General features: G+C 42.9%; 2 protein-coding genes across 6 annotated transcripts; one reads left to right on the forward strand and one right to left on the reverse strand.

Annotated features, from left to right (window-relative positions):
* Positions 1-32008: 32008 nt before the first annotated feature.
* LOC142826457 (uncharacterized) lies at positions 32009-233206 on the reverse strand. Of its 3 annotated transcripts, XM_089775429.1 has the most exons (7): positions 231170-233206; positions 216166-216248; positions 212547-212584; positions 210360-210559; positions 150928-151017; positions 150697-150813; positions 32009-33156 (listed from the first exon to the last, which is right to left on the reverse strand). In XM_089775429.1, exons 2-6 carry the CDS (start codon positions 216206-216208, stop codon positions 150720-150722), a joined length of 465 nt encoding a protein of 154 aa, XP_089631555.1. In that variant the 5' UTR covers positions 216209-216248; positions 231170-233206; the 3' UTR covers positions 32009-33156; positions 150697-150719. The 3 variants fall into 3 exon arrangements, 2 of the variants coding, with proteins under 2 accessions (XP_089631555.1, XP_089631556.1); XM_089775430.1 differs by lacking the exon at positions 216166-216248; XR_016348431.1 differs by lacking the exons at positions 32009-33156; positions 150697-150813; positions 150928-151017; positions 216166-216248 and adding an exon at positions 207391-207932.
* Positions 233207-233521: 315 nt separating this feature from the next.
* Positions 233522-240075, forward strand: SPRY2 (sprouty RTK signaling antagonist 2). Of its 3 annotated transcripts, none has more exons than XM_006116457.5 (2): positions 233522-234276; positions 238305-240075. In XM_006116457.5, exon 2 carries the CDS (start codon positions 238356-238358, stop codon positions 239295-239297), a length of 942 nt encoding a protein of 313 aa, XP_006116519.1. In that variant the 5' UTR covers positions 233522-234276; positions 238305-238355; the 3' UTR covers positions 239298-240075. The 3 variants fall into 3 exon arrangements, with proteins under 3 accessions (XP_006116519.1, XP_075774946.1, XP_006116520.1); XM_075918831.2 differs by lacking the exon at positions 233522-234276 and adding an exon at positions 234844-235538; XM_006116458.5 differs by lacking the exon at positions 233522-234276 and adding an exon at positions 235603-236462.
* The last annotated feature ends 48283 nt before the right edge of the window (positions 240076-288358 follow it).

Here is a 288358-nt window from a genome sequence, read left to right on the forward strand (position 1 = left end):
CACAGGCAAACTGGATGCTCTCTTTCGAAAAAGCTTTGTTTGCGTTCAAGAATGCTTTTTTTCGAAAGAGCTCTTTCGAAAAAAGGCATTCTTCCTTGTAAAATGAGGTTTACTGTTGTCAAAAAAACTGCCGCATTCTTTCAATTTAATTTCAAAAGAATGCAGTGGCAGTCTAGACGTGAGTGAATTTTTTTCGAAAAAAGGCCACTTTTAAAAAAAAAAAAAAAAACCCTGTAGTCTAGACAAAGCCCCAGTGAGCTCAAAAAGCCAGGGGGAAAGTTGAATGGACTTTCCCATGTGGCCAGTGTTGCGAGCACATTTTGAGTGTGCAGCACCTCTTGGCACGTGGAAATAACTTCAAACAATCTAACCAACAGTACTATCAAGGCTTCTGCTCCCAGAGACTCCATTTCTTAGGGGTGCAGAAAAGAACCACTATGGAATGTCTAGGAATCCTGGACCTCATCAAGATATGAGGAGATGAAGCCATCCTCACCAAGCTCCAAACCAGCAAGTGGAAAGCTGACATTTATGGCAGGATCACAAGCTGCGTGGGGCTAAAGGCTATTCTGCCCAGAAATGCAGAGTGAAAATCAAGGAGCTGCACCAGTCCTACCATAAGATGAAGGAGAAGAGTGGACAGTCTGGTTCAGCATCTCACATGTGATGCCTCTACAATGAGCTGGATACAATTTGGGTGTGTGTGGCTTCCCCAGAATTGTTCTGGAGTGCAGCCAAGACATGTCTGGTGTCAGCCTGGAGAACAGCATAGTAGTGGGGGGAAGGAGGAGGAGGAGGAGGAGTATGGCCACCCAGCAATCCCCAAAAGCCAGGAGCTGTTCATGATGCTGGATCCAGTTCCCTCCTCCCAGGATGTCTCCTAGTCCAGCACTGACTCTGGAGAGGGCACTTCCAGTGAATTCACAAACTTTTTCTAACTGCAAATGGATTAAGGCAATGGGATGTGAAGTGAGGAGCACTCTGTGCCTACATGGCATGGAGGGCACAGAACAACTTGTTAATGTATTTACAGATGGAGTGAGAGTCTTTTCTGCACAGCTCCATGAAGCTCTCACATAGGAACTCTTTAATCCTTCTCACGAGGTTTTTTGGGAAGGCTAGCCATCCTCTCAGAAGGCCACCTTCTCTCGCTAAGCCACCAGTAGGTGGTCTGGCATTATTGAACCACAAAACAGTGTAGCATAATGCCAGGTTTATGGCCACATTCAGACAGCATCCATTCCTGATCACTCTGTGACAATCTGCAGGAGATTGGAGGGGAACGTATTAGCACTTTCCCCAGGAGGCCACATATGCCATACACATATCCATCCCCATTCCCCATGAGCAGGAAAAGAAACAGTGTCCCTGGGATCCCATGTGTGCTGGACCCAGCGTGTGCCAGACACAGTGGAAAGCTACCCTCTCCTGTCCCCCTCCCCGCCTCTTGCCTACAGGCCAGGCTGGCTCCTTACCATGACTGCCTACCTCTGGACTGAGTGTATCCCTGTGCTCCCCTGGGAATTCTGTGAACCTGTTGTAAAATACACACTTTAAAGCAAACATTTGGCCTTGCATGGAACATATCTCCTTTGTCTTTTCAGAGACCATTGGTGTAGGCAAACATATTAGGGTTAGTCTTAACACAATGTATCTGCTGTAAAGTCTGTCCTTGTAGCTTTTCTTTGCAGCTGGACCAGAAGCAAACTCGGTGCATTTCCCCTCCCCACCCAAGCATCTCCCTGCCTGGCTCAGATCTGCAGGTGAAAATGTACGAGAGAACAGAAGTTCCATGAACAGATGGACTGCATGAACTCACTCATGGCGGAGATGCAGGTAGAGTTCCTGGACCAGATCACAGAGTGGCAGGAGAGAAAAGCTGCCAGGAGCAGCAGGCGAGACAGCAGGAGACCATGTTTGCCTCCCTGTCCATAATGGAAAATGTGATGTCCTGTCTGGAGAGGGCCTCCTCTCAGAACACCATCCGCTTTGATGTCATTCCTGGTCCCCCCCCCAGCCCTATCGCTTCCACCCCCAGCATCCCCAAGAGTCACCAGGGCCCCAGGACACAGGGAGGTGAGAACTCAATGGGATCCGTGCCCTCCAGGTCCCAGGAGGCAGAAGGCAGTCCCATCGGCATTCCTGAGGGCCCCCCCCCTTCCCTTCCAGTTTCCACTTCATTCCTTTCCCTGCTGTTTTCCCAAACAGAAATTCCTGTTCTTTGACTAATGGTCTCTTTATTGGTTGAACTGCAGGGCTGGTGTGGGGGATTAAAGGGAAACACAGGGAATGCAGGTACAACTTGTGGAGAGCCATGTGGTGTTTCTGATTTACATTGCCCCTTGCTGTGCTCTCCTGATTGTGCTCCTGTCTGGAAAAAAAGTTCTGGCATGCATGGAAGAGGCATCATGAACCTTTTCTGACAATCCCAGGTTGATATCAATGAAATGGCCCTTGTGATCCACCAGCACCTGCAGCACTATGGAGAAGTACCCCTTGTGGTTCATGTACTCCAAGGCAAGGTGGTCGGAGGGCCAAGATGGAGATGTGCATCCATCTATGGCCCCACCTCAGTTAGGGAAGCCCATTGCGACAAAGCCATCCATTATGGTGTCCATGTTCACCAGAGCCACACCCCCTGTAGCAGAATGTTATTAATGGCTTTGGCTACTCGTATGAGAATAGCCTCCCACTATAGACTTCCCCACTCCAAAATGATTTCCAACTGACTGTTACCTATCTGGTGTTGGAAACTTCCATAAGTCAGTTGCCACACACTCCTCCTTGGTCAGAGCAGGTCTTGGCCGTGTATTCTGGCACCACAGGGCAGGAACAGGCCATTCACAAAATTCAAGGAATGTGGCCTTCTGCATTTGGAAGTTCTTCAGCGACTGCTTATGTCTGCAACACAATGCGGTCCCACCAGTCTGAGCTTCTTGTGCCGCCAGAACCGGTGTTGCACTGTGTCCAGGGGACTGATTGGCGGTCGCGCTAACATCAGCACCAGGCCTTGCATGAGCAGCAATTCCATGCCATATGCCAAGCTTCATCCTTGTCCTCTTCTTGGACGAGTGATATGCGTACGCTGTCGAAGTACTGTGCCACTAGTCATACCACGACACACATGAACATGACAATGCTTTCCTGCAAACCGGGTTCCATGCTTGTGCCGCCTTGGCATCTGCATAGCACAGGCAACCAGGACACCAAAAGGCATGATGTCATTCCTGGTCCCTCCTCCCCCCCATCTCCCCTTTATCTCATGCAAGGGGGAAGGACTAGATGAGTGCACTGTCGACTTGTGGACCCAGCGGGCACCGTAAGCATAGCTCAGAATGTGAAGCTACCCACAGTATCTCACTCTCTGAATCAATGCTAGGCTCCCTAATGGAGACACATTGTTTCCAGAGCCAGCCCAAGCTACAGGATGACTGGGCTACCACCCGGGGCACCCCATTGTAGGGGGCACCGCAAGGGGCTGCCGGACCAGGTGGGGGCAGGGCCATGCATGCACCACACTCCTGGCGGTAGTGCCGTGCTGCTGGGGCCTGGGGCGCAGGAATGGCTCAGGCCAGCCCTGATTGTTTCAGACTACATTCGATTCTTCCCTACAGCGAGGACACGGACCTTTGACTTCACAAAATCAAGTGGTAAGAAATTGACCATATTAGATTCAACCTTATCCCATATTGTAGACATGCCTTCAATGAGGTAGAAAACCTACACTCGTTGGGAAAAGCACTCTCATCAGTGTATATAGCATCTTCAATAAATACTATAGCATTACAGCTGCATCAGTATATCTATGCAGTCTGTGTAGACCTGTCACTTAGGAAAGATGATAGTGAAATATACAAATAGTGACATCATTCTGGTGGGAACATCCGTGTTACTTTTTGTGGATAAACCATAGATTTTAGTAACATTGTTGCATAACGAACCAAACATTGGATATGAAATAGGTCTGACAAATCTAGAAATGAAATGAACAATAAAGAGTGAGTTTTGCTTAATTCTTTCCACTCCCCCCTTACCTTGACACCTACATGCAATCAGCAGCATTCACAATTTCAAGATTTGGAGGACGAAGAAGGAAACTCATATGCAATTATCAGGAGAAAAAGACTGTTGAAATTCTGTAAACAATTCATAGAAATGTCGGAAAATATTGTTCATCTGTTGGAGTTGCTTCAGTTAGATTTATTAAACTAAATAATAAAGCTCCATTCAAAAGCTATGTCTACACTGCAGCACTTTTTGGTATCCCGGAAAAGCTCTGCCGTGTCCAAGGAACACGTCTGCTTTTCCCCAAAAAAATTCGGAAAAATTGACATGCTTTTTTAGCATCCCTGTAAATCTCGTTTTACGAGGAAGAAGGGATGTTCCAAAAGAGGGTTTTTTTCCAACATTTGGCCCCATATATATGGGCCAAATAATGGAAAAGCCTCTTTCAGAAGAGCCTAAGCCTTGCATGCTCCTTAAAAAATTTAAAATTCACAATATTTCTACATAAAAAATAGCACATTAAATTAATTAAACTGTTACTTCCAGAAACATAAACAGATGTTCCCAAATCATAATTTCCAATACCAATAAATCCTCAACTCTGATCCTGCCTCTTCCCCAAATGCCCAAGAAAACAGATGAACTTTGTAACCTGCTCAATTCTGACTTGAGAAAATATTTTGAAATCAATGAGCCAAATTCTCAGCTAATATAAAGCAGTACAGATCCAGGGGGTCAATGTTTCTTGGAGCTTTTTCTCTCCTATGCGCCGTAAGACCTGCTGTTTCATTTCCTACTTCTAACAAACAGCTATCGAGAGGCAGACCTAAGCATCCAATTCCAAAAAACTAGATCTATCTGTGGCAGTTCTCAACACTATTTGGAGAAATAGGCAAAGTCGTGCAGGAATTCTTTTCATTACTTCTGTTTTAGACTGTATGTAGGAGTAGGACTCACACAGCAACCTGTATCCGGGCACACAATACAGAGTACAAGTACTGAATCCTGACTTTCAGTCTCCCATGCTTTTCTAATAGTCCCCACTGCAGAAAATGCACTAAATAGGCATTCTCAGTAACTATATAAGTGAGCCAGATAAACACACCAGAAATTATACAGATACCACCTACTTTGATAATGGCATCCAAATAGCCAACCTGTTTATTTCTCTAATTTTTTCCCCTTCATGATGGAGAGATTTTGCAGTTTGACATATTTTAATGTGTGTTTTCCGGAAGCCAGGATAATCCAAAAGTGGATGTGTGTAGTGTGAACATGTTACTCAAGGTAATTGGTCCAGATTGCCTTACGATAAGAATACTTATGAATACTTTAACTTGCATGGCTTATTTGTTAGCCATGGGAGGTGTGTATTTTAGTCTGTCAAATATTTGTAAAACACCAAAAGCAATGCAACCTTTGACCTGGATCACTGAAATTGCACCCAGTTCCACTGATTTTTTTTAGTCACCCAGCCTGTTTCCTACATTTGTCCCAAGCCTTATGAAGCATGCAGACAGAGTATGATCTTTGACATCTAGCCACCTGTATCCCATACTTTTTGTGTTAAAGAAATAAATGACAGGTCTGGAGATTGAGACCAGCTCTCCCTTTCTTATTCAAGTGCACAGCCTGCTGAGCTGCAAGACCCATGGGTGCTTTAAGTTATATCTAATTTTTCCCTCCTGCTAAACTTGCTGCTAGGCATGTGTTATGCAGTTTTAAATGACAAACTACCTTAACATTTTGTGTAAATAGCCTCCCTCATTGGCTTCAATAGGAGCAGTTTCATGATGATGGTTTCATTCTTTCATAGTCTGTATCATAAACTAACTGTCTGAACTCTCTTTTTACATATTCCTCTTTCTAGCCTTAATTGTACATTGCATAGCTTCCGTATTAATGCAGACAGTTTCTTTCCCAACTCAACAGCTGTTCCACCTGGAAGAAGTTTCCAAACTTACCAAATACCACAATTGTGCAAGCTTTTTGTTTAATCTTTGCAGTGGTTTCTTGTGGCCTCTGAGTTTTAGTAAAGGGAGCAACTTCTCCAATGTAACATTGATAATACTTCTATTGATTTCAGGGTGAGTATTTGCTGAATAATGTTCCACTTAACATGAACATGGGTGGCAAAATCTAGTTCTTAACAAACTTAATAGGCTTTGAGGGACTGATTCTTATCTCAGGCCAGTTTTAAACTAGTATAACTCAGTTCACTGAAATATTAAACCAGTTTTTAAAAAGAGCAGAATCTGAGCATTTTTCCTCTGTACTGTGGCACCAATTACTACATCATTGATCCTGCTTAAAGTACTTACTGGCATCATTCTTCTATTTATTTATCATCAAGTCAAGTATATTAAAAGTAATTTTGGCATAGCTCATTTCTACAAAATCAAAATATTTTATAAAATGTAAACCATATATAATATTGAACCACCTGACTTATCCTTAATTTAACATTTCACTATGGGGCTATGTTTACACCATGGGTTTTTCCGGAATACCTCTAGTATCCCGGAAAAACCCCACCATGTCCAGAGAACGCATATGCTCTTCCGCTTTTCTTTGCAGAAGTGCAGAAGCGCTCTTTCAGAAGCCCTGTCTTCCTCCTCCCACAAGGAAGAAGGGCTCTTCCGAAAGAGGAGGCTTTTTTCAAATATGACCCGGTGTAAATGGGCCAAATTTTGGAAAAGCCTCTTCTGAAAAAACTATCGGAAAAGGATACGCAAAGTGCAGAGCGCAATTTGCATACCTTTTCCCAGTAGATCATTGCAGTGTAGACATATCCTGGGTGTGGTTCACTGTCCCATATAGTGGCACTTAGGCCAATTACAGAAAGAGAGACTGAGTGTGCTCTACAGTCTTAGCTGGGAGCCAGCTGGCTTTTAGCTCAAGTAGTAGAGACTCATGTACTAAACTCCAGGGCTACATCTAGACTGGCATGATTTTCCGCAAAAGCACTTTTTGTGGAAAAGCGTCCGTGCCAATCTAGACGCGGTTTTGCACAAGAAAGCCCCAATCGCCATTTTCGCGATCAGGGCTTTTTTGTGCAAAACAATACCACGTTGTCTACACTGGCCCTCTTGTGCAAAAGCATTTGCGCAAGAGGGCTTTTGCCCGAACAGGAGCAGCATAGTATTTCCGCAAGAAGCACTGATTTCAGACAGTAGGAAGTCAGTGTTCTTGCGGAAATTCAAGCGGCCAGTGTAGACAGCTGGCAAGTCTAGATGCAGCCCAGAAGTCCCAGGTTCGGTTCTGCCTGAAAATGTTACACTTGGATCACAGATACATTACCAATTCCTAATAAATACTCTATTTTCTGAGAGGAAGTAGAAGAAGCTTACTGGGGGGAAAAAACCAAAAAGCAGTTTTGACATGAAGTGACAATATAAATTACAACATAATTAATACTAGGTCTTTCATCTACCTAGAGCCACAAGAATAGAGGCAGTTAAATTTCTCAGCGCCAATGTATTGACCTTCTAAGTAAGAGGTCTACATTGTTGGAAAATAGGGATCCGTAAAAGCCCCCCTTAACTTGTTTTTGGAAAAACTCAATTTCTTTGAGTCTTTTTAACAAGAGGGAACCAAGGTGACATGTTTGTAATGGAAATAACTTCCATTTCTATTTGCTTTATTATTATCCACTAATCTCAACTTGATTAGAGATTTCATGTTTTAAAATTAAATCTGATCATTTCTAATTCTGAGAAGCCTACAGAATGCAAAGAATTTTGAATATACTGTACTCTAAACAGGGAAATTTACATGAAAAAGTCCTAATGAGCTGTTCCAGTAAGCACAGCTTTGACACATGTTGTGAATGCATACTATGAATGCGAAGCAAGCATTGATACTACATTATTGCACTAAGAAACCAAGAATCTTCCTGAGCATTTTGTTTCAAATCACTTCTCATCCAGTGGACTCATACCATCCCAAATTTATAAGCCACACAAAATTTGAGACTAGTATCAGAGGGGTAGCCGTGTTAGTCTGAATCTGCAAAAACAACGAGAAGTCCTGTGGCACCTTATAGACTAACAGATTTACTGAAGTATAAGCTTTCGTGGGCAAAGACCCATTTCATCAGATGCAAAGACCGACATCTGACGAAGTGAGTCTTTGCCCATGAAAGCTTATACTCCAATAAATCTGTTAGTCTTGAAGGTGCCATAGGACTTCTCGTTGTTTTTGCAAAATTTGAGACTATGACTTGGCCTCAAACAATCTAAGAGTTAGTACAATTAAATTGCTCTCATGAATCCAGGAAAAACATAACACAGATTGCATTGAATTTTAGACTTTCTCGTCTTTAAATGAATATGTTTATCCCACAACCCATTTTATGAGACCCAGATACCCAGGTAGTGGAAAGAACTAACTTGTTCAGTATATTGCCCATCAGTCCTCCATTTATTCAATATCCATCTTTGACTAAAAACAATTAGTTTAGTTTTGGGCTATGTCTAGACTGCAGGCTTCTTTCGAAAGATGCTCTTTCGAAAGCATCTTTTGAAAGAGCATCTTTCGAAAGATCGCGTCTAGACTGCACGCGGATCTTTCGAAAGAAAAATCAGCTTTTTCGAAAGAGAGCACCCAGCGAGTCTGGATGCTCTCTTTCGAAGACGGCCTCTTTACATTGAAGAACGCCTTCCTTCGAAAGAGGAACTTTCGTAGGAAGGCGTTCTTCCTCGTGAAACGAGGTTTACCGCCATCGAAAGAAAAGCCGCGTTCTTTCGAAATAATTTCGAAAGAACGCGGCTTGAGTCTGGACGCAGGGGAAGTTTTTTCGGGAAAAGGCTACTTTTCCCGAAAAAACCCCTGAGTCTGGACACGGCCTTGGAGTAATTTATCAAAAGATGTGCCTGGTGACAGAATAAATCAAGCACATTTCATCAACACTTCAATCCCGCTGATATTTGTGATAATTTTCAGATGACATGGCTCTATAAGAAGACAGACAGGATTATCCATTGCTTTAGGGGGGGAAATACTGATCTCTTTTTAATACTAAAACAATATAATCAGTATCAATGTTTAAAGGGGGATAATGGACAGCCCTCATTATTGATCATTTTAGACATATGCACAACCTAATAAATAAAAAAAAGTAAAATGGACTTTGTTTACAATGCTAAAAAAAAGACTTTCCCTGTATGCTTTGCAAATTAACCCCATAAATTCTAGAAAAATAAAACGAGTAGTATCGTTCTAGAATCAAAGGACCGTATATCAGACTGAAAACATCAGTTGTGAAAAGCAATGTCTGATATAATGCCACCTGGTGGTTGCTGAGAAGAAAACTTTCAGAGTCCAGAGAGCTCAATGCACTGAAGACCTCCACATTCCCTGTATGTCATCCTATGTAAAAATTATTATGGTAATATTGTAATTTATAACATAGCACTTCATTTCTTTCATAGTGAGATATGTAGTTGCCTCACTAAGCTTCACAACACCCATCTAGAGAAAGTGTTAGTATCATCATTCTACTGAAGAGCAAACAAGATAATAGCCACACACACAGCCCCAGAATGGAAAGACCCGACTTAGGATATTGTCATAAGAGGTCAAGGAATGGGATTGTGAGCTGCCTCTGACCCCGCTCCTAGTAATAAATACATGTTCTGTTGTTACTGAGCTTGCATTGGTGTCATCACAACCCTCTAGAAGAAGACTGTGAGGTCACACAACAGGCGTAGTCATAGAGGGTGCGTCTAGACAGGCAAGATTTTGTGCTTTTGCGCAAAATCTTGCCAGCTGTCTAAACTGGCTGCGAGAATTTGTGCAAGAACACTGACAATGTAATGTAAGATTGTCAGTGTTCTTGCGCAAGAACTCTGACTCTCCCGCTCAGGAAAAAGCCCTCCTGCACAAGTGTTCTTGCACAAGAGGGCCAGTGTAAACAGGGACAGGAATTTTTTGCGTAAGAAAGCCCCGATGGCAAAAATGGCCGCCGGAGCTTTCTTGCACAAAACCACTTCTATACTGGGCAGAGATGCTTTTGCGCAAAAGCAAATCTTTTGCGCAAAGGCACTTGACAATCTAGATGCTCTTTTGCGGAAGTTCTTTTAACGGAAAAACTTTTCCGTTAAAAGTATTTCCACAAAATCATGCCAGTCTAGACATAGCCAGAGTGTATAGAGTAGGCAAAACTCCAATGATGTCAGGGGATGAACTGAAAGGGTTGCAAGGATTGGAAAGAGTTGTGCACAAAAGCTTAGCAGTTAGTATCTCCTAACAGTGCTTCCTACCAGATGGCTTCACTTCCCTCTGACCTCAAATGCTGCTCTGATGGACACAGCTAATTAAAGGATATCTCGGACTCATTCCGTTTTGCCCACTCTTTCCCCTTAGTAATTATTCATTCCCTGGCCTGGAGTTGCAGAGAAAGGATTGCAAATCAGGACTTCTCCAGTGTCAGAGGCAAGCAAGCATACTTGCACCCCTGACCATTGGGTGCCTGTCATTTCTCTACCCCTGCAGCTTTGTGGCAGGGTTGCTGTCCCACTTGCCCTATCTTGGTTACATCCCTGCATCTCCATGTCCCAATTGGTTCTTCCCCTGCATCCACAGCTATTGAATCCCCCCTGCCTCAGCTCACCAGAAAAATGAGGAGTAAGGGTTATTTCGAGGGAAGGGTTTTATCTCAAAAGAACCCCATTTTTCTCTCAAAATAGTGCAATTGCAAAATAGTGCATAAAGCGATTATGCAAATGAAGTGTGGGATATTTAAATCCCCACTTCATTTGCAATTTTGGGTGTCTGCATTTGCATTCCGAGAGAGAGAGAGAGAGGAATGAAGTGTAGACATACCCTTAGTCCTTTCTCTCTCCTTCCCCTCATTTCTTCAGCTGTGAACTTCTCCATTTCCTCTCTCTTCTCATCAACTGCTTTAGCAAGCCTGCCCACCTCCCTATTATCAACATTTGTTGACTGAAAACCATGTAACTTTTTAAATTGCAGGGGTGCACTTCTGAGGGTATTTTTTCCTTAACTAGCCCTAATAAAGTTTAAAAATTATGACCATGACTGAATGAGTGATTCAGAACACCCTGTCCAGTCAGATCTTGCTATCTTTCATGGCTTATAAGATGTAAAAGAATTTTCAAATATTTTTCCTTCTCCTAAACTTAAAAAATTCCAAAACTACACTCAGATTTATAGTTTCAGGACTAGAACTCATAGATATTCTGTGGAATTTATGGGTTGGTGCCACAATTTGTATGTAAATTATTTCCAAGCTTGAAGGCACTCGGTTATTAAATTATTCAACTGTAAATCACTAAAGGTATGTTAAGCAATTATTAGGTTGTCTCCCTACTCCATCTATGAAAGTATTTGAACTTCTGTAACAAAATGTGTTTGATGTTAGCAGCCATGCTCTCTACTTACAGTTACATACAGGCAGTCCCCGGGTTACGTACAAGATAGGGACTGTAGGTTTGGTCTTAAGCTGAATCTGTATGTAAGTCGGAACTGGCGTCCAGATTCAACCGCTGCTAAAACTGACCAGCGGCTGACTACAGGAAGCCCGAGGCAGAGTTGCTCTGCCCTGGGCTTCCTGGAATCAGCCGCTGATCAGTTTCAACAGCGGCTGAATCGGGATGCCAGTTCTGACTTACATACAGATTCAACTTAAGAACCCCAGGCATCCCCAAGTCAGCTGCTGCTGAAACTGATCAGCGGCTGATTCCAGGAAGCCCAGAGCAGAGCCCCCAGCTGCTCTACCACAGGTGTCCCAAGAAAAGCTTGGTCTGCTGGGGGGGGGGGGGGCGCACTAGCTGCTCTCCCCACCCCAGCAGACCAGGGAAACGCGGGCGGCGGGACCAAGACGCACCGTGGTCCCGCCGCCCCAGTCCTCCGTGTCTCCCTGGTCTGCTGGGTCCCCCCCCCCCCCCGCCAGCAGACCAGGGAGAGGCGAAGCAAAGCCGCAGAGCAAAGCTGCGGAGGACCCGGGTGGGGTGACCGCCCAGACATGCCGCGGTCCTGCCGCCTGGGTCCTCCGCAGCTTTGCTCCGCGTCTCCCTGGTCTGCTGGGGGCGGCCCGCGTTCGTAAGTGTGGATCCAACATAAGTCGGATCCGCGTAACCCGGGGACTGCCTGTATTGTTAATTTCTTCATGCTGATTAAATATATCCAACATAAATTCTAACAGATCTTCCTACATAAATTGTCTTTAGTAAAAGTTCTGATGCTTTTGTGATTCCAATTTGTTAAGTTGTGTTTAGGAACTTAAGCCTGAACTAGAGAAGACAACACTGGAAAGATAGAAAATGGCAGGGATCTTTGTGTTTCCCTCCTTCCCCCAAAAAATCCATTGCTAAAGGACTCAACATTCAGTTTCAGGGATAATTGACTGAAGGATTTAAAGGCTTTTAAAGCCAGTTGTTTTTCTTATATATTTACTAACCTGGCCAGAATTTTCATGAGACCTCACAACATTGGATGTTGATCTCTTTTGAAAGTCAAGTGCCATAGTGGAGGCTATAGGATATTAAGCATAACCAACACATAATCAAGATCATAAACTCATTATGTTACGGAAGTAATCACAAGTGAGACTTTCAAAGACACTCAGCATTGGCCTAACTTCTAATAAAGTCAATGAGGGTTTGACTACTGAATTTAATGGGAGCAGTGTTAGGCCAATGTTAAGCTTTCAGTAGGACATTAAACAATGTGACTAACATCCACCAAATATTATGCCATCCACCAAATGTGGTTTATTCTCTTCTTTGTCCTTACGCCGGGAGGAGAATTGTGTGTGCAAAAAAGTGTTGTGTTTAGTAGAGACTTTTGGGGGGAGAGGCCTCTCTCTCACTCTCTCGCTCTCTCTCACTCTCTCTTTAATGTTCATGTTGTTATGTACTTATGTGAGGGTATGTCTACACTACCCCCCTAGTTCGAACTAGGGGGGTAATGTATGCATACCGAACTTGCTAATGAAGCCCGGGATTTGAATTTCCCGGGCTTCATTAGCATAAAGCCGGCGCCGCCATTTTTAAAAGCCGGCTAGTGCGAACCCCGTGCCGCGCGGCTACACGCGGCACGGGGTTCACACTGGCCGGCTTTTAAAAATGGTGGCGCCGGCTTTATGCTAATGAAGCCCAGGAAATTCAAATCCCGGGCTTCATTAGCAAGTTTGGTATGCATACATTACCCCCCTAGTTCGAACTAGGGGGGTAGTGTAGACATACCCTTAGAGAAGGCAGGTCAAAGAAATGCACCTTGCAAATTAGGAAATGATGAGGTTTCTGATGTTCCTTAAGTCCTTATGGGAGTTTATTACATAGACTAGGGCCAATCTCTGAGAAAGCTCTGTCCCCTGCATAGATAAGCTTTACCCTATGATAAAACAGTATGGATTTGTCAACTGCAGTCTCCAGTATATTAGGCTATGTTATGTGGAGTTTGTTGACAAGACCTTGACATGGAATCAATATTCCATGGGAAGCCACTGCAGAGAAAGGATGAATGTGCTTGATATGCTCATAATGGCGCATGCAGCTGAGGAGACACAATGAAGTAAGCTGTTGGTCCAACTAATGTTTATCAGGTTCTCCAGGTTTTACAATAAAATCCTTTTCTGGTCTTGTTTTGCTGAATAAATGATCATCCACCTAAATCACAAATACTTCATCACTCAAGTCACCAGGATTCCAGGCTGCACTGGTGCAGTTATGACAGATGTGATTTGCAACTGGTTGGCAGCAGCCTTTGGTTAGAATGTTTTTAATCTCTGAAGCACAGAAATGTGCTTCCCATCATTAACGGATGTATTACTGGCAAAAGGCAATGAAATAAACTCCAGATTCAATCTATCCTCCACAAGGATGTTCTTTATCATAAAAACAATTACTTCACTTGTTTCACTGCTGTCTTGATAAAAATCAAGGCCTGACTTGACCCCATGCTTTCAGACAAGTACTCACAACAAGTGGAATTGACTTCTTATTTCCTAACTTTGATCCATGAGAGTCAACCAACCATGAGGTCACAAGCATAGAGGTCACTTTAAATCACGTCCTGTGATTATGTGAATATTTTCCACAGTGCTGCATGCTTTTCTATGCCTTCAAGCTTTTCTTTGCTGACAATTTTTATGAGTCTGGGTGAAAGTTGTACAGCAACTTCTCGCTGCATTCTTCACTAAAGAATGGAGAGCAATTCTTTCACTGGAGTAAACTGGCACAGTTCCATTGAAGCTAACAGAGCTCTGCTGAATTACACCAATTGAGAACTGACTTTGGTAATATATGGCTCAGTGGTATCTGACTGTAACATTAGCACAACTGGTCATCTGTGCCTTAGTTGGAATCAGTTACAGACTTAATTTTAAAGATTCAGAATCATAAATATATTATAGCTCCTATACTCCAGGAGTGATGAAAAGAGTGTTTCTCTTTAGCAGTTATATATTTATACTCCGCCTGTTGTAAAATATTGTGGGTTAAATATATATAAAACTTTTCTGAAATTTTCTAACTTCGAGTGGTTAATATTATCTGAGTTATAGTTGTAAAAAAATAGTCACATTAACTAAACAAAAAACAGGACTATGTAGCACTTTAAAGACTAAAGCTCATCACCTAATAAACCATCTTGTTAGTCTTTAAAGTCCTGGTTTTTGTTTCAGCTACACCAGACTAACACGGCTACATTTCTATCACTGTTAAATAAATAGAATTTTAAAATTTAGAAATTCATCTGTGCTATATAATTCTTGGATTAGTAGTATAACCTTTCATGTCAGTGATTTTTTAAACAATCGTAGCTGCTGAGCGGAGACTAGAAAGCTGTAGAGAAACAAATAAGACAATTGTTTTGACTTTGTTGCTTATGGCTATTGACCTCTTAATGTTTTTCATTTTATACTTCATATTTTTCTTCTTCTTTTATATATCTCTTGTCCCAGCCACTAGACTATTTGTATATGGTCTTTGTTTTATTTGCTTTGGAATTTTGACCTTCATTCTAGGTCTTTACTCTTTCTACTCATGTACAGGTTGTACCTCCCTTAACTGGGACTCCCTGGTCTGGCAACATCTGAGGTTCACCACCAACTATGACGTTCCTGGACCACAGAGCTTAGTAACAGGGAGGTCTGGCAGTGGGGCAGCAGTGCTGGAGGGGCACCAGCAACTCAGTTGGAAGCCCAGTGGGGGTGAGAATGGGCAGCACAGTAGGGAGTTTGGACCCCAGCAGCATCTGTGGAGCGCCAGCCCCAGCGGCAGCCAGGGAACTCTGGCCCCGACCATGAAGCTCCAGTCCCAGCCCTCCTCCCCAGCTCTGGCTGCACAGCTCTGACCCCAGCTGCAGAACCAGGTGGCTGTGGAGCTTTGCCCCACCTATAGAGCTTCGGTCATGGCACTCTGGCCCCAGCAGCAGCGGGGCCAGCAGCAGATACAGAGCCCGAGGGAGGGGTTGGAGCAACAGCAGGGGTGGGCTGGAGCCCTAACTCAGTGACAGCACAGGTCAGAAGAGAAGGGGCCTCCCCTGGTCCAGCAAATTCCCTCGTTCGGGACCAGTCAGGCACCAAGGATGCCGGAAGAGCGAGATCCAACCTGTACTATAAGACAGAGGTAGTTGTTTAGCAAATGACTTTTGTTTTTTCCCTCGGGACTATTGAGAATTATCATGAGTGATGAAAATTTTAAGTTGGAAGATTAAGAATGGTCCAGGAACTAAGCTTTCTGGTAGTGATGAATTAACTACAAAGCATTTGAATAAGTAGGTTTGAATGTGGTTGCCTTACTGATCCTTGTGTGAATCACAGCAAATCCACAGAATTGAACTGGAAATATCTGAAGCATATATCTGCTTACAAGATTTATTAGCAGTAGGATAAATTTGTATTGCATTAGCACTTAATGTTTCCCAAAATATTTAGTTCTTATATAACACTGCTGCACTGCACGTACAGAATGAAAAGACAGATTGTTCTTGCCCCAAGAGCTTTGTGTCCAGGAAGCCCAGAATTTCTACTGATGCAGCAAAAGCAGGAGTATGTTTCTGAATTCCACTTCAGTTCCTTGTTGAAATTGAAAATACAGAGTGATAGGAAAATAAACAACAACCGTGATTAAAGTAACCCTCTTTGAGGCCTGGGTCAAGTTCTTTTTTCCCCAAAAAGGTTTGCTCACCCTTAATTTCTAGGCTGAGCTGTCTCAACCCAGATAGAGGAGGAACCAGTTCTGCACCTGCAGATCTTATTTACTTCTTATGACTATGAAGGGTATGGATCACCCAGGAATGCTTTGTTCCCTTTTGGTGATAGCTAACAATATTCAGAATGACTGTTAATGTCAACTTCTTTTTTTAATTTACTAAATGGTCTGCAAGAAACTAAATGACAGCTTACATTCATGGCTAAAATTCTGCTCTCTCCCTAAAGTCGAGGAACATTTTGCCATGGACTGGAGTTCCTGAGGGGTGCTTGACCCTTGCTCTGTCCCATGCCGCACCCTTACTCCCACCCACCCCCACCTCATTGCGTCATGTCCCATCCTGCCTCTGTGCCTTTCCATCCTATTCCACCCTCTCACCCTGCCTCTTCCTGGCCCAGTTCCTTCCCTTCCCCCACAGCACGACTTGAGCAGCTGATCACTGGTGGATGGGCAGGAGGCACTGGAGAGAAAGGGGGACTAGCCACCAGTGGATACTGAGCACCACTATTTTTTAAGTGGGTACTCTAGCCCCAAAGCACCCACAGAGGATTTAAATATCCCGGGTTTCATTTGCAACTTCGATTGCCTACATTAACCACCCTAGTTCGAACTAGGGTGGTAGTGTAGACATACCCTTGGTGCCTGTGACAATAACACTGTCCTCCCTAGTTGCTAAATGGAAGGATGTCCCAGATAATTGGGAGAAGATTTGCAGGGGTCCTAGAAAATGGGTTTGAGAAACACTATGAAAAATATAGAGAAACTGCAGAGCTACAATTCATTTGCAAATCTGACACCATCAATTTAGGATTAAACAAAGACTGTGAATGGTTAGCCAAGTACAAAAGCAGTTTCTCCTCCCTTGGTGTTCACATCACCTCCACATCAGCTGCTAGAAGTGGGCCACATCCTCCCTGACTGAACTGACCTCGCTATCTCTGGCCTTCCTCTTGATTGGTACTCCTTTCTTTTCATGTGCCTGTATATTTATACCTGCCTCTGGAAGTTCCACTACATGCATCTGATGAAGTGGGTCTTTGCCCATAAAAGCTTATGCTCCAATAAATCTGTTAGTCTACAAGGTGCCACCAGACCCTCTGATTCTTATCAGAATTATACTAACAGAATTTCTATGTAACTACAGTAGAGTCCCTATCATCCGACATAAACAGGACTGACACATGGTCGGATTACCGAATATGTCGGATGATAGGGACAGCTGCCGGGGAAGAAGCAGCCCTGGCAGGAGCCCCATCAGCTGATCCTAGAGAGCACAGGGACAGCTGCTGCTGCTGCCGCTGGGAAAGAAGCGGCCCCGGCAGGAGCTTCATCAGTGGCTCCAGGGCATGGGGCGGGAGAACGGCCCCACTCGCTGCCCCGTTGTCCCAGGCAGGAGCGGCAGCAGCTGCTCCAAGAGAGTGACGGGGCAGCAAGCGAGGCCATTGTCCCCGCCCACGCTGTATCCGACCCTGCAGCTCCTGGGGACAAAATCCCCGGGAGCTGCAGATTCAGATAAAGCGGAGTGTCGGATTACCGGGAGTCGGATAATCCGGACTCCACTGTATATGGGAGTTTCTTTTTTTTTTTAACACCTAAGATGTGAGTCTTCTATTAGTAGCATTTTGTTTGTTTAGATGGAATGTGGCCATTATACTGTCACCTGACATACCATCCCAGTGATGAATTACTATGGGGAAAAAAAGAGAAAACACCTGTAAAAGCTTTCAAGCAGCCCATTTTTCACACATGGTTTTACTACTTTTTTAACATTACTAAATTCCATTCACCAAAGATTTTGATCAAAATTTTCACTAGCAGTGCTGCAATCTGGTGGTAGCTACCAATGTTTCTTTCATATTATTCCTGAAGAGGGAAAAGGACTTCTAGGAATTATACAACAATGCCAATCTGTTTTGCCTTCATTGTGGGTGTCACCCCACTAGGATTTCACTAGGAATTAGTTTTGCCCTGTGATATTATCCCTGGAAAACTGCCCCTCAGAGGTTTTCCCAAGCATGGCAACTAAAATCATGGCACTCACTTATCACAACGTACCACCAGGAAAAAAACCCTAATATATCCATTGTTCTTCATATGCCCATTTAATCAGAGGTAATGCTAGTCACAGTGATAGATTATTTTTAAAAATTCACAAAGAAAGTTATACAGTTTAAGAACCTTACTATATTTTTCTTTTCTGAGCACAAAAGAAAGAAAACAGTAGATCTGAGAGTGATTTTAAATTGATTTTTTGGAAGAGCACATTGTCTCATACAAACATGTTGCTTTAATTATATCTTTTTCCCTCCTTAACTAAGGCCTCCCTTAGCTAGGCCTTGCCTTGACATTGGCAACAGTCATAGAACAAGTCTCTGATCCAACACAATCCCCAACATACTCACAATCATTTATTCATATTTTTTACAGTTACTTTTATTTTTTTTCTTGTTTCCCTTTTATTTTATGTTGTTGGCAGAGCCCTGTTCCCTTAGTCCATGTGCTGCACATCTGTTCTTGCTATGTGTGTTCATGGTAAGATAAAGGTCAGTTTGCCTTCCCAGAACTTGCCTTCTCCTGCTCTTGCCACCTGTCCTCTTTTAGAAACATTTGACTTTCATCTTTCATGTACTCCTTGAACTTCTGTTTTATATCATGTCAGCAATGCAAAGCACACTGGGAAATGTGTGCCTCCAAAATCATGCACATGAATGGATCCATAAACTACTCTGAATACTATGAGTGAAATTCTAGTCCTGCTGAAATCTGTGGCAAAACTTCCACTGCCTTTACTGGGGCAGGATTTAATCATAACTCAGGTGGGCAAAGTAACAACTTTTATTGACCAACTTTTGTTAGTGAGAGAAACATGCTTTCAAGCTTACACAGACACGCAGGGTACATTTCTCAGACCTGAACAAGAGATCTAGGTAAGTTCAAAAGCTTGTCTCTCTCACCAACAAACATAGCACTAATAAAAGATATTATCTCTCTCAATACTGAGACCAACGAAGCCACACCACTTCCACATACCTCACCACAGAGGCACTCAGGAGTACAGTAGTGGAAGAGTTTCAACCCTATAGTGACAAGATCACCTTGCCACTCTCCCAAGCTGAGGGAGCAGTGATACAAGATGTAGTGCTATCTCACTAGCTTTCTAAGCGCTTGGCCTTTTAAGATGAACTATCACAACAGAATGTTGGGGATACAGCTTCCCCTCACAAAATTTTATTGTTTCCAAAATCCTTTCTATTGACTTATTGTTTTAAGAATATATATTATTTGATAGATCCTGGATTACATTAAAACATCTACTTGAGGCTATGCACATTTTTCTTTCATCTCTTATTTTTGATACTTTCCTCTTACTCACAAAATTCCTGACTGTTCTTATGATCGTATTTTACATATCAAATGAGCTGTGCTTTGATCAAGTCACAGCTGGAGTTTAGCACACTAGACTTTCACCTCTGGAGACTTGTGTTCAGATGCTGATTTAGGCTACACACGGACATTTTTGGGGCATGTTCATTCAAGTCTCATTTTGGCCACACTGCAAAACCAACACATAATTTGGCACCAATGAGCATGATTGTCACTCTTTGCTCAAGAGGAGCCAAGACCTCGTACAGCACAGCAAAGAGATTTCAGGTCAGAACTGAATGCACTGGAAGAGCTGTACAGGGAACCTTGCACAGAGCCTGCCTGCTCTAATTTAGACAGTGCTTCAATCCTTCATTCTCTTTTAACGCTATCAGCACAAATTCACCCTAAAAAAACAACCTTCTTTGGAACCAGTCAATGTAATTAGCATAACTAAAAGGAAAACCTACGTTTATTCAGGGTTTTTAGTGCTTCTGAAAGATACTACACTGTTCCCTGGCGAACAAAGCTTTGTATTTAGCTACAGCACAGGCTGTGTACAAGCTTGTCTCACAACCCTGACATGGAGAGACCATCAAAAGGTGGACAGGAGACGTTCACCTTCTATGCTCATTCAGTCTTTATCCATCTGGTGAAACCACCATCAGGGGTGATAAGTCTCATCAATGCGGATATTTTTCCAGTAAGAACTGAGGCTAATTTTGTTTCAGACAGGCTCTTGGACAGATATCAGATGATAATGTCTTTCGGGCACTACTAACATGAGCTAAATTCAAAAAAGGCCTATAGTCCTATAGAAGATCATATCAATTTGCCAGTTCCCACTCCTATTAATTTGCCAATTATGACTAAAATCTATTTTAAACTGCCCAAATATAAAGATTATCATGCTTAAGCATAGAAGTTTTTAATAGAGAAACAGGAGGCTAGAGATGGGTGATCCACTTTGCTGATCCATCAAACTCCCACTTTATGATGGAGTTAATTTCCCCTGGCTATAGGAAGTTGTGCGTATGAAGAAGTGGCAAGCAATACGTCAGCTTTAAATAGAACAAACTGTTGTAGGAACATAATACACTGTAGGTACACAGCTGGTCTCAAAGTGCCTGCTAGCACCTTTCCCTTCCTGTTATAGCATGTAACATCTGTTTCTTAAGTGAAAGAGTGTGAGGAAAATGAGCACTAGTGGTGTGCACAGACACATGCAGGCAAAGGAAATGATTTATTATATTTCAAACAGAATGTTTCTGTTGCAAAAACAAAAGCAAAGTTTGAATGTGCCTTTGTATAGTGATTTGTGTATGATGCATTTTTTTCTTTGGAGGGGGTGAGAAGACTGTAATATTTTTTATTAAAGCACAGCACAAAAGTACAGGCCCAAGAAAAAGTTAATTAGCCCAGTGAATGAAAACAGGACCCTATAAAAATTAAGAAAGGAGCTCCTGTTCTTAACCCTGAGGCTGCTGCATTTTATAATTATTTTTGCCAAAATAATCCTTACCTCTCCTCAAATTCTTGCTGGTTGATGGCATGGTTTGTACAGTCTGAGGGGGAAAATACGAAAAAAAAGCAATAGAAACAAACCAGATGCAATGGACTGTTCCAAGTGCCTGTGCGCAGCCCAGGCACAACCACAGACACCACCAGAAGGGGCCTGCAATAGCTTGTCAATGACACATACTGGCCAAAAAGACCAATTAAAAATGCTGAGAGCTATTACTGTTACAGTAGTTGAAATCAATAGCACCACTCAGAGAGTTAAGACACTATTCAATATAAGCGAAGATAACAAACTTAGACCTTAAGTTTGCATAAAAATGAAATACAAATTAACTGTTAAAGAAACACAGTCAAAAAGCGCACGTACCCCAAACCAAAAAAAGGTTAAAGAAAGGCATTCTATTCACATTAGTAATATACATTAACAAGCTTTTGTTGAATGATCTGAGTCAGTCGATTGCAGGAGTCAAGCAGAATAGCATTTAGATACCTAAAGACTGGTAATAGACTTCAGGTCACACTTAACAAATCTGATTAACTTCTTTGAAAAAGTGACAATAAGAACTGCTAAGGGTGAAGTAGCAAATGTAATCTACAGCATTTGAACCTGACAAAAGCTTTTGATACAGTACCACATGAAAGGCTGGTGTAAAATTTTAGTTAATGTGATATTGATGGTGAAATTCTCCACTGGTTAAAAAAATTGCTTAGTAACTGAGACCATATGATAAATGGTTATAGACTGAACAGAGGAGCTGACAATTGAAGTGTTAAAAGAATCTGTTAGCAGTATATCTGCTGTTGTTCATAGGATAAACCAATGACTTAGGGGAAGAGGAATGTTTATCAAGGTGTTCAAATTTGCAAGAGACATGGAACATTTACAGAATTATTAGGAAAAGCAACTTAAAAGTGACCAAGTTACATCAGGGTTGAAAAAAATCAATTTTTATGTGGGAAAAAATTGGGGTGATAAGAACTAGATTAAAAAATGCCCAGGTGTTCATATCCTAGGGCCCTGATTGAGCAAGGTATTTGAAAATGTGCATCTCAGTGCTGCAACATCCTTTTCTCTGACCTTGATAAATGCAGTCTTACCCCTACTTGTGTCCATTGAAGTCAATAGGGCTACTCAGATGCTTACAGTTAGACATGTGTTTGAGGATCCTGCTGAACTGGGGACCAGTTGTTCACAAATTGTAAGACACTGATCAGAAAGGGAACCCCATGGGAAAGCCCAACATAGTTTCTAGACCAGGGTTTCCCAATCTATGGGTTGGGACCCAAATATGGGTCGCCATTACATTTCAAAAGGGTCACCAAGTGTCTCCCCAGGTGGTTCTGCCTCCCTCTTCCCCCGTTTTTGAATTGCCTTGGGTCACCGAGTCTTGCTGAATAGTCAAAATGAGTCCCCCTCTGGAAAAAGTTAGGAACCACTGTTCTAGACCAAAGGGTCAGATGAGTGGCCAATGCTTCTACAAACTGCTCCTCTACTTTTGCACTTTCCCCCCTCACTAACAGTTAATCTGTAGCTACTTAGACTAAGAAAAAAAACTCCATTCCTTACACATGAAGCAATTAGGAGGGAGAAGTGAATACACTATGTAAAACTCTGAGGGGAATAGAAAAGATGGATGCCAAAAAGCTGTTCAAGAGAGTAACAAGCTGAAAATAAAATGATTCCAAATAAGCTAACAAAAGACTGGATCTTAAGAGAGAAATTTCTTTATACAAATGCAATTAGTGTAGGAATAGATCAACACAGGTTTCATTAGAAGCTGCTGCAAACATACTCTACTTGCTTCAGTGATGGCATCTGCTGGTGTCCACTGCACTTACTCTCATCTCCTCCCTTACTCTTCTCCTTAACCTCTCACTCTCCTTTGATTTTCCTCGCCTCATAAGGCAAGTGTGCTGTCTCCCATTGTAACCACTCCCTGCCCCAAACTCACTGGTCTCTCCTTTCTTTGCTTCATCTCCCGTCTCTCTTTCATCTCTAAGCTCATTGAATAAGCTATCCACAATCACTCTTTGGAGTCCTTTTCTTTATGTTCACTCTAAATCCACTCCAATCCATCTTGTGCCTCTTGCAGTCCATTCAAATCCCTCTCACCAAAGTCTTTGATGACCTTCTCCTAGTCACAACTCAGAACCAGCACTCCAACTTCAGTCTCCTTTGCCCAATAGGTACCATTGACACACATGTCCATCCTCCCTTGGATGACCTGACTCTGTCTTTTCCTGGTTCTTCTGTCTCTCTAATAACTCCTTCAGCAAACTTCCTCATCCCCCTCCAAATTTCTGGAAGGAGGAACCATGGGCCACAAGCATTGGCCATTCATCTGACCCTTTGGTCTAGAACAGTGGTTCCTAACTTTTTCCTGGTCTAGAAACTATGTTGGGCTTTCCCATGGGGTTCCCTTTCTGATCAGTGTCTATCCTTGACCTTTTTCACTTCTCCCTTTACTGCCTAATGCTGAATAATCTTATACACAAACATACATGTAACTGCCATCTCTATGCTGATGACTCATATATATACTTATCTCCCCCAGAGCTGCCTCCTATCACAACCAAAATCTCAACCTATCTCTTTTAACATCTCTTTATGGATGTCTAGGTGTCAACTCAAGGTCAACCTGGCTAAAACAGAGCTCTTAATCTTCCCCTTAAATCCTCCCCTTTACTTGTCTCTTTTTTAGATCATAGAGACCTCTCTATAGGTCCTCAAATCCAAGCTTACATCTAAGTCTTGCAGATTCTCACTGCATAATATCTCTAAAATGGATATCTACTCACCTCAAATTCTTGCCCATGCTTGTATCACCTTGCATTTTAATTACTGCAACATGCATTGATAAAAGCAATCTTATCCTGCTCATATCCATTCTGAATACTTCTGCAAGAGTCATTTTTCTAGCCTGTTGCTTTGACTATGGATACATCAACACTGCACGCTTCTTTCGGTATGAGCTTTTCCGGAAGAGATGTTCCAGAAAACCTTATTTCAAAATAGCGCACCTACACACCAAAAGCGCAACAAAATAGAGATGTGCTATTTCAAAAGATAGTGTCCACCCTGATTGGACGCTATCTCACATTTAAGGCCATCTGGAATCAGTTCAGGCAGGGCATTAGGTCAGCTGTTGCTTTCGGGTGCTGCTGCCTGAGGGTATCTGAGATGCGTGCTGAAAGGGACCTCCCTGGAGATCCGTTTTCCAGGTTCTTCTGATTTCTTGCCTACCTCTCTGAAGGACAGCAAAGCATTTCCTCTGTATGCTCTGGTTGCCCTGCTTCAGGACATCACAGCACTCCTTGCAATGGAGCCAGAGTGGCCTCTGGGCACGTGATGGCCCCTCACTGCCGTGCTCCAGTTTCTGCAGCAGTTTTTGCAGGCTGCCTTCATAGCCCTGCATGAGCTCAACCCCAAGCTCATCGCTGAGAATCTCTGCCTGTATGTGGAAGCAACGCCCTTGCAACTACACCCCATCGTGGAGTGATGCTCCTGGAGGCTGGACACCAGTCCTGGAGCTGTGGGATGACCAGCAGTGGCTCCAACTTCTGCATGAGGTAGGAAACATTCATGTAACTGTGTCCCTGGCTCGCTCCTGGCTTCTGACAAGGGGACACCCAGATGCAACCCACCATCCCCCTGGAGAAGCAGGTCGCCATCGCCTTCTCAAGCTTGCCATGCCTGACTGTTATGGGTCCACAGGCAACCAGTTCAGCATGGGAAAATTGACTATCAGGGCCCCTCTTCATGCAGGTATAGCACTCTCGGGCTGCAATCCCTGGGGGTACATCTACACTGCATCCCTAGTTCGAACTAGGGATGCAAATGGAGACAACCGAAGTAGTTAATGAAGTTAATGAAGCGGGGATTTTTTGATTGGACGCTCCTCATTTTTTGATTGGACTCCTCAAAAAATGAGGAGTAACATTAGTTCGGACTAAGGGCTTTAGTCCGAATTAACGCATCCTGGCGCGCACTTCCTGGTTCGAATCAGCTGTGATTCGAACTAGCGCGCCGGCGAGATCATGTTAATGGAGCGCGGGATATTTAAATTCCCGCTTCATTAACTACTTCGGTTGTCTCCATTTGCATCCCTAGTTCGAACTAGGGATGCGGTGTAGACGTACCATGGGGGAGTACTAGAAAGGGGGACCCTAGGGAAAGGTGAGGTTAGATGGTGCGGAGGGTGGGCTGGGAGTGGGAAGCTCCGTCCCAAAGGGTTTCTGCAGTCCCACCCTCACCCTGCCCTGATGGCAGGTGCCTTCATAGGGAGTGGCTCCGAGGGTGTTTGTGGGGAGTGAGAGCTTGGGGACCTCCCAAGGGCTCTGGAACCCCCTTTGATTCTCTGTTTTGTGTTTATCTCTTTCTGCAGGTGGTGAGGGTCATAAATACCATCCTGCTGTGCCGGGTCATCCGCCTGGGAGACTTGGCCAATTTGCCACCCTGGATTTCCCCAAGTGCACGGTGGGGGATGCTATTGATGGAATCTAGATCCATATCCATGCCCCCAACCACTGGGTCATGCAGTATATAAATCAGAAGGGATACTTTTGATGGTCCTGCAGGCCCTGGACGACCACCACAGACAGTTCACGGACATTTTCATCAGCTGGTCAGGAAAGGGATCTTCTGCAACTCCAGTCTCTACCATAAGCTGGAGGATGGTAAATTCTTCCCTAAGTGCAACATCAGGGCTGGGGATGTTGAGATTCCGCATGCATTGTGGGGGACATGGCCTACCCCCTAATGCTGTGGCTGATGAAGCCCTACACCAGCCACCTGGACCCAAACAAGGACCAGTTCAATGGCCTCCTGGAAAGGGCCCATATCTAGTCTGAATGCATCTTTGGGCACTTGAAGGCACAGTTCAGATGCCTCCTGACGTGCCTCAGTGTAGGGGAGCACAACATCTCCCAGGTGATCTCCACGTGTTGTGTTCTCCACAAGATTGTGGAGAGGAAGGAGGAGGCCAGCTGGGAGGGATGGGCTTTGAGCAGCCATGCACAGCTGCCATCTGCTAGGCCCATAAGGAAGGAGTGAGCATCCAGGAGGCCCTGAGGGAGAGTTTCTCTGAAGGACCCCAGTAACTCTCCCCAGGGCCTCCCCACTAGGGACCTGTGACTTGCTCCTCTCTGACTTTCCCACAACAACTCCTCTCTTTCCCCCTACAACCCTCCTTACCTGCAGACTCAAAAAACACATATCTTTTGTTTTGAAAAAAAAAAAGAACTGGTTGGTTATTTATTTAAGATAGAAGTAACTAGGAAGGAGTGGGGCTGAGAACCTGGATATGGGGAGGGTGGTTGAGTACCTTGGAGGAGGGAGGAGAGGCTAGAGCTGAGGGGCTGAGATTGACGCGTGGCTCAGGTGCTTGTTCCGCCACATGTCCAGGGAGCTTGGTGACCTCGGGGATGGGAGAATCCTGGGAGAACGTGGTGTTAGGCAGGTGGTGGGGCTGGAGAAAGGTCAGGCATGATATGGGGGACAGGGGCTGCCATAAGAGGGGGAGTAGGGGCTGGAATGGGAGGAGCCAGGGGATGGCATAGGGTGGGCATTTGAGTACTGGAGCGGGGACTGGGACTGGTGTCGGGTAGCTCATCATCTCCTGGATGGTGGGACACATGTTGTGGTCCTACTGCAGCAGCTTGGTCCATATCTGGGCCCACCACTGTGCATTTCCTGGACCTTCTGGGACAGTGTCTGCTGCATGTCCCAGAGGATGGACATGTGCTCCCTCATGAGGTCCTCCTGGATCCTCTAATGCCTGAAGCTCCCCTGGGGTTGGGCAGCTGGCTTGACTGCTGGTGATTGCCCCACAGTCATGGCTGGTTCAGCTGTGGAGAATAAAGAAAGGTGTTCAGTCATCCTTGGAAACACTGTCCCTGAGGCCTTTCCCTCAACAGCGAGCTGAGAGCAACAGTCCCCAGGTTAGAGAATGATGATGTCCTGGGAGAAAGGTTATGTGTGGCCTGGACAGTGGAACCTGCCTCACAGGGGCCCAGAGGTCCTCAGGGGACCATGCTCCCTTTCTCCCTCATCCCACGAGCAAGCAGGGAAGGGAAATGGCCGGCCACACTGGGATCTCATGGGCAAAATAGGGGACTGAAGCTGCATGGGCTTCCATCAGAGCCACACACACACCTGCACCTGGTAGCACTGTCCCTGGGAGCAGGTGCTGCCTCAAGCATGCAGATATACACATGTGCCGTGTGCGGCACTCCAGAGTCTGAGTGCGGGTATGCGTTTGCCCTTGTCCCCAGCATCCTTCCAGATGTGGCTGATGGTGGGAGGACATGGTCGTCGTCCCCGCAGGGGTCTGGCCTCCCCAGAGCCTGTGAGCAGGAGTGCAGGGGTGCTCCAGTACTGCCTCCTGGGGCTGCATGGCACAGACTGGCGCTGCGCATAAACCCACATGCACAGACGGCCGCACGATGGCCAGGCCGAGAAGGCTGAGCGACAATCACATGACAGACCCTCAGCACCTACCCCCCACCCTGTGTATGTGAATAACTAAGAGCACGCCCCGGCCTCGGGTACCGGCAACGAAAGTCAAAGGGAGACATCCAGGCCCTGGGGTACCGGCATCAAAGTCAGTGTAGTGGCAGTGCTGGCCATTTGCTCCTCATCCTCCACATTGGCTGGGACCCCCCAGGTGGGCAACGACAGGCATTTCCAGCCCTGAGTCCACCACCAGGGGTGGAGAAGGGGCTGCACCGCCCCCCAAAATGCAGTGCAGCTCTTCATAATAGGGGCAGGAGTGGTGTCCTGCCCAGATCATGAGCCGCACTCCTTCACCCTGGCGTAGGCCTGCCGCAGCTCTTTAACTTTACTGTGAACCTGCTCCAGGCTCCTGTTGGTGCTCTTCATGGCCAGGCTTTCGACCATCCAGCCATATATGTCCACGTTACACTGTCTGGAGCAGAAGTCCTGGAGACTCTCCTTGTCACGCCATACCTCCAGGAAGGCCAGGATCTCCACCCCAGACAAAGATGGCACACACCTTTTGTGGCCCCTGGCAGGCTCCTGGGAGCTCTCTACATGCTCCGTGGTAGGGGCAGGGGACTCTTGGGGGTCTTCTGGCTGGGACCTGCTGGCCAGACGTGTGGCACTGTGAGCTGCATGGTGTCCGGAAGATCTCAGGATCAGCTTTCTGCCACAAGCCCTGTCCCTTGTGTCTGCATCTTTAAGAGCTGCTGGGAAACAGGAACTATAGAGTTCTGAGAAGTGTGGGCGGAGTGACCAGCAGGGCACCTGTGTTATTTCCTGGAGGCCTCTTATTTCAAAATAATTCACTCGTCCACATTCACACACACCTTTTTTCCAAAAAAGCTTTTCAGAAAAAGGCTTATTTTCTGTAGTGAGGTTTACCACTGTCGGAAAATGCCATACATTATTTTGACTTTCTGTGGATGCCAGCATTGTTTTTCTGGAATAACAGCCATCATTCTGGAAAAACGGTGCAGTATAGATGCATCCATTATGTCACCCTTGTCTGGGCTTCCTTCCATTGACTCCTTCTTCTCTTTCACAACAAGCACAAGCTTCTTGTCTTCACTTTTAAGGCCCACCCAAACTATTATCCGTCATTCACTATCAAGATATCAGCTCTTACTTCCACCATTCACTTGTTAAATTTTCAAACAAGCATCTTCATATTTATAGTCATGCTGCTCCTAATTCTTGGGAGAAGCTCTCTACAAACATCGATAAAGTTACCTCATTATCCTTCTTGAAAATCTTCCCTTACCGTGATGCCTACCAAAAGCATGGCAACCTCTGGGCTGCTCCTTATCATCCTGACTAATGTTATTTTTAATTGTTCCCTTGTAATCTCCATCTAGCTGTTGATTTCCATCTGTTGTGTCTTGCTTTAATCTTAAATTGTAAACTCTTTGGAAGCATCTTTTTGTTCTGTGTTTGTAAATGCCTAACAGAGTGGAATGGTAGTCCATCGCTGGGGCTCCTAGGTGTTATGACAGAAGTTTTCAAATTTTGGGTCGCAACTTGTGAAGGCAAGCCTCTAGCTGGACGTGCTTTTGCACAAGAAGTTTTGGCGCAAGAACTCTTCCGCAAAAGATTTCTTGCACAAAAACCCTGCAATGTAGATGTAGCCGGAGTGCTCAACAAAGTAATAAAGCATGTGCATAATTTTAAGCACATGATCAATCTATGTGCTTAAATACCGTGTAAATACCTTCCTAAATTAAGGCATCTAGCACCACTTAGGGATGTAAAAACACCCTAAAATGGCTAACCCATTAAACATTTTGTTTAACCAGTTAACTGCTGCAGGTGTGGAGCTGCTCCACAGGCAGGATCCAGGTGGCCAGGCCCACTGCAGGTGGGAGACTTCTCCAGCCTGCCATGCCACAGATGAGGTCGGCTGGCCAGGCTGATTACCTTGTAGCAGGCTAATAAGCTGCCTGCTTAGTGGGTAACCAGTTAACCTCTTACATCCCTAGCACCACTAGCAGCATTATCATTCTCTGGTCCTTGACTGGGCCTGTCCCTGAATGAGTGTGCATGGCAGGGAATGATTCTTTTCCCTGCTATTCTAGCATTCCCATACAGGGCCAGCTATGATCTGATGTTTCCATTTCAGAAAGGATTCCAAGTGCTATGATATGACTTTGTTCACATGCAACGCACTTATTATACATTTAAATCCTCGACCATGCTTCACCCACAAATGCAAGGAAGCTGTTTGCAAAAAAAATGTTTTTCCTTTTGGATCATCACAGATCTGGAATGTTTTCTTCTGTCGACACGCAGAAATAAGGCTATCGCCATCCCTCCCTTGGTAACACACACTTTAGATCTTAATCATCTGTTTATACAGACATTTCCTCTTTAAAAATAAATGTGGGGAAAAACAGAATAAATATTCATTTGAAATCAAGTGTTTATATTTTGGAAAATGCCTGTTTACCAGGAATTCTCCAAACAACATGATGTTCTCCAGCTGCAGGGAAAGGTTCCATTAAACTGCCTTTATAGTCATTGCACTCACTACTGTGGCAAATTGACTGTCTGTTGGGTAATGAGTAAGTTAGGGTTTTAGGTCACAACAAATCCTTCCTTCTATCTGTAACAGGAAGGCCATGGTGGTGTACATTAAGTGGTTAGCTGATGAAAGAGCATGATAACACCACAAGGAATGCAAAACCTGTTGATCTCCATATACAATGTAACGATAGATGTTTCCTTTAGGGAGAGATTTTTTTGTGTCTGTGATGAATAAGACTGTAACAGCCTGCAAGATAAGCCTAATTCTTTTGAGCTGATTTCTTAGACAGCAATCTGAAAAATAATACATTGAGTGCACAGTCTGACTGACAAAATTTTACTTTGATAACTCACATTGTAGGGTGTTTTGCATGACAGTTGTAGCTTCTAGTCTAACAGAAGCTTAGCTAGAAACAATTTTTCTCCATTTATAATGAAGGAGAGTAGCAAGTTGATTATCATCTCAGTAAATCTGTGGAGATGGATGAAGTCTAGACAGGCCCCAGATTCACTAGAGTGTTTTTGGCAACTTCCCTAAACTTACTTCATCTCCCTCCTTCAGTTCCATGATCTTCTTCCTAGTCTCTCTCAAATTGACTCTTTTCTTCCAGGACCCCACAACATCTCACCTGATGAACTCCTTGATCTTTCACTTGTCACATCCCAAATCAGTGTATGGTTTCTCACTGACACAGTGATCCATTTGGCCCCCGCATACTGCTTGTCCTGGACCTAGATCCTACTTTAATGTGTTGCTATGAAATCTACCAGATTTTAAGCAAACAGCCCATCATGATGCCAAGAGCTGGAAATTAATTTGGGGATTATTTTTGTTAGTGGCATTTTAGGAGTAAAATAGGGTTACCAGATGGTTTCAAATTACCAGACACACTTGACATTACATCACAATCTACATTACATCTTATTTCGAAAATACCGGACATTAATATTTTCTCATTTATATTTTCTCAATTTGTTCCCCAAACAGAAAGCTCAAATGCTGCACTATCTGGTTCAAAACTGGACACCTGGCAACCCTAGAGTAAAAGAATATATTGGCTATAGCCAGCACATTTCTCTGAAACATTATCTGCCCATTTGAAAGCATCCTTATTATTAACATTATTTTGTAATCCATAGATCAGTTTCACTCTTTATTCTCCTTTTTTGTGTATACTCAGATGTAGGGATTTAACTTGTGACATTTATCAGAAGAAGGCCTCACATTATGTTAGCTATTCCAATTAAAACCAAGATGCAGCTACTTGCTGGGGGTGAACAGCAGCGCAGATAATAAAACACAGGTACTTCTCTCTGGCACAGCTATAAAGATCTACCCCCACTGTGCTAGCAACTGCCCTAGAATTAACAAGTGATTTAGCTGCCCTTCACTCATGCCTAACTCAGATTGAATTACTGGAAGACTTCTCACAATACAAGTGAAGGTGCTTCGGCCTACTTGAAGTGTTATGGCTTAAACAGGCATGTAACAAACAAAAGTTGACCCAATAAAAGATGTTAAACTGGGGGTATGTCTACACTACCCCGCTAGTTCGAACTAGCGGGGTAATGTATGCATACCGCACTTGCAAATGAAGCCCGGGATTTGAATTTCCCGGGCTTCATTTGCATAAGCGGGGAGCCGCCATTTTTAAAACCCCGCTGGTTCGAACCCCGTGCAGCGCGGCTACATGGGGCTCGAACTAGGTAGTTCGGACTAGGCTTCCTATTCTGAACTACCGGTACACCTCGTGGAAGCCTAGTCCGAACTACCTAGTTCGAGCCCCGTGTAGCCGCGCTGCACGGGGTTCGAACCAGCGGGGTTTTAAAAATGGCGGCTCCCCGCTTATGCAAATGAAGCCCGGGAAATTCAAATCCCGGGCTTCATTTGCAAGTGCGGTATGCCTACATTACCCCACTAGTTCGAACTAGGAGGGTAGTGTAGACATACCCTGGATGAAGTATCTTCCTTATGTAACAATCAAGGCTGCCCAGAATGAAAACATCTTTGGTACCCTCTGATCAGGGAAGTAAATAGAACATGCACCTATAAAATACACAAGACTGCACACCATTAGGTTTGCTGTCACCAAAGACACAGTTCAGATACTTTTACTCAAATGAATAATAATTTAATCCACAAGTCTTTCTGATTTCAATAGGGACAACTCTCATAAATGATCCATAATCATCCCTTCTGGCCTTAAAATCTATTTAATGTAAGGATTACAGAATAAATACTCAGTGTATAAATAAATAATGGCCTAACATCTTTCTACTTATACTACAATATGATTTAGCCACAGAGCTGGGTGCTGGGGATTCCTAGTCGCCTATGGTGGCGCGATACCTAGGAAAACTGGCTATCCACGACAGCGCAAGACCAGTGCCAGGGCTGGAGAACCCTGCTGCCCATGGCAGCCTAAAGTTGAGGGGCAGCTGCAGTACGATGGACAGACTGGAAGGGGAGAGAATAGAGAGGGCCAGAGGCAGCAGGCCAGCTGGCTCCAGGCAGGTGACAGGGGACACCTCCTCTGGTATAACAAATTCTCTCATTTGGGACTGGTCAGGTCCCAACAGTGCTGGACCAGGGAGATCCAACCTGTACTTGAACTCATTTTGGGCAGGGCTGAATCATGGCATTGGAACCATGGATATATATGTTAAGCCCAACCTCCTGCTGTTCCTTCATTACTGTCAGTCTTAACTTTTTTTTTTAACAAAGCATCTCACTCTCAAGATTATAAAGATAATCCTGAAAGCTTTATTTAAAATATAAACCAATACAGTGAATACAAACCTGGCCTGAAACAACGGCTCTCAGAGGTGGGATCTGTCCCATTCATTTCAGTGAGTTAATTCTGAGACCCACCGCTTTGCCACGACACTCTCCAATAAATCATGGCCCTTCTGGTGTAGTGTTGGCATGGTCTTCAGCACAGAGGTCTGGGACAGAGTCCTTGTTCTTTCAGATAGTCCAAAGCTTCCCCAAAAAGGAGTGGGCATGAGCCTCTCACCAAGGCAACAGATTGCTCTTTGTGGGGGTCCTGTCATGCTTCAAGTGAAGGGCTAGAGCATGAAGACAAGATCATAGAGATACATTTAGGTCCCAAGATCACCTTTTATCTGAGCCAGTTTGGCAATACTTCTTGAAGGGGAGGAAGCTGACAGTGGTGTAGGATTGAGTAGTGACTGCCTATGTGGCAGCAGGATAGTGAGGAAAAAGTTACTGGAGAATCTAAGTGTCAAGAGTAAGCAGATGTAGCAGGAAACTAGTTTATTTTCTTTGCCTGGTTGCTTTATTTTCTGCCATCCACTCAGTAGTCTTCTTACATACCCCCAAGGCCTGCCTGAATGATAGTGCTGGCTATATTATGAAACCCGTCTTACGTGACCTTCTAAAAGACCAGCATATTTACCTATAAGGAATAATCTTTAAATTAAGGCAAGTCAAAATTATACTGGAAACTATAAAAAATCACTTTAAACTAATCGCTTAAAAACAAGCAAATCCAATGACACATTCATTGGACTACTACGTGTGACTTAGAGTTACAAAAATTAGCCAAGATTTGCAAGTGACTAGAGTTTTCGAAATATCCTAATGGGGCCTAGTATTCAGAAAGTGCTGTCACCCTCTTTCAGAAAAATCAGCCCTCCTTACAAATTGAGCAGTCAAAATCACTAATTATTTTGGAAATCTCAGTCAGCATGCATACTTCATATACTGGAATTAAGCAGAACTAATTCCTCATCTAGTAAATTTAAATTTTTAAAAATGTGGAAGTTCTTTACCGATTCCCATTCTGTATTCACATGTAAAATATACCACCCTGGCATCAGATTCTCAGCTAATATAATCAACAGGGTACCAGTAATTTCAGTGTAGCTACATCAGTTTACAGCAGCTGAGAATCTGGCCTCTATGTCTTGAATCCTTAGATCTGAAATATTGTTTAAAAATACAGTACAAAAATAACAGTGATGCAGAAGTCTGTTTTACCACAGCAGGTAAAAAAGGACGAGAGGCCTTTCAAGGAATTCAAGGATTTACTATATAATGCTTTACTGTTTAATGCTTTTTAGGAAACATTCATTTTATTATACTTTCGTTGTGTGCAGTGCACAGCAGGACAATGATCACCAGCTCCACAAAGAAAGAACCAAACACATCTCTGAATAGGTGAAGTCACCGTTAATGATTTGTGGGATTGAACTGTCAGAAGCAGCTCTTGTTACCTCTAATCAGGGAGCTGCCTGCCAAGTGCATGCTTCTTTGCTTATTGTGTATCTAGCTGCCTCCACCTTACCTACCAGAGGCTGTGTCTAGACTGCAGGGTTTTTTCGAAAAAAGTAGCCTTTTTTCAAAAAAACTTCACTTGCGTCTAGACTACAGCCGCGTTCTTTCAAAATTAAATCGAAAGAACGCGGCTTTTCTTTCGATGGTGGTACTCCTCATTTCACGAGGAAGAACGCCTTTTTTCGAAAGTGCTCTTTTGAAAAAAGGCGTTCTTGAATGCAAACAGGGCTTTTTCAAAAGCGGCTCGCTTTTTCAAAAGACGAGGTTGCAGTCTAGATGCTCTTTTTTGAAAGAAGCTTTTTCAAAAGTATCTTTTGAAAAAGCCTCTTTCGAAAGAGGCTTGCAGTCTAGACGTAGCCATAGAGTGTGGCAAGGTTTTTCAGCATCATTCACAGAGTCTGTACTTGTTGGGAGATGTCCTGCTGCTAGAAACAGATTTTCCCCGCCCCTCTCTAAACTCAAGAGGGTCTCTGAGTATGCCAAGTAATCTTTCTCCTGATTTCTGTGCCATGGGAGGAAGAGAGATTGGCACCATATCAGTACAGCTCCCCTTCAGTATCTGGTTAGCTATGATCAATAAGACATTGTGTTGTGTTTTCCTTGTGATTCCACTGAATGATAGAAGTATCTTTCAGGCTTTGTATTAACAGTTCTTGAAATGGGCAGCAGGTCCAGAGTGACTGGAGTTGTACCAAGAAGATTTTTTGCTATTCTACTCTTAAATATAAGGAGACAAAGTAAATCACTAAATCCCTAGCATTGCCTTGCTTTGAGTGAAGCACTGCAGAAGAGTACTATTGGGTTTCTATTTTAATTATTACATGGTGATCGGCCAGGCCTAATGTATTCAATGCTAATTGTTCAATTTGCTTTTTTTTCCCCCTAAAGCTTCTTCCTCTCCACCGTAATATATCTCATTCACTTTTGAACTAAAGCAAGAATTGGGAAGTCGGGTGCTTTTAGCAAGGCTTTGAGATCAATTACTTCTTTTACATTGTGCACATTTAGTTTAAGTACTTTACAGCACTGGACCAGAGAGAAGGCCAGCTCAGTTACTGTGGAGACCTAAATGCATGCAGGAAAGGGATTAAGCACTGATTGATACAGACAGTCAATTAGTACTTCAAAGGGAAGCTGACTCCTTGTTTTATACACACAGAACATGGGATAAAAGATTGTAGTTTGATGTCTTGTAATCTCTGTTGCTTCAGTGTTGACCAGGACAGCATGATGTTGGAAGGTTTCTCGGAAGTTAAAAGAGTCCCGCATTGGTTCCTAATGGAATGGAAGCATTAAGAGAAACAATGACATTGTGTGATGTGTACACACTAGCTTTTCTAAAGTATTTCAGTCTGAACTGACTCTCTGGGACTCTGTTTGTTCAAGTCAAAAGTGTTTGTAATCTCTGTGATGTGCTGATCAAACCTTGAACTGTCAGGTCAAATAATTTCCACAGGATCAGGTCTATTTATGATTAATTAAAATTTCTTCTTGATTGCATACAGTCCTTTTTAAATGTATAATCTCTTTATTGAATAGTGATTGCAAATATGGGCCCAATTCCTAAATATATTTAAAAATACTTATCAGAGTGTTACTCCCATGCTGGGCTGTACTAAATCCATCCATCTGATAAAGGAAACAAAAATAGGAAGACGTCAAACAAGCCAATACTATAAGGAAAGGGTTTTAGTTTCCTGGTTTCCTAAGAAAATGACATTCTGGACATTGGGAATGACACTTTTTTCCCACAAAAGAACTGACTGCATGTCAACAGTGGAATATATTCATGTTTCTGGCTGTAAAAGCAACCACTTCCCTTGTCTCTGTTCTTCATTCTCCTGAGAGCAACAAAACATCATGTTGTAACAAAAATAAGAACAGTGGCATCAAAACACCATTCCATTGTATTTAATTATGTCTTTATTTGGGTTTTTTTTTAAATAAGGAGTATAAATGGGAAATGAGAATGTTTAAGGACAAAGTTGTTGAGAAAGAACTGGGAAATGAAAAATAGCTCCTAGAAACTGTTTATATTTTATTTATGAAACTGTTTATTTCTTTAGTGCTCTGTATCTGTGGACGACTATACAAGCATTCCTCACTATAGTTATGTTAATTATTGATTAAATGCCAACTATGTGTTGGGGCCTTTTCATGACAAATACATGGCAGTCTCTATCCTAGAGTGAACATAATCTAAACAACAGCTTTGGGAAAACTAGAGAAAAGTGTTCCTTAAGAGAAATTATTAGTAGAATCTCTCATTTTATTTTATTTTGTAGTTCAGTCTATTTTGTGTTAACTAATCTATTTCATATTAACTACTCATTTGTCTGCAACAAGAACACAGAACCTGCCTCAGTGCCAAGTCATGTGCCAAGTGTCATGTCATCCATTTCTTTTGGAATGGACTTAACACCTTTGAGTCTAGTCTCAGTAGTAACAACAGAAGGACTTTTTGCTTTAGATTTCTCCTATTTTGTATGCTGAACACAAATTTTCAATAACTACTACGTTGTACACCAGTGATTACAACCACACCACTGATTAAATGTAGCTCATAGAATAAATAATTAAAATACAAAACCATAATTGTATGGAAATAGTAAATATCAGATCATCAAATGTATAACCTTGACATGAAAATCTGAAGAGTATTTTAAACAATATTCCACTCTGATAGTACCAAGCAGTACTGACTCTAACATGTTGTGAAGTAACGTGTGTTTCTATTAGCACTTCTTCTTTTTATGATACTATATCATAACAGTATTTCTTCCGGTAATGCTGCTTCATTCTCCCACCCACATCAGTGAAACAAATATTCAGTGTGACAACCAGACTGCTATCACTACAAAGATAAGCACTGTATCCTAGGACCATAACAAGTGCAAGATATTTTTGTCTGCTCTCTGATTTTCAATAGCAATGTCATATTGCTGGTGCATTATCTTACTGCTTTTTGTTCCTGGTGCTATGTCTAATTGCTCCCAAATCCTGCTGTCACATATATCTTTTGGCTGTCCTGCAAGTGCACTATGATAACATCTTCTAAAGGATAGACACAAATAAGCATATTATCATTGTTGGAAAACCAAAATGTACATCAGCATTCCACTTCTGATGCTGAAACCAAGCAACTCTGAGATCAGGTCTATGCTAGGGGAGAAAGTCAACCTAAGATATGCAACTCCAGCTATGTGAATAGCATAGCTGGAGTTGATATAACTTAGGTCAAGTTTCCACAGTATCTCCACTGTGGGAGGTTGATGTGAGAAACGGGAGAAATTTCGCTGTGTAGGAAAGATGGAAAATATGGCAAATCAGGAGATCTTGAAAGACCTAAAAATGAAAAAAGGAGTAATATAAAAAGTGGAAACAACGAAGGAATATAAGCAAACAATATGCAGGGTCAAGATTAGAAAGGCGTAGGCACAAAATGAGCTCAAACAAGCTAGAAACATAAAGAGTAACAAGAAGACATTCTATAAATATATTAGAAGCAAGAGGAAGACCAAGGACAGGGTAGGTCCATTGTTCAGTTAAGAGGAAGAAACAATAACAGGAAACTTGGAAATGGCAGAAGTGCTTAATGACTTTGTTTTGGTTTTCTCTAAGAAGTCTGATGATGAAGGAATGCCTTACATAGTGAAGGCCAGTGGAAATGGGGTAGGTTTAGAAGATAAAATAAAAAAGAACAAGATAAAAATTACTTGGAAAAGTTAGCTGTCTGCAAGTCACCAGGGCCTGATTAAATTCATCCTAGAATACTCAAGGGGCTGATAGAGAAGGTCTCTGAGTCTTTAGCTATCATCTTTGAAAAATCATGGAAGGCAGGAGAGATTCCAGAAGACTGGAAAAGGGCAAATATAGTGCTCATCTATAAAAAGGGAAATAAGAACAACCCAGGAAACTACAGACCAGTCAGTTTCACTTCTGTGCCAGAAAAGATAATGGAGCAAGAAATTAAGGAATTAATCTGCAAAAATCTGAAGGAAAATAAGGTGAAAGGCAACAGCCAGCATGGACTTGTAAAGAACAAATCATGTCAAACCAATCTGATAGCTTTTTTGATAGGATAATGAGTCTTGTGGATAAGGGAGAAGTGGTGGACATGGTATACCTAGACTTTAGTAAGGCATTTGATACAGTCTCGCATGATATTCTTATCAATAAACTAGGCAAATACAGCTTAGATGGGGCTACTATAAGGTGGGTGCATAACTGGCTGGATAACAATACTCAGAGAGTACTTATTAATGGTTCACAATCATGCTGAAAGGGCATAACAAGTAGGGTTCTGCAGGGGTCTTTTTAGGGACCGGTTCTGTTCAATATCTTCATCAACGATTTATATATTGGCATAGAGAGTACACTTATTAAGTTTTCAGAGGATAGCAAGCTGGGAGGAGTTGCAACTGCTTTGGAGGATAGGGTCATAATTCAAAATGTTCTGGACAAACTGGAGAAATGGTCTGAGGTAAATGGGATGAAGTTTAATAAGGACAAATGCAAAGTGCTCCACTTAGAAAGGAACAATCTGTTTCACACATACAGAATGAGAAGTGACTGTCTAGAAAGGAGTGCTGCAGAAAAGGATATAGGGTCAGAGTGGACCACAAGCTAAATATGAGTCAACAGTGTGACACTTACAAAACAAAAGCAAACATGATTCTGGGATGCATTAACAGGAGTGTTGTGAGCAAGACATAAGAAGTCATTCTTCCGCTCTACTCTGCACTGATTAGGCCTCTGTTGGAGTATTGTGTCCAGTTCTGGGCACCACATTTCAAGAAAGATGTGGAAAAATTAGAGACGGTCCACAGAAGAGCAACAAAAATTATTAAAGGTCTAGGAAATAAGACCTATAATGGAAGACTAAAAGAACTGGGTTTGTTTAGTTTGGAAAAGAGAAGACTGAGGAGGGACAAGATAGCAGCTTTCAAGTCCCTAAAAAGGTGTTACAAGGAGGAGGAAGAAAAATTATTCTCCTTAACTTCTGATGATTGGACAAGAAGCAATGGGCTTAAATTGCAGCTAGAGAGGTTTAGGTTGGACATTAGAAAAAACTTCCTGTCAGGGTGGTTAAGCACTGAAATAAATTGCCTAGGGAGGTTATGGAATCTCCATCACTGGAGATATTTAACAGCAGGCTAGATAGACATATGTCAGGGATAATCTAGATGGTGCTTAGTCCTACCGTGAGGGCATGGGATTGGACTTGATGACCTATCAAGGTCCCTTTTAGTTCTAGTATTCTATGGTTCATGATTACTCAATACAGCGCTATACATTTAAATAAATGTATATGGATATTTATATTAGCCCATTGTCAATATGGGAAAAAATAGTGTTTCAGCAAACACTTGTAACAATGCTTGTTTTGTTTGTTTTTTTTGACAAATTAACTCACAAGCTTTTTTCCCCCCTATGACAAAAAAAGTTTGGAATGCAAATTAAATTGTGACACATTTTAAATGTCTTGCACTAGATTTAAATACAGAACTCCTGCTTAATTCAGTGGGAGTTGTGTGGCTAAATCCTATGCAAGTACTTGAACATTAAGGGCTTGTTCATTAATTGAAAAAGAGTGCATTTTGGAACAACTTTGTATTAGCTACAAGCAACAAATCCTTTCAACCTAGCAACCAGCTCTTGGTGAAGCAGATGTTTGCTAAATAGGTCCTTTAAGAAGTTTTTCTCCTAATATTATAAAACCTCTAAAGATTTTAATACAGTGTTTCATATTTTTGTAAATGTGAACTACTAATGTGCATTTCTCACCATAAATTATGAGTCATAATCCCCCAGCAAACAACAGATGTATTGATTAAAAAGCCCCCAACAGTGCTTTCTTACCAGTATGTGTCTTTTTCTATGAAGATCAAAAAGTAAATAAATAGTGAGTTGGAAATGAGCCACTCTATTTAAGATCTTTTGCTTTCATTTTGGGGTCCTTCCCCTCACTCCCCCCAGGTCAAAATGTTGCCTCAGCAACCAAGGTTTTGCTATGAGGCAGAAGGCCGATTTCTTTGGTTCAATTATGATGCAAAGCTTAGAGAAGGAGAAGCATAACAGGCAATGAAAATTCACCATTTCATTATTTGAATGTATGAATTACCCTGAGCTGTAGCCAAGCCATGGGCCTTATCCACAGCATCCTTCAACACTCATTCAAGTCCTTCAGTGCTGCAATACTTCATTTCCATTAATTAAATAATTATACCAAATTCTGTCTGAAGATAACATTGAACTGAATTCATGCATTGCAAAACACTTATTCCATTTAGCTGCAGCTCATACTGAACAATAATTTGACAAAGATTTTGTTTCTTTCATTAACCAGAAACTAAAAAAAAACCACCTCTAAAATTACAGTGTAAATAATGGCATGCATAGTGAGAAAACTGGAATGTAAGATCCAAGACCTCAATGATTTCTTTAATCCCATGAACATGACTTCATGAGCTCGCACTTAATGTATCTCAAAGATGAAGCTCAGCAAAGTTGATTGCTCATTCTTACATAAGATGAAACACATTCTTATTAATGGAAAAAGCAAAATTATTAATATATCAGTGCCTGAATCTCTCTACCTTATGAGATTACATTTTAGCCTCTTTTCAAAAACTCAGTAAGGTTCATTTCTATGGTCCATCCTGGGTCACGAGAGACAATCAGTTGTATGGCTCATAAGGAGAGAAACAGAGCGATTAAAACAGAAGAGACAGCACAAAAGAGTTATGAAAAGTTGATAGGAAGAGAAAGGCCTCTAAAAATACAGAGGAGTAAATGAGGAATAAAAGGACTAGCCATTTATGTCATAATAGTAGTCATCATCCTGGCACCTCTGAAGAGTTAAATCTCCTAAACACACAGTCCAGGATGCAACTTCCATAATGCATTATGCTGATACTCACAGCATTATATTCTTCCAAGATGGAAGCCAGATCTGGACTGAGGACTGAGGACCCTATCTGCCTGAGATGGGCGGTGGGGTCTGAGAGCTGCCCCTGGCCTGTATTCCTACCCCACAGTGCCTCCTGCCCAAGGTAGATGGAGGGTTCATGGCTCTCCACAGTTGCTCACATGGCTTCTCCAACAGCTGGACCATGGCAAGAGCTGCTCAGGTAGCAGTGGGGAGTCTCAGACCCTCTATCTGTCCTGGGCAGTGCACACTGGGGGCAGGCACAAAGACTGGAGGTGCTCTTGGATCCCCTCACTCTGGGCAGCCAGGTTTCCCAGGCCAGACTCCAGCTTCTAGCCTGGCAAGGAGATGGGGCCTCATGGGGAAGAGGAGGAACAGGGGCCTGGCCTGTAACAAAGAGTGGATGGACCAGGCCTAGCCATTTTCAAAAGTCAGAGGATCTTGGGCCTTGGCCCCTGGCCTCCCCTTAGGAGACTCTGGATTTTTTCTCAGACTGTCAGGGTGGATGCAGCATGTGGAAGAGACTTCTTTTGCCAGCTAATCTGTGCCCACCACATGTTCAGCCCCTCCAATGTCCTCCTGGAAGACCCTTCACTCCAGCAGCAGGTGTTGAATCAAAGCATTGGTTTGCCAGGAGCAGGTTGGTCTGCACTTCTTAATGGGAAGATGAGGCTAAGCAGGGCAGCTATTGCTACTAGGAAAAGGAACAGGGAGCCTGGAAAAAAAGCAGCTTCAAATGTACTAGCCTTGTTTCACTTCAGTCATAATAAATGTACTGGCCTTGTTTCACTTCAGTCATAATAAATTCATATTTGTGCCACAGCATCGTGAGGTACAGTACATAAGAATTAACGTTTCCATCTTACATTTTATGGCTGCTCTAATCTGGGTTTATTATTTTAAAAATGTGTCCACTTTAACATGATAGCCATTCTGGGTACTCCACAGGCACTCAAGATATTAGAGTATTGTTCCCATATCCTTATTATCCTATATTTATTCCTTGTTTCCAGTCAAGTTATTTTCTTTTGTTTTGCTGAACTGCACATGAGATCTTTTTGAATGGTACTTTATAAACTTAATATATTGCTATATGCCATCTGCTAGTTCAGTCACTAAATAATGTAAATCTTTCAGAATTAGGGTTATTCTCTTCCTCATTGTTTGGTGTGTCTCCAATGTTAATTTATGTGTGTTATGAACTACAGAGATCTTAATTTCTCAAATCCATCGCTCATCACACCATCTTTCCATTATTAATGGCTCCTCTGTGGCCTCGCTTTTTTAATCAGTTTTCTTACCACCAATCTATTTACTATTTATTAATCATTGGTGCTTTTTTGAAAATCTAGGTCTCTCCAAAGCACACTGTTGAAGACAGGCTACTGGAGTGCATGGACCAAGGATCTGATACAGTCTGACAATTCCTACAATCCCAGTATGCTCAAAATATCCTTTAACTTTCATGGCAGTTACAAGTAGAGGTGGCCAAAAAATAATAATTTTATTTTGTGAAAATGTTTGAGGTTTCAGCATTTTGTTTTGTCACACCTCAGTTCAAAACCAAGAACTTTTGAAAGTTTTGCAAAAGAAATGAGATACTCCTTTTACCTCAGAACACCTAATAGCTTGGTGTTAAGTTGTTCATTTCAGGTATGAGATACCAAGATTCTAGTTGCTGGTCTTCCTGATTTGAGTAGGGATTTCAATCAGTATCTCCAACATTCCAGATGAGTGTCCTAACCATTAGATTATAGAGTCTCAGGGTACATCTACACAGCAGCATTATTTCATTATAATTGATGTTATTCCTAAATAACATAGTACACCTCTACACTACAAGCCTTTATTCTAAAATAACGTTGAGCTGGAGGACCTCTTACTCCAACTCCTGTAACATTCATTTCATGAGGAGTAAGGGAAGTTGAAGGAAGAGTGTTCTTCCTTCGACTTCCTGCTGTATAGACAGCACCAAAAACCGAATTAAACTATTTCAACTTAAGCTATGCAATTCACATAGCTAAAGTTGTGTAGCTTAATTCTGTGTTGACGTATCATCAGAGAGGTAGCCATGTTAGTCAGTAACTTTAAAAACAATGAGTAATTTTGTAACCATTGAGACTTACTATATATCATGAAAGCTCATATGCTATATTCAGGGCTTGCCAAATGGCGGCGAGCCCCTCTCGCCAGCCGCGTGGTTCTGTGAGCTACGCATGCGCAGATCACGCTGCGCATGCACAGATCGCGTGGCGCCAGCTATGCCAGCTTGTAATCTACTTGCCATGGGCAAGTAGATTACATGATTTGTCAAGCCCTGGCTATATATATATAGTATCATGTACTTTCATAGGCAAAACCCACTTCCTCAATGAGCAGAGTGACAGAGATTATAGATGCCTTTCTCTCTCTCAATTCATTCCTGGGAAACTTTCCCTACAAAAAGTTTTAGTTTCAATTTTAATTTCAACTAATCTGTATTTGCCAACAAAAAACATTTATTGGAAACATTCTTGTCCAGCTCTAGTAATAAAACGCATTGCTTTCTAAGATTTTGTTTTATCTTTTTCTAAGATTTTGTTTTATTAAAATGCATTTTGATGGCCATCTCACCTGCATTTTAAATATATCTTGCTATTCTGGGTGGGTTTAATCAATTATTTAATTCTAACAAATTTTCTGTACAACTTTCCATTTCTTCTAAATTGATTTAGCTGAAGTATAGTATGTTTATATTGTTCATTTCTTTTTGAGATTTTTAACTGCATTTCAAATCTAATCATATGCAATTTCAAATTTATTTAATCTAAAACTGAGGGCTAACAAGAGTTGATTATTAAAGAGTTAACGGGAAGTTATGAAGAAACACATGAAGTTAATCTGACTTTCCTACATAAATTCTAATTTGAGTAATTCCAAAGGGCCTATCAACCACCCCACTCTTACCCAAACACACACGCATATGCACATGCACGCACACACGCACACACACACGCACACACATTCACTGTCAGTCTTCCCAACCCATCTCAACTCAAAGTTTAAATCAAATATGTATTCTTCTCCATTTTTCATCCAAAGCAATTTCATTGAATTTTTGTCCACTTTTGCACCCTGTTCCTCGCCAGAGGTGGTTTCATTTGAGAGCTGGGTAAAGTGATATAATTCAGGAATAACTACTGAAATAACTGGAGTTAAATCTGAGGCCGTGAATATATTCACACTGATACTGTCCTTTCTTATACTGATTTACGCTTTCTGTTACCAACAGATTTCCTGCAGGTTATTTCAGAGAAAGTTACTGCGATATATCTGTCTTTTCGAGTGATCTTTAGAAAGAAGGTAACTCCAGCTTGGAACACCACCATAAGTGAAAGTTATAATAAACTCTAGCCTCAGAAGGCTGAACACATAGGAATAACAGAATTAAGTTTTAAACTGAAGTACAGATTCCCACAAGGAACACTGAACAAGACCTGAATGAGAAATACAGGACAACCATACAAAGTTTTGCCAAATTGTTTAGACAAGAACAGTTGAGTGGAATTGGAATGGGAAGACAAGAGAACTCTTACTTAAAACTAAAATAACAAGTATGTTTCACTTAATCTGTGGGTGTATACAACCTAGTCAGTATTATTTAAAGTACAAAATACCTTGGGGTTAAGATTTACTTCAAGGAATTTTAAAAGTACTGTCTGTTTCAGCTTAGTATGACCTACTTACAAGGACAGATTCTGCCCTCATTAAGAAAAAGTGCATGAGGACAGGAGAGCTCACATCCCTGAACAGTCACACCAGGGAAATTATAACAAATTGTGTTCCCTAGGAAAAATGAGTTTTGCTATTTAGATATAGTTTCAGAAGGATAATCGAAGTAGTTTACTGCAGATATGGCGCACACAGTCAGTGATATATGGTAAACGGCGACTGGACATCTGCATCCAACTCCAGATCTGAAGGTGGGTTTTTTTTTTGTATATTTGTTCATTTTCTTTTGTTGTTTAGGGCGGTAGGATGGGAAGAGGAATATGCTTCATTCAGGCTTTCCAACACAAACACATTATTTGCTAACTAACATTGGCTAGTTTTATTAAATCAAATTAGATTAAACATGTATCATAACATAAAAGAGCTAGATATTACTGATGCAGCTTGTCAAAAGACCTACAAAGAATTTTGAAGAATCTTCTTCTGTCAAGGCCCCTTCCATTTTCTCTATCTTCTGTTGCTATTCACCTCTTGTTCCAAAAACTGTTCCTAGCTACTCCCATCTCTAAACAGACTTTACTGTGTCTTCTCTGGCTTCTCCTGAACTCACCACACAATCAAAGGGAAAAGAAAAAAATATGTAACTCTAAAATTATTAACAGAGAAAATATTGAAAAATGTAGTAAAGAATATACAGTCTTGTCTGATTTCATTCATAATACAGGTTGAGTTGCTGTGGTCCGGGACAATTTTGGTCCAGCAATATCTGTGGCCTAGAGGCAGGGATTCTGGCCAGCCAGGGCAAAGAGACCCATCAGCTTGAGCAGGATCAGCCGTTGGGGACAGGAAGCTTCCCTAGCCAGGGTCAGGGAGCCCTACCAGCCAGAGTGAGACTGGTGGCCTAGAGAGAAGCCCCACTGGCCAGGGACAAGGAGCCCAGCTGGCCAGAAGTACAGAGCCCTGATGGCCAGAGCAGGGCTGGTGGCCTGTAGAGGAGCCCCACCAGTGGGCTGGGGCAGCAGAGCCTAGCAGGCAGGCTGGGAGCAGCTCACTGACTAGGGCCACAGCCAGTAGGGGAGCCCCGGGAGAGCCCAAGACCTGATGTCCCCTGGTCTGGCAAACTTTGGAAGGTGCTGGATCAGAAAGATCCAACCTGTAAATAATTATTCTTTAATGTGCTCATGTTCTTAGGTAGCACTTTTTATCCTACTAGCTCAACATGCCATACCAATAGGCTACATCTACACCCGCAGAGCATCCACACCTCAGCATGCTTTTGTTCAAGGAAATCGACAGTAAAATGACGGAACAGAGGGCTTTTTGCAGTGTAGGTAAACCTCCTTCTACTAGGCATAACTCCCTTTTGCGCTACAGCTATTGCGCAAAAACGTGTGTGTGTGGACTCTCCGCAGGAGTTTCTTGTGAAAAAAGAAACTATCTGAAAAAGCACAGGTGCTCTGATGGCCATTCTGTGAATTGCCATCAGAGCTTTCTTGAGCAAGAGCGTCCATGCAGTGTGGATGCTCTCTTGCGCTCGCTTTGAGGTGTGGACGTGCTTTTGCACAAGAAGTTTTTGCGCAAGAACTCTTCCTTAAAAGGCTTCTTGCACAAAAGCCCTGCAATGTAGACGTAGCCATATTGATTAAGCCCAACAAAACCCTTGTGGTTACCAGGAATCAGATATAATATTCCCATGGTACATTTTGCTGTTTCTGTATTCTACATTCATTGTTTAAACTAGAAAATTTACCTGGTCCTGCTCAGGTCCTTTACCTCAATTTTTGTTTTTCTTTATTTGAATCAGTGCTTTGGGGTGGGGCTGGAGATGAGGGATTCGGTGTCCAGGCTGCCATGGAGAAAGAGAACTACCTCATCCTCTCTCACCACAGCAGCCTGGGACCAGGTAAGAAGCACCTGTCCATGGCTACTACAGCTCCAGCAGGCACAGACAGGAGACGGGTATATGTCCCCTTCCTGGGGTAGGTCCAAGTTCGTCTGTTCCCTGCGCTCCCCTGCCAGAGTGAGGAATGCAGTGAACTGTGCACCTTCCCCTCACTCTCTGACAAAGGGGAAGAGCCAGCAATGTTCATGTACAAATTGTGGGGGGAGGGAGTTGTAGCCCTCACAACTTCCCAAAACTGGGCCTGGGAGGTAAGAGGTTCAGGGCTGGGTAGTCCTGGATGGGGAGATGCACCCCAGCCAGCCCCTTTTACCTGCCTGGTGATTCTGTCTCTTTTCTGTATGGTTTTATGCATCTCCGGACACCATGGTGGGGGGAGCTACGGCCCTCCCGCCCGGCCCACACAACCAAACTTTTTCCTTGCTTCACGTATGGTAAAAGAAAGCTGTATTCTAAATTTATTGGTCCTAGCACATGGGTGGCCAAGATATGGCTCACAGGCCAAATCTGGCCTGCCAAGCCATTTGAACCAGCCCACGGCCCGCCCTGCTGCTCCCCCACATCCAAGCCAAGCGAGATGTTGGGCGGGGAAGTGAACAAAGTCATTTGCTGCTCAAAGCAGCTGGCGGCTCCCTCCTCCCCTCACCAGAGGCACACAGCGCCTAGAGGGAGCCCCCAGCCATTTTACACAAGCAAAAACTTTGCTACTCTCCTGCCCCAGCTCCAGTGCGAAGTCTCCTCCCCCTGCCAGGAGCATGTGGCACATAGAGGGAGCTGCCAGCTGTTCAAAACATCTCCTGGTTCCCTCTAGGTGACACATGCCCCTGGCAGGCCTGGGGCAGGGAGCAAGAGACTTTGCATGCTCCCACTCCCCCAGGCTCCAATTGGCCTGGGGATGAGAGGAAGCACACGAAGCCTCCTCCCCCTGCCAAGTGCACGCAGCACCTAGAAGAAACTACACCTTCTGCCCAAGGCCTCATCCTTCTGCCTCTGGCCCTACCCTTTCTGTGGGGCAGAGCTAGCCCACGACCACTTCCACAATTTGTGAAGTGGGCCCCCTGCAAAAATTATTTCCCACCTCTGTCCTAGCTCTTACCATTTAGGAGGCGTTCTTGAAAAAACAAACAGACAGACTCACTTGCACACTCGCTCACAGATAACTCTCTCAAATACAAAGTAAATAAGTTAGCAGTCTAAGGTTCTTCACCACAGGCTTGGGTGCTCCTGTGGCTCTTGTAGGGTATGTCTACACTACAAAGTTAATTCGAACTAAATGACGTTAGTTAACTTTCATAGGCGCTACACTAACGCTCCGCTAGTTCGAACTCAATTCGAACTAGCGGAGCGCTTAGTTCAAACTAGGTAAACCTCATTTTACGAGGACTAACCCTAGTTCGAACTTACTAGTTCGAATTAAGGGCTGTGTAGCCCCTTAATTCAAACTAGTGGGAGGCTAGCCCTCCCCAGCTTTCCCTGGTGGCCACTCTGGGCACCACCAGGGAAACTTGTATGCCCCCCTCCCGGCCCCGGAGCCCTTAAAGGGGCACGGCCTGGCTACGGTGCCCGTGCCAGGTGCAAGCCTGCCAGCACCCAGCCAGCAGACCCTGCACCTGGCACGCCATGAGCCAGCCACCCGATGCCCCCCAGCCCTCCGCCTCTTTCTGGGACCAAGCTGGTGGCTCTCGGGAGCCTGGCCAGGACCGCAAGAGGCGGGCACCCACCTGGTCTAGTGCAGACATCGTAGACCTCGTCCACGAACTCCGCACTAGGCACAGGAAAGTGGCCGTCTAGGGAAGGAGAGCTGCCAGCCTGCCCACCCAAGAGCAGGTTTGCATGAAAATCAAGGTGGTCCACTGAGACCCCCGACCCTGAGCCCTGAGCTTAGAATGGCCGTACTGGGTCAGACCAAAGGTCCATCTAGTCCGGTAGTCTGTCTGCCGACAGCAGCCAACCCTAGGTACCCTGGAGGGGATGGACCAAAGACAGTGACCAAGCCATTTGTCTCGTGCCATCCCTCTCCAGCCTTCCACAAACTTTGGGCAGGGACACCACTCCTACCCCCTGGCTAATACCACTCCATGGACCCAACCTCCATGAATTGATCTCACTTCTCTTTAAACTCTGTTCTAGTTCTACCCTTCACAGCCTCCTTCAGCAAGGAGTTCCACAGGTTGACTCTTTGCTTTATGAAGAACAACTTTCTGTTACTAGTTTGAAGCCTGCTACCCATTCCTTTCCTTTGGTGTCCTCTAGTCCTTCTATTATGTGAACTAATGGAGAACTTTTCTTTATGCACCCTCTCTACACCACTCTTGCTTTTATAGACCTCTGTCCTGTCCCCCCTCCGTCTCCTCTTCTCTAAGCTGAAAAGTCCCAGTCTCTTTAGCCTCTCTTCATATGGGACCTGTTCCAAACCCCTGATCATTTTAGTTGCCCTCCCCTCTCCCAGCCTCTCTCTTCCCCTCTCCCACCTCTTTTTCCCAGTCTCCTCCAGTTTTGTGAAATAAAGAGAGATTCTATTTTTGAACACATGTTGTCTTTTTTTTGTACATCAGGAAGGGGGGCTAGGGAAGGGTAAGTGGAAGGAGGTGAGGGAGGAATGGGGTACGAGCCCCCGATGGGGAGGACTGAGCTGGCTCTGCGGGCTCCTCGAGGTGGAAGTTCTCCTTCAGCCCCTCGATTGCCCCCTCCCCCCGGATGGCAGCCTGTGGCAAGTGCAGCCGGTCTGATGGCCGAGTGCTGTGATGTTCCGTGTGTGGGCACTCAGAGCACTCCAAGCCAGGACCGCTTTGCAAGCAGGGAACCCTGAGAACTGTCTGTCCGGGGTGGGGGTCGGGTCCCTTTAAGCCCAGCCCTCGGCTAGCCTGGGACAGCAGCTCCATGCTCTAAGTCCTCATCTGCTGCCCTGCCGGCACTGCTTCCAGCCATCCTTAACCTCTGGTTCAGGGTCCACTCTGTGTGGACATGCTAGTTTGAATTAGCAAAACGCTAATTCGAACTAGTTTTTAAGTCTAGCTGTGCTAATTCGAATTAGCTTAGTTCGAATTAACTAATTCGAATTAAGTTAGTTCGAATTAGCGCTGTAGTGTAGACATACCCGTACAGATCTTAAGTCTCCTCCACAAATTTGGCTGTTATTCATTTCCTTCTCTCTGGAACAGTGTTTTCCAGACCTAAGCTCCTTTTGCTAACTTGATAAATGACCAGGACACAGAGTTTTATAAGCACTGCCAACTAGACTTCTATCCCACATTATACCTCCTAGTGTATGTTTGACAATTGCCAACCTCAGTGTTCCCCTTCCTTTCTTTCTTTACGACACATAAAAATCAGAGGCTTATTGGGAGATCAGAGAGCTTCAGTCCTGCCTATACTTCATAGACAATAGGAAGTGGAAGGAACTTAGAAGAAAGGTAGAAATGCGACTGGTCAGAAGTCCTAGTTCTGCATCACTCTTTCACTTCTACCTCAAGTGAATACATTTTCCACAGTGAGTTGCTGATATGTGTAGGAATGGGACTTTCTTTGGTGATTCCTGCCAACCATAATCTCTAGTGTTCCTTGACAGCAAAGCACCTTAAAAGCAAAGCTCTTACACAAAATAGCCGTCATCTCTCATGACTTCCAAGAGGACTGAAGGCACACTTTCACCTCAGTCCTGATAGCTGCCATTTCTCTACATAATTGGCACAAAGAAGTGAAACTGTCCTTAGTAAATACAGCCACCATATCCATTGTTCTTGATGGGTCTTAAGCCATGATCTCCTAAGTGAAACTGTCAATTGACTTGTGCTCTATAATCACAGAGAAGGAGACTAAGAAGTGCCCTGCAAGCAGATTTGGGGTGGAGATACAGGAAAGAAACTGAGTGGGGTCAGGGGAATATGTTAGATTGAAGACAACTGAGGAGGAAAAGGAGGAAGGTTGAGTTTAGCAAGAGACTTGATGACCTCCATGACCTTTGTTACAGAAATTATGTCCTTATTTAACACATACTTGCTTACAAACTGATTCATTTGTTTCAGTATCTTTCTGGGTATTGAAATTAGGCTGAGTGGTTTAGAATTCTCTGGATCCTCTTGTTCCCTTTTTAAAAAGCAAGTACTATGTTTGCCCTTCTCCTGTCTTCTGTGACCCCATCCACCCTCCATAAGTTCTTGAAGATAATCACTCCAAGATTGCTCCAGAGAGCTCCTTAAAAACCTAGAATGAATTTCAGCAGGGTCTGTCAACTTGAATGCATCTACATTATCTGAATATTGTTCAACCTGTTATTTCCCTATTCTGGCTTGTATTCCTTCCCCTTTGGTTTTAATATTTATCATGGTAAGTGTCTGATCACAACTGATCTTTTTTTAATGAAGACTGAGGCAAAACAGGGCATTAAACACCTCAGCCTTCTTGATGTCATCTGTAATTAGTTCTCTTTCTCCACTAAGTAGTAACCCTTTCCTTTGTCTTTCTCTTGCTCCTAATGTATTTACAGAGCAGCTTTTTATTGACTTTTATGTCCCTTGCCATGTGCAGATTAGCTTTTCTGATTGTCTTTCCATTGGCCTTTGACTTCTCTTCCTATCCTTCCCACACATTTACTGTTGTGTCTTTAATATTATTTATTTGAGAAATTGCCAATCTTCTAAATATCTTATTCCCCTCCCCCCCATTCTGAGTTTGTTAAAGTCCAATTTTCAATTGTCTTTATTCCTTTCCTTAAAATAATGAAATCTCTCATTTTAGAATTATTTTCACCCAACCTTCCAATCCACAACTAAATCATCCCTCCTAGTCAGAATCAAGTCTTCAAGTCCTCTTGTGTACTTCTCCCACCTTCTGAAACAAGAATTTATCCCCAGTATATTCTAAGAACATATTAGACATTTTGGTTACATCTACACTGCCCAGTCTTGCACAAGAACATATGCAAATGAGGAGCAGTGATGAATATCGCCATGCCTCATTTGCATAGTTAATGAGCTGCCATGTTTGCGCAAGAAAGAGCAGTCTACACTGCTCCTTCTTATGCAAAAACCCCCTCTTGCATAAGAGCCATTCTGCCACTTATTTTCAGGCAGAACGGCTCTTGCACAAGAGGGGGTTTTTGCATAAGAAGCAGCAGTGTAGATTGCTCCTTCTTGCACCAAAACTCCTTGAGCAAAAATGGCAGCTCATTAACTATGCAAATGAGGCATGGCGATATTCATCACCATGCCTCATTTGCATATGTTCTTTTGCAAGACTGGGCAGTGTAGACATAGCCTCAGTGTTTTACTATATTCATTTTCCAGTGGATGTCTGGGTGGTTCACATCCTTCACTATAACCAGATCTGGTATGTTTTGACTATTTCTGTTATTTGTTATAGAAATGCCTAGCCCCCACCCCCTCTTTATTTTGTGGTCTATAATAGACCCCTGTCCTGGCATCACCCTCTTTTCTCCCCTTTTATTTCACTTAGAGACTTCTCTGGTCTGCTTCTCATTTTCATCTGGACCTCAGAACCAGTGTATATATTTTGGATGTATGATGAAGTATCTCCTTTTGTCTCCTGCCTGTCCTTCCTGAACAAGTTATAGTGCTCAATACCAACAGACCAGGCATGAGAATTCCCTTCCCCCACCCTTAGTGTCAATGTGATGTCAATTCTGCCAGGAGATTTAGCTTATGTACATTCTAGTTCTTCTATTTATTTTCCATACTCCTTTGTGTATAAATAGCTAAGATGTTGAACAGATTCCCATTTTTCCTCTTGTTGTGCTTCTGACCCTACTGTAGTTTGCCATTTCTCCCCTTGTACTCCTGCTCCCAACAAACCTCTAGCCCTCTGTTAAGGTTACTACTCTTTCCATTCCCCTTTTAACCAGGAACAGATGCAAATGCTTGGATGCAAGGACTGGAATGTCCTTTTCCCTACCCACCCAATCTGTAGACACAACTCACTGCCTCACTCTAAACTCAGACCCATTATTTGCAATTACACACAAAAATAATGGATAAGCATGCTAGCTTGATGTTTCTGTAAAATTGACCAGCTCTGAAAAAGTTTACATTTAACTTTTTCTCATTAGGTTCAGAACTTCAACCCAAATTGGAAGAATGGGGCAGTTCATACTTTTCACTGTGTGTATACTATTTCAGGTTTCTTGCAAGCTCTGGTAGACAACACCAATATTGTATGAATTTAGTTAATCTTTGAAGGATATCTCCACATCTCCCAATTTATGTGCTTCTGACTTTTTTACTAATATGTCATAGGCTTCTTTAGCAAGCCAAGGTCTCTTATGCAAGCATCTGAAGCCATTGCTTCAGCAGGGGCATGTTACTAACATCACTTTAGGCAATAACTCTCCATTTAGACCTAACGAGGTACATGGCTTGACCTACTTGGCATCACCCAGTGTGCCATCACAGAGATTTGTGAACCTGCAGGATTGAGGCAGATCTGGGAACTTCACTCTACAATGTTTGATGTGATGCTATATGGTTTGGACACACTGGCTAGCACAATGGTCCTCAATAGACTAAATTATGATGATGAAGATGATATCACTGAGATCAAAAGGACTAGAGAAATGTAAGTAAAAATGTCTGAATTTGGGCAATCAGACCTCTACATCCATAATTCAGGATTTACATAGAAGTGGCCTGATTCTCAGAATACTGAGCAGCCATAAACTCCATTAGAGGCAGGCTATTTTTATTTAATTGATTAAACATTTATTTAGGGATTCAGCTTAAGGCTCTTATATTTGAAAATATTGACCTTATTTATTTTTCTTACTGGAAAACTTCTATTCAAGGGCATGTTTATGTAGCATCTTTATTTTAAAAGATCAGTTATTGCAGCTGTGCATGCGATTGCATAGTCACATAACACAACAGGCTATGGTCACTGATGCACTGTGATGCACTATGTTCTTATGTGCTCTTCTGCTACAAGTCTGTGGGCATCAAAAATTCTATGGCAGCAAATTGGGTAAAAAAGATTACATAAAAGGTCATACAAGTCTGACTTTTATGACCTTACAAGTGCTTTTACAGTGAATACCATACAATATATAGGGCATAATCATTTCCACGTGGAAAGAACAGAACAAATAAAATTCATTTCTGTCCCTGAAGATCATTTTTAAAAAAGGATTATTTAGGACTTCTGACCTATGACAAATCAGTACTTGCTAAAGGCTGATGGATTTCATGTATCTTGAAACATGACACATTCTTCATTGAACATTGTGCAGTAAATGCCTTCTTCTCTATATTATTTATTGATTTAGTCAGATCTCCATTTTCCTCCCCTGAATACTTACTAAACAGAGCTGTTGTTTTTTTGAATTGATTTTGCTGTCTCAGCCACATTGAGGCATAGATGCTTTTTTGGCTTCCATCTGAATGAACAATTTCCTAGTTAGACACACTGGATTTGGAGTTGGGTCAATAAAAGCTTTACTGTGTCTTTTCTCTTTCCTCACAGAGCTCACAAAAGAGGACTAAATTCCATTCGTCCTTTCATTGGCCACTGTGGAATCTTTAGCAATGCAATACTGGCTTGGATGAGGAAACATGGCAAGAAATTGGAAGAAACACAAATAGGAATTCTCTATTTCCCATGCTCACTACCCTGAAGATCTGTTGCCACTGGGGATGCATGTGAATTTCCTGCACTTTAACTATTTGTCTTTGCCACCAAATTGCTCTGCAAGTGTTGGGTATCAAAAGAAGGTTTAGCTTAATCCTGCTGAATCTTATGTGGTTAACTGTAAGTTATTTACAAAGAAACCATTTTGAGTAGTTCTTGGCAATTTAAACATAAAGGACCGTACAACACGTTTCACGTGTAGAACTCTTCCACTTTTGAAAATGAAGGCTTAGACATATTAGGTTAATAAAATGTTCTAACTCAGTCATCTTTATGGAAGACACACATATCTTCCCCAAAGGTTTGGCAGAATTACATAGCCATTTACAACAATACAGTTAACTATTAATCTTATTTATTAATTGCATAATAAAATGCATTATTTTTCTAGTACAGCCAGAAGAATGATTTGAGTAATTAAGTAGTTAAACTTGCTTATTACTATTTTGTTAAACGTCTAACATGTACATCTCTTAACGACAGTGTGTTGTTGTATCCTCTGGTTGTGCCTATACAAAGATCTCTACTTACTTACTGAAGACTAAAGAATATGCTGCTTTGTTGTGGGAGCTACATACTCAAAATGCTGATTCTACCTCTACCAGAAAACAAAAAGTAAGGTCCAAGAGCAAAGCATGGCTCTAGCCCATAAAATTCTGAGTCACTCAGTTAACCCCTTAATAGCCACTTTACTCCTTTTTAATTTACAGCCCAAATATAGTTCTTTAAATAACCCAGGGCTCTTTCTCTCACCACAGGATAATGGCCCTCCTCAGCTGCCAATGAAACCTCAGATTTTAGATACTCCCCTCCCCCCGCCAGGGTTTCTAGGTTGAGCAAAACAATAGATATTCTCAATTTGGTCATTCCAGGTAACTCTTCTTTTCCAGGTCTTTTGGTTCATACAGTATACGTCATCCATGAGTTTATGCACTTGTATGTCACAACCATAAGCAAATCTGATCATCTTATTTTGTCATTTGATCATCACTTAAAAGGATTGTAAAAGACAAAGTTCACATTTGTTCTAGGATAATACCCAGAATCTGCACTGGCTGGCATGTTTTAAAACTTTGGTGTTCATTCAATCCTTCAAACCCAATTTTCTATCTTTGGGATAATAATCATTGTATATTCATTAATCACCATAACTGAATCCCCAGTTACTATTTCCATGTGTCCTGATGATTGTTTAACTCTACCATTATTTCATAAGGTTCAACTTTCATTATTTTAAGAGGGATAAGGGATCTTTCGGAAAAGGTTTTATTTTCCGAAAGATCCGCGTCTAGACTGGCGCTTTTTTCCGGCAAAGCTCTGAGCTGGAAAAAAGTAGCAGTCATTTTTATGCTAATGAAGCGGGGGAGATTTAAATCCCCGCTTCATTTGCAATTGCGATATGTCTAATTTGCATCCCTTTTACGAAAAAGGGATGCAGTTTAGACACAGCCTATGTGTGAAATAGATTGTTCCTTGCTAAGTGGAGCACTTTGCATTTGTCCTTATTAAACTTCATCCTTTATTAAACATTCATTCTCCAATTTGTACAGATCATTTTGAATTATGACCCTATCCCCCAGAGCAGTCGCAACCCCTCCCAGCTTGGTATCATCTGCAAACTTAATAAGTGTACTTTCTATGCCAATATCTAAATCATTGATGAAGATATTGAACAGAGCCGGTCCCAAAAATAGACCCCTGCGGAACCCCACTTGTTATACCTTTCCAGCAGGATCGAGAACCATTAATAACTACTCTCTGAGTGTGGTTATCCAGCCAGTTATGCACCCAGCGTATAGTAGCCCCATCTAAGCTGTATTTCCCTAGTTTATTGATAAGAATATCATGTGAGACCGTATCAAACGCCTTACTAAAGTCTATGTATACCACGTCCACCGCTTCTCCCTTGTCCACATGACTTGTTATCCTATCAAAAAAGCTATCAGATTGGTCTGACATGATTTGTTCTTTACAAATCCATGCTGGCTGTTCCCTATCACCTTGCCACCTTCCAAGTGTTTACAGATGATTTCCTGTGGTTTCCTGGGTTGTTCTTATTTCCCTTTTTATAAATGGGCACTATATTTGTCCTTTTCCAGTCTTCTGGATTCTCTCCTGTCTCCCATGATTTTCCAAAGATGATAGCTAGAGGCTCAGATACCTCCTCTATCAGCTCCTTGAGTATTCTAGGATGCATTTCATCAGGCCCTGGAGACTTGCAGGCATCTAACTTTTCTAGGTGATTTTTCATACATCACATGTTAAGCCACAAAAAAGCATGAGCGCAGCTCAGAAATAATGGGATTTTTTTTAAGTGCTGCATTCTATTGTTTTGTGCTTTCCAGTTTCTGGAAAACCATAAGGAGTAGAAACTTATTTTCTTTAAAAAAAATAAATGCTGAGATCCTATGTAATCAAATGATCCACACGGGATTAAGGAAAACTCCTTATACTGTGAGATCTGACAACCCCATACGGTATTCAGGGGGGAATTCAGGCTTGCAACATTCTTGTTACAGGAAAAAAATTGATCTGAATCTGAATTCAAACTTTTAACTCTGAGGAATCCAAATTGGCACTCTTTATGTATTTTGGGAAGGTCTGAATCTACATCTAGAATCAAGCTTCACAGCTTTGGCCTGTCTGTATAAGCAATCCAAAACAGAACTCAGCTCTCTAGCTGGCTGCCTGTTAAGGCTGAATCCACCATATAATATTCATTTTATGTGTATTAACCCAGTATCTGGTCAAAGTGAAACCCTTCTAGAAGACTACACACACTAGGTCTATGATACGCAAACTAAAAAAAAAAAAAATTAATGGAGATTGCCTGTCTCCTAGAACTGGAAGGGACCTTGAAAGGTCATGGAGTCCAGTCCCCTGACTTCACAGCAGGACCAACTACCATCCCTGACAAATTTTTGCCCCAAATCCCTAAATGGCCTCTGCAAGGATTGAACTCACAACCCTGGATTTAGCAGGCCAATGCTCAAAACACTGAGCTATCCCTCCCCCCTACAAGTTGTGTAATAACTTGAGATCATTTAAAGGAAGCAGGCGCAGGCACAGGCGCTGTATAATGATCATCTTACTATATTTATAAATGTGCATCTTTCTGTCTATCTGTGAATCTGTTTGTTCAAAAACTCCTCTTAATTGGTAATAGCTAGGACCACCAAATATAGTATGCATCTTCCTCTTGTCATAACTTGAAGAAAGGTCAGGGTTTGGTTGTTCCAGGTCAATAGAATGGGTCCAGAATTTGATTGCTTCTCATAAAATGAAAAGGGAGTGGTATGTTAGAAAGGTGTTATACTGTACAATGACCAAAAGGGGGCAGCAAGGGACCAATGATAGGACCCAGATAGCTATAATCCCATTGGGTCAGCAGGGACCAGAGGTGGAGAAAGAGACAACTATATACTATAAATTTAAGAGAGTAAGTCTCTTTTCTCAGAAGAGGACAGGGAATTCTACAAGGCCCCAGTTTAAAAAAACGCACACATTTGGATATGTAACAAATCAGAAGTAAAAATAAAAAATCAGACACACCTTTTCAAAAGCATTTTGAAAATAAAGCATAAAAATAAAAAAAGCTGAAAGTCAATGTATTATTTAAAAGGTTAGTTTCAAACTGACATACTTTTCTAATTTTAAATCATTGTATTTTATGTTACATATATGTAGAAGGGCAAATAAATTACATATGCTAAATGTTCATCTTATGTGTATTAATCAAGAACCAATAAGTGCTTAAGATCGTATAATAAATGTCTTAGTGTTAGTCAAAGAAAAAATAAAGACTTAGGCTGAAAACTTGACTTCACTGGAGTTGTGGGCACAATTTTCACTGAATGGAGGCAGAATGCTTCCCTTATTCTCTAGCAAGTAATTTGTAAAGGTAACTTTGCTTGGAAATCTCACAAGTTCAACATAAGGGCCAATTTCTGAATCTGGATGTGTATGCAGCTGCCATGAAGACAACAGTGCCTCTGAAGGCAGGCTCTTGCCCCTATGAAGATTAACATTGGCAGATGGATTATTTAAATATAAAAATTCAAACTGAGCTTGGATCATGGGAATCTTTCTTTGATGGTAGGCAGATACCAGAGAGCCTGATAATGCAACATGGACTTTTTGTTATTATACCCCTGTTTCAAAGACTATCCAAGTTGTTTGTTATCACAGGGTAGTCAGTATTTTATATAAAATGAACTGAAGATCTCAGGATAATTCCTACTAAACAGTTAGACACATGGCACAAACCCCCATCTTTATAAAGAAGATTGTTTTACATTTTTCAACTATTGAGTTTCTTGCATTTCCTCTGAAGCATCTGGTTCTTAAAGACAGGATATTAGACTTCATACACCAATGGGGCTCAACCTTTCCATACTACTATTATCCTTTCACGAGTCTGATTTGTCGTGCATAGCCAAATTTTCACCTCACATAAAATGACTTGCTTACAAAATCAGTCACAAAAATACAAAAGCATCACAGTACCCTATTACTGAAAAATTGCTTCTGTTATCATTGTTACCATATAATTATAAAATATATCAATTGCAATGTAAATACTGTACCTACATTTGAGTGCATAATATAAAAAAATAAAGTCATTTTCTATATGAAATTTTTGTTTATATTGATTTCTCTAGTCCTTTTTATTTAGCCTGTTAAACTAATGAGTTAATGCATCCATAGAAGGGCCCCTGCATAGTCCCATGGGTATGCAAATTTCTGGCTGAGAACCACTGAGCTTGACCACTCAGGCAGTTACTGTATTACAATAATATGGGCTCAAATCCTTCAAACATAGATGCATGCCACTAAAGTTCTCACAAGTGTGAGCATTGCTGAAATGGGGTTCCTTTTTTAAAACAACGGACTAAATGAGAATGAAGACTGTTTACTCCAAGTCCCGACCTTAGTATGGCTGAAACCACACCAGCACCATTTCGCTGAACACTTTGGATGGATATTGTTTTCTAAAAACTAAATTTTAGCCCACTCTCTTCTCCCTTTCAGGACTCCAACGAGTGTTGTGAGGATATGTTTGTTAATGACCTGGGGAAATTCACATATTGCAGTGATGAGGGCCATATCTGCTTACTATGTATTTCAGAAATGTGTCTGTTTGTCCATTCATCTGTGCATCCATTTGTTCAAGAACTTCTCCTAAACAGTAAAAGTTAGGACCAGCAAATTTGTTACATAGATTCCTCTGATCATAACTTAAAAGCAAAGTAAGGGTTTGGTTGTGCCAGGATAATGGGGTATGTGTGTAATGTTATTGTTTCCCATAAAATGGAAAGGGAGGAGTCTGGTAAGAGGAGCAGTACTAGAGAATGACCACCAGGGGGCAGCAAGAGGCCATGGGGACCAGGATAGCTATCACTCCATTGGGCCAGCAGGGGCAGAGATGGAGAAAGGGAAGCTATTAACTATATATTTGAGGGACTTTGTCTGTTTGTATGTCTGTCCCCTAGCTGGTGGACATTTACCCCTCCCCCAGCTGTACCCACCGCAGCTGCAGTGGCCATGGACAGGTGCTTCTAATTTGGCCCCAAACTGCCGTGGCAAGGGCCCCAGAGGGCTGGGGTAGTATTCTCTCCCCAGGGCAGCCTGCATACTGATCCCCTCATCCCCACCCCCACGCCAGAGAAATGGTTTAAATGAAGAAAAACAAAATGTATTTGATTTAAGGACCCGAGCGACACCGGGTAAATCTTTTAGTAAATAGATAAGTAAAGCTAAGTTCAACAACGCACAAGAAAACAATCACTACCATCTCAGATGCACACCAAGATGGCTGAAGTAATAGAACTGACCCTAACCACAGCAATTCCACTGGTAATTTTGGTTTTATTATTTTGATGTGAAGGGGAAGAACACACTAACTGTACTTTTCCAAGAACAAACTTGATCTCTTTAGTGAAAAATGTAGAAAAAAAATAAAAAATAAATAAAAAGCAGCTGTTTGGCTTGGGGGAAGAAAAAGGTTTCCCCAGTGACAAATTTAAAATCAAGAGGAAATTGCATCCAAAAAATAAGGTGGAGACAGCCAACTTGATTGTCTCTGAACTTACATAAAATATCCTGAGCATCAAAGGAGAGGAAAAAGGAACATCCCTAAGGACTAGGAGGCCATAGAAACCATCCAGGGGGAACAAGAGCAAGAGGGAAACATAATGCAGCCCTGATACAAATAACATTTTTCTAAGCTCCCTGTTAAACTCCTGCATTATTCATGTATCAGTTCTGTTATATTGTTACAGTTTATATTTGTGAATGTATTCTAGATCTTGAGGGGAAAAAGGAGTCTTATGCCATGCGGTTCCCACTGGGTCACTACCTGCCTTTCAGACAGAAAAGATAAACCAAAAAAAGGGAGATCCTATGCTACAGAGAATTCTATGGCACAAATAAGAATTCAGTATAATCTATTTGCCTATAATAAAAACATGAAGGGAACAAACCACTGGCTCCAAAGCGAGTAACATTCCTGTGATCCCCATAGACTATTGTCTTCACTACGTTGAAAAAACAAAAGGTATGTCTACACTACAGCACTAATTCGAACTAACTTAATTCGAATTAGTTAATTCAAACTAAGCTAATTCGAGCTGCTGTCTCAGGCTAGCCGACCTCCACCCCAGACAGACAGTTCTCAGGGGTTCCCTGCTCGCTTGTCTAACTCGATGAGGGACAGCAAAGCAGTCCTGTTTTGGAGTGCCCTGAATGCCCACACTTGGCACATCACAGCACTCGGCTATCTGCCCGGCTACACTTGCTGCAGGCTGCCATTTGGGGGGGTGTCAATCGGAGGGCTGCAGGAGAGGAGCCAGCAGAGCCACCCTAGTCCTTCCCATCGGGGGCTCGTACCCCATTCCTCCCTCACCTCCTTCCACTTATCCCTCCCTAGCCCCCCTTCCTGATGTACAAAATAAAGGAAACCTGTGTTCAAAAATAGAAACTCTCTTTATTTCACAAAACTTGGGGAGACTGGGAAAAGGAGGTGGGAGAGGGGAAGAGAGAGGGTGGGAGAAGAGAGGGCAACTAAAATGATCAGGGGTTTGGAACAGGTCCCATATGAAGAGAGGCTAAAGAGACTGGGACTTCTCAGCTTAGAAAAGAGGAGACTGAGGGGGCATGTGATAGAGGTTTATAAAAGCACAAGTGGTGTGGAGAGGGTGCATACAGTTCTTCATTAGTTTCCATAATAGAAGAACTAGAGGACACCAAATGAAATGAATGCGTAGCAGGCTTCACACTAATAACAGAGAGTTCTTCTTCACAAAGCAAATAGTCAACCTGTGGAATTCCTTGCTGCAGGAGGCTGTGAAGGCTAGAACTAGAACAGAGTTTAAAGAGAAGTTAGAGAAATTCATGGAGGCTGGGTCCATGGAGTGCTATTAGCCAGGGGATAGAAATGGTATCCCTGGCCTCTGTTTTGGAAGGCTGGAGATGGATGGCACGAGACAAAAGGCTTGGTCATTGACTTTGGTCCATCCCCTCCGGGGTAGCTGGTGTTGGCCGCTGTCAGCAGACAGGCTACTGGGCTAGATGGACCTTTGGTCTGACCCAGTACGGCCGTTCTAAGCTCAGGGCTCAGGGTCGGGGGTCTCACTGGACCAACTTGATTTTCATGCAAACCTGCTCCTGGGTAGCCAGGCTGGCAGCTCTCCTGCCCTAGACGGCCACTTTCCTGTACCTAGTGTGGAGGTCGTGGATGAGGTCCACGATCTCTGCACTAGACCAGGCGGGCGCCCACCTCTTGCAGCCCCGGGCAGGCTCCTGGGAGCCGCCAGTCTGGTCCTGGGAAGAGGCGGAGGGCTGGGGGGCATCGGGTGGGTGGCTCGTGCCGTGCAAGGTGCAGGGTCTGCTGGCTGGGCTTTAAGGGCTCCGGGGCCGGGAGGGGAGCAGAAGATTTTCCCTGGTGGTGCCCATAGTGGCCACCAGGGAAAACTGGGAAGGGCTAGCCTCCCACTAGTTTGAACTAAGTGGCTACACTGCCCTTAATTCGAACTACTTAATTCGAACTAGGCGTTAGTCCTTGTAGTATGAGGTTTACCTAATTCGAATTAAGCGCTCCGCTAGTTCGAATTAAGTTCGAACTAGCGGTTTGCCTGTGTAGCGCCTATTAAAGTTAATTCGAACTAACTTTTGTTAGTTCGAATTAACTTTGTAGTGTAGACATACCCAAACAGAAGATGTGTGAGGTTAAAGATCAATGTGCTAAATCTACATACAACTAGACATTATCAAGAACAATGCAATAGTCAGATCTTATTCAATAAGGTTAATTGTAGAAACTGAAAATATAAAAATTTAGGACAACACTTTACCTTTAAACATTTGCAAACTTCAGTTTACTCCATCAGAAGACAGAATTTGATCCTTAACACATATTATGTGTATTAAATGACCTATTTTTCAATTGCACTTTTCCCATTACATTTTGTAAAGAGAGACAGAGAGATGTTTATATTGCTATTGTTCAATCTGGATGTGTACCAATACAAACTGAAATGTTAAAAGTCTGTAATTGTTAATAACAATGCATCAATGTTGTTTTGAAATAATTATGTAGCTGCAAAAATACTGTACTCTATATTTTGCTATAATCTCTCTGCGTATTTTCCTTTTTCAACTGCAGAGGGGCCTCAGAGCAAGAAAACTGAAACATATAACAAAAATGCATAAGCAAGATCCATAAAAATGTGGTTTGGAAAACAGACATGTCCTCGTACAAGAACTAAGATCTTTATAATCCCTGGCTTTTGCTGCACATGTATTTATTTCACACCTCATTATGGAGCCATGCTGGGCTATTTAATCCACATTTCATGTTTTGTATGCTAATCACTTCCTCTTTCTGTTTCAAAGGGTTCCATATTCTCTGTTTTGTCTTTACTCTCTTCTCATGCCTATGACTAGACTGAATAGGAAAACTAAATAAATACATTTTCAGATAGTTTCCATGCCACCAATGCCAGCACAAAGCTGCAAAAGAGCTGCTGATGGAGAATATCTGTAATTTGGTAACAACACCAAATATCTAGGTCAAAATATCTAGGATTTGAAACATTCCATGTCTATGGAAAAGCCAGATGTTTGCAAAGTTGCATGTCTCTCTACTATGTATAAAAAACAGCATGCAAACTGCTCGTTGGTTTCATTCCATGTTCTTTACCTTCACTGGACTAAGTGTTCATTTTGTGAATTGACATGAAATAATAAATGTTATGTCATAAAAATGGAAAGAGGAGGCTCACAGTTATTGGCAATGTCATCAAAGAGCACACATCTGGGACTAGAAGTATAAGTATTTGAAGTTATGCATACAGTTTGCCACAAAATACCAAGACACTTAGTTTGGGTATTATTTTTTTGTTTGGTTTGGTTTGTTTAAACACAAAATTGAAACTCACACCTTGTTTGTCAAAATGTTTATGAACCTTTCAAACAACCCTGACCCAATTTCAAGTGAATTTAGACTGATCTATAGTATTTCACCAATACCTCCGCACTAGGCACAGGAAAGTGGCCGTCTAGGGCAGGAGAGCTGCCAGCCTGGCCACCCAGGAGCAGGTGTGCATGAAAATCAAGGTGGTCCACTGAGACCCCCAACCCTGAGCCCTGAGCTTAGAACATAAGAATGGTCATACTGGGTCAGACCAAAGGTCCATCTAGCCCAGTAGCCTGTCTGCCGACAGCGGCCAACACCAGCTACCCCGGAGGGGATGGACCGAAGACAATGACCAAGCCATTGTCTCGTGCCATCCATCTCCAGCCTTCCACAAACAGAGGCCAGGGACACCATTCCTACCCCCTGGCTAATAGCACTCCATGGACCCAACCTCCATGACTTTATCTAACTTCTCTTTAAACTCTGTTATAGTTCTAGCCTTCACAGCCTCCTGTGGCAAGGAGTTCCACAAGTTGACCATTTGCTTTGTGAAGAAGAACTTTCTTTTATTAGTTTGAAGCCTGCTACCCATTCATTTCATTTGGTGTCCTCTAGTCCTTATATTATGGGAACTAATGAAGAACTTTTCTTTATGCATCCTCTCCACACCACTCATGATTTTATAGACCTCTATCATATCCCCCCCTCAGTCTCCTCTTTTCTAAGCTGAAAAGTCCCAGTCTCTTTAGCCTCTCTTCATATGGGACCTGTTCCAAACCCCTAATCCTTTTAGTTGCCCTTTTCTGAACCTTTTCCAAGGCCAAAACATCTTTTTTGAGGTGAGGAGACCACGTCTGTACACTGTACTGAAGATATGACGTATCATAGTTTTATACTTCCCCTCCTCCTTCTTCCCCTGGCTTCCCCCTTCCAGCTCCCTCCTCCCAGGTTTCCCCCTCCCCTCTCTCACCCTCTCTCTTCCCCTCTCCCACCTTTTCTCAGTCTCCTCAGAGGTTAATCCACCCCTCCTCTCAGTTTTGTTAAATAAAGAGAGTTTCTATTTTTGAACACACGTATCCTTCATTTTTTACAACAGGAAGGGGGGCTATAGAGAGGGGTAAATGGAAGGAGGTGAGGGAGGAATTGGGCACAAGCCCCCAATGGGGAGGTCTGGGGTCGCTCTGCAGGCTCCTCTGAGTGAAACCTCTCCTGCAGGGCCTCCTAGATCCTGACAGCTCCCCGATTGACCCCTCCACTCCCCCCAGATGGCAGCCTGCGGCAAGTGCAGCCGGGCTGATGGCTGAGTGCTGTGATGTGCCGAGTGTGGGCATTCAGGGCACTCCAAGACAGGACTGCTTTGCTGTCCCTCATCAAGGTAGACAAGCAAGCGGGGAACCCTGAGAACTGTCTGTCCGGGGTGGGGGTTGGGTCCCTTTAAGCACAGCCCTCGGGTAGCCTGAGGCAGCAGTTCCACACTCTAAGTCCTAACCTGATGCCCTGCCGGCACCTGTTCCGGCCAGCCTTAAGTTCGGTTCAGGGTCCACTCAATGTGGACACGCTAATTCGAATTAGTTTTTAGGTCCAGATGCACTAGTTCGAATTAGCTTAGTTTGAATTAACTAATTCGAATTAAGTTACTTCGAATTAGTGCTGAAGTATAGACATACCCATAGCTATACTGGTGTAGCTCTATCAGTAGACTCAGCCTAAACTGATGGAAGTGGATTTCCTGTCAGTGCGGAAGCAAATTAAGTGAGTTGAAAATATTAGCATGAAAGTATTTTTTAATTGACATATCTGCATCCATCGTGGTAGCTATGTCAGCATAGTTATGCTAGTCACTTCCCAGTACTTTTTATTTTCTATACTTTCAATCAAGATCTTTACTACTCTTTTAAAAATTCCAGCATCCGTGCTCCCTCATTTGTGCTTCTCTAGGACTGTTTCAACTACTGCACTCTGCACACTGTACACCTCTTCAAAATAGTCTTTCTGTTGCTTATTCTTTGATATTCATCCATAATTATTTATTGATGTTTTTCTTTCGCTATTGACATCTTCAGCTTACATCTCTCAGTTCCCTTATCCTGTAATGCATTTTCTGTCTCACATTTCTCTTTGTATATTCCTAAACCTCTGAATGCTTTCACTTATCCAGTGTTTCTGTCTCTCTTTTCTTCACTCTTTCTCATCATCCTATTGTACTCAGCTCTTAGATTTTAGTCCTTTTTTTCTCCTTCATCTTCCTATGCTTGTCACTTATTTGGAACACATCATCCAATATCTACCTGAGTTTCTTCATTTTGTCCTTGTAGCCCAAAACATGTTCAACCACTCTCATAATTCCATTTTTACAATACTCCATGTCTCTTCATTTCTTCTTTCACATAAGTATGATTTTCTGCACAACTTCTTTGTTTTGTTTTTCCTCCCCTGATATCTGGCACTTTCAATTTCGTCTTATCACAGGTCTCGGTGCTTTTCAGTTGCTCTCAGTCTTAACCTTGTTGATGCCAGCACTAACTTATGAGTTGATCTGACAACAGCTGCAAATGATCTGCACAACAACACTCAATTTATATCTGTAATACATAAGTTCAATGACTACCATGTTTTTCATTTGCCCATCATGTGATATCCACGTCCACATCCTCTGTGGTTTTCTCGTGGAATGAGGAGTAACGGTAGTTCGAATTAGGCTCTCTAATTCGAACTACCTACTCCGTGCCACGTGTAGCCGCGGGCAAGGAGTTCGGAGTAAGGGGGATTTAAAAATGGCGGCGCCCGGGAACATGCAAATGAAGCCCAGGATATTTAAATCCCGGGCTTCATTTGCAACTCCAGTTGCCCTCATTTGCCTACCTAGCTTGAACTAATGAGCTAGTGTAGACATACACAATCTGCCTACTGTTGCAGGCCAGCATTCCAGTCCTTTCCTACTTTTGGATTAAAATCTCCATTACCAATAACACATCTTATCTTGAAACGTCTCATAATGTTTTCTATGGATCACTTTGAAATTTGGCAATTTCTTCCTTGGATATTGCAAGGGTCAGTGTGTAAATTTGTACTATTTTACTGAACTGGATTTAATTCTGAATCATACCTTCAGCAAACTAGAACATATCAGATAAAATGCCATAAAATCCTGATTTGCCTTCAGCTTTAGCACAATGCAACTCCATCCACTCATATATTTCCAATTTGTACATCATTACCACAAGTGCTCTAGCCTGCCATAATACTCTGAAGTTCTATGTCTTCATGTTCATCACATAATTCCCTGCTTTATGTGTTGTTTTGATTGTGTTTGTTCCAATAAAATACTTTTCAGCCTCTACTTGGTCTCTGAAGTTTTAAATTTTGAAAAAGGAAAGGCATCCGGAAGTGATGACATATGCTCAGAACTGCTAAAAACAGAGGAGGAGAACTCACTGAAAGGTGATGCATGAGCTATTCAACAAGATGTACAAAAAAGAGCAAGTGCTGAGTGAATGGAGGAAAGGAATAATAGTACCAATATCTGTAGATATCTGCTTTCTATCCATGGCTATCCACATCTGTGGACAAGGATGCAGATATTCAAGGGTCATTTTTATAGATATGGATGCAGGTGCAGATACAAATATTGTATCTAGAACCCTGAAAATTTGCAGATATCTGCTTCATATTCAGAAAACCTTGCAAGATCTGGAAGGCTAAAGATACTTCAATAAAAGCAAAGATCAGTGTATATGAGACAAATGACATAGCAATAATACTGTACAGGTTGGAATGCTGGAGCCTAATGAAAGCTGATGAATGAAAGATTTTGACTGCAGAAATGAAGTGGGTGAGGAAAATAGCAGAGTTTCAAGACTGCAGAAAATTTAAAAAAAGAGAGAAGAAAATATCTAGGGCAAAAATATAATGCAGTTATAGAAGATACAAGAGGACTGTGATGTGTCCAGTAAAGGACTCCCAAATTATACCATAAATGATGATACATACCAGAGTACAAGCAGCGAGAACTCTTGGAAGATCATGCATTGGGCAGACACTGTGAAGAATGATATAAAACAAAAATGAATGAAATCATAAATCTGGTACATGAGGCAGAAAGTGGTGGACAGATTTCATTCAACCCTAATCATCACTGTTGAGATGCCAGATGGGGAAAAGACCTCCCCCTCCCTCCAAAAAAAAAAAAAAAGCTGTTTTGGTGCTGGGTGCATTTTTTTCACATCATTGACCAACAGAGCTAAAGTGACCTAACATTTTTTTTTACTGCAGATCAAGCCTTAAAGAGCAGGAAGCCAACTTCTACCACTCGGCATGAGGGAACAGGATGCCATAGCCAGGTTAGAGAAACAGCAGAGATCTGATGTTGCTGAAGAACGAAGAAGGGAATAAAGTGGTGCTCAGGCCCTTAGAGTCGGGACAGATGAGTGGAGGACAGGGAGTGAAAACAAGTTTACTCTTCTTTAGTCCTTTAGTAATGAGCACTAGAGTTATACCATCAGGGTGCCTCTAGAAAAGAAAATTAATGTCCTTTTATTTGTAGACTTTTAATAAATATTTAGATTATAGGAATTTGGCAAGTAAACATCCTGTATAAACTCAATGCAAATAATGGGCAGAGGCCACAGAATTCCTTTGGCCTAATACAGATCTCATGCCAAGTAGGAATAACTCCAGTGAGGCCAGCAGGATTACAGTGACGCAAAACCAGTGTGTAAATGACATTAGATACAGGCTCCTAACATTTTAAATAGATTATCTCAATGCAATTTTGACCATATATGCTGCTATCACATACTGAGCATTGTCTCACTACCATTTACCAGTTATGTATTAAAGAAACCCTAACTAATTTTCAGTGTCCATATAATGCGGCAGGAGCCTCTCTCTTTCAAAGCTAGTGAGTACTGTCTTTAGAACAGCATCTCTCTCTATTTACTTTACAGTTTGTCTGTCTGTCTGTGAGTACATTTGTTCAATAACACATCCTAAATGGCAAGAGCTAGAGCCACCACATTTAGGATGTAGCTTCCTCTTCTCCTAACTTAAAGAAAGCTCAGGATTTGGTTGCACCAAGATAATTGGAAGCCTCAGGAAAAGGACCGTTTTCCACAACACGCAAAGGGAGAGGCTGCAGTTCCAAAGGATGCGATATGAGAGTGGCCATTGGGGGCAGCGAGCCTGCAGCGGAGAGCTATCCTGTAGTGTTCACTGGGGACAGCCTTACCAAGCGAGTGGCTAGTAGGGCTGGGCCTTGGCCATCTTGCCTGCCAGCATATTTGTAAGTAGCACCAGTGTCCCAAATCTCTCCCCCTCACAATCCTTGCCCACAGCACTAGGGCTGGCAGAGAATGGAGCAGCTGGGGGTGGCCTGGAAGGGAGAGAACAGGCCCTGGGAAAACTGGAAGAGTGGTTTGGAGGGAGGAGAAAGATAAGGCCACAGGCAAGTTGGAGGATAGTCTGAAGGGGGGGAAATAGGCCCCAGGGTGTCTTAGGGGGTGACCTGGGAGGAAGGGAAACAGGCCCTAGGTGAGCTGGGAAGTGGCCTGGATGGGTGGAGAGAACAGGCCCCGAGCGGGTGAGGGGCTGAAGGAGAGGAGTGAACACGCCTGGCCCTCAGCTTCCTGCACATATCTCCAAACATTCCCAAGGCCCTGGGCAACACTGAGTAAGTCTGCTTATATTTTGTATTTTGGTGTGAGTCTTAAATGACTATATTGTAATTTACCTTCTGCCGCTCCCGCCCAGCCTTATATTTAAAATCTGATGCTGAGCATTTGGAAGCAGTCAGTCTGTAGGGGGACAAAAATGCACTGTCGTCATTTTGTAGCATCTTGATTTTCCTCAGCAGCTTTGAAATTAAAATCTAAATGAGAGGTTAACCTTTTGGCAGCAAGCCTTCAAGAATCAATTTTTGGGCATCTTCACAGATATTTTATTTAAAATGCAGGAAAAGCTACAGGGGAGAGAGAGGAGAAAATTGACAGTATTTTGGATGGGCATTTCCCAAAGATATGTTTATTTTGTCAACATTAATTCATTCCTAAACAACACATTTTCCCTCAAACATAACAGCTTTATTACATCTATACTATCTCTTCCTGTGGGCAAGTGTACATTACAAACCTATATCAGTATAACTACATTGCTTGGGGGGAGGGAGGGAAATCCACACCCTGCATCAATACTGTTATACCAACCATACTCCCTGCCCCATGCAGACAACCCAATGCTGAGGGGAGAGTGTCTCCCTTTAGCATATGATGATGGAAGAGAGCCTCACCTTGAGAGGTAGTAACTATATCAAAGTGAAGAATGTTATATGAAAAACATGTCTATGAAAACACCAACTATACCCTGTTTAATCACTGACACCAGCCTCCACCTGTGTTTAAACTGAGTAAGTAATTTTGAGTTTGATGATGTTTCAAACCCACTTTGCACTCAGTATGCATGGGCGTAACTGAATATACAAAGTGCCAGGCAAAAGAAATCCAAATCCTTGGCTGCTAAACTCATTCACTCCTCATGAGAATTCTGATTTAAACCTACCTTTGTTGATTGGCTAGGTAGTTTTACACTGCAGAATCAGACTCTGAATGGGCATGCTTTATTATATTTGGCTTTAATATATCATCATCAAGACTACCAGCTAATGTTAATTCCAGTCCCTGGCTCTTTTTTCTGCGATTGATGTTCCTATATAAATGAGTTACGACCTTATTTTAATTTTTAGTACCAAATCAAAATGATGGCAGTAGAGAAAGTATTGTTTGTTTGTTTTAAACAGAGCTAGTAGAATTTTTTAAAAAATCAGTAAAATAAAACTAAAAAAAATCTTTTGGTTTTCAAATTTCAAATAGACAAAATGCAACGGCTTAGAAAAATATTCTGGAAAAACGTTTCCTCTTTTTAACCAGTACTATTTTTTGAGCTTATAAATAGAGGAAATGGCTAATGGTTGTCATAAACTATTTGAAGTAAGGTCTTTATGCCATCTGCCATAGAGTTCTGAAATAATGTATCTTAGGAAGGCAGTAGAGGGGGAAATTTATATACTGCAAAATAATCCTGCATATGATAAAGTATGGAATGCATACCTTGATCTTCCAAATTGCTCTACTATCTGATGTTGGAGCACAGAAAACAGCGTAGTTATATAACACTATGCAACCATTGGGCATAAGTTTAGGCTGGGCCCAATTCTAACACAGATATGCATACATATTTCCGGGTCTGTAATTATCATCGTTGTAGTTATTATATAATTATATCTGTTTTAATTTGAAAATGACACCATTTCACATAATAACAGAACAGAAAAGCAACAACCACTTTGTAAGGATGACAGAACCTGCCCCATAGATTTAATTAAACATAATAATATAAACTCAGCAAGAGATCATGGGCATGATCCAAATGGGGCTTAGTGCTTGTCCACACTTGAAACACTACAGTGGCACAACTGCAATTGCAAATGCACTGGTATAGTGCTTCAGTGTGTAGACACTCATTACAATGACAAGAGGTGGTAACTGTCAATGATGGTTGTGTTGGTTTAACTGCATTGCTCAGGAGGGTGGATTTTTCACACTCCTGAGTAACTTATCTGGATCAGCTTAGCTGCTGAGTGTAGACTTGACTTTTAACATTACAGTGCTTGGTGTCGTTGCACCTGTCCTTGAGGAGCCAAAAAAAATCACAGGCACAATGCTGCAATCCACAAAACTAATTTTAGGTGCCTAGGTTTCATATATAATGAATGGGGAGAGATAGGCATCTCCAATATAATTCAGACAAGCCAGTTAATCAGGAATAGCTATTAATTCCCCTTGCAGACAGTGATGACAAGGCGGTTATCAGCTGTTGCCTCCTTAATAGCCTATGTTATTGGTAAGAATAGCTGTACTCAGTCAGACCAAATGTCCATCTAGCCCTCTATCATGTCCTCTGTCAATGGCTGTAAACTTTGCAATGGTAGTCCTTGTAGAGGTTGTCTACACTGTAAAAATAAATGTAAAAATGTAATTCATTTTAATTAGCAAATTTGTTATAAAACTTCAGTGTTTGAAAATGAATCAGATGATCATGGATGATACATTAGATAACATGTTTCCCAGAGTAGCAAATGCCTTTTAAGGACTACGCACTGATAGGCAAGATTAGGTAGCTTGCACTGTGACTTCCCAGGATACAGCCATATTGTGAATAAGACTCCTGTCTGCAATGCTATCAGTTCAGCACCTTTCAATAGTACCACATTCAGACACCATAAAAATTCAGAAATCCTTTGGCTATGGACAGGCACCTTTGGATTATAGTGTCTTCTGATGTTAAGCTAAAGATCATTCAATCCTGTGTGCAAAAGATTCCTTTCCTAATTCTTCCCAAGTGTATCTTTCCCCTGGTGTCTAAATTAATTTCAAGACAACGTCAACACATCTCTGATATAATTTAAAACATTACAGAGAAGAAGATTTACTGAAAAACTCCACCATGGAACATATTAGTTCTAGTCATTGATCAAACGGTCCCTATCCAATGAGTTATTGTACTTCATTTAATCTTTTAATGCATGCATAGGTGTGTTTGCATACACACACAACCATTACCTGTTATTGTCATGCTGACAGCTTAGTTTGGATTTACAGTTCCTAGAAGCAATATTAAGAACAGATATGGGCATCAGCTACAAATTTCAGATAGAGATTCCAAGTCCTTTAACTGATGGTTTGGGTCATCGCATTAGAAAGCAGAGTTTACAATCTCACACTGAAATTAAGGGAAGTTCAGATCTCTACAGGTTTGTTTTGGACCTATGTTTAATAATGCCAATTGTTTTAATGAAAGAAAATAGGAAAATGTTTGTAGAGGGAGAAGTTCATTGGGAGAAAGGAGATGGTGAGCCACAGACTTGAAAAAAAATCAGCAAAATGAGAATAATCAAGTCTTTTAAATGAACCTTGTTTACAGCAAAGCCCTTTTCACGTTTTTTTTCCAGACCTTGATTGGCAGAGTAAATTTTTGCCTGCTGGGGAAACAACTTCATTCCTTGCTGATTGCCTCCGGTCTGATTGCAGCAAAACTATCTAGAGTAACATCTGTTACTGTCGGCAGGAAAGCTTTTTCTATCATAATTGTATCAAGGTAGGATGTGAAGTGTGTTAAATCATTATATAAATTACTGCTGTCGTGCTGAATGTATTCTGTGTTCCAGACTTCACTTAGTGATAATTTGTGTGGCAGATGCCCCACTTTATCTGAAACCTTAATTTATCAAGTGCCTTTAAATTTCTTCCTTACGAGCAAATATTTTTTTTAAAAGCTTCATGACTACATACAGTTTAGCTTTCAATAATCTGACAAATATTGTAATTGTCTCATATATGATGTTTTAGCCACAAATGAGGGAATTACTTTCATGGTATCTTTTAAGGTTCTCTTAAATCATCGAAGTCCCAATTATCTCTGATGGAGTTTGACTCAACCACAACTAGAAATATTAGAGCTGGACAAATAAATCACAATGAATATTTTATTGAGTACATTTTACTATTTGTACAACAGAGGCCATACTGGGTTAGCTCTATGGTCCCTCTATCCCAGGACACTGTCTTCTATCAGAGGCCAATGCCAGATGCTTCAGAGGGAATTAAAAGAACAGAGCAATCAAGTGATCCATCTCTCTGTTTTCCCGCTCTAGCATCTGGCAGTTAGAGGCTTAGGGACACCCAGAGCATGGGTTTGCACCTGTGACCATTTTGACTAATAGCAATTCATGAACCTAACCTCAATGAACTTACCTAATTATTTTTTTAACCCAGTTAGAGTTGTGGCCTTCACAACATTCCCTGGCAATGAGCTCCACAGCTTTGCTGTGGATTATGGGACAGAATATCCTTTTGTTTGCTTTAAATCTGCTGTCTATTAATTTCATTGGGTAACTTCTGGTCCTTGTGTTATGTGACGAGATATATAGCACTTCCTTATTCACTTTCTCCACACTAGTCATGATTTTATAGTCCACTATCATATCTCCCCTTAGCCATCTTTTCCAAGATGAACTGTCACAGTCTTTTTAATCTCTCCTCATATGGAAGCTGTTTTATATCCTTAATCATTTTTATTACCCTTTCCTGCATCTTTGACATTTCTAAAATATCTTTTTGAGAAAGGGGACCAGAACTGCTTGAGTTATTCCATGATTTTTTATATTGGTTTTGTGATATTTACTGTCTTATTATCTTTCCCTTTCCTATTTTCAAACAACTATGCATAATGAATCCAAGATCTCTTTCCTGAGTTGCACAACTAATTTAGTCCATTTTGAATATATAGGTGGGATTATGTTTGCCACTATGTATTTCTTTGCACTTATGAACATTTAATTTCATCTGACATTTTGTTGCCCAGTTTTGGGAGATCTCTTTGTTATTCTTGTCAGTCTGCTTTGGATTTAATTATTTTGAGTAATTTTTGTGTTGTTACCTCATTATTTACTTCTCTTTCCAGACCACTTATGAATATGTTCAACTGTGCTGGTCCAGTACTGATCCACTATTTACCTTTCTGCTTTCTAAAAACTGACCATTTATTCCTACCCTTTGTTTCCTTTCTGTTAACCACTTACTGATTTAGGAGAGGACTTTCCCTTTTATCCCATGACTGCTACTTTAAGAGCTGTTGGTGAGGGACACAGTCAAAGGCTTTCTGAAAGTCCAAGTATACTACATCCACTGGATCTCACTTGTCCACATGTATGGACTCCCTCAAAGAATTCTAATAGATTGGTAAGGCATGATTTCCCCTTTCAAAAGTGTTATTGGCTCTTTCTTGGCAAATCATGTTTATCTATATATCTGGTCATTCTGTTCTTTCCTAGGAATGCAAGCGACTAGTTGTCTAGTCCCTCAACTAGCCGCTCCCCCTCCCCCTTGCTGCCCCTATCCATATTGACTTTGGCTGCGAGGCTGTGCTTACCCTAAGTTAAAGGGCAATTACCCTTTATTGACTTTGCCCTGAGCCAAGGGCTTCCCCATTATTGACTCTGGCTGTTAGACCTCATTGCCCTGCATTAATGGGCCAATCCCTATTGACTCTGGCTAGTAGGCCATATTTCCCTGAAAAAAGAGCCATTTCCATTTATTGACTCTGGCCAGTGGGCCGTGCTGCCCTGAGTTAAGGGCTCTCCTGTCACTGACTCTAGCTGTTAGGCTAGACTGCTCTGAGATAAGGGCTAACTTCATTGAGTTTGGCTGTTAGATTGAAGTACCCTGAGTTAAGGGTTAAGTCTGGACATTGGACTGTACAGCCCTGAGATGAGGGTTAACCTTATTGATTTTAGCCATTAGGCTATATTACCCAAGACTGAGGGTTGTTGCTCTCTAAAAGAGCCTGCCAATGACTCAGCAATCGACTAGCTGATGTCCACACACCTGGAGCCCCTCAACTCCAGAGACAGGGTACACATACACCACAATACACCTAAAAAGGAATGGCTCAGTTGTGGGAAAGTCCCTTATTTGCATCTTCACTGTAGAGAATATAACACAGCTTACAATTTTCTTGAGTTCATTTTTGTTTGAAATTATTTATCACATGGTTTTCTATCAATAATCTTAGATTGTGCTATGAGCATTCAAAATGTGAACTGCATTGGCTACTTTTGACTGGACTCATACCTCATGGAGCATGTTTCCATTTCAGGACAGGTTAAATATGTCTCTTAATCAAGTTCCCATTGGGAATCATTTGCCCAGCTTTAAATAAATTAAAAGTCTGATGTGCTGGCAGAGCAAGTATATTTTTTAGCATCTATGGTGAGACTTCTCCATATGGCGAATACCATAGTAAATTTCACTATTGCTAATTGTCCAGTTCTTTGATGGCTTACACTATAGGAGGGAAGTGAGTCACAGCTCTGGATCCAGTTTTTACTGCCCGTGTCTGTCTCTATAATGGGTTGGACCTGAATACCCTTGAACTCAGCAGCTTCAAGACCAAGATTGAGATCCAAACTTTGCAGCTCAAATCCATTTCCCGTCAGCATGTGTTAGTGATATGAGACTCTAGGGAGCAATAGAGCCATAGATACAAAAGGAAACAGCCATTATGGTTTTCCCTTATAATCTGTATTTATTCTTTTATTAATGTTAGTTAATTTAGAATGAGGCTCTGAGGGTCCTAAAACCTCCCTGTGTGAGTCAAAACTGGCAGTTTGGATTGTAGGGTCAACCTCTGCTACAGATCTTTGCTTTTGAAGTCACCCGCAGCTGGGACTAGATGTGCTTTCAGCCAAGGGAAACTGCCTATTTGAAAAATCATAAGCCTTTAAAGTATTTTTGTTTGACTGTAAATATACTGGCAATTACTTTTGTTCAGCCTCCACTTCTTTGGCAGAGAACAGCTTTGTCCCCAAACACCAGAACTTCAAAGTCAAAGACCTGTGGGCTGGGGTTATGTGTAAAATAAAAAATGTGCTTTTTCAATTGCCAGTGGGGATTCAAGGCTCTCAGAGCTATTTAAGTTCTTTTAAATATTAAAAATCTCCATTTAGTTGGCCAAATTCTGGTGGGCCACTGAAATGCCATATAATTCTCCTTTCCCTTTCCTCCCATAAATGGATGCATAGACACACTGGAATAGAATGCTAATAGGCATCTATACTCTGGCAGTGAGCATCTTAAAGAAAGCTCCCAGTACATAACCCATTCCTTCTCAAAAAACAAATACAGTAGCCTGTATTGAGAGTCATGCATAGGAGCTATGACCAAGGATTTGGTCAGTGCAGCCAGATATATATACCTGCATAAACAGGCATGCTATGCCCCTGGATTTCTTGGCCACATTATGCTCTTCTGTGACTCTCATAATGGAAACTCTGACAAGCAGATTTTTCATGTGATACCTGCTATGAACGCTTGCAACACGATGGCTTCATTTGCTGTTTCCTGGTATAGGCATGCACACTCAGCAATGCAGAATTTGGTCTTTGGAACTGAAACTCATGGTACAGGCAGTCCCCGGATTACGTACAAGATAGGGACTGTAGGTTTGTTCTTAAATTGAATCTGTATGCAAGTCGGAACTGGCGTCCAGATTCAGACGCTGCTGAAACTGATCAGTTTCAACAGCGGCTGAATCTGGACGCCAGTTCTGACTTACATACAGATTCAACTTAAGAACCCCAGGCTCCGCGGCTTTGCTCTGCTTTGCTCCCCGCCCCCCTGGTCTGCAGACCAGGGGGACGGGGAGCAAAGCAGAGCAAAGCCGCAGAGCACGCGGGCAGCGGACAGCCCAGACGCGTCAGAGCTGCTTGTCAGAGTTTCCATTATGAGAGTCACAGAAGAGCATAATGTGGCCAAGAAATCCAGGGGCATAGCATGCCTGTTTATGCAGGTATATATATCTGGCTGCACTGACCAAACCCTTGGTCATAGCTCCTGTCCGCTGCCCGCGTGTTCCGCCGCTTTGCTTCTCTCCCTGGTCTGCTGGAGGCCAGGGAGAGGGAGGGCCCCGTTCGTAACTGCGGATCCGACATAAGTCGGATCCGCGTAACTCGGGGACTGCCTGTATGTGCATATTGGGGGATACTGAAATACCTTGCATGCTTCAGTCTTTAATTTAATGCTGCATTACACTACTAAGGTGGGATAAGGGGTCAGATATCACCTAACTAGGATAAGTTAATGCAGCTCCATTGAAATAATGAGTTCTTCTGAAGTCTGTGGTGGGATGTTAATTTATAGTAGCTGAGGATATAGTGTTAGATCTCAAAAAACATACAAGCTCATGTCATATCCTGTCCGTAGTAACCCTTATCAAATGGAACCTCAGGTTGCAAGCACAAATGAGGTCAGTGATATAATTAAGAAAGTAACACATTTGTAACAGTCATTTTTGTTAGTGGTTGGCCTGACCCACAAACTCATGGAAAAGTCCAACAAAATCAAAGCAAACTTCCATAAGAGATCATTCTCTATTTAATTTTATGGGCTGGTTAAGAATATATGATTAAAGGATTATCACATTCTATCACATTCTAGTTTTAGTCTATAGAACCTGCATGATGCAAGACGCCAGCATTATATGCAAGATGCATGCTTAATTACAAACAAGAACAGCTGTAAGCAGGCTTCATTCTAATTCTAACAAGGTCTCATACTACATATTTTACTCTTGCATGGCATGAAGTAAGACTTAAAAGATTATTAGATTTTCTGGGCTCCCCCTAGGGTCTGGGTTAAGAATTAGGTGTTCAGGGTGTGGGAGGGGGTTGCTGGGGAGCGGGCTGAAGTGGGAGTATAAGATCTGAGTGGGTGATGGGGTGCAGGAGTGAACTTATGGTGGTGGTGCAAGATCTGGGCAGGAGGTAGGTGCAGCAGCGAGCTAGAGATAGGAGTGGGTGTCTGGGTGGGAGGAAGGGTGCAGGACAGGCCTGCGATGGGGGTGACTCACCTGGTGCCTCTCAAGTGGAGGGGGTGAAATATGCAGGTGTCCCTGAGCTTGCAGGCACCACCCCCACCACCACGGCTCCCAGTAGCTGTGATTCCTGGCCAATGGGAGCAGTGAAGATGGAGCCTGCAAGCCAGCACAGGTAAATAGGTTCCCTGCGCTCCCATTCCCTCAGCCAGAGAGGGAATGGCAGCCCACAGAGCTGTTTCCTCCTCCCTGCCAGGCAGAAAATGTATGCCAGATGTGGTTGGTAGCTTGTCTTGAGCCAGCCTGCGAGGCTCCGGGCTCCACACTTCAGCAGCGGGGGGTGGGAACCAAGCCTTAGCACCCCCCTTCAAAGGGCTGGAGCACTAGTACTGGCTCACCTCAATATGGAGGGGAAAGGGGGAACCCCAGGTCTTGCAGGCCAGATGAAGGCAAGGCAAAGGCTGGATTCATCTCACGGCCATAGGTTCCCCATCCCAGCTGTAGGATAAAATCTAACGCCATCTCTTTGACAAGGCAAAACTCCAGACTTGCTAAATTCTACCATTCCTTCATCTCTGCCCTGAGGATTCCTTCTGAGATTAGCCTTCACTTATTCCCAGAGACCACTGTCATGTTCAGGCCTGCCAACGGGGAAGAGGGGCAGGCAAAGGAGGAATTTGCTGTGGGACCCAGAGATTCAAAGGGGCCTGGAGCTCGCAGCTGCCACTTTCTAACCTGTTGCAGTGAGGGTAGCCAGGTGCCCTGGGCCCCTTTGAATTGCTGCCATGGCTCTGAGGGCTGGGGAGAGCATGCTGTGGTCTGGGTGGTGCTAAGGGCTAACTGCCCTCAGCCATGCACCTTCTGGGCACACAGAGCCAGGCCCCCGGTGGCTGTCAGCCCCACTGGTCATGTTCAACTCCACTGCAGACAATTCCCATGACAAGTACACCCCGTGCACTGCTGCTGATACAACCTATGGAACTTACCACTGAAATGAAGCAGCTTTCATTCTTCGAAGTACACATGCAGCTCTCCTCATATCATGGTGACAGCTCTACTAAGCTGTTCCAACTACATCCCTACCATTCAATACAACTAAACTTAGCACAGTGAACGCAGCTGGGCAGCATGCAGCGAATGCTGCATCTCGAATCTGTGGAACATAATGGCACATTCTCTTCGAACTTCCTCACATCTGGTTATTACAGATCCTCTGACCTCTCCTCACCAGCCATTACTCAACCATTTGCAGTGGCTATTGCCAGCTCCAGAGTTAAGACTGACTTGCAAGGGTGATTTGCACTTTGACTCTGCATTTCCAACATTTCTGATATTTGTGGTTTCTTAGTTTCCTAGTTTTCAGAGTGAATGTAGTTGAACTTGAAGTTCTGGAAGGACACAAGACACCACCAGCAATCTTAACTCTGTGGTAATGACATTTGGGGGCATTTAATCGTTACGGTAATTCAGGTCTACATGTTACTGGAAGAACTATACCAGTTCTTTTGGTAATATTCTAGATATAAAACCTGTATCCTAGCTCTAAATACAGTGGCTTTCTTTAGCTTGTTAATGTTAAGTCTGATACTATTCCCAATGCTCACTAAAAGATATAAAAAAGCAAACTGATATTTTACTAGTTGTGCTTTTTAGGTTACCTCATTAATTCCATTTAATATGCAATAGATATTTTTGCCAAAAATATTATGAGTTTTACAAATAGTGTTCTTCCTTCTAAATACAGAATTTAACAATTTTTTCATTGTTTTACATCTTCCATCCCTATTTTTACAGCTTCTCTTTAACCTGGAAGCAGAAGTTTTAATTATGTTGATTGCCTCTAGCAACTTATCTGTATTCAGAAATGATGCTCCAATGGTTCTGGACTAAACGCCAATGTTTCTGATGAAAAACAGGTCCACATAGTTGAGGAAAAAATGATAAGTGAAATTTCATGCCATTTTGTTATTTACAGGCCATCAGGAAAGTCATTCATTTAATGTAAAAACAGTATTGTAGCAGACATGTCAGGCTGGTTGGCAGACTCTGAGTATGAAAATGACCAAGATAATCCTCCCAAGTTAGAAAATGAACTTTAAAGAAAACTTAGTTATTTTGCTTGGACCATTTACAAAATTCAGAGAATTAGAGGCCTCCTCTATTTGGATAATACTTGAGGTTACAATGAGTTCTGACCAGAAGTTTAAATGAAGTTATGCAATGAACACTGCATAGACTACAATATTTTAATAGATTAAAAAAGATGCAATTTAAACATGTAGTTGATTTATAGGTTGGAAAATGCCTTGAAATTCATAGATTCTTTGGCACTGCAGGCCTACAACATTTTCTTCCACAGAAAGAAAAGAGCTGTCTTTTTCAGGTGAATACAGAACCAGCATTTGTAAAATACAGACTAAGGACTCTTTTGCACTACTCTGGGAACACAAATATTCCTCAAAACTGCCCTAAATAAGCAGCTAAGAATTCCGTCAGAGGGCAAAATGTTTAGCTGCTATAGAGGCAAAGTAGACAGCTCTACCATAACCCTTTATAAAACACAACCCCAGACACACTTATGGGGTGTATCCGGGGCTCTTGCTAGTCTCAGCTAGCATAATGGTCATTAGAAATTGGTGTAACTTGAAGCCATTCTACATTATACTACAGTTATCAGAAAAGTGACTTAAAGCTACTCTTGTCATGCTTTTCCTCAGTTATGCCAAACAGAGTTCTGAGGACTAGGCCTCAGTTTTCCCAAACTTGTCAACTGCTTTAGTTACACATAGTGATTCTCTAGCTTACACATTATATACAGGATTTACAGTTTGGTTAAATGGCTCTCAGTACCCTCTCCCCCTGTATAAAAATTGTTCCAGCACAAACTCTGGACCAGTAGAGAGAATATGAACAGGAGTCCGAGGAGTGGGATGGGATAGAAGGCAACACCAGAGAGGCAGCTGAGACTCCTATGAGCAAGAGTGTGAGCCCATATGCAGAGAACCCCATCCACATACTGGTTTGGCTGGCATGATGCCACTGGATGATCATTTGCAATATTTAGCATATATGATACTGTTTCCACATCACTTATCTGTCTTTCCCTTATTCAGAAGCAAAACTGGTATATCTAATCAACTCTAAGTCAACTTTGTAAAGCAACTAATATCAAGCTAAGATTCTTTAATATCAGGTGACTCATTCTTACCACAAACAACTGAAGAAAAAATCTGAAAAAAATGAGACAGCCCATTACAATGAGCACTAAATACAACTTAATTTTAAAAAATACAGTGTTTAGCTCTTCATAGCTGGGACTGGAAGAATAATTTTATCATAAGTTTGTACCCTCTGGATGACAGCACTTTGATTTATTTTAATCACAAATAAAGCCTCCTTCTGGGCTCTGAATGAAGAATTTATAAGAATGGCCACACTGGTTCAGACTAAAGGTCCATCTAGCCCAGTATTCTGTGTTCTGACAGTGGCTGATTCTAGATGGCCCCAGAGGGAACACAACACAACAGGGAATCATCAAGTGATCCCTTCCATGTTCCCCATTCCCAGCTTCTGAAAAACAGAGGCTAGGGACACCATTCCTACCCATCCTGGCTTATAACCATTGATGGACCTAACCTTCATGAATTTAGCTAGCACTTTTTTTGAACTTTGTTCAAGTCCTGGCCTTCACAACATCCTTTGCAAGGAGTTCCACAGGTTGACTGTGCATTGCGTGAAGTACTTGCTTTTATTTGTTTTAAACCCCCTACCACTATTAAAATTATATTATAATATTTTGGACTTTAAAAGTTATTGTTGTCATAAAAGAGAGAGGCTAAAAGAGAGAACATGAAAGTTTGCAGTAAGGGACATAGAAAATCATGCTGGCTAGTGAACCCACAATAACTACTTGCACACATAGGTACAACTCAATTAACTTAAATGGAGTTGCATTCACTTAGGTCAGAAGTTAATCTTACCCTTCAACAAAAAGCACTTACTACTATTCACAGTGATGACCTGAAGTCCTCACTCAGACAAACTCCTACTAAAATCAATGAAAGTTTGTCCCATGTATGGGCCCACTGACATGTAAAGTTAAATCTTACCTGCGAGTATTATATTCCAAGTGTGACTATCATGAATGAATGCACTGCAAAGGCATTTAAAGTATTCTCTGTAAACGGTTGCTTCTTTTGCTCTTTTTTAAATAGAGGAACATTTTTACTGTGCTCAAGCTTGTCAGAAAGCTATAGGTACAACTTCACTATCCTCTTATCCATTACTCTCCTATTCTGTTGTTATGTTTATTACAATAATACCTAGCGATGCTACCCATTATGTTTGGCACTATACAGTCACATATGGGACAGTCTGCACGCCCAGAAAATGTAGTCTAAACAAACAGTATCCGGACTTCTTTGAGTCACATGGCATACCATACACGTTTGCCATTAGATTGAGAGAGACAGAACTCTCCTGTCCTTTATTCTTCTTCTGAATGTCAAGATATTTTGGACAAAACATGACCCAATAAATTTTAAATTCTCCAAGGGCCTTTTCTGAGCACCGATCTTTAAATAGCATACATGTTTGTCTCCAGTCTTCTCAGTACACCAGGGGAGGCCAACCTGTGGCTCCAGAGCCACATGTGGCTTTTCAGAAGTTAATATGCAGCTCCTTGCATAAGTACCAAATCCAGGGCTAAAGCTACAGGTGCCAACTTTCCACTGTGCCGGGAAGCGCTCACTGTTCAACTGTTCTGCCCTAGGCGCTGTCCCTCTCTACCCTTTCCCCCTAGGATCCTGCCACTTCCTACCCTCTCCACTGAGCCTGTCACCCATCTTCTTCTCCCTCCAGTGTCTCCCACTGAGAAAGAGCTGATCACAGTGGGCAGGAGGATACACTGACTGCTGGGACTGTCAGTGGTTGGGGTGTGCTGAGAGTGGTGGTGGGGAGATGATCAGGGCTGGTGACATACAACTGTTGCTCTTTGGCAATGTGCATTGGTAAATTCTGGCTCCTTCGCAGGTTAAGGTTAGGAATGTTAAAGACCAGTCGACCATCCTATAAGCATTTGCTTATCAGACAGTCTTTTGACTAGTTGACTAGTCGATAATCCCACCACCACCACCCCGCTGCCTCTATGAGCTGCCTCTGGGATCAGCTGTGCAGCAGCTGCCCCTTTAAAATGCCACCTCCACATTTCAGCCTAAACCACTTAGTTTAGGTTGGCCACCCCCTAATACACCAACACTCATCTACTTGTGATACATTGTCTAAACTAACTTTTAGCATCTTTAGTGCTGTAAGACAAGTGAAGGTAGTTGACGACTTCATTGTGAGACTCTTGTACATTGGACTCTGAAAACTTGTTTGAAAACAATAAGAAATTTCTGAAGGTGTTTCGCCGAAGATCTGTATTCTGTGGAGGTGTAATTTTGGGAAACATTTCTTTTTAAAATGAATCTCTATTCCTGGAGTTAATTTCACTTTATTATCATGCTGCTAGTCCTACACTTTGGCAAAAGGCAATTACATTCATTTAGACAATGATGAGGAGATGATTGATTCATCCCTTAGAATACATTCTCTAGGAAAAGTTAATTAAACCACTTAAAGGCTTAATTATAGCCAATTAAGTATTTCAACCTTTAGAATTTAATATCCACATTTTTTAAAATACTTTTTAATGGGCTTGCAGAGATAGCTCATTTATGATTGTGTCCTTAGCATTAATTGCTTTACTGATGCCAACTCCCCAGATATTTAGCTGTTAAAACATATTTCTTTCAAATGGTAGATTTCAGACTTAGACTCTGATAGAGTCTTTCTCCAGCTCTTCTCTCTGAAGCAATTTCAGTTCTACATAACTGGATCTCCATTTTACTCACAAAAAATTGCTCCCAGTGATGGACAAACCAAACAATAGCATTGCTAATTATTTGGAACATTGGTTACAATCAACCTAGCAACTATGTCTGATAACTATTAGAAATATATGGCAATAAAATTAGGAATTAGCATTAAGGGTTGTTTTCACGATTTCATGGGCACATGAGAGCATTCCTGCTGGATTTAGATTCATTCAATGTACCTTATATGTAGAGGGACACTCCCCTTACCTCATCTCTGTTCTCATTTCTGATACACCCATCTGTTCTTCAAATTCAAAATCTTTTGCCTGACTCCTTTAGTCTTCTCCCTTTAGTCTTCTCCTCCTCCCAGCAGCTAGCCCTGGCTGCAGCAGACAGGGACTGCTACCAGAGCAGCCTGTGTTTGCAACCAGCCTGGGCCATCGGGAAGCAGCCCCTGTCCACACACAGCAGCCTGAGCTGGTCGCAAATATGGGCCGCTCCAATGGTAGCCTCTATTCCATGGAAAAGGGCGGCTGGACCCAGCTCATACTGGGACTGAGCAAACCCATCTCAATCCCAGCTCACACTGGTTCCAGGAGCTACCCCCACTGCGGCTCTGCAATTTAAATGTAATAGGAGCCGGACACACAGGCAGCTCAGCTCCTACTACATTTAAACTGCAGAACTGCAGCAGAGGTAGGTCCAAGACCCAGTGTGAGCCGGGACTGAGCAGAGCCGCAGTGGTTCCCAGACCTGGTGCAAGCCAGGCTTCCTCAGTCCTACCTCACACCGAGTCTGGGACCTATCCCCACTGTGGCTTTGCATTTTGAATGTAGTAAGAACTGCTCAGCAATTAAAATACTACATTTAAAATGCAGAGCCGCAGCGGGGATTGGTCCTGGACCTGGCCTGAGCCAGGACTGAGCTGGGCTTGCTCAGGCCCAGGTCGCACTGGGTCCAGGGCCTAGCCCGACTGTAGCTCTGCAGTTTAAATGTAGTAGGAGCCGGGCTCACAGGCAGCTCCTGGACCCAGCGTGAGCCAGGACAGAGCGCCTTCCCTTATGGACTAATTATGTAGTCGAGACAAATTGTATTGATTACATGATTAGCCAATTACCTGCCTCTTAGCATCCATAGTTTATTTCTGTATCTTTAGCTGATTGCTCTTCCAATTATATTTTGGTTTGCTTTATTAAACTATTACACTTGACTTTCAAGCATTTATGATCCTTTCTATTTTTTCCTCAATAGGATTTGGCTTACAATTTGTAAATGTAATGCTTTTTTTTTTTCCCTCAAAGCACATTTTTCTCTGCTCTTTAGTCATAATTACATTTTTTTTTTTTTGCTTTCTTGCTGTTTTTTTTTTTTTTTTTTTTTTGTATTTAGGATATGCATTTAGTTCAAGCCTCTTTTATTGTGTTGTAAATAGTTTCCATGCAATTTGCAAGTATTTCACCCTTGAAACTATTTCTTTTAACTTTGATTTAATGAGCTTCCTTATTTCTGTGTAATTCCCCTTTTTGAAGTTAAATGCTAATGTGGTAGGAGGTGATATTATTCTGCAGAAGGATGTTACATTGAATTACATTATGGTTGGTATTACCAAGCAGTTCACCTACATTCACCTCTTGGACCAGATCCTCTGTGCCATTTAGGACTAAATCAAGAATTGTCTCTTCCTTTGTGGATTCCAGGACCAGCTGTGCAAAGAGGCTGTCATTTGTGTTTCCTAGAAGTTTTATCTCTGCATTCTGTCCTGAGGTGACCTGTTCCCAGTTTTTATGGGGTTAGCTGTATAACCCATTATCACTGAGTTTTCTGTTTGTGTAGCATCTCTAATCTCTTTGAGCATTTCACAGTCACAATCAACATCCTGGTTAGGTAGCTGACAGAACATTCCTACTACTATACTCTTACTTTTCACGCATGAAATTTCTATTCATAGAGATTCTAAGGCAGTGGGTTTGATTTATTTAAGATTTTTACTATATTCTGTCTTTCACTTATAGTGCAACTCCCAGCACAACTTACACCGTATTCCTATGAACCCCTTGCCAGGTGGAGCCAGCAGCAACCAGGGATGGGTTCAGAATTTATGGATTCCTTTTCAACAACACAACCCCTGGGCACCTCCAAGAGGCAATACTTCCCCACTTGCAAGCACAGAGTCTGAGTGTAGAAAAGCAATGTTTAATAAACGGCAGAAAGTCACCCAACATTAATTAGGGAAAGTGTCAGAAGCAGGATTCATAATCATAAAAGTGTGAACAGGCCACCCTCCTGCAGTGTACATGGGGCAGGTCCTTCTGTCTCATGTTCTTGAATTCTACAACCAAATGTTCAATTTATGTACCCCCTCTGCTGCCTCACCATTCTCCACTCACAGTGGTTGTCCTTGGTCAGTGGAGGACCCAGGTTCAAAGGTGCATCTGTGTGAGTTCATCTCCCTCCCAGGTAATAAGGCACCTTGCTTGCTCTGCCATATAAGCACCCTGGCAGCTTCTCATTCCATCCACTTGTTGCCTTGCCAGCTACACATTCCTCTCTGCTTGCTGCCCCACCAGCCACTGTTCTGCTTGTTGGCCATCATTGCAAGCTGCCTCTCTGTGGAGACCTCTATAGGCCAGTCTCTTGAGAGCCCGGCCAGCCCTGAGTGATTGTCAGCTCTTAGTGACTTTCAGCTCTTGGCGATGCAGGCTGAGCAGAAATGCTATCCCACCATAGGTGTTTTCAGCTCTCGTGAGCACTTAACATAACAAAACACTGCTAATGGAACCAATTTCGCTTTATCTTTGAACACTGGGAAGGAACACAGTTAAAACAGATCAGGGATCCTCAGGGAGAGTCCAAACCTACTGGCTGGGACACCTGACTCCACTCCTCTTACTTTCACAGGGGTCTGGCATTTGAGCCACTGGCTTAATGAAATCCTTTCAGCTAAGTGTGCCCCCTCAATCAGAACAGGTTAAGCACAGTTCTGCTCCCCTTTTCTCATACAATAAAAACAACACTGATAACATTTCACTACCTCTGCATGCAGTACTAAAGTGATTTGTAACTCGACACCAGCCAATGCTGATCACTTGAAGCAACACAGCCCTGTCTGCTGGATATCTAGGCAGAGTAGGCATGTTTCTATAAATGCAGTTTGCTCCTGAAGTCTCTCCCACTCCTAGCTAACTATCAGGGTAGAATTCATTCAGACCCTGTTTACACCTACATATTTTGTACCCTGGTATTACCATGTTCCACTGATTCCTCATTCCACCAAATTTCTGCACTGCTTATTATATCAACATCCACCTTTAATGCCAGGCACTACACGCTTGAACATTTTATCACTATTCAGTTGCTTCTTTTCCGGTGTTATATTTAAGATAGACTCTTATATTTGACTGTTCTTTATTAGCTTTTACCTGTACTTTTCCGACTTCTTTGTTATCCTTTTTATTAGGATATAGAGTTCTCGCTTTAATAAATCCATCCATAATGGATGTCTCTTTCTGAACTGTATTTTCTACCACCCCTTTTGGATGTCCTTCAGCTCTAATTATTTCTATGTGCTAGCAATCCATTTCCATTTTAGTTTAGGTGAAGCCCATCTGTCCTTTATAGGCTCTTCCTTTCCCACTAGGTTGCCCAGTTCCAAATAAACCTAAAACCCTCCTCTCTATTCCATAGTCTCATCCATGCATTAAGTCACAGCAGATTCAACTGTCTTCCTACATGTGGAACTGGAAGCTTTTCAGAGAATGTGGAGATCCTGGACTTCAATCGTTTACCTAGCAGCCTAAATTTAGCCTCCATGACCTCTCTCCTACTTTTCCTGTGTCACTAATATTTTTATGTGCCATGACCACCAGCACATTCTCAGCACTATACACAAGTCTGATGGGAGTTCAGGGGAGTTTGCAACCTTCTCACCCAGCATGCAGTTCCCCAGGAGGTTCTGGCAGTCATCACCAACCCCACATCTGCATTTCTAATAATATTACCTGGTTCTTCCCAGCACCTGAGATTCTCTTCCATAGAAGGCTATCCTCAGTGTGAGACAACACAATGACATCATCTGGAAGAAGGATTCCAAATATAGGACAGTTTCTTTCCACTCCTAAAATGAATTCTTTGCTTCAGTCTTCACGGCTGAGGATATTGGGGAGATTCCCAAACCTGAACCATTATTCTTAGGTGACAAATCTGAGGAATTGTCCCAGACTGAGGTGTCATTAGAGGAGGTTTGGGAACAAACTGATAAATTTAACAGTAACAAGTCACTGGGACCAGATGGCATTCACCCAAGAGTTCTGAAAGAACTCAAATGTGAAATTGCGGAACTAACAACTGTGGTTTGTAACTTATTTTTTAAATCAGCTTCTCTACCTAATGACTGGAAGTTGGCTAATGTGATGCCAATATTTAAAAAGGGCTCTAACGGTTATCCTCGCAATTACAGACCAGTAAGTTTAACATCAGTACCAGGCAAATTATTTGAAACTATAGTAAAGAATAAAATTGTCAGACATATAGATGAACATAAACTGTTGGGGAAAAGTCAACATGGTTTCAGTAAAGGGAAATCATGCCTTACTAATCTACTAGAGTTCTTTGAGGGTGTCAACAAACATGTGGACAAGGGGGATCCTATTCAATTTATTTATAAATAATCTAGAGAAAGTTTAAACAGTGAGGTGGCAAAATTTGCAGATGATACCAAATTGCTCAGGCTAGTGAATACCAAAGCAAATTGTGAAGAGCTTCAAAAAGACCTCACCAAATTAAGTGATTGGGCAACAAAATGGCAAACGAAATTTAATGTTGATAAATGTAAAGTAATGCGCAGTGGAAAAAATAATCCCAACTATACATGCAATGTGACGGGGACTAATTTAGCTACAACTACTCAAGAGAGAGATCTTGAAGTCATTGTGGATAGTTCTCTGAAAACATCCACTCTGTGCAGCAGCAGTAATAAATAAATAAATAAATAGTTAGGAATTATTAAAAAGGGGATAGAGAATAAGAAAATATAATATTGCCTCTACATAAAACTATGGTATGCCCACATCTTGAATATTGCATATAGATGTGGTCACCTCAACTCAAAAAAGATATATTGGCATTGGAAAAGGTTCAGAAAATGGCAAAAAAAATTATTAGGGGTTTGGAACAGGTCTCATATGAAGAGAGATTAAAAAGACTTGGACTTTTCATCTTAGAAAAGAGAAGACTAAGGGGTCTATAAAATCATGATAGAGGTCTATAAAATCATGACTGGTGCGGAAAAAGTGAATAAGGAAAAGTTATTTACTTATTCCCACAATATAAGACCTAGAGATCACCAAATGAAATTAATAGGCATCAGGTTTAAAACAAACTAAACAAAGTTTTTCTTCACTCAGCACACAGTTAACCCGTGGAACTCCTTGCCAAATATGTGGTGAAGGCTAGGATTTAACAGTGTTAAAAAAAATCTAGATAGATTTGTGGAAGTTAAGTCCATCACTGGCTATTACCCAGGATGAGTAGGAATGGTGTCCCTAGCCTCTGTTTGTCTGGAAATGGATGACAGGAGAGGAATTATGTGAGGATTACCTGTTGTGTTCCTTCCCTCTGGGGCATCTAGTATTGGCCACTGTCAGAAGATGGACCTGGGCTGGATGAACCTTTGGTCTAACCCAGTATGGCCGTTCTTATGCTCTTATGTTCTCCTGCTAGTGCTTTCCTTCTCTAAGACTTTCATCCTCCTTTGCAGCACAGACAGTATCAGACCAGAACAGGGCCACTTTTCTGTTCCACTGAAAGTCATCTATGATGTCTGTCTCCTTTAGCTCCTAAAGTTCAGCTGCTCTGGCTTAAGAGACTGTATTGTGTCTTTAAAAGGCCGTGAGCTGCTTCTATTACATGTACAATTCACTATCTGCACTGAAAAAAGGAAAATAATAGGTACATTGAAAGAAGTTTTTTGTGCACAACATAAAAATACTGTTGAAATCAGTGTTTTCAACCCATTCATATATGCTTTTACCTAGGCACAATATATGCATACATTTACAATGATGAAATAACTCCAAAATATGAAATTATGTGATATATATTTCAGATATTTTTAGCTATTGAGTATTATTTAAATACACGTATAATTAATCCCCAAAACCTGCTGGCATCAACTGAAAATTAATCAGGTGATGAGACTACCCCTTGGTTAGTCTTGATGATCCACAAAAGCACAATGAGAGTTTTAAAATATGGATACTATAAGAAACATCACTTATTCTTGTTGGGCATACTTTTAATTACCTGTTTACTCGATTAGCAATGGCTCCAAAGCCAGCCACCATAAAAAGTTTCTTGGTAAATTGTCATTAAACACTAGAGCACTTTGTAGGTATTATGACTCCTTTACGCACTACACAAGTTTTTCTTTGTTTACAGCCTGCATGTTACATTTATTCTTTCACATTTCAGTCACATTTTGTGTGTTTTACTGTTCTATCATCAGGTCGTACCGACACTAACATTCTGCTGCCCTCCTCCCCTTTGAAATAGTTGCCAGATCAAGTATTGTGAACAAAGTTATATCCCAGGCATTTTTCTAGTAGAACATGTCCCACAAATGCAATAAACATATAGTAGAAGCAATTTAAAGTGTATTAACTAAGCCAATCCTGATGTTTGTACCCTGTGTGATATCTCTTATGAAGATAGTTCTGTCTGTAACTCCCCTGAAGGTCACCGTACCCGTCTTCTCCTTGCAATCACATCTGAGAATTCAATGGGACTACTCCTGCTAGAAGGAGTATACAGACAATCCCCGGGTTATGTACAAGATAGGGACTGTAGGTTTGTTCTTAAGTTGAATTTGTATGTAAGTCGGAACTAGTACATATTGTAGGGGAAACTCTAGCCAAACATTTCTCCAGAGCTCAGTTTTATTCTCCCACACCTCACTTCCCTCAGTCCATTATTCTCAAGCTGAGGTGCCTGCTGAGAAAAGCCACTCTGCGTCTCCCTGGTGTGCTGGGGGGGGGGGGGGGGAGCACTAGCTTCGCATCTCCCTAGTCTGCTGGGGGGAAGCAGCTAGTGCGGGGTTGCCTTATCCCGTTTGTAAGTAGAGATCCGATGTAAGTCGGATCCATGTAACCCGGGGACTGCATATATATATATATATATATATATATATATATATATATATATATATATATATATATATATTTGCAGGATCACTGCCATAATCCTGGAAATCTTTCTCTTGTTATTTCTCTCACTCCCTCCTATTTTGTCTTAATAAGAGAAAGGTCTTCTTTTGCACTAAGTAGAGATAGGCCTATGTCACAAAGATCCAAACCCTGCTTAATTCAGGAAAGGAATGTTATCTTAAAACAAAATAATTACTCTCGTACTTAGAATATGAAAGATTTTTGCTACCATAAAACCTAAATATGCAATATAACAATACCTAAAAATCAGTGCATGCCTGTATCTATTATTCTTAAGAATATTGGAAAGAGATATGTTACTTAACTGATGCAAAGTGTCTAGGTAATGGAAACAATATTTGAGAGAGAGAAAAATTGTCTTTAAAAAAAGCATACCAAATTTTAATACTTGCTGAAATAAATGTAGAATGGACTATGCCTCTGGGAATGAAAAGGAAATGCATGTTTCTAGCAATCACAACTATGAAAATAACTAGCAAAACCTGTGACATCGAGATTACTACACCTACTAATTATTTCCATACTTAAGAAAATATCAAAATTTAGAGGGGCCTTTCAAAATGGAGAAAATATCCTATAAGCAAGCCAGCTATAATTCATGAGAGGTAGACATCAGAATGAATTATTGAGGTCACTCCTCCAAGGACGACTGTAGATATTTTCCACATCTCACTATGCAATGTATGCTGTGTATATATTTAATGCCTGTATTCATTAAGTCTGTCCATACAGAATAGTTATCCTATCCATTTTAGGAATTTCTATGGCACATTACTGCGGTTTCAAAGCACCAATACGGTTTATGTAATTTTAAATAAATGAAAGAAATCCAGTTGCTTTATTTGTAAATGCAAGATAAAGGTTCTAGATCCTAGTACAACACATAAAGTAAATATCAGGAACCAATATAAAAGTTAATTCTCAGTGTTTAGATTATTTAAAAGGGAATCAGTGAATGCAGGACACCAAGAACATATCCTTTTGCTTTTGAAAACCCAGGGTAATGAGTGCTTTACAATAGAAGGGGGAGAGATGACTGCTGCTCCAGGGATCTTACCAAATGGGACAGTAAGGGTATGTCTAGACTACAGGGTTTTTTCGAAAAAAGTAGCCTTTTTTTGAAAAAACTTCACCTGCATTTAGACTGCAGCTGCATTCTTTCGAAAGTAAATCGAAAGAACACGGTAGTTTTTTCAATCACAGTAAACCTCATTTTACAAGGAATAACACCTTTTTTCGAAAGTACTCTTTCAAAAAAAGGCACTATTGAATGCAAACTGTGCTTTTTTGAAAGAACATCTAGACTCTCAAAAAAAACTGCTGGCTTTTTCGAAAAAAACTGTTTGTAGTCTAGACGCTCTCTTTTGAAAGAAGCTTTTTCAAAAGATTCTTTTGAAAAAGCCTCTTTCAAAAGAGGCTTGTAGTCTAGATGCACCCTTAGGGTACATCTACACAACAACGTTATTTCAGAATAACATCCGTTATTCCAAAATAACTTTGTGAGGGCAGATAGAGTTATTTCGAAATAGGGGACCTCTAGCCCTTCCCACAGTTCCCTGCTGGCCACTTTGTCTACACTCATCAAAACTCAGAAGGCCCGCCACCTTCCCCTGGAGTCCTTAAAGCTGCATCCTCAGGGGAAAGGGCTCGTGGCAAACAGCAGGTGACACCCAGCAGCTGCCATTGCTTTGCATTTGAGCCACAATGAGTGATTTTGCTGTTCCCACCCAGCCCTCTACTGCTCCCAGGGAGCAGTGTCCCAGCTCCTAGGAGCCTGCCTGGGGAAGGAAAGGACACGTGCCTTGTGCTATTGGCCACAGGGGGTACGTCTAGACTACCTGCCTCTGCCGACGGAGGCATGTAAATTAGACATACCGACATAGTCAATGAAGCGGGGATTTAAATATCCCCGGCTTCATTAGAATAAAAATGGCCACCGCATTGTGCCGGCTCAGCTGTTTGTCGGCACAAACCGGCAATCAAGACGAGGATCGGTCAACGACGAAAGCCTTTGCCAACCAATCCCTTATGCCTCATGAAACAAGGTTTATAGGATTGGTCGGCAAAGGCTTTCCTCATCGACCGATCCCTGTCTTGACTGCCAGTTTGTGCCGACAAACAGCTGACCCGGCACAATGCGGTGGCCATTTTTATTCTAATGAAGCCGGGGATATTTAAATCCCCGCTTCATTGACTATGTCAGTATGTCTAATTTACATGCCTCCGTCAGTAGAGGTATGTAGTCTAGACATACCCAGGGTGTCTGGAGAAGCCTGCCATACTCCTGACACTGGGCTGAGATACTCTCCCACCACAAGCCACCACTTGAAGCCACATACTCACTCACACGCACACTCAGGAGTGCCACCCATGGCACATGGCCATGCTCGCATGCTTGGCACAGCACCCACTCCCAGGGACAGCACAACAAAGTGCAGGAGCATCTGCCAGTCACACACACTTCCCCTCCCCCCCAACACCCTGCCGTCCTCTCCTCCAGCAGGTTGGGATACAAGTCCTCTCCCTGTGGAACAGCACCACTGCTGGAACTAGCATGTGCGCAGCACAGAGAAAAGCCCAGCCACCCACAGAAAGGTTTAAAAATGTGGATCTTAGGAAGGCTGATCAGTTGGCACAAACAAAATAGGAGTCTATTCCAATCAGAGGGACAGCACAAAAAAATGGTGCTTAATTATCATTGCTAGGGCTCGACAAATAATGCAATCTACTCACCCGTGGCGAGTAGATTGCAACCCGGAAGAGCTGGGTTCGGGCAATCTGCCCATTCACAGAATAATCTGTGCATGCGCAGATTGCGGAGCAGCGTGGCTGGTGAGAGGGGCTCACTGTGGTTCGGTGAGCCCTGATCATTACAATATCCAGATAGTAAGGAAATGCCTAGATAGAAGGCATAAGTGTAGACACCAATTCCATGATTGTTCAGGGCTCAAGCACACAAGGAATAAAAACAGGGGGTGCTCAGCCATTGGTGGGTTGGGGCTGGCCACTGATCATCTAGTCAGCAGAACCCTCAAGCTGGCCACTGATCCGCTGTTCGGTGGCTGGTGGTGAAGGCTCAAGTGAGGGTGGAGAAGAGACAACAGTGGACCAGTGGGGGTGAGAGAGAGCTTTGGGGAAGGGAGCTGAGAGGAGCAAGTGAAGGCCAGGTGTGGGGATTGGGACAAGGGGCAGAGTAGAAGCAGGAAGGGGTGGAGCCTCACAGGAAGGAATGGTGTGGGAGTTGGCCCTCAGATGGGGCTGGGTGGCTGTCAGGGGGTTCACACCCCAGTGTGCCTCAGTGCCCCCTGTCTTCATATAGCCCCTCGCAGGGCAAGTTACAGTCTGTATGGGATGCTCATCATAGGCGTTTGGGATTATCTCCACGGCCCGCTTACCTACGCCAGGCTGTGATCTGCCTCCAAGCCCGGGCCTTGCCTCCGTCCCCTAGTCAGGGTAGCCTTAGCTGGCCTTCTCCCAACCCTTGCTGCCTATCCCCAGCGGGTCTCCCTCCTGGGAGCTCCTGCTTCCTCCACAGTCAGCCCCTCACTAGCCTCTCTCTCCTCCCCTTTGAGCAACCTGGGCTTCTCTATATATACGTGCCAGCTGTACTCATACTCGCCCTAATGGGTTCAGCTGGCTTCAACCAGCCACTCGTGCAGTCCTGGATCTTTGCCAGCTGGGCTCTCTCTAGTCCTAACTAGCTCCCCCTGGTCTCCTTTCTGCTAGCCCCGGCTCCGGGCCGGAGTCCTGGTGTTAAAGGGCCAGTGCAGGGCAGGCGCCCTGTCACAGTGGCACACCTCCTGGAAAAACTAAAAGTTAGCACCTATGGCACAAGGACCAGAGACAGAAAGTTCTGAAAGGAGTAACTAGGTGGGAAGCTTGAGAGAGGCCAAAGGATTGAGGAAGAAATGAAAATTCACAGTATTCGGCAACTAACTCAGTGTGGAGGGTGAAGGCGAATGAGCCCTTGTAGCCAGACAAGAATCCCCTCTGCAACATCCATCTTGCTTGCCCCTCTTTGTTGCCTGGAGCGCACAGGGCATAAAGAGCAATAAGATCAGCATAGTCTTTGATGCCTTGACAGAGGCCTGGATATGCTGGCTGCTGTGACCCTGGATAACTGTAAACACAGATATAAGAGGGTGATCAAGTCAATAAGCTGACCTAGAGGCTGTGAGAACTGCCTTGGCTGGCACCTATATTGATACGATCACACGGCCGTCCCTGAAAGGGGAATCTCCTGCTCAGAAAAGAATGCCCAGTACTCCCACTTTAGTTATCTCTCTTACAAGTGTAAATTAAATTCACAACTCCCTTGTAAGAACTGGCGTCACAAAGACGAACCAGCACATTTTGGCATCTTAGATAAGAAAGAGGATACGTGCCCCTACGGGTATAAAGATGGGTCCAACAGCACACTCACTCTGAGCATCAATCTACCATCTACCTGCTGGCCAGGTTAGGTGGTTGGCCTCCCGAGGTTCCACTGGGACACCCACCTTGTATTCGTCTTTCCGAGGAATTGAGGGACCGATCCTGGCCTGACACACTGGAGTCAAGGGACGCAGAAGGGAGTAAAAATTACCTGTATGTGTCCTTTTGTTTTAGTGCATGCATAGAATAGAGCTCTTTAAAGATTAAGCTGTCACTTGGTACCATTATTTTCTATTTTCCTTTGTAACCATTTTAAGATATGTATTTGCTAGCAGTTAAGAAGTAGAATAATAGCCATTGTAAGCATATGCTTTAGAAACCTCTTTAATAAACCTGTAACTGTTTAAGCTTTAACCTGACTCCTCCTGCTGCTGTAACAGAACCAGACATAATTAAAAGAACTCCAGGCGGTCATAGGGGCAGGCACAGTGAGAACTGGGTGTTTGGATCGTGTCGCCTCCAGGGGACAGATCCATGGGGCACCTGTCAGCCTTCCCTAGGCTGCCTGCTGCGAAGGGACCATGTGTCCTAGCATGGGCGTATACACTCGGGTGTATCTCACACACACACACACACACACACACACCCCACGCACTGCCCTGATCATCGGCTGACAGCCCTCCAGGGTAATGGGGAGAGCAATGATCCAGCCTGCTCTGTCCTCTTTCTTTAGGAGTGCCAGGCATTCCTAAGCAGTAGGGAAGGTAAAGGTCCTGAATGCCAGGCTATGCACAGATTAATGGAAAAATTCCTTATGGCCTTTCCCTTCATGTTCACTGTGGTGCAGATGTGAGACTTGAACCATCATGTTACCCTGTGCCAGCCCAGTGCTGTTTCGCTCCCTGAAAATTATTCTATGTAGATCTTAAATCAGTCTATTATTTCCACATATAAAAATGGGCCTCTCTTTACTGGTGTCTTATAAGGGGGTGGGAGGAGTTGGTAAAGTTTTGTACTGGAAAAAAAGTGAAAATTATCTTCAAACAGCCGCTAATACACAATATGGTCTGCTGTATACAGCCTCATTAACTCTTTAATTAGTGTAATATGCCAGTGTATTAGTCCAATGAATGCAGTACACCTACACAGAGGCAACCACAGGAAACACAGGGTTAAAAATTAAGAAAACCTTGTAACAAGGCTGAAAGAAAGGTCTATTTTGAAGGGGTATCGTGGTGAGGGGAGGAAACCCAGAGTGGAGCTTAGTTCACATTATTTTTGTCTATAAAATCTAAAACCTCCAGACTTGTAAAAATCATGTTCCTGTGGTAATAGCAGCTTTGTGGATTTTCCAGACAATAGGGCATCAGAAAGAGTCACCTGATCCACCTTTAAGACCTGGTGAGAACTGTGGAATATAATGGACTGCAAAACACCTGAAACTGCTGGCATCAGGAACACTTCCTGTCTAATTCTGTTGGACAACAGACACAAAGCCTGCCCTGTAATTACATCCTACCCTGATCTACATTTGCAGTCATGTAATTAATACTTCCTCTGTAAAGCAATGGAATAATGTAGAGAGCAGATATTTCAGTCTTAGTCTGGGAAAAGTCAAAGAGCCCTGCATGTTCATTTTAGCTACAGAGAAATGCTTTTCTGGTTCCATTTGCTCACCATAACTGTAATTAGATGCTCAGAGCTCTCTTTGTGCTAGGAGAAGAAACTGATACTTCCTTCCTGTTTAAAAGCCACGAGGGAGGGAGGAAAGGAGGGACGGGAGCCCATACTTATTCAGTATGGTTGGTGAAAGTGATAAACCTAAATGGCTAGGCAGGCTGAGCCAGTACAGTAAGTGCTGTGAGGTGCTATGCACAGGGGAATATTTAGCTTAGAAATGTGGAGGTCAAATGCTCTACCTCCAGTAAATTTGTACTGGTGTTACTGCTCACATAATGAGCCCTATCCTGAAAAGCATCAGTCTGCTTAAGTTGCACAAGTGAAGGACTTGCAGATCAAAGTCAGCATCCGCTCTTTGCCCAGCCATGGATTGGCATTAATGCTTGTCTAAACCTTTGCCCACTGGGTTGGTTCTGAGGAAACCTTTGTGGAGCAATCAGAAATCAAATCCAGTTGTAAATAATGGGGGAGTGTCGTGCAAGTGCCGCATGCATGAAGTCTTGTTGATCTGTCCTAATTTTTAGCCACTTCCCACCCACCCAAAACCCTTACAAATCAATAACACCCCCTCATGTCTTCCTATGTGTGGCCCTATATGTTGCATGTGCAAGATATTCAAATGTGCACATGCAACATAGAGGGCTAACGAAGAGGCTGGCTGGGAGCTCCACACAGATTCCATGACATAATCGAGGCCTTACATCCAGTATATCTAAATATTCTTTAACCTGCTGTGTCCCTCGTTGGGCAATGCTATAGAACTATTTTATACAATTCTGTGTATAAAAATAACCTTTTGACCTAGAGAGACATCCCTGTTCATACCTTTCACTTAGTGTACGTTTACACGAGTAATAACCACAAAACTTCAGAGAAATATGACTAGTTTTGTGCTTTAAAGCTATCAAGACACTCATGGAGATCACCAGTCTCAGAAAAGTTAGTCCGAGGGCTCATTCATTAGGTCCAGACTTCCCCACTATATTTTCTTATGGAAAGAAAGACTCTTTATAGACACCTTTGTATCATTTGTCCGTAAGAGATACTGGTCAAGCTTACCACCCCTATTCTTTCATGGGAGAATGGCACCAAACTCCCATTTTACTATAGTTTGGTTGGATGGTTGTAAAACAAATGGAATATTATAAAGGGTAGAGAAGTCATGAGATATTATTCATAATTAAGTTTTAAGCACTCAGAAGTGCAGCAGAGATCTCACAAAAACAAGGAAAGAGCATCCCTGTCCTCCAAAGAGATCAAATTTGAGCACAGCATGGCAATACTTGAGCATTATAATTAGCTATTTAAAAAGAGAGACAGAGCAATGAGAAGGGACAAAGTAACAACAAGAGGATTGCATACCTACTCTATAAAGTACAGATACATTCAGTTAATGACATTAATTTGGATTGTTTGGTTTGAGCTTTTCTCTCCACTCACTCACTTATCAATGGTGATAGAAATGTAGCCGTGTTAGTCTGGGGTAGTTGAAGCAAAATGCAGGACAATGTAGCACTTTAAAGACTAACAAGAGACAAATCACTTATCAATGGTGATTGTTATGAGGCATTTTCGTAAGAGCTTCCATACAAGGTGATCCCATGCTCCATCTCGCCAAGTAATTGTCTCCGACAGTGGCCCATAACAGACCTCTAGCGGGAGTGTACAGAACAAGGAAATTATAGGGTGAGCCACCCCTGACTTCCACTCCCAGCTCCTGGTTTCAATGAAATGAGGAAGATGGAATACACAACATGACACAAGCTGAACAACACTTCTAATTCTCAGCCGTTGCCCTAAAGTCATCTATATCTCTGAGCTGCCTGGCTGTGCATTAACAACAATTAGTTTCATTTCAGTGTATTCAGTCTGGGAATTAATAAGACTATTTGCTCCTTTTGGGAATGTGACTCTCTAGCAGCATCCTCTCTGACATCACCTCAAGTATTGCTGAGTACATTCTTTCAGTGTCTACTTTTGCTTAGCACAGCTGATATACAATCAGGATAAAATAAAATCTGTGATCCTCAAACGGAGAAGCTTGTCATTCCCATTGATGGAAACAAGATCTAGTCTGCAAATTACTACAACTAGATTACCCATATAGTCTATATTTCAGATTAAACCCTCTTTATTCTCTGGCATTATCCTTACAGAATCCATTTTCCCATATCTGTAAAAGTAGCCTGGCCCTAGACCAGCAGGGCCGACAGTCTCGCCAGGTCTCTGAGCAAGCTGGGTGCCCTGCTCTATGACCCCAGAAGGGGCGGGACCTGGGCACAAGAGACAGGACTGGGGCTAGGCAGCCCTCTTTGCCATGCAGAAAGCACCATACCTCTCCAAGGCAGCCATCAGTGCTGCCCAAAGCAACTGTGTGGTGTTCTAGCAATGATTTAAAGAGCCCAGGGCTCTGGGCCCTTTTGTATTGCTGCACTCTGTGGCAGTTACCTCTTTTGCCCCCTGTAAGTAGGCCTGCCTTAGAGAGAGAGTTCCCAATCCAAGAGGTGATATAGCTCTAAAGATAATCCACTTCTAAAGTAGTAGAGCTCCATTCTGCTTAACATGTGCACCCCAAACTCCATTTCTCTGATACTTAGCTCCATGCTAGAAAAACAGAGGGTACGTCTAGACTACAGGCTTTTGTCGACAGAAGTATTGTCGACAGATACTGTCAACAAAGGTTCTGTCGACAAAGCGCATCTAGACTATATCCAGATCTGTCAACAAAGCAAGCCGCTTTGTCAACATGGCAGTGTAGGTGCAATAACACCTTCTGCCAACAGAACTCTGTCGACAAAAGGTGTTATTCCTCGTAGAATGAGGTTTACAGCTGTCGACAAAACTGCTGAGTTCTATCGACGTTATGTCGACAGAACTCAGCAGCAGTGTAGACGCAGGTATAGTTTTGTCGACAGAAGTCCACTTTTGTCAACAAAACCCTGTAGTCTGGAAAAGAAAGAAAGAAAGAAAGAAAGAAAGAAAGAAAGAAAGAAAGAAAGAAAGAAAGAAAGAAAGAAAGAAAGAAAGAAAGAAAGAAAGAAAGAAAGAAAGAAAGAAAGAATTCTTAACACTACCAAAGAAGGTATTCTCAGAATTTATCTCATGGTGTAATTTGAACAATGGTGTAATTTGCCCAGGTTTTGAAAAGTGTTCATTAGAGTCCTTCACTGTTCTGAAAATTTTTGCAGTAGAGACTACAGCTTAGTACAGCTCAGAGCCACCTGTTGTCCCAATTGCAATCACATAAAATCCATGGGACAACAACAACAATCACTTACATGGAAAATTAATATTAGGAAAGTATTTAATATCCCTTAATGCGATTTAGCAGCTGTGTAACAAGCCAGCTCTCCATCGAGTGTAATTTAAAAAACACTGGCTTAGAATAATATTTCATAGTATGAATAATGTGTTTGCTCTGTATTAGGGATGTTAAAAAGCAGGAATTTAACTCCTTAAGTAGTTGACAGAATTTTTATCTACCAATTGATTAGTTGGTAGGCAACCCGGCTCAGTTCCAGCTCGCGCCGGGTGTAGGACCAAACCTTACTGTGGCTCTGCAATTTAAAAGGCAATATGAGCCGGGCAGCCTGCCCTCAGCTCCTACTGCATTTTAAATTACAGAGCCGCAGCGGGGTTTTGTCCCACACCCAGCACAAACCGGGACTGAGCCACGCTGCCTGCCCAGCTGGCAGCATCCCCTCTGTATGGGGGTCCCCGCGGGGATTTGGGACCTCCTGCACACAGGGACTGCTGCCACAAAGCAGCCTCTGCCTGTGGCTGCATCACCACAGTCAGGGACTGCTTCGCAGCAGCAACCCTTGCCTGCCCCCCCCCATCTCCAATAGTGGCATAAGTCAGGGGAGGGGAACAGGCGGCACCTCAGAGATGGTGCTGAAGCACCAACTCCTGCTTTCCCCTCCCCACTTGCTGCCTCTGATGCAGAGGCAGCAAGGTGGGGGGAGGGGTGCGAGTAGTTGACTTGACTACCTGATAAGCATGAGCTTATCGGGTAGTCGACTAGTCAACTACTCCTTTACATCCCTACTCTGTATGTGATGGACGGGGCACTGTCTTGCATGAATGCTTTGATTAGCTTCTTAACAGTATTCTTTCATCATTAAACATCTCATTGAAATGACTGAGACTGCTGCACCACTGAATCCAATTGTCACATTTAAAGTACTAACAATGCATTATAATGTGGTTCGAAACCCCATTTGCTACCTGCTTATTCCATAGAATAGCAGCAAGGACTGTAGAAGAAAGGAGGACTGTAGGACATGGAGAAGAAAGTATTTCTGAGTCCCCCTTCAGAAAAACAATTGTTCAGTCCCCAAATATTATGGTTATCCCTTGGTCCACACAGACACATGCTGCTCTACTAGAAAACATAGGGACATCACTGCAGTTGGTCTCCTCATCAGCCCCAGAGCCCAATGCCCCACTGAGCCATGCTGACCGTGAATCAAAAAGACCTCTGCTGCCATGACTTCCACAAACCATTGCTACTCTAGAGATCCACCAAAACATACATTCAGCCTCAAGCTGCTCACACTTTTTAGTAAAATTGTTAATTATCACTGGGGATAAATAATATATTGCTCCCAGGCTCTAAACATTCCATTCCCTCACCCATTCATGCCAATTCCTACATCTGTGCAGACTCTCTCAGGGGCCTAAACATAAGGGGATGGGTTCCTCAGAGACAGCTGGCCTCAACCCCATACAGGAAAAAGGAGATCAGCATAAAGCACAATGCAGTTCCATCACCCCATGAGAGAAAGAGAACACTGACCTTCAAAGATTCCTAGGGTTTATTTTTATTTTTTTAAAAGAACTTTTGTTAAAGGATCTAATTTAAATCCACAAAACAATTTTTAAGTTAAACAGATGCCATTAATTACATTTTTGCAAGTTTATTTTCTAACCTACACTATACATATGATCCTCTTTAGAAGCTTTAAGTAAACATTCCTCTCCTTAACTGTTCTCATCCTCCTCCATCTGGCAATTATTTTTCCCATCATGTTATTAAGGGTGCTGAAATGAATGTGCCTTCCTATTTATGCTAAAATCATTGTTTACATTAGGCACTAGGCACTGTATGAAGAGAGATTGTTAACTTGGGCTCCCTCTTCTGGATGCAGACTGCAGATTGTAAAACAGCAGGGCCAAATTTAGCTAGGTAGAGGCACACTTAGCCCTGATCTACACTAGGGAGTTATTTTGAAATAACCCCCCTTATTTAGAAATAATAAGCAGAGTGTCCACACTACCAAGCCTGTTATTTCAAAATAGCGGGCTGATTGTTTCAAAATCTGTACTCCTCCTTTCCTCAGGGAATAACACTTATTTATAAATAGCTATTTCAAATTAGTATTCATGTGGATGTTCCGCTGTTGCTGTTTCAAAATAACTACTCTCTAGAGTAATTCAAAGTAATTACTCTGCAATGCTTCCTGGGGCTCTAAGTCAAGGTAGCACATCCACAATAACGAAGCCTGCCTCAGACTAATTTTGAGGCTCCCCCATAGTGGGGGCATGTTATTTTGATTTTGTTATTTGGGAAGTTATTATTTTGAATTTAGTTATTTCAAAATAATTTCCTAGTGCAGACATGCCCCTACATCTGTAAAAGCACACATTTGCTAACACACACTGCCATTTCCACGCATCATTACAATGATTGAGTATATAACTGCCACAACTGCGGAGTACTGGATCAAAACTTTAGACCTCTCCATAAATACCTGTAGCACATATTAAATATTCATGAAAGTGTAGGTATATACATGGCATATGCACCTCAGTCATTTTCCTCTAAAAATCTGGGCCTGTACTATTGGTCTTATATTAACAGAGGGTATTGAGAGGAAGGTTCTTTAATGGATCTAAATAACAGGGTTGAATTAAAACAAAATATTTGAAATGTGTCTGCTCCCCATGAGGAATAGTAATAGAGAGGTAGCCGTGTTAGTTTTTCATTTTGTTTTAGCAAGATCAGACTATGTAGCACTTTAAAGACTTACAAGATGGCTTAAAAGGTGATGAGCTTTCGTGGGCCAGACCCACTTCCTCAGATCATATTCAGAATATGATCTGAGGAAGTGGGTCTGGTACACGAAAGCTCATCACCTTTTAAGCCATCTTGTAAGTCTTTAAAGTGCTACATAGTTTTTCCTTTTGCTCCCCATGAGGTGACTATGAAAATTTTAACTTTGTGCTTGCAAATGGCAGGTATTGGTGAATTTGGCATTCACATCCTTACTTCTGTCTTTAAGGTGTGCCAAACTGGGGGTCTGTATCCTTTGACAGGAATCAATCCCTTTAGGGCTGCCGTTCCCTTTATTATATAATATATTCTAATTACTATGGTATGTGAAATGACCCACATTTATGACACTCATAATAGCTCTTGTATCTAAAGGCACAGAATGGTAAGGATGGAATGTGCCAAATGTCCCAATTTTCATGGGAAATTCCCACATTTCAGTATAAATTCCTACATCTTTTTGTCAAGAACCCTTGTCCCCAGGCCTGCACCTGCAACATCCCCTTGCACTTGCAGTAGGCAGCTCAACACTGGCTGAAATGTTTCAGATTCCTGCAGCTGCAGAACCTGTGATGCAGGGGAGAGAGGGCCAGAGAGCATGTGGGAGAAATGGCACTAGTCAGGAAGCGGAAAAATCAGACTGGGCATGAGGCAGCAGACCTAGAAGGAAAATGGGGACAAAAAGTGAGGGAAGGGAACAGGCAGGGGAAGAAGAAGTAGAAAGGAAATAAGGGGAGAAGAAGTTTGGGAAGAAGAAATGGAAATGATTTGAGGTGATAGGATTAGAACAGAAAGGAACAGATGGAAGTGATGGAGTGAGAAAGAAGGGGGGAAGAGGATGGGAAGAGACATAGGGATCTAGAAGAAAGCAAGGAGATGGAAAGAGAACAAGAGAAGGAAGTGAGGAAGGAGAAGACATAAATCAGGAAGCCAAAGAGAAAATCCATGACATGGAGAACAGCTGCTGCTCTGAATTGTAGACTGTAAATAATTAATGCAAAAAGCCACTTTCCCCTTCTCACTTCTCTTATTTTGTTGGCAGAGTTTTGCACACAACATTATATGGGAATGGTCTGAGCGGGACATAGCTGGGGAGCAGATTAAAACTTGGGTATTAAACAGCCCTTTGCATTTTAGGAATTGTCATGAACTCCCAGAGTTCTTTCCACAGCCAGAGCATGCAGCTGCTGTTGGAACAGCTACACAATTTCATTTTCTTTCCAGACTCTGCTAAATGAGCAAAAAACTTGAAGGTGCAAAGAAAGGCCAGCCAAAATGTGGTGTAGGTGCATGGTCTTGTGTTGATGTTGCTAAGTATCGTTGTTCCCTCGGGTTTCAAGTAGATTCTCTATTATGTAATCTCCCACTTCTGAGATTTTTAGAAAGCATATTTGCTTTCTTATTGTTAGATTCATTGCCCCTCCCCCCCATGAAAAAAAGTAGACAAGACAGACAAGTGGAACCTTCACAAGCTTTTCTGCACGTAGTTTCCTGTGCCTCCCCTCTTTCCAGAGGGAAAAGTTCCTTACATCACATCAGTGGTAGAAAGATACGGACTAGAAACCCAGAAAAGCTTCAGAGGCTATAGGGAAACTAGGCTCCATCCTTGTGGATCTGGGCACATCAATACAAGGAGCTAGCCTCTCCCTCTGAAGCAACATGCTGCCATGGGCCTTCTCCTTCTCAAGATTCTGAGCCAACTCCTTGAGGAGGAGGCTAGCAGGCATGGGTGGATTATTATTTGTGAAGAACTCAGATCACCATGGGACCATGCTGCAAAGGAGCATAACCTGCCCTTCTGACCTATGAGCTGCAGCTCTAGAGTGTGCCTGCTAAGGGGAAGTGGGAAGTATGAATATTTACTATTGTTCTGTGCACCTCCAAATCGGCCTTCAACGGAATAGTGGGAGCATAAAACTCTGTAAGTGGCAAATATATAACCTATATAACCTCCAACAAACCAGAGCACGGGAAAGGGCCTCCTAATACCACAAAAGCCATTACTAAGGCTGTGTGAAAATAGAAAAGTTTTTCCTGGGTCATTCTGCCACCTACAAGTGTCATTGTCCCCAAAAAGTGATTAAGGCCAGAAGAGACCATTATGATCATCTGGTCTCATCTTCTGCATAACACAGGCCAAAAAAATCTCACCTAGTAACCTCTATCTCTTTACTGCTATGTTAGTCATAGCATATGTTTTTAAAAGATACCTCATTCTTGATTTTAAAACATCAAGAAAATTCACCACACCCATTAGTTATTTTTCCCATTAAATTACTATCACTGTTAAAAATGGACATGTAAATCATTCTAAAAAAATATCCAGTTGTCATCCACAGTCTTAGCTTCCAATTTTTCACAATTCTTTGATTGCTTTCTGTTTCAGGACAATGACCATTTTTAAAGCATCAGTATATATATTACGGGTCGGGACAGTATTTTGTTCATTCATAACAAATGAAATCAGATCACGATAAACTGGTGGATGCCTAGATACAAGTTAAGTTAAATGATCAATTCATATTTATCCAACAGAATGATGGATAATATAAAGTTACCCTGACTGGTTTGCAACACTGTTTGTGTAAGAATGTTACCATCAATATTTTTTAGGAACTCCAGTAATGTTTTACAAGAGGCAGCATGAAACTTCCAGCATATTTTTCCCAGATTGAAATACCTCATTATGATGCAATTATTCTTTCTACACATTATAGATAGATGTTTAAGGAACAACTCATCTTTGTTTCTGTCTCTGATTTGATAGTATACGTGACACACCGCAGCCAGAACCACCACCAGCTTGTGAACTACTTTGATCTGTAAACGCTGCTGGATTTCAAACTTTGGTATGTTTCAGTCTGAACGCTGATCTTAGTCAAAATGAAATTTCATATTTCTAAGTTTGAAAATGAGATTTTTGACTTGAAAACAGGGTCGTTGACTGAAATGAACTTACTTTAATTTTAAACTGGTTTTGGATTGAGCTGGAAACTGAAATGTCAATACTGTGTGTGTGTCAGTAAAACCAGCTTTGCAAACATGGAGATCTTCAAATTTCATTTCAAGTTTCCCATAGACACACTGCTCAGAAAGCAACATCCACCACAAAAGCGAAGTATAAATGTGGCCAAATAAGCAAATAAAGGAATAGGCGCAGATTAGTTACTACAGGTTGGACTTCCCTGCTTTGGCACCTCGAGCCCTGACCCATCCCAAATGAGGGAATTTGCCAGACCAGCTGAGATGCCCTGCCACTGGCCACGCAGCCTCCCTTCTCTCCCCACAGCCGCCTCCACTTCCAACCCTACCGTCCCCTCCTGCCTATGGCCTGCCTGGGCTGCTACCCTTGGCTGGGTTTGCCAGATGCTAGCTCTCCCCCACCCTCACTGGCGCCCCCCAGCCAGACTGCTGTATGCCAGCTCTGGCTCTATTGCTGCAGGACCCAGCCCCAGCCGAGCTGCCAGATGCCAGCACCAGCCCTGCTGCTACCGGCTCTAGCCCCAGTTAGGTTGCCAGACATTGGCCCCACTGCCACTGGCTCTGGCCCCAGCTGTGCTGCCAGACACTGGTCCCGCTGACACAGGCTCCAATTCTGAGCTTCCAGATACCAGCCCTAGCCCCACTGCCGCCAGCTTCAACTCCAGCCACGCTGCCACCGGCTCCAGCCCCAGCCACACTGCTGTCAGCTGCAGCTACCCTATCACTGGGCTTCCAGCCACCAGCTCTCCTGCCACCGGGGCTCTCTAGTCCAGGAACATCCATGCTCCAGGTCCCAGATCAGAGTGTCCCAGTTTAGGGAGGTACAAACTGTAGTGCTAGTCAAATCATTTTTGAATAAGGGTGTTTTTTTTTCTTTTCTCAAGCTGTTTTTGTAAGAGTTTCTTGCCATTTAAAATTATTTTGAGTCAAATTTAACAACCATTGCTCATGTTCACAAGCACTTACTCACGTGAGAAATCCTATTAAGTACTTACCAACATACGCCAGGATTTCACAGCCAGGCATTTCTCGTAAAATTTGTTAATAAATTTCACGCTAGGTGGTGTTTGCCAATCATTCACTTTGCCCCTTCATGCTATGGATTGCATGCCTAAGTCATATGATATTGCATTTGCTCCGTGATTAGATACAAAACCTTTAAAGTGGAAGAATAGGAAATGAAGGATTATCTTGTTTCAGTCAGTTTGCCTCAGAACATTCATAGAAAGAACTTTCTCTAAATATCTGCCTGTGCAAAACCTCATTTACAAAAATATTTCTAAACTGTGAGTAAAGGGTCACATAAATGCCATCTGTAAATTAATTAAAATGCATAATATACACGAGGTACATGGAACCACTTATGACTAAACTAATAAATGGAGTGAGAGTTAAAATGAGCATGTGGACTGTCTTATTTTGCAAGCAGAGACTTGCAGATTCATTCAGTGTCGAAACAAATCCTGCCAAACATGATAACGTCTGTCATACTGCAGCTAAATTAGCAAAATAAATGTAGAAAACTGGAATGAAATTCAATGTGCTTAATGCTCAGATATGATACAGCAGGAAGGATGAGTCTCGATATTGTATTTACTGATCAGTCTGCAAAGTAGAAAATAATTGCATACAAGCATTCACAAGGCTGAAAACAGTCCTAAAGTTTCCCTTTCTCCTTCCACTCCAGACACATTACCTAGAGCTTTGAAAACACTCCTTCCAGAAAAATTCTGCTCCCATCCCATATTGCCTGGAGGAATTGCCTTCATGTTAATACCATTTTAGTTTACTTATATAAAACATTTAAACCTGAAATTAAAAATGAGTCATTCTTCTCCAGTTCTCAGTAAGTAGTGTTAGTGTTATTTGTACAGGTTGAAACTCTCTTAACCAGGATTCTCTGATCTGGCAGCATGCATGGCCTGGCATGGATGTTGCAGGACCAGAGAGTCCCAGTGGAGGGCCAATGGCATAGCAGGGCTGGCAGGGCAGTGGGCTGCCTGCAGTGAGCCTGTTCAGCACGTAGCAGCAGGCCTGCCCAGTGGGATTGGGAGATACACTTGTGGCTGCCCAGCGGGTCCTGGATCCCCAGGGCAACACTTGCTGTTGCCAGCAGGTCCCAGATCCCCAGCACAGAAAGCCCGGCAAGTCCTGGAGCCCCAGCTCGACATGCGCAGGTGCCTTGAAGGTCCCAGATCCCCAGCACAGCACTCTCAGCTGCTGGCAGGTTCTGGATCCCCAGTGCAGCATGTGCAGATTGGTGCACTTGGCTGCTCGGCAGATACCAGAGCCAGGGCAGTGATAGCTACTCAGTGGGGTCGGCAAGGCAGCAGAGCCAACAGGAGGTGGGGGGAAAGCAGCAGGAGGTCCAGAAATGAGCAACCCTGGTTCGACAAAATCCCTCATCCAGGATGGATCAGGTCTCGAGGGTGCCGGACCAGGGAGGTCCAACCTGTATTATAGTGTAATAACGATGGAATTTTATTTATGCTATCATGTGCCAAAAGTGTCCGTCTGCTATGTACATTGGACAAACGTCTCAGACACTTCGCCAAAGGCCCAATGCCCACAAAACAGATATTAGACAGGATCACAAAGAAAAAACAGTTTCTTGCCATTTCAACCAGAAAGGACATTGTCTCAACAACTTAATCACCTGCATCCTGCTTCAAAGACCTTTTAAATCTGCACTTGAAAGGGAATCCTCAGAACTGTCATTCATGCTAAAATTCGATACTTTACGCGTGGGTCTCAACAAACTCTCTAGTTAATCTTACCCATTACAAAGATAGCTTCCACAATTATCACCTCTAATATCATTAGCTCACAGACATTTACCTTCCCCCCTCCCCCCCGCATCCCCCTTCTGTTCTGAAATTTGATTTGTCCTTTTCATATGTGTTCACTTTTTTTAAAATTGTATCCTTTGGTATATATGGTTGTGACTATTTTCTTCCACTATTTGATCTGAGGAAGTGGGTCTGGCCCACAAAAGCTCATCATCTAATAAACCATCTTGTTAGTCTTTAAAGTGCTACATAGTCCTGTATTTTGCTTCAGCACGATTGAAGACCATTTTGCTGGGTGCTGTACAAATCTGCAGAGTCATAATACAGTCATAGTAAAACAGAAATGAAGGGCTGGAAAGAGCCTCAAGAGATCATAATGTCCAGATTCCAGAAATGAGGCAGGACCAAGTAAACCTAGAACACCCCTCACCTTCTAACCTGTTCTTGACCTTCAGTGACTTGAATTCCTCAACCTCCCTTGGAAACCTATCCCAGAATTTAACTACTCTTACATTTAGAAAGCTTTTCCCACTATCTAACCTAAATCTCCCTTGATGCAGATTACGCCAAGCACTTCTCCTACCTTCAGTGGCCCTGGAGAACAATTGATCGCCATCCTCTTTGTAACAGCTCTTAACATATTTGAAAACTCTTATCAGCTCCCCCATCAGTCTCCTGCCACAAAGAACTTACACAGTAATTAATGAGCCTTATTCATTCGAGACCAGATGCTGGTCCCAATTCAGTGGGAAAAGCCAGAGCTTGGCTGCATCTGGCAGCACAGCACAGAATAAAAAGCAGTGCATAGCGGTGCAGCTATGTAGGCCCTGAAAGACATTCTGTCCTCATGGAGTGCAGTTCTACACCAGCTACAAGTATATTACTTCTGTTTAGCAATATGTATTCAGAGAGTGCTCACTACAGATTACACCGTGCAATGACCTATTTTTAAAAATATTATTGTGTGTAGTAAAGGCAAGTAGAGACAAAAATACAGTGTATTTCATAATATGCTACTTTTTGTATAGTAATCCAGCAGAAGTGTATTTCTTACCAAATCCAAATTTTATTAATTACTATCTATTATTACAATCACATGTCTATAGCATGCCCAATATTTGATTGAAAAGGTCTAAGCTAAATTGACAGTATAGCTTTAAGCCCTAACATGTCTGAAGAGTTTTTGTAATTACGAAATAAGAAGATACCAGGTCCAAGTAGACCACTAATTTATGAAGAGCACTGAAGAAAGTGCAAGAATCAATCTATCTGGAGATAAAAGATGTTTATTTCAAAGCCTTAGTGAGATTTTGGTAAAGCACTGTTCCTAGGACCATTTTATAAATTCCATTTAGAGTAGTAAAAACAAATGCATTTTGTTTATGCAGTTCTTGAGTTTCCCATCAGGGCCTAAGGAACATTGAGCAGGAACTGACAAACTCAATTACTCAAAGTGGCCACTCTCATTCTTTATTTCAGTTTGACATCAAACTTGGCACCAGCCTATTACTAGCAATATTCATTTATTGCTGTAGTCACTTTTAAGCTGCAAATCTGGTTTGCATCTATGGAAAAAAATACAGCCAGCATGTACATGGACTGAAGACACATCCAATTATCTGGGCAATTTATTTTATGAATTTACACTGAATTAAAAAGGGAGCATTACCAGCATCCAGTACATGTTCTTCCTCCGCAGGCTGCAAATCAGCAGAAAAGGGCTTCTTGAACTCGCACATTGAAAGATCTGGCTTTACAATATGTTGCCTGAATGTGTTCTGGTTAAAATAGGAACTGACAGTCTGATTGATAGCCCCTATTTCTTGCTTTATTGTCACAAATTGCTTTCAGGATGCTAGTAATAACATAGAGTTCAACTCCTATAAAAGGCACAGTTCTCCAGCTGGGCTTTTACCATCCTAAGTGTTTCTTCATATTAGTTAGTGGAAAGCATTTGCACTGTTAGACCCCTGGCTTTCCCTTCTGAATGCTACATGAACACTTACATCAAGCATACCAGAGGACGACATGGCACCAAGGATTAGTTTGGAGAATGGGATAAAGAACCTTTTGCCATTCAGTTGATAGATACAAGTACAGCCACAACTGCTATCATGATAAGAGGTGACTATTTGGTGGCCTATGTAAAATGAATTGGTAGTCTCAATTCACTGCTTAGTGAGGTCCCTATCATAATGACACAAACATAAATGGCACTAAGTAGTGCCCTGATTGACACTCTACTTAGACATGAGGATTACAAGAACCTCAATGCAATTATCTTCTCATCACTAGATGCTCTCCTATGAAACCAGCCTTTGGGGCTTGCGAGGCCCAGTTCCCGCTTTGGGTTACAGAGACGTTTCAGAGCTAATTTCATCTTCCTTTTTTGTATTTTTAAAGTTTCTAACTCTTTTCTACATGAGGATAGCCTTGATATTTAAATACTGTTAACTGAGTGTAAGTTTGGTTGACGGTCTGTCATAGGCTATCTAAAGTTGGACTTTGTGGGATCTGCGAAGCTCCCACTACAGGTCCTTTTTTTCCCCCTCCATAGGAACCAAGATCAAGTCACACAGGTGGGAGAGAGGTGGGATAATACTGCCAAAGCTGTTGTTAACGACACAAGAACTACTACAAGTCTTCTCACAGCCTTCTGCCTTCAGCTCAACTGAGCTATCTGCTAAGAAGCTAGTGATCTAACCACAGGACCCAGAGCAAAGTACTCCCAGCTTTTGAATCCTGGATCTGAAACTGATCCTCTGTGTGAGCTTGATGAAGTCATCTAACCTTCCTGCTTTAGTTTCCATATCTGTGAAACAGAGATAATAATTCTACCCTGTATTCTATGTGTGTGCCTGAGTGGGGGGTGTAACAGAATTGTATGAGAAAATGCATGTATCAATTTAAAATGTAAAAGTAACAATCTTGGAAATGAGTCTACAATGTATTACTTGCTAGTTTGTAAAATACATCTTGCGATGTCTGTAATAGAACTATGTAAAAATAAAGATGTCTGTATATGACCGTAAAAGAGATATATATATATATATATATACACATACATACACACACACACACAGGCAGTCCCCGACTTACGCGGATCCGACTAATGTCGGATCCGCACTTACGAACGGGGCTTTCTCGCCCCGGAGGTCAAGGTAGCGGATTGCTACCTGCGAGCTCCGGGGCGAGAAAGCCCCGTTCGTAAGCTGCTCTGGTGCCCCTGGTCTGCTGGAGACCGTCTCCAGCAGACCAGGGGCACCAGGCGGGTTCCCGCGCTTCTGAGGCTTTGCCAGAGCAAAGCCTCAGAAGCGCGGGAACACGCCGCTGCTGCCGCTTCAGTCCGGGTGCCTGTGGTCTGCTGGGGATGGTCCCCAGCAGACCACAGGCACCGGGACTGGAGCTGCAGCGGTGGGGGGGGGTCCCGCGCCTCTGAGACTTTGCCAGAGCAAAGCCTCAGAGGCGCGGCACCCCCTGCTGCTGCGGCTCTGCTTCCGGTGTCCCTGGTCTGCTGGGGGGGAGGGGGCGCGGCTAGTGTGCCCCCCCCAGCAGACCAGGCTTTTGTTTTGGACCCTGGAGCAGAGCAGCTGGGGCGCTGCCGATTGGTCCTGCAGCGCCGCTCTGGGCACTACTGGACCAACCCGGCAGCACCCCAGCTGCTCTGCCCCAGGTCCTGATTCAGCCGCTGTTGGTCAGTTTCAGCAGTGGCTGAATCAGGACGCCTGGGGCAGAGCAGCTGGGGTGCTGCTGGGTTGGTCCAGTAGCGCCGAGGAGCGGTGCTACTGGAGCAACCCAGCAGCACCCCAGCTGCTCTGCCCCAGGCGTCCCCAAGTCAGCCGCTGCTGAAACTGACCAGCGCTGACTACAGGAAGCCCGAGGCAGAGTTGCTCTGCCCCGGGCTTCCTGGAATCAGCGCTGATCAGTTTCAGCAGCAGCTGACTTGGGGAAACTTGGGGTTCTTAAGTTGAATCTGTATGTAAGTCAGAACTGGCGGTCAGTTTCAGCAGCGGCTGAATCTGGACGCCAGTTCCGACTTACATACAGATTCAACTTAAGAACAAACCTACAGTTCCTATCTTGTACGTAACCCGGGGACTGCCTGTATGTCAATCAAATTACATGTCAATCAAAATGGTTTCTACAAAATGGATTCTTAAGTGACTTCCATTACTGAACAAGAGTTTGGCACGTAGCACTCATAGCACAATATATCTGTTGAGATTTGAAAAGTTAATGATATGCATCAAATGATTGGCTAACTGATCATAACACTTTCTTGACCAATCAATTTAAAAGTATGCCGGAATGGCATCTTCCGTAAACCAATCAGTTTAAACCTGTAAACTTATGAATATTCATGAGCACAGGGTATATAAGTCTCTGCCATGCAGCAGTTTCGGGTTGCATCGGGTTCGTTGGGTTCTAGGTTAGGGTGTGTGAGACACATCTAATCTTGGTCCTAGGTTAACAAAGAGTGAATGTATTAATTTAGACTTCTAGGTGTAGAACTAGGCAGAAGGCATATAGTTTTATCCTTCTTATAGGTTAGGTTAGGTTTAGTTTAGGTAGCTTAGTATTTAGACAGTTTAGTTATCGTCATCGTGTGTGTCCGGCAGGCTGCGTCGTGGTCCGCTTATCGGCCGTCATTGTGTCTGTACGGCGGGTACATCGGTGATTAGATAGGGTTTTATTTTTAGGTTAAGATTAGGATTAGGTTAGACCAGAGTATAGCATCAATCATCGTCCAGCCACACCGAAGCGCAGGGAAAAGGACCCAAAGACCAGACGACTTCACGAAAGGTGAACTAGCCACCTTCGCACTCAACCTGCCTTCATGGGACTCCTGGTAGTTCCTCTTCTGCGGCTCGGAAAGAGCCAAGGGATTGTAGGTTGCCAGCACCGGATCATCCGTCGAGGGACGCCTGGTTGTTCCTCACCCGAGGCTTCACATTTGCCAGAGGCTTGTAGGTCACCAGCAACCCCACCATTGGCTGTTGCGTCGTAGACTCTGGTAATAGTATAAGGAACACTGGGGGGACTGCCCTCCCATGTTCACTCGAAGTATATGCTTTGTTTCTAAATTTGTTGTAAATAATATAGCCTTGTTGTTTTAAAACTTATTTAATTTGTTAAGTTTTTATTTACACGTCCATCCTTCTCTGAGGGTAGACACTAGGTGACTAGATACTGGTTGGGGTCTGCACCTATAATACCATTCTTAAACGAATGAGTACAACTATAAGCTAGTTGTTCCGGAGAGCTATCCCTGATAGCTGCTCTGAATCTGTGTATACTTAACAGGGGGAAGGTTGACAATAAATTATAAAGTGCTCTACTAATTGGTTTATGTTTGCAAAGTTGTATCATACAGCACATAAAACCATCCAGTGGCTGGGCATCTAATAACTTACAGATCCCCACCTTCATTTCATAATTGTTCCTTGCAAAATATTATTACATTTGGTAACTATACGTGGATCCCAGTAAAAGAGGGGCTTCATTTCTCCATGCAACAGGAGAATTTGGGACTCTGAAGACTAAAGTGACATGTCCAAGGTCACAGAGAAAGTTTGTGATAGAACAGAGAATGAACTTTGATCTCCTTAATCCCAGCCCTGCATTTTACATTGCTCATTCCTGAAATGTTCTATGAATATGTAAAAACATATAATATCTGCAAAATACAGGATAAGGCAAAATCTGAAAGCAACAGCATTACTGTCCAGGTGTCTCCAATCATATACACTGAATGTATCAGGGAAATTCAGATCATGCGGTAATAACGCATAAATTAGGGTGGTGCTACAGTCTGATTTGGCAGCTAGTTAGAAACACTATTGCCACTCTGTCGTGTAACATCAACACAGCCCTCTCCCCACATCCTGGAGGCTAGAAAGACATGGGGATCAACACAGGAATCTGTCCCAACTGAAGTACAGATTTGCTCTTCAGCAAACATCATATTCTTAATTCCTTCCTTAAACAGAGTGATCACAATTCAATACTGTCATTATGAAGACATTAACTGCGATATGACAGGATCAGTCTTGAAGTGAGTTGATCCATGACATAGGACAATGATCCATATCTGCGATGTGATGAAGAAGTCCTATAACTCACAAAGACTGAGCAACAGTCCACAATTAAAAATTATAACCTGTCTTTAATCATAATTCTTTTATCCCATTGCCAATCACTTTCTGTGTTCTTTTATAGTTCTTTCATGATTTTGTACCATATTCCTATCACCATAGTCATCCAGGTACAATAAGAACCCAGAAATTTGACAATTTTTTATCAGTTATCACTATACACATTAACATTTTCCATGCATATTTGGTTAGATGCTGCAAACCAAGTCAAACCAAGACTAGAAATAAGGTGCATACTTTTAGTGGTATGGGTAATTAACTTTTTGGTTGTTTGGTGAAACCCCAGAACAGCTATAACATTTTCAACATTTTGTTGAAAAATGCAAACATGATACAGTTTTTTTTAAAAAAAAGCCTAATATCATTCATTTTGCTCAAAAATGTTCAAGGAAGATATTTATCAACTCTCACCAGCTCTATGAACAAACAGCCTTTCAAGAAACATCATTGTTGTGAAGAACAAGTATTAAGGGTTTTTTTAAAAGAGTGTTTTCAAAACCTCATAATAATTGAATTTTGTGATGTAGTATTATTGTTTGTCTAGTGTCAGGGAACTCTGTTGATCTGAATTTTGTACCAAATCAGTACAGCAACATCTTTGCCAAAGATATTTACACCAGACCTATTGAACTTCTGAGCATTTAATCTGTGTTGCTTTGATCTAATTTGATACTTGTTTTCTAAAGATATGGATATACATCCTTCTTTTGATTCTCACTGGCAAACATCTAAAACCTCCCACCTACCCATATCCTCATACCTGAGGTAAATTTTACCTGACAATTGGAGGACTCCTCAAAAAGACATGCATTCTCTAGACTAACTGAATTGTGTCCTTTACTAAAAATACCTTACTATTAATGCAGGGACTAAAGCTTCTGTTAGTAGAATGCTTTCTTTATTTCTTTGAATGGATTTTGCTATTGACTAATTTGAATTCATACGCTATGCCAGAGAGGGTGGATTAGTGGTAAAAATGTACAGAGTGAAATCTTCTAAATCAGAGGTGGGGAACCTAAGGCATGGGGATCAGATGTGGCCCCTGGCTTCCCTGGATCTGGACCCTAAGACTTAGGACTCCCCCAAGCATTGGGGAGCCCTTGCTGGCACTCCAGCCCCTCCACTGCTCCACTGCAGGGCTTAAGCACACAAAATCTACCAAGCTGGGTCTCCCTAGAGTCTGGTATGTGAGGAGAATTTAGAAAGTGTCTTTTTCCTTCTCAGTCAGGGACCACGTCAGTGAGGGTTTGTTTGGGTTATTTTGCTTCTCACATATGTGCAGCCCCCAACTGATTTTTTCTGTGGGTAGCGGCCCCCAACCCCAAAATGTTCCCCACCCCTGTTCTAGATTCTTGGACTATATATTAGAATGCCAACAAGGGTTGGCTGTGCAGGGGAAATACATAAAAGAGTGCCATGAAATGTCTCAGTTGAGGCCATCATCTGCTTGCATGGACAATTTTTATTACCAAATGTACAAGTGGCACAAAAAGATGGAAAAGTGTTGAAAATGTAAAATATAAAGTAGGGAGATAAAACAAAGATGCACAAGTAAAAAGCAAAAGATTGAAAAAGAAAAATGTCAAAAGAACATTGCAGGTGTTAGCGATTCCATAGCTTTGGGGACAGCAGTGTGGAATCTGGAGTCTTCCTGACAGACCAGAATGAGCGGAACAGTCATTCATTAGGTATATGATGTCCTCAACCACACCACAGCTACACAGAGGACTGATCCTGAATCCCAAGGATGTGGCCCTTTGCCACACACGTTACCACCCCACCTCTGAAATGGTTGCGCTTGCCCCAGAGAGAGCATGGCAGCTCGAAGCCAGACTGTCTCTCATCAGGCTATGTGATGAGGAAGGAGTTTCTTCTTTCCTCATTCCCATTCTCCTTGCCACAAAGTGGTAGTGTCCACCAGGGAGATCATTGTTCTATTTCCAGATTGGACTTCTGCTGACGAGTGGGTAGTGAGGCACTTTCCAGATATCTTTGAAAATTGGCCATTATGGTATTTCCTGGATTTTGTCCAGGAGGTTCTTTGCTGCAATATAATGCCTGATGTTAGGAAGTGGGATATTAGAGTGAACTGGTAGCTATAGCCACTTGATGTTTGTTGGTCTCACAGCCCCTGTAGTTATTTCCATCCTTTAGGTTAGTTATACATCAGCTAACTTTGTGTGAGAAAAGTCCAGCCACACTGTTGCACAGTATTCTTCACCTGTGGGTAGTCAAAAGCTAACACCACGCTGTGCAATGTTTGCCCAAGTTGAGCCAACAGATTTATTTAATCTTCTGAGCTACCTTGGTGAGGTGGTCAGTGTAGGTAAGTATGCGAGCCAGACTTCTCTGAGATATATTCATGTTAGGTCATGGGTCAGTCATTCAAGAATATGCTGAACACTCATGAAGCATTGAGGTGACTGAGATAGAAGCATTATGACACTGTCTCCACTTTTTAAACAGTCTCTGATGCCTGCCACATCTTGGTGCAGGTTATCCTCAATCTTTCTGAAGTTAGTCTCTTGAAGCTAGGCAGATGCCATCTGTCATTTGTAAATATGGTGAAAAAAATTGGAGCAAGAACAAATATATATACACATGGGCAATGAAGATCCAATGAAACTTTTAGTCAAGGGAGAGATTTATTCTGTTAGCTGTGACCAATATTCCTCTTTCACTTATTAGCATGTACCATCCTGTATTCTGGCTGTTGACTTGGATGCACTTTTCTCTTGGCAGATTTGCATTACAGTCATGACATAATTTCTTGTTGGATAGCACTTGTAAATAGGGATCCTTTACAGTCACGGGTATATAAAGTACTGAATTGTTATCACTAAATTTTCTGAGGGCCTGTTATATGTATAATCAGTAAATCAGATACAGTGGCTAGATTTTCAAACATATTCAAACAAAAACAAAATCCCTTTGTAAAGGATTAACAATCATAGGGCCTGAACCAATTTGCAATTATCCTATTTGCAAAGATTTCAAAATGTCCTTTGACCTCAGCTGAAACCTCCATACAAATCAGGTTTCAGTAACACACATTATTTATTCACGTTGGGGCATGTTGCAGAAGGTAATTTAGGGACAATGTCCAAACCTGATGTGTCCTTGGCTTTATGTAGGAAGCAAAAGTTTTATTTTCTCATCCATTAAAATTCCAGGAGTCAATTTATAAATGGCAGTTAAGACACTTCTGTAGCTATTATTCCAATATCTGCTGGTTTTAGCCTTATCTCTTACTTCCTTTAAGATAGGATAAATACAGCACTGGGTGTTATAAGTTGAATCTATAGATTTTTTTCAACATTTTAGTGCTACACTTAGCACTGAAATAAGTTACAAGTAACCACAGCAAGAGAATTTATGGCTTTACAAATGAAGGCAGCATGTGATAAATGCTGCACTATCAGTTGTTCAGGTAAGTAATATATTCTCTTGTAAAACTAGTACTGAAAGCTGAGTTATTTATGAAGTAAAAGAAGTCTGGCTTCTTTAACCTCCCATGCTAATTTTCTTTAAGCTAACATGAGGATAGTCTTGTGTGCCACTTTTTTTTTTGTATTTTTAATTGCTCTGCCTTCTCTCATTAATGTATCCTATTTCTTCCATTTATCATGGAAAAGAAGTGAATGTTATTTCACCTTTAAAACTGAAATACCTCTTCTTGATATAAGCTGATGATTTCCAACCCCCCTTTCAAAAAAAAAAAAAAAAAAAAAAAAAAGGAAATTGCTTTTCTGGCTGCTAGCCATGCTGAAGCTGAGAACATGTCTTTTAGGAAAGGTAAAGCATCCTAATGAATGACTTCCTTTTGAAAGAACAAGAGACAATCCTTGCAGTCATTCAGAACAAGCTGCTACTTAGACACTAATGGAAAAATAGAAGAAATACAGACAACTTCCAACGTGTGGTGCAGTATGCATCCCACTAGGCAGAAGACTTTCGTTTCAGCCAATCAACAGTCTGACTCTAATTCACTAAAGGAGAAAAGGCTCAAGTCCAACTACTATGTTCACCTCCACCTGTGAATTAAGTGGGGTTGCCCAGGATTTAACCAAGGATAGAGTCGCCATCTTTGGGCTCTTATTTTTCTTTTTTATCACAGAAGTTTAAGGCTTTCTAACTGAAATCCCTTTTATAATTTGCTAGAATCAACCCTCAGAGCGAATCCTAAAACCTCAGAACATGTATTTGTCTATTTTCAAATACAGACTCTCCCTTTGGGATCATTATTTATTAATTATTATTATGATTAAACAAATACAAGTACACACTTTCCTAGTGTGCAATATCCTGGTATTTGGGTGCAATTTCCATGGTTTACATAGGAAGCAATTAATGCAGAACAAGCACACTCCAGGTCCTAGCTGCAAAACAACTTCAAGGAAAACCAAGGCCCCAATTACCCAGTGGTTCTGGAGTCCTCACAGAGCCTCGGGGAATCCTTGATATCTGTCCTGTAAATCAGGGTCCCAATCCTGCAACTGGTTCTGAACAGGTGGACCCCATCTGGCTTCTGAATACTTACCCTTTATTAATCTCTTATCCTCTTAAATCAGTGTTTTTCAAAGTGGTCTGTGAAACCACTTTGAGAAACCTGCTAACTGGCCGCACCGCTGTATTTATTTACCGGCTCTGCGGCTACAGAGCCTCACAGCTCCCATTGTCTCTGGTTCATCGTTTCCAGCTAAGGGGAGCCGCGGGAAGTGGTGGCCTGGCACAGGCTGCTTTCCGTGACTCCCCTTGGCTGCCAATAGCGAACCAGAGCCAATGGGAGCCACAAGGCTCTGTGGTCACAGAGCTGGTAAATAAACACACCCGAGCAGCCAATGAGCAGGTTTCTCAAAGTGGTTTCACGGACCACTTTGAAAAACACTGGAAAATATTGATTTAAGACAATCAGAGTAGCCTGAACAGTCCAATGGAGATTTACTTAATGAAAGTATCAATATGGAAAGGCATCTTTTGCAGAGACTTAACACCCTAGTCATTCATTTCCTAGGTCAAATTTCAATACAGCTGAGTTCACAAATGTCATGTATCAAGCAGGCTTAGATGCACCTACAGATTTTTAACTGACTGCAGCATCAACTGGAAAAAACTAGTTAGTTGCAGCAGAAAGGAAAAGTCAATGACATGCTGACAATATGTCTCCTTCAGCTGTAGGTTTATGTCCTGCTGCCCATGCCAAGACCAGGTATATAGCTCAGGTTAAGGGAAGGAATTCTTATTCTGAGTTGTGGAGTTACTCTGCAGCCATTGATACATCATCAGCATGGCAGAAGCTCTCAAAGGAAGAGACCTATGGTATCCACTGGATGTCTGGCATGGGGCAGAATGTCCCCTGGAGGAATACAACCATACATGGCATGGGGAGGGGGCAGGTTGGCATGCTCTGCATAGATTCCCTCTTTCTCCTGACCCATCACAATGAGCATTGTTTCTCTTATTTCAGGACTCTCCGTATTTGCCAAAATGGAGGTTAATATTTGCCCAATTCCAATCAAACTTAGTCAATATACTAAACTTCACTGTCTAATAAAACATACTGGAGGCAAACAACTATCCTGAAGCAGCTGATATTTATTGATCAAGAGCAGAAAAAAAGCATCCTTATTTCCCTATACACATATAGGGAAATATTTAGATATGGTCAGGAAGGAAGCCAGGCATCTGCTGTTAGAAGGGTTGGAAGCAAGTGCCCTTAGGCATGTGTAAACACAAGAGTCTAAGCCCACAGAGATGATAACAACCCTGAAAGTACCCTATATGCTATCCAGTTTCTCTATCACCTACTAAACAAGGGACATGATCTGACAGAGACTGAAGCATGGGGAAGTAAGAATAGTGTCTCTGGCTCAGATGCTATATTGTCCTTGGAGGAGGAGAATTATTGTCGTTAGAGCCACTTAACTAGATGGAATTAGTCAACAGAATAATATTTCCAGGGAAAAAGAAAAAGTGTGTGAAATCAGAAGTGCTCAAACTAATATCTCCAAATTCTCTTTCCAGCTTTCTGTAAGCTCCGGCACAAAGGGCAGAAACAGAAAGGAAAAGGAATTTGGGAAGAATGCCAGAATGCAGCATGTCAAATATCTAATGAAGTAATACATAGCATGGCAGGAATTACAGACTAATAAGGAAGCAAGGAATTTGAATAATGAGAGTTCTTTCTCAGAACCTTTCCCTCATCTCATAGACTTTAAGGCAAGAAGGAATCGTCATGATTACTTAATCTTACATCTCCCCTGGCATATTGCAGGCCACAGAATCATGCCACAGCCCCACTCGTGGCAAAGGCCCATAAACTCTTGGGGTACGTCTACACTGCATGCTTAGTTTTAAATAAGTTATTTTGGATTTTTTTCCCAAAATACTTTATTTCAAAATCGCACATCTACACTAAAGGGAAACCTCAAAATCAGTCTGAGGCAGGCAACCCTAATGTGGCCGTGCTATCTCGAATTAGAGCCCCAGGAGCATCAGAGAGTAATTACTTTGAATGGCCCTACAGAGGAGCTATTCCAAAATAGCAGCAGTGGAGCATCCACACTACTATTATTCCGAAATAGCTATTTCAGAATAAGCATTATTCTTTGTAGAATGAGGTTTACAGATTTCAAACTAAGACATCTTTTGAAATAACATCAGTTATTTTGAAATAACTGTACTGTGATGAGTTACTGAATTCTTCAAATCTTGATCTTCTCTATTTCATCTCATGGTACTAAGATCTGCATATTACTTGTCTGCATAAACTAGAGGAATATCATGTGCATTATGGATTTAGCAGACTGAAACCAGAAGAGACCATTATGATCACCTAATGTGACCTAGAGCGTAACACAGCCCATCAGAATTTAATTCCGTGATTTCTGTATTTTGTATCTATAGTCCATAAATCCATAGCAATAGTGTATGTTCTGTTCAATAGCTCACCGAGCACTTAAATTCATGGACACCCCAGAATTCTTATTTTAGTAATTTTGGAACATCCACACTCTATGGAACTGCAGGTTAAAATCCTGGCAAGGTTAAACTAGTTCATTTCCCTGCTGAAGCAGATTAAGCATCACGCTGTTTACTGTGCAAAACTTAAAGAGAGGCTTTTGATCAGTGAGGTCCTGCCACTCCTTCTTGCACATTTTTTTCTATTCTATTGCCCCCTTCAAATTCCTAGCAGTGGAATAATAGTTATGGGTTTATTACTCTTTTTTTATTTGAACAAACAAAAAACAAAGTATTTTAGTCTAGCCTCTTTTCTCTCCATGTCTCGAGTGCAGCCCTGTATCACTAGATCTGTTTGCAAAGATGTACAGATCTGTTTGCAAAGGTGATCAGCAAGGCGGAATCTTCCCTGCCCTCACAGTACCCTCCGGCAGGAACTAGATCTCTAGACCCTGGAGAGAAGGACTGCTGCTACAGCGAGGGGAAAGAGAGAGGGGTAAAAAACAAGAGAGGGGCTCCTAAATGGGTATTAGAGCAGGAGGGGAATTTGCTGAGAGGAAGAACAGCATGAGTTTGAAATGCTCATATTACTCATGAGTGAGTTCGGCACAACATCCTACTAGGGTTGCCAACTCTGACTGAAGCCATTCCAGCACATTTTTTTCTCTCAACATGATGTCACGTCATTTTCTTAAAATATACTATGAAAATCTCTAGGGTTGCTTTCAACAGTCACTGGGAGATTGATGCTAATTCAAGGAGACTCCAGGCCAATCCTGGAGGGTTGGCAATCACACATCCTACGAAAATGACAAGAAAATAAAAGCTATTATTTCACTGACTTTGTCTTTCTAATAAAACATCTGATTTGCCAGGCCACAAATTTTACATACAAGTAATTTAGGACAATTTAAGATGTGTTAAAAATATTACTGATACTATGTTCATCTCCCTGTAAAGCTGGGGGAATGAACATAGTATATAAAGAATACTTTCCAGTGTGAAATCAGTGCTGCTGTATGGCTCGGAGGCGTGTTGTCCAGAGCAACACTAAAAGAATTCAGACATTTGTCAATAAATGCCTTAGACACATTCTCCAGCTAAAGTGGTACAATAGAGTGCCAAATGAAACCTTGTGGACCAGAACAAATCAGAAACCAACGGCGGTCCAGATTGAGAAAAGAAAATGGTGGTGGGCAGGCCACGTTCTGCATAAGGACTGTAAGGAATGTATCACAAGAGAAGTGTTAGAATGGAATCCAAAGGGAAAGAGGAAAAGGGGACGTCTCAAACAAGCATGGCAACGAAGCTGCCTGGATGAAGTAAAAGCAGCTGGCTTAACATGGGATCAAATCAAGACTATCGCTAAGTATCACAAGAGATGGAGAATGATTGTGATGGCCCTATGCTCCATTAGGAGCCCAAAGGATGGATGGATGGATAGAATACAGCTTTACAGACTGTATTGAAGGTGTGGTTGTATTGAAAGGCTGAGTGTGAATGTTTAATGCTAATTCTATAAAAATAAAAATGTTTAATCTAGACACTATAATTTTAAAGTCATGGTATCACCTAAGCATTACTGACCTCTATACCATCGGTAAAGTTTCCTTCTTTCTAGTCCTAGTAGCTCATAGGCCACCAAACCTTAACAGCCCTACATTACTGTAGGCTCCAATTCCGCACACCATTCCTCTTCATTTAAATGTATGCTTAAAGTTAAGCATGTGCTTAAGTCCTGTGTACTTTAAAGGACCTTAAACACCTGTACAAGGGCTTTGCTGAGTTAGGGCCTTATGCATCTGGGGAGTTTTAAAATGCATCAGTTACAATTTCCTTCACCCTCTTAGCTCTGCACAAGTATACTCCTGGTACCATAGGAAATCACTTTAGGATTGAGAGGAGAAGATAGATAACATCTATCAGATTTTAAATTTTTGACATTTCTAAAATAATGTTTCTGTAAAATACGTGGCATATACAGAATCCCTGAGACATGGTGCAACAAAGACTGTATGGGACTTGTTTGGTATTACAAATATAGTTCATGCCTGGCTTCAAAGCAAATGTATTTATTCAAAACTCATTACATTAAATCCTCTATGCCACACTAAATTATCAGGGTTCATTAAACAGATGGAAAGACAAAGTTGTGAGATTTTGGGATTAACAGCACTATGTAGCTATATAATATTAATTTTAAAATGTGCAACTAAATTATCTTATTTTCCCTCTTATTTGTATTCTTAGACTTCTAACAGATTGGATGCATCCCAAGCTATACTTTTGTAAGAGTTATGCATCATTCTGGCAGACACTTAATGAAAAAGTGTACATATCATTTGTACAATCAACCATAAAAGACAAATCTGTAAGAGCTAAAAGTTCATAAGTTCATGACAAATGTTTTATTATACTAACACATTTGCTTTAAGTTTGCCTAAAACTACAGACAAGCTAGTCTTCCTTCCTAACAAAGTTTCTCTGTGATTTACAAATAATAGAATTCCATGTTCATTTGATTTCTGTGGTGAAGACAAACAGGAAAGGAACTATTCAGATACATGAAGGATTGCAATATAAAAGTACTTGCCAAACAGAAATGAAAACCTCAACACACTAGACTATTTAGTCTAAACTTGAACCAAGGCAGATGAATCAATTAAGTGGAATTTGTGTTGTTTAAAATTCACTTTAAACTGAGCTAGTTAATTAAGTGGCCCATCCTCTTCCAAACCATTTCTGTATAGCAACATAAACTGGTAATGGATGCTGTCGAACTTAATTATCCATTAAGACAACAATAAAATACCATAGCAATTTGTGATAGCCTCCATACCCACAGAGAGGATACATCAGAATTCTTCCAGTAAATAAAAATATACATTTTCCAAACACCTGAACTTGTTTATATTCTCAGTCCCCACAATGTGTTTTTCCACGCCCTCTTTAGGTTTCAAGAGCACCCTCCACCCAGGCACACATGGACACATTATTTACTTCAAAATGACTTTAGCCTCATTTATAAGACCCTTTCCCATCCCCACCCCACCCTCAGCATTTCTCTTCTGTACACTCACAATGCTACCTCTGGAACAGTCAGAATGTTCACTTCTGAACACCATGAGGTTATCTGAACATCATCATGGAGTGAGCCATCTTGACTATCCCCTGGATGAGGAACAGAATCCTAAAAACTGGAAGTCTATATTGGGGCTCATAGACACAGTACACACTTTATTTGTGAGTCATTTTTGGGTAGAAATTCACTTGTTAGTTTTAACTTACTAATAACATCAAAATTATTTTAAATAAAGGATTATCTGACAGTATCCCTTTAAAAAAATCCCAATCGCCTTTATTTTTAAAGAATTAATGCTCTTTTTTTTGCTATAACAATGTGTGAAATCAAAAAAGTAAACGGAACAAAGCAAACTACAATTATTTGGAAGACTAGCAATGCACTCTAGCTGTCACTGTCTCTCAACTGTCATTCTTATTCTAAGTTCCATCTAAATATCCTCAAGACTGAGAAAGAGCCATGAAAAAACATCATGCCCTGGTCTTCATTAGGGAGTTATTTTGAAATAGTCCCCCTTATTTCGAAATAATAAGCAGAGCATCCGGACTACCAAGCCTGTTATTTTGAAATAATAGGCTGGTTATTTTTAAATCTGTACTTGTGCTTTCCTTGGGGAATAACGCTTATTTCAAAATAACATTAGTGTGGATGATCTGCTGCTGCTATTTTGAAATAACTATTTCCCAGATTAATTCAAAGTAATTACTCTTTGTGTTTTCCAGGGCTTTAAGCTGAGGTAGAACATCCACAATAACAGAGCCTGCCTCATGTTAATTTTGAGGCTCTCTATAGGGGGACACACGCTATTTCAATTTTGTTATTTTGGGAGTTATTTCGAATTTAGTTATTTCGAAATAATTTCTTGGTGTAGACATGCCCCCATGGGATCTAATTATTTACACTTACTAAAAGGTAGAGAGCTGCAACTTGTCTCATTCAGAGTTAAGGAGCCAGCTACAAGGAGAGCATGCTGCTGAAGTCTCCTATAACCTCATAAATCCATGTGAGACAGCTCTATAATGACCAAGTAATTAAAAAGTGAAGGCGCTCTTGAGGAAAGTGGACTACATTCTAGGGGTTTGGCATTTGGGTAAAATGCAACCAAAGATTTCTAGTATTGCAACCTTCTAGTACTGTGCTATTTCTCTGAATTAATTATGCCATTCCTTCATATGTTATGTTGACTGAATAAGTGGGGAGATTTCTTTCAGGCATTGGTGGCTCTCACGCTACTAAATAAGGGATCTGTTCTGCATCATATACTGACCTATAAATTGAGAAAATTAAATTTCAGTCAAGAGCGCTGAATAGGGCTTGAGCTGCTTATCAATATCCTCATCAGCAGGAACAGCTGCACAGAATATAGCACAAGGGATGATTTATAGATGGAGACTGATAAAAGGGGAAATCTTCCTCAGTCTAACATCTGCTTTAGATACAGGATGGGATGACAAAGATGCTACAGCTGTTGCCATTGCTATAATTGCCTCTGCCCCCATTTTGCCATTCTTGTCTGCTTGTATTTTTGTTTCAAAAAGAAAATAATGAAAACACATTTTTGTCACATTTTCTTCATGTGCAACATGCTTTACACTATTTTAGCATAGTCTATATCCTCCTCTGGCACATGCCTGGGATCACTGTCATTTATTTGAAGTCTACAAAGGCAGAAGGCTTATGATGGGACACACAAGAGAAACATCACTGTCACCACACCTATCTTCGTCTTCAGTGATGGTACGCAGAGGCCAAGAAAATTGAGAAAGTAATCCAAGTGCAGGGACAGAAGGAGGGTAAAATGCATCAAAACAGTGCCACTTGGGAATGAATAGCAGAGAACCTGGGGCGAGGAACTGCATTTGGGTTGGTGTGAACCAGTACTCCACATAGATCTACTGAAATCACATGAAATAAACATTCTCATCCAATGCTAAAAATAATTATCATAAAATTCTGTTTGAAAAAATTGTGTGAAGGAAATTAAACACATGAGATATAATGGGACAAGATTGCTCTCTCAGTTACTCCCCTAACGCTGCAGAAAAGGAAGAATTTCAGAATACAATCACAATAGGCTCTCCTCACTGACGCATTCCTACCTCTTATATATCACAATCTGGAGTACCCTTGCCCACATGACTGACTCCTAAATAATAAGATATCTACATGATTTGATCTCACTTTTCACTATGTGGGAAAAAATAACACAGCATCCTTTTGCGGTTGGAAGTCTCTAATAACATGCTTTCAAATATGGAGGAAAAAAATTGTTTTTTTCTATAAAAGCATTCCACCCATCAAGTGCTTTCCTTATTTAACATAGAAGTCTGTACTGATGTGGGTGATTTTTAATACCAAGAGTTTCTCTTTCATCTAGTTCACCATGTGAATACTATGTTGCTGTCTTAATGTTATCAGAAAAAACCTACATCAAAAGGTATTTTATAAATATTGGATTAAATTGACTTGGGACGATGTAGTAAAACATGTGGAAGAAAGCTTGTGCCTCTTGACAATTTCAAAGGAATTCTGCCACTTGTTCTGAATCCACTGTGTTACTATCTGAGGCAATCCACCTTTTGGATATCTCTTAAGCAAAACTCTTTTTTTTTTAAACTGAGTGCTTGTTGCCTCCATTGGTCCTTTTTCTCTGGCTTACATAATGAAATTTTAGTATGGATACTCCTATACACATGATGTGCTGCGTTTCATTTTTATTTGAGCAGCATGTGTTTACTTTCCCCTTAGTCTTTTTGTGTACTCTGTTGCAGAAACTAACATGGATGGCTGCCATCTTTGGAATGAGGTCCAATTTATCTGCTGTAAATGAAGGATTGACATGTGGCATCAATCCATATTTAGTTAAGGATTTAGGATGTCACTGACTTTCAAGCTTCCACTACCACAAATTCCCTCCCAAAATCCTACTTAATGCCCAGTATCAAATCAGTGTCTTTGGAGCTTCGTGAATATACAGTGAATGAATTCTGCTGGAAGTAGCATTTGCACTATTGAAGAGGATATTCTGCTTTTTCATAACAATAGTCAAATGCCTTACATAAATATGCCCACACCTAAATCTGTCTCATTTGTTGATCTGCATGTAAAATTCACACCCTGACTTGTGTAAATGCAACCCAGCCGTGAAAATAGTTTCTCCATGAGTCACAGCCTTACAAACATTGAGGTAATTGCCAAAGCATCCCTTGTTAGTTTGCAATTAGGGTATTAAGTCTTGATGTCCTGATTTAAGCTCGAGAAGAAAATTACCGGTATACAGGTTTTTATTTTTTATTTTAAAAAAACATTCAATAATCTTTAGGTAGGCAAAAACAAAGCAAATGCATTTATTTCAGTAGCTATTACGAATAATTAACTCCCCTTTTGGGGGCGAGGCAAGCCATGCTGTTGAGATTATCAGTTCAGAACATCTGAGAATGACTGATACAGAGAGATATCACCTGCAGAGATCCCCACATATAGTCACAATTACAATTGCAGGGACAACAGGCTATGTGAACACTTACATTTTAGAATCTTAAATTTGTAGAAATATATCTGCCTTGGATTGTGCCCGGTATTCAATTGTACTATTATCATATTAATTAGAAAACCATGCCCAGACCCTGGATGGGGAAGCAGATACAAACACTGCATCAAAAAGAAAAACTGGTGTTTTTAATGGACGTGAGTAGAAGCGAAACAATTTTACACTCTACAGCAGCTCTGTTTCTGAGGAGCTGCGGGGTAGGGGGCAGTATGATGCCATCAGAACACATTTTCAAATATTCTATTTTGGGAAGAAGTTACACAAGTGTAATCCTTCTGCCAGGTGGAACTGGCAGCAACAAGAGCCAGGTTGAATATCTGGTGGCTCCTTTTGATAATACAAAACAGAGCCAACTCAAGTCCCCACCCAGTAATCTGGGAAAACTAGACACCACTCCTACGAAGCAGTACTTTGCCACTTGTAAGCACTGGGTCTGTGCATAACAATTAAATGGAAAAGGGAACATGGCATTTATTTGGGAAAATATGACTACGATTCAAAAGCTGTAACCATAAGCAAACACCCACCCCACTGTAGCCTGAGGGACTAGCATGGCCCATGCTGGCAGCAAGGGGCTAGCCCCCCTGAACTCACTGGCAGCAGTGGGGGAAGCAGAGCAACAGTCCCAGCTCACTGTGCTCCTCCAGCTGTGTCACTCCACCTCTTGTGGGTGAGAGCAAGGCAGTCCTGTCCCTCTACCTCAAGTGACACAGATGGAGTAGCACAGCGAGCTGGGGCTGTTGCTCCACTGCTGTCAGTGAGTACAGGGGGTGCCAGACCCCTGATGCAGGCACCAGACCTCCTCCCTCATTAGTCCCCCCACCAGCTGCTGGCCAGCTCCTTGCTGCTCCAAACATGAGCCCTTATGCATCCCCCACTTCTGCTGCTGTCACCTCTGCAACTGGATCACTACTGATGCTATCTCTGCTGCCATACTCTGCCACTTACCCCAGTTCTTAATGATTTCACTAGGTAGTGGGGAACCTCTCAGCTGTTGCCTCTTCGTTCACTGCAATACTGTTCCCACACCAGGCCTAAGGCTTAGCTCCTACTCCTAAGTGATTTGAGCGCTAGGCCTCTCAGCTGAATCCAATCCACTCTCTATTTAACATATGCCCTCGTCTATACTAGGGCGTTATTTCTAAATAACCCCCTCCTCGTAGGTCAAATTTATAAGTGGAACATCTACAATACTAAGCTCGTTATTTAAAATAACAGGCCACTCAATTTGAAGCTTTCTTCAGGAAATAACACTAATTTCAAAATAGTTAGTGTGGACACTCTGGTGATGATATTTCTAAATAAATAGTCCCCAGAGTAATTCAAACAAATTACTCACCAGTGCTTCCTAGGGCTCTTAGTCGAGGTAGCACATCCACATTAATGAAGCCTGCCTCAGTCTAATTTTGAGGCATCCCTGTAGGGGGACACGTTATTTTGATTTTGTAAAATCAGGAGTTAAGTCGAATTTTGTTATTTTGAAATAATTTCTTAGTGTAGACATGCTTTATAATATATGAACATGTCAGCCTACCAAAGAGGTGTAGACCATAGGCCTAGTCTGCTTGCTTTCATAAATATCTTTTCTTATGTCTGTTTTATTAAAATAGATCTGTAGATTTGCATTTGAGTATTTTCATTAGACAAGAAAACTATAGGTAACATCCTGTATGTTGAGCTAACAAGTTAGCATACATGTGTCTGAGATTGTTAGCCTAGATACGTGATGATGAGCATAAAGTTAGAACTCATATTTTGTGATCTTTAGCATAGACAAGTAAGTTAAAGCAAGGTTTGGGGGTTGTCATTTTTCTATATTAAAGGTCTAACTTGCTTTAGACCTTTAATATAGAAAAATGACAACCCCCAAACCTTGCAACCCTACCCAACTCCTTTTTGGGTCAAGATCCCTACCATTACAATACTGTGAAAGTTCAGTTTTTAATAGATGAAATAATGAAACTGAGAAAACCATGAAATTAACAAAAATGGTTTGTGCGTTTGGTAGGGCCCACTAATTATCAGATGTGAGAATGTGCTAATGTGGTCATTAATATATATGGACCTCTCATCCTATAGAATAAGAATACTCTAATATTTTGTGGCTTAGGAAATTAAATTTGGATGTGGCAGGTGGGAACATCGTGCTCAGGCTCAGTAAGAAGGACAACCCACCATGTTTTGTTGGTTAGTTTTAGTCCTGTACCCGAGGACCGCCTGAACACTGCAGGGGTACCAACAGCAGCACCTGGGGGCCTTGAGAGCCCTGCACCATACCGTGGAGCACTGGGTGCAAGAAGATCAGGAGTTCTGGCGGGAGATGCTTGCTCAGGGTCATGCCATCTGCCAACACCTGCAGACCCTGGTGCAGAGCTTGCTGCCTCCTGCCGCTGCAGCGCCTGCTACCTCCCCAGCTACCGCACCTCCTCCCACTCCCAATTCTCCCTCCACACCCTCCTCAACCTCTATCCACTCCTCCCCATCCCTCCGGGGATGCCGAGGCCCCCGCACCCACTGTGCTGGGAGACAGTTGGCCCGGCAAAACACCCACCCCTGAGCCCTGAGCTTCCCCTCCCCCTTCTTCCACTTGCTTCTCTCTTCCAGCTCCCTCCTCCCAGGTCTCCCTCTCTTTTCTCCAACCCTCTCTCCTCCCCTCTCCCACCTCCTTTCCCCAGTTTCCACAGAGTTTCATCCCCTCCCCCTCAGTTTTGTTAAATAAAGAATTTGTATTTATGAAAAAACATGTTTTTTATTTGACATCAGGAAGAGGGAGAGGGGGTAAGTGGAAGGACGTGAGGGAGGAATGAAGCACAACCCCCCAGTGGGCAGATCAGGGAGGCTCTTAGTGCTCTTCAGGGTGGAAGCTCTCCCGCAAAGCCTCCTGGATACTGACAGCCCCTTGATGGACCTCCTGGATGGCAGCCTGCAGAAAGTGCAGCCAGGCTGGTAGCAATGCGTCCACGAGAAGCACCAGAATACCCAGGGGCAGCTCTGGCTCAATGTTGCAGAGTGCTGTGCTTTCCCGAGTGAGGGCAACCAAAGCACTCAGGGACACAAATGCTTTGCTGTACCTCATCAAGATAGGCAAGCAAGCAGGGATACCTGAGAACCGGCTACCTGGGGTGGGGGGGAGCGGTGCCTTTACGCACAGGCCTCACATAGTAAATCCTGTCCTGATGCCCTGCCTGACCTTGTTCTGGATCACCTTATATGCGAATCAGCATCCACTCAGTGTGGATGTGGTATTTCGAAATACTGCATTTTGTGTGTAGACGCGTTATTTCAAAATACAGGCAGTCCCCGGGTTACATACAAGATAAGGACTGTAGGTTTGTTCTTAAGTTGAATTTGTATGCAAGTTGGAACTGGTACATATTGTAGGGGAAACTCTAGCCAAACATTTCTCCAGAGCTCAGTTTTATTCTCCCACACCTCACTTCCCTCAGTCCTTTATTCTCAAGCTGAGGTGTCTGCTGAGAAAAGCCGCTCCACATATCCCTGGTCTTCTGGGGAGGGGTGCTAGCTTCGCGTCTCCCTGGTCTGCTGGGGGGAAGCAGCTAGTGCAGGGTTGCCTCACCCCGTTTGTAAGTAGGGATCCGATGTAAGTCGGATCCATGTAACCCGGGGACTGCCTGTATCTTGTTTCGAATTAACTATTTTGAATTAAGATATTTTGAAATAACACTGTAGTGTAGACGTACCCCAAAAGACCACATGTATAGCTAGAACAATATTATTTCCTTTTAATTATGATTATGTTTCCTTGATTATTTCATTTATCTCAATAAAAGTCTTTAAAGTTTTCTTTTGTTCTCAGTGTGAGCAGCCTTGTCATAGATCTCAAAAGTCCTTGCAAAACTCTGTGTAGTCTGATGCTGGGACAAGAACCTTATTAACTTCTGATCAGATTAATTAGCAAGCCTATAGCCCATTTTATATAAACAATAATATTAATTCTCTAAAATCAGAGAAACAGACCATTAAGGGTCAAATGATATAAAAAAACCCGCACAAAACCTCACCCTATGCCGCTCTCATTAGACTTTAGCATCCTGGTGAGAAAGTGAGGTTTAGATTAGGGTGATCCCCTCAATCGAGACATGCTATGTACAGTTCTGCTGCCCTTAACTCATAAAATAAGGATAACAAGAATTCACTGCCACTGCATTCAATACACAAGTGAATTGTAACCTGCCACCAGCCAATTGATCACTTTTGTAAAGCAGCACTATCTGCTGAATACCTAGGCCGAGAAGGTATGTTTATGCAAATACTAAAGTCTTTACTGTAGAATCATAGGGTGTGTCTAAACTACACCCTTCTGTAGGCAGAGGGATGTCATTTAGACGCATCAAAAGTGCAAATGAAGCCAGAATTTAAATATCCTGTGCTTCATTTGCATATGGTGGCCACCGCTTTTCAAAACGGGGCTTTTCGAAAAAAAACGGCAGTTTAGATGGGACATTTTCGACGGAAATGCCCCGTTTCGAAAGATCCTGTTTGAGGAGTACAGGATCTTTCGAAATGGGGCATTTCTGTTGAAAATGCCCCATCCAAACTACTGGGTTTTTTTTAAAAGCCCCGTTTTGAAAAGCAGTGGCCGCCTTTAAATCCTGGCTTCATTTGCACTTTTGATACGTCTAATTTACATCCCTCTGCTGACAGAGGGGTGTAGTTTAGATGTACCCATAGAGGATTAGAGTAGGAAGAGACCGCAGGTCATCACCCAGTCCAACCCCCTGTTCAACGCAGGACCAGCCCTAACGAAATCATCCCAGTCAGGGCTTTGTCAAGCCTGGCCTTAAAAACCTCTAAGGATAGAGATTCCACCTTCTCCCTAGTGCTTTACCACCTTCTAATTCCAGTATTTCACCAACCTTCTAATAAAATAGTTTTTCCTAATATCCAGCCTAGACCTCTCTCCTCTTTCAGGTAGTTGAAGGCTGCTATCAAAGGAATAGCAGAGTAAAGCTCATTCAGATAATGGCTTACTCATGTTTAGGCAGTATGCAAATAAGTGTACATGTGTCCTTTTGTCTCTGCTTATTTTATCATAAATACAACAAAGAAAAAAATTATCAGAAAGGGATGCCAAATAGCAGTATGGACTTTCTCCAGCAGATCTCCAGCATTTCCAACCCAACCCAACCCAATCCATATAAAAGAATTGCACGTGATATGCGGTGTAGAGAGATCAGCTTTGGAATACAGAATTGGCATTGTAGGAGTCTGGTACACTGATGTTTCATTGTATATATGCCAGCTAGACAGATGTAGCCAGATTTTTAATCTGGATGCTGTCCAAACATTGTTAATCGTGGAAGCCTTCCCAATACAGTGTATCAGCAAGTCATTCATGTGAATAATTATGTTGAAAAATCCTAAAATGACAGACTTTTAAAGCTGCTTCTTGTGCAATTGATCCAATTGCCATTGTAGTCAAATAAAAAAAATCCTTTTGGTTTCATCTGGATTTGGACTGGGTCCCATACGACACTACTGCATGATGGCTTCCAGCTTCATTGAAGTCTGCTATAAATTTCCTCCTTACATGCAAAACGTTTGGCTCATAGATTTTATTTCCAGGAAGTTGCTCTAAAGAACAGTACATTCCCTACACCCAGAAAACAGAAGACATTATGGAGCAATGTCAGCAGATACTATAAAGCTTGTCCAACATTTAGGGTACGTCTAGACTACATGCCTCTGTCGCCAGAGGCATGTAGATTAGGCTACCAAACATAGGAAAATGAAGCGGCGATTTAAATAATCGCCGCTTCATTTAAATTTACATGGCTGCTGCGCTGAGCCGACAAACAGCTGATCAGCTGTTTGTCGGCTCAGCGCGGTAGTCTGGACGCGCGGGTGTCGACATCAAAGGCATTTGTCGACCACCCAGGTATGCCTCCTGGGATGAGGTATACCTGGGTGGTCGACAAATACCTTTGATGTCAACACCCGCACGTCCAGACTACTGCGCTGAGCCGACAAACAGCTGATCAGCTGTTTGTCGGCTCAGCGCGGCAGCCATGTAAATTTAAATGAAGCGGCGATTATTTAAATCGCCGCTTCATTTTCCTATGTCTGGTAGCCTAATCTACATGCCTCTGGTGACAGAGTCATGTAGTCTAGACGTACCCTTAGAAGTAGAAGCCCAGATAGACACATAAGAATTCTACTGACTTCAATGGGAGTTGAGAAGAGCCAGCCTTGGCATTTTCGCATGGACCTACAAAGAAAGTTTTATTACCCCTGCTATATACCACATGCAACTATTCACATGACTAATCTAAGGGTCTCAAGGAAGATCAGGGAGATAAGGGATGTGTGAGGGGGAAAACTCCCCCTCTGCCACCATCATCAGCCTCCTGCTGCAGAAAAAGATTTCAAGTATTGGTTCCAGTCAACTATAAAAATTGGTTTGTAATAGTTTATGCTTTTAATGCTATCTTCATGGGAAAAGGGGTTTGAAACTTGCTTTTCGTTTTTCAATTACGATTAGTGTTCTTATAAGCATTCCTAGGCTCTGATCCTGGAACTAGCTCTGTATCGCAGAACCCTACATCTAAATCAGATGTAGTGCTGGGTCTCTTTTTTATCCAGATTAAGGAAATTTGTTGCTGGGGGATAGAGAGCAGACAAATCCGAGAACAAAATCAACCCTCAAGTGTAAACTTTCCACATATGTGCTCTTTATTTGATTGACCGATACCTGGAGATCGAGCCCCATGTGGTTTCATCAATCCTCCGCACGTTTGAGCTAAGAGAAGTGAAGCCAAAACTGAATTTATATTTTTGGTGGTTGGTATTTATGTACCTTTTTAAAAGTATACCTGTCTATGGACTTCATTCTGCACTTGAAACGTACTTCTGCAGGACTTAAAATCATGCTTTTCACACTCTGTTAAGAATTCTTTTGTGCATTTGCTGTCATACAAAACAAACACTTTCAGACAATCAGAACATAAGTGTCAACACATACAGCAGCCAGTGTAAAGGTATCAAATGCCAAACCACAGTACAGTCTACATTAATTTTAAAATGATGTATATTACTTAGAAATAGGATAGTGAATGTAATAAGCAGGACTCTTTGGGATGTATACATATTAATTATAGTGGAGAATGTGAGAAATACGACTACTAGCTGATTTTTTTTTTTTTTAAGAAATGGAGGTTACTCACCTATAGCAGATGTGTGCTTTCTATTTGTATTCTGTATGTGGGTTATGCATATGCTGGAATTTTTTTTGCAAGTAGTATCTGTTGGTCTGAACAAGCTGTCATCCTATCCTGAAATGAGAGTTTGGGCTGACACCTCTCCAGTTCCTATTCTTACTGAAATCCAGAAAATCTGCAGCAGAGAGGATAGAAGGTGGGTCATGGGGTACAAATAGGGACCATATATCTCAAAGAACCTCCTGTTACAGGTTAATAACCTCCATGTCGTCTTCGAGTGATGGTTCCTATGTGTATTCCACATGTCAGACATTAACAAGCAATGGTCAAATGAGGGGAATGTGAGGATACAGAAGTAATAACTGACCGTAACATTGCTGTCCCTACAGCTGTATCTGCAGATGAAGATTGGAGCAAAGTATAGTGTCTTGTGAAGGTGTGGAAGGAGCTCCATACAGCTGCCCTACATATGTTTAGTAGAGGTGTATCTATTACAGATGCAGCAGAAGCTCCCTGTGCTTTGGTGTTGTGAGCTTTCTCCTCTCTGATGCTACGGCTACATGGTAGCCTTCTTCCGGAAAAGCTTATGCAAACGAAGCATGGCGTGGAATATCGCCATGCTTCATTTGCATAATTAATTAGAAACCACTTTTGCACAAGAGCTGTTCTTCCTCATTTTTTCAGGAAAAATGGCTCTTACACAAGAGGGGATTTTTGTGCAAAAGCCGGCTGCTAATAAATTATGCAAAGAAAGCGTGGTGATATTCCATGCCACACTTCATTTGCATAACCTTTTCTGGAAGAAGGCTACAGTGTAGCCGCAGCCTGAGCGTCAGGGGAATGTGAGCTAGTTGGTAACAATCAGAGATTCGTTTAGGAAGGGAAGTCTCTGCTTAGAGACAGCTTGAACTTTGATCTCTCTTCTATGGAAACAAATAATTCTGGTGTGTTTCTAATGTCTTCTGTTCTTTGTAGATAAAAGGCCAGTGCCCTTCAGATGTCCAGAGAATGAAGTTTCCTCTCTTCATCCCAGCCATGTAGTTGAGGAAAAAATACTGGTAAGTGGATGGTATGATTTATATGAAACTTGGAAACATTCATACAGGTACATTTTGAGTAAGGGTATAATGAGACCTTTTCCTTATAGAAGTTAACATATGTTTAGTCTGCCATGAATGTTTGCAGCTCTCTGCCTCTTCTGACTGATGTGACAGCAATTAGAAAGGCCACTTCTATAAATAAATGGACCACACATCATGTACCTAGATGTTTTAAGGGAGGTTTAGTGAGAGACAAAAGAATGAAACTGAGGTTCCACTAGAACCACAAACTTCACCAGTGGTGGAAGGGATTAAAGAATCTGGTTAAGAATGAAGTCTGGAACATGAGCACTTCTATGTATAAGCAGCATCTGAATGACATCTAGTGATGAGCTACAGAAGAGAATTATTGCAGCTGATCTAATTTGCATGGCCACACCCAACCTGCTCAGCATGTTGGGATTGCTTGCCCTAATGATAACTTTTAACTGGTGTTGGATCCCCAGTAATAAAGTATTGTTAGCCTTGTTGTGAGAATCCAGGACAGCAGACCTATGCCTGGCATACCATGACGGTGGGATTCACCCTTAATAAATGGCACTCACTAGGCATGGAACATAGATTCCAAAGCCCACTGAGTTGAGAGAGGTTGGGGATAGGTATATAGGCCCGGTTTGGGGTGTCTCAGAGATCATTTGACTCTTCTTCTCTCTGTGGTATAATAGGTAATTTATACTCTCTGCAGTGGCTCTAAAAGGTTCAAGTTCCTGGAGTTGAAGAGACCAGGATGGGCAGAACAGTAGAAAGATGAGCGTGATAATGTTAAGAGCCCTCTTGTAAAATAAATGGCTGGGCTCCATGAGGTGCTGAGTAGCAAAGTGCATAGTGGTACCTGACCAGAGCTGGGAATAAAATGACTGATGGATTTTGGTGGAGAGTTTATAATTGTGGAGGAGGAGGATTGAGGAAGGAAGCAATGTCACTTACATTGCCAGCTAAGGAAGAACAGTCCTAAGAGCACCCCTAAGTGCAAGGCTGGCAGGACATCTCTGACTAACTCCTATTGTTTGCAAAAATTTTGGTAGACGCCACAACAACTGGCTCTATGGATATGGGGAAGACAGTGGAAGGGATATACCTGGATTTTAGCAAAGCTTTTGATAGTCTCTCACAGTATACTTGCCGGTAAGTTTATGAAGTATGTATTAAATCAGTGGTGTACAACCTTTTTTTATTTGCGACCCCCATGCAGGCCGCTGAATTTGGTTAAGGAAAAAAAAAGGAAGTGGTCCCTTTAATTGTTGAGACGCTTTCTTCTGCCACTCTCCTACCCCAGCAGCGTGTATGGCGGTCACCAAGCCAGGAAGCCAGGAAAAGTGGCCAGCCAGATCCAAGTGCTGCGACCCCCCAGGAAGACAGCCACGACCCCCTTGGATTGTGCACTGCTAGATAAATGAACTGTAAGGTGGACAGAAAACTGGCAAGATCGTCGGGTTCAACAGGAGTGATCAATGGCTCAATGTCTAGCTGGCAGTCATTATCAAGTGGAGTGTCCCAAGGGCCAGTTCTGGGACCAGTTTTATTCAACATGTTTATTAATGACCTGGATGAGGGGATGGATTGCACCCTCAGCAAGTTTGCGGATGACACTAAGCTAGGGGGAGAGGTAGATATGCTGGAGGACAGAGCTAGGGTCCAGAGTGACCTAGACAAATTGGAGGATTGGGCCAAAAGAAATCTGAAGAGATTCAACAAGGACAAGTGCAGCAGCGCTACAGGCAGTTCTGCAGAAAAGGACCTGGGAATTACAGCAGATGAGAAACTGGATATGAGTCAACAGTGTGCCCTTGTTGCCAAGAAGGCTAATGGCATATTAGGGTGCATTAGGAGAAGCATTGACAGCAGATCTAGAGAATTTATTATTCCCATTTATTCGGCATTGGTGAGGCCATATCTGGAGTATTACATACAATTCTGGGACCCCCATTATAGAAAGGATGTGGATGCACTGAAGAAATTCCAGTGGAGAGATACAAAAATATTAAGGGGCTTATGCACATGACTTATGAGGACAGGCTGAGGGATTTGGGCTTAATTAGTCTACAGAAGAGTGAGGAGGGATTTTATAGAAGGCTTCAACTACCTGAAGGGGGTCCCAAAGAGGATGGAGATAGGCTATTGTCAGTGGTGACAGATGATAGAACAAGGAGCAGTGGACTCAAGCTGCAATGGGGGAGGTTTAAGTTGGATATTACAAAAATCTATTTCATTAGGAGGGCGGTGAAGCACTGGAATGGGTTGCCTAGGGAGGTGGTGGAATATCCATTTGTAGAGGTTTTTAAGTCACAGCTTGACAAAGGCTTGGATGGGATGATTTAGTTGGAACTGGTCCTGTTTTTAGCAGGGGATTTGACTTGATGTCCTCCTGAGGTCTCTTCCAACCGTATGATTCTATGAACAAGAGATTGGCCCAGGATGAAGTAACCATTGCTCACAGTGGTCTGTCTGTTCCACTGCTCTCCACAGAAACAAGCAGAGACATTAAGCTGATAGGGACATCCTTCTTCCCCACACATTTGGGTTGAAGAAGCAGGAGAAAAACCCTATTTTGCTCCTCAAAATAAAGATAGTACCCAGGCATCCTACAGAAGAGCTGTGGATGCAGACCAGGGGTGGGGGAAAGTTCAGCTATTTTCCCCAGCCAGCTCCTCACAACCTGCCCTGGATGGCACAAGGAAATTCAATACACTATTCTTTTGTGCTCTAGATAGTCTTCACTCCACTGACTGCTTGCCCATCTTCCACCAGTCCCTCTCCCTACCAGTCTGCACTTCCACTAACTAACCTCTGCTTTTTGGGGCCTGATCCAAAGCCCAGTGAAGTCAGTGGAAAGATGATCACTGACTTTTCTTTTCTTTACTCTGTTATTCTCCTGCTTCTATTAACCCACCACTCTTATTTTACCCTGTGCTGCCATAACATTGGGCACAGGGTAAAATAAGGTTGGGAAGGGAATCCAAAACTTAGTATTGGCCCGATATTTGTCAATGACCATCCTGGTCACTTCGCTTCTATGTCATATATCTTTCTCCCACCTTTAGTCTGTCTTGTCTAAGCTCTTTAACTATGACTTACTGTGTGATTTAGAGTACCTATCACAATGTGGCTGTTACAAGGCGCTTGCCCTGCACAGGCCCTTTAAGGGCAAAAACCCAGCCCTAAATGAGGGCTGAGAGTGAAGCCTCAGTTGAGGAAGTTCTGGCTAATGAGGGCCCAGCTGGGGGCTATATAAAGAAGGGCTCCTTAAGAGAGAGGTGGAAGCTCACTCTTGCTATGGCTAGAGAGCAGAAGGGACGCAGCTGCCTGGAAAGCAGGAGGCTTCCTGGAAGTAAAACAGTGCTGGGGAAGACAGGCAGGGCTGGGGAAGCTCTGGTCAAGCAAGCCCCCAGGCTGCAAGGCCTGAAGCTACTGGGGCTGCAAGGGGCAGCCATGGTAGTCAGGGGCAGCAGGTCCACACCACTTTGCAAGTGATGAGTGGCCATTACAGACTGCACTTTGCTCCTGAGGCAGGGGCTAGACGAAGACTGACAGTGGGTCACTGAGGCAAGATGGGTACTGGGGAACTGGGGGTACCCAGTTCTTCTCCCAGGGAACACCTTAGGAGGGAAGGACCCTGGAGTGCACAGTTGGGTAAACAACACCCCCCAGAAGGGGGTGCAGAGAGACTGGAGTGGGCACGGCCAGAGGGCAGTGTCCTGAAGAGGATGCCGTGGTCAAAGAGTGACACGGGTCTGGACTAGAGGGAAGAGCAAGAACAACAGGGAGACACCAGCTAGAGAGAGTCGTCCAGTGGGCTGGTGAGCTAATTCCCAGGACTGCCGGTGGGAGGTGCCATGGTGGTAATTCTGCTCCGTGACAGTGGCCCCCTATCTTGTTTAGGGCCTACAGGCATAGTACAATATAAATAATGATAATTATAATCAATAATTACTGCAGTTTACCTAACCTATCCCAGATTTGTGGATGTTATTCTCAGAAGAATCACATTTAAAAAGGGCTTAGAGGATGATGTAATCTCAGTTCTAATACTGATCACCTCCCAAAACCCCATCACTCCCAGCATTTCTTCTTTCACGGATGCTACTCCTAGAAATAACAAAAGATGGCTTGATAGTACTCAGGGAATACAGAATTAGAGGTAGGATACAAAGTTATCAGCAATGGACTTTCACATAATTATTTTTGAAGCCTCCCTCACTTTGTCATCTAGATCTAATTAAAGAATTCTCTGTTAAGAACATAAAAATGGCCATTGTGGGTTAGACCAAAAGTCCAGCTAGCCCAATATCCTGACTTCTGAAAATGGCCAGTGCCAGATGCCCCAGAGAGAATGAACAGAATAGGTCACCAAGTGATCCACTCTGTCACCAATTCCCTGCTTGTTTATAGAACTTTGCTCTGCAGTCTTTATTTTCAAGATGATTTTTCATTTTAATTCCCAACACCTAGTAATATATTGCTTCGTTTGAGAAACTCATGCTAAATACTAAGACAAATTCTTTGCCTCGTGTTTTCAAAAACTTGGCACTCTGCTGTAAAGCAATAAGTCTAGAATGTCGAGGAATTCTTAGAAACTTGCCTCTTTGACCAAACATGGGCAAAGGAGAACTTGTATCAGAATGTAATAACAATATACAACATTCTGCAAGTAGCTCTTTTACTGTGTTATGAATCAATCAAGAGCTTTACTACAGGACAATATTTTGGCAAGGATATTTTCCATATTATTTTTTTCCTATTCTCTTCATTTTCTTTCAAGACAGATCATTAGTTATGATCTTTTTAATGTCCTTTCTAGATAAGTCACTGATCCTAAACAGAACTAAATGTGGTTTTTCAAAATGCAGATGTCTACAAACAAGTTTGTGAGAATTTGTTTTCAATATATGTCTCTTGTATTGTATAAAGGACTGGGAAGGTAGAATTTATACTTATTTTGCTTTCCTTTTCTTAGAAAGGAAAGATATATAGTTTTGACAATGAAATGCAGTGCAAATCTATAAACAATATGAATGGAATATGTATCAAGATTTCTCTCTAAAGTTGTGCAAAGGGAAGTTAAATTACCTATTTTAACTTGTTTTAGAATAATACGAGGAATGGAATACTATGTCATCATTATTCAAAACATGTCTACCATCATAGTTTTGTATCTGTACTTAACATTTTATGTTTCTAAAGTGTTTGTTGGTTGTTGGACTGGTTTCTTTGTCTTTTTGCATAATGGCCCAGTGCCAACCAGCCCAAGGATCACTTGGCATAGGAAATTCAACGTTGTGGATGAAAAAGATGGAGGCAGTCAAACTCCCAAAATTGTACTTATCTCAATAAAAAGACCAACCTGGTACTACAATACCTCCAGCATGAAATTAATTTATTTTGAAAAGCAATGTTGCCTAGAATAAGCACAAACTTGAGTCTGACATGACTCAGTTCTAATCCTTCTTTTCCCACTTATTTGCTGTGTAGTCTTAAGCAAGTGATTTAATTTTTCTGCTCAGTTTTTCCCAAGCTGTAAAATAAGTATAAATGGTTATTTAGTAGACATACCATTTCAATGGAATTTTTACCATTTCAAAACCAACAGCAAACAGCATCATGTTTTGAGCTTTGGCCACATAGGAAGAATAGTCTTGCGGTTAAAGCACTGGACTGGTACTCAGGAGATGCATTAGTAGCATTAGAATGCATTACCTTGTGTGAAACATTTCACCTCATTATGCTTCAGGTCCATATCTGTAAACTGAGGATAACAGTATCTCCTGTCTGCCACCCTCTGTGTTGTCTATTTAGACTGTAAAATTTCAGAAAATGTCTCACTACATGTTTGTGCTTTACCTAATGCAATGCGGTCAGCTAAGTTGCTACATGATACAGTAATAATACTTTTATAATAGTTGTAATATATGTAATAATATTTTTATAAATCCTCACCATCCTCTCCTTCACAAGTCCTACCTTCTTCATCTCATCACACTTTAGTTTGTGTTCAGCAGGTGCCAGGTCTAGTTCAACTTTCACTTTCTTCTAGGAATGTAAACAAGTAGTCAAGTATACGATACACCTTGGTTTATCAGTTCATCTTTTTGACTACTCACATCTGCCCCTGCTTGCTGCCTCTGTATCAGCAGCAGTGTGGGGTGGCAGGCAGCTGGTTTGCATGGAGAGCTGATATTTAAACTCACTCCCCTCGCAAACCGGTTCCAGTCTGGCATCCCGCACGGCTGCTTCTGATTCAGAGGCAACAGCGCAAGGTGGTAGGGGGCTCCCCAGGAGTGGGGTCAGAGCACACTGGCTACCAGCTCCACTCTCGGGGACTACAGAATAGTTGAATAACCAATAAGAATTCATGAGGTTACTCAGCTATACTATTATCCACTATCTAACATCCCTAATTTCTACTTTAGAATCCATATCATTTTGTGTTGAATATGTAAGTCTTTGCGCAATAAGACAAATCAATCCAGTAGAGCCACGGCAAACACAACCTTTTGTAATGTTGCTGGCTTGGTACCTCTGTCTTGCTCATCTGATATGAAATAATAGATTGTACTACGTAAGGTAGAGAGGATTTTGAATGCAGAATGAAAGGGAGGATTTAGAGAGGAAAATAATCCTGGTGGGTTCATTTCAGTACAGCCACCTGGTTGGTGGTGCTAGCAGAATGAAGCCAATTGTTCATGTAGAGTACATAGCTATGACACACTAACATCCTTGTCTTCTGGGTGCCGCCTTTAAAACTATTGAGGACTCTCTCCAGAGATAAAGAAAGCAGCCAGTTAGTTCTCAGAGTATTAGCCTCCATTATGTATGTGAGGCCAAACAGACTTGTTACAGAAAAAGGCTCATAATATAATCACTTGTGGTTCTTTCCAATTTTAAATGTACTATCTATGGTTTCTTTTTTGTTTGGAAACCTGAAACTCTTCTGCCTTAGATGCATTTTCTTAAGCTTCTTGATACTACTACTTGAATGACAAGAAGATCCCCTTCTACTCTGAAAAGGGTACAGTAACCAAGAAAAACAGTGAAATAGTTTGCTTAACAAAGATGAACAGATGATGTAAATAATGTGGGAGCATCTGGAGTGATCTTCCTGATGCTGATATCCACAAATATTTCACAACCTTGAAAGATAGTCCTGTAATCTAAACTGCAATTTTATACTGCTGATGCATCGTGTTCCTGATATTCAACCAAAGGAAAGTGCTCGTTTTCTAATTCTATTCAACGTTATTTCATAATGTAGGATGCATATTAGCATAAACAGAATAATTCTACAAATGATGTCTTGCTGTTTAGGTAATTATTACAATTAGTCAAGTTCAGAAGTGACATAAATGGTGTACGTTACCCACTGGTATGTCCCTACTGAAAGACTTTTTTCCTGAACCCCTGCTGAGAGTTCTTCTGTATTACAGTTTGAACCTCTCAAATCCAGGACTCTGGTCCAGCGATATCTGTGGTCCGGAAGGAAGGACCGTATATGTTGCTGGACAAGAGCCTGGGAGGCGAGGAACACTAGTCAGATGGGAGTTCGCGGTACAGCCACTTGGTTGGTGGTGCTGGGGAGCCCCAGCTGGGCTGGTCCTGAAGTGGGGAGTCCAGCTCTAGGGAGCACTCCCTGCGCAGCTGAAAGGAATCCCCAGTCTCAGCCAGGAACCCCAGTGGCAGTGGGGCTGGTGCCAGCCAGGAGGAATCCCCGGCCCTGGTTGGAAGCCCAGGCAGCAGCTGAACCAGCAGCAGGTGCAGGATTCTCCAGCTGGGAACCCCGGTGGAAGCAGGGTCAGCAGCGGTGGGGGGATCCCTAGCAAGAGTGGAGCTGGTGGTGGCAGGGGTTGTAGGGAATTCCCAGGCCAAGTAGGCTGACCCTGGGAGCCCTGGCATGGGGCCAGTAGCAGAGAAGGAATCCCAGGCACCAAGGACACTCAAAGCCCAGACAGGAGCCTTGAACTACCCTGGTCTGGCAAACTCCATGGTTCAGGACCACTCATGTCCTGAGGGTGCCAGACCAGGGAGGTCCAACCTGTAGTGAAATGCAGACTCAGTGACATGAAGTCAGAGTTATGGGCATCACTCAGCATGAGCCAACTCTCAATAGCTGATTGTTTGCTCAGTCCTCACTCAGGCAAAACTCCCATTGAGCTGAACGGGCCAACTCACATCCCTGGTGATTAGCACACCTGGAACTCAGCCAGAGTTCAGTGGCCTAGCCATGCTCTTTCATAAGAATAGTCACACTGGGTCAGACCAAAGGTCCATCTAGCCCAGTATCTGGTCTTCTGACAGTGGCCAATACCAGATGCCCCCAGAGAGAGTGAACAGAAAAGGTAATCACCCTGTGATTCCTCTCCTCTCATCCATTTCCAGCCTCTGACAAACAGAAGCTAGGGAAACCATTTCTACACATCCTGGCTAATAGCCATTGATGGACCTAACCTCAATGAATTTATCTAGTTCTTTTTTGAAAGTCCTGGTTTTCACAACAACCCCTGGCAAGGAGTTCTACAGGTTGACTGTGAACTGCATGAAGAAAAACTTCCTTTTGTTTGTTTGTTTTAACCCTGCTACCTATTAATTTCATTTGGTGACGCCTAATTCTTATATTATAGGAATAAGTAAATAATTCTTCCTTATTCACTTTCCACATCAGTCATGATTTTATAGACCTCTATCATATCCCCCCTTAGTCTCCTCTTTTCTAAGCTGAAAAGTCTCAGTCTTTTTAATTTCTCTTCATATGGGACCTGTTCCAAACCCCTAATCATTTTTGTTGCCCTTTTTTAAGATTGTTCACTCATAGAATGTTACTCTATTTTTGATTGGAGGGGCCTTCTCAAAGGGGACTTTTCTAGAGACTTTCTATGGCAGACTTGCTCTGTTAAAAAATTCAGCTATCAGCTGGGAATTGTAGAATCATATAACATGAGAACTGGAAGGGACTGCTAACAACAGTATATTAGCTACTACTGTGTATCCCTTCTTCCTATACCTCAACTTAACTTTTTGCCAGAGGTGACATTTTCCCGACTTTTCAGAAAGTATTATAGAAATGCCCTCCTCCTAATTCTCCCTCTACGGCCACTGAACACATCATGGTGGACCAAACGTTATCCTAATAAAGGGCTTCCCAGTAAGTAAAGCTGGAATAGCACTAACCTGTATCCAAAGCAATATATAGCCCATCCTCACAGCAGACATATATCTTGGTCCTAAATCAATCAACTGTTGGGTCCACAGAACTATCTTTAACTACTGTAACATTTAGATGGTATCATGAGCTTTTGTGGGCACAATCCACTTCTTTAGGGTTGTGCCCACGAAAGCTCATGATACCATCTAGAAGTTTTGTTAGTCTTTAAGGTACTATTTTTTTTAAGTATTTCCTGTTACAGACTACTCGGCTACCCCTCTGAAGCTTTTTAACTACAGTATTTATCAACTTTTCTCCCTTGTACTCTTTGGCTCAGGCCACACGATCATCACTGTGATCTGGCAGGCAGATTGCCCCCTAAAGAAAACTTCCTGTTGATATTCAGAAACAGCTGCTGAGCATGTCTAGTAAGTCCCACACTCTAGTTCTGGATGCTTCTGGAGTCTTCTAGCTGAAGTTCCCTGCTCTATCCTCTGCAGCATATGTGCAGATTATTCCAGCTAAAATCTGGTTGTCCTCCACACTGATTCTCTCCCTTTTTTGGGGCCAAAAGAACAGCCAAAGGTCCATCTATCCCAGTATCTTGTTCTCTGACTGTGGCCAATGCCAGGTACCCCAAAGAGGAAAGAACAGAACAGGTAATCATCAAGTGATCCCTCCCCGGTTGCCCATTCCCAGCTTCTGGCAAACAGAGGCTAGGGACAACATCCCTGCCCATCCTAGCTAATATCTATTGATGGATGTATCCTCTATGAATTTATCTGGTTCTTTTTTTAACATTGTTATAGTCACAACATCCCCTGACAAGGAGTTCCATAGGTTGACTGTGCATTGTATGAAAAAGTACTTCCTTTTATTTCTTTTAAACTTGCTGCCTACTGAACAAAGTCAAATGCTGCAGTAGCTTATACTCCCATTAATTCTTCAGTGGAAACATGGTGCAGCTCCTAATGACCATCAAGAAGAACGAAGAATTTCAGTTGTTGATTACAGATATGCGATCTCACATCAACAGAAGTCTTGATACATATAGTTATAGTATGTGCACAAGTACTGATGTTTATAATAAAATAGCAATTATTCAGATTTAAATTTTTTTAAACAGGATTCCTGGAATTATGTCCTGGAATCTAAGGGTGTGTCTAGACTACAGAGTTTTGTCGACAAAAGTGGACTTTTGTCGACAAAACTATACCTGTGTCTACACTACCGCTGAGTTCTGTCGACATAACGTCGACAGAACTCAGCAGTTTTGTCGACGCTGGTAAACCTCATTTTACGAGGCATAACGCCTTTTGTCGACAGAGTTCTGTCGGCAGAAGGTGTTATTGCATCTAGGGTTGTGTCTAGACTACAGGGTTTTGTCGACAAAGCAACTTGCTTTGTTGACAGAACTGAATGTAGTCTAGACACTCTTTGTCGACAGAAGCTTTGTCGACAGTATCTGTCGACAAAACTTCTGTCGACAAAAGCCTGTAGTCTAGATGTACCCTAAGGGTGGCTAGATGGAAAGACAGAAAGAGAGAAGAGAGCTGTGCGGACCGTATGGGGAAAAAGAAAAGATGGGACAGGTTAGGATTGGGGTGCTTGAGCATTAGACATTGCATATGGACTATTTTTTGAAGAAGATGCATCGATTGCTGAATTCCCCTTATGGCTCTTAGGATTTGCAGCATGATCCTAAACCAATTCAAGTCAATGGAGTCTGTCCAGGATTTGAATGTTGCATGCAGCCAGTATGTACCGATTTCCGGAAATGTCCTCAGCAACATGAAGCAGATAGCCAACTTGAATTATCCCAGCTCCAATTAAAGAAACATAGACTGGCTTAGTTCAGTCGCTTATAAATGTAAACTTTTGTCTGTGCATAATAAAAATGATTTAAGCGAGCTAAGATCCTCTCGAGTTTCTGCAACATGCATTGACACAATCTCTTTTTTTCCCTCCCCCATTTACTTAGCAACTGCTGACTGCCCAACAGATTGAGACGTATTTTCACTGAATTACAGACAGCTTTCAAATAACTGAAACAAACAAAAATATACTGGGTGGAAATACATTTAATACACACATATAATTATGCAATTATTTCAAATTAAAAAACCCCACAATAATCTATTTTGACATGAGACATCCTTTCAAAAGCCCAGTTTTCATCCAATTGAGATGAAAAGGATGCATATGATTCTCTGTTGTACTTTCTTAGAATTGGCATTCTTATCATATGTTTAAAGATGTATAGGTCCAATAAGAGACCACAGAATAAGATTCCTTGGGCCCAACTGTCTGGACCAATCTGCTCTGCCAGCTTTGAACCACACAAAAAACAGCTAGATTACCCCTCGGGGGTTACACTGAAGAGGGAGACTTCCCAATGGGTGTAAAATAAAGGGCTCTATACCAAAACCCTATAGTTTGTAGTGTAAGAGGTGTGAAGGTGCAGGTAGAGTGCAGTGTGTTCTGGCTATGCCTCCTAACTATCCATGATGGGCAGATTAGGGGAGGAAGACAGCCAGTCAGCATGGGCTGAAGCAACCTAATTTATATGAGGACTGGGACCACCTTAGAGTAGCCTCGGGATTGGGGATCAGCCAGGGTCTACATGGGAGAGGCTCCCTAACAATTTTCCCCACAAAACTGTTCCATACTTATCACTCTTACACATAACAATCCTTGGGGTTCATATCCACATGCCTTCTCAGCAATTACTTCCCTCTCCATCAGCTCCTCTGTTACCACTGACTCCTGCAAGCAAAGGCTTCTGAAGGATGTGGGAAAGAAATTTCTGTCTTGTAGGGTCTGTAAGGGTACGTCTAGACTACATGCCTCTGAAGACAGAGGCATGTCGATTAGACTACCCGGCATAGGAAAATGAAGTGGCAATTTAAATAATCGCTGCTTCATTTAAATTTACATGGCTGCCGCGCTGAGCCGATCAGCTGTTTGTCGGCTCAGTGCGGTAGTCTGGACACACGGGGGTCGACATCAAAGGCATTTGTCGACCTCCCAGGTATGCCTCATCCCAGGAGGCATACCTAGGAGGTCGACAAATGCCTTTAATGTCGACCGCGGAACGTCCAGACTACAACGCTGAGCCGACAAACAGCTGATCAGCTCAGCGCGGCAGCCATGTAAATTTAAATGAAGCGGAGATTATTTAAATCGCCGCTTCATTTTCCTATGCCGGGTAGTCTAATCGACATGCCTCTGTCGTCAGAGGCATGTAGTCTAGACGTACCCTACGTGTTTACTCAGAGCTCTGTATTAATATGCCTACTAAATAATCTATTTGTCAACAAAAGATTTCCAGAATCTTTTTTGTCATCTGCATTGTTACAGGCATATTGCTGATGGGCATTTTGAAATAACTTACCAAAATAATTGAAACTGGTGTGATTAGGTTGTGTTATTTTCACAAAGTAAGGAGAATTTTAAAACACTGTCCACAGAGTTTTCAATTTTTTGGTGCGGAATTCCCACTCAAGTATTTTATTGTTCTTGGAAGTCTTTTGTCATGGCTCAACAGATTGAGCAACCCTGTTGTCTCTGCCCCTAGGCCACAACATCCTGCATGCAAGGGTAACTCTACTGACTATGGTCGCTAAGTATACTTACCTGAAGCTAAGGGCAGTTCTACTGATTCTGGTCACTGGGCCATATAACCCTGCAATGAAGGACAGTCCAATTGATCCTGGCTGTTAGGTCATACTGTCCAAATCTAGGGGCAAGCCCATAGACATTGGCCACTGGGCCCTACTGTCTTGTTCTGAAGGGCGCTTCTACTGAGTGCTATGATGCTCTTTAATGGGTGACAGGGTATATCTGCTCTAAAACATGGTCCTTCACATATAAACTGGAGTAAATCCAGTGAGTGCCCTGTTGCCATAAATTACAATAGTTACTGAGATACATATCATGCCAAGGGGCAAAAGTCTAAGGCAGAAAGGCATCACAAAACAAGGATGAGAATTTTATGCGGGCAGCTTCCACATACTTTAGTGACTGACGAGCATTCGAAAAAAGCTTACCAATAGGTAACAAGAAGACAAGCTTTGGGTTTACAAGTAGATTGATAAAGGGAAGACAGCAACTTTAAGGCACCAAGAAGTGTTATTTGGAGTACTGAAAGCTATAGACAGTCTCAAGGTAGTTGGCTTACCATGTTTTGTGAATCCAGCCAATTCATGTTAACTGCGCGACATCTGAGTTTGCTTCTTTGATTTTAGACATGGTTTTTAAAATGCACATAGAGAACAACACAAACATGGACTGCTCTCTGTGAAATACAAACCAAAATAAATCATTATACTCATGTTTAAAATCTGTAATTATGAGTCAGCTGCTGGTATGGCTTTAAGAGTTTTGCCAGTGCATAGGAGAAGGATCATACCTTCTATGTTCATGTTCAGTCAAACCCTTTCCAAATGTATTTTCGGGATGCACTTCTGGCAAGAGACTATGCAGCAAAGCACCTGTTCTCCTACAATTAAAAAAAACTTGCTAAGAGATTACAAAAGATAAAGAGACTAGACTTTATCGTCAATTTGAGCAATTAAAAACCATTTGCAACCAATATTACAAACAGAGCTTTACGTAACATGACATATCTTTGACTAAAGCTTTTAATCCTTGACCCTAAAACATTTATTACGCAAATGACATATAGGGTCAATATTAAATTGCACCTTATAAAAACCAAACTGGATATGTAAAATAAGGATCTATAAACTTGCCCAAGTGAAATGATTTATTGAAATTCACTTCATCGCCACTGTACTCTATGGAGATAATAAGGGAGGACTATAATTTTAATTGGTTCAATAAAGCCAACTCTTATTATGGTAAATGAATGTAAAAGCAAGATCAAAGGCAGCCTGCACAACTGGCCTGTCGGCAGCATCATTGAAACAGAATTAGCAACCCTTCCAGCAAAGCAGCCAGCAGCGAGGAAGCACACTGCCCTTCACAAGGTGTTTCTCAAAGCTTTTAGATGTTTTTATTTTAGAAAGAGCTTCATCAAGTGAAGGGTCATTGATTTTTTAATGTTGTTTGGTGAAGACAAAAGGCAAAGAGCATAATGGATGGTGAGGGGGAGACAGGGAGAAAGTAAAAGGATCTACGTAGATGAGGAACGGATGAATTCTCATGTCCCAAGGTCCTTCCTTTCGCCCTGCATATGATCCTGAACTAAAGAGACAAAAAGACAACATTAATTAGTAGCTTCATTGCAGATATTTCCTAGTGCTATCATCTCCTCACAATGGTCCCAATCCCAGTATCTAGGTTGTGCACACGGAAGTTATCTTCCCCTTAATTCTGCAGAGACAGTTTGCATCCACTTCCAACATTTTATTGCTGCCGTAACCTCTGATATTGATATGCTACTCTACCTCAGAATCTTTAATGTATTTATCCTACCTTCAGAAGGAAGGGAACAGCTATTACTGCTATTTTACACAAGTAGAAATAATTAACAGAAAATGACTTACCTAAGGTCACAACGGAAATCAAACTGGTCTCTCAGGTACCAGGTTCACACCTTGCCACTGCTCCATTCTTCATCTCTACTCAGGGCAGGGGGTGAGGCTGCAAGCGGATCTCCATAGTCCACTAGTCTATGCTAAAGTGGCAAGTCAGCTTAAGATACACAGCTCGAAGTAACTATGTAGCTGGAGTTGAAGTATCTTAAATTGCATTTTGGCACCATCCACACAGCAGGAGGTTGACAGAAGCAAGTGCTCCCGTCAACTTCCCATACTCCTTGTGAGGAGCAGGACTCCCAGCACTGATGGGAATGCCCTTTCAGTTCGAATTAGCAAGTCTTCACTACACCCGCCAATTTAACCCTGGAAGATCAACTGCAGCAGCGTTGATCTTCTCCATAGCATAGAAGCCCTCAGACCCTTTGCCTCCCACATATTCAATGGGTGGGATTCCAAAACCTGTCCTCCAAACAAGAGATCTAAACTGGTTCCACTGTATTCATGGCACTTGCAACCGTGGAGGAAGAAGTGGGAGTTTAACTTATAAAAAGAAGGGCTGGTTGCAGTTTAATCTCAGATGTCAAGCAAGTGCACTAAAGAACATGATTAATTTGATAAGGCCCAACAAGCACAACTTACAACCCAGTAAGGGTGATGCTTACCATGTAAACAGTTATCCATAAACATTCCTAGAAACAGAACTAAATAAATGGGCCATATGTTTGTAACAAATTGCAAATAAAGGATGTGAGCTAGATCTTCAAGGATACTACAGATTGGACCTCGCTGGTCCAGCACCCTCGAATTTGCCGAACCAGAGGAGGTCCCCTGGTACCAGCTCCCCAGACCATTTTCCCTCCCCGCTGCTAGGCTGCTGCAGCCCTGGCAGCCCAGAATGCCCCGGCTCCATTTTTGCTATTGGGGCCACAGCAGTTGCTGCATCTCCAGGCCCAGCCCTGCTATCAGGGCTGCTGCACCTGCCATGTCTCTGGCCCCAGTCCTGCTACCACAGACGCCACAACTGCCACATCCCCAGCCCTGCTACTGGGGCTGCTGCAGCCACTGCTATGCTACCAGGACTCTGGCACCGGTCCCAGCCTCAGCCACACCAGAGTCCGAGCTGCCAGCCCTCTTACTGCTGGGACTCCCAGTCAGGACTCCCTGGTCCAAGAACATCCGTGGTCCTACCAGACCACAGATGGTTCTGGATGAGGGAGTCCTGGTTTTGGTCTGTATTAAAATAGCCAAGATACTGTAGCATTTGTTTATGTTTGGACAGCACCGAGCACCTTGTGTTTGCTGCCCAAAAAACAACAAACCACCAAAAACACAACAGTATTAGGTGTAAAGTGGATATTAGAGGCAAAGGGGATGGAAAAGAGGAAGAAAGCTTTCCTACACACCAACAAGACACAGGAGTATGTAATTCAATGAATTTTACAAAAATTAACTTTATTCAAGAAACAGTTAAATGACATTGGAGCACACCCAAAACAAAATCAAATCAGGATTTCCACTGTTAACATTGATTCATAAATATGGACTGGATAGTGACAATCTAATTTCAAGTCCTAGATTATCTGTGTTGATAGCACTATAGCTCTAATGCATAGCTACAGGCATAGCATATGAAAGCAAGAAAAGCAAAGTGTTAAAAGAAATCAAATGGTGGCCCCAAAATAGGAGACTAACTTGGAAAATGACTCAACCGGGCACCATTGCAGAAGCATAAGAACAACTCAAAGTTCACCAGAGTGAGCAGTTGTAGAAACCTATTGCATCATATCAAAGGAGTTAAGTAAAGTAATAACATTCAAAACAAGGGCAGAAAGCAGATGTGGATGTCTGTTAAAACACGCACGAAAAATAATCAATGAAGAACAAGTAGCCTTTGCAAAAATCAACCAGCCACATATAACATTCTCACATAAGCACAGAAAATGGTAAATGATGGCCAAAATAGAAAGGAACATAGCAAAAGTAAGAGTGTAAAAGTATAGTAACACAGGCCAAGGAAGAATTTGAAGAAACACTGAAAGATTTTTTTAAGTACACCTGAGGTCAGAAGCCTACCAAACAATCAGTGGGGCTCCTGGGCTACTCAAGGAAGCTAAGATGCTAAAGGACCATGCAAGGAAGATAAGGCTATTATGTGGAAGCTAACTTCATTTTTGTACAGGAGATTTTTGAACAAATGTATACATTAAAAGTAATATATAACTAGGACTAGATGGTGTTCACCCTCGAGTTCTGCAGGAGCTCATATATAAAATTGTAGAACTACTGACTGTGATGTGTGTCCTATCACTTAAATCTGCATCTGTACTAGATGTCTGCAAGCAGATAACGTAATGCCTATTTTTAAAAATTGGGGTGGGCAAAAGGGCCTCTGCGGGCCGGATTGGGCCCGTCAAGAAGATGGATCCAGCCCATAGAGGCCCTCCTCTTCCCCGAGCCCCAGGTTAATTAAAGCCTGGGGGCGGGGGAGAACATGAAGCCTCCTCCCACCTGCCAGGAACATCTGGTGCTTTGAAGCGCCGCGTGCTGCTCGCAAGCAGGTGGGGGGAGGGGAGAGTGGAGGAGACTTCGCATGCTTCCCTGCCGCCAGGCCAATCAGGGCCTGGGGCCGAGGGAACTGTGTGAAGCTTCCTTCACCCTGTCCTGGCCCTGCGAGGAGCCTGCAGCACTTCAAAGTGCCACGTGCTCCTGGCAGGGCGGGAGGAAGCGCCCTGATTGGCCTCGGGGTGGGGGAGCGTCCCAAGCCTCGTCCAGGCCATGGGTTCCTAGTGGGAAAGGGGGGAAAGAAGCTCCCCCACCGGATTGGTCTGGGGGTGGGGTAACCCCACCCCTTCCCATTTAGGCTCTGTCCCTTCTGGAGTGGCCTGGGCTACTTCAAACATTTTTGAAGTGGCCCCCAGGCAAATATTATTGCCCACCCCTGCTCTAGATCAATGGTGGACAACCTGTGGCCTGCAGGTCACATGCAGCTCATCAAGATAAACTACTGGCAGGATGCCAGACAAGTTGTTTCCCTTGCATCCACAGGTACAGCTGCCCACAGGTCACACTGGCCACAGGTCACCATTCCTGGACAACTGAGAAATGGCAGCCAGCAAATCCCTATGACCTGTGCCATTTCCTTCAAGTCTCATTGGCAGGTAATAGTGAACGGTAGCCAATGGGAGCTGAGGGCGGCCTTACTTGCAAGTTAAAGAACCTGTTTTACTCTGTAAGTGGTTTACCCTAATGAGCTGTGTTCGGCCTGCAGGCTGCCCAGTACTACTCTGGATACACTTCTGTCAATTACAGGCCGATAAGCCAAACTTCAGTAATAGGTGAATTGATTGAAATTATAGTAAAGAACAAAATCATCAGACTTATAGAAGAACTCAGTGGCTGCGTCTACACTGGCATGATTTTGTGCAAATACTTTTAACAGAAAAGTTTTTCTGTTAAAAGTATTTGTGCAAGAGAGCATCTACACTGGCATGTACTTTAGCGCAGAAGATGTGCTTTTGCGCAAAAGCATCCGTGCCAGCGTAGACGCTCTCTTGCACAAGAAAGCTCCGATGGCCATTTTAGCCATTGGGCTTTCTTGCGCAAGAAATTAACGTTGCCTGTCTACACTGGCCTCTTGCGCAAGAGGGCTTATCCCTGAGCGGGAGCGTCAGAGTATTTGCGCAAGAAGCACTGATTTTATACATTACAACGTCAGTGTTCTTGCGCAAATACTCGCGGCCAGTGTAGACAGGTGGCAAGATTTTGCGCAAAAGCAGCTGCTTTTGTGTGAAATCTTGCCAATGTAGACACAGCCAGTATGTTGGCAGAGAGTCAATATGGTTCACCATTCTATCAGAATTCTCTGAATGTGTCAACAAGCATGTGGACAACAGAGATCCAGTGGATATAGTGCATTTGAATTTTCAAAAAAAATTTGATGAAGTCCCACACCAAAGGCTCTCAAGCAAACTAGCAGGCATGGAATAAGGAGGAAAGTCCTCTCATTGATCAATTACTGGCTAAAGAATAGGAAACAAAGGATAGGAATCAATGGCCAGTTTTCACAGTGGAGAACAGTGAATAGCAGGGTCCCACAAGTTTCTGTATTGGGACCTGTGCTGTTCAACATATTTGTTAATGATCTGGAAAGGGAGAGTAAACAGTGAAGTGACAAAATTTACAGTTGAGACAAAATTACTCAAGCTAGTTAAGTCCAAAGCAGACTGATAAGAATTAAAAGGGAACTCAAAAAACTAGGTGACTGGGCAACAAAATGGCAGATGAAATCCAACATTGATAGATGCAAAGTAAGGCACATTGGAAAACATAATCCCAACTATACATGCAAGATGATGGGGTCTAAATTAGCTGATACCACTGAAGAATTAGATCTTGAGGTCACGGTGGATAGTTCTCTAAAAACATCTCTTCAACATGCAGGAGCAGTTTAAAAAGATAACCATGCTAGGAACCATTAGGAAAGTGACAGATGATAACACAGAAAATATCAGAATGCTGCTATACAAATCCATGGTACATTCACATCTTGAATGCTACATGCAGATCTGGACACGTCATCTTAAGAAAGGTACATTAGAATAGGAAATGGTACAGAGAAAGACAACAAAAATGATTAGGGATATGGAACGTATTCCATACAAGGAGAGATTGAAAAGACTGGGACTGTTCATTTTAGAAAAGTGACAACAAAGGCAGAATTTCATAGAAGTCTATAAAATCATGAATGGTATGAAGAAAGTGAATAGGAAATGTTTATTTAGTCCTTTAAAGAACAAAAGAAGTAGGGGTCACCCAATAATATTAATAGGCAGCAAACTGTAAAACAAACAAAACAAAACTTCACATTAACAGCTGAGCTGTGGAACTCATTGCCAGTGGATGCTGTAAAGGCCAAAACTAAAACACTGTGTTAAAAAAGAACTTTAGATAAGTCAAAGGAGGACAGGTCCATCAATGGCTATTAGCCAAAATGGACAGGGAAGCAACCTCCAGGTGTCCTTGAAACACCCAACTGTCAGAAGCAGGGACTGGGCAACAGTTGATGGATCACTTGCAATTCCTGTGTTCTGTTCATTCCCTCAAAAGCACCTGGCACAGAGACAGGATACTAGCCTAGATGGACCTTTAGGCTGACCCAGTGTGGCTGTTCTTACATTCTTAGACTGAATTCAGTTCCAGCCGGGGCAAGGACCATATCAACTCTATAACTTCTGAGTAGGTAACTGCAAGAAGGAATAGCTCTTTGGGTCCAAATCTGTCACTCTTACTGAAACTGAGTATTAATTTATTCCTCTACTGAAATCAATGGCTGTACTAAATTCAATGGGAGTTTTATAAGTGACTTTAATAGGGCCAGAATTTCACCCAATGGACCCAACAGAAGAAAGATGGAAGAATTGTGTCCTTTCTGTCAAGTTTGCAGAAGGAAGCCTGAGTCTTCAGTTAAAGCCAAAGAGCCCCGATTCTCCACGATGGATGTTAAATTTAACTGCCTAATCAAACAGTCGATGCAATTTGCATTGACTATTCTATTAGTCTATAAGGGCGCCTCCACCTTTGAAGTGCAGCAACAGCCCCAGGGGAACACAGGGCCAGTGGTGAACTCAAACAGTCCCCTGCTGGCCCCGTGCTCTCCACAGCATTTCAAAGCAGCAGCGCCGCATGGAGTCCCTACCTAACCCCGGGCTCTGAGTCCTCAACTGACTCCCGGGCTCCAAGTGGTGCTGCCACTTTAAAATGCCGTGTGCAGCCCAGGGCCAGCTGGGAACTCCTTTCTGATAGAGACAGCAAGCGGGGGAGAGTGACTAGTTGACTAGTCGTTCACATCCCTATTCTGCACAGATAAAATGTCACTGAGTTGAGTGTAAGCCTTTGCTTCGTTCAGCCAATTATCCTAATTTTATTGTTGGGGATAAAAGATAAGGTGATTTGGCCAAAGTTAAACAGGTAGTGATGAAGTCATTACTAAAATTCAGGACTACCTGACTCCTACCTGTGCTAATTCTTCCACATTACACTGCCTTGCGGGACTAATGACTTTAATCACTCATTTGCGCTGTTTAATTATACAGGTTGGATCTCCCTGGTCCAGTACCATCAGGACTTGGCCGGTTCCAAAGGAGGGAGTTTCCTGGCCCCTCTGCAGATGGACTTGGGACTCTCTTGGGTCCATCAGCAGAACCAGCCAGTCTCCCCTCTTTTCCTCCTCTCCCCCAGCTCTGCAGCTGGGTTCCCTGCCTTCGGGACACCAGGTCTCCTGCCCCTGGAGAGCCGCCAAATTCTACAGCCAGCTCTGGGACTGCTGCTGCTGCTGCCAAGCTCCACTGTTCTGGAGCTGCTGCCACTGGGCTCAGCAGCCAGCCCAGAGATGCTGGCCACTGTTGGGCTCTGCTGCTCCAGAGCTGCTGCTTCTGCCTGGCTCAGCTGCCCCAGAACTGCCACTGGACTACACAGTCAGCTCCAACATGCAGCTCCATAGACAGCCCCAGGACATTGGTGTTCACTTCCCCAGGGACACTGCTGGGCTCTGTGGCAATGTGGCTGCCACTGCTGCCAGGCTCAGCTGCTCCAGGGCCCTGCCGGGCTCCATAGCTAGCCCTGGCTTCAGCTGATCCTGGGATCTTCTGGGCTCCTAGCTCCCTGGCCAGCTGCAAACCCCAGGCTTTATGACGCCAGTACTCTCTGGTCCAGAAGCTCACTGGTCCAGTAACATCTGTGGTCCTTCTGGACCAGGGAGTCCCAGACCAAAGAGGTTCAACCTGTATTAAGGAACCTCTGATACATAATGCTTGCTGAGAAATCCCTGTTTTCCCTTTATTTCCATAATTTTCATTAGATATAGAAAGATAATTGCAGTCACAACGGCACTAGAGGCAAATATTGTACCTTAAAATCTGCAGACGAATGATTTCAGGTTGTGCGCATGGTAGTTTTTTTACAAGCAACACAGATTAAGTACTGGTCAATATTTGGATGTGAGACCTTTCTGGTAAACCTAGATGCTGTACAGAATATTTTTTATTCAAAAGGTGAAGATTAAATATGGATATTTAAACATCAAGCCCACAGCATTTAGTATGATGTGGTTTCCAAAATAGTGGGTGCAATATATATTATGGGGGGGAAAGGCCTCATTTTTCCTCTTATTCTGAGGAGTCCTTACCATACAGACTTCTTATCCCAGCACGATAAAAAATATATGTTCAATATGACTCCACATAGAGAATATTTGTTTGTCTGAATAATAGCCAGAAAGTTCATACTACTTTGCCAAAAAAATGGAAGATTATCTTTACAGTCCACATTTAACAAAAATAATGTAACACAGCTCTACTAAATCTTATCACATGATCTCAAGTCACCTCCAGTTTGTTCCCATTCACTAGACTAGTTTATCATAATGAATTTTCATTAAATGTTTTTCTACACACTAAAGAGTTTCTTTTGCTATGTCTGAAGCAAATAGTAATATGTTACACTGTTGCCGTTACATTTGTCCTTCTGTATCTTTCGATTATCCTCTGAAAATAACACACTACATTTCTGTTTTCCTTGAACAAAACCCAGGGTTAATGCTGATTTTCTCATGTGACTTCATTTCAACTGGTACTGCTTTTGTTTTTCTTGGACCCAGCTAAGGCTAAGTGTACTGCTACATAGCTTATTTCATGTCAAAATATACTGTGCTATACATACTGACCGATCAGGAGTTGTTTTCTCTAAACACAGCAAAGATTTCCTCTTGTTGTTTCAAGATATTTCTAAAACGTGCCTCTGAGCTTAGAGCTAGGGTTTGATTAATGCATGATTTCCTCTTCAAAATTAGAAACAGGAATCATGAGTGATGGTTAATAATTTTCATTTGCTCTTCTGCTCTGTTTTCGAAGCAGTCTAATTAAGGCCTGGTTCCCAGGCTTGATTAGGCTTCTTTTACATCTGACTGCAGTTTGCAGATAGTGCTTCAAGGCAGGAACTCATGCTTATTTTCAGTAAATGGGAACAATCTGGAAAGGAACACGAAGTTTTTTTCCCCTCCTTTAATGAGAGAAATTGTAATGTCTCTTGCAAGAATCAACAACATAATTTAACAATACATGTCAGAATTGGAGGCAAAGTAACAAGGCACCAATTTATGTTTTCAGTACTGCATGTTGTAGGCATGTTATTAGTAACAGCTCTTTTACACGTTTACAAGATGTGCTGGTTTGAATGACATTGGGTAAACCTATATTGGCTTGGATTTAACATGTATCCAGAGAACTATAATCCTTCCTTGTCTATACCACCTGTTTAGTTTTTGGGACTCCTATAGATGTATTCATCACATTGTGAAATACCTACTGAACATCCCAGCAACCAAGCAGATTCCACCTTTGCTGACTAGTAGCTAGAAAGACAAAGGTCTGAGGAACCTCTGGCCCACTGGCTGTCATGGTTAATCAAGGTTAGCCACTGGTGGGTGTCTAAGGCAGTGTTTAGCTAAGCGTCCACGGGCACGGAGCCCAGCAGCTCCCAGTGGCCATGGTTTGCTGTTCCAGCCAATTAGGGTTGCCAGGCGTCCTGTTTTGAACCAGACACTCCAGTGTTTGCGCTTTCTGTTCAGGAAACAAATTGAGAAAATATAATTGAGAAAATATAAATGTCCGGTATTTTCTAAATAAGACGTAATGTAGACTGTGATGTAATGTCAAGTCTGTCCGGTATTTCTGTTGAAACCATCTGGCAACCCTACCTGAGACAATGGGAGACCCAGGAAGCAGCACGGGCCAAACCACAGGCTCTGGGACCTGTGGGGTTCCATGCCTGAGGACACTCGGTAAACAAATCTTCTGGCAGCCTACCAACAGCTAACCCTGACAAACCCCAGCCAGCTGGCATGCCAGAGTTTCTCCACCTCTGCACTACATTCTACGAATAACCCAATCACAGACCTGGGACAGAAAACTGGAGGATCCCATTGGAAAAATACCCCATACCTTAGCAATTAGAGGAAATTATGTGCATCCCATCCCACATATATTCCTATGCCCCCTTTTAAACTTGAATAAAAAAGAAAACCCCGGGGTTTTACCCATCAGCAGATTATTTCTTAAGATAATTGTCCTATAACGACTACATCTTCTCCCAATCCCCCGGTGTTTGGTTCTCAAAATGTTTTGAGTACTCTGTGCGCCACCGGCAATCTAGTGATCTGAGAAAAACTAGACTAAGCTTATTGTGATTAACCCCCCGCCCCACTTTATGAAATGGACTTAGGGACACAAATATGAATAACTCAAAGATGCTTGGGACAAATTGCCTCATGTAACCTATGAATCTTAATATCATAATCCGCTGGATCTGTATCTTATTTTGGTGTATATATCATTCTTGTGTGTAACATTAGAGATATGGAGTATAGAATGCTTTGTGGTTCTGGATGTGCAAATGAAAGACAACAAAGGTGTTACTCTCAGGCTGTCTCTACACTGGCATCCCTTCCGGAAAAGGGATGCTAATGTAGCACTTTGGAATAGGCAAATCCTCGGGGGATTTAAATATCCCCCACGGTATTTGCATTAACATGGCTTCCGCTTTTTTCCGGCATGGAGATAAGCCGGAGAAAAGCGCCAGTCTAGACGTGATTCTCCGGAAAATAAAGCCTTTTCCGGAGGATCTCTTATTCCTACTTTCAAGTTGTCCTACTTTCAAGTAGGAATAAGAGATCCTCCGGAAAAGGCTTTATTTTCCGGAGAATGACGTCTAGACTGGCGCTTTTCTCCGGCTTATCTGCAACCCGGAAAAAAGCGGCAGCCATGTTAATGCAAATACCGCGGGGGATATTTAAATCCCCCGTGGATTTGCCTCTTCCAAAGTGCTACATTAGCATCCCTTTTCCGGAAGGGATGCCAGTGTATACACAGCCTCAATGTCTAGATGACCAACTGTAAACAGCCTCTTCTGTTCTTTAAGTCTTAGCAGTGGATGGTCCTAGAAAGACATGTGACCTCCCTAACTGGTAGGGCTGGCCAGGTGATTTTTCCATATAAGGATGGAATGTAGAAACAAATTTCCTGCCCAAAGGTGGAATCTATAAAACAATGGGAAGCTAGCAGTTTCTTTGCCTTTCACTGGCATGGCACACCCAAGAAAGTGAACCAGAGACCCCATGGAAAGGGAGACTGACCTGGTTTGGAGGCTTAGCTGGAATAAGAACAATGTTAGGGTGAGTTTGTAATAAGGTTGTTCTGAGGTTTTAGAATTAGCTAGGTGTTCTCTGTTTTTTAACATTTGTAACCTACTTTGTTCTGCCTGATCTCACTTATAACCACTTAAATCCTATTGCTTGTACTTAATAAAATCACTTTTATTTACTATCAGCCACAGTGTAAATAATTGTTATCTGGGGGAGCAACCAGTGTGCACCTCCTCCTTTCATTGTTAAAGAGGGCTTACCTAAATAATTCATTTGGGGTTCTGATCCCATTTGGGGAGGAGTATCCCAGGAAGCTGGGACCAAAACTGCATTTTTCTTGGACCTGAAGAGTTTCAGAGTCTGCACTGTTTCTCAGGGGAGTAGGGTGCAGTGATCTTAGCTCTGTGCCTTTTGTCATTCTTGTTGTTTTCCTTTGCACTCTTTCCAATTTATCTACAGTTTAAAGTGTAACACCCAGCACTAGACACAGTACTTGGGCTAAGGCCTCAGCAGTGCCAAATAAAGCAGAACAATAATTTCCCAGGTCTTACATACAACATCCATTAATACACCTCAGAATTATATTAGCTTTTTTTGTGACTGCATCATAGTACTGATTCATATTCAATTTTTGATCCATTATAACCCCCAGATCTTTTTCAGTTCTGCCACCTATTAGCTGTGTTCCTTGTAAGCTGTGAGCTTGTGCATGCACTCAGGAAAGATTCAAATGCCACTCAACTGACAAGCAGAGTGCCCGCATCTAGGTTTTTTTTGTTTTCACTGGTGGTGCACATTCACACATACCTCAGTATACATAAAATAATTTATTCCACCATGGATGGAAAAAGATCCACACATGGAAGAAGAAGATTAGAGGTAATGTTGGCACCTAACCTGTTATTCCCCATTTTTTTACTTGTGCCTTTGATGTTTCATACTTTAATGCAGTAATTTGCACTTGTCTTAATTGAATTTCATATGGTTGACTTAAAAACAATTCTTCAATTTGTCAAGATCCTTCAGAATTCTTATCATGTCCTCTGAAGTATTTGCAACCTTGCCCAGCTTGGTGAACTCCATAAATGGAATAAACATACTCTCTACTCTATTATGCAAGTCTATAATGAAAATATTACTGGACCCAGGACTGAACCGTGCAGGATCACAATAGTACATAATCCCAGTTTGACAGTGAACCATTGAAACTACTTTTTTAATACATTTTTTAACCAGTTCTGCACATTGCTCTCATTTCATCTAGACCACATCTTCCTAGTTTGCCTATGAGAGTTGCACATGATACTATGTCGAAAGTCCTACTAAAAACAGAGACTAGGTATGTGAGATATCTTTTATTGGACCAACTTGTGTTCCTAAGAGACAAGCTTTCGAGATTACACAGAGCTCTTCTTCAAGTCTGGGAATCGTACTCAGAGTGTCACAGCTAAATTCAAAGTTGGAACACATTGTTTAGCATAAGTAGTTAACACATTTGAAAGAACCCCTTAAGGTTAACTGGCCACATCACCTTGAATGGCCCCCTGAAATATGCGTTAACTATTTATGCTAAACAATCTGTTCCACGGTGTATGTAGCTCTGACACATGGAGTACATTTCCCAGATCTGAAGAAGAGCTCTATATAAACACAGAGGCTTGTCTTTCTCACTAACGCAAGTTGGTCCAATTAAAGATATTATCGCACCCATCTTGTTTCTCTAATACCTTGGGACGGGCACAGCTACAACAACAGTGATTACTAAAAATCAAGATACATCACACCTATAGCTCCTCTCCCAGGACTTTCATCCGTTCCTAACAACTTGAACACAATCAACTTATCAATATTTAATCTTTTCCTATTTAGGCTTGCATTCCTTCCCTCTTGGCATTAATATTAATAACTCTGTGTTAATTATGTTAAGCATCTAGTCACATTTAACCTTTTTAGTGAAGAAGGAAGCAAAACAGGCATTAAACACCTCCACTTTCTTGGTGCTGTTCATTCTTTGCTCTCCTTTTGTGCTAAGTAAGGACCTACACTTTCCTTCATCTTTCTCTTGCTTCTAATTTACAGACATTATTCTTGTTACTTTTTATGATCCTTTCTGGTAAACCTTAAATTTTCAACCTATGTGCTTGCACTATTCTTTTATGTTCCTTCTTAGCAATTTGTCCATGTTTTCACTTTTTGTAGATTCCTTTATTTCCAAATTATTAAAAATGTTCCTGATGCATCTATTGGCTTCTTTCATTATTCCTATCCTTCTTTCACATCAGATTAGTTTGTTATGTTTTTAATAACAATTCTGAATTACTTTATCCCATAACTTTTCCTTCTGGGAACCCTACCTATCAGTTTTCTGAAGCTGTTAAAGTCAGCTTTTTGAGAACCATTGTCCTTAATCTGCCTCTCTCGTTCCTTCCTTGCTTGAGGCTCAGTCTACACTGGTGGAGAAAATTCAATGCAAGATACATAACTCCAGTTACATGAATTTCGTAGCTGGAGGAGTCAATGTACCTTGATTTTCTGTGATGGTCCCAGAGCAGAAGGTCAATGGGAGAAACTCTCCCATCAACTTCTCTGACTTCTCACGACTGCAAGGAGTTCTGCAGTTGACAGGGATGCCCTCAGCATTACCAGACCCACTAAATTGAATGCAAGAAATCAACCTTTGGAGTGTCGAAATTTCCAGAAGTGTAGATGTGCCCCCAGAATCATGAAGTCTATCATTTCATGATCACTTTCATCCAAATTTTCTTTACCTTTTAGATTTGCAACCAATAAATCACAGTTATTCCGAATTATATCTCAAATGGCTGTCCCCTTGGATACTAGCTCTAGTTCTTGAAACAAGTCAAGAACTCATTGGACATTTTGTGTTGTATCATAATACTTGTCCAACAGATGTCTGGATGGCTAAAGTCCTTCATTACTATAAATTCTTCTGTACTAGTTATTTGTGAAAGAAATTTGTTCTCTCTCTTTCTGATTTTGTTGTATATAGTAGACCACTACTATCTCATCACCTTTGGTTTGTTTCTTCTTTTATCTTCACCCAGAGACTTTCAATTGGTCTGCATCACCTCCTTCTAGTCCTCAGAACAATCATATATTCCTGATATAAAGGGCCATATTTCTTCATATTTTCCTCTCCCTGTTCTCCTGAATTAGCTATTATGCCTTTATTACAATATTCTCCTCATGAGATTCATCCAGCTAAGTCTCTGTAATGCCAATTAAGCAAGTTAAAATTTCTTACGTACTAGGACTTCCAGTTCTTTCTGTTAATTCCCCATACTCCTTGCATTTGGGTACATGAAAGATGTTGAGCATATTCTCTCCACCCCGTTGCCCCTCTTGTTGATCTTCTGACCCTATTTTAGCCTCCTCCTCAATATTTGGCCTTTTGTTAAGGTCAACTTTTTTATACCAACATGTAAGCTTTTGTCACCTGTCCCCTTTGAACCTAAAGTCCTCCTCTCTAAGTTAGTGAATCAGTGTGTAAACAAGACAATGTAGCACTTTAAAGACTAACAAGATGGTTTATTAGATGATGAGCTTTCGTGGGCCAGATCCACTTCCTCAGATCACTATTTGATCTGAGGAAGTGGGTCTGGCCCACGAAAGCTCATCATCTAATAAACCATCTTGTTAGTCTTTAAAGTGCTACATTGTCCTGCATTTTGCTTCAGCTACCCCAGACTAACACGGCTACATTTCTATCACTAGTGTGTAAACAGGCTTTTCCTCTTCTTGGTCAGGTAGATCCCCAACAATCATCTTTTCCAGAGCAGCATCCTATGGTTCCAGAAGCCAAAGCCCTTCAATTTATGCCATCTGGTACAACCATGCATTCATCTCCAAGCTGTGCATGTGCCCTCCCTTTCCCTCAGCCAGGACAATGGATGAAAACACCAACTGCTCCCCCGATTGCTTCACCTTTGCTATGAAAGCCCTGCTATCACTGCTGATCTATCCAGGGTCATCCCGGGGAGTATCACTGATGCCCATATAGATGAGTAGCATGGGGTAGGGGTTAGAGGAATGGATAGCTTCCGCTACTTTTCCAAAAGATCTCAGATTCTGATTCCTGGCAGGCAGCACACTAGTCATTGCTTCCTGGAACTGGATCCTCTCCACATGTTGTACTTCTGTCACTCCATGCTCCAGTTGTGTAATGCTTCTTTGACTTTTTTTAAGCTCTTTACTAATAAAACAGTAGGAAACAGATCAAAAGAATTAGAATGTTTCTAATTACTTTCCTCCTTTAATATGTTCCTTAACCTGACACAGACATGGTTTCTTTTTTATTCTTAATTTTCTGTGTTTAAGACAACAAATATTTCAAGGAAATATTTTTCATGTAGCTGCTATGTGTTGCTGGAAAGAAAAGCGGTAATATAAATATTTTCACATTTTTAAAGGGACAAAATCCTTTAAAATTAGTTTGGGCTGTAAGACCAACATCAAAAGTACTCTATGAATTTTCAGAGAACGTACAGTAAAGCTCAAAACTTGCAAAAGCCAGCCTTCTGATTCAGCATGGTCTTCAATGCAAATGAAAATACATAGTGATAGTATTAAAGCCCTGTGAACTAAAAGTCACATGCTGCCTCTCTGTACTGTGGCAGCAAGACTGATAGCTAGGTCTAGTTTATGGCTTTAAGCCACATAAGAGAAATGCAGAATATACACACACAGACTTCCTATGCATGTCCTGTAGTAAGTATAATGCCTCCAGGAACCCTGAAGATGTGCACACAGTAGTGGCATCTACTATAACTTTCTGTGATGTGGAATATGCACTTAAACTGGGCTAAATAAACATTCAGGAGTCTAATTTTCGGAATCCAGTTTTGAAAATCCAAGAGCTCTACTGTGTCATTACTTTTAAGCTCCCATTGATATCAAGAATCATTTTACATTACTATAACCCACAGTTTCTGTGGATGGTTGCATATAGGTTATAGACTTTATCTGGAGGTCTCCTATTCAAGTACTGACCAGGTTCAATATTGTTTCACTTTTATATAATACTGGGTAGAAGTACAACCTACAGCCATATTATGTAAGCGTACTATATGATATTGTTCTCTCCATAGTCTCTTATCCCTGTTTCATCTGGTAACCCTACATATTTACTCAGGGAAAGAAAAATAGATATTATTTAACTCAGTAAAGCATTTTAGGCTGTACAGTAGTTTGTGTGAAAGACACTATGCAAAACGTTATTAAAAACACGCTGTAAAGGAAACTATGAAGCTATTCAATTACACTTGTGAATAGGGGGAAGATGATCTTCCCATGAACTCATTTTATTTGATTAGATATTAAAAGACCACAGCGACTATCATGACAGGGAGGTGTATTTTGAAGAGGAGGAAAATAAAACAGAGGAGAAAGATGGGAAATGAAACCTTTCTTGCCTTGGAAATAAGAATTGCATGAAAAAGCTATTACCATTTTAGGTGACTGACAGATTTATGAATTGCATTAGTGTCTCCAGCATTCATCTTTATCATCTAATCATCCAAGTGCTTTTCAAAATAAAACAGTTAGGGGCGTGTTTGTAGGAAGTAGACCGACATTTTGATGATTCAAACACAAGATTCATAGATTCCAAGGCCAGAATGGACCACTGTGATCATCTAGTCTGAGCTACTGTGTAATACAGGCCACATAATTTATCTAAAATAATTCCTAGAGCAGCAGAGGCATTGCACACTTTGACAATATCCTCCATTCTTCTTATCCCTCACAGACACAAGTACAGGCAGTCCCCGAGTTACGCGGATCCGACTTATGTCGGATCCGCAGTTACAAACGGGACCCTTCCTCTCCCTGGTCTCCAGCAGACCAGGGAGAGGAAGCAAAGCGGCGGAACACGCAGGCAGCGGACAGGGCTGTCCGCTGCCCACGCGCTCCGCGGCTTGACTCTGCTTTGCCCCCCCCTCCGTCCCCCTGGTCTGCAGACCAGAGGGAGGGAGGGGGGCGAAGCAGAGCCAAGCCGCGGACCACGCGGCCAGCTGACAGCCCAGACGCGTCTGGGCTGTCAGCTGACCGCGTCCCCCTGGTCTGCAGACCAGGGGGACGGGGAGCAAAGCAGAGCAAAGCTACGGAGCCCGAGGGCAGCAGGACAGCCACGGCGCGTCTGGGCTGTCCCGCTGCCCCCGTGCTCCGCGGCTTTGCTCCAGACACCTGTGGTACAGCAGCTGGGGCGCTGCCAGTTGGTCCCGTAGCGCCGCTCTGGGCGCTACTGGACCAACCGGGCAGCACCCCAGCTGCTCTGCCCCAGGCGTCCTGATTCAGCCACTGCTGGTCAGTTTCAGCAGCGGCTGAATCAGGACGCTTGGGGCAGAGCAGCTTGGGTGCTGCTGGGTTGGTCCAGTAGCGCCAAGGAGGGGCGGCGCTACTGGACCAACCCAGCAGCACTCCAGCTGCTCTACCCCAGGCGTCCCCAAGTCAGCCGCTGCTGAAACTGACCAGTGGCTGACTACAGGAAGCCCCTACCCCGGGCTTCCTGGAATCAGCCGCTGATCAGTTTCAGCAGCAGCTGACTTGGGGAAGCTTGGGGTTCTTAAGTTGAATCTGTATGTAAGTCAGAACTGGCAGTCAGTTTCAGCAGCGGCTGAATCTGGACGCCAGTTCCGACTTACATACAGATTCAACTTAAGAACAAACCTACAGTCCCTATCTTGTACGTAACCCGGGGACTGCCTGTACTGCAGATCACATTCACAGTTTTTATTAACCCACTTTGTCTCCTTCACATCACTACACTATAAGTCACAAATGTATATTAAATTAGTAAGAAAAATGTGTGGAAGTTATTTCTGGTCTTTGTATGTGTCAGGACATCATTCATTTAAAAAAATCATGTAATATGGGTTTCATATGTCATTTAGAATTGGTCTTATTACAAGCAGAGCGGGTAGCCTATTAAGGTTGCCCAATGCTTTTCATTACAAGATTATGTTTGATTATAACTTCACCAAACTTAACTTGTTTAGGTTAAAATTTTCCATTGCAAGTACCTCCCTTGGGAGATGCATTTTAGAATGTTTCAGCCAATCTGTTCAGCTGTTTCTGAGAATGAAGACAGAAAAAATGTATTCTAAAGCAATATTTTAAAAAATGCTGTGACCTTTTCCTTGAGAATCTCAACACCCTCATTCTTGGGACAGAAACTTGAAATGTGGAGGCAGGGATGACTGCTGTGTCAAGGATGGGACTTTTGCTATCCCTGTGAAAATTCATCCAAACTTGTCAAGTTTTCAAGCCTAAATGTGCATTTTGTACATGCTCAATAGAGTTTAGAGATAAATAGCTAAAATCTTCAAAGATTCCATCCTCACTGAGCATGCTTCATTCTAGAACTGACTACCCTGTGCATTTACCTCCCCCCGCAAAGTGACTGATCATGCTCCAGCCTAAGACTCCGGGGGCAGGGCTATATTTCATCTGTACTGACACTTGAAATGTGGTGGTGGTTACCATACTGATTTGTCTCAAGTTAAAACAAAAAACTCACTAAGCTATTTTAAATACAAAGCACATAGATACTCATATGTGCCTACTCTGTGGGTGCTCCACAGTTAGAGCACCCACAGAAAAAGAATTAGGGGTGCTTAGCACCCACTGGAAACCCCCCCCCCCCCCCCCCCCGGCAGCACCTCCTGTTCAATGGTGGCCCCACCAATCCATACCTTACACCCTTGCTCTATCCCCGGAAGGAATGTGAGAACCTCCAGATCCCAGAGAAAGCTGGCACCTTTGCAGGGACTTATTCTCATTTTTAAAAGAGCTTTATTATACGCCTCTGACAGTATAAAAGAACCTTAAGGTGAGTATAAATATAATTGCCAACAGAAATTGCCAGTCACCATAAGATGGAAGAAGTCATTTTAAGTTCCTACCGTCATCCTTTTCCAATGAATGCCTGAGAGACTTTGAAATGCGGTTTCACTCAATGTGAGCCACATTTCATCTGCAACATCCTTCCATGCACCCATGGTAAATTATTTTATTTATTTTGTACTTCGCTCATTGTGTGTGAGAGATAAGTTAGTTGTTCTTTTATGTATGGAAAGCTCTATATCTCCTCAACAATCCCCTTCAGACAGCCAGTCCCATTTTCATTAGCTAATCAATTTTATAGTATGAAATGTCATCTAAGTCCTTCACAGATGGAAGGTAGAATAAAGCTGAAATCAGGAGCACTGTCAAAATGAATACAAACAAAGAAATGATTGTTCATTGTATATTAGCATTTGTGTCTTGTTTCTAATTTGACCACTAAGTTGAGCAAACAAATGAAGGTTTATGAGTAACATCAGCAAGAGAGGAGGGCAATCCAGTCTTGATTGGGGTCTCAGTTAGACTTAATGGTTTTAACAACATTGCATTAATGGTAAGTTTTGATTTCACCCAAACCATGTATTCTCCCATTCTATGTAAAACATCTGCATCATTTGAAACACTGAATATCTGGAATCACACTGAGCCCCACTGTTGGGCTGTCCTATAAATGTTCATTAATTATGATATTTTCCCAGTGTAGACAGGCCTACAGAGGGCCCAAAAACCAACCTATGCAATTTTTGAGGTGTACTGAGTCAGGTGGAACACTTCCCTCCCATACTCTTCTCCTGCCTACAGGCTTGTTTTTACTATGGAAAAAAATGAAAGTTGCTTGGTAGATCAATGCTAATAATGTAATTTGAATCCTGACATTTAAGATACGACCCAATCATACAAATACTATGCAAGCCATTGCTGAGGTCAATGGTTGATCTACTTGACAAAAAAAAAAAAAAATTCTTAAAAGCACATATTAGGAAAAATATGCCAGAGGAATACAATGGAGGAATATAATGTTTGTACAGCCTGGAAAAACCTGTGCAATTCCCACACCTAGCCTTCTTTAACGGTGAAATAGCTAGAGTGTTGCTTGGTATTCACTTAAAGTTACGTCAATGTAGCTATATCTGACAAGGGTGTGAAAAAGCACATCTGTGACTGACATAGCTATGTAGACATAATCCACATTTTAGATGTAGCTATATAGAAGGAAGAATGCTTCCATCAACATGCTGTCATCATTCAGGGAGCTGGTGTTTCTACACTGATGGAATAACTGCTTTCACTGGTAAGGGATATATCTACATTTTGAGGATATGCTCACATAGCTATATCTAAATAGTAAAGCAGAGTAAAGTAACAGACATTCACCAGTATAAAATGTAAAAAGAAAGGAAGCGAGCATGTACGTAACTGAACATCCCATTCACCCCTTCCCTTTCTCAATATCTGCCAACCACCCTTCCACCACACACAGCCAGAGCCACCAAAATGTAATTTTAATTCCAATCATAAACAGAAAATGCCAATGCACAGAAGCATGCAGATTTCAGTTCAACCAGGAGTGGGGAACCTCAGACCTGGGAGCCACACACGGTTAATAAGGGTTATCCACTAGCGGGCCATCTGACTCTGTTTACCCGAGCATTCACAGGCATGGAGCTGCACAGTTGCCAGTGGCCATGGTTCACCGTTCCCAGTCAATGGGAGCTGCAGGCAGTAGCATAGGCAGGGTCACCACTTTCCTCAGCTCCCAGTGGCTGGGAACAGCAAACTACAGTCAATGGGAGTTGTGAGTTTGCCCACAGACACAGATTAACAATGTGTCTGATGACCCACCAGCAACTAATCCTGACAAACCACGTGCGGCCAGTGCACCGGAGATTCCCCACCCCCTAGTTAAGTAAAGACTATTTAAAAACTAGTGCTAAATTTAGAACAGTCACTAACATAGATCACATGCTCATAACTTTTCCCAAATATTACAGAAAGCCGCGTACTGTACACACCATTTACAATAAGACACCAGACCTCACTTACACACATCAATATAAAACCACATTCAGAACGACATACAATCTGATTTATGAAGCCACACTAACCTTAAAATAACCATCGCAACTCGACAGCATGGATCCAGTAAACATGGTTGAAATTAAGGCAAAATTCAGTTTGCATAGTTGCAGTCTAAAATTTTTATTCTGTTTCAATTGAACATTGTGTTCTGCTTCACAGGATGTTCTAAATGCTGTGTAGTGTCACTGATGATTGCTAATGGCTCCCATGTTTCATTGCAGGGGAACATCTACTAGAGTTACATTTCAGTGGCACCTGTGGGTTTTAAAGATTTCCTAGAAATAGAATTTAGTACTATGGAATCTGTTGTAAAAGGTGGCACAGATCAGATTAAATAATAAACCAGAACATCCAAGAGTATCTATAATCATTTTATTTTTCTGCTCTGCATCTTGGAAATTACCCAGTTTGTTTTCAAACTGAATACAAATATCACACTGCAGATTCAATCTCATATGCCAAGTTTCAGTCCAGAATGAATTTCTACAGCTAAATTATAAATCCCTGAAAATAGGGGGCTATAATGGAAATGCTGTCTACACTATCATAAATAAAAGCTTTCCTCTGAAGGATTTCCAAGATTTCCAGTTCATAAAAAGTTTAATGTTTCAATTGAGACTTACACTACAAATGACAGCAAACATTACAAATAAATTTGTTCACAATATATTGCTGGTAAGTGTTCAATGTCCCAGAAGTTTAACACATCAAATTAAAAGATAGCATGATAGATCATATCCTGCAAAACCATATATTTGCTTCCAAAGGGGTTTTACTGTGCTCTGCTGTTCCCTGAAAGCATTTTTCTGAAGTAAAATAATATAATCGCAAGTCATAGTTCTACTATGTATGCAGATTATTTTACAATAATTAAATTCACAGGATAATGCCTTAAACTTTTATACTTGAACTGTGGCCATTTTTCCTCCTGTCCCCAGACCAGAGGTGGACAATAAAACAGCAGCGGTTCACCAGGGTGAGCCCCGGTGTGCCGCTGCCACTATATTTACCTGCACCTTCGCAGGTATGGGCAATCAAAGCTCCCATTGGCCAGGAACAGCAATCCATGGCCATCAGGAGCTGTAATCACCTGTACCTGTGGAGGCGCAGGTAAATATGGCAGTATGTGGGCCTGCCAGCGGTTAACCCTGGAACACCAGACCTGGCTCTCAGGCTGATATTTTCCCACCCCTGCCCTACATAATTTTTTGGCCCTGTTAATATTTAGAAATGGCTGTTCCCATCATAAGCAGCATTTCAAATAGCGTTACTGACAAAAACTCCACCGTGGCATTGAATAATTTATACATTTGCTGTAGTCTCAAACAGCTGAGTTTTAGAAGTGAAGTGGGCTGTGTTTACTGGGTGACTGGTACTAGTTTTCAGAGTCTCTCTTTTCTAGAAGATCAGTTCAAATGTAAGCCTAGGTCATTAGCAGCCAAAAGTCACTAACTAATGTTTGTTAATTGTTCAATATTTGTAAAATTAGTAATCTCTCTTCAGTTCCAAGTGGACAAGTTTCCACATGAACAAGCCAGCAACAGATCTGGCCATTTCTGGTAGCAATCACAGCAAAGATTAAGCAGCGAGGAGTCCTGTGGCACCTTATAGACTAACTGAAGTGTTGGAGCATAAGCTTTTGTGGGCAAAGACCCACTTCATCAGATGCATGTAGTGGAAATTTCCAGAGGCAGGTATAAATATGCAGGCCAGAATTTATACCTGCCTCTGGAAATTTCCACTACATGCATCTGACGAAGTGGGTCTTTGCCCACGAAAGCTTATGCTCCAACACTTCAGTTAGTCTATAAGGTGCCACAGGACTCCTCGCCACTTTTGCAGATTCAGACTAACATGGCTACCCCTCTGATACTTAGCAAAGATTAAGGATTCAATGAGCATGGACGCTAAGTTTCATTCGCGTGGCTCCATCAGCCGTGAGGTAGCTCTCATTTAAGCCATCTAAGATATCTAACAGTATGCCTCCCCTCCGAGTTATACAGACATACACTGGCTCTCCTCAAGCTAGCATGCTAAAAACTAGCAACGTGAATGTTGTGGCAGGGGAATGAATCTGTCTTCACAGCCAGGGCCAACCTTAGACATAAGCATGGGCATCTGGTTTGCTAGGCAAAGAGAGGCTCTGCCTACTCAATGCTAGGACTGCTGGCCCCATCCCTTCCCTCCCTGTCTCCATCTTGCACGTGGGGTTCCTGTGGATGTTGTTAGTATGGTTCAGGCAGGTTCTAGGGTGGCTGGGAATGCAGAGTAGCAGGGAACCTCCTCAGCAGCCTGCCCCTGAATCTGCATGGAACAGATACAAAGCTCCATTTACAGTCACATAGGCTCTCCCTGCTGCTGCAGCCTGCAAGTCCATTCATCTCACTGGCTCAGGAGGATTGGAAGCCCTGCACTGAAGAGACCACCCTACCCAGCTTGCTGTGTCCCTGCTGCTGCTGGCCAGTTTAGTTCCCTCCCTCCTTGGGCCCTCATCCTTTCACTCTCCTTCCTGCACCTTGGCCCAGGGTGGGCAAAGTGGTCTTCTGTCCCGCTGCCCCTTCTCCTCCTTTTCCCTCTCCCTACTCAGTTGGCTCCCAGCCTTTGCCAGAGCATGGATTGGTGGTGGGTTTACATAACATAAGAACAGCCATACTCGGTCAGACCCAAGGTCCCTCCAGCCCAGTACCCTGTCTGCTGACAGTGGCCAATGCCAGGTGTCCCAGAGGGAGTGAATCAAACAGGTAATGATCAAGCCATCTCTCTCCTGCCATCCATCTCCACCCTCTGACAAACAGAGGCTAGGGTCACCATTCCTTACCCATCCTGGCTAATAGCCATTTATAGACTTAATCTCCATGAATTTATCAAGTTCTCTTTTAAACCCTGTTATAGTCCGAGCCTTCACAGCTTCCTCAGGCAAGCAGTTCCACAGATTGACTATGCGCTGTGTGAAGAAGAACTTTCTTTTATTTGTTTTAAACCTGCTGCCCATTAATTTCATTTGGTGGCCCCTAGTTCTTATATTATGGGAACAAGTAAATAACTTTTCCTTATTCACTTTCTCCAAACCACCCATGATTTTATAGACCTCTATCATATCCCCCCTTAGTCTCCTCTTTTCCAAGCTGAAAAGTCCCAGTCTCTTTAATCTCTGCTCATATGGGACCCATTCCAAACCCCTAATCATTTTAGTTGCCCTTCTCTGAACCTTTTCTAATGCCAGGATATCTTTTTTGAGATGAGGAGACCACATCTGTACGCAGTATTTGGTTTCACTTTCCCAGCCCATTTGCTACTGTGCCTGCTGCTGGGGGCTCTTCTCCCCTTGCTCTCTTCCCACGCACTCTCCATCTTGCTAGTGTGTGGAGTAGTGGTGGTGGTGGTGGGTGTTGCCTAGACCAGTGTATCCCAACCTTTTTGATACTGGGGACCAGCAAACTCATTCACAAACTTTTGGCATACTAACAATATTCATTATGCAAATAACAAACATGCAAATAAAAAGTTGTTGGTTCGCCAAAAGCTCCAGCTCCCATAGCCTCTCTGTGCCAGCCCTAACCCCTACAATCCTCCACCACTCCCAGCACTAGAGTCCCCTGCAGTGCCAGCCCCCACCCCTTAGAAACTCCCAGTTCCAGGCTCCTGTTTCCAGAGCCCACTGCACACAACCCCAGACCCTGTTAGCTCCACCCCCAGAGATCCCCCAGCACTAGGCCCGCCCCCAGAGCCCTGCTTCCCACACCTAGCCCTGCGTTGCCTCTCAACCTCCAGCTGAGCACTGCTGCCTGTGTTGCGGCAGCAGTTAGGAGAGGTGTGCCCTGCCCCACCTCTCACCCAAGCAGCACCAGGCAGGGGCAGGGTCACCTCCTGGCCACGGAAGAGAACACAACTCCCTTCTGTGGCCAGGAGGAGACCCCGCCTTGCCCGGGTTGTGGTGCATTGAGTATGCCAAGGGCCACTGCCAGGGTGAGATAACAAGGAGTGGGTAGTACCAGCTCCAGCAGCCAGTCCCAACCCCAATGGGCTGAGCCCAGCAGCTGCTCACTGGCTGTTTCCCCTTCTGCTGGAAGGAGAAACCACTGCCTGTCTCTGTGAGACCACCCCATGCTCTACCTTACACCCCTTCCCCTCAGGCACCTCCCACAGGCTCCTCCACCAGACTCTCTGTCCTGCTCCTGCCCCCCTACAGCACCCTTCACAACCAGACAGCCCTGCAGGTGCTTGGGTTGTGGGGGGCACCAGGAATCATAAGGATGGCCCTGTTCACAGCATCCTTCTGAGATACCTAAATATACTTATTTACAAGGGGCCTGATCCAAAGCCCATGGAAAAGGAGATTCGTTCATTTTAGCAGGCTTTGGCTCAGCCCCTCGATGAAGTAAAAGCAAAAGCCAGGGAGCTTCAATTATTTGCTCAAAATCACAGGGGTTGAATGACAGAGCTGCAAAGAAAGCAGGGACAGAGATATGCCAGTATAACAGAATTTAAGTTATACCAGTTTAAGATAAATCGGTATACACAATGGTCAAAGTCACTCATACATGTATATTAGCCATTTGCACTCATTAAAATAAGTCTCATTTAAATGGGTTAGTTAATCAGCGTGCTTTTCTACTACACACAAAGCCAAAGGTAGCAACTGTGGTTAAGAGCTGTAACAGAGTCAAAGCTTAGTGGCTCAAGGAATCTTTTTATCCTCTTTTTGTCTTTATCTTGACAAAGGAAGTGTGTGAGGTGGTAGGGGAAGGATAAAAACAGCAGCAGCTTCCAGCTGAAATTGCAGCTCGGAAATTTAAGCCATCCCCGGTCTTTCTATGCAGATTTATCTCCTGCAACCAAAGCCAACCTCTTACTTTTAGCACTATTCCTGCCTCTCTCAAGCCACTAATGGAGTAAACATAGCTCGGTTTAGTTCCGCTAAAATGTATACTACGGATATTCTTAGTTTTATTCTAAATTAAGCCACATCTTCCCATTGATTAAAAAAAATAGATCAAAGCAAAAGTACATCTTCATAATGACTGTAGGGTTTTGGTTTTTGACTTCTCCTCCTCCCCTGGCTGCTTCTTTCTTGCTACGTTGATCTAATGTTTTGCATCTGAGAATAGAACTTATTAGCAACCCTAAAGTTTAAAAAAAAAAAGACAGGATATTTTTCAACAAGAACCTCCCTCCCTTTTGCCAAACATCCCAGAGTTTGTCTCCACGGACTTTAAAAGAAAGGAAAGAATGAAGAACGGAAACCATAAAGCATGCATTACTGCTATCATCTAATTACTGAATGAATGGCACAGTTGTTTTGTCTGATTGCACTAAGCTAGTTATCCGCTGCTAGCTTCATTGACAAGAAGGGAATCTACACAAATTATAGGGAAATTCAAGCACCAATGGAATGTTTTGGTTCAGAGGTTTGCAATGACTATTGGCTTTGGTTTCTGGCACAGTTTGCCTTTGCCATATGAACTCTACTGGGCTGGGTCAGCCCAAAGCATTCCAAAAAGCCTGAGAAGAGGACAGACTTCCTTCTCATCTGTATCCCATAAATAAATTAAAGTGATGTTCTCCAGTCAGATTTTGTTTCTTGGCAGCCTAATCTGCAATCAGAGAAAGAAAAACCATTCATTTGTGGACTTCAGCTAAAGGAAGGAAGCTTTTGTATGCTGATTCACCAGAGACCAAAATATTAAAAAGTGAAAGAGGAAAAACATATGTTGCAGTCCCCTTAAATAAGGGGATCAGAAAAAAGCTGTTTAGAGAAATGGCCTCATTTTAAGATACTGGAAAACAAAAGTGTTTCTTTACGGGCAGCAGGCACTATAATTGTATCCTCACAACCTTATTTCAGCATTTTGGCAGGTTTTTTCATACATTTCATTTCAAATGCATTTATAGTTTCTGTACACTAGATCAGAAGAATTTGAAAATGGCCGTGTTGAACATAACTCCTATTCATGCTTTTTCTACCAAGAAACAAAAGTAATATAACAAGCACTGGTAGTTCTATATTTCTCCCTCTTTTTCCCTCCTGGAGAAAGAGAAAGGATATGAAATCCACTTCCATGCATTTCGGGTGACATCATAACTCCCAAGGAGCTGCAGCGAGAGTGAATGGTGACCCAGGAGTCCTCAAAGTGGTCCATGTGGATGTTTAGGAATGCAAAAACCTGCAGTAAAGCAGGACTCTGAATTTTGTTTCATACGTTTATACTCACAGCTCTCTAGTTCTCAAACTGGTTCTTTGTTTTGTGCTGCTCCTCTGGAGTATTACTGTAACATATTCCAACTTCAAAATAATCCATTGCCTGCATCCAGCATTGATACATTTTAATTTTAGGTGCACATTTGAAAATAATTTAGCACCTCAAAACTTGAGCTCTTTAAAATAGGGATGTTAAGAGGCAGGTAATTGACTAATCGTGTAACCAACAGGCTCTTACTACATTTAAAAGGCAGAGGTGCAGCGGTCCAGGACCAGTGTGAGCCAGACCTGCTCAGTCCTGGACTTCTCTCAGGTCCAGCAGCCCCTGTTCGCAGTGACCGGGGTTGGCCCTGGACAGTAGCTGCAGCTGGAGCAGCCTCTGCCTGAAGCAAGCCCAGCCTGCCGCAGACAGGGGCTGCTTTGCAGCAGCCTCCCCTAATTCTGCCACCTGCTACTTCCTCTGACAGAGGCAGCAGGTGGGGGAGGGAGAGGGGTCACGTGCCACCACAGATACGGTGCTGAAGGGAAACTGGCTTTTAAGCTGGCTCCCCCCCATCACTGGATCCTGTTCCCCGTCCCTTGCTGCCTCGGATACAGAGGCAGCAAAGCAGGAGGGAAGCGAGTAATCGAGTACTTGAATACTTGCTTACATCCCTAATTTAAAACAAAATTAGATAAAGCACCAGAAAATTTACTGCAGAGCTCACATGTTGACTTATTTCTCCAGGTGGATGCTCTCTCAAGTCCATGGCCCCTTCCCCTGAAACCCTGCTCCTGCTCTGACCCTCCACTCCTTCCTCTGAAGCCCCACCCTCTCTCTATCCCCTACCCCAAGGCCCCTCACCTGCCCACTGTTCTCCCCCAAGCGCTGAACAGCTGTGGCCTGCGGGTGTCAAGTACCTATTTCTTTCCATGGGTACTTGAGCCCCAAAGCACACATGAAGTTGGTGCCTATGCTGTAAAGAACTATTAGGAGTAGAAGGAACATAAGAATAGCCATACTGTGTAAGATCATACGTCCATCTAGCCCAGTATCCTGTCTTCCAACAGTCACTATTCCAGATGCCCCAGAGCGAGTGAACAGAACAGGTATCCCTCCCCTGTCTAGCCTCTGACAGAGGCTAGAGACACCATTCCTACCCATCCTGGCTAATAAGCAGGGCTCGACAAATTATACAATCTACTCGCCTGGGGCGAGTAGATTGTAACCCGGAAGAGCCGGATTCGGGCGATCTGCACATGCACAGAACGATCTGTGCATGCACAGATTGCTGGACAACACTGCTGGCGAGCGGGGCTTGCCGCGGTTCGGCATGCCCTGCTAATAAGTATTGATGGACTTAACCTCCATGAATGTATCTAGTTCTTTTTTGAACCCTGTTAAAGTCCTGGCCTTCACAACGTCCTCTGGCAAATCCAAAGTTCACTGACATTAATGGCTTTGGATGAGTCCACTGATGTGCTAATGCTTCTTTTCCATCTCTTTTTATTGAAATTATATCTCCAGGAAAATTCGATTTTAAATCCATTTTTCCAGTTGCATTAAAAGGTGAAGTAAAGAAGTCAAACAAGAATATACACAAAACTTGCATATCGGCAAGTGGCAACAACCACCACCTTCTTCCTTTTCCTGTGGGGCACCTATTCGATTTATAGTAAATTCAGTAGAGTCTACGATTTCTGAATCTGCTTCATACTAAATCTGTTCCCTCACCTGATTCAGTAACCATAGCTGCATGTTTTCTTCTTTGGTGATTGTTTCTCAAACTTCCTGTTCTAAAGACTGTGGTGGCAACAGAGGGCTCTTTTCTTCCCCCAACTGCTCCTTACAACCCTCTGCTTCCTCCTTTTCCAATCAGTCTTTATCTATCTTTCCTTCCTGTGCTTGTCATCAGTCATGCCCCAGGCTCCTTAGCATACTCCTACTTGAAGTTAACACTGTGCCCTCCCTCATCCCCTACTCTTCTCTTGGAAGATTCACGTTTCCAGGGATTTTTTATTCCTCCAATTCTGCTGCCTTTCATTTCCACTCTTGCCTCTTCTTTCTACCTTCGTCCTTGCCCAGACTTCCCCCACCACCATGGCCACTCTAGAGAAAGCACTTCTTTCTCTAAACCTCCCTGCCTTTGAGGGCTCACTCTCTGGCCTCTATCTGGCCTCCTAACATACTGCCAGTCAGCCAAACGACAGCCAGAACAAGATAGGCCTTCTTGGAGAGACCTCTACCTGCACATAGCTCTTCAGTTTCCTGTTTGTCTTTCAAGTTTTGAAAAATTTACTGTTTTGGGAATTCTCCCTTCCCTATTAAGACTAATGGTCCCATGCCCACTCCAGGTCTGCACACAATGAACAGTGTGTCACCTAAGCAGCATGCTCTTCACGTACCTCTGACTCAGTACAAACCCTCAACCTGATGCTTTAACAACTTGTCCTGCTTTTCCTTTTGTGCTACTGCTGGCATCTTGCCCCCTACCACAGGCCATGAAAGCACCACTGCTGCCAGACCCATGCTGTCAAAAGGCCACTGGGAACTGGTGAGGCTGGGCTGCAAAATGGAAGCAAGGAGCATCCATTCAAATGTCCCTTATCTCCAGGAGATTCCCCAAGATCCACACAGATCCTGACTCGATGCTCTGTGGAGAAAGGAAAGCTTCTCTGCAGCATGGTGAAGAAAAGGGGCAACTTCATACCCTGATTGAAGAACAAGTTTTCAAATAGGCAAGAATGGGACCCTGTACAATTAAATTAACAACTTTTTTTATGCACTTCCTCTTGGGTTCATAAAAAATGCATGGAAAGGGTCATTGATAAAAACCAGCTCAGGATGCCTAATAAAGCCAGTGAAAGCTTGTTCCGATATAATGCTTTGAATTCCAGTTCTCTACCCTGCTCCTGCAGATGAAAAATCTCTCTCAAAAATACATTTATCTTAACTCACTTGCAGATTCTTAAGCATTATGCTAAACACAACCTCTCTGTTCATTTACAGGTCAGAAATGAAATGCCACAGAGAACACACAGCTCAGAGTAGGATTCTGTCTCGGCAGAACTAGCTCTCATGTTCCTCTCCAAGCTGCAGTCTGAAATACTGTGACAAAGAATTGAGAATAAATTAGGACTTGTGATGGGGGCAGGTACCCCATCTAGTGCGGGATCAGTGCACCATGTGAATAAGCCTGCTGGACTGTCCTTGGCATCAAGACTGTAAAGCCTAGCAACTTGAGCCAAGATGGCTGCTCTGATTCTCAGCGCTGTAAGGCCTAGTAACCAGCGGTAACATGGCTATCTCCTCTCTTGGGGCTGAGTAGCCCATCAAGGAAGTGAAACTCAACCCAGAGGTGGGTGACTGCTGGGGCAGGGGAATTAGACTCTCCTGCTCTTCCAGCTTCTTACCCAGGGCCCTAGCAGAGGTAGTGTGTCACAGCTGAGCCAGCGGAGCTACAACTGAAACACTCTGGTTTCCCACAGGACTATACCTAGTCCCCCCAGACACTTCCTACCATGTCTCTTAGGACTGCCACTGAGGCCTCATCAGGTTCTCCAGACTTCTCAGAGCGTGTGATTGTGGTTCCTGGAGACTGATTCTTTTCGGGCATCCACGTGCTCTTGGGAGCCTGTCCAGGTCCCAGCATCTCCAGCTTACAATGTCAGGGTTCCAGCCTATAGCCAGCAAGGAGCATCCTTCCTTCTTGGCAGTCAGTCCAGACTGAGCTGGGCTGCTCCTCTTTATACTAGTGCTGCACCTGGAGCATGCCTAGTAGAGACATGGGGGCATGGCTTGCTCAGCCCACAGCAAGGAATTAACCCTTCCCTCTCCAGTGCACGGTGAGTGCACCGTATCATAATCCTATTCCTAATTAGAAACTACATAAACACAAAATTAAAAATCAGTGAAATTAATAGAACTTTTTCAAACCTGCAGACAGCTTTACTTCAGATATAGTTTTGGAGCTGAAATAAAGTCAGAAACTATAGTCAGATATAGTTATAGAAATGGAATTTTAGTAACATAAAGTACCATATTTAGCAAAAAAAAAAAAAAAGAATTTACTCAATTCTTAACAACACCACAGACATTTCTGTTTAGGGTTAGTACTGAAAGAGAAATTAATATAACTCAGAGACTTCTGAGAAACTTAAAAATGTGTCTGTATGGAAGTCAGGAAACAGGCGGAGGGGAAGTGACTGTCAGTGTAACCTTGCACAAGTCGCTTAATCTGTCTCTCAGTTTTCCCATTTCTAACACAGGCTTATTGATATCCACAGAAATGCCCCATCCATAGGATGGTTCAGTGCGGCTGCCCCAGGCCCCATGTGTTGGGGGGCACTGTGGTGACTGCCTCACTGTCTTATGGGTTGGACTCAGGATGGCCCGGGGTATTACCAGGCGGCTTGGCATGGAGTGGCATCAGTGGTAACACCCCACACACACTCCTTGTGGCGGCAGCAACCAGAGCAATCCAGGAGTCTGCTTCGCTCCACCCAGCCTAACCCTGCCACCTTCTCCCAGAACTCTGCGCTCCACTTCACCATGGCAAATGGGCACTTTTCTTCCCGTTGCCATGGTGAAGTGGAGGACAGTGGGTGGGGGGCGTAGCAAAGTAGACTGCTGGGTCACTCCGGTTCCTGCTGACGGGGTGAGTGTGGGGGATGGTGACCCCAGCTTGCATCACTGCAGGAAGGGGTTTCAGTCAAGGGGGCAGAGCACGGGTGAGAAGGGGCAGACTGTGGGTGGAACAAGAGTTGAGCTTGGGGAAAGGGGCAGAGTAGGGTGGACTAGAGGCGGGATGGGGGGCGGCCTGCAGCAAGGGGGGATTACCTGGGTGTCGCACCTAAAGCCCCAGGTCCCACACCTCACTAGAGATGGTCCTGAATATACTCTTCTGTAAAGTTTTTTGACATTAACAGATAAAAAGTGTCATACAGAGTGATAAATATTATGATTATCCTTTAAATATCATCGCCAAACAAAACGAAGTCAGCTTTGTTATTTGGTTTGTTAATACTTTCATTCCTACCAAAGAATATTTTATCTGGGGAAGGAGTTATTCAAACCACTCACCCATCTTTTGCGAAAGAAATTCAGCCCTGAATAGACTGAGACAGACAAACGTTTTCCATGCCCCAGATCTGAAGAACTCCCTGAATCTAATTGGTTCTGTTCCATACTGGGTGTAACTGTAACAATATAAACTTAGCACATAGTTTAGTAATTAATTGTTTGAAAACAATTCTTTGTAAATACTTCTGTATTTATAGCCACTGTGAAACAAAGATAACATCTGAGAAGGCTCCATGTGAATTATTGCAGGAAGACGCTGCAGAGGATGTGCCATTGTCACTATTAATAAGTTGCTGTCTGTCTGCTGAGCAAGGTACAAAGATAAATATCAGCGTCTCCCTGGGGTGAAGAGACAATACAAAGCTATGGCAAAAAGAAAACGAACACACCCTCTGGAGACAGTGTACGTGAAGGATGAAGAGTCATTAATGGTCTACTCAACTCCATTCTCACAAATGTCATGGAAAGAACTATCTTTCCTGTTCATTTACAAAGAACACACAGTTTATCTGTGACTCTGCATGTATTTTTGACTCAGACTTACTCATTCTGTGTTAATATAAACCTGGGGGGGTGCCCCCTGCTCGCTACGCTCGCCAACCCCACTCTCTGGGGATAGGCAGCCCCAGCTCTCCCCCCAGCAGCTGAGGAGAGCCAGGCTGAGGCGTGGCAGCTCTGGCCTGCCCTGGATGTCTCCCCCCAGCTGCCAGACCCCCCTGAGGCTGGGCTAGCCCCTGCTCTGCCCACCTCCGGCTGCCGGAGGATTGAGCCAGGCCAAGGTTGTGGCTGGCTGTCCTCTTCCCCATGAGGGGAGAGGGCACATGGCTCCCGCCCCTCCCTCCCCCACAAAGGGAGAGGACACTCAGTTCCCAGCCTCCTATGCTCCAGCTGCCTGCCCAAGTACAGGACAGGGAGACTGAGGGTAGAGGGAGGGGCTGTGGGACGCCAGAGGGCTGCCATTACATCACTCCGTCATCCCACAGGAAAAGGTTTTTTTATAGAGTGAAAGGTATACACTGAGAAGTAATGCCTTTGTTCACAGTGCAGGAATAGATGGGCTTGTATCAAGACACTGCCAATCCCTTTGTACTCACGAGTTCTGTCAAGGGATAAGTTGCAAGGCAGTGAGTAACCAGGCTCAGGAAATATAGGTAATTATATCATGTAACAGAGTTATAAATTCTTAACTTTAAATAATAAAGTTTTCAACTATTTGTTAGAGAGAACAGTCTTAAAGGCATTCTCTGTAGTTCAAAATGTAAAGTATTTTAGAGTGTGCAGAGCTTTTCTTTTACTTTTCTTGGGGGTGGGGGGGAATGGGAGAAGATTATATATGAAGCAGCTTCCAAAAATTATCCTTATATTTTGTTTTTTGGCTCAATGGATTGTATTTGTATAGTACAAATTCTTTCCAAGCAAGCGAAAGAGTAATGTTGAGACAAGATTAGTCCAGCATGTATGGACAAGCCGTATAGACATGCAGGAGTTATTACACACACAAATGTAAATATTACTGACCTAATTTGTTATCTGGCACCAGTTCAAACCTCAAGCACCACAGGTAGAAAAATGAGTAACTAAACTTCAGGTTTTTTAACTGATCCCACTTAGTTCTTCTTTCATTAACACAAGGGGCCTTTCAAAAACACTTCATTTCTCTTCTACTTGTATGCATATTCCCTTTCTATATTCATTTGGTGGTGTAACAAGGAACATTACTGCTCAGCCATAGGGAAGTATTTTTAAAGACAAGCTCAGTGGGAGATTTTGCATTGTGCTGTCAATACCGCACAATGGTAGCCCTTTAAAAAGGACACCAAGCTTACCAGGTTATGCAGCAAAAATGGCCATGCTTTCAGCACAATAACCAAAAGATTGGCAGAACCATTGCACTCTAACTTCTTATGGTAACATCAATAACCTCCTTCTTTAAAACGAAAACAAGAATTTCCAGCAGGATTAGGCCCAGTGGCATTTGTAGGAGACCTTGTTAAGTCCCATTTTGAAGCGTTCTATGGAATCAACTCTTCAAGGCACTGGGAGTACTGTTCTGTTTTCTGCTTACTTAAATATACTGCTGTTTGACCCATAGGACAGATTCCACAAAGTAAGTAAATATCCCAAAGTGGGAAATCCTCAGTTGAGAACTGAAGGGGGAACACTGAACTCTAGGTGCTGTGTAAATATTCTTCATTCAAAGGTACGGTTTCCTCAGAACTGTATTGTGAGACTTTCAGATTCCTGATACTAGGGCACTGTAACAAAACACCCACTAAAAGAAAATTGGAATCCAACAGCTGATTTTTCCCCAAAAATAAGGTACCAAAATGGTGCTCTGAATGGGACTTATCCTATTAATATAGTAGTAAATGAGAGATTTGCTACTGTATTTGACAGAGCAGGATTGAACGTTGTTATGGTGGGTAGACACACAGTTTCCCCAATGGACTTTCAAGTGATTTCAGTAAAGCTTTATGGAGTAGACTATGTCCCTTCAGAGGTCTAATGTATTTAATCAAAGACCAAAACATTGCTATCACCTGGGAAAAAGTCCAAATCCCTATAGCTCTTCCTCAGAGCAGCATGCAATTCTAGAAGCTTGCTCTTCTCTCTCTCTCAGAACTATTCTTGTCTGGCCTTTCCTTGTCAGTTATTCCCCCTCTATCCTGGATGGGTAATTCCTTCTATTGCTTTGAGGAAGTACCCCTCCTACAGACCTCTACCATGCAGCGGGGCTTTGAAAGGGGTGGAGAGGGAATTATGAGAAGAAAAGCTCTAGCTTGGGTCATGGAGTTTCTCTGGGGATGAGGATGCTGGATTGTTTCTAATTTCCTTTTCATCCAGGACCTGCTACCTTATCTATTTCATAAATTATTCTGTCCATAAATTGCACAAGACATGGAGGGGGGTCCGTTATTTTCCATGACAGTCTGTATTTCAGTTTCACAAGGGGATGGGTGGGCCTCAGGCCTGGCAACATGGGGGGGAGGCAACTGCAATTGAAAAAGAGTGTGGGGCTCCCTGCCGCCGCCACCACTCTTGCAAAAACGATGATGGACAGAGCCCCAGGCCCTTTAAATTGCTGCCAGAGCTCTGGGAAGTGTGGGCCAGGTGGTGCTGAAGGGTTGGTAGGAGGCAGCTAGCCTACAATGCCATCCCTTCCACCCGAGACTCCACCCCTTCTGAGAGCTGGGCCCCCCTCCCAACATTGCTCAGGGGCCCAGCAATTCTGTCAGTCTCTTCCCCTGCTGTGGGTCCTGAAAAAAAACACACCAAAATTGTGTTATGACCAGCCCCTTTCCTCCTCTAGCTGCCTTGACAAAGCAGATGGAGGCCTGGGGTAGCACGGGACACAGGGGCATTCAGTACCATTACTGCAGCACAAGAGATGGGGAGAGTGGGCTTGGAGAGAGGTGGCAAGGAGCCTGGTGGGACAGACACAGAGGTTTCGCCTGAGGCCCAGTGATGTGTTAATCGTCTCTGCTTAGCAGGTGTGAAGTGTTTGTAATACCATGGTGTTTACTAGACATAGTGTAGTCAAATTATGGGTTACTTAGTGGTTTCAGTGCCTAGAAGTCAAGACTATGCTCTAGGCAGCTTCCGTCATTTGCTTAGTCACTATGACAAAACAAATGTTGCGTTTTAGCCCCAGATGGGAGTACACGCAAAGCTAACCTTTCTTGAAAATCTGGCCAGCCCAGCATGGTGAGTGTAAATAGCCTGCTTTCATTGGAAGAGAAGGCTCCACATTTGACTATTCTATTTTTTGGGGAAAAAATCTCCAGACCACATTATCAAAGAATCCAATGACATTTACAGAAGCATAATTAGAGAGGGATTCATATTGCCCTCTGCTTTCCTGCTTCCCCCTCGTTCATCCCTATCGGCAATTATTTTGAAAAAAAAAAAAAAAGAAGGGGCAGGCAGTAGCTATGGTACTGGTACTAAGACACTTCTCTACAGTTTGTAGAGAAGCTTTTAGGGGGTAACCCTACACCCACTGAATTTAATGGAAAGGTCCCCACTGCTTTCAATGAGGGCTAGAACAGGCCCTTTTAAAAAAAGTTCCTGATCCTGCACAAGAAACCACTGGCTTGGTCTCCTAAATCTGTTCAGACCTCCACTTACATTAATGGGACCCTACATGGGTCCAAGGCTCCAGGTTCACAGAGGATAAGAGCTAAAAAGATTTACAGATAATTGAACTAATTTTTTTTTCCTGAAGAAAAGTTTTTAAACTCAGTCTCTGCTCTCACTAGGAGAGTTCCATCTTGTTCAATGCAAAGCCACTAGCTTTGAAACAGTGCCATAGCTATAGCCTCCTGTGCCAGATACTACATTTATTCAGGGTTACTTGAGCAAAAGTAATGAGAAGTATTAAAGTAATGTTTACCTAACAAAATGTAATATCAGTCATGCTATGTACATTACTGATAAGAGGAAAGATTGAGTTGTTTTGGATAAAACTGAACTCTCCTCTTGAGAATGGAAAATTACAACTACGCTGTAAATTTTGACTCTTAATTTTTAATGTTATTTTTCATATGGTATTAAGTTCTCTTGTAATTCATTTTGACAGGATGGCAAAATTCTCTTCTAAAATGTCAGCACTGAGTGATTTTACAATTTGTGAAACATGAAGATGGGAATAAATTATTAATCCAAAATGTAGACATGTAGACTGGTGTCTCCTGTGAATGAAAGTAAATTCAAAAAGCTTACATACGAGTGAGCAGATATTAAAGTTAATCTTCCAGCAATGAATCAAGACTATTATTCAGACCTCCTCATCTTAATGGACCATGATATTTACATGTACTTTTTTAATAAGATGAAGAAAAAATATGGTTAAGAAATTTGAGAATTTTCCGTACAGTATAGTATCAACAAAACTCAATAATGCAAGAACAACAAAATTAAATCACTTCATAAGAATATTAAGTTCCAGGGGACTAGTTGGGTCAGGAAAATGGTAATGTGGTAGTCTTTCACCTTTAGGTTACCAGTTGAAATCCAGATCAGTGGTGACCAAAAGTGATAATTCATAGATTCCAAGGCTTGAGGGGACCATTATGATCATCTAGTCTGATCACTCTAATAATACAGGCCATATAAATTCTCCAAAAATAATTGCTAGATCATAGCTTTTAGGAAAAAACATCCCGTCTCATTTTAAAAATTGCTAGTGATGAAAAATCCACCATGACCCCAGATAAAGTGTTCCAATGGTTCATTACGCTTACTGTTAAAAAATTATATATTATCCCCAGTCTGAATTTGTCTAGCTTCAAAATCTGGACATTGGATCATGTTATATCTTTCCCCGCTTGACTGACAAGCCCATTATCAAACACTTGTTCCCCATGTAGATACTTACAGATTGGGATAAAATCACCCCTCAATCTTCTCTTTGCTAAACCAAATAGATCAAGCTCCTTAAGTCTATTGCTATATGGCACATTTTCCAATCCGGTAGCCATTCTCTGAACCATCTCCAACTTATCAATGTTTTGCCAATATTTATCAAGCATTGAATCATCTTTTGCATGTCTGAAGTCCCATGTTTAATGAATTTGGGGTTTTAAGCTAATACTTGAGAATCAAATATTAATATCACAAAACCACTGTGTGGCCTTATGTACACTACAGAGTTTTGTTGTCAAAATAGAAAAAGCATACATACTGTGAAGCAACTTTAGTCAGCAAAAATGCCCTGTTTTGCTGACAAAATTAAACCACTCTGAGGAGAGACATAAGGCTTTCTCCTCAAAATTCCATAAGGTGTGGAATTTTTGTTGACAAAGTGCCACTGTAGACACCATGCTTGATTTTATCACTCTGCTTGGTCTTCAGGAGGTATCCCACAATGGCTAATCTGATCACTTTGGTCAGCAGTTTGAACTCCACTGTCTGGCAGCCAATTAAAAATCATCCACCCCCCCCCCCACAAAGAAGCAGTAGGAAATTCGGAAATTCTATTTCCTGTTGGCTCAGCATGGAGAGGTATCATCACATCTTTCTAGATTACCTTAGTGGGCTGTCCTGCTTGGACCACTGCAGAGCTGCTGGATCTGCCCAGCATATGGGGAAAGGAGGCTGTGCAGTTCCAATTGTGCTTCAGCCCTAGGAATTTTGATACCTACAGGCAGATCTCTCAAAGCTTGTGTGAAAATGGCTACGATTAGGACATACTGCAATTCAGAATAAAGATAAAGGGGCCTTGGCAGGCATACCATATGGGGAGGGAGGCAAACCATTGTGCCGGACCGGCGCTGTACCTAAAACCTGCTGGTTCTATGAGGAGCAGATGCTATCCTCAGGGGTAAACCCACCTTTACTGCCAACACCCTTGTACATATGTCAGCGGGCCTGGAGGCAAAAAGAACCTAACCTGGAGGACAAAATCATTGATGAAGAGGTGGCGTTAGATGATGCTATGGAGCTCCTGGCAGGACTGCCCGGTGGGGCAGGCAGCCAAGAAGTGTTCAGCATTCCGGAGTTGTCTAGCCAAGCTCAGCAGTTGGTCTCCAGCAAGCAAGAAGCAGGAAAGGAGATGCCTGGAAAGTGGCAGTGGTTTGTATAGTATGGAGGTGGGTAAAGGGTATAGAGATGTACAAGGCTGTCTGTGGTGTGATGGACATTTGCCTATGCAGCTAAGCATTACAGTAGCACAGAGTGTTGATGCACACTGAGATGTCACGGGAATCCCCCATAGAAAACTCTAGGAAAGTTTACTGAAGATACTCTGCTAGCCTCTGCTAAAGGTTCCTTGGCAGAGCTGCTTTGTTCCTTCTCCCACTGTACGAAACTTTCCCATGCCACTTGACAATCACTTGTCCGAGGATCAAAGCAGCACATGGGCAAACAGCATTGGTACCAGGGCAGAAACCATAAGCATGCAATAAATGTACCCTTGCTTCCCTGTTTACCCTTAATAGTGAGATATCTGCCTCTGTGATCACTGCCCATGGAAAAGTGTGGAAGAATTCTAGATTTTTTCCCTTAGTCTGCTGTACTGCAGCCCTTTTACCTCTGTTCCCTACATGGAGCGCCCATGAGAAAGTGATTGTTATGTTACCACAGGGGTATTGAAATGTTTCAATGCTATGCATAAACATCACCATTCTCCTGTTCAATGTTCCTGATGCTTCAGCAGATGTGCCCTTCAAGAACACCCCCTATACACTTTTGTCCCAGTGTCTGCCAGATAAAAAAGTGCCCAAGACAGAGCAAAGAAGGTATGTTCCAGGAAGTACAGGCAATCCCCGACTTATGTCGGATCCGCACTTACGAATGGGGCTTTTCTCGCCCCGGAGCTCACGGGCGGCGGGTCGCCACCCGTGTCCTCCGGAGCAAGAAAAGCTTCTCCCAGTCTCCCTGGTCTGCTGGGGGGGGGGTCCAGCAAAGCCGCTGGACCCCCCCCCCAAGCAGACCAGGGACACCCGAGCAAAGCCGCCGCCTGGGCGGCTTTGCTCGTTTGCCCGGGAGCAAAGCCTCCCAGGCAGCGGGACCCCTGCCGCCTGGGCGGCTTTCCTCCTGTCCCCCTGGTCTGCTGGGGGGGTCCAGCAAAGCCGACTTTGCTGGACCCCCCCCAGCAGACCAGGGAGACAGGAGCAAAGCCACATGGGCAGCGGGGTCCCTCCACCTGTGCGGCTTTGCTCGGGTCTCCCTGGTCTGCTGGGGGGGAGGTGGCGCAGCTAGTGCGCCCCCCCCCTCCCTCCAGCAGACCAGGCTTTTGTTGCGGGACGCCTCGGGTAGAGCAGCTGGGGTGCTGCCGGGTTGGTCCTGTGGGAACCTACTGGGCAGCGCCCCAGCTGTTCTGTCCCAGGCTCCAGATTCAGCAGCTGTTGAAACTGATCAGGCTGATTCCAGGAAGCTGGGGGCAGAGCAACTCTGCCTCCGGCTTCCTGTAGTCAGCCCCTGGTCAGTTTCAGTGGCAGCAGCTGAATCTGGAGCCAGTTCCGACTTACATACAAATTCAACTTAAGAACAAACTTATAGTCCCTATCTTGTACGTAACCCGGGGACTGCCTGTATTGCACTTTCCCAATGCAGAGAAACGGGAATGTAAGGAGTGGAAAAAGACAGAAAAGCCAGGCAGAAAAGACAACCACGAGTTTTTAAAAGGATGTTCCTGAGTGGATGATTAAAGATGCTAAATTCCTTATAATGCCACAAACCGAGCAGATGTATGCCCACCCTCCCCTGCAGGATATTCGGAACTTTTTTACATGTCCCCCAAATAGTCCTTTCCACTTTCTAGGAGTTCTTGGTTTCTCCTTCACTCCACTCTAGCAGACAAAACAGAAGTTGGGCATACACACAGCTATGGAAAACTGCACTTCCCTGGTGCCTCCACCAGGCACCTTTGTGTGAGTGTGCATGCGTGTGTTGTTTCTCGTTTAATAAAAGAAAAACATTTTTTCAGCATCAACTCATTTTTAATTTGTATCCTACAAATTGAGATGAAGGCTCTACCAATACAGACACAGGTAGTTTAATCATTTGATTAATGGAATGTAAGGCCACAGATGTCATCATTGCTTCCTAGGAAAATTACATGTAATGTAACATTGAAGTATCAATCACAGAGATATACGTTACTGGTTCTCATTTTCAAAGTATTGCCTCAATGCCTCTCTGATAGTTCTGGTATCTGGCTGCTGAAAATCAGCAGCCAAGCAGTTTGTCTTAGCACTCCACTCCATGAACAAACCTTTCACCCTTAACTTCAGAAAGATTATGCAATGTACAATGTGGCTATGACCATGGGAATATTATCTTCATTGAGGTCTAACCTGCCATTAAAACATCACCAGCACACCTTTAATGTGACAAAGGAACATTCCACTGTCATCCAGCACCTACTCAGGCTGTTGTTGAACTGTTCCTTACTGCTGTCCAGGTTTGCCGTGTAAGGTTTCATGAGCCATGGCTGTAAGGGGTACGCCAGGTCTCCCAGGATCTCTTTGAGCATTTCAATATCTGTACTGTAATCTTTTAGTCTGGAATGAAAGTCCTCACTTGCAGCTTTCTCTAGATGTTAGTGTTTCTAAAGATGCATGCATCATGCACCTTCACAGATCATACCACATTGATTTCAATGAAATGCCCATTAAGATCCAAAAGTGCCTGCAAACACCATGGAGAAGTACCCCTTCCTATTGATGTAATCCATCACAGTGTGGTCTGTTGCCACAATTGGAACCGGGGGTGACAACTATTGCCCTTCCACAGTTAGGGACACCTATTTCTGCAAAGCTGTCCGCTATTTCACGCACATTTCCCACAATCACAGACCTTTGTAGCAGGATGCTTAACTGCCCTACACACTTGCCTAAACACAGCCCCAACAAATAACTTCCCAACTCCAAACTGATTTGTGATTGACCTGTAGCTGTCTGGAGTTGCAAGCTTCCACGCAGCTACAGCCACATTCTTCTCTACAGATAAGGCAGTTCTCATTCACAGGGCTCGCCGAGCCAAGCCTCGCTCGCCAGCCTCGCTGTCCATCATTCTGAGCATGCTCAGATCATTCTGCTCATGCGCAGATTGCCCGAACCTGGCTCTTCCGGGATGTAATCTACTCACCACGGGTAAGTAGATTACATAGACTGTCGAGCCCTGCTCATTCAGGTGTCCTTGCACTGTAGTGCTGGGGTGAGCTCTGCACACAGTTCCAGGAAGGTGACTTTCTGCATCTGAAAGTTCTATGGCCACTTCTTGTCAGCCCAGACCTGCATGACAATATGATCCCCACCATTCCATGCTTGTTTCCCAAACCCAAAAGTGACGATCTATCACCTGCTGTTCCGTGAATGCCAAGAGCTATTTAGAGTTGCTCCTATTCATTTCACGTTGCATGTCAAAGCAACTGGAAGTCTCCTTCGGTGAGGAACTTTGTGATAAACCCACACCACAATCTGCAATGTCTTCATGGCAGTTATCCAAGTACAGGGGAGTAGTGTGGAATCCACTCCTCACAAACATGTTGTGGTGCATAGCAAACAAAGGCCAGTGAAAAATGCCATGAAAGAAAGCCAAAAGCCCATGGAATGCTGGGACAGAAAGCAATGCATCATGGAACACAGAGCCAGGTTCCAAGATGCCCCGCAATCCAATCTTTCACACAACACCAAGAGGCAAAAGATGCTGAGCTAAACTGTGGGATAGGTACCTAAAATGCATTGCTCAGATTGTTGATGATAGTTCCCCAACTGTGGACATGCACTGCCAAAGGAGGATGAACATGAAGTACTGATTTTTCTTATTGTGATTTTTGAGTGTTGACATAAGTTTTGTCTGCAAAACTTGATAGTGTATGTGATGGGGTGCAGTCACAGCAGACCTTCTGGGAGTGATTCCCAGGGCACTGACACAGTGACTGACACTCACCTTCCAGCTCTCTGGGGCTTCTCACTGCCCGGTCCTGCTGGGCCAGATCTGCTGTTCTCCCCCAGCTGAGGCCTTGGGCTGAGATCCCTGCACACCTGAGAAGCTGTGCAGACACTGAACCTCTTCAGCTCCAAGGAGAGTGCAGTTTTGGGCCCAGCTCCTGGAATACCACTCCCCAAATGGGATTGAAACCCCAAAGAATTCAGTAATCCACCTTTAACAATGAAAAGGGGAATGTACACACTCATTGCTTCCCCAGTTAATAATTGTTTACACTGGGTTTGATAGAAAATAAAAGTGATTTTATTAAGTAGAAGCAGTAGGATTTAAGTGGTAATAAGTGAGAACACAGAGCAAAGTAGGTTACAAATCAAAAGAAACAAAAACGCTTGGATAATTCTATATTTAAACCTCAGTTCAAACTATTCAAACTCACCCTAAAACCTTTCTTCCAGCTGCCCCTCCAAACCAGGGCTGTCTCCCCACCCGGGGGTCCTCACTTCCTTCCTTCAAGTGCTGGCCAGCCAAAAGACCAAGGCCCCTGCTTGCCTATTACTTTTTAAGGAATTGAGGCCACTTCCTACCAGCCACTGCTCAGACTTAAGGACAAAAGAGATTGTTTAATAGTTGCTCATCAAAAGATGGAGGGAGAGATGTACTTCCTCCAGTACATCTGAGCATTGCGTGGACATGCTGAAGAATCAGGGCCATACACTTTATACCTAGGCTTATCAAGGCATGTAATCCATCCAGAAGAACACAAAGACAGAGGCACTGTCAGAGACAGGCCTGGAGTATTTTGTCTCATCCACCAGCACCACACATAGGGCATACCTACACTAGGAAATTATTCAAAATAACTCAATTGGAAATAATAACTCCCAAAATAACAAAATCAAAATAGTATTCCCCCATTAGTCCAAGGCAGGCATCATTATTGTGGACGTGCTACCTTGACTTAAGAGTCCCAGGAAGCACTGAGGAATAATTACTTTGAATTACTCTGAAGAGTATAGCAGCAACAGAGTGTCCACACTAACACTATTTTGAAATAACTGTTTTGAAATAAGTTTATTCCCTGAGGAAAGCAGCAGTACAGATTTTGAAATAACCAGTCCATTATTTCAAAATAATGGGCTTGTTAGTATGGATGCTCTGCTTATTATTTCGACATAAGCATAAGAGGGATTATTTTGAAATAACTCCCTGATGCAGACCAGGGCTTAAGGCAGGGCTGGGCCTCCCCAGGCTGGGTCCAGCCCACCAAGTAAGTTGATAAGGCCCACGGAGGCCCTGCTGCTCCCCTAGGCCAATCAGGGCCTGGGGACGGGGAGGAAGCATGTGAAGTCTCCTCCCACCGTGCAAGAGGCTCAGCACTGAAAGTCAACCACCAGCTGCTGCTCAGCTGGCAGATGTCTTTCACTCCCTCCCCCACCCTGCATGGAGGCGCCATGCTTAGAGTCTTTATGTGCTCCCCCTCCTCAGGCCCTGTCAGACCTGGGGACAGCAGGAGGGAGCGCATAAAGTCTCCACCCACTGCCAGGGACACGGGTACCTAGAGGGAACCGACAGCTGTTCAGAACAACTGGCAGTTCTTTCTGGGGGAGGGGCAAAGACTTTGCGTGTTCCCCCACCCCCAGACCAATCAGATTCTGTGGGTAGGGAAGAACAGAAGTATTCTGGCCCTGCACCTTCTGTCTCAGGCCCTGCCCCTTCCGGAGTGGCCCAGAGCCACTTTAAAAATTTCTGAAGTGGCCCCGGGTAAAAATTATTGCCAACCCCTGGGCTTAAGGAGACAAAAAAGTCAGGCAGCTACCAGAACTGATTAACAATGGGCAACCTGCTTGTCCTGAAATAAGGACTAAGTTATTCCTACCAGATGAGCTATATTTACTCTTCACCATCCTGGGAGGTCAGTGCTTCTTCCCTGCTAATGAGTGGAATATTGCATCACAGGTTCTGGAACCTTGCCAGAGGACTACACTTACCTCCTTTGTAAATGCTTTGAGATCTATGGATGAAAGGCGCAATACAAGAACCATTCCACTGATTATGTATTAAAGACACTTAGCTAAGTCTTTATTTACTTTACTTTGATTACTCATGGCTGCAGTGAACCTGCCAAGGGTTGGCAGCAGAATCTATCTAGGGAACAAGGTGAAGGGAAAGCTGTGACTTAACTTTCTGCAAACTGACTGAAGCTGGAAAAATGAGCTGAGATGCCAGTAATACCTTAAAAAGCCAGCATTCTGTCTCTATTTGTTTCCCACTCTTATTTTCACTTCTCTGATGGGCTAACCGGAGTAACTCATGTGCACTGAGCTAGGTGATGAGAGGTAAAATGAAGTGGCAAGCAGCAGTAATGGATGTCAAATATGGAATACTCTCAAAAGGTGTAGCAGGGAATGAGAGAGCAAAGATGGGGAACACCAAAAGGCTTTGATATTTAAAAAATTCCTGTGAGATAATTGTCTGAAGAATGGTAAGAAACAATGGCTATGAACAATAGGTACGGAAGAATACAGGGCATTTCGAGGTAGGAAAGAATGCATTGTGAATGATGAAAAATCATTTTAACTGAAAACTGGTTTCTGTACCTGTGGGGAAAAAAAGTGTAGGGGCATGAACTGAAATTTAGATCACAAAGGAAAACAAAGAGGTCCAAGCTGTACAAAGACCAAAGGGAAAATTCCTCAAGTAAGAAGAGATGGATTGAGAACCTGCATACTAGCAAGGTAGACGACGGAGCTAGGTGGCAGCAAAGAATGCTAGAAGCTATACCAAAAGCAGGGAAAAACAAAGGGGGCCCAGGAAGAGACAGGTGCATCCTGGAGGTGAATGCCTGGCTGCAAAGACAGTGTCACTGGGAGGGTTTTTGCTTCCTCGACCATGGGATGCTATTCCAAGAAGGACTGCTAAGCTGGAATGGGGTTCACTTTTTGAGGAAGGGGAAGACCATATTTGGATTCAGACTGGCTAACCTAGTGAGGAGGGGTTTAAACTAGGTTCGACGGGGACAGATGACCAAAGCCCACAGGTAAGTGAAGAACATGGTGACTTGGGAAGTGAGTCAGAAATGGGAGGGAGCATGACTATAATAGCAGAGATGTAGGAGGGACAAGGCAGAACTTGGAGGCAAAATCAAATCAGTATCTTAGATGCCTATATACAAATGCAAGGCGTATGGGTAATAAGCAGGATGAACTTGAAGTCCTAATCAACAAACACAACTATGACATAGCTGGCATCACAAAAACCTTGTGGGATAATGCACGATTGGAATATTGGTATAGAAGGGTACAGCTTACTCAGGAAAGATAGGTAGGGGAAACAGCGAGGAGGTGTTGCCTTATATGTTAAAAATGTATACACTTGAACTGAAGTAGATATGGATGTAGGAAACAGACTTGTTGAGAGTCTCTGTGTTAGATTAAAAGTTAAAAAACCACGGGTGATATCATGCTAGGGGTTTACTACCGAGGTAGAAGAGGTGGATGAGGCTTTTTTAAACAATTAACAAAATCATACAAAGCACAGAATTTGGCGGTGATGGGGGACATAAACTATCCTGACATATGTTGGGAAACTAACACAGAACGCAGATTATCCAGTAAGTTCTTGGAATGCACTGGAGACAATTTTTTATTTCAGAAGCTTGAGAAAGCTACTAGTATCATGGAATCCTAGAATCCTAGGGCTGGAAGAGACCTCAGGAGGTCATGGAGTCCAGCCCCCTACCCAAGGCAGGACCAATCCCAACTAAATCAAGCCAATGCTCCTCTAGCGATGGAGATTCCACCACCTCTGTAGGTAACCCATTCCAGTACTTCACCACCCTCCTAGGGAAAGAGTCTTTCCTAATATCCAACCTAGACCTCCCTCACTGTAACTTGAGACCATTGCTCCTTATTTTGCCATCCATCAGTACTGAGAACAGCCTCTCTCCATCCTCTTCTGGAAGCTGAAGGCTGCTATCAAATCCCCCCTCACTGTTCTCTTCTGCAGGCTAAATAAGCCCAAATATCTCAGCCTCTCCTCGTAGGTCATGTGCTCCAACCTTCTAATCATTTTGGTTGCCCTCCACTGGACCCTCTCCAATGCATCCACATCCTTTCTGTAGTGGGGCTCCCAGAATTGGATGCAATACTCCAGATGTGGCCTCACCAGTGCCAAATAAAGGGGAATCATCTTTTTTTTAGATCTGCTGGAAGTGTTCCTCTAATGCACCCTAATATGCCATTAACCTTTTTGGCTACAAGGATACACTATTGACTAATATCCAGCTTCTCATCCACTGAAATCCCCAGGTCCTTTTCTGCTGAACTGATACCTAGCCAGTCGGTCCCCAGCCTGTAACAATGCTTGGGATTCTTCCGTCCCAAATGCAGGACTCTGCACTTATCCTTGTTGAACCTCATCAGATTTCTTTTGCCCAATCCTCTGTCTAGCTCACTCTGGAACCTATCGCTGCCCTCCAGCATATCTACCTCTACCCCTAACTTAGTGTCATCCTCAAACTTGCTGAGGGTGCAATCCATCCCCTCATCCAGGTCATTAATAAAGATGTTGAACAAAAACGGCCCAGAAACCGACCCATCGGGCACTCCCACTTGAAACCAACCGCCAACATGACATTGAGCCATTGATCACTACCTGATGGGTTGCATAAGAGGGGAAGCTGTTCTAGATTTGATTTTAACAAATACAGAGGAACTGGTTGAGAATTTGAAAGTGAAAGGCAGCTTGAGTGAAAGTGATCATGAAATCATAGAGTTCATGATTCTAAGGAATGGCAGAAGGGAGAACAGCAAAATAGAGACAATGGATTTCAGGAAGACAGATTTTAGTAAACTCCAGGAGCTGGTAGGTAAGCTCCCATGGGAAGACTAAGAGGAAAAACAACTGAAGAGAGTTGGCAGCTTTTCAAAGGGACATTATTAAGGGCCCAAAAGCAAACTATTCTGCTGCACAGGAAAGATAGAAAATATGGAAAAAGATCACTTTGACTTAACGAGAAGATCTTTCATGATCTAAAAATAAAAAAGGACTCAAATAAAAAGTGGGAACTAGGTCAAATTACAAAGGATGAATATAAGCAAACAATACAGGTATGCAGGGGCAAGATTAGACAGGCAAAGGCACAAAACAAGCTGAAAATAGCTAGAGACATAAAGAGCAACAAGAAGACATTCTACAAATATATCAGAAGCAAGAGGAAGACCAAGGACAGGATAGGCCCATTGCTCAGTGAAGAGGGAAAAACAATAACAGGAAACTTGGAAATGGAAGAGGTGCTTAATAACTTCTTTGTTTCGGTCTTCACCAAGAAGTCTGATGATGAAGGAATGCCTAACATAGTGAATGCCAGTGGAAATGGGGTAGGTTTAGAAGATAAAATAAAAAAAATAACAAGTTAAAAATTTCTTAGAAAAGTTAGATATCTGCAAGTCACGAGGGCCTGATTAAATGCATCCTAGAATACTCAAGGAGCTGATAGAGGAGGTATCTGAGCCTTTAGCTTTCATCTTTGAAAAATCATGGAAGACAGGAGAGATTCCAGAAGACTGGAAAAGAGCAAATACAGTGCTCACCTATAAAAAGGGAACTAAGAAAAATCCAGGAAACTACAGGCCAGTCAGTTTCACTTCTGTGCCAGGAAAGATAATGGAGCAATTGAGGAATTCATCTGCAAATATCTGGAAGAAAATAAGCTAACAGCCAGCATGGATTTGTAAAGAACAAATCATTTCAAACCAATTTGACAACTTTTTCTGATAGGATAACAAGTCTTGTGGATAAGGGAGAAGTGGTAGATATGGTATACCTAGATTTTACTAAGGCATTTGATGCCGTCTCACATGATCTTATCAATAAATTAGGCAAATACAACTTACATGGGGCTACTATAAGGTGGCACGGTACATAACTGCCTGGGTAACTGTTCTCAGAGAGTAGTTATTAATGGTTCACAATCATGCTGGAAGGGCATAACAAGTGGGGTTCTGCAGGGGTCTGTTTTGAGACCAGTTCTGTTCAATATCTTCATCAACTATTTAGATATTGGCATAGAGAGTACACTTATTAAGTCTGCAGACGATACCCAGCTGGAAGGGGTTGCAACTGCTTTGGAGGATAAGGTCATAATCAGGGGTCACCAAGCAGCGGCGAGCCCCGCTCACCAGTCACGTGGTTTCGTGCGGTTCTGCGTTCTGTGCATGTGCAGATCGCTCTGCACATGCACAGATCGCTCTGTGCCGGCTCTTCTGGGTAATAATCTACTCGCCACGGGCGAGCAGACTACATTATTTGTCGAGCTCTGGTCATAATTCAAAATGATTTGGACAAATTGAAGAAATAGTCTGAGGTAAACAGGATGAAGTTTAATAAGGACAAATGCAAAGCACTCCGCTTAGGAAGGAACAATAGGTTTCACACATACAGAATGGGAAGTGACTGTCTAGGAAGGAGTATTGCAGAAAGGGATCTAAGGGTCATAGTGTTAAATATGAGTCAATGGTGTGACACTTGCAAAAAAAGCAAACATGATTCTGGGATGCATTAACAGGAGTGCTGTGAGAAGACACGAGTGTGAAAACAAGCTCTTTTCTGGCCAGGCCTCGTGCGCATAGCCTTCCTAGCCCAAGTTTACCTTCCCCTCAAACCAAAAATCCTGCACTATGTGACTTATAATCAGTAAAACCAGGAATAAAACACCAGGCAGGTAAGGGTCATACAAAGTTCGCGCCACTCAAGGGCCATCTCACCCCCTCTCCTTCCCCCTCAGCCTGTCACTAGGCGGACGGAATCTGTCAAGCCTATCACAACTAGGCGCGGGAAAGCTCTTGCTCTCTCTATAAAACAGCTACCCCTCCTGCATGCAGTTGAGGGTTCCCGAACACTTGGAAGGCAGAACACAAGCCAGGTTCTGAGGGCTGATCACCCGAGGACCCCCTCCCGCTCACCGAATCTACCGAATCTTTTGCAGAGCGTAACGAATAACGAATATGCTGTTGTCTCTGTTGTCCCTTGTATGTCTGATAAATGTGAGTATTGCTGTGTAAAGTTAGTTAAAGGGTTGATAAATAATAGTGTTAAGAGTAAGTTAGTTAGAAATTGTTAAATAGTACAGTTAAGAGTTAAATAGATGTTAGACCTTATGAGTGAAATTAATGTAAATATAACTAATAAAAATCCCTGGGTTGTTATTGATAATTACTTAGACTTAGAGAAACCCCAGGGCATTTTCCTCTATTGTATTGCAGTTTGTTTGTTGTTACTGTTAATAGTTATCTGGCGCCCACACATGTAAAAAGTTGATAAATAAAAAGTTATAGTTAAAAGCATTTTAATAAAAGTTAAAAAATATTCAATACAAGGCTGCCTGTTTCTGCACCTCTCTGGGGCTGGCCACATTCTCGAACCTTCTATTTTACTTTCCACAACTAGAAGTAATTATTCCACTCTACTCTGCACTGATTAGGCCTCAATTGGAGTACTGTGTCCAGTTCTGGGCTCCACATTTCAAGAAAGATTTGGAGAAAATGGAGAGAGTCCAGAGAAGAGCAACAAGAACGATTAAAGGTCTAGAAAACAAGAGCTATGAGGGAAGACTGAAAGTTTAATTTAGAAGACGCTATGAGGGAAGACTTGTTTAGTTTAGAAGAAGACTGAGAGGAGACATGACAGTGGTTTACAATTATGAAAAAAGGGTGTTACAAGAAGGAGAGAGAAAAATTATTCTCCTTGGCCTCTAAGGATAGGAAAAGAAGCAACAGGCTTAAACTACAGAAAGGGAGGTTTAAGGTTAGACATTAGGAAAAACTTTGTAACTGTCAGGGTGGTTAAACACTGGAATAAATTGCCAAGGGAGACTGTGGAATCTCCATCTCTGGACATATTTAGGAGCAGGTTAGACAGACATCTATCAAGGATGGTCTAAATGGTGCTTGGTTCTGCCTTGGTTCTGCCTCTCGAGGTCCCTTCCAGTTCCAGTATTCTATGATTCAGATGGGAAGCTATGGTTAGCAACATTTAATATTGACCCCTGCAATGTTATTCCCGAGCTACTATGAAGATCACCACCACAATGTGGCATCAAGAGTTAAGCAGTGAGAATGAGACATAAAAAAGAAAGACTTACTCAGGATTGTTCATTTACTCCACAGAAGGAAAGTATCTTGATATATTAGTGGCTCACCAAAGAAAACAAGATAGACTGCTATCTTTCCAGGACTACAATAAAAAGATGTCATAATAAGGATACTGCAAGATATCTTGAAAAGATATTTTTGGGGTAGGAGTGGTTGAATTCTTAATTATGGTATTTCCCATGGGAACAAATTACAGCAGTGAAGGAAATGTATATATTATTTAATCAACTATTACTTCAGAAGTTGGAAAGAGAATTCAATTTGAAGATGTACATGGGCTTTCCTTAAACAACGTTCCTGTGCCAAATTAGGGAGAAAAAAAGAGAACACCAATACTGGCAATTAACCAATAAATGGCCTGATAGTGTAGATAGGAGGGTTTTAAATTCACATATCACTGGAATGCCTTCTGCAATGAAAGCCAACTGTTTGGATTAGACTGTCTCCACTTAAACAAGCAGGCTGCCAACCTTTTAGGTTCAGAACTGGTGGGGCCAGTTAAGCAGGCTCTACACCTTAGTAAGCAGGAGGCAGGAAAGGGAAACTTTCCACTTAACTAGATTAATTCATCATGTACTTCCAACATCCATAGTAAGACAGAAAACAGAGTTCTTCTGGAGCAGAAGATAAAGGATAAAAATAATATAATGCGAGATGCAAACATTCAGGGGAACAACAGGAAAAAGAGATATTAAGTAATGGAGATCATGATCTAGAGAGTTTATCTGAAATCTGGTGTGGTTAGTCTTATAAATGGAAGATTATGTGTATCTATATCTATCTCTAGGAGAAAGATAACGAGAGGAGAAGTGGAGAGAAACTGCATAACAAAAATATTTACAATATCCACGTTAGTATCATTAACAATGCGGTGGAAGAATACAGGAAATTAAGAAGGAAAAAAACAGAAGCAATAAATGTGTATCCGCTAAGGCCACCATGTTGAAAAGGTTAGGGAAATTGCAAGATACTATACTGACAGGGTATTTAAACTAGCCCTACTTCTGGTAACAAATACAGCCAAACATTCACACAGACATCAACTTCATTATACCGAAGCGAAGAGGGCCTCTTGCTGGCAAAAGAGACTCAGAATAATGCAGACATATATAACAGAACAGTACCCAGGATCAGAATCTGAATTGTTGTAAGAATATGGTTCACAAAATGCAGCAGAGAAATTAGATTTAAAAGAGGCTGGCTATAGAAAATTAATACAAAACAGTAGGGTATGATAAGAGGAAACATTAAAATCCACGAGTGTGTAAGATAGCTTAAAAATTCTATAGGAAACCATAACTAAGACACACTTCACTGGGGAGAAAAAATAATACTGAAAAGCCTAAATGGTCACGACAACTTCAAAAGGGGCAGTTCAAAGTTCAGAGGTTTAGGAAAATAGCTGTAGAAGTAAGAGTCAAAGGAAAAGGCAATTGGATTAGAATTCAAGAGTCAGATAAAGGTTCTAGGAAGAAAATATAAGGGTAGCAAAAACTTACTGGAATAAAGATATGTGAGCTAAAGTGAATAACAAGGGCTTCTGGAGCTTGCCATATTTGCACAAACACATCTATTCTCCTAGGTCAGTGTTTCCCAATTTTATTTGGCCGAGGAACCCTTTTCAGTTTTTCAGAATTTCAAGGAACCCCTAGGTTCGTCAAGCAAACAAAAAAAAAGGGGAGGGGGAGAGGGACCCACCATTGCATGAAAATCACATTCCTTCCCCAAGACCCCTCAACCCCCCTTCCTTGAGGCCTCATCTGCTCTGTTCCCCTCCTCTCCATCACTTGCTATCCCCAGCCCTTATACACTCTCACTAGGTTGAGACAGGAGGTGTGGGGTGGGAATGAGGGATTTGGATGTGGGAAGGGGTGAGAAGTACAAGCTCTGGGTGGGAATTTGGATGCAGGAGAAGAGGATGTTGGCTCGGGGAGGGGGCTCTAGGCTGGGGAGTGTTGGGCTCAGGTGGAAGGTTGGGGTGCTGAGCAAGTCAGGGCTTGTGGATGTGAGGGTGCAGGAGTTTGGGCTGGATATGTGAGGGACTCAGGGCAAGAAGTTTGTGAGTATGACGGGCTCAGGACACAGATTTGTGGTGTGTGGATGGTGCAGGAGTGTTATGGCAGAAGACTGAGGATGTGGGGATGCAGGAGTTTGGGGATGTAAGAGGCTCAGGACAGGGGGTTCCAGTGTATGATAGGCTCAGATTTGGGGTCAGGTGGTGCAGGAGTGTTATGATGCTGCAGTGAAATGGGGGGCTTGTTGGCCTGGCTTCATTTTTAAATAAAATATTATGTCAAATTCAAAAGGTTTTAGCATTGTCTCTATTTATGAGAGGGGTGAGGAACCTGTTTTGAGTCAAGGGTCACCGACCCACAGAAGTCAGTTGGGGCCACTCAAGTGAGTTGCAAAAAAACCCCACCCACACTCCAAAAACCCCCACGCCTCAATAATGTGATCCCAAATGTGCTGCTGGGTGGAAGAATGTTGGCTCAGGTGGCGGGGTGCTGGAAAAGGTGCTGGAGCAGGCAGGTGGTGGGGTCCTGGGGTCAGGTACATGGTCCTGCTGGGCAGTAGAGTGACTGGCAGGGTTCTGGGACAAGGAACAGGGTGCTGCTGGGTGCTAGCGTGGATGACAGGGTGCTGGGGCTAGGGCCAGGGTGGTGCTGAGTCCTGGGGTGTGAGGCAGGGTGTTGGGGCCAGGGACAGGGTGGTGCTAGGATGGATGGCAGGGCTGCCAAGGAGCAGGATAGGGATGGGTGCAGGATCTGGGCGGGAGGTGCGGGGTGGAAGGGGTCAAGCTCTGGGTGGTAGGTAGGGTACAGAAGCAGGCTAGATGTAGGGTGTCTGGCGAGGGGGAGGGAGCAGGAGAAGACTGGGGGTAGGGTGTCTGGCTATGAGGGAGGGTGCAAGGAGGGGACTTGGATAGGAGTTGGACCTCCCTGATCTGGCACCCTCTGGTCCTGACTGGTCCCAGATGAAGGATTTTTGGACCAGGAGAGGTCATATCAGGGCTCCTGGTTTCCCTGCTCTGCACTAGGCTTCTTTGCACCTCTATCCCCTGCAACTCAACTGAGCTGCCCACCCCCTCTGGTTCCTTGCACCTCCCCCAAAACCATCCCCCACAATCCAAGCAAGTACAGCACCAATTCCCTACAGCCCCTCACAGCCCAGCTGAGCTGCCCGTCTGTTCTGTATGCCCTCCCCCATCCACCTCAGCCCAGCTGAGCCCTGCACCCATACCCTGCATGCCTCCCCCACAGCACAGCTGAGCCCCATTTCCCTGCACTTCCCCCAAACCCCCGCAACACTGCTGAGCCAAGCACCGATTCCCTGCCCCTCCCTCGAGTCTAGTCCGGGTTCCCGGCAGCTCCCTCCTCCTGCAGCCAAACTGAGCTCTGAGCTCCACACACACACCCCACCCCGCAGCCCAGCCCAGCTCCCCGGACCTCTCCACTCTGCAACCCAGCTGAGCTCAATTTCCCTGCACTTTCCCCCAAACCATGCAGACATGCTGAGCCAGAGCTGATTCCCTGCCCCTACCTCTCTCCCTCCCTCCCATTGGCTGTTTCTATACCGGCGCGATCTTGCACAAAAGCTTGCTTCCTGTCTACACTGGCCATGTGTTTTTGCGCAAGTACACTGACATTCTCATGTATGAAATCAGGTCTGCCCCTACCTCCTTTGCCCTCTTTTTCTCTGATGCCCACCCCCTCACCACTCTCTGCCTCCATTCCCCTCGTGCCCCTCTGTGCCCTCACACATGCCTTGCTCCATCCCTACCTTTCTCATGTCCACCCCTTCTTTCAAGCCTTCTCCCATCACCTCCCCTCCCCCTTCTAGCCCCCAATGCCCTTACCCTCTCCCCTCCCAGCTTCACCCTGTCCCCCTCCCACTGACACCGCCCCTCCTGCCCTTTTCCTCATTGTCTGCACTTGGCCTCCTGGCAGTTGTTTCTCCTCTACCCTGTCCCTTTGGTGCCTTCCCCTCTCTCCCCCCTTTCCCCTCTCGCTCAGCACATGCCCCTTCATCTCCCAGCCCTTCCCCTTCCCCTACCTCCTGCCTTCCACTTTTTGGGGCTGGAGTCTGTGCACCGTCCCCGGACTCTGAACCCACAACTCAGCCACACGGCGTAACGCAGCGCCCAGCAGTTTTAAAATCCCGGGTCATGGCATTACGTCACGCCCGGGCGTCTCCCCGCCTACCAGTTTGAGCACGCCATGCAGGGCAGCAGCAGCCAGCAAGGGGGAGCTCAGTGAAGGTTGCGCACGGCAGGGACGGGACGGGACAGGGCCGGGAGAGAGACGCTCTGGGACCAGGGAGGAAGGACGTGCAGAGGGAGCCGGGGCCCACTCCAGTTCCAAATATTGGTGGAGCATGGGCACCACGAACCCATACAATTCACCGCCCATGCCTCTGCTGGCTAGCCGGCTCTCTCTCTCTCTTTCAGAGGGGGCGGGGGAGTGCCGGCTCCTCGCGGAACCCCTAGTTTTGCTTCGCGGAACCCCAGGGTTCCCCGGAGCACCAATTGGGAAACACTGTCCTAGGTGAACAGCTGAGGAAACTAACGCTGAAATAACTGATAATCAGGTTTTGCTGCTGAACCTGAGACCTGGTATGGGACAGTGTTGCAGTGAAAGAGACTCCCCCGCTTGAAGTGAGGACCCCCACTACCTACTGAAAACACAGAGCTGTGCTAAGTGGTGGAACCTCAGAACGTACTATCAGAGAGAGCAGCAGCACCAGAGTGAAGGGCAGCAACTGAGTCAGTCGTGAGGCTGCAGCAGCACCTGAGGCATTGCTGACGCCACCCACCAACCCTGGAATAATGTAAACTCTAATGATGAAATCCTCACAACACTGAAGTAAATGGCAAAACTCCAATTGACTTCAATGGGGGCATGAAGAGAGAGGAATTATTTAGGACAATCAACAATAGCAAAACTAAAAGAAATGGAATGAAATTAACAGAGGTGAAACTGTGGCTTGTATCAGAAAAAAACAACAACTTCCTAATAGATCAAACAACATCTTAAGGGAAATGAACAACATCTTAAGGGAAATGACTAATACTGCCTGGAAAAGGCATTAAGGCTACGTCTAGACTGCAAGCCTCTTTCAAAAGAGGCTTTTTCGAAAGATACCTTTGAAAAGCCTCTTTCAAAAAAGAGCGTCTAGACTACAGCTAGTACTTTCGAAGAAGCAAGCCGCTTTTTTGAAAGAGAGCACCCAGGCAGTCTGGATGCTCTCTTTGGAAAAAGCAGTTTGCATTACATAGCACCTTTCTCTGAAAGAGCGCTGTCACAAAAAGGCTTTATTCCTCGTAAAACGAGGTTTTCCATGGTCAAAAAAAACTGCCTCGTTCTTTCGATTTACTTTCGAAAGAACGCGGCAGCAGTCTAGACGCAGGGGAAGTTGTTTTTTTTTAAAAAAGGCCACTTTTTTCGAAAAAAAACCTGTAGTCTAGACACACCCTAAAAGAGATACTATGTAGAAAGATTCTGTGCTGGCAGGAAGAAGGACTAAAGGTCCTAAAAGGTATTTTCATTGTCTAATCTCTATGACGAAGAAGTGTGCTACAGCAGAACTTGCTTTCAGAAGTTTCAGACTGTATATGTTGTATAGATTTTTAGCTGTCCATCAAGAGTGCATTTGGAAGAGCGTTTTATAGTAGGAAGAAAGGAAATGATTTAAAAGGCCTTAACACCTTTAATGACACCATGCTGAGAACACAAGGGAGCCATCAGAATGTATGTAATGCATGTTCATTACAGAGGTAACCGCTGCCAGTATGCTTTCACCATGGTGGGTCTGTCTTCTCTAAAATGCTGCAGAAGTAATTCCTGAAGGACAGAATCTTCATGGTGGAGTTGTGCTCTCTCTCAGGTCTGCTGAGATCCTATTGAATGCATACCCTGACAAACATCCTGAGTCTACGTGGCAAGTAAAACTGTTGTCTCTCCTTCTGTGGCCTGATGAAAAACATGGCATAAACCATCAGCTAATGAACTAGAAATGGAAGGCTTGGGAGATTAAACAGTTTTCTAACCCACACTTTTCTTTACAAATTCTGCATGCAGATATTACTCCATTCAAAGTACAAACTGCCTTACAAAGTTATCGGTGTAACTCAGAATAATACATTTTCTTAAAGGAAAGGCTTCAGGTTTTTTAACTGAATTTTATCACATAAAATACAGAACTCATTAACTCAGTAACTTTGTCTCTTTCTAACTGATGAGTGCCCAACTTTGCCACCTTAATATTCTTTCAATATAGGGTATTTATTGTAGAAATTTGAATAAGTAAAATATTTGGAGTCTATACTATGCTCTAAACACTGAACTAGAGAGTCATTCTCACACATACTTTCTCTCAACTTGGCCCAGTGACTGTTCTGCTGTGAATAAATACTTAATCCTCAATAGGCCAGAGAGGGAATGTCAATGATTTTATAGCCTGGTATTTGGGGCACCCAACTAGGAGGTAGGAGACCCAGGATCCATTGGACTCCTGCTGCAATGATTCATTCAGTAAGAGAGATTGAAGTGAGCCTGCATTAGAATTTTCTATAGCTCAGTGGTCAGAGTTAGATGCTGAAAGTGGTGGGAGACCCTTTTTCAAATTCCCTCTTTTTCATGCACAATGAGAAACTGAACTTGTTACCCACATTTCAAGTTAGTCCTCTACCCACCCAACAAAATACGGTGAGGTGAGTGGCAGCACCACTGCCTGTTATTTTGTGTGGAGCCAGGCCGCTGACTAACATTTCCACAAGAAATACGTTATACACCCTAACTGCCTGTGTTAAGGGGCTTTGAAAAAGAAAATAACAATGCAGAGATTCACGGAGCTCAGAAGACTGTGCAACAGTGTTAAAGAACTATCCAAGAAACCTTATAGAAAAATAAAGCAGCCAATGAATGTATTTATCATACAGCTATTTTCATGGATGTCTGGTCTGTAAGGCAAAGAGAGGCTCTGCCTACCCAAAGCTGGAGCCGTGCTGGTCCTCCCGCACCCCTCCCTGCCTCCATCTTGCACATGGGGTTGCTGTGGATGTTGTTAGTATGGTTCAGGCAGGTTCTAGGGTGGCTGGGAATGCAGAGTAGCAGGGAGCCTCCTCAGCAGCCTGCCCCTGAACCTGCATGGAACAGATACTAAGCTCCAATCACAGTAACATGGCTCTCCCTGCTGCTGCAGCAGCCTCAATTCCATTCATCTCACTGGCTCCAGGAAGATGGCTAGCCCTGCTCTGCAGAGACCACCCCACCCAGCTTGCTGTGTTTCTATTACTTGCTTGCCAGTTTCTTCTCCTACTCAACCCCTCAACCCCATCCAGCCCCCTTCCTCCTGCCCCCCCTCCGCCCCACACGTTGGCCCAGGGTGGGAAAAATGGATTTCTTCCTTGCTGCCCCTCCTTCTCCTTTTCATTCTCCTTGTTGGGTTGGCTCCAGGCCTTTACTAGTGTGTGGAGTGAGGGTGGGTTTGGTTTCACTTTCCCATCCCAGTTGCTACTGTGCCTGCCGCTGGGGGCTCTTCTCACCTTGCCCTCTCCTCACACACACACTCCCCATCATCCCCACCCCCTTGCTAGTATGTGGAGTTGTAAGTTGGCAGCCGCCATTTTGGCCACAGATGCCATTTTGGACTGTAAAACAACAACTGAAATCCATCTTGGTGTCTCTTCTTCCCCCTCCTTTTCCTGCACTTTCCACATGGTGGTGGGAAATCCTGGCAGTCACATGGGTATAATCTGCCAGTGACTGAAATCACATGGGCAGGGACTACACTAGTTACATCAAAAACTGCAGATTTTATAGGGCCGCCTCTGGCGTTGCCCACCTGAGTGGCAGAGTGTTGCTGCTATACCTTAGAGTGAGTACGCTGGTCTCACGCCTAGGGTAGCTGTGTGGGAACAGGCTCACTTGCATGCAAGGAGTGGGTGGCTATCCACTGCTCCTTATTATCATCCGCATACTTGCAGCCACGACGATGCAGAGGAGGGGAGGATAAAACAAGGCTTGTCATTGCCTGCAGTGGTTAGTCACCGCCACTGTTACAGCTGCTGCTGTTCCTGGCTGCTGGTCTGACCCCTCCTAACCATCCGGAGCTGTGTCACAAGAGCAAGGGAGAAAGCTGCAGGATATGGTACAGTGCTGGTGGCTTTCTATATAGCCACCTTCCTGTCCTCTGGGTCTATTTTGTGGCACAGTTCAGTATCGTTCTGTTCAGTTCAGTGTATTCTGTTTCCTATATTCCTTTATAACAGTGGGGTCCTTCTAGAGCTGTATGTCTATCAGTTGTATAGTTAATACTTACCTGTCATACCTTGTTTATCTCCCTTTTTCCTGTTAATAAAATCCCTTTAGTTTCGCACTCTTGGTCTGCCTTCTTACCTGTAGAGTAAGCTATTAACCACCCGATGATAGATGCATGTGTGGGGACGGGCCTGACCATTGAGATTTCTTGCGGCCAAGATTTCTCGGCGAACAGAGTGGTGGTGGGGGTTGCCTAGTCCAACGAGCCCTGCAGAGATAGCTGCCCAGTCCCCTCCTCTTCTTGTCCTCTCCCCACATGCTTCCTGTTTTCTGTGCCCCTGCAGTGGAGTTGGGGGTTGGGAATAAGGGCAAGGGGGGTTAGGAGGTGGGGGGGGAAGAGGCAGTGGGGAAGGAATGGGGAATCAGGGGAATGAAGGGGGGGGATGGAGACAAATAGGGGATGAGGAATCTGGTGGGGAGCAGGAGTCCAGCATGCAGTGTCCCTTCATCAACAGTTGGGGCTCCCTTGTTAAGTAGGCCCATCTAACCCTCACAAGCCCTGCTCCCCAAAACTCATCCCCACCACACTGAGCCCCAGCAAGCTGCATCTAGACCTCCTATCCTATGAAGTCCCACTTCCCCAGCACCTGGATCCCACACCAAGCCCCGCCTCCCCTCAACTCTTCCACGAGCTCAACCACAGTCCCATTGCCCCTATAGCAGGACTCCTCAATGAGCCTTTGCCTCACAGGAGTTTGTGTAAATTCACTGATTTTAGGTAGATGTTTTGATGTCATCAGATGGAAAGTGCTGAGAAGTGCAATTTTTTGCAAAGTGTTTTTTACAATTTCAAAATCTTTCTGCATTATTCATGCAGTTGCCACTGCTCCTGGATTACAGGAGAATTTCAATATGGGACCTTATGGGATGACTCCTCCTCCCATTGTATGATGCTGGAACAATGTGCCAGTTGAGGCAGGGGCAGTGAGAGCAGGGATCCACGAGACCTCCCCCATCATCATTTTTCAAAGGGCTAGTCAAAGATGCAGATAGGCCAGCCAGCCTTATACTGTGTGCGGGGAGAGCTGGATCATTTGTGGCAAAAGGTACCCTGTGCTGGCCTACTAAGTGGGACTGGGCAGAACAATAAATGGCCAGGAGGAATGGATCCCACTACACCTCGGCCAAAAGAGCCGTTCAGAGCTCTCCCACAGGTGAGCATTGGCCTGAGCTGGGGCAATCTGTTTGTTTGCTTTACTTGTTCAAATTCTATGATGGTCAGGGCAGGGGAGCTCTTGGTTGAGGAGGGCAGAGATCTTGAGCAGTGGGAGCCTGGGGAGTGTGGAGGGAAGAAAGGGAAGGCAGAGGGAGGAGGGGTGTGGTGGCAAGGAAGAGAGAACTTATTGGTAAGATAGGTCTCGACTCTTTTCAGTCTCAGCTCTTTTCATTCATTGGGAGATTACATTTGCCTGGTGAGAACAGGGCTGGGGATTTGGCTCCTTCACCCTGGGAATGCTGGGTCTGCCAGTCTAGTACATAAACCTGGCACCATCATGCTGCCTCACTGGGACATTTTACCTTCTTGGCTCTGTGAGCTGAACAGGGGCTGTTGTTAAAGCAGCAATCAGCCTGTATTTTATTGGCATGTCCTTTAGCAATTCTTATTCATTGTCTGAGGTGTTTACTTATGTTGAAACAATCAACATAAGAAACCCTCAACTTGTTTGTGTGAAGAAGTGAAAATGAGGTAGCAACTTTTGCAGTCTGATTCGTGTCATTTTCTTCCTGTCAGGGGGCAATTGCCAGCTGAGGTTGAGGCCTGATACCTTGTTTGATTTAGTTAAGGAAGGACAGACATTTCTCAATTAGCTTTAACTGGTGCTTGCCATTCTGTGTTCCTCAGGATCAATGAGAGGAGTTTGAGGGATTTGCAAGCTGCCTGCCTGCATGTCAGCTTTGAGGGTATATAATAAATCTGTGACTGACATTTCTTATTCCCAAATTTAGTGCTGTTAATTAGGTACCTTCTGCATATCTGGCACATGGTACAAAACACGCTCCATTTTGTTGAAAAAGAAATTGCAGAAAAGTGGAGAATTTTTTGCAAAATAATATGCTTGGGTTCAGAGATTCAACTGGAAGGGAACAAACACACAGCTAGCAGGGACACAGGATGCACAGGGAAAAGAGGAGGGAGACAGTGGGAAGGAATGGTGCATGGGCTGGGAGGGGGCAGGGCCTGGGCTGGAAAGCTACTGCCTCCCCAAGTGGAAGCTCCACCAACTGCCCATGGCTATTTTTTATGAAAATAAAAGAAGCACTTACTTGACTGAAACTGTGAACTCTCGGCATAATGGTGCTACCTGGAGTAGAAAAGAATGGGAAATGGTGACTGGTAATGCCACAAAGTGAAAGTATTGCAAACTGCGACGCAACCAGAACCGACAGAGGACAGGTAGATGTGCCAAGGTGGAGAATCACAAAGGCAATCTTTCTCTGAGATCCTGGAGCAGCCAGAGTTCCTCCACAAAGGCCTCAGTAGTCATTTATCATGCTCTAGAACAGCATTTCCCAAACTATGGGCCACGGCCCAATACTGTGCCGCGGGAAAAAAATACTGGGCCTCAGCATGGCTGTGGGAGGGGAGCGGGGCGGGTTGGGAGGAGGGGGAAGGAACCAGCCGCCAGAAAGCAGTGCTGGGGGCAGCAGGGCTGTCTCGGTGGAGATTCGGGCAGGCGGGCGGGCAGCCAAAGCAGGGCTGGGAGCAGCACAGCTCTCCTGTGGAGATCCAGGCAGGCAGCGAAAGCAGGGACAGGAGTGGAGGGGCTGTCCCGCAGAGATCCGGGCAGGCAGGCGGCCAAAGCGGGGCTGGGAGCGGCAGTGCTCTCCCGCGGAGATCCGAGCGGGTGGCCAAAGCGCTCGTGGAGATGCAGGCGGCAAAAGCAGGACTGGGGGAGTGGGGCTGTCCCATAGAGATCCGGGCATGTGGGCGGGCGGCAGAAGCAGGGTTGGGGGCAGCGGAGCTGTCCCGCAGAAATGGGGGAGGGAGGTGGGTGGCTGGGCAGCAGAAGCAGGGTTGAGGGTAGTGGGGCTGTCCGGCGGCGGAGATCGGAGAGGGCAGGCAGCGGAACCAGGGCTGCATGGGGGGAGGAGGAGCTGGCCGGGGGAGATCAGGAGGAGGAGGACGGGAGAATCAGCTGCCGGAAGCAGGGCTGGACAGGGGCAGCGGGGCTGGCTGGGGGGGCCATCGGGGGAGATTGGTGGGTGGCGGGGGGAACCGGCTGCTGGAAGCAGGGCTGGATGGGGGCAGCAGGGCTGGATGGGGGAGATTGGGAGGAAAAGGGGTTGGTAGGAGCGGAACTGACCTGGGCACGTGCAGACCCTGGCAGACGAGTGAGTCTGGCCGCAGATTCCATTTCCCCCCCACCCAACATACCCTCCCTGGAGTAGTTGCGAACTGCCTGGCAGGTAGACACACTCAGACAGTGTGAGCACATCTACCAGCCAGGCAGCTAAGGACTAATACACCCAATTATAATAAAACGCACCTAATTAGAAAATACCAGGCATTTTATATGTCTGGTAATTTCTCAATTTCTTTCCCAGACAAAACCTTCAAATACCGGACTGTCCAGTGCAAAACCAGACACCTGGCAACCCTACCCTTCCTTGCACCCTCCCTCTTAGCCAGATATCCTACCCCCAGTCTGCTCCTGCTCTCGCCTCCTGAAGTGCTCATGTGGCGCCGGGTCCCCCAAGCCCTGGACCAGGCTGGGTGGAGGATGCAGCCAGCTGAAACACTGAAAATTTATTCATTTTTCATTCTTTTTTTTTATATGCGTTTATATTTTTGGGCTGCAAAAGACAGTACTAAAAAAAAACGAGTTCCAACTAAAGTAAAAAGTTTGGGAAACCCTGATCTAGCCAGCTTTCTATCCATTTTACAGTCCATGTATCCAATCCATATTCCCTTAACTTGCTGGCAAGAATATTGTGGGTGACTGTATCAAAAGCTTTGCTAACGCTGGCACTGGGGGCTTTGGGAGGACCAGAAACAACGTATTTGAATATTCATCATTTGCTTATTGAATATGCAAATATGTGTTACCGGTCCTCCAAAAGCTCGTGAATGGATTTGCTGGTCCCCGTGTCAAAAGGTTGGGAACCCCTGCTCTAGAATACCCTCAATGGTCCCTAACTTATATCTCTACAGGTGGGACAGGGGGAAGTAGCAGTGGATACTTTCTCCTTGCCTCTCCATCCCATCCACACATAAATCCAGCACACTTACGTGGAGGAACCTACACAGAACTGAGCTCTACCTGGAAAAGAGTATAGGTACTCCTTCCACAATCATTTTTCCAGAACCACGCTAGTTCCTCTACCCAGGGGAGCTATTTTTCCTGCATTTGAAGTGAAAACCTAATCAGTGAAGGTTCACATATCTGACCAAAATTGCTGCAATAGGCTTCTAAGTTTGAAGCTTGCCTATGAGCCATGTCAAAGGAAAAGCTTGCAGCTCTCTTAAAAAGCTTTGTTGTACTCATTTCCACCGACTCTTCTACTGTAAACTGAAGCACACACAAATAACGGAAGTGTTGAGTGAAAAAGCATAGTTTGTTGCTGCCTAGTCTCCTTCCCTATCACCATGAGATGTTTAACAATAAAATGGTGATACTGTGGCTGAGTAAAATTTCTCTTACTTTTAGAAATTATAATTTAGAATGAAGTTTTTAAACATAAGTAAACAAAATCTATAGCCAGATGGTTAAGAAAAATTAGTTACAGAGAATATATTACAGGTCATTAATTAATGTAAATTACCACTTGTTAAAGATAACTGGGAAGAACAGATCAATTTTTTAGTTAGAATCATAAAGAAGAGATATTACTTAACAATAATTAAAAATAAAAATGTTTTACTGATAATTTAAGTGATCTCCACTTCTAAACCATGAGCAGAAAAAACTTCATAGCTTTCTTGGTTCTGTAGATTATGACAGACTAGGGAGTTCACACTTTGCTGCCTTGGAATATGTTAAGCAATTCATCCCAGCTGTTCACGGAAATTCAAGAACAGTTAGATTAGCAATGTTTTTCCTTTAAAAATCCTTATTTTTGGAAAGCAGAGTTAGGTGGTAAATGTTCTTAAGGGGTCTAGTTTAGTGTTTAATTTACAAGCCTCCTAAAAAAGTGACTGTCATTTAATACTAAAAGCCTCTTTGTGTACCAGTATCAATAAGTCACTGGCAGCCAAGGTTTGTTGATTACCTGCTGCTTTATAGCCAGCAGAGGGAGCACAAACCATTGGTTTTTGTGGGCTCCAAAACCAAATTACTTTTTTCTTTTCTGCATTAGTTTTTCCAGTACCAGTCTGTCAAATTTTAAAAACCTTAAAATAAACCCCTTGTTGCAACCAATGCCTTTCTATCATTCAGAAGTAAAACAGCTATTTGTAAAACTCCTCTCATTAAAAATTACTGGAACAAGAAGGAAGAGTCCAGTAGACAAAACCTAATGATCAAATATCTAGTACATGGTATCAAGATTCTTGTCCCTAAGACACACATTATTATTACCCCCATTAGTGGAACAACATACCGTCCTCAACAGCAACCACAACACCAAAAAGGCTTTCTCTTTTCCAAAGGACACTGTATACTCATCCAACACAGGCCTATGTTCAACAACAACAAAAAGGGGTCAGGCCTATGAAGAGGGGTGTTGAGGGTATTAACTAGCGAATGAGCCAAATCCTCCTGCCAATACTCAGACAAAATGTCTATCAATTTTGAGCCTAATGTTTGCGAAGCTTTTGTAGATGAAAAATGTGAAATAAAGTGCTAAGTAAAATTATTTATCTGACAACAAGGAGGACAGTTTGGCCCCAAGTCCCATTTATTCGCTTACCCCAAAGGAGTAAAATGTGTGAAATAATTCATACCCAGAAGCCTCTTCCGATGCTGCCACTCAAGATCTGATCTCATATGACTCTCCCTGATGCACCTCACAGAACTGGATGCAAATCTGTAAGGTAGAGATAGGCAAGAGAGCCTTTGTGGGCCAGATCCAGCTCACCCAGTATGTTGATCTGGCCCACGGATGCCCTGCCGCTCCCTCGCCTCCAGGTCGAGACCTGGGAACAGGGGAGCGCACGACGCCTCCTACCCCCGACAAGGGAGCACAGTGCTTAAGGTAAATCGCCGGCTGTTTTGAACAGCTGGTGGGTCACTCTAGGTGCCACATGCCCTGTGTGTGTAGGGCAGGGGCAGAGGGCAAGAGACTTCACATGCTCCCCCCGCCCCCAGGCCAATTAAGGTGCGAACTCTCCTCCCACCCAGTAAGGGGTGTGCAGTGCCTAGAGGCACTGGAGGAGGCGGGGAGCAAAGACTGCACACGCTCCCTCCCGCCCTAAGCCAATCAGGGTCTGTGGGTGGGGAAGCAGGGAAATGTCCTGGCCCCACCCCTTCTGGAGTGGTCAGGGGCTACTTTAAAAATGTGTGAGGTGGCCCCCTCTTCTAAAATTATTGCCCACCCCTGCTTTAAGGAGACACCACCTGTATAAGACAACAGCAGCACTCAACACAGTCAGACCCTAATTAAAGATCCAAATGGAAAATCCAGCACTCAGAGCCATTATGCAGTTCTGTGATTCACCTGCCTCCCATTTTCTTCTCCCTATCCACCGCCCCAGTAGCGTGGAGCCATAAAATCTACAGTATCAGCTATTAATGAGGTCAGGCCAGATCAGCTTGCATGCTGAATCTTCCGTTCATGCTCAGTTACTGCAACTGCATATGCACAGGTGGTCTTTGTGCATGTGAACAGAGCTTGTAAGCACATGGGCCAAAGCAGGAATGCAAACAAACTTTCAAATGTACACACACCTCAGGCCCCCACTTTATATGAAATTCTGTATATAGTGAGGCTTTTTCAACCTTTTTTTTTAAAAAACACCTGGGATGAAATCTTGGCCCCAGTGAAATCAGTGGAAGTTTTGCCACTGATTTCAAGACAGCCAGGTTTCACATGTTGCAGTCATATACTGTTGAACTTGAAGATAGATCTGTGATGCTTGGGTGCAAGTTTCATTCATAATTTCACCGAGAGCCTAACTTCTCCCAGTTTTAGATCTCAATCCTGCAAACACACACACAAGTAACTTTATGCATGTGAGAAGTCATGTAGCACTTTAGAGACTAACATACATATATGTAGTATCATGAGTTTTCATGGGCAAAACCCACTTCCTCAGATGAGGACTCTGCTCATCTGAGGAAGTGGGTTTTGCCCACGAAAGCTCATAATACTATATATATATATTGTTAGTCTCTAAGGCATTATGGGACTACTCATTGTTTTTAAAGTTACAGACTAAAACTGCTATTCCTCTGAGACTTTTATGCACATGAGTAATCCCCCAGCAACTACTGTGCATGTTCATTCAGTTTGGAGCTGGGAAACACCCTGATAGAGTGTCTTGTGTGCTGACTTGCTGAATAGAGAAAGAGCGAACAGAGAAAACCTGGAAATTCCTAAGTAAACTAAGAGGAGTGGGAATTTTTCCTTCTTCCTGAAATTACTGGGAAGACTGAAGAAGCTGTGGGAGGGGTGTGTGGGGATGCTGAGAAGATATGCCAAGGCCATCACCTGTGAATTCCATGGTGATGTATACCAACTGGGACCCTGCCCCCTTTATACCAACGACAACAAAATCTAATAGAGAAGAATGGATTAGCAATGTTACTTGGACAGCTGTGGAAAACAGAGGAATGGCAAAGACATGAAGAGACAAGCAAGCTGTAATAAGAATTTAGACTTCTAAATAGGAAGGTAAAAAAGAAAGCCAAAAAAGATAAAAGGGCATATATTGATAGAAAATGTCAAGAAGCTGAAGGTGCTAACCAAGCAAATAACCTTATGAGCTTGTATAAGACAATCAAACAGATAACGGGAAACTTTAGCAATATTGGAGGTCCTCTTAAAGATGCAAATGGAAAGACTCTTAGTACAGAAGATCAAAGGAAAAGACGAGCAGAACAATTTCACAATGTTTTAAACAGAACAAGACCAATCAAATAACATGATGCAAACCTGCCAGTAGATCTTGATATTGATTTAAGATTTATTTCAATGGAGGAAGTTAGACAAGCCACTAGTAAACTCAAAAATGGGAAAGCAGCTGGAGAAGACAACAATACTGGAGTCATTTTTAAATTAAGTGACAAAGCTGCTCTCCAGGCTTTCCTTGTGTTTTTGGATAGAATATGGAATAAGGAAAATAATTCAATCCAGTGGAAGAGAAGCCTCACAGTAATCTTGCTAAAGTTACCTTATCCACTGCAATTACTGGAAAGGAATCACATTATTGTCTGGGCCTGGGAAAACTATGTGCATCATCATCCTGCAACATAACAAGAAACAAATAGACCTTCAATTTAGAGAGTCACAAGCAAAGTTTAGATTGCTGAGAACATGTGCTGACCATATCTCATTTTGAGACGTGCTACAGAACAAAGTGTGAAATGGCAAACCCTTCTTGTGATAAGTTGTATAGATTTCAAGAAAGCTTTAGCAGCCACGGTGACAATTTTGGAAAATTATGGCATACTCTGGAATAGCAGCAAAAATAATTAGAATAATCAAGGGTCTCTGTGGTAATTCTGAATATGCACTCAGAGATGGTGATAAAACTAGCCAATGGTTTGCAGGGACAACTGCAGGAGGGCAACAATGTATTATAACCCCGCTATTATTTGCCCATGGAAGATCTTCAGAGTAGGGATATTAACATGTACTCATGTACACCTCGGCTTATCGGCCTTGGCTCATCAGGTAATCCTCACAGTTACAAACAATTCCCCCTCTTCCCACTGTCTCTGTATCAGAGGCAGCAGGAGGAGCAGGGAGGCGGGGGGCAGGAGTCATTCTGAAGGGAGAGCTGGCTTTTAAGTTGGCTCCCCATGTGTGCTGGCTCCCATGAAACCCCCCCACCCCATACTGCTGCCTCTGTATCAGCAGTGGGGAGGAGGGGCAGAGGGTAGCTTGAAAGCTGGCTCCCTGTGCATGCCAGCTCCCATAGAGCCAACTACTTCCCTCCCCGCCCTCCTGCTCTGCTGCCTCTCTATAAGCAGCAGCAGCGCGGGGTGGGGAGGATGGGGGGAGGGGAGCAGAAGCCACCTGACCCTTTGTGTAACATTTTCAGCGGTTACATGTTTACAAAAAAAAAAGTTTCTTAACATCCCTACTTCAGAGTCCACTGAAAAGAGTTTTTGGCAACATCAGTGTCATGGGGTGGGTAGCCCATCCCCACTCCTGGAACCTGGGCCCGGCAGCTCGCCCAATGGTCTAGCCCTGGCGAAAGCCCTTGTAGGCTGGGCCTTTCGGCTTGGGGCCTAAACCACCACACCCCAGCTGGCGGGGAAGGATGGTCCAGTGGCCAAGTCTCTAGCGCCACCCTTCTGCGGGGTCCACTGTCCTCCTGCTCCCCGCCCTGGGCTGCATCCTATCCCGATCCCTTGACTGGCATAGTCCCCCCACCTGTGCTGGCAGATACTGCTATGGCAGCGGCAGTTACTGTTGATGCAGTGGCTGCAGCTGGTGTAGCTGGCGCAGTGGCTACAGCTGGTGCAGCGGCAGTAGCTGAAGCCCGTGGCTGGTGTGGCGGCAGCAACTCCAGCTGGCATGGTGGCTGCAGCGGGTCCAGAGGGGGCAGTTGCTCCTGTGCTCTGGCAGGAGCTCCTTCCCCTCTGGTGGTCAGCCCCAAATGACCTGCTCCTCTGGCCTTTATACTGGGTCTGCAGTTGGAGCATGCCCAGCAGGGCTGTGGGGGAAGGGGCCTTCTCAGCCCAGCAAGCCTGGTTAACACCCCTCAGCCAGTGTGGGGTTGGTACGCCCCATCACAATCAGAAATTCTGAGAAGGTCATATAAATTTAAAGCAACATATATGTTAGACAATTAGGGGTATAGTTAAGACAACCTTTAAGGATGTCACATACATAACTTCCACAGCAAATGATAACGTGGACAACACTTGGAAAGAGAAAAAGAGGTTAATCTACAGAAACATTACACAGAACAGAGAAAGAAGGCAAATCCATAAACTTGACACTCACACACCTGAAAAGACTAGCACAAGACCAAAATAAATGGTAAAAACTGGACACCCTACACACCTCAGGGTGGGGGAGGACAAAGGAAGAATAGCGAATAGTAATGCACCACTGAAGATGTGCTAGGAGCTTTACAAGACAACAAGATCCCCATCTCAAAGAATTTACATCCTAAATGCATGATCCTGCAAGAGCATCCCATACAAACTACTGAGCACCCTCAGTTCCTCTTAGATTCAAGGAGCTATTTTCAAAGGGACGACAGCAATACATAGCAAGTTCCAGCTTTAAAACCTGCAAAGTGAAGATCTGTTATGCTTTTTAAACTCATTGCTAGAAATCCATTGTGGATTGACCATCCAGAACTAGTACACATGGTAAACAAAACCTCATTAACAGAGATAGGTACCGTACCATAGGTAGGATTGCCAATCTTCAGAATTGTTCTGAAGTTTCCAAGAATCCAAAATGAATCTTTAATTAAAGACCATGTCATGTGACAAAACCTCCAGGAATCAACCCTAACCGTAGGTATAGGGTGAACAATGACCATGTTTCAAAGAAGCACAGATACAAAAATCACACCCTCAACCTGATCTATTCATGTGGAGTTGCACAAACAGAGCTCTGTCATGGTATAAACTGTGCTGCTTTTATAGCACACAAAGATAAATCTGCTTTCCCCAGCTCTCTTCCAGGACAACTGATTCTTTTTGTACCTAACCAAGTTTTGTTGCTCTTTATGTTTTGTAAACAAATGACTAATGTGAAAAAATTGGAACAAAAATCCAGTGCTATGTGAATACAGAGGTGCTCAAAATCTGGGATTTTAATTAGCAATTTAATGCTAACCTGAAACCAACAAACTGTTTCTTCTCTTTTTACTTCTGCTTTAACTGAGCTCAGACCTCCATAGAAGTTTGTTGTGCTGCACTACTTAATCTCTGCTTTTACCATCAACTTCTTTTTTGTTTAAAAAAAGTCAGCATTTCCATCTTTGCTGTAATGCTTTAACCATAGCTCATGGACATTGCAGTTGGTTTCAAAAGTTCATTTGAACTCAGCCTCTTGTTTCCTGAAAATATCACCAATTCTCAAGAGCTGAATGCATTAACAGACTTGAGTTGGGCACCACTATGTGGTACATAAATAATGCTCAAATAGTAACAGATTTAGAATTTAGCAAGTTTGGATATAATAAAGGTCTCATTCGATGGCAGGGAATTAAAGCTCTAAGTCTGAAAACAATGTGGGTGGGCCCCTAAGGAAACTCTGTGCAGACATCAGTTCTTGCCTTTGTGGACTGGATTGCAGGATCAGGGCCTAAGACTGTAAGGTCCTCTCAATAAGGACCTGTAATTTTTTTAATGATCTGAAAAACTCCCTATACATCAGTGGCACTGCACATATATAAAATATTAAGCTCATAGTAGGCCTATAGAATTTCGGACATGCCTGTGCCACATACATGATTTGGGTTCCTAAAAGAAGTGTCCCACAAAGCTGAATTCAGTGGGGGAGGAGGAGCGCTTCAAAATATGAGGACTTTTCATTAACTCTCCTTGCAAACTATTCAGATCACTTCCCTTGCTGTGTTGAAGACAGAGGGGAGTTTTAGCAGATATCGTGGCAAAGGTACAAGCGATTGAAGTAAAAAGATAAAAAGTCAAAGCACAAAGTTGGCTAGGGTATAACACTGAAAAGAGGAGAAGTGTTTAACTGCTAAATCACCTAAACTGCTTTGCCAAACTTTGACATGCTTGATTTCCTGTGCTTAAATAATTTTTTTTTACTTTAAAAAAAGTGAAGAAAAATAACCAGCTGTTCCTTGTATAGTCCAGGAAACAAGTTTGATTTATTGCTTTAAGGTTATTTTTGAAGGGGCTGCTTGTGGCAGCCAGAGAGCCGGAGAAGTCACTGAGGCCTGTCCACTTGAAGGGCTCAAACTGTTTCCTGAACAGCCCTTTTTCACTCGTCACCTCCGACAGCTATTATTGACAACGTGTGACTGGGGCCGTGGAGTATTTTAAAACAGCAGGGGTCTTGGCCAAACAATCAGCCTGTCAATTACCTTTTCCCCTGTTGTGAAAAGGGGGCCCAAGACAATGCAACTTCTCAGCAGGGGGTTGTGCTGCTCCAAGTACGTGACCCACTCCGCACAGTGCAGCATTCAAAACCAAATAAATGCTGGTGCCTGCCCTTTTCTCTGCTTGGATGAGAATTACTGGAAGGTGTAGGTGTCTGCATGGAAAGGTTTATCAGTTCTGCTGAGGCAGAACTGGCTGCATATTATTATCTCTGTGTGTTCCCCTTTCTTACATTGGGGGGAGAAACATCCTTCCTCCCCCTGATCAAGTAGCCCTGACCACAGGGGAACGCCCAAGCTGCTCTACCTATATTGTGTCTTTAAAAACTTCCTGTGTGCCTTGATCACTTGCTGAGAGGACTGTCCATCATACAGCCGCTTTGTCTGGCAGTCACTTCCATTTGAATTTGACTGACTGAGGAAGCCTGAGTTATTTGTAATGAACAACAAGGCTTTTCATTCATAATTTCAGTAGGGAGACAGGGTGCTAATGACTGAGCTTGAATAATCAGGGAATGTGGTATTCAAGGCAGGAAGAAGCCCGACTGGCCGCCAAATGAGAGGAAGGGGCAGATGTAGGTGAAAGTGCCCATGTGGGAAGGCAAACAATAAAATTAGAATCACATATGTATACAAATCAGGTTCTTAAAAGGTGAGACAAGAAAAAAGATAGAAGCAGGAAAGACAGCTGGGGAAAGTCAAACTTTGTATTTTATCTAGCATCACATGAAATGCCAGATTCATAAAGAGTCTGCAAAGGAAACGATCTTCTGTTCTTTTTTATGATTGTTTTAGTGCACTGGCAATAGAAGAAAAGACTTTCACATTTTATTGTTTTATACAATCTGTTTTTGAAGTTAGTCTGAATGATGATCCAGTCTTTTCTGTTTCAGATTCAGGCTTTACAAAAGATCAGAACACGGAGACACTAGAATCAGGGCTCTCTATTCTTTGCAGTCTATGGCCCACAACATACACAGTTTTACACATTGGTTTTTCAGATACATATAAGTTCTCTAATTAGGTAAAAATCTAACTTGATCTAAAGTCCATTGGTGTTAACTACACCCTTTTTGTTGACCACTGGGCTACGGATCAGGCTCTAGCTGAAATTAAGTAAGGTACTCAAACCCCTCTTATAGAACCATACTTTTATTTCTCAATGAAAAATAATTTTAATTCTGAACATTTTACCACTTATATCTTTGCCATATTGTAATTGCCATGGATATCAGTTAAAGGAGAATAAATTTAAAGCACTATTATTAGTTTTACTTATACAATGTGTAACTGACATAGAAGGGACATTACAAACTTAAAAATAAAATCACCCTCATATCTGAAAATAACAAATAGTCTAGTAGCATCTTAAAGACTAACAAAACATATAGATGGTGGTACAAGTTTTGGTGGGTGCAACCCACTTCTCATGATAACATCTACATGTTTTGTTAGTCTTTAAGGTGCTACTAGGCTATTCATTGTTTTTTAAGTTTTTCCTGTTACAGACTAACTTGGCTACCCCTCTGAAGCTTTTCTATCTGAAAATGTTTCTTTCCCAAGAAATGGAATAACAGTATTTTCTTCAATTAAATAGTTTGTTCTCCTGGTGCATTTGACAGTGTTTTGTTTACAATCAATTTCATTGTTCCCCTTCTATTTAGTAAGGCCACAATCCTGTAAATTCAGTTGAGCAATTGGACTCATGCACCTCCACAGACCCCCATTTACTTCACTGGAGCGAGACAAGGCTTCAGAGGGGTCCACTTACCAGAAGAGCTTATGGAATCAGGATCTCTGTCAATTTCTGCAATGTTTCCATGAGACTTTCAAAAGCAACAGATTTGATTTTAAGAAAGTGGGAAAATCATGGAATCATAGAACACTAGAACTGGAAGGGACCTTGAGAGGTCATCAAGTCTAGTCCCCTCCCTTCATGGCAGGACCCAGTACTATCTAGACCATCCCTGATAGATGTCTGTCTAACCTGCTCTTAAAATATGATTTTTAAACTGCAAATAATGGCAGAAAGTACCAGAGCTAGATGCAATACCTTGAAATGACTTTTAAACATTTCACATTTACAGTAGACCTTTAAACCAGTGGTGGGAGTGGATCTTCCTACACAGATAAGTTTGTTTAGATAATCAAGTGTCTTGCTTGCTTCCCTCTAAGTAAGATAAGTATAATTAGTGAACTGCTGCTATCTTTTTTAAAGTGATTTTTCGTCTAATAGACCCTGATCTTGCAATCATATCTGTGCAGACAGACCACTAAGCCCAGATAGAGTCCCACTGACTTCTAATAGGCTAACTATATGAGCACAAGAGTCCACCTGTCTAGATCTAACTGTAGGATAAGAGTCTTCGTCCATTATTATTAGGATTTTTAAAATTACTTTAATAGCACAAACATCTGCATCTGACAAGCATTCTTGATGTTTCTTATGACTTAGAATTCATTCCTCATTAGCCTGCAGAACAGGGCCTTTGTTATCTACACTAACTCTATTTCTAGGGGTTTTCTACAAGTCTCTTAGTAAAAGGGTAAAAACATTTCACATATGAAAAATAGCTCACAGTCTCTAATAGAAAGATTAGAATATGTAACAATTATTTAATCTTCTTCTCTTAGCAAGAAAACTGCAATAGAACCATGTCTTAACGTAGCTCACAGACCATCTTATTAATTTGCTTTCTAGATGACACAAACTGAGAGAATTCCAATGACCTCACTTTCCGGTGCTGCCTCTTGGGCTGTCTCTTTTTCCCTAAAAACATCCACAAATTCTACCACCTTTCTCCTGACAATGCAGCAATGAAAATGCTTGCCTACATCCTCACTCCCACTCCAAATGCTGGCAGCAACATTTGGAAATTGAAGACAAAAAAAAGGCTACAGCAGGATTTTCCAAGTTGAATACATGCACCACTGATCCTCTGAAAGCTTGTTGCTCCATTCATTCACTTCACAGCCATTTTTTATGGAAGTGGCCCATGAAATGTATTATTTATTAAGAGAAAGAGAGAAGGAGTACATATAACAGTTCAAGTAACTTTGGTGATATTAATACAAATATAACCAAATAATTCTAGCACTCCTGTTTTACTAGACCAGTTGCTGTGCACATAACTGTGGTGAATCTCGTCCTCTCCCCCTCCCCCCCTTAGGCTCTAGAGAAAAAGAAATGTTGCATAAATACATAATTGATATTTAGCTCAAAAATGTTCTTTTTGGTACTTACCCCTAGATACAGTGGGCCAGATTCTCAACTGGTGAAAAGTGCTTTAGGGTCATGTCTGTTTTCTCACCAAAGAATACAGAGACTGTTGGGGTATGTCTAGACTACAAGCCTCTTTCGAAAGAGAGTATCAGAGGGGTAGCCGTGTTAGTCTGAATCTGCAAAAGCGACGAGGAGTCCTGTGGCACCTTATAGACTAACTGAAGTGTAGGAGCATAAGCTTTCGTGGGCAAAGACCCACTTCGTCAGATGCATCTGACGAAGTGGGTCTTTGCCCACGAAAGCTTATGCTCCTACACTTCAGTTAGTCTATAAGGTGCCACAGGACTCCTCGTCGTTTTCGAAAGAGAGAGTCTAGACAACAAGCAGATTTTTCAAAAAAGCGAGTCGCTTTTTCAAAAGAGAGAGTCTAGACTCTCTCTTTCAAGAAAGCACAGTTTGCATTCAATAGCACCTTTTTTCAAAAGAGTCCTTTTGAAAAAAGGAATTATTCCGCATAAAATGAGGTTTACTGTGATCAAAAAACTGCCACGTTCTTTCGATTTTCTTTCAAAAGAACACGGCTGCAGTCTAAAAGCAGGTGAAGTTTGGGGTTTTTTTCCGAAAAAAAAGGGCTACTTTTTTCGAAAAAACCCTGTAGTCTAGACACACCTGATCCTCAACTGGTGAAAAGTGGTTTAGGGTCATATCTGTTATTTCACCAAAGAATACAGAGACTGTTGGACAGATCTGAGTGACAATGGCCTGATCCTAAAGGGTACTGACCACTAAAAGCATTAGGTCCAGTTGCAGGTAGTCAGTCTGTTCAGGACTTCACTCACTGATTTCAGAAGGAAACACAGGTTCTCCATGCTGACCCTTGTGACCAGGTAAAGTACACAGCCAAAAAATTACCATCACGGCTATCATTAGGAGGGTGCGGGGCATGGGACAACCCCCCCTCTATATCAGGCCATGCCCTGCCTCCTCTCTTCCTACTCCTGCTCCTCCTGCCTCTCCTCCATTCCACCCCACCCAGCAATCTGTAGTGAAATCATACAGCTGCTTTGTCTGATAGAAATGTCTCATATGAAATTAAATAAACTATTCAACTGAGATTTTCAAAGCTGTCTAACAGCTATAATCAGATATCACACACTCATTTCATTGAAAATTATGGGTATAAATACCCAAAACTACTCTGAAATCTCAATTTAATATTTTATCAATAGGCAGAGAACTTCAGACTAGCCACTCATATAAGGCAATGTTGTAATAAATAGCTCCCTGATGTACATTAGCTGTGTTCAGAGACTCAATCACAAAGGACAAACTCAATTATAGGTTTAGGTTTCTATGGGATTCTTAGGCAATAATAGCTATGTGTAGACAATCACATTCACTATATGCTGTCCATAGGCCATATTTTCATATTGCCACATTAACTCTCTCTGTCTCTATATATATATAGAATATGCTCAGAGGAAGTACCAAAAAAATGAACTGCCATTCCCTTTATGATGAACAACCACATACAAAGACATATTTTTGAAAAAGGGGAAGTTTATTTTTATTTTTCTACTCTGTAGCCTGAACAATGGAAATCAAAAGCACGCAATGTACATTTTCAATATTTAAAGATGGCAGGCATCCTACCGCAGTGGTCACCAACTGGTAGATTGCGATCAACTGGTCAATCCTGGGAAGTCTTCCAGTCAATTGCAAACAGCAAGCTCCTTGTTTGCTCCAGCTCCATACCACTGGCTCATTCCTGGGAGTGGCCAGGGTAGGTGGTGGGGAGCACACAGCGGTAGGAGTCTCAGCATGCTGCTCCTGCATGCAAAGACTGCTACCTGCAGCTCCCACTGGCTGTGAACAGGGAACTGTGGCCAACAGGAGTTGAGAGGGTGGTGCCAGAACAGAGGGGCAGGGCATGGCTCTACATGCCTCCCACCTGTAGGTTTCAGATGCACTTTGGCCCCTTCTGCGAGCAGTGTGGGGTCAGGGCAGGCAGAGAGCCTGAGACTTCCTGGCTGCACTGGGTGCCCGGGAATTGCCCGTGGTAAGTACCACCCAGCGAGACGCTATTCCTAAACCCGACCCCCACATAGCCAGCACACCATGTCCTCTCCAGCCCTGAAGCCCCTTCCAGAGCCAGCACCCCACACTCCCTCCTTTACCCTGAACCTCTTCGTGGACCTCACCTCCTTGCCCCAACCCTGACCAACCTCTGAAAGCCAGCACTCCATAATCCTCCCACACCCCAACTTCCTGCCCTAACTCCTCTCCCACAGGCAGCACCCTGTATCACCTTCTGACCCCTTGAACCTCCTCCTGACCTGAACTCCCTCCCAGGCCAACACCCAAATACCCTCCTACACCTTGAATCCCTTCCTCTACCTGTCCCAGCCTTGACCCCCACTCAGAGCCAGCACCCCCAATCCTATGAAAGTGAGGAAAAAGGAGGGATGGAATAGGCAGGACAGGACTTTGGGGAAGAAGCAGGACTCCAGGGAAGAGGGATAGCGCTTGGGTTGCCCTTAAATTTAGAAAGTGAACTTGGACATAAAAAAAGTTGGAGACCACTGTCCTACCAGAATCTGTTTTTTACAGTTCTTATATGGGCAAATCTCTAACGGAAATTAGCAGAATTGCTAATGTAAGTCAACCATGGCCACATATATACAAGTAGTCCTATGGCACCTTAGAGACTGCAAATATATATAGTATCATGAGTTTTTGTGGGCAAAACACACTTCTTCACTTGAAGAAGTGGGTTTTGCCATGGAAGCTCATGATCATATATATGTATGTATGTATTTGTTAGTCTCTAAGGTGCCACAGAACTACTCTCTTAGGCTACGTCTACATTGGTAAGATTTTGCGCAAAAGCAACTGCTTTTGCGTAAATCTTGCCACCTGTCTACACTGGCCGCGAGTACTTGCGCAAGAACACTGACGTTCTAATGTATAAAATCAGTGCTTCTTGTGCAAATACTCTGATGCTCCCGCTCAGGGATAAGCCCTCTTGCGCAACTGTTCTTGCACAAGAGGCCAGTGTAGACAGGCAACATCAATTTCTTGCGCAAGAAAGCCCGATATTTAAAATGGCCATCGGAGCTTTCTTGCACAAGAGCGCGTCTACACTGGCACAGATGCTCTTGCGCAAAAGCACATCTTTTGCACAAAGGCACATGTCAGTGTAGACACTCTCTTACTCAAATACTCTAACGCAAAAACTCTTGCGTTAAAGAGTATTTGCGCAAAATCTTGCCAATATAGACGTAGCCCTAGTGAGTGTCTAGACTACAGGGTTTTTGTTTTTTTTTTTAAAGTGGCCTTTTTTTGAAAAAAATTTCCCTACGTCTAGACTGCTGCTGCATTCTTCTGAAAGTAAATCAAAAGAACGCGGCAGTTCTTTCAACTGTGGAAAACCTCGTTTTACAAGAAAGAATGCCTTTTTTTGAAAGTGCTCTTTCAAAAAAAGGCACTATGTAATGCAAACTGCTTTTTCAAAAGAAAGCATCCAGACTGCTTGGGTGCGCTCTTTCGAAAAAGAGGATTACTTTTTCGAAAGTACTGGTTGTAGTCTAGACACTCTTTTTCGAAAGCGGCTTTTTCGAAAGTATCTTATCTTTCGAAAAAGTATCTTTATCTTTCAAAAAAGCCTCTTTTGAAAAAGGCGTGTATTCTAGATGTAGCCTAGAGACTAACAAGTCTAACAAATATATATAGTATCATGAGCTTTCATGGCAAAACCCACTTCAAGTGAAGAAGCAGGTTTTGACAACAAAAGCTATTTGTTAGTCTTGTTAGTCTTTAAGGTACCACAGGACTACTCGTTTTTAAAGTTACAGACTAATATTGCTATCCTTCTGAGACTTTTTAACATATATACAATTTGCTGCAGTCCTCAGAGGGGAATGAGCACAAGACCAAGAGCACTGAGGTTTCTGCTTGAATTCAAGTGGAACACTTGCTGAAAGTAGTATGCAGTCATCAGCACAAGCCACTATTGCATGCAGTAACACTTGACCACTGAATTTCCCAAAGGTTGCACGGCTTGGGGAAGTGCCCAAAACCTGGCAAGTGCCAGCATCCTAAGGGTTAAAGTGGATTTTAACCCTCGCCATTTGAGAGCATTTGCATATTTTTTTTCTTAATGGACGCTTTCCACTGTAAAATCATTTGAACTCATTTCAAAAAAATCAATTCAAACTTAGTTTCGGTGCTACATCTGTCTGGGTCACGCTGACAAATGTAGAAATTTTACAGTCATATTTTCCTGTTCGTCAAATGTTTTTCTCACCCTACTAGCACTGTAAAAGTCACAACAAGGGAAACTGCCCAACCTCTCAAAGCCAGCAGTCCATCCCCCCTCCTACACACCAACCCCACCCTTGAGTCTCCAAACACACTGTGCAGATTAACATTTGACTATATAGTGCACCACACAAAACATGCAGGTACATAAATCTTAGCAGAACTGTCTGTAAATTCATCAGGATTAATGACAAATCTAAATGAGAAAATTAGATCAACATAACTACATCACACAGGGGTGTGAAAAATCCATACCCCTAGCAGCATAGTTAAGGCAATATAAGTCTCTGTGGAGACAGCACTAGGTCCACAGAAGAATTTTCTCATCAACCTAGTTACCTTCTCTCAGAGAAGTATACTACCTGTGCTAATAGAAGAATCGCTCCTGCAGGGTAAAACTCGTGTCAGACTCTACAGTGAAGCTACTATGGGGAGCCCAGCTGGACTGCTTTAGCAAATTAAACGTAAACATACTCTAAGATGCTGTGTTGTCAGCTTCTCTGTGAGGCCTTGAGAATGCTAATGTCCACATGCTTGGCCTTGGGAATAGGATTTCCTATATTTCATTGGGACTAGTCATATGTTAAACACAAGCACCTTTGCAGGACTGGAGTCTAACATACTGCTGGCTGCTATAGAAAAAGAATATCGTGATTTTTTTAAAAAAAATCTAAAAGATCTTTCCCATCTCTAATTTTTTTAAACTTCTCTAATTTGGGGAGGAAGGGATATAGTAAAAAATGGACTTTTTTTTGTATCTTGCCAACAGAACTGCAATTACCCTGGTCCTGTCTGATTGATCAGACGTAGATGTGGACCAGAACCAAACAGCCAAAGCAGACTCCTTGGCTGGAAAGGCAGCACCAACCGTGAACTGATCCAAGAGTACACTCTGCAGGTCAGGCCCAGCTGTAACTTGAAGGCGGTTCCAGCAGGAGGCCTGTCCGGCCCCAGTGTCACCGTAACTCATGGAAACACTGACTTTGCCAGGCCAGCTGCCACACGAATTTACGATGTGAAACGCCCACGGTAACGTCCCGTGCTGAAAAGCCTCCGGGAGCGTCCGCCAGGTGAACCAGAGACTCTCTCCCGCCTGCAGCCACGGAACCACTGGAGCACAAAGGCAGCCCAAGGAGCAGGGGAGGGAGACTCGTTGCAGCCGAGGCGCGGCGGGGCCCCGCGTGCTGGGAAGGGTGGGGCTCTTACCTGCTCAGCCTGGGACTGGCTGGCAAGGGGCCTGCCGTGTAGCTTGTTCGCTGGCAGCGGCGCCAAGTTAGCGTTACGCAACGAGGGGCAAGCGCACGCGTCTCCTCTCCTCCCTTTGGGCTCTGCGCTTCCCCACCGGGCCCTACAGTGGGGCAAACGGGCAGCCCCGCAGGCTGCTCGGAACCCCCTGAGCCAGCGCTTGCCCTGGGGAAAGCCCTGGGTTTTCCTCCCCAGACTGTGCCTAGCCTCTCTCCCGCGGCCGCTCCTCCGGCCGGCTCTGGGCTCCCCCTAGTGGGGGCCGGGCGCGCAGCCGCCTCTCGTTCAGCAAGGGGGCTCCATGGACCCTGCACCTCCCTGGCTTTTTGTTCTCCGTCCGGACGGTCCTCGCAGACCCGTCCGCGTTACTTGCGTCGCTGACATTACGCGAAAAGAGGAGCAAATGCTGAACACGCCGCTAATTCTCGCTCCCCATTCCACCAGGCAGCGTGGAAACAACAGCGCTGCAATTCAACAGGCTGGGCAATGGTCCCACCTGGTCCAGTGAGCGTTCAATGAAAGGAAGTTGTTAGATTGACTGTAGACTTCCCTTACTAATAAATCAGCGGTGGTTAATTTTAATTCACAATCCTATACTTGTTGCATGTAAAGGAGGATGCGCAGGCCAGATAGAGGTAGCACAAGACTTTTTGCTGTAAGAATGCTCATGTAAAGAACACAATTTACAGCTGACTTTTATTTCTTATAGATAAACCCTACCAAATACATTCTTACAGCTAACCCATACCAAATACCGTGTGGGGGGCATACATATTGGCATAAAGCTCACAATAAGGAACGTGGCAATTTTGGAACCAATTATTTCACCTAGGACCAATACAGGGAAGAGGGGATCGGGTTATTCCCATAGCATACAGCATCCATAAACCAAACTTTGGGGATTGTTTTCAGGGAAGAAGGGATAGAGTTATTCTTATAATACTGCATCCATAAACCAAACGTGTGGGGATTGTTTTCAGGGAAGAGGGGATTGGGTTATTCCTATAACATACAGTGTCCATAAACCAAGTGGATTGGGGTTATTTTCAGACATGTCCCATATGTTAACTGAACTGAAATGCAAACATTCAGTATCCAGTATTAGATCCTGATGCTTACATCATTTACACCCACGGGTGGGGAACCTGTTTTTGGGTCGTGGGCCACTGACCCACAGAAAAATCAGGCAGGGACCACACACAAGCGAGAAGCAAAAGGAAAAACCCTCAATGACTTGGCCCAAACTGTGAAGGAGAAAGACATTCCCCTCACACACCAGAGCCTAGGGGGCCCAGGCTAGTAGATTGTGTGTGCTACAGCCCCACCTGGAGACCGCAGGAGGACTGGAGTACCTGGGGGCCCCAATTCTGACCGTCACAGGGCTGACGGGGTCTATCCACACAGTCCTAGCAATGAGACTGGGCGTTCTCTTTCTCCCCCCCCCCCCCCCATCTGTTGTTGGGTTTTAGCACCTTATTATTATTATTACACCTTCCTGCAGCGTGCTGATCCCTGGACAGAAAACACAGAGTGCCACTCATTCCATTGTGTAGGGGACAAGCATGTCCTGAGCAGAGAGCTGCTGTCTCAGGTACACCGCGTTCCCCTTCCTATCGCGGCTGCTAATTTGAGGGAGGAGGGAGAGAAGGGGTGGCTACGGCTAGAACAAGGTGTCTGCTCATGTTTAACGCAGCAACCCGTACCCAAAGTCAGACATCCCGCGCCGACTGCACGAACGACTGTGCGAATGCGGGGGGACTGTTCAAACTTCTACTACAAAAAATACAACCGCGGAAAGTTTTCCATTTGCTTTTCAATCTCAACCCCAAAGGGTTTCACTTCAATCCAGGGTAACCAGCCCGCTCGCCCGAGGGTCCCACGCAGCCTTTTGTTTGGCCCGCCCGAGTGTCTCGCACGTACGAGGCGGTGTGTTCCTGTGCACGGAGGAGCCCCCTTAGCAAGCTCAGTGGCCCGGCGGCTCTGGGAGGGAGCTGCTGCGGCGCTAGGGAGCAGTGTGGGGAGGCCGGGCCGGCGGCGGCGGCTGCAGCAACAGCAGCCGCAGGAATAGCAATTGTAACAGTAATCGAGCAGCAGCCGCGCTGCTCGCAGTTGCAGGGCAAGCCGGCCGGCCGCCTCCCCCTCTGGCTCGCTCGGTGCCGTTGCCCTTTTGAATGCCTCCTGCGGCTCCGAGTGCTGGCAGGGCGCTGGGAGTGTGAGTGAATGTAGCCCCGCAGAGCCAATGAGCTGGGACCGGATGCGATATATCCTCTGGGACAACAACTGCTCTGTTCCTTCTCAGATCCACATGACGCCATTTACTGCTGCCTTTGCCGAGCGCTCACCCTGCCTCCTCCGGAAAGGAAAAGAGAGAGAGAGAGGGAGCGTGAGCGAGCAGAAAAACGCCAAGCCCCTGCCGCTCAGATCTCAAATCTGCCTCCTCCTCCTCCCAACACACCACAACAGGCACCATCACAGACCCGCTGCGCTTCCAAAACACCCCCCTCCCCATTACAAACCCCAGCGCTGCCTGCAAGACTCACGCTCCCAGAGTGAGCGAGCGAGCAAGCTAGAGAGGGGCGCTTGCAGCCAGCAGCTGCCCTGCAGAACGGCTACATTGCACAGGCTGCTTTCCTGGAGGAGCCCAGTGGACGAAAGCTTTGGGATTTTCTTTTAGATCCACTTTATTTTGGTTGCTTTGGCTTTTCCTTTCCCGCCCGCCCCGTGATCATTTGCAACAACAAGGAAAGTGACTTGGTACTGGCGATTCGGCCTCCTGTCCATTGAGGAGGGGGAAAAAAGAGGAAATAGCGAATGAGTGATTTCTTCTTTTTAGGGGCTAAGAAATACCCCTCCGACCTGGAGACATTTCCCAGAGGTTTATACTTATAATCGACCTGGGGACAGAGAGCTCACTTTGCTCTGGATTTTTGAGAGGATGGTGATGATGGACTAAAGCTGAGCTTGGAAAAGTTTTTTTGTTTGTTTTTGCTTTAGGCTGGATTTACTTGCAAGCTGCAGGAAGAAGAAAACACGAGAGAGAGCGAGGGGCTTGGTACAGTGCCGCGATCACGGTGAGAACATTTTCCTTCTTTGCAAAACAAGTCTTTTTTTTAATAGTCCGAAGAGCTGGTGGAAATGTATGTTTAAGGCCGATCCCTTTTCAGTCCCTGAACCCGGCCCCTCACGCCCTTCCCCAGGATTTGGAAGTGGAATTTCAGCGAGATTTCTTTCTTAGGGAAGTTTGGCGGGGGGGAGGGAGCATGGGATAGTTTCTCAGGATTGATCACGTTTGTTTTCCCTCAAAATGATTTTGCAGGGAGGGGGCCCCCCAGCTCCGCGCCATTGGGGAGTGGGTGAGAGCTTAGGGGGCGGAAATCTGTGCTCAGGTTTGTGCATTTGCAGGGAGCAATGTCTGCGAAATATTGCAAGCACTGGAAGCAACTCGTGTGACTTCTTTGCATACTTATATTTTCTTACAATTGCTGCAACATGCTCCTGTAAGGTGGAGACGGGGAAGTCCTGGTAAATCCTGGCTCAAAGCATTACATAGGGTTTTTTGGGGGGAGGGAGGGAACAGCATGATGGGGAGGGGGGATATTTTATAGACTTTAACCTGCTTGATGACTCGCTATCTCTGTGTACATTAAAGGCTGGCATTATTCTGTAAGTGCATGGGGAGATTTGTGCAATTCGGAAGTGACCTCACGCCTGCTATAAATGTTTTCCATGCGATACAATTAAATAGATTGTCGATCTGACAGGGAGGAGATCCTCCCCAGGTTTCAATATATGGTGTGCAGGTATGAAGCAATATGAGAGGAGGCAAGGCAAAGAAAGGTTTAAAATTTACTTTGCAATAGCCTCCGCAAGCTGCTGGGGTTTGCAGCAAGCTATGTGTGTGTCAATTTGCCCCACCCCGATGGAGAAGTCCCTTTTGCCCTAATCCATAATCTGATCACACACTCAGCCCTTCATGGGGGTTTCAAAGCACTTTCAAAGAGGAGGAGGTGGTTGGTGCGTGTGCGGTGGGGGTGTGCTGCGAAGGCTTCCGACGCAAAACTGAAATTCATGGGCAGAGAACTTTTTCCCCCTTAGGCTTCCCTTCTTCTCCCAGCCAACACGACCTGGGTTTTTCCACAGCACACAGGGAGCACTTTGCGTTTTAAACTTCCCCAAGCGTGCAGAGGAGAAAAGCCAACCCCTTTCCCCAGTCCGAGTTAGCAAATCAGGGCATTTCTGCTCTGAGTGGACTTCGGCTTTTGCAAGTGGTGAATCGCGTTATCTCAAGGGGGGGAAAAAGGAGCAAATGTTTCTCTTGCTATGCTCTTATTCGGTAGGTGGAAAAAAAGAGGGTGGGTGGGAAGGAGGGAGGGGAGCATTGAGATTAGACGGGAAAGTCTTGTTTCCCTGAAAGAACTACAGGCAAAACATACGTGAAAGGAGAGTCTCAGAATGTTAGTCTGTGTCCGCAAAAAGGCGTCCCGTGGCACCTTAAAAACTACCAGATTTATTGGGGCATAAGCTTTAGAGTGGTTTTTACCCATGAAATCTTACGCCCAGTCTTTAAGGTGCCACAGGGACTCCTCGTTGTTTTTGAAATAAGAGTCTTAAGTGCTGCAGGTCTGCATCTTGCCCTGTTAACGGATCTGTGCAGTGCAATAAAACTCAAGGGCTTGTTTGTTATGATACAAATACAGAGGGGGGCCACTTTGTAATCCCTCATCTGGGGATCTGGTTGAAATTTACGCAAATTGCATACAATAAGCAAAATAGTAGCTGCCCTGGCGAAGTTTCCTGCAGCTGACTCCCTCCAGTTGGAGCTGGTGCTTGAAGGGGAAACCTGCAATTTACTAAGCTACTCTGGAGGTGTTCTCTCAAATGATAAGTTTCGTAGGAACTGGAAGGTTTATATAACTCAGACGCCTCCGGCATCTCCTTCCTGGGGGTGGGGAGTGGATGCACAATAGTTAAAAAGGAAGCATGGGCTTGACTTTCCTGATAAGGCAACTTTAGAAGCCACTTCCCTCCTCCACCCCAGAGGATGTCTCCTGTTTATCTGCAGGTTGTCTGCATTTGTGAGACAGCTTAATTCACTTGCAATATCAGCCTGTCCTAAGAGAATGAAGGTATTGCTGTGTCCCACCAGCTGAGCGCCTTGTTCTGAGCAAAGATGACGCCTATAAAAGGAAAGGAAGAAAAGAGCAGAGTTTTCTTCTGCAGCTTTTACCTTGCTATTTGAAGGAGTTCAGTTTCCAAGGTACTTTTGCAGAAACTTTCCCTCGGGGTCAGTCGAACTTTTAGACAGGATCAACAATACTGCAGAGGCAAAAACATCTGTTTTGCTCTTTGAATATAGTTGGAATCTAGAAAGGAGAAAGATGTGTGATATTGGAAATTCCTCTCTAGGCAAGGGGAACCACTATTTAACTTTATCTGTAAATAGTTTCTAATAAGGGCATGTGGGTGCTGGGCATTGGTTGTAAACTTTTCTCTAGGCAAGGGTTTTAATTTGAAGTAAACACAAGGATTTAAGATGTGTTTGGAAGCTCGCTTTTGCTGAGAATCATGATTTCTACCATACATGCTAGGTGAAAGCGAGGATTTTACAATAATGAACACATACATTTTGTCTTTTTGAAAAAGGATCAGTTTGCAGAATGAAATAAAATAGAGAGAGTACTTATTTTGGCTCAAAAAGTAACCAGCAGTTAAAAAGTTAAATGTTTTCTTTTGGTTTTAAAATAAAGACAGCATGTGGAGATGTTCACTGTTGAAGTGTCTGTTTGGGTATATTTTATAATACTGTGGTGTAGTATTATTTATTGTTGGTAAGTGGTGTTACTATGGTGCCCTTTCTAGATATAATTGAAGACATTGTGTGGCCCTTGCAAGAAACAAGGATTCATATTTGTTTCTAAGTTTAAAACAAATTGCTTTGGACTTTTATGTAGCTAATTTAATTTTGTGTCTACTTTATCCATTAAAGAATGATAGACAGACTGGTAAATTCTGATCTGCAGATTTATTAACCATGGTACTCAAGATCGGTATATTATAAGCTTGTGATGCAGGTTTCATCGGGTTTCCACTTGAAGTTCTTAAGTAACTTCCATTCTTCTTTTCTTAGATAAATAACTTTAATCAAATAGTCTTCTTGGATTGTAGTGGTTAGCTTGTATCTGCATATTTCTGTTCCATAAATGACTTTGTATTTCTGGGTCATGCCAAAAATATTTGAATTACAATCTTATAGATAAAGTGTAAAAACTATTCTGCAGTGGTATTTAATAAGAAATAAAGTAACTGACATGAAGTACACAAGTGTAAAGTACACTTGACAATCTTGGAAAGAGATTTTTTACTTCTGTTGTTGAAATTTTTGGAAGTGCTAATTCACTCAGTCTAACCTCAAATATTTTATTGCTGTTTAGTGTTTTTCTTGGGACCACTGGTATTAAACTACAGTTTCCTATTTACATCATGTTAAGTTTAGTGTGTAAAGAGACTAGCCTACCAGAATATTGCCCAGTTTTAAATAAAGTTGAAGAATTTAATGTCTGCCATCAGCAGGTCACATTTCTCTTTCTAAAATATTTGTTGGTATTCTTTGTGTGAAATATAGTGTTAAGTGAAAGGAACAGTCATTTTAAGTGGCCGTATTAAAATACATGATCTAGCCATAGGATGACCTGGAGGTCTCAGCATCAGGTTTTAAATACATAAATTTCCTGGAATCACAGAGTAAAGTCCTGCTAGGGTCAGCAAAACCTTCTCTTCTTGTGTTTTAGGTAAACTGAGTTCTGTGCAGTTTACTGGATGTAGAGCTTTATGATGAGTTCTTAAAAACCTAAATAAATCTATATTGTATATGGCTGCAGAAATGTATCCCTGAATGTGTTGGTTAAAAGTTACTCTTTAGCAAAACCAGACAGGTACAGAGTTACCCAGTCTGCCTCCTACCCTCCACCTCAGATGTGGTTCCATTCTAAGGGTGGCATACTTATTTAATTAGTAAAATGCTCTGGGATCTTTCAGGAGGATAGACAATTTGCAAATGTACAATGTGACACAATAATGAATCTTCTCTTTGTTACTACAGGATTTCAGATGTGTTCTAAGCCTGCTGGAGTGACCATTCTTCAGGATACTGATGGAGACAAGAGGTCAGAATGGCAGTGGGTCCCAGTCTTTGCTACAGGTTCACCGTGACAGTGGGAGGCAGCAGGGAGAATCTGACCTGAGAGATGTTCTGACCCAGCAGGTTCACGTGTTGTCACTGGACCAGATCAGAGCCATCCGAAATACAAATGAATACACAGAGGGACCTACAGTGGCTCCGCGACCAGGGGTTAAACCTACCCCTCGTCCAGCTAGCCAGCACAAAAACGAAAGACCACCTGGCTTGCCTGAACATCGTCATCTTACCAGGGTCCAGCATGTACAAGTTCACACTTCCTCCCGGGCACCTCTGTCCCGTTCCATCAGTACGGTCAGTACAGGTTCACGGAGCAGTACAAGGACAAGTACAAGCAGCAATTCGTCTGAACAGAGACTTTTAGGGTCACCTTCAGGGCCAGTTGCTGATGGGATAATCAGGGTGCAGCCCAAGTCAGAGTTCAAGTCAAGTGAGCTGAAGCCCCTGAGCAAAGAAGACTTGGGCATGCATGCCTACAGGTGTGAGGACTGTGGAAAATGTAAGTGTAAGGAGTGCACTTATCCAAGGACCCTGCCATCCTGTTGGATCTGTGAAAAGCAGTGTCTTTGCTCAGCCCAGAACGTGGTTGATTATGGGACTTGTGTTTGCTGTGTGAAAGGCCTCTTCTATCACTGCTCTAATGATGATGAGGACAACTGTGCTGACAACCCATGCTCTTGCAGTCAGTCACATTGCTGCACTCGATGGTCTGCCATGGGTGTTGTGTCCCTCATTTTGCCTTGCTTGTGGTGTTATCTACCAGCCAAGGGTTGCCTTAAATTGTGCCAGGGGTGTTATGACCGGGTAAATAGACCTGGATGCCGCTGTAAACACTCAAACACAGTTTGCTGCAAAGTTCCCAGTATTCCCCCCAGGAACTTAGAAAAGCCAACATAGCATCACTAATTCGGGAGTATTAAAGTAATAAGGATTCTTTTAACTGACATATGCAACCAACTAAACAGCTATAACCTTGGCACTGTTAGTAAAAGAGCTGGGGGTATATTTTGCTGTTTGCAGTGAACTGCTTTTCTGCATGTGTGCCATCTTAACTGATATGCTTGTTAGAACCCAGCTAATGGAGCTCAAATATGGGATGCCGTACTTTGTGACCCAATATTGCATAAGCTAAAGCAACACAGACACTCCTAGGCGACTATTGTTTTGTGAATAGTACTTGCAAAATTTGTAAATTAGCAAATGACTCCTTTTTATTGTTTTCTGCCAGAGATAATGTGCTATATTTTTGTATATACGATAATATTTTCAACTGTGAAAAACAAATGGTGTCATAGAACATGGCACAGTCACAAAATATTATACTAATATGTTGTACATTCAGAAGAATGTGAATCAATCAGTATGTTTTTAGATTGTATTTTTTGCCTGACGGAAACTCTCTATTACAAGCCTCTGATTTCCCTTTGGACTTCATGTATATTGTACAGTTTCCGTAAAATTCAGCCTCTATTTTCTAATTTTTTTCAACATATTGTTTAGTGTAAAGAATATTTATTTGAAGTTTTATTATTTTATAAAAAAGAAATATTTATTTTAAGAGGCATCTTACAAATGTCACTCCTTCTTATGAGGACGTCATAGTTGCTGCAAATGAGGGGTGACAGATGCATATGTTCACTATAAAATAGAAAATATATTAACGTTTGAAATTAAACTGGGCTGCTTGTCATTTTTTCCCCCCCTTCATTGCTCTGAACTGGAAATCTGATCTGAGGTGTGTGCTTGTTTTAAAGGGGAAAGTTCAAAGAAATTTGTTCAGTGTGGCTAAGAATCAGTTGATTCAAGAACTTTAAGTTAATGAAGATGAAAACTTTAAGTGTTAACTTGACTAATCCAGTTTTCTTACTCTTACAGAAAGAGTACAAATACTAATGCTATTTGCATAGTATAACAGGGAAAATGAACATAGGAAAATGCATGAACTCATTCCAGACTTAGGAATAATCAACACTGAAAACTGATCTGTCCTGTTAAGTGATAAGCTTTTCTGCTTTAAATGGGAAATAAGTAATACTAGTTCACAAAAAGGTTTGGTTTGCACAGGTTCAATACTCAGGGGAGAATAATGGACAGTTAATATGATTAGTTAAAAGAAGAAGAGTATGCTACAGGGAGTGACCCATCTGAAAGCAGTCAAATATTTGCCTCACTTTTAAGAAAGTTGCTTAGTTGATTTCTCACTTGTAGCAGTTACCTTCCCTTGAGATGAAAATTCTTTCACTGCCAAGTTTGCCACTGAAAGTTTAGAAAATGATTTACCTTTCTTTATTAACAAACTACCGTTTCCTGTTCTGAGCATGCCTCTCCAAGTCTAGGATCTTAGTTTTTATACATTAAATACATGTGATTTTTAGGTTGGCATTTAAGAAATCATACAGCCTTCTCTCAAATCCTCTTTAACCAAAACCAAGGTTAAAATTAATAAATTAAGAACATACTTACTACAAGTTGAAACTTAGGGCTACAGTAAGTTGCAGATTTTTACCCATTACTTTTAACTCTTCTGTTCTTACAATTGGGATACTTTCCATGGGTTTGCAGTGGAGAAAACAAATATGTGGAAATGCACATGCACTGGTTATCAACTGTCAAGTGAAATTAGAAGGCGCAAGCCCTAACTGGTTTGATGCACAAGCCTTTTTCTTTTTCCAGTGTGAAAAAGCAAGCTAGATTTCTTTATTTTTTCAGCACCAAGTGACTGACTGACTGGGGTGTGAAAAGACAAGTATGTGAGAGGGATTAGTAGTCAGGTAAATGCTTGCATAGCATAAGAATTCTTTCAAGAGTGCACAAATGTTGTGAGTAGGTTTTTTAATACAATTCTTACCATATTTATCAACTGGCTGCTGATCAAATGAATTTATTTAGAAACAGAGCATTTAGATATCAAATGGCTGGCTGACCCTTCATGTGTTCCTATATTCACTTCCTCCACTTCTTGAAATGGGTCAAGCCTACACTAAAGGTAGCATGTGTAAATCTTGTATCGATACTTCTTAAAAGTAACCATATTTAAATAGCACAATTGTTTGAAGATTTTACCCGTGAGATCATGTTTGGGAAAAAAAAATACAATTCCTAGCACAAAAGAACTCAAATTTGTTACCTTGTATTAATGAACTTGGTAATATGGATATTGAATTCTTCTTACTGACTTACATATATATTTAAAATAAATATATAGGTATTTAAAAGTATACTTGAGTGCATGGTACTAAAGTTCAAATTGGAATGTGCCCGCGTTGTTTGACAAATCAAAATTGTACATTTTTCTAGCGCATGTGTACTAAAAAGCAAATACTAAAGATTTTTATTGTTTATATTTGGTGGCTAACTAACTAGATATCTGCATTGGTAGTCCTTTCTTCCCCGCCTGCTGAATTTTACTGTAGTGAAATTTGAATGTGGATCTCACTTAAGAATGATTGCTAATATCAACTCAGTTCTTAATTAAAGATAACTGGCCAAATTTTGCTATTAAGTTGCATCCATTACTAATCTTTAAGAATAATATGACACTTTAGTTCCTAGTTTACACAAGGCTTCAGTGTGATGCTAGTAAGTTTAATCTAACGTGCTAACTATGTTTGGAGAGTGTAAGCTATAACTTGAATAATTTAGCACAGGAGACCTAGTGTCTTATCCACACTAGACTTCCCCAGTATGTTAGCTAGCATGTTAGTTTAATGTGTTAACATCACACCTTTAAATCCAAGTTAGGACAAAATTAACTAGTCTAGGCTGAAACCTTGTCTCAAAAGCGTTAGCCTGTGCTGCACTAAGAGTTAAACGAACTTTTCAATTGGACCAAGCTAATATGATTGAAAATTGCACTCTTTTTTGCCCATCAGACTGGCCACATTGGGAGCAGATTTTGACCCAATACTTAAATTTTGAAGGTCACTGCTGGTACCTTGCCAAATAAATGTATGAAATGTAGAAACATGTCTTGGTGATTTTAGCTGTGAAAGTGTGCCTGCCTATGCGTGAGAGAGAAAGAAAGAAACCCCACCCGCATAGCTCAGTTTGTTACATGGCTATTTCAGTATTTTGATCCTCAGGTAAACTGATTTGCATGCAAATTTGGTCTGATGGGAGAACTCAGAATTGGATATTGAAAGATAATATAGTATAATAAATTACTATTTTAAACATATCACTGTTTGCAATTTCCTTTCCTATATAGTGTGCAAATCACAGATAATGTACAAGAACAGTATAACTTAATTGGATATCCCAAAATTAATATTCTCAGACATAATGTCTGTTTTGTATCCTGTAACGCCATAGGGTGTAATTTTTATTTTACCTTTCCTGAAGGTAACAAAGCACTAAAAGCAAAAGTATGTCCCATTCAAATTACCTATTGAAGCATTCATTTTAAGACTATAGTATTAAAGAGTCAGATTTATTTTCCATTTGGAGAAGAGTAATCATTGGGCATTCATATAAGATAGTTTTGATAATTTTTACAATTTCTTATAAAACTGCCTACCTATCTATGCCATGACCGTCTGTGCCTAATTAAGTCATTTGATATTTGACAGTAGCAAAAACATTGTGACAAGTCTCAGGGGGTAGCCATATTAGTCTGTAAGTGCAAAAACGACTAACAGTCCGGTGGCAACTAGGCGTAAGCTTTCATGGGTAAAAAAACACTTCTTCATATGCACAGAGTGGACACTTCAAAGTGTCACAGGACTCCTTGTTGTTTTTGCAAAAACATTGGTTACTTACTGCAGTTTCCATAATGTGCTTACAAGTTTTGTGTATCACATTACCTGATGGGATATGTTTTTTCATTCTGGAAATAATAAAGAAATTTTGATGATACTTATCATCTTACTGATACTTATTTCTGTGAGTCACCAATGGGCAGAAATCTACAAATACATTTGTATTAGCATGAGGCATCACTTGATTTGGGTAGCATTCATTTTGGATAGTGTTGCTTGTTGACATTGTGACCCCAAATAAACAGTAGGTTGGGATGATAGGAGCTGAAAACATAACTAGTGATGCCCAAACCATAACACGTTATGTTATCTGTTCTTTCCTAATGGATCTAATTGTGGTCAGTGCTTTTGTTTCCTTTGCATTACAAAGCTTACAGGAAAGCCAGATATCCAAATAAAACTTTCTTTAATGGAAGCAAAAGGATGCTGTACTGAATTTAAATATACTGCGTGCATATGCAGCATTTCTTTTGCCTCAGTATTGTCTACTGTCTGTCCAGTTTCTTTACTTCTCTGTTAGGATTTTACTAACTGAGGAGATCCTGATGCATTTGCCTTGCATTTGTTGCTACATATTTGTTCCACATTGTACCAGTTTCTTCTTTCAATACATAAAGGTTTATTGCTACTTCTAGTGCAGGGGATGAAAGAAAAGCATGAAACATGCTTTTCTCAGGAGCATGCTCTTTCTTTGAAGGTTTTTATGAAGATGTCGATTACTTGACGTCACTTTTTAAAGAGATTTCAATTGTTTTTCTTCTTTCTAGGACACCTCTCCCCTAGGTTATAGGACATATATTATTTTCTTTGTTTAATGTACTTTTGATCATGGCAAAATAAGATTGACATGGTTTGTCCATGATGAAATATTTCCCCTAGTTAAATAAACCATTTTAATTTACTGGTGCTGTTGTAGTTGAGCAGGTTGGAATCTAGATCACCTTAAATTCCACTTTTAAGGCTTTGTCTTCACTTCTAAAATTAAAGCATACCTGTGGCAGCGCTTTAAAATGAAAGCAAGGCCATGGTACGAATGCTGAAAGAGAGCTCTCCCAGCTCAATGTAAACCATCTCCATAAGAGGCCATTTACATTGGCACTTTGTAGCTCTATATAAACCATCTCCACCAGAGGGGTACCTAAAAGTGTTGGGAACCCATTTACACTGGCGCTGAACAGCACTGTAACTTGCTCCACTTGGAGAAAGAGTGTTTTTCACGCCCTCAAGCCAGAAAGTCACAGTGCAGTAAAATGGCATTGTAGATTTAACCTAATACATTTAAACCTCCGTACTTCAGGTGTCCCTAATTCATGGTACAGAGGAGGAAGTAGCTCTGTGTACTGCCACTCGCTCTGCTCCCAGCTGGACAATGGCAGTACCTAGAGCTGCTTCCTGTGAGATTTTTCCCTGCTAGTCCCATAGCGGTGGAGGACATGGAGCAACATATGCCCTGGGAGCAGGGAGACAGGTAAGCATCCCACCCCCTCACACTCAGACCCCTCCCTGGTGCAGCAAAATCTTTAATCTGGTTTACCCTGTTGCCCAGAATATGCCAGATCAAAGAGGTTCAAGTGTACTATAAAGATTTTGTTTTGATACAGAACTTTTGTTTTTCTTTAATGGGAGAAAGGCAACAGATTCTTTTAGTCCAGCATGGCTTTGTTGGTGCTGTATCAAACCATTCTGAAGTACCTTGAGTTTTGCTTATTCTAAGTAGAAAACCTGGTCAAAATGTTCAGATTTTGGGAAGCCTAATATTGATTTTAGTGGGAGTTGTGGATCTCTTTGAAAATCAGGCATCTTTGATTTAGGTAGTGAAATACCAGTTTATGAGCCTAACTTTAAATAACCATTTTTAAAAGTTTTGCCCAGTACTATAAACTGTTTTAAAAAAAATCATGCTATCAGACTAGTTCCTGCTACCCAAGGTGTCTGCTGTGTGACCGTAGAGTTGCTCTCTGTACTTGAGCTATTGTCAGAAGAGAACACTGAATGAAGATCAAATATGTGCAGGGCAAAAGTCTAACCTGGAGTCTACATAAAAAGATAGGTCAGATGGGTCACTTTCACCAGATATGTGAACATAATTTTTTGTGCATGTGGACTTTTTTTACTTTGTGGCCAAAACGGATATTGGATCATACATGTGGATTTTGCTATAAATGATGCATAAATGTGATTGCTGTGAAAAGAGTAGAAAGGTCCTATGCTATTTTATGGCATCTCTATTGCCGAAGACCATCTGACTTGCAGGGTTCTCTCTTGCTGAGAAGTGAAATATTTATTGTTTCAGGTATGTGCCGTCTGCCTACTAATTTGTGTAGTTTTGTAAATATTTGTGACCATAGTAGAGAGAAAACCATTTCAGACCTTTTTTGGTTGCTGTATCTGTACCTTTAATTGTTTTAGCCCTGTGATATTTCATTACAGGCATGTCTAGTGGTTTTAATAAAACAATAAGGTATGCAAGGAACATAACCAGATTACCAGTAGTGAATCATGTGCATACACTCTATTTCAGTTGCACTAAATAGTGTGGGGGGAGGGATGCATTTTCCTTTTAATATGCTTGAGTAAAAATTTGCATGCAATTGTCATGTCAGCAGGTTTATATTTACTACTCCTACACACACAGGGTACAGGAAATGTTGCAAGTTGACTGTGAATTCATCCAGCCCCATCTCTGCAGGAAAAGCATATAGTTCATGCTCCTAAACGAGTGGATTCCCTGAGATCTCAGGGTCTGTCTACACTACAAAGTTAATTCGAACTAACAGACGTTAGTTCGAATTAACTTTGATAGGCGCTACACTGGCGCTCCGCTAGTTCGAACTTAATTCGAATTAGCGGAGTGCTTAATTCGAACTAGGTAAACCTCATTCCACGAGGACTAACGCCTAGTTCGAATAAGCTAGTTCGAATTAAGGGCTGTGTAGCCACTAAATTTGAACTAGTGGGAGGCTAGACCTCCCCAGCTTACCCTGGTGGCCACTCTGGGCACCACCAGGGAAACTTGTCTGCCCCCCTCCTGGCCCCAAAGCCCTTAAAGGGGCACGGGCTGGCTACACAGTTTGTGCCAGTTGCAAGCCTGCCAGCACCCAGCCAGCAGACCCTGCACCTGGCAGGCCATGAGCCAGCCACCCGATGCCACCAGCCCTCCGCCTCTTCCCGGGACCAGCCTGGCGGCTCCCAGGAGCCTGCTCAGGGCCACAAGAGGCGGGCGCCCGCTTGGTCTAGTGCGGAGATCGTGGACCTCATTGAGGTTTGGGGGGAAGCCTCCAATGTCCATGATCTCCACACTAGCCACAGGAATGTGGCTGTCTACGGCCGCATGGCTGACAGCCTGGCCGCCAGAGGCCACCAGCGGACCCGGGAGCAGGTCCGCTGTAAAATAAAGGACCTACAGCAGTTCTACTCCCAGGCCTGCCTGCCAGGGGCTGACCTGGAGGTTTGCCCCCACTTTCACGCTCTGGTCCGCATCCTGGGGGCTCATGCCGTCCATGCCCCCCGGGTGGTCATCGACCCCGGGGCAGAGGGACCTGTTCTGGACACCGAGGAGGAGGAGCTGGAGGACGCCGCAAGCCAGGAGCCTGCGGGGAGCCTACCCAGGACCCCCGTGGAACCCCACAGACCACATCTCCTGTGTCGTCCGAGGCCGTGGAGGCCTCCACCTGTGAGTACCATCATGCTTCCCTTATGTGTACGGGTGGGTGGGGGGAAGAGGGAGCCCAGGGACCGTGTGCCTGGGCCTTACCCACCATGGAGCAGCAGCTGGGTGTCATGCAGGGGCCTTGGCCTTGTGGAGGGGGGCTGGGTTTCACCCACCTTGTCCCCAGGGAGAGCTGACCGCTGCTCTTGTTTCACCACAGCTGCAGCACCTGGGACTGCAGGGCGCACCACCCCGCCTGCAACAGCCACCCACGCCCGGGCCAGCTGGCGTGCCAGGAATGAGGAGGACTACCAGTGGTGGCACCTCCGGTTCAGGGAGCAGCTGCTCCGCAACCAGGAGCACTGGGTCCGGGAGGACCTTCAGCTGCATCAGCGGAGTGTGGATGCGCTGGAGGAGCAGGGCTGTGGCCTCAGAGCCCACCTCCAGACCCTGGTGGACTGGTTCTTGCCTCCTCCTGCTCTGGCTCCTGCGGCTGCCCCAGCTCTCGCTCCTCCTCCCACCCCTGATACCTCTGCTCCCTCTCCTGCTTCCTCTGCACCCCCCGTCCCTCCTGCCCCCCCCTCCACACCCGCTCCCCCCCGAAGCCCCGCACCCGCAGTGTTGCGAGACGGGAGAGCCAGCCGGACCCCCAACTCTGAGCTTTCCCTTCCCTTCCTCCCCTTCCACCCCATTCCAGCTCCCTCCTCCCAGGTTCTCCCACCCTCACTCCTCCCTCCCCCCACCCCAGTTATGTAAAATACAGAGAGTTTTTTTTTCAAAACAGGTGTCTTTATTTGACATTAGGAAGGGAGGTTAGGGAGGGGAAAGTGGAAGGGGGAGAGGGTGGAAGAAGGCCCCAGTGGGGCATGCAGGGAGAGTTCAGTCCTCCTCCTCCACCTGGAAGCTCTCCCGCAGGGCTTCTCGGATCCAGACGGCCCCCTGCTGGGCTTCCCAGATGGCAGCGGTGCGGGGCTGAGCATACTGGCCAGCCATGCGGTCAGCCTCAGCCATCCAGGCTGGCAGGAAAGCCTCCCCCTTCCTCTCGCACAAATTGTGCAGCACACAACATACTGCCACCATGGGAGGGATGTTGTGCTCGGCGAGGTCGAGGCGGGTGAGGAGGCACCTAAATCGGGCTTTCAGTCGCCCGAAGGCCCCCTCTATCACGATGCGGGCCCTGGTCAGCCTGGCATTGAAGGCCTGGTGGGAGAGGTTGAGGTGCCCTGTGTAGGGCTTCATGAGCCAGGGCTGTAGGGGATAGGCCGCATCCCCCACCAGGCACACGGTCATGTCCACGTCCCCGACCCTGATGTGGCGGTCAGGGAAGAAGGTTCCAGCGTGCAGCCTCTGGCACACGGAGGAGTTCCGGTAACCTTGGTGTCATGTGCCTTGCCGGACCAGCCCACATTAATGTCCGTGAACTGGCCCCGGTGGTGTGTCACAGCCTGCAGGAGGATGGAGAAGTACCCCTTGCGGTTCACATACTGGGAGGCCTGGTGTTCCGGGGCACGGATGGGGATGTGCGTCCCGTCGATGGCCCCCCCACAGTTGGGGAAGCCAAGGGCGCCGAACCCCCAGATGACGGCGTCTGGGTCGGCGAGGCAGACCACACTGCGGAGCAGCACCCGGTTGATAGCCTTGACCACCAGCGGAGAGACACAGCAAAGCGCGAATCAGTGTGGCGCCCAGGTGGCTGGGAGTGCTCGTGCCCTGGCAGTGCTCTGCGCCCCACTCCTGGGAGCAACCCCCCCGGGCGGCGTGTAGTACAGCCGGGAGAGACCGGCCCCTCTGGTGCAGGGCACTTTTGCCGCCTCCTCCTCCCCATCCCCCTGTTTTCCCTGGGGCGGCCCATCCCCTCCTTGCAGTCCCCTCCCCCCCAGCCCAGTGGCCGGCGAATGCCGTACCTGCACGAGCACCGCTCCGACGGTGGATCTCCCCATGCCAAACTGGTTCCCGATGGATCGGTAGCTGTCCGGCGTGGAGAGCTTCCAGAGGGCGATGGCCACACGTTTCTGGAGGGGGATGGCGGGCCTCATGTGAGTGTCCCTTCTGCGCAGAGCAGGGGCAAGCCACTCGCAGAGCTCCAGGAAGGTGTCCCTCTTCATCCTGAAGTTCTGGGTCCACTGTTGGTCTCCCCAGCACTCCAGGACAATGCGGTCCCACCAGTCACTGCTGGTGTCCAGATGCCAGATGTGGCGGGGCACGCCCGTGCCTGGGCACCGCCTCAGCTGTGCCATGGTCCCCAGGGTGGCCAGGTGGAGAGGCAGGGGGCTGATGTGCACCAGGTGGAACCAGGCAGCCTCCAGCCATTGCTGGCAGGCTTGCAGCAGCAAGTCCAGAAACTGCACCAGAAAGTGCAGGGCGAGCTCTGGCTCCATGTTGCCACCTGCGGCGGCGTCCCCAAAGGGAAGCACCGACACAGACGGGCACAGAGAAAAACGCTTTGCTGTCCCTTGGCGAGGTAGGCAAGGAAGCGGAAAAACTGAGAACCGGCTGTCCAGGGGGGTCCCTTTAAGCATGAGCCTCAGATAGCCTCAGACAGCAGCCACACAAAGCAACTACTGACCTGATGCCCTGCCAGAACCGGTTTCAGCTGCCCTTTAATGCGCCCCTGCGTCCAATCAGTGTGGATGCGCTAGTTCGAATTAGCAAAATGCTAATTCGAACTAGTTTTTAAGTCGAGATGTGCTAGTTTGAATTAGCTTAGTTTGAATTAACTAATTCGAACTAAGTTAGTTCGAATTAGTGCTGTAGTGTAGACATACCCTCAGTTAGTTCTCACGGTTTTTTGATGGACCTGATTCTCCACAGAAGCTTCCAGCCTGAAATCTGGCTTGTACTTGACTTCATCATTGTTCTCTCTTCCTGGACCCTTATGACAGAAGACAGACTCAACAGCTCACTTCATCAGTATTAATTTACCCAGAAAAAACACTTTCAGAATGGATACACACACACACACCCTTGTTGAGCAATCATAATCCCAAATCCAACATCAGCACAGAGACTAAATTCATTGGGAACATGTGCCCCCAAAACAAAATCACATACAAATAGCTTCATACAGGTGAAGCCCAGTTATGAACATCTGTTATCACACATTTCATACCATGCTGAAATTAGAGTTCTTACAAAAATCCAATTCCCTCTGACACTGCCATCAAATCTGAATTAACCTATACAGCAAGAGATGAAACAAAAACACACTTGCATGCTTCACAAGTAATTTAATTTCCTTTGTTTTCAGATGATACCATGCTCTAGTGCTGAAAGTTGCGTGCTTCTTGAGAGTACAATTGCAAAATAGTTTCCTTAGATGGGATATCTGGAAAGCACCATCTCATCTTTCATCCCCATCCTCTAACCCTACCTGTGGAGTAGGTTGCTTCTGGCATCTTTATAGGGCAGGATGAGTTTTTAGGTTTCCATTAAGCAGGGATGAACATAGGGCAACCTACTCTACTCTTGAGCTTTGTACCCAAGACTTTATCGACACTGCAGGGTTTTTGTGCAAGAAGTGTTTTGCGGAAGAGATCTTCAAAAGCACATCGCAAACGCAATTTGCTATTGCGCAAGAGAGCGTCCACACTGCATGGACACTCTGGTACAAGAAAACTCTGGTTGCCATTAACAGAATGGCCATCAGAGCATCTGTGCTTTTTCTGATCGGCTCTTTTTGGGCAAGAAACCCTAGTGGAGCATCCACACATGCCTTTTTGCACAAGAGCTGTAGCGCAAAAAGGAGTTATTCCTCATGGGGAGAGAAATAACTTTACCGGCAAAAGCCCTCTGTCCTGTCGATTTACTGTGGAGTTTTTTGCACAAAAATGTGCTTGAGGAGTGGACGCTTTGCCGGTTTTTGTGCAAAGCCAGCTGTTTTTGCACAAAAACCTTGTAGACATAGCCCAAGTGAATAACTAGGCGTTGGTACTAAAAGTTCAGAGTACACAAATTAAAATCAGATAGAATATAAGGAGATGTAACTGGAGGGGAAAGGACTGTCACAATCCACCCATTAAAGCTACTCTTCCAGAACAACAGGAAAATTTGTCCATTTGAATATATTTGATTAAAATTTACTAGACAAAATAGCTTGATAGGCAGGCAGGCAGAGATATCTGACTCATTCTATTAAACATAGCCAGTGTTTATGCTATTTGTATTAATCAGGCTTGTGTTATTCTAGTCAATGCGCTAACTTCCACTTTTTATAAGATAAAGGTCTTAGGTGAAATCCTGGCCCTCATTAAGTTTGGTGGCAGTTCTTCCTCCCAGTGTCCATCTTACTGGCCTCTGGTTTGAAGACTACCTACCAAGCATAGCAGTTCTAACAGTAGGAATAAGTCCTCATGTTGTCTGGAACTTGTCATGTCTAAAAGTACCCTTGTAAGGTAATCCATTGAATTGCACTGCTGGAGATTTTGTTATCAAACTGTGGCCCAGATATTCAGGTTGGGTATACTTTTCAGGGAGGCTGTGCTGATTTACACCAACTGAGGATCTGACCCCATAAATTATCACCAAAAAAAAAGTTACACAGTAGAATAAGAATAAGCTATTTTATCAGTGTTTGTTTCTTACTGTGTCTGTTGAACAATAGCCATTGTTCTGCTTTTAGAATGTCCAGAATCCTTATTTATAATACGGTACTATTATTTATTACATTCCAAATGTTTGTGCCAGAGGAATGCCTCCAACTAAATCATTTTATTTTAGGGTTCTGGGATCATTTGAGACTTTCTAGCGTTATGGAAAACAACCAAACCATTGTAATTCACTGAGATATATACAAACTATTTTACCTTTTAAAAAAATTTTAAAAGCATGTGTAGTGTGGCAAAAGTTTATGCAGAACATTTTTATTGTAGACTTTTTTTTTTTCCAAGAATGATTCATAGAGCTTATTTTCGAGACTGTCTTGAGTTCTGGTCATTTCTACAGATGCTGCAACACATACCTCATTAGTTTACTGGTGGTTTGAACTAACCTCAGCTACCTGTTGTTGGCTGTGAATGGAATAATTTATTTTTAGTGCAAAACCACAATATGAATATTTTCCACTCTGAAAGTATATAGCAAAATCTTAGAGAAAGGGTTTGCTCTTTCTATCTAATGTCAGATGTAACTGGTTTTGTCTCTCAGTAAATACTTTTAAATGTCTGACTAGTGAAGCTGACAAGAATTTCCTCCACTTAACCCCTTCAGTGCCCTAGGGCGTAATCCATACATCAAACAAAAGGGGGCTGGTATGTCTTGTAGACAGACATGGTGATATGCTGACAAACCCCAAATGAAAAAAGAGACTTAAAACCTGGGCCCTTGGGCAGTCAGGAAGAGGTTCTGTGAGAGGGTCTGTTTCATGGTGAGAGACAGAGTACTCTTCCCCCACCCAAAGCCCTAGCTTTATGAACTGTGTGACAGTTACAGCTGCAATGATCTGTGTAAGGGCCCAGCCCTGTGCTACATTCTATGTTTGTTTGTTTGACTTGAGCATTTGAAGAAGAAAAGTCTGTTGGTGAAGATTCCGGTGCAAAGGTGGAAGAAGAGGGAAGTACATTGTGGGAAGCATCAGGTGTGCTTAACATGAATTAATAGATGGATGATAGAATCAATGTAGCAACCGGATAGACGCTATCAGTCCTACAGCAGGAGAAAGGCTTTCTGAGTTAATTATTAAGGGCCAGATTGTCAGTTCTTTACACTGGGGAACACATTGGGTTAAATGGGATTACTTGTATGAGTAATGGCAAACTGATGTGACAAAAGGGGTCAGAATCTAGCTGTAAAAAGTAATCTATTGCTGTGGAGTAAGGAATTACAGCATATTATCCAAGGGTCAGATCCTACCATTGAGCCATATGCACAATCCCATCATTCGCTTCAGTCAGAGTACTGTGGGTGAAACAATGGCTATATATGTAAGTATCAGTGGGGTCTCACTTTATAGGTGTGAAATCTTAGAGATCAGTGTGAACTGCAAAAGTCAAATCTGAGTTCGAGTCCCTCCCAAATGAATGGATTGTGTTTTAATTTCACATTTTCTCAGTTGAGCCTCCATAGCAACACTGTTAAAACTGATAAAATAATGTAGAAAACAGTAACAAAGTACAGCTTACAAACAGGACAAAGTTCTTTATACAAACTCTAAGGTTAGTTCTGCACATTTTGAGAACAGCGATTGACCACTAAACTCTGATCTAGATCTGGATTTACCCAAATTATCAGGGATTTTATTGGCTTTAGTTGAGTTCTATATCTGTTTTATTTCAGTTCCAGACAGGAAAGGCTAGTGACCTTCTAGCCTGAGCTTGTTTCTATTCCTCACATTGCCAGAGTTTAATGAAGATTTATGTAGTACTTTGTAACTATCCTTGGAAGAGGGTGATTTTGTTTCACCATCTTTTACAGTTCCTGCTCATCCCCCACCCCAGTTCACATTTTGTCTCTGACTTGGAAGACCAAAAAAAAAAAAAAAGTGTTTCTAGTCCTGTTAGCTCAGTCAGCTTTGTCTAACATACCAGCTTTCTTAAAACTGATGTTGGGGGTTTCTACACTAGCAACATATTACTAACACATAACTAACAGGCGGTGAAAATCCTAGAACAGGGGTGGGGAACCTAAGGCCTATGGGCCAGATGTGGCTCCTGGGTTGCCTGGATCTGGCCCCCAAAGTTTAGGGCCTCCCCCACCACTGGGGAGCTTGCGTTGGCACTCTAGTCCGTTCCCCCTTTCTCTCTCCCCCCCCCCCCCCACACATACACCACCTTCTTGCAACCCCTGGCTCCTGACTGATTTTTCTGTGGGCCAGTGGCCCCCACCCCTGTCCCAGAATGAACAAGTCAGTTGTAATTTTAACATGTTAGCAGGTGGAGGTAAAAATCTATTTCTCCTAGATTGTATTTTCACTAGAAACAATGCTGTAGCTCTTCAGTGTACTGTCGACACTCACTACTGTGATGGGAGGACTTCTCTTGTCACTGAGGTAATCACATCTACAGGAGGTGGCAGCTAGCCTAGCAGCGTTAGCACTGGTGTAGGCAGGCTTAACGCCCTTGAGAAAAGTAGTTGGGTCAACCTACTGCTTTAGTGAGTATCTGGCCCTAGTGTGCATGTGCTACTTTTTACCTGCTAAAAGGACAGCTGTCTTGTCTACACTAGGATGTTACCACATATTGTTTTCCCTATGTTTGCTGCCATTTGGAGGTGTTATGTTTTATGTAGCCATGTCGTAGCTTCGACCTGTGTCTTAACAAACACTGAGTGCTTTTCAATCATGTTAAACTAGTTTGATTGGGCTAACACACACAGATACACAAAAACAAAACCACACCCTTCTATCAAGACTGACCCTTTGTTGCTTATCTTCTCCAAGCTAGTGCAGCATTATCATTTCTAGGAATGTAAAGATCCAATATTCACTCTATAGGATCCTGAGCTATTGGGCCATAAATAGCTCAACTGAACCTCACACTTTGCAATGCCATTGTATTGGGCAGGGAGGGGGTATGTAGCTCACATAGGATATAGAGTGGTGGTATGTAGGAAACAAACTGTATTTGACATGCGCTGCATCATAGCTTTCTACTGAAACTAGCTGCAAAACTGCCATTGACTTCTGTGGGAGCAAGATCAAGTCTGTATTCCTTTTCCACAATTTTCTTCTCTTTCTGCTGCTGCAGATTTTTTCCAAGACAATGACAAAGGTATGCACAATATTCAAGCCTATACAATATCTGCCAAATGCTTATCAGTTCCTGGAACAATTTTAAGTGTGAAAAATACAGTGAAAAGCTAAAATTCCAAGAAGTTCGTTGACTAGCTTTAAAGTGAACATTTTAATGTCATCAGCTCCCAATCCTTTTAAGAAGCTCGATAATTCCCATAGTTGAGGGATTATTATAGTAGCCTATTTATTATCTGAACTGATCCAATGCTTGATGAAGCAAACTCTGTTGTCATTAAGACGTTAGTAATGTAACTGAGATTCTTCACCAAAGAGCAAACCAAACATCCTGTCTACAGCTCTTACATGAAGGGCTGTCTACAGAGGGAAATTATCTGCACTGGAAACTGACATTAGCTACAACAAAAAGTCATGATTATTCTAGAATAATATATTCACACAGAGAGTTATACAGGCATAGTTACACTGGTATAATTTACACTGCCAATCAATTTCCCTATCTGAGCTCAAATATCCTATGACCAAAGTTAATGTGCAATCATACAAAGATGAATCATTGTGTCCTAAAACCTAATTTTGTTCTAAATGAGATGCTCTTGTGTGATTTGAAGAGAAAGGTGTGATATAGGTTGGATTTTAATTAGATCACAATTCTACTGGCTACCTGTATGTCTGCTTGGCACCAAGCCTACACCTCTATTTCAGCAGTGGTTTAAACCATAAATAGATTCAGCTAATAGCTATTAGATTGCTGGCTAGGGAGATTAGTGTGGGAGTAATTCTAATTAAATAAGCCAACACTAAAGAGAGCTGAAATGTTTTTAGACAAGATTTATCTCCTAAGCCTCATTAGGAATATTAAAATTAGCCTTAACTGTAGACAGGATAACCTGTCAAAAGTCTGACCTTCTTAAATATGTAGCAGGTGCATCATTTGAATTTGTGAATATTTCTTTGGATTTTCAATATTCAAATGATTTTGAAAGATGCCACATCACTGCTTTTCTTTTTACCTTGGTAATAACTTCTTCCTGCATTTAGGCGCACAAAGATGCTGTAGCCAAGCTTTTCTATACATTTTTAGGTCTCGATAGACGTTGGCTGAGTGAGCTCTGCAACTTCCCCCTTTCATCTCTCTGCTGTTGTGTGCCACTATCCTTTTAGGTATGAAGAATGAACTAAACTTTATATAGGATTTGTATGAAAAGCAAAGTAAAAAAAAAGATGAAATTAAACCTTTTCTCAAGTTAATGATTTGAAAATGGAACATTGTTACATACTGAATAATTATTGAATGATACAATCATTCTAATCATTAGCACAAGCGTAGGGCTACACTGCAGGCTTTTTGAACAAGAACTGCTTTGTGCAAAAGGTCTTCCACAAGAGCGTGTCCACACTGCCATGTGCTTTTGCATAAGAGAAGTTATGCGCTCTTGCACAAGAAAGCTCTTTTTTAGCCATAGGGGTTTCTTGCGCAAGAAATTCATGTTGCCTGTCTACACTGCCTTCTTGTGGAAGAGCTCTTGCGGAAGAGGGCTTATTCCTCATGGGGAGAGGAATAACTCTTCCAGAAGAAGCTCTGTTTTCCGACGCTGTACTGTAAATTTACTTGCGCAAGAACGCGCGTGCAGTGTAGACACTCTGCAAGTTTTTGCACAAGAATAGCATTCTTGCCCAAGTAGACATAGCCTAGGTGTTTTGTAGTCCCAGGCTACATCTACACTGAAAGGTTTTTGTGCAAAAACAGCTGTTTTTGTGCAAAAACCCGTGGAGCGTCCACACCCCAAATGCGCTTTTGCGCAAGTAAATCAACAGTAAAACAGCAGAAGAGAGGGCTTTTCTCGGCATAGGTAAGCCTTTTATGAGGCATAACTCTTTTTTGTGCTACAGCTATTGCATTAATAGGCAAGTGTGGATGCTACTATGGGAAAAAGCACAGGTGCTCTGATGGCCATTCTATGAATGGCCATCAGAGCTTTCTTGTGCAAGAGCATCCATGCAGTGTGGACACTCTCTTGCACAAAAGCACATCGCATTTTGCGATGTGCTTTGAGGTGTGGACGTGCTCTTGCGCAAGAAGTTTTTGTGCAAAAACTCTTGCACAAAAGGCTTCTTGCGCAAGAAGCATGTAGCTTAGACATAGCCCCAGTGGCTGTGAAGTTTGTTTCTTGATCTTGTACACAGTAAAATGAGTATAGTTTGTATAACTTGCTTGCCTTCAAATCTGTGTCTCTGAAATGGAATAGTCTTGCCACTGTAGCTTTGCCAGTAGGCTTGAAAAAATCCACTCACAAGGGATGAGTGTGAGTTTCTCTCAGGTGATGTTTGAAAGCCTAATCCAACAATTTCTGAAGAACTGACTTCACTTAAATAATAGTCTGTAGCCCTTATGTTTTAAAGGCTTGTCTAGATGAACAGCTAGTATACTGCAAGCTGGGGTATAAATCGATCTCACATGCTGCACGCTCACTGTCTGTGTGCGCCCTGCTGCCATGCACTAAAAGTTCCTTGAGTGCACTGTGAGCTATCCTGCTTTGAGAGGGGAATAAATCAACATGTACTAGGGAGCTTTTAGTGTGCAGCAGCAGAGGCCCCAGAGAGAGTGGTGCACAGCATGTGTGGCAGATTTACACCCCAGCTTGCTGAACACAAACAAGCCCTAAGCTAACTTTCCAGATATAAACTGAGCATGAGCTGAGCCGTGCTATCTCTGAGTTTGCATATAGATTCCTGTTCTGATGCTGTCATCTATATCTTTGCCAAGAGGAAGAGGAGGGAAAGTAAAAGGACTGGTGGTCACCTTCATCCCTGCAGTTTAGAATGGGGTAGGCATTCAAATGGCATGCAAATAAGTCATACGATTTTCACCAGCTTCTTCCTAGGAAATATGTGAGCAGTGGCAGATATTGGAATTATTCACAGAGGAGGGAGACTTCAAAATGGCAGCAGAGGAAAACTGTTGAGTAACAGAGATCATCCCACCTCACAGCAGGGAGGGATAGGTGGGGAGAAGACACAGAAAGCTCCTTCTCCTTTCTAGTAGCTAGAGAGGTTTTACAGAGGGTAAGTCTTCAAATTCACTACAGAGCTATCAGTCAGAGGCTGACATGAAACATGTAGCCCCATAGGTTAGGGGACTGCACCCTTGCATTGCCTGCACTTTGGATGGCAGACAATTGAGCTTTGCCCAGGGCATTGCTTTTGTACACTCTCTCTCACCACTATCCTTGATCATTGATAGATAGGAAAGTAAATTGAGTCTTATAACTAGTAAGTATTGCACAACTTTTTCCATATCATATCTATAACTGTTATGACTTTTAAAGCAAACTTTGTCCATTAATCTTCAAAACTTCCTGCATCTCCTTGCATAGTGTGAGTGAATTACATCATTTTATATCGCAGCAGAGCCCAAAAGACTCACTCAGTCAGGATCACGATTTCATTCTGTCCACATGTGTGTGTATGTGTGTGCATGTCGTGAACAAATCAAGTATCACCCTGTTCCTCAAAATAGGGCTAGATTCACTGGCTGATCCTGCATTAGTCAGGTTTACAGCTGCTTCAAGTTGCAAGAACAGAACAAAGCAGCAAGGCACACCAGTTTGGTTTATTATATTGATTTTGTGCTGCTCTGAATCCTAATACTTTGATCCTTTTGGCTAGTTAGTATCTTCATCCTGTAAAGACAGTAAAACCAATGCTCAGGGCCTGCTCCCTTCCTTGAGTAGTACCTGGGTCAGGTATGCAGGTTTGTGGCTGAGGATTTTCTAAGGTAAATTTGCAAAACATGCAGCTACAGGTTTCCCTTTAGGAAGGGCTTAGATCCCACCCCTCTCATTTTACAAGTTAAATCTGGCCTGGAGCAACATCCACCCACACCAATTGGAAAAGCCAAATTTCCTTCCAGTTCCAAACATATTATAGACATCTGCCAAATGACATTTCTAATTCTTCCCGTAAAAATGGAAAGCTAACTGGAGGCAGGACTCTTCCAATAAATCTATTCCAGATCCTTCCCTTTTGTGTAATACTGTTAAATACCCATGTCTTTTTTTTCCCTTTTGGGCTTATATTATATATGGGTGTCTTTACAGAACCTTTGTTTAGAAAATACTTTAGAAATCATAAAGGCGTATGACTTGGTTTCTTATACACATGTCCAGTTCCCATTGACTTCACTGTGGGTTTTAAAACCAGAATGTGGAGCAAAGTGTTAGGAACATTTATTTAGGCATGTAAGGCAAACAAAGAGCCCTGAATAAATGTTAGCATTTACAACAACTACAACAAAATCCAAGGATCTTGAATATGTTTTTAAGTAAGAGAGAAATCATTAAAATATGTTTAACAAATCATAGAAATGTCTACATAAAAAACCACAAAAAATCTTGTCAAAAGGTCCTTTGAGGACTAGCTAGTCACACCAACAGCTCAGAACAGATGTATCATCTCTGAAATGTAAATAAAGTATTAACTCATTTTTATAGCAGTTAGTCTGTTGAAAAGCGTCCAAATTTGTATTACCATAAAGAAAATATGTTTTAAGGTTTATTCCCTTTACATTGTAAGGTTGATGAGAGATGTTTGAGCCATCACTGTTGTGTCTTTGTTTAGGAAGCTCCTGTAACTCTGCTTCTGTTAAATATAAAGATTTTTTTTATGTCACAGTGAATGGTGAATATCTGCTGTCAGTCATTCATAGACTTGGAAGATCCTTAATACTGAGCATTAGCAAGAGCAGTTCAGATAAAGTAGAAGTTCTCCCATCTCCGCCTATACATTTTTACTCAGTACCTGAGCTGAATTTGGTGCAACCTCTCTGAGGTTGGCAACATTCAGTTACCTTTGGGGGTTAATTATTTTTCTTATTTTTGTAGGTTCTGGCACTTCTGAGTTCTTGCAAGAACTGGAGTGGATGTAATAAATGGCTTGACCAAACCAAGGAAATAGTGGATATTTCACTGGGAAGCAAGTGGGATTTCCAGCCTTATTTTGTAAACTTAAGGGTTCACATAAACTTTGGGTAACCCTCCATATTTTGCAGTCAAAGGGGTTTCATGAATTCAACAGAGTGTAGAGTTGGCCATGTTATTAGTGAAAGCACTACTATAACAGGCTAACTTCCCCTCAAGTTTGTCCTTACTTCCTTGAGTATGATGGCTATGTTAATACATAAGAACATCACACATTTGGATAGACTAGGAAGACATATACTTGGCATTTGGGTGACACTTTATTAAACATACACCATTCACTTAGAGGTAATGATGGAGATTCTCTGAAAAGTATCTAGTGTAATTTATCTATTGTTTGAAGACTCAAATTGTTCATGATTTATTCTTTTAAATTTGCTTTTATTTTTGGAAGCTAGTTCTTTTTCAGTTCTTAAAGCTGTATGTTTCTGATTCTACTGGTGAGACAGCAGTTCTATTTGCTGATACTATCAATTCTATTTCCTGATACTAACAGGGTTAAAAATAACGTTAGAGGTGGACTACAAATCTTGCTCATATAGCTGCTTTACTTTTCCATGGCTGTGGTCTGTGCAGACCACAGTCCTTTTTGTGGGCTAAATGTGGAGAGCCAATCCGGTCAGAAAATTTGTCAAAACATTTCAGTGAAAAATGGAAAGACACAGCTGTGGAAATCTTCACAAAAATGTTTTATAACCAGCTCTAGTAATGTGTGAGGCAAGAGAAAGAGATAGACCATAGCTCTCATGCTTAATTTGGGTCCTGGCTAAACTGCACACTCAAATGTGTCGGGGACATGGTAACAAAATAATTGTCTCTGGATGTGGTTAGAGAACTGTTCAATTTTTGCAGTATAGATGGGATCCATATCTTTGAATCATAGCAAAGTCTTTAACATTTTAAAAGATTTTAACAAGTGTCAAGTCTTATCATGACTTAAGCATATAATTAGGTCCTATCTGCACTACAAAATGGAAACATGCTTTAACTGGGTCAGGAGACAAGCATGTTGTAACCCAGTCCAGTAGCATGGCTGAATTTGTAACATATATGAAACTTAATTTCCATAAGATCTGCCCAAATAAGGTTTGAGGTACATTCAGCTAACTATGTTTCAAACCTGAAACATAAAGATCAGTGACCCGTTCTAATAAATGTGACAAACCATGGAATAGTTGCATGAGTGGGCATAATTTCTGGAGATCTGATGACCCATCTACAAACTTTTCTCCAACTGCTTTTGATTACATCATTTTATTATCTAGAGCAGCCATAATAAACAATGATAATTTTAAAATTATCCTCTCTACTTCCTAAAATGATAGTCGTACATCAAGGAAGGAACAAAATAATCTTTTTCTTCTTGTCATTTTTTACATCATTTCTTTTTTCCTTCAGTTTATAATTGCAATTCACTATTATTTTATGAAGAGCAGCCTCATGAAGTGCATGAAGAGTTAAAGACGTCACTTTAAATGACAAAAGCTGAACACTTTACCCCACTTTCAGTCTCTCATCTATTCATTCTTTTCATTGTGAATTTAGCTAGTTCAGCTTTCTAAGCTCTTCAACTACCTGCCCCTAATTTGTATTCCCGGGAAGAGGCCTCGGCTGGTTATTTTGCATTTGTGTGCTAATGGTGATGAGCTTGCTTCTAAGGGTAGACTGGGGAGGGGAGAACAGGAGCCTCCAAGAGGGTTGAAATGGGGAGTGGGGGTGAAGGTGCAGAAGAGGTTGTTTGGGGGAGAGTCATGCTGAATTTTAACCTTGAATGCTTTCTTATACAATTTAGCACAAAGCCCTACTGATTATATGGAAAATGACACCCTGTGAAAGCTTGCCTTCTTATATACACCTTTTAAGCAAGTAAGTTAGTCAACTGCCTGAAAAGCTGGATTTGGAAGAGAGTTTGGGATGATAACTATACTAATATTTAAAAAAAAATAGCCTGGAGACATTGCAAAACATTTTCTCACACTTTCCTGAAACTTATTTAGAATTGTTACGGTATTTATAACACTTTGAGAAAAATTTAGTAGGCAAAAGTCAAGACATCTCTTTTTTTGCAAAGAAAGCTGTGGTTTGTTTGGTAAACCCATTTATTTGTACTGGGGGTTATTTTAAAGGCAGACCCAGATAAAATGCCTTTCATTAGGCTAAATAGGCAAATGTTTCAGATGGTTTTTGACTTATTGACTAGTATTTCAAAGCTAAATGCTTCTTATGCTAATCATTTTATAACTAATTTAACAGGGTAAAAGAATGCCATTATGAATAATTGGTGATTGTTAGTAATTTAGTTTCTAATTAACTAGAGATGTGACAGACCATTACAGATGAGAGTACTCATTAGCCATTGGAGGCATGGGTATTTTACCACTTGCCACAGCTTTCACCTATGGTTAAAATGGTACATTTTGCAGGTGTAATGTGCTCTTCCAACTGGAATTTTGCACCTGCAATTACACATTACAGCATGCAGAAATCGAGAGATGAAGCACTCAGATTTATGCATGTAATTAATTTTGGAGGCATAAACATTACTAGTAAAACAGGGAGACTCAGCTCAAGCCCAGTTGAAAATTTACTCTAAGTACCTATGTTTGTGACAAGTTTCATGGAATAGCAATGTGATTTTCTAGATCCATCCATCCTCCCATCTTGTATTACTGTACACATCAATTTTGATTATGGCATCCTCCTGAATATAAGGTGGCAATTTCATCAGACTCTCCAATTTATTCTATTCAATTCAATATGCTAGACTGCTGGTGCCCTTTCTGCTTTTACCAACTTTGCCTGTTTCTTGGTCACAATTTTGGAACTTTATGTTTAATTTAAATCTTCTAATTCAGTTCCCTAGACAAACTGAACTGCAGTTAAGGTGCTGATGATGATTTGTTGTTTTTTAAATTTTTAAACTGCTGTTGTTCACAGAAAGACCCTTTTCCCAACTAAGAATGTTATAAGCCTTCTCTGAAGTGTGGATGACAAGAGTACTGTGGTGTTAGTATATCTAGTCTTTATGGGGAATGGGAGTCACTGGTGTAATTGAAGAGCAACCAGTCAGGTAAATAGCAGAACTGTCTGCTTTTATGGGACTCTCTGGACTAGAGACAGAGAGACAGAGAGAGAGAGAGAGAGAGAGAGAGAGAGAGAGAAAATAATTCTATAGCCTGGTGCTTAGGAGATATATATCTGGGAGGTGGGAGACCAAGCATCTGCTGTCCTACTCCAATGACTCTAATGATTTATTCAAAGTGGAACAGCGTCAACAGGACAGACAGAGGGAGCTCTATATCAGAATATCCGACAGTTCAATGAATACAGCTTGGTCCTGAGAGGTGGGAGACATGGGCACTACATGAGCCCCCTTCAGGGAGACTAGTCAGTGGTCCCACCCCTTCCATCAGAGGCCCATTTGAGTCACAAACCTCTAGCCCTGAAGCTCCCTCCCCCGATACTCCTACCCACCAGAGCCCCATCACCCCCTGGCCAAACAACCCCAGGCCACTGGCCAACCTGAGGGTCAGTCCCAGGACCTACCAGTTGTCCCAAGCACTAGACCCAGTGGGTTACCTGCTAGCTGGGACACCCACCAGCCCCAGCACCAGAGGGGAAGGGGGGGGGGGACAGTCCCCTTCTGCCCCTGGATCCACCTCTCCCTGTCCCTGTTCCCTCCTTACCTGCCTCTTCCTTGCCCTTGCTCCACTCTTGCCCTTTCACCCCCAGCAATGTAGCCCAGAGGCTAGCAAGGACACCTGATCCTGGCAGGGGGGTTTGGCCCCTTTGCACTCAGCAGCAGGGAAAGAGGAGCATTGCAGCCTTGGCTTGTGCTGCTCCTCGGACCATGGCACGCCACTTCCCCCCAGTGAGCGTGAGGATGGTCTTGCCCCTCCCCCAACCAATGCAGCTGGGAGAAGAGAATGAGCTGGAACTGCACTGATCTGCTTTTCCCCTGTCCCTGCTGGTGAATGCAGGGGTGGGGGCACAGACCCCTGCTGCAGGTGTCAGCCCCCCTGCTAGATCCCATGCTGCCTAGGGACTCTGGCCCTGCTGGCTAGCACCTTGGCCTTCTCGTCCATGTACTTTATTTGGCGGTATGTGTCCCTTTGTGCTTCCCATGCGTTGCCCCTGTGAGCAAAACACAGAGGCTACGTCTAGACTGGCATGATTTTCCACAAATGCTTTTAACGGAAAAGTTTTCCATTAAAAGCACCTGCGGAAAAGAGCATCTAGATTGACATGGACGCTTTTCAGCAAAAGCACTTTTTGCGGAAAAGCGTCCGTGCCAATCTAGACGCGCTTTTCCGCAAAAAAGCCCTGATCGCCATTTTCGCAATCGGGGCTTTTTTGTGCAAAACAAATCTGAGTTGTCTACACTGGCCCTTTTGCACAAAAACTTTTGCGCAAAAGGACTTTTGCCCGAACGGGAGCAGCATAGTATTTCCGCAAGAAGCACTGATTTCTTACATGAGATCGTCAGTGTTCTTGCGGATATTCAAGCGGCCTGTGTAGACAGCTGGCAAGTTTTTCCACAAAAGCAGCTGCTTTTGTGGAAAAACTTGCCAGTCTAGACACAGCCAGAGAGTTCAGGGGATAAAATAAGCACCCAGATGTTTGGAAAGTCACTCTGAGATTATGCAAAAGAACTAAGATCTGTAAAATTTGGGCTAAAAGTCATGTCACGGGAAGCAGTTTTATTGCAAGATTTCTGGTGACTCCTGCTTGTGGCTAGGCTGAAAGAAGTTGGAAAAGAGGTTGGCACTTTCACTTTGAAAGTGAAAAAATAATGGGGAGTAAAGTGAACTTTTTCAAATCTCAAGTTCTGGGTGATCTGTTTGGAGTAAAGGTTTCGGTTTTACATAGGACCTCCCGGGTCATCTCATCCAATCCCCTCCTATTCCTCTTATCCGAGGAAACCCTGCTGTATAAGCAGAGTCGGTGATGTGGAAAACTACCCAAGATGCCATGATCAGGCAGGATGCAGCAACTAACAGCCTGAGCTCTGCCATCTGAGGCTGATCTCAAAGAACAGAAGCCAAAGTACAAGGTCACCCAGGACCTTGTTTTTGCTAAGGCTGGCCCCAGGGCCATCCCATGGCATACGTGAACTGCGCAGCTGTGGAAGGCACCTGAAAATTTGGGTGCCTCTATGTCTGAGGATGGTCCTGATCACCTCTGCTAGTTCCTCTCCAGCCTCTCCCTGCAGCTGCTCTCCTGTCTGGGCAGGGCTTCTCCCTCTCCCCTCCCCCACCCCACGTGCTCCTCTCCGCCAGCAGCAGCCCACAGCTTGTGAGGGCTGCCATATGGGGATCAGAGAGGAGCCCTCAGGCTCTGCAGCTCTCCTACAGACCCAGGGAAGTCCCCAAGTCTTGGCAGAAGCAGCACAGGGCAGGAGACGTGAGGGAAGCAGCATGGGGACGGAGAGGATGTCTCAAGTGCCTGGCTCCCAGGAGAGGGGAAGCCCTAGACTCCCAGCAGAAGCTGTGGGAGGGGAAGGGGAGGTTCAATGGTTTAGGGCCTCATAATTTGTAAGGCCAGCCCTGGCTGGCCCTTTCTATAATCCCATTCATACATTTATAAAGCTCCATCTTAAAACTAATTAGGTTCTTTGCCCTCCTACTCCTGTGGGAAGACTGTTCCAGAACTTCAGCTTTCTAGAACTAGTTTGCCCACAGAAAAATGCAAGTAACAATGAGAAACTGAATATATGAGTAGCTTTCACCATGCCCATCTACAGAAATATTAGTGGGGCAAAAGAGGGATCTCTGCCTCAGTCTGTGTGCCAGCTGAGTCATGTCATGGGATCTTCCCACTGACGTCAATACAAACAGATCCGGCCCCATATTAAGTGAGCCACAATTGTTCTGTAGTAATTAAGCACTAGTAGATTATTGTGGGTCAGTTGTATTTAGAACTGTGTGCATATAAATTCTCATGTACAGAAGGCTCAGAGGGGTAGCTGTGTTAGTCTGTAACTTAAAAAAAACAACTCATTGTCCTCTAGCACATTAGAAACTAACAAATATATATATATACTATATATATAAGTTCATGGGCACAACCCACTTCCTTAGATGAGCAGAGTGGAGAAAAACTCTGCTCATCTGAGGAAGTGGGTTTTGCCCACGAAAGCTTATGATTATATATATATATATTTGTTAGTCTCTAAGGTGCTACAGGACTACTCATGTACAGAAACACATGAAAATTTGTTGTACTTAGCTACCCTACTTTGCAATGTTAATTGATCTCCATGTAAGTGGCTTTTAAACAAGAAACAAAATTAAATATATTAACCACCATAATCTCATTGTTCCATAATTGAAATCGATTTTGTTTGCTTGTTTCAAGTTATTGTTAAATACAATGTTGTCTGATAGTAGTTGACAGAGTATGTTAATACAAGTTAAAAAACAATTATTTTAATTTAAAAGTGGTATCTTTTCTCTCTATTCTAAGCTATATTCTGATACAGATGCATAAAAATGAATAAATTAGCTATAATTGTAGCACCACAAGATTATTGTAAACTCAAACCACAATTGCAATATCAGATTCTGAAAAAAACCCTTGCTAGAAAAATGTCTAAATGGTTCTTTCTTCAGCTGCAGTAACACATCAGTTTACATTACCAGATGTTCAAACATTATAGACTATCTGACAGCAAATACTATATCAAAGGCAGTTCAAAAGAGAAGCAAAGATGATTTTCATATTTTTAATCATGGTTGCAGATGGGTTTAGGATAATCTGTCAGAGTTCAGATGTAGAAAAGAAAAGAAACAGGCTTGATGTAACTTGGCTCAATGGTCTGTTTCAAGTATGGTTCAAATGCAATGGGAAAAACAACTTAAACAGGTCTTTGCTTAAGAAAACAGATGCAGCAATAAGAAGTGTAAAGTCACAAAAGAAAAAAAATGAATTTTACAAGGAAATATATATCGATAATGAATCAAAAGATTCCATTAGAGCTCTTTAATATATTTGTTTATAATAATTTGCTTTTGATTTTTTAAAAGTATATTCACTGCACTTTTCCCTCCTTATCAACACAGAATCAACAAACTTGGTCTTCCTCAGTAAATATGCCCCTTTGTACAGTTATATAACATCCCATCCCAGTTTGTACAATAAGGGTACTAGAAACCTAACTACAGATGTATTAGACTCCCACAGTATCAGCAGTTCTGCAATGTGATACACTAGTGTAACTGTAAGAGAGAGCAAGAATACTGAGTGTGTTGATTTTGTGTTCTTTGGCAGGGAGCACTACACACACTAATTTCTTTTCAAGGGTCTTTGAGATCTAGAAACCAAGTGCATATATGTGACTTATTCCTGGCACTTCTGGGTGTATGTCTCCAATGTCCTTGTATTTTTAACTACATAATGTTCCTTCTCAGTCTGGCATTGTCCTAAATTAAGAACGGAGATATAAAAGACAGAAAAAGGTCAGATATTAAAAATTATAATTAATCATCAGTCATTTAGATAGTAATTATCTAGAACAGTGTTTTCATTTATATCCATTTAAATGTAATCTGTGATTGTTTGCCAGTCTGTTTTAGATATTGCCCGTTTGATGTTTTATTTCCATCATCGTCTATGATATCAAATGTGTGAAAGCTGAGGACTCCAGTATTTGGATCTGAAGGAAATATTATTTAGGTTTCATACAAGGTTGTATACATTTCTTAATATTTTAGTTGTTGCTTTTAAATGATTTCCAGCTAACTCGCTGACAGATGCAGAGAGATTTAAAATGACTAATTCAGCAGAGTTGTCGTTGCTGTGTTGGTCCCAGGACATTAGAGAGACAAAGGTTGGTGAGGTAATATCTTTTATTAGACCAACTTCCATGGGTGAGAGAGAAGAGCTTTCGAGCTATACAGAAACTCTTCTTCAGGTCACCTCTAAAGCCCATCTCTCACCCACAGAAGTTGGTCCAATAAGAGATATTACCTCACCTGCCCTTCCCTCTCTCTAAATCATCAGAAGCATTTGAAAAATCAAAAACAGCAAGGGAGAGGAACAAAAATCTCAGCACATGCCCAACATCAAAAATCTAGTCCTTTGACATAAACAATAAGCTGAATGTTGACTGTGCCGCTATGCACACCCGCCAGCAATGTCTGGGCTTAGATGCCCCCTCCCTCTCTCCGGATGGTTCCACAGCTCAGTGGCTTGGCTTAGGTGCAGTTGGAAATGCCCTAGAATGGCTCTTTGTTGATTTTCGCCTGTGCTAGAGCCTAGTGTTGCTGTGAAGCGAAGTGCTATTGAATTTGCTCACTCAGGCAGAACACTCAACAGGAAGGAAGGAAGCAGCCATTCTTTCTGGTTCTATTGTCTGACCACCAGGCTTAAGCAATCAAACAGCTCTGTGGCCTGAGCTGCGGTGCTTGCAGGCCTGGTTGTTCTGGTGGGTGGAGGGCGGGGGGAAGTGTGTGGAAACTGGCTTCTCATGGCTTTTACTTTGTTTTTGATACACTCCAACTGCATCTTTTCATGGCTCGCAGGCTGTCTCAGGTAGCTGTTTGCCAGCACCCTGCATTTCTGAAGTGAAGAGCTGGGGTGGGGAGGGGATTGAAAGCAGCCCAGGACTGCACTGATTATCAGCTTCTGCTAGGTGTACATTAAAAATCCCACATGAGCAAACCGGGAATAAGGGTCTTTGCCAATGTTAGCAAATATTTTTCCAGTGTGCAGAGAAATGGGGATGGGGATAGTGGACCAGTTGCTTGCAAGATCTAAACAGAGGAAATGTGTTTTTTTTTCCAATAAAGTTGTCCCAATATAGGGGCAGATCCAAGTTTAGGGCCCTGTTTCTGCAGTTTTCACTCAGGCTTAAATGCCCCTTGAAATCAAACCCTTTATTCAGCAAGAGAAAATGTGAAAGGCAAAAACAACACAAATGGCCTGTAATGAAAAATGAAATTATAAGATGCTCTTTCTACTTGCCTGTATTTATAAAGCACTAGGGTGCCTCAAGCATTAGAGAGAAGAGTCTGTGTTTCAAAGGCAAAAGAGAGCTCTCCTGTTATAATGTAAAGCACAGCAATCTGTCCACCGTAGAGTTTTATAGTGCCACCCATCATTGTAATTTCAGAACCCTTTCAACATAAAATCAATATGCAAGTCCTGTGGAGACTTTTCAGGGTTAAATTGCTGTATAACTCTGGGCTTAGTTTATTGTTTGATTTGTTGGCAGGTTTAATTTAATTGTTAAAAGTCATTTGGTTTGTCGTCAATGGTTTTTTTGGGGGGGAGGTGGAGGTAGTTAACATTGTGTGAGGGAGGTACAACCTGTAGCGTGGATGTGCTTTCTTCTTATTTGGAGAAAAGTGATCAGTTATGCATTAGTGAATCTGCAATCTATTATTACTGAACATAGTGTTTATGGTAAATACAGGGATTCTGCTATACAGGCAGTCCCCGACTTACGCGGATCCGACTTATGTCGGATCCGCACTTACGAACGGGGGCTTTCTTGCCCTGGAGCTCGCAGACAGAGGTCCCGCCACCTCGACCTCCGGGGCGAGAAAAGCTGCTCCCGGTGCCCCTGGTCTGCTGGGGACCGTCTCCAGCAGACCAGGGACACCGGGAGCAAAGCCACAGCAGCGGCGGGGTCCCGCGCCTCTGAGGCTTTGCCAGAGCAAAGCCTCAGAGGCACGACACCCAGCTGCCGCTTTGCTCCCCGTGTCCCTGGTCTGCTGGGGGGGGGGGAGGCGCAGCTAGTGTGCCCCCCCCCCCCCCAGCAGACCAGGCTTTTGTTGTGGATCCTGGGGCAGAGCAGCTGGGGCGCTGCCGGTTGGTCCCGCAGCGCCGCTCTGGGCACTACTGGACCAACCCGGCAGCACCCCAGCTGCTCTGCCCCAGGCGTCCTGATTCAGCTGCTGCTGGTCAGTTTCAGCAGCGGCTGAATCAGGACGCCTGGGGCAGTGCAGCTGGGGTGCTGCTGGGTTGGTCCAGTAGCTGAGGAGTGGCGCTACTGGAGCAACCCAGCGGCACCCCAGCTGCTCTGGCCCAGGCGTCCCCAAGTCAGCAGCTGCTGAAACTGACCAGCGCCGACTACAGGAAGCCCGAGGCAGAGTTGCTCTGCCCCGGGCTTCCTGGAATCAGCCGCTGATCAGTTTCAGCAGCAGCTGACTTGGGGACGCTTGGGGTTCTTAAGTTGAATCTGTATGTAAGTCAGAACTGGTGGTCAGTTTCAGCAGCGGCTGAATCTGGACGCCAGTTCCGACTTACATACAGATTCAACTTAAGAACAAACCTACAGTCCCTATCTTGTACGTAACCCAGGGACTGCCTGTACTTGTGATCTTCCACACCTGTTAAAGCAATTTAGAACTTCTCAGAATTGAGTCCCAAACCTATAGAGGCTTGCACATATGCTTAAATTTACCTAATGAGAGCAATTTAATTTGTTTAATGGGGTTACTCACAGTGTGTAAAGTGAAACGTGCACATACGTCATTGCAGAACTGGGACCTCAGAGCATCCCATCTTTCACTTTCTTTAAAGCTGATGAGACCAGATTCTGCTCACAGTTTTATCAGAATAACTTCACTGGTTCAATGGAATTACTCTGGATTTACACCACTGTATCTGAGCAGAGTTTAGCACTCCTTTTTTAAAGGAAACAAGTGAAAATTACTGAAACACTGAAATTCAAAGTAAGGCAGAACTTACCTTTGGACTGTGTTGGAAACTTGAAATGCAGGCCAAGTTCAATGCAATTTGCAAACATTTTTTTCTAATAAGTTGAATATTTATAGTTAAACAGCTATTTTCATTTACATTTGTGATGCATTGTCAATGAGCCTTACACATAGTACTGAATTGCACTGGTGAAGAAAATAATTTAATAGAAATATCTAATAGGATATCTTCAGCTAGCAATGCAGACTCTACACACACTGATATATCAAGATGCAACCATCTTCAGTCTTTCTGTTTCAGCACAGGTTAACAGAAATTTGTTTTGCTTTTACTATATACCCCAAAGCTAGATCTCTTTCCCTCCCCATCCTTTATCTCAGTATCCTTTAATTATATTGTGCATTATGACGAATCTGATCTTTTCATATATTTATTGTAGTTGGAAAAAATCAATAAAAGTTATAAACTTTTTTCCAATTAAGGCTAGCCAGAATGCTTTGATATAAGAAAAAAATCCTACAAGCTATCACTGTGTTTCTCTTTTATAGTTGCATCAAAACACCATGTAGACAGCAATATAGGGAGTTTATATACTTTTGCATTTCCTATTAATGTTAATAATTAACATTATTGTTAATTTTACTAAACCATAAGAAATTTTCATAGATGTGGGTCTCCTTTAGGTAGTGCGGTACCCAAACTACTGCAAAACTGCTGCATTAAGGTTGAATTTTCCTTACGCATGAAGAATCACATGTTGATCAATGAAGATCAAGTTGCATCATGTGCTGTATCGTTCATAATCCTATATAGACGTTCTGTTTTACAGTTTTGACGGGATTTTAAAATCAAACTATTCTTTCTGAGTGTAGTATGACTGTTCAGTCAATGGAAGATCTGAGTGTGGATAGATAGCAGGATCAGGTTCCGTGACTAGAAGACGACAAAATATTGATACCAGCAGTGTAGTTATAGTATCAATAGTCATCTTTTTTGCATGGCTCTAGCTGATCCTCAGTTGTCTGGGCTATAATTTTGAGTAACCGGGGACACTGAGAAACCATGCCATGGGAATAATTATTGCAGTTATGATTCAGTCATTTTCTAGGCTTGTCAATTCAAGTGCTGGTTTAAACTCTGTCAGGAAACTGGAATTGGATCATTTTCCCCAAAGTTCAGGAGAGAAAAAAAAGACTTCTGTATGTAACCCTTCTGCACCACTGGCTTACATGTAGGAATGGAATGGTCAAAGAGACTGTAGGGGAAAAGACAGGGAAAAGTGGGAAGGAAGAAAAGAAGAGAAAACTGCATATCCGGAAAAAAGCGGCAGCCATGTTTATGCAAATGAAGCAGGGAAGATTTAAATCCCCGCTTCATTTGCAATTGCAATGTGTCTAATTTGCATCCCTTTTACGTAAAAGGGATGCAATCTAGACACAGCCAAGTATTTTAAACATGTTTTAGACCTACAATTGTTATGTTTCCATTAATTCTTCCTCTTGTTTAACTTGCCTTTCTTCCGTGTACTTGACAGCAGCAAAAGAGAGACAAGGTGGTAAAGTCATAACTTTTATTGACTCGCCTTCTGTTGGTAAGAGAGAGAGAAGCTTTTGAGCTTACACAGAGCTCAAAAGCTTGTATCTTTCACCAAAATAAGCTGGTCCAATAAAATATGTTGCCTCCTTGTCTCTCTAATATCCTGGCACTGACACAGTTCCCACAATAGTGAAAGCAGGAAAAGAGACTCAGCACTTCAAGGGTCTGTTTAAGGACATCCCAACAACATTGGAAATATCTGCATTTGAAAGGTCTCTCAACCAAAATATCCTGAACAGAAAAAGCACCTACCGCCCCTCTAACCCTTCATGAAGCCTAATGCAATTACATTTCTTTTAAAAATTGCAATGCTGAATTAGACATGCAGAACTTCATTTTTTCTTGCACTAGGACTTTGCCTGGCACAGGAGGATGGAAGGGAGAATCAAGGAGACAGTTGCAGCTTTTTTATTTTTGAGGATCAACCTCAGCCCAACCAGAGAGGCCTCTGGGCTGCTGTAACCAGTATAGACCATATTCCACTGGAGGGCTGATATATTAGAGCACCCTCTGTCACACTCACTTCCCATGTCAGAGACATCCCACTATGCCAGTCTTCTCTAACATAGGGATTCTCTGCTGGGCATTTGCAGTCAGATTTCTGCTTCTTGGCACCACCAGAGCAATGCAAAGGAACCGTAACACAATAGATGATCTGGCCTCTTACATTCTCTTTTGACAAAGGATTTGGTGCTCATTCCAGGATTTTTCCGTTTGTTGAATTTGACTTGGCTACACACCTATAGTTTAATAGAGATGTCAAGCTCCTAATACCAAGTTCTGTAAGGGTATGTCTGCCCTATAGCGTTATTCAAAATAACGCGTCTAGACACAAATGCATTTCGAAATAGCATTTTGCTATTTCAAAATAGCACGTCCACACTGATAGGACACTGAATTGCATTTAAGGCCAGCTGGAACCGGTTCTGGCAGGGCATCAGATCAGGCTGCTTGTGTGGCTGCTGCCTGAGGCTATTTGAGACCTGTGCTTAAAGGGACTCCCCTCCCCATCCCTCCCCAGACAGCTGGTTCTAAGGTTTCCCTGCTTGCTTGCCTACCTCACTGAGGGACAGCAAAACATTTTTTCTCTGCATGATCTGGTTGCCCCTCACTCAGGACACCACAGTACTCTGCAGCATGGAGCCGAAGCCGTCCCTGGGCACTCAGGTGCTTCTGCTGGACGTGTTGCTGCGAGCCTGGCAGCACGTTCTGCAGACAGTAACAGTCTCCCTGGTGTGCCCCACTGGGGTCTTGTGCCTCATTCCTCCCTCATGTCCTTCCATTTACCCTCCCTTCCTGCTGTACAATAAAAGACATGTGTTCATTACAACAAAGCCTCTTTATTGAACAAAACTGGGGTGTGGGAAATGAAACTGAGGTGAGACTGGAGAAAGAAGGTGGGAGAGGGGAGGAAGGAAGATGGGTGAGGGGAGTGGGAAACCTGGGAGGAGGGAGCTGGCAGGGGGAGCCAAGAGGAGGAAGGGGGAGGAGAAGCTCAGGGTTCAGGGTTGGGGGATCTTGCCGGCCCAACTGTCTCCCAGCACCGCGGGTGTGGGGGCCTTGGCATCCCTGGGGGTGAGGGGAGGGTGGGATGGGGAGAAGGAGTGGGAGGAGGAGCGGTAGCTGGGGAGGCAGCAGGGGCTGGAGCAGCAGGAGGCAGCAAGCTCTGCCCCAGAGTCAATGACCACTTGGGGAGCATGGACTGTCCTGCCTCCCAGGATGCAGTCCACAGCATCAAAATAGGGGCAAGGGTCTGGGTCTGCCCCTGGTTGGGAGCTGCCCCTGTGGTCCTGGCATACGCCTGCCGCAGCTCCTTTATTTTCACGCAAACCTGCTCCTGGGTTCGCAGGTGGCCTTTGGTGGCCAGGCTGGCAGCCATCTGCCTGTAGACAGCTGCCTGTAGACAGTTGTGTTCCTCCGTTTATTGCGGAGATCATGGATGTTGGAGGCATCCCCCCCAAACCTGAATTAGGTCCCTGATTTCCGCACTGGACCAGGCAGGTGCCCACCTTTTCCGGCTCCTGGGAGCTGGGAGACTGGTCCTGGGGAGCAGTGGAGGGCTGGCTGCCAGTGGCTGCCTGGCTCATGCTGGGGCCACTGGGTCAGGTGCAGTGACTGCTGTCTCTGGGCTGGCAGGCTTGGAGCTGGCACAGTCACTGTGGCCAGGGTCTACCCCTTTAAGGGCTCCAGGGAGTGGGAGAGGGAGAGGAGTTTTCTTGGTTGTGCCCAGAGTGGCCACCAGGGCATCCTGGGAAGGGCTGGAGGCCCCCTATTTCGAAATAAGCTTCTACACAGTGCTTATTTTGAAATTGAAATTGGTGCTATTCCTCATGGAATGAGGTTTACCAAATTTGAAATAAGCCCTCTGCTATTTTGATTTAATTTCGAAGTAGAGGTTTCGCTGTGTAGACGCTGGTAAAGTTATTTCTAAATAATGGCTGTTATTTCGAAATAACTTTGCTGTGTAGAAATACCCCATCATATATTTCTTCCTCAATAATGACTTTGTGGGTGGCTGGATAGTTTGCTATGCAGCTGATTTTGATGTTAAGTCCAAAGCCATTTCTGGGTGCTGCCTTGCAATCACGAAGGATGCAGTGGCTGCTTGATCTGCCTGCAAACATGCTCCCTTTCCCCCCCTCCCCCACTTTAGTTCACAAAGGGTTGTAATGAATGTAAGTGTCATGTTTTGGAGATAAACTTGTGCACAAGTTTATTCAGGATAGACATGTGTAAAGGAGCCCTTTCAACTGGAGGACAAGTGTTTCCTAATGGCCATACAATTTTTTTGGCACACATCCATCCATTACCAGTATGATCACACACATACTCTAGCAGATGGCACAGCCATGATTTTTGTAGGTGTAGAAACTCCTGGGGTCCCAGTCAAAGAATATATGCTATCCTGCTTGACTCTGGAACCTCCATCAAGACTAAGGATGCACAATACATGTTGATCCTGATTTTTGTAGCTGCTTTTTAGAAGACAAGACGGCAATCTGGAAAATTCCATACAAAACAAAAAGGACTGCCAGTGCCAAAGCCTTCTCACTGACAAATTAACTTATCAGCTGGAGAAGTTTTGATTTACGATAGTCTCTGTTGGTTACTGAAAGTCTCCCATTTAAAATTAATTACCTTATAGTTGATGAATGATGAAGCAGAAAAGGAAGTTTGCAGTAAAGTGAATAAGAATCATCAGGTGAAAGGGACACACTGTGATTATGGAATAAAAACTAGTCATTGGGGCTTTTGAAAATAAAATCCAGAGTTCTACGACACACTGGTAGTAGAGGCTGTTTTCTTGGAATAGAAACTGACTCCCTCCCCATGCCCTCCACCAGGGTATGTGGTGCTATAAAAACAATCCTCTCCAGAACTAACTTCAAAATCTGTTAACATAATACTTCTCTGAAGAAGAATGAGAAGGTTGGTTTTACAGCAAATTAAGGGGTTGGGCCAGGAACTTGAAATATACCCATTAGGGTATGGTTTTCTGGTTAAAGAGTCATAAATACGTAGTACACATTATTACATAGCTAGAAGAAAACTGTTTTTTAAAACTCTGATAGTTGCCTTGGTGTTGTTTAATAGCAGGTAAATATATGTTGAAAGAAGGGAGGCAGTACACCTTGACAATAATTGGCTATGCCAAGTGAGCAGAAAAGCTTCATTCATTGTTACCTGTACACTCCTTTCTCTTCTCTGCAAAAATGTTGACCTAATCCATTAAAAAAATTTTTTTACCACTTCAAAACTTTCCCCCAGTCTTTCAGGGGATAAAGAAGAAAGGGAAGTAGCGTAGTGCTGACTATTTTGTCTGTAAGAAAGATGCTGCTTCCCACAGTCCATCACTTCCAGGATCACTGTTACAATAATTTTGTCAGACTTGAGGAGGAACTCTTCAAGCTTTCTCTCTTTCTGGATTGCACTGTTTCTCCATCAAGCCATAGTAGAGTTAATTTAGAAAAGAAAGCACACAGAAAGACTTGATCTTTGGCAAACTTGGGCTAGAATGTTCCCACATACCCATGCATATTTAGAAGAGAAGGCTGTTTTTCTTAAAAGCAATGATCTTAGTATTCATGATACTTAGTGGTAAACTAGCGAAGCTTTCAAATCGGCATGAAAACAAATATCACAATTTATCTCAGTTCTTCTGTGTTGCATGTTATAGAGGATGTGCGCTTTTTTGTTTTCAACATTTTCCACAATTTTTTTTGGTCTTTTTTCCAGTTAACTTCATTTTTTATAGTTTTTTCACTTTCCCTTTGGTCAAAACATTTCTGAATTTCTGCCAAGAAATTACTGTGTAAGCTTGCTGTACTCAAGAGTTGGATTCCTCATGACTAGCAACCCCAAAATAGTGTCTATTCTTGCTTTAGATGGAAAACGAGAGAGGAAAGAAACATTAGGAACAAACACTGAAGGATAAAGCCGAACCACAGTTACAGAGCATTCTGGAAGCCACTCTTCAATTAGATGTTCCACTGGCCACTGATGGCTCTAATCTACAATGCAGAAAAATCTGCAGATGAAATACGGTCCTGTTTTACTAATTAGTAAATAATTCATTTTTGTTTCCTGATTATTTATGTTTGGAAACTGACATTTTTGTGAGCACTTGTGAGGCACCATAGAATATTTCTGTTTCCGCCAATGAGCACAACATGAAATGTCACTCGAGTTAAATTACAAGTTCATCCAATGGGACACATTTTACAATTTGTGCAGAAAAAAAAATCGACAGCTTTTCCATATGATCATATATATAGAAGCGAGAGAGATCTTAGCTAAGTTTCAGGTTTGAAAGACTGAGAATGCCTGGAATTACAAATTCAGCCTTGGCAGTGTCATCTTAGCCTTCATTCTTTTCAGAAGTGCAGCTGTCTCTCAGATGACACTTTAAAAACCAAAGTTAGTGTGAACTTAAAGATATGATGGCACTTCAGTGGTAAAAATAGGAATTTTAACCTACCTAGCATCCTCAGTCAAATTTTCACACTCCACTTCTCCTTCGTGTAGTGTAGTAGGCACTGACTAGGTTTTCGTCTTTAATCCAGAGAAGGTTGCATTTCAGTGGTGCAGCAGTTAATGTACCTTTCAGATGAAAGGCACTATATGCATATAAAGTATTTATTATTAATTAGTTAAAACAGAATCTTTTAGAAGTATATAAAACGTGATCACTGATTTTATTACAGTCAAAATTATGAGATGAAAGAAAGATGTTTTTCTCACTGATCATTTCTGTGAGCACTTATGGATAATATTAACAAGAAGCCTAATTTTCAGATCAGTTACAGGTGTACAGAAAAGGAACTGACCTGGGGGCAGAAAGAGGTGATATTGTAGTCTTGGGATACCTTGAACTTTATGATTTTCACTGTGCTGTACTTCATAGCCACTTAAGACAGTCAGAGCAATAACAAGAAACGAGCACAGTTTTTCCTGCTTGAAATGCAGTGGCCACTAGCATATGAATTAAAGAAGAATATACATTAACTATTGGTAATATAGGTCTTATAACACACACTGGACAGTTGTGATTCTAACCAACAGGGAGCAGTAGCATACATATGTAACTGCCACTGGGCAGATTTGAACCTGGGACCTCAGCATAGGAGCCTTTGCAGCCTGAGCTGAAAGCCATCTGGCATGCAGCTTCAGCTTTAGAGCTCCCTTGTTCTTATCTCTCACTGTAAGTGGTCAAAGTACCACTATATGGGACAACCAACCACACTAGGGCTATGTCTAGACTACAGGCTTCTTTCGGAAGAAGCTTTTTTCAGAAGATATCTTCTGAAAAAACGTCTTCCGAAAGAAAGTGTCTACACTGCAAAAGTGCATCGAAAAAGTGATCTGCTTTTTTGAAAAAGAGCATCAGAGTGAATGGGTGCTCTCTCGCGTGAAAGCTGTGATTGCAATGGACAGAATGGCCACCAGGGCACCTGTGCTTTTTCTTCTTTCCTCTTCTTCTGAAAGAGCTCTTCCCCGTCCACAGACGCCTTTTTGCGAAAGAGCTCTTTCACACAACGGCTTGTTTCTCGTAGAATGGGGATTACCAATGCAGGAAAAACCCTTCTGTGGAAGCACGCAATTGCAGTGTGGACGTTCCTCAAGTTTTGTCAGGAAAATGGTCTTTTTCTGACAAAACTCTGTATTGTAGACATACCAAGGGCTACATCTAGACTACATCCCTTTTTCGGAAAAGGGATGTAAATTAGACGTATTGCAATTGCTAATGAAGCGGGGATTTAAATCTCCCGTGCTTCATTAGCATAAAAATGGCTGCCGCTTTTTTCCAGCACGGAGCTTTGCCGGAGAAAAGCACCAGTCTAGACGCTGATCTTTCGAAAAATAAAGCTTTTTCCAAAAGATCCCTTATCCCTTATTTCAAGAGGGATAAAGGATCTTTCGGAAAAGGCTTTATTTTTCGAAAGTTCAGCATATAGACTGGCACTTTTCTCTGACAAAGCTCCGTGCCGAAAAAAAGCGGCAACGATTTTTATGCTAATGAAGTGCGGGAGATTAAAATCCCCGCTTCATTAGCAATTGCGATATGTCTAATTTACATCCCTTTTCCGAAAAAGAGATGTAGTCTAGACGTAGCCTAGGTGTGTAGGTTACACATACACACTAGCTAATTCATTATGATATGTGTCCAAAGAAAGCCATGATCTTAACTTAATAAAAGATGAACAAATTGTCAGCATATTAAAAAAAATCAAGACTGAGTCCAACCTATATTTTTAAAAAAGAGTGTACAGGTTGGACCTTCCTGGTCTGGCTCCCTTGGGACCTGATCAATCCTGAAAAAGGGACTTTGCCAAACTACAGGAGATTAATGCCTAACCCTCAGCTTCCGGCCTCTGGGCTCTCCTGGGGGGGCCACCAGCCTCCCTTCCTGACTGCCAGGCCCTTCTCCCAGGATCCCTGATGGCTATCAACCCTGCTGCCAACCTCTCTGACACGAAAGTCCCAGCCAGCCTCTGCTCCCAGCTGCTAGGATCCATGTTCCTGCTGGATGTTGCTGGATCAGAGAGTCCCGGACCAGAGAGGTTGAACATGTAGTTTTGGATGTCTCCATTGTCAGCTTGAGATTCCACAAAAGGGATGTGTTTGCAGAAGTGCTGAACACTCAGTTTCTGAAAATTAGGCCCTGTTCAGTGTTTCAGGTTGCACACCCTAAAATGAAGGCAGTCAAAATCATTTGTCACTTTTGTAATCTTAGGCCTGCACTATATTGGAAAAAAAAACTTAACTTGTCTTAGAAATGTGATAGAATTATGTTTAGAAACATTAGCTGAAAGGCAAATTTTAAAAGTGGCCCATGCAAATAAATATTTTAAAAATCCTCATTATGAGGACAAGATTAAGGAAAAAAAATCAAACGTAAAAGAGTAGACACTAAAATAAAAATCCAACTTATTTATGATCAAGACTGGAGTCATAAATAGTGCTGAAAGTTATACAAATGAACCCCCCCCCCCCAGAGGTTTCTGAGTGGTATCTTCCAAAAAGCTTCCTTAAGAACTTGACTGGGCAAAACACAATAATTAAGGGTCTGTGTATGCATAAAATGTTGCAGCGGCACCACTGCACCATTGCTGTTACCACCAAGTAATCTACCTCAGCAGAAGAATTCTTCCTTCAACCCCATTCTATCTACATGGGGACTTAGGTTGGTTTAACTCCTTCACTTGGTGTGGATTTTTCAATTGACCAATGAAATCAGGTGACAAGAGACACATTGTTTTATTTTTCTAATCCATGTTGGTGCACATTTAAGGCTGATGAATATAAAGTGCATGTGTGTGTCTAAATAAACTAGTGTGTTTGCTTTTAAAAGTGTGACCATGTCAAGTTTCTGTAATTAAATCCCTTAGCATCTGTTACTGATCATTCCTGCATTTCTTTAGTTTAGTCCTGTGAATCCAGTAAAACAGAGAATATTACCATATACGATTGCAATGGCAGGTTAAAGAAAACCTCTTCCCTCTCCAGAGCCATGTGACCAGGCAGTTGTGCATGTTTATTAACCTAATTTAATTTTGCCTTACACCATGAAGAGGTCTATTTAACATCTGTAGAAAAACTCTGTTTGAGCCGTTGCTGCCTGTAGATCACATGATGAGAGAATAGTCAAGTAATTAGGGCATCTAGTGAAAAACAAAGTGCTGTTAGACAGGCATTCCTTGTTTTAGCATAAATTTGGCCTTTCATTCATTTCTTAGGGATGACAGTATTTGATGAGAATGTGGAAATGAGCATGACTTGATTTAGACAGTATGGCATTTCTTCTCCAAAAGAGCTCATTTGATTTAATTTATATAGAACCTCATTCCGCTAATTTGTGGTTAGCAGTACCATACTTAGAGTAACTTTGAGTATAGTACACATACTTTGAGTAATCCAGCTGGTTAATAGGGGACTACATGTGGACTAAGGCAATACTCAGCATGACTAAAAGTGGCAGAATCAAGTTTATAACTTTCTGATAGACTATCAGAAAAGGTGATTGAAGTGTATCACATCACATAAGACAGAGGGAAGAAAAGGAAGGACTAGATACATGATCAGATTGGTAATGGACTCATCAAGTTTCTCACTGATACTAAAGTGTGACTTATGCTGTTTGTGACTAAAAATAAGTACCAGCTGATGACTGTCCGGTGGCCTATGCATGAAATGAGTGGTGATCTGATTCCATATCTTATTAGATAGTTGTCCACAACAAAGAAACTACTATGGGTGCTAAATGACAATTGTGCTGGCAGTCTCAGTAGAGTAGCCTTTGATTTGAAAGGCAAAAAGGGCATAAATGGGCTTATGATTAAAACAAAACAATATGGCAGCATACATATTATTCTTGATTGTTTATAGCGTTGGTCTAGCACACAAGCCCAGGAGGGGAAAAAGTCCTCTGAGCAAGTGGAGTCTTTCAAAAATGTTTCCAGGTTTGTGAGAGTAAGAGAAGTGAAAGATAGGAGACAGGATCTTTAATGTATGAAGGAAAGGCGAAGCTCTGTGATTCAAACATAGTAAGTCACCTATGGAATGGAAAGTGGAATGGATCCTTTAATATATAAATGTTCAGGATCCATTTTCAATATTCATATATCTGATAATTAGTTCACTATAGCTTCAAGTGACTTTATTCACATGATGGTGAACCAGTCACTGTTGGATCATATAAATAACACAGATTTCTTCTCCATTTGGTCATTAGACTCGCATACAGTTCCTCAAGACATCAAATCTGTTCTTTTGGCACTGCAGTTGTTAAAGAACTTTGATTCTGTCTCTCCAAACCTGAAAAGCTAGAGTTGATCCCTGAAGCATCTCTGATCTGTAGTGTATCTTTCTTTTAACTCAGTATCCTGAACTGACAGTGCTACCCAAGAAAACTTTCTCAATTCTACTATGCTAAAGTGCCTATAACAAATTAAACAGCACTCAAGGTCTCCTTCAAACATATGTATCTCTCTCATCACAGAATCATGTGTGATGCACACTCTCTTGTAATCTATACTCTGACATGTTAGCCAGATTGATGTTATTTTCCAATTAAGCACCTTTTTTTCCATCCCATTCTGTCTACAAACTCCCTAAATTTCTATTTCCGAACCTTCACAATTCATCTGTGAAACATACCAAAACAATAACTGCAGTAGGCACCTTTAAAAGATGCTGTATGCTCTGCTAGATAAACTTTGGGCTCTCATTTGCAAAAAGTCAAAAAAGATTTGGAAAATCTATGTAAATACAAAATACAGAGTCTATTTTGACAGCAGCTATTGAAGATCTCCATTTTAGGTAATCAAAATGTCATCCTTATCTTGAGAAGTTATGTTATGAGAAGCAAGTTAGAGAACTTCTCAAATTTTACACCCAGATATGTTTTAGGTTGAACTAAATGATTTTCGAAAACAAATAAGATTTAATAAGAGATTAAGAGGAAAATTTAGCCACCTACAAAAATCTGCAGCAAGTTGAAAATCTAGACAGACATAGTAAATGGAACTGAATATCAAACAAATAGATAACATACAAATACTGCACTGATCTGAGTATTCATTTTTGTACACTATTCAGCAAAATCCTCCATTACTGAATTTACTTGAAGTGTCAGAGAATTTCCAGGTTGCCACATAATTAAACACTGGAGTGGGCAGCAACCCAGATGCTTGCAAAAGAATTTATATTCGGCTTGTTGCAGAATATATGGGGCCTTGTCCATACCTAGGTAAGACTGGGACAAATAGACATGGCATATATAGTATACACATCAGCCACTGGCTGGACTAGTGTCCTAACATTTCAAACAGTGCTCCAACAAATGAAAATGATGTTTGCTTTTGCGATGACTCAACAGTGCAGAGGTCTCCAGGCATTTCGTACTAATACCACAGCCAATCCTGCGCTAACACATAACGCAAACTGTAGGTGACATTACTGGCCTGATATATATATATTTATATCTGTTATATATATATAAGTCAAACGATTGTTAATGGCTTTTATTCTCTTCTAAGTAAAACAGTCCCTAGGCATTAAGGAATTTCAGACAGCCATCATGAAAAAAGGGTGATGTCTGTCTCAACTTAACCTTAGTTATAATAATATGGAGATATACATATCTCATAGAACTGGAAGGGACCTTGAGAGGTCACTGAACCCAGTCCCCTGCCCTCACAGCAGGACCAAGTACCATCCCTGTTAAGTCACTGTTCTGAAAAAACACAACCTGAGATCTAATAAATTATTTGCTCTGACACTTCTTTTCTTACAATCTACAGTCTATTTGCACTGATGATCTCAAAGGAACTCAAAGGAATTCACCTAATCCAATACATACAGAAGCTATTAATATATTCAATGTGATAAAATACTTATTTTAAGAGCTCCAGACATATAAATGCCTCACCTTCTCTAAGACACAGTAAGCTTTTCACAACTCTTGGGATTTAATAAAATAAATTGAGATAAGTCTGAAGACTTGCCTTTATCAGGAATGTACACTAAATCTCTTAGATCAGAATGAGACACTATACTGTGTCCCTACCCTCTGTTTGTCTGGAAATGGATAACAGAAGGAGGATCACATGATGATTACCTGTTGTGTTCACTCCCTCTGGGGCATCTGGTATTGGCCACTTTCGTAAGACAGGATACTGGGCTAGATGGACCTTTGGTCTGACCAAGTATGGTCATTCTTAAGTTCTTAAGTTCTGTGCATAGAATGAGCTTTATTGGAAGCCACTGGATTCAGAGGAAAGAGTCATGTTGAATTCAGTGAGTATTGGATTGGCCCAGCATAAATTATCCTGAGAGATAACTGACGTCCTCACTGAAAGATACAGTGAAAAATAGTTTTACAGACAAATGAGACTAAGTGGTGTCCACACACCCATAATCGTATTTTAATGCACAGATATTTAATGGTTATGTTTGATGTACTTGATATGTAAGCTCCACATTTCATAGCATATTCTTCCATCAATGAATATTACATTTCTGTACTGAACCACAATATACAGACATTGCTGTTGAACACAAATGGCAGGTGAATGTGTGCTGTAGCAGAATATGGCCAAAAGAAGGCAGTTTTTAAGGAAAAAAGGCTAACCTGGGGGAGAAAAAACCATCCACTAATCCTCTTTTTAAGAAGGGTTTTATCTTCTGTGCTGAAATACAGTCATGTTTTTCAGGGGTCAAAACTGTCATAAGGATGCAGAGGAAACTCTTCTAACTTAAGTGACACTATCTGATTTAAAAATGGAAGTGATTTGGTGATTGAAGCCTGTGTCTTACACTTGTCCCATAAAAGCGACGAGGAGTCCTGTGGCACCTTATAGACTAACTGTAGTGTAGGAGCATAAGCTTTCTTGGGCAAAGACCCACTTCGTCAGATGCATGAGGAAGTGGGTCTTTGCCCACGAAAGCTCATCATCTAATAAACCATCTTGTTAGTCTTTAAAGTGCCACATTGTCCTGCATTTTGCTTCAACTACCCCAGACTAACATGGCTACCCCTCTGATACTTGTCCCATAGTAATTTCCCTCAAAGGAGTCCTAGACTTGTGGCATGTGACATGTGAATATAGAGATAGAGCTCAATATATAAACAAAAAACTTTCCTACCTCAAAAACTGTCTAATCAAAAGGAGTACCTATGACGACGGGAGAAGGCTCTCCTTTTAGTGTAAGTAACAACTTCACTAAGAACTACAGCTGCATTGGTGCAGCTGCACCCCTGCAGAGCTAGTGTAGACAAGCCTTTATTCTCAAAAGCTACATCTAGAGTACACTCTAAAATTGAATTAAGATATGCAATTTGCACTATGCAAATTGTGTATCTTATTTCGATTTTATTTTGAAATAAGCTATTTCAAAATTTGGCACGTCTACATGGTGCCAAATTTCGAAATAAAGCACTATTTCGAGACATCCCTTATTCCTCGTGAAATGAGGTTTATAGGGATGCTGAAATAGCACATCCATTATTTCAAAAATTACTTCGCAATAGTGAATGCGTTCTTTGGACACACCCATAGTTTTAGTTGCTACCTTGAGAACCATTGTCTAAATTATAGCAAGAAAATGCCATTGACCATTGCTATTATTATATAAAGGTGTGTGTGGATAAAAGACAAAATAAAATATATTAAACTGTATGAAATAAGGCAATATTTTGTCTTGTGCTTCTGATACAAAATGTGAAGTAGAAGGTAGGCGGGGAAATTATACACCAAATTATAAAATGTTCTGAATTCTGGAGACATCTTATTTTTATAATGCTTTTAGGGGGAAATTTTCAAAATTACAAAAGGACAGATAGGCACCCAGTTTCCATTGATTTCACTGGGTACCTACTTCCATTTTCAGAACAGTTGACTATTGTTCTTTGTGCCTTGGAATATCCATACATATTTAAGTTCTTCCAGACATTTTTGGCACTCACACATACAGCTCTCATATCATTAATGGACCATCAATGATAGAACAAACTGTCCTAGAGTTCCCTTTTTTAAACAATATATTGTATAATTGTTTTTGGCAGCATCACAATCTAAAATGAAAGCCTGAAGCTTATTCAACATTCAAAGATATTCAAGTTTTATAGAGGGGACAGGTCTCATTCATAATCAGGCTAGAAGAAGGCAGGGTAACTTGCATCCTCTGACACCACCAGTACTCACTGCTGCAGAGGGAAGTTCAAAACAGTTTGTCCATCACTGCTCTTCCGTAGAAGTTACACCAGAGGAGGGTAACTAAAACGTCTGCTGAAGACTCCGTCAGAGCTTGCTGAGAGAGTCTACCATACACACGTCCTGATTCTTGGCCCTTGGCCACCCTAGCCAGATCTCTTTTCCAGACCCTGACACTTATTTTTTGGACTGTGTTTATCTAGCCAGCAGAATAGACTTGTGACTTCCTTGGGCCTCTGCAATCTTCTCTCTGTCAGAGCTGCTTGTGCCAGAGCGCATGCACTCTGGTTTATGCCAATAGAAGCCCATCTCAATGATGAATGCATAATTAGGGGTGGACTCAGCAAGCGAGGGGTGGGATGCTGGCAAGAAATTGAGACTTTATTTCCTGATCCTAGTCATATAATTTCAGTAATGACGACAATGGTCATTACCCTGACTTCTGGGACTAGTGTTACAAAATGAATCTAACTATACATATTACATAGTTACTGGGATTAATTGTTGTCCTTCCTCCTCTTTAAAACACTTCTTGCAGGTGCTAGCTGTGTCTCAATTATAATCACTCTGGCACAAGCCACTGCCTGTCATACCTATGATTTTGCCCCAGGAACAAAACCAAAGCAAACATTTACAATGTACATGTAGGAAGTAAACTCTTGTTTTCCCTTTCCACTTGTTTTTTTTCCTTTCTATTTTTCACTCATCCACTTACCGGTACTAGGATTGATTATCTGTCTAATTTAGACAATTTATTGGAAGAGAGACCTTGCTTTCTAATATGCCTGAATGTGCAGGTCTAATTGCAAGATCAATTTTTTATTTATTTTCTTGTTGTTTGTATGAACTTTTCATACAGAGATAGCGAAGAAAACCCCCCCTGAAACATTCACCCCTGGTCTACACTAGGGGATAAATTCGGCATCAGATATGCAACTTCAGCTATGTTAATTGCGTAGCTGAAGTTGAAGTATCTTAACTTGAATTCTGGTGCCGTCTACACTGCAGGAAGCTGAAGGGAGCACACTCTCCTGTCGACTTCCCTTACTCCTTATAGAAACAGGACTACTGGCATCAATGCGAGTGCCCTTCTAAGTTTGAATTAGTGTATCTTCACTAGACCCGCTAATTCAAACTCTGAAAGATCAACTGCAGCTGCTTTGATCTTCTCTGTAGTGTAGACATGGCCTCAGATAAATGTAGCAGCAAAACCACAAAAATTGGCAGAAGAACTCAGTGACAGATGTAGTCACCGAAGCTATTTTTTTACGTTCCTTTTTGAAATCTACTATATTTCAGTTTGATCTTGTTCTCTTAAAAAATCATGAGTTACCATTGAACCCACTTGACCATTGAAACAGAACAAAACTACAGGAGAGTCTAGAGATGGTGATTAAAATAAGGTATGTTTTCCTTGTGTATTTTAAAATGGATAATATTTCATTTTCTGCTATTTGGAGGGTTTTGTATTTTTGTCCAGTCACTGCAGAATTCTGTTTTCAAGAGCATTACATGTAGAAATCATGTGAAAACTAGTGCCATTTGACAATAGTATATAGTATTTCAAGCAACAAATCCTCTCTTTCTTACATTTGCAGATGTGTAGGTTTTTACAAACCTATTTGGCTGTTGACTAGTGCACACTTATATGCAAGTGGATTTAATAAATCATACAAATTTGGTGCTCAGATCTGCAATGCCTATTCAAGTTATCAAGACTTCCGTTTCAGGATAGAGTTGTTTATCTGCCCTCAAAATAGCATGAATTTGTTATTGGCAAGAATAGCTTCTGCAAAAGAATGATTTTTATATGATTGGAGTTATATTGTCAGGCATCAATGTGCTGCTATAAATTAAATCATTCAGATACTCAGAGAAGAATTAGAGCCTCAAAACTATCACCGTGCCAGGGTATTTTCTCTATCCACGTTTATTTCAGTATGTTTGCATTTCAAGTAATGCTGAGAGACATTCTAAATGCATTTGTTTACAAAGCCAGACACACTGTAAAGTCACACACCATCAAATCCTACTCGGCGTTGTCAGTTTTAGCAGAAAGGACAAGGCCCGAAAGCTCTGGGATGCTGAATGGCTCCATCACTTTAAGCAGACACAATTCCTGAACAGGCACACACAAGGTAGGGCTGCTTGCACGGCAGCTGCCTGGTTGTGCAGTATCTGCTCTATGGCTAACAGAAGATGTCAGTTTCGTGGACTGTCAATCTGACTGTCACAAAGACATTTCATTCAATTTAACCCATGAATTTCCAAACAATAAAACATAAATCATGGCTTCAGTGTTGCCTCCTTGCATGTAGGCTTTTCACTGTATGTTTTGAAAGGGCCAAATTCTCAACTGGTGTACATTAGCCTAGCCCCCTGACTTCCGGCAAACAGCGTTGGTTTATACCAGCTGAGGCTTTGGCACAGAGTTTGAATTCTCACAGCAATGCTTTCCCATAGCTTTTGAGGGGATAACTGAACCCCAAAGATTTCTTTCATACAAACAGCAGTCACTTTTCAAGTTATTCTTTTGAAATGTTTTGCTTATTGCTTTTTAAAAAGAATGTGTTAGAAATGTGTCACAAACAATTGTGACTTTACCAGTTTATATTATTTCATGGCACATTCACACTGGTTTGTTACCGCAGAGTTCTTCATGACTATTGTCACTGGTTGTGTTTTTCATCTGTTAAAAAGAAGCATTTATTTGGACAAAAATTACATCATGTATAGAATTATATGAAGTGTTGTTTTTCTCTGGCATTTCTAATATAACCATCACACAATATATAAATGGAGCAAAGGTGGAGTTTCAAGGGATCACAGACCCATTGAAAATGTCCTTTTAAAAAAAAAGTAGAGCCAGGTTTCTAAGAAGGACACTTTGAACACTGCTTCACCAAAACCACTTATTCCAGGAGTAGGTCAGACAACCCCCTTTTTTCAGACCACCTTAAATACTACTATCACCATAAGCTGCAGGTGCCAATGGCTAATCAATATAATTACAAAAAGGCACCTGAAATGTTGGGCCTACCCATCATGACAGTAACCCTTTTAAATAATGTCAGGATTTAAGTGTCACTAGTTCTCTGTTTTAGGGCAGTAATTCCTTTAAAGTGCAACACAGACAAGATCTTTCAAGACCTTGGGGCACTTGTAACATGAGTATCCTGCATATCCTATGGTTTAAGTCTGTATGGATTACTCACTAGGCTCAAACACAGTCTGAGAATACAGAGAACAAACCATGTATAGTTTGATAGAGTTTTTATACCAAATGAGGAAACTAAAATTTCCTTTTTGAAAACCACATGTGCAGTACCCTGGTTGCCCACCCTTATAAAAGCAGCAGGAGAGTTGGATTACATCTGAATATTTTAATCGCAAACTAACAGTTTATACTGTTTC

The sequence above is a fragment of the Pelodiscus sinensis genome, chromosome 1 (assembly GCF_052426305.1).
Source record: "Pelodiscus sinensis isolate ZL-2025 chromosome 1, ASM5242630v1, whole genome shotgun sequence".
NCBI classification, from domain to species: Eukaryota; Metazoa; Chordata; order Testudines; family Trionychidae; genus Pelodiscus; species Pelodiscus sinensis.

Coding starts and splice junctions, on each gene's coding strand:
- SPRY2 (XM_006116457.5), top strand. CDS start 238,356: ATGGAGACAAGAGGTCAGAATGGCAGTGGGTCCCAGTCTTTGCTACAG.
- LOC142826457 (XM_089775429.1), bottom strand. CDS start 216,208: ATGAGATCAGATCTTGAGTGGCAGCATCGGAAGAGGCTTCTGG. Junction 210,560..212,546: donor GAGTTCACAGTTTCAGTCAA/GTAAGTGCTTCT, acceptor ACTCCACTGCAG/GGGCACAGAAAACAGGAAGC. Junction 151,018..210,359: donor GTTAATAGCTTACTCTACAG/GTAAGAAGGCAG, acceptor TTTTAATTGTAG/GAGAACAGGTGCTTTGCTGC.